The following is a 288,358-nucleotide window of genomic DNA, read 5'->3' as shown; positions in this document are numbered from 1 at the left end:
TACTAACTTATTAAATGCCAGATTCCTTCATGTTTTTTAATGTTTCTGGACTTTCTATCTATGCCCTATATCATAGTATTTTCATCAATATCATTGTAAAATATGTTCTGATATCTCATAGGGTTAGTCCTCACTGCCAATGTTCACATTATTCCTGTCTTTTCTCATATGGTCTCATTTCCATATGAACCTTAGAATTATGTTGTCATTACTTACTATTTTATTGATTTCATATTGAATTTATAAGTAAATGTAAGGAAAATTACCAATTTTACAATATTAACACTTATTATTCCAAACAAGGGGTGCCTTTCCATTTAAAAGTTTTTTGTTTGTTTGTAGTTATTATGGACTGAATTATGTTCCTCCCCACCCCCCCACCAAAATTATATATTGAAGTCCTAACCCACAGTACCTCAGATGATGACTATATTTGGAGATGAGATCATTACCGAAATAATTAGGGTGAAGACGTTGAAGAGAAGATGGCAAGCCAAGGAGAAAGGCTTGGAACAAATACTTCCCTCAGGGTCCTCAGAAGAAACCAACCCTGCCAACACCAAGGTCTAGAACTTCTTCTAGCCTCCCGAACCATGAGACAATAAATGTTTGTTGTTCAAAGTACCCAGGCTAGGGTACTTTGTTATAGCAGCCCCAGCAAATTAATACAATGATGGTAACTTTTCAACATCTCTTCCTGATCCACAAAAACAATTTAGAAAGTAGGTAGAGTTGACTGAACTGGGTTCAAGTCCAAAATCTACCATTTACCAGTACTAAATGTCTTGTCTAAATCATTTACGTTCTCTGTAACTCAGTTTCTTCATCTGTAATATGGGGTGATCATCCTTTGTAGGTCATCTGTGAGGACTAAATGAGATAATGTAGAAAATGTGTATGGAACATGACCAGTTTAATGTAGGAAATGTGTATTTAGTGACCAGTTGGGTGAGGGAAAGGAAGGCCCTAGAATCTCTCTCAGTGGGTGACTCAACGGAGGAAGATACCATTCAGTAAGACATGAAACCCAGAGGAGAAGCAGGCTTGAAGACAAGATGATAAGGTCAGTTCCAGACATGCTCGTGCTGAAAGACCTGAGGGACATGGTGGAGCATTCCAGAAGGAAAACTGAGGGGAGAACTGAGCTGGAGACATAAGCAGGAGAGTTGACTCCATGGGAGTGAATGAAGCTCCTCACGGAAAGGATATGAAGTGACAAGAGGGAAAAGACAGACAGAGTCCTGAAGGCCACCAGCACCCAGAGACTCCCTAAGGAGCTCACACTAGCAGAATACATCCTGGAAATACTTCCTTATTTTATAGTACTTGAGGGGGCAAGCATTGTAATCACAACTGTTTCCAATTTCTTTGTAAAGAGTTGAAGGCTTTGTCCTTGTTGCCCAAGTCAGCCTCCAGCATCCCTCTCTTCTATTTGTTCTCTTCAGTTATTGTCTATAGAAGTGGTCCTCAACCTTTTGGGCACCAGAGACTGGTTTCGTGGAAGACAATTTGTCCATGGACTGGGGTGAAGGGTGAATAGTTTGGGGATGATTCAAGTGCGTTACATTTATTGTGCACTTTATTTCTATTATTATTACATTGTAATATATAACAAAATAATTATACAACTCACCATAATATAGAATCAGTAGGAGCCCTAAGCTTGTTTTCCTGCAACTAGGCAGTCCTATCTGGGGGTGATGGGAGACAGATCATCAGGCATTAGATTATCATAAGAAGCATACAACCTAGATCCCTCACATGTGCAGTTTACAATAAGGCTTGTGCTTGTATGAGAATCTAATGCTGCTGCTAATCTGACTGGAAGCAGAACTCAGGAGGTAATGTGAGTGATGGGGAGCGGCTGTAAATACAGATAATGCTTAGCTCACTCACCCACCACTCACCTCCTGCTGTGCAGCCCAGTTCCTAACAGGGTCCGTGGCCTGGGAGTTAGGGACCCCTGGTCTATAGCAAGCTCAGTGCCAAGGCCTCCACCACACTTGCGTCCATTTCTCGAACACCTACCCCCAAGTACTGACCCAGCTCTCTTTCATGGGTTTCCCACAAATCCCCATTAAAGTAAAATAACAAAATCTTTCTCCAGCCAGAAATGCTGAAGGTAACTGACAATACCCTTACAAACACTAAAAAATCTTCTCCCTCAAAGACGAATCCAGTCTCTTATTTTCATTTTAAACTTCGATCTCCTCCCCAACCCCTTTCCCCACCCCTTCAGCCATGAATTCATGACTCCAGCCTGGATAGCTCCTGACTGAGCACGCCAATGGTTGCAGCCATAGAATCTGAATTCATGGAGCCAAGTGATAGGGAGCCCATCAGAGTGATTATGGATACAGACCTGGGTGTTGGAAAGATCTGAGTTTTATCCCACTGCTGTCATTTATCAGCTGTGCAACTTCTAGCAAATTACCTCTTGTCTTAATCTGTGCTGCCATAACAAAATACCCAAGGACCAGGGTAATTTGTAAACAACAGAAATTTATTCCTCGCCCTTTTGGAGGCTGAGAAGTCCAAGATCAAGGCACAAGCAGGTTTAGTATCTGGTGAGGGCTCAGTCACAGCTTTCAAGATGGCACCTTGACTTCTGTGTCTTCCAGAGGGGACAAATGCTGTGTCCTCACATGGCGGAAGGTAGGAAGGGCAAATAAAGACCTATCTTAATTTGCTACAGACTCCTTTATAAGGTTGCTCATCCCCTAACTCCCTCCTAAAAGGTTGCATCCCTTAATATTGCTGCATTGGAGATTGTTTCAACATGAATTTGGAAGTGACACAAACATTCAAATTGTAGTGCCTCCCCTCTCCAGACCTCAAATTTGTCTGTAAAATGGGAGTAAAAGTAGAACATTTCATTTAGGATTATTATTAGAATTAAATAAAATAACCATATTACTCAGCATACAATAAGCCCTAGGTAATTAATAAGCCCTAGGTAATTAATAAGCCCTAGGTAGCTTCTTTGTTCTATCCCTAAAAGTTTGGGCTTCAGTCTTTACAGTACATTCCCTCACTTCACAGAGACAATTTAAAGACTCCATTGACCTTGGGAAATCTGGAATTTAATCTTGAACGTGTAAGGAATGCTCATGGGTTTGGAATCAGAAAAATTCAAGTGAATTCAATCTACCTCACAAGTTTTGATATCTCTAATTATGCTTACCTCCCATGGTTAAAGTAGATAATAAATGAAAAGTGCCTATCTCAATGTCTGGCAAAGAGTAGGTACTTACAGCTGAAATTTCAATCAGCTTGAAAAGACAGTAGAAAGAACTTTGAAAGTTCTATGGGAAAAAGAGCTAAGAGGGAGCACATAATCCCCAGAGAGAATATAAAGTATTAAATAGATGATTCTTTTCAGTATGGCTAAATTTTCAATGTAAACTTTCAACTTTCAACATAGCTAAACTAAGTTAAGTCTCCAAAAAATAATCAGCCCAGTTCATTAAATCAGGCCAATTCAACATGGGCCAAGGACAGTTTACATGGGTTTTGTTTGGCCTTGGATGTTGGCGTCCCTTCAGCAGAGTTACAGCAGCATTTGCTGCTTCTATTAAACAAGAAGTTGTGGAAAACACAAGTGGGGCAGAATGGGGGGCTGGGTGCAGAAAGAATTTTTTTAAACAGGAAAGAAATGTCATTTACAGAGCAGTATCAGGCATCAGCGTTGCAGGGAACAATTCGGATGGGGCAAATTAAGCGACTGTTCCCATGATGAACTGTCGCTGCACAGTCAGTCATGTGACGGTAAATCTGGGTTGAGTGGCAGCTGTGTTAACAAACTGGAGAGAAGATTGATGCCCATCCGAGGCCAAGAAATGCACAATCAAAGTGAAGAGCTTCAGCCCTGCGCCAGTCAGAGTATAAATATGTATCACTGGCTTCTAAAGTGAGTTATGATTTCATTCTCCTACTGGTACCTGAAATCTAGAGAGGGCATTTGTCTAGTCCCTGTATCGGGGGTGACAGGTATAGCAGCGTGGTCACACGGGGGAGATAGCTGCTTGGCAGATAAATCAGGCACAGTGAAGGGACCTGTTGTTATCAATTTGATCTTGGGGGAAAAACATCTCCGTGTACTCAGGCAGTATTGTCAGTACATTGAACGGGTCCTTCCTTTACTGAAGCATTTGCAGGCATCGTTTTCTCCAATCTGTTGCATGCCTGGATGAACTAGTGTGCAGCTTTCAATTTCTACACTTCACACAAGATACTGTCTGGTTTGCCCACTAGGGTGTAAACACCTTGAGGACAGATCCATGTCTGATGCCTCTGTGCTCCCATCTTTAGTACAGGAGTTACCATGGTTTGTTCTTTTGAAATGAACAAAAAGGTCAAGCCTGAAATCTAACCTCCACCAGCAGTAGAGGAAACACCTGAATAACAGCTGCAAGAACACAGGGATGATTTTTCTGGGTCTCTGTGATAAGGTCCTTGACCTCTGAGTACATCTTCAACATGCAGGCTCATTTCTCCTCATTCTATTTACTGTCATCAGGCAATTTTCCCTTCTGAAAAGTTTCCTTTCTGGGGCTTCCCATCTAACCACTGAAGTAACAGATTCCAAATCTCTATCTGCAGCTGAGATCCTTCTCCTGGGCTCCAAATCCATATGTCCAATTTTCTCGAGGATCTTTCCATCTGCATATCAAACTCAGCCTATCCAAAGTGGAGCTCAGCACCCTGCATCTCTTTTTCCCACATCTTTGACATTGACAATAATCAATGACATTGTCACTGCCCCAACTGCTCAAGCCAGAAGCCCAGCAGGCATCCTTGGCGCCCCCACACCATGACATGACAACCATGATGAGTGGACTCTAACAAGAAGTTAGGGCCGGGAGCGGTGGCTCAAGCCTATAATCCCAGCACTTTGGGAGGCCGAGACGGGCGGATCACGAGGTCAGGAGATCGAGACCATCCTGGCGAACACGGTGAAACCCCGTCTCTACTAAAAAAATACAAAAAACTAGCCGGGCGAGGTGGCGGGCGCCTGTAGTCCCAGCTACACAGGAGGCTGAGGCAGGAGAATGGCGTAAACCCGGGAGGCGGAGCTTGCAGTGAGCTGAGATCCGGCCACTGCGCTCCAGCCCCGGCGACAGAGCGAGACTCCGTCTCAAAAAAAAAAAAAAAAAAAGAAGAAGTTAGACTCTTGTTTGAGTGGAGTGAGTCCTGGCTAGGACACTCCTCAGAGCTCATATTCCTGAGATTTTTTTTCCCCTGTATGTTGACAGAGTGGACTTTGCAAGGATGAAGAGTTGATTGTATCCAGTCTCCAGAAAAGAAAAAGGATTGAACCAAATGAGTGCTTTCCAAGCTGGCTCTACAGATGTCTTTATCTGTAGATGGAGAAACTCCATACTAGATGATCCTTTGACTTTGAGAAAGGCTGCAGACCTTTCCTCTGCTCCCTAAGGCCAACTCCCAGGAGGGAATTCCTTGGAGCCTCATGTGCTCCCTGTCTCCCATACGGCATCCAGAGACAGAACTTGAGGCTCTGCTCTCCTTCACCCAATGGTAGAAACCCAAAAGTTAACCCTGAGAAGGGACCAGATAGAGGGAGAGAGAGTAGCCCCACAAGACACTGTTTGGACAATTTCAGCATCAGCACATTGCGGTCAGAGGCAAGGGGCCCCCAGAAAGACCACTCCCTCCTAAACCCCTCCGTTTTTTTCACGAGGAAAGCCTGTGACTGGATGCTCATGTAATCAGGGTTGAGACCAGCTGAGCGTACACAGGCTTTGGAGTCAGACAGATTTTTGGTCAAACACCAGTTCCACTGCTTACTCACTGTGCAACCTCAGGCCAGTCATTTTATCTCTCCGAGCTTCAGTTTACTCACCAGCAAGACAGTCCTGCCTCACTGGGCTGTTGTGATAATTAAGTGTAGATATGTACAAGTACTCGGCCCAGCGGCAGAAACATAGCAGATATTTGGTAAATGGCAACTGACTTCACTGATAATCACAATCATCTTTCTGTTTTGAATTCTAAGTCCTTCCATCCCTTGAAAGACTGTTTCAAGTCCTTCTCTTCCCTGAAGCCTTCTTGGATAACTTCTGTCCTGGTCATCTGACAAGGAATTGGCACTTTCACTGAGCGATTTGCCAGGCCAGGAGCTGGGGAGACAAAGATGACACACACACAACTCCTGCCTCTAAGCGAGTTATGTATGGTCCTAAGCAGAGGTCAAAGCCCCTAGTCACCACTTCTTCACTGTGTAAAGTTCACTCTCCTGAGGCTCAGATTTCTCATCGATACAATGGAGACAATATTCCTTACCATCATCGGTCGTATTGAGTATGGACAAAAGCTGGCAGGCAGGCAGGGAGTGAGGAAGGGAAAGGAAGTGTGTACAGGGAGGGAGGAAAGGAGGTAGAGTCTAGAGGGGAAGAAAAAAGGGAAGTGTAAAGACCAATGCACTCTGAGATAGGAACGAGTGGATGAATGGATGGGTGAAATAATGAACCATGTTTCTCCCTGCCATCTCCAGGTCCCACAGTCAGCCTCTGTTTGGCCCACATGCAGGATACCTGCTGCCTCATCTTCGTGGAGAGAGATTTCCTTTTCCCTCTCTTACAGCCCAATTTTCAATGAGGGAAACTCATTTGGAGGCCGCTGCTCTGAGAAACAGCATCATCGGACAGAGAGCCCGCACCTTCACCCATTTACAGACATTAATAATACATGGCAAAAAGCTGCCGCTTTATTTTATTTTGTCCTCCAAGTCAAGCTCTTTAAATCAAATATTTAAGGAGGGAATATTTACTCACACATCCTCCAGGAAGCATTTCTTGTCTTAAAGGCAAATGTGCACCACAGCAATGGAGGGCTGGCAGGTAAAATTGTGGAGTAGTAACTCCCTTTACTCTCACAAAACCCCTGCAAGGTGCTGCATTTAGCATCACCATTTTATAGATAAGGAAACTGAGGCTCAGAGAGGTTACATAAAGTGTCCTAAGGTGAGTCAGCCCCTGAGCAGAAGGGCATGGATTCACACCCATGCAGTCTGATTGGAGGCCACAGGATTCCTGATTCATGGTACTACCTCACACCCAGCCTAGCTGTGAGGGATAGGAGGCTGAGACTGATGGGTGAGCAGGCATTAGCTAGGCTCAAGGTGGGTACCCATCCTTGCTGGGGCATGGCACCCACCTCTAGGAAAGTGAATGAGCATCCCATGTACTTGACATTACCCAGAGACAGTCAAGTGCAGGAGGTTCAGAATGTCTGCAGTGTGGGTGGGAGTGTGGTAGGAAATGAGGTCAGAGAGAAGCTGGGTTAGAACTGGAAAGACATTGAACACCAAGCTACGGAGGTATGGCTTTATCTTTCGGGCAATGGGAAGCTATCAGAGGGGTAGACGGGTTCAGATTCGTGCCTAAGTGAGCAGTTTAGGAGGCTTTGGGGACAATGGATTGGGGTGGGGGAATATGGCAGCAGGGATGTTGGTTATCATGATTTTGAAGCACTCCCATTTCTTGAGAACCTACTGTGCCAGGTCTGTAATGCATTTTCTCTCTAGCCTTCCCCCTGCAAGGCAGGCATAGCTGTCCGCGTTGAACAAATGGGGAAGTACGAAGGGCATGCCCTGGGGGAAGCTCCTTCTGTGAGGCAGCAAATTAAAGCTGCTTCTCTGTCCCCTCCCAGGCCAGCCCCTTCAGTGACTCATGGCCACCCCTAGTGCCCTTCTGAAAACCAAGAACTGACAGGGATATTTGTTCCCTCACACCTGCCCTCTGTGGGTCCTTCTGAACACCTACTGTGTGCAGGTCTTACTGTGTGCAGGTCTCGAACCAGGCTCTGGGTAGGAGTCTTGGGCAAGACACAATTACTGCTGAATTAACTGAAAGGAAGCAGATCACTCTGAATCCTGGGCTTGCAGCCCCAGTGCCATCCCCACCCCCAACTCCTGTCCTGGGCTCTCTAAGCAATTACATCCAGGCACATTAGTGGTCGCCAGCTAAATGCTGAAGTATGTGTTTCCTGCTATAGGATCGCTTATCGCTGACTCTGCAAGGCCTGCTCTAAGTGCTCAAGAGCAGGGGAAGGGGCCCAGTAAGAGGGAGGACCAGCTCAAGAGTAGACTGCAGCCCTCCCCCCATGGAGCTCAGAGCCCCTCATGTTTAAAAAGCAAGAGCTTCTGGAAAGGATTCAGGGTTGGGGGAGTCATGTTTAAATGCACTTTTAAGAGGCATAACATCAGACAATCTTTGCAAGGCACAAATGGAGCGAGGGATGGCCAGGGAAGGGAAGGGGGTCTGGTTAATGGAACAAACAGGAATTGGAGTAGAGAGCAGAATAGGGATTGTGGAAGAAAGCCAAAGCCCCTTTTTGCTTGGGACTAAGATGTCTCAGAGGGATTCCCGGTCTAAGGGACCAATCAAGTTCCATTCACATCCATATCCACAACATTTATTGAGAATCTACCTTGACATCAAGGTCACCCGGGTGGCTGCCAGGATCGCCTTGCAGCTTTGAGAATCAAATGACATTAGCTCTGACTCCCGACTCACCGGGCAGGTCAGAGACCCAAAGTCACCTCCTGCCTCCCCTGGGCCTTCTGAGTGTAGGATTTAGATTTCTCCTGGTCTACTCCGGCTCCTGGTGTGTTTATCTGCTGCAATGACTCTGCTCGCCAGCTGCACACATGGTCCCTTTTCCACGCAGCCTCACCCACACTGGACACACCCTAACCTCCTCTCCCTCCCCGACCAGCATCCCTGCCCCAAGAGGCAGGGAAGGAGATAGGGAAGCAGACTTTGCTGGCAACTGGCAGAATTCCCAGTCCCTTCCTGCTCACATATCTTCATCCAAGACCCTGCCCTAGGCCTCCTCTCTTCCTGTGTGGTCTGGTCCCAACCTCTGTCTCCAGCCTCATCACAGCCCATCCACTCTCTTGCACCCTGAGATCTAGCCACTCTCATATTCTCCACTACCTTAAATGTGCCACACTCCTTCCTGCCTCAGGACCTTTGCACAAGATGTTTGCTCTGTCTGCAAGGCCCTTTCTCTATTCTTCCCCTGAAGAACTGCCACTCAGGTCTCAGCACAAATGTCACTTACTCAGTGAAGGATTCCATGACTTTCCCAAGCTAAATAATATTTCCCTTCCCCTGTCCACCAGTGTGTTCTATTCCTTCACTATTCTTTCGCTTTATTGCATGTATTGCTTTGTGTGTGTGCATGTGTCTGTGTATGTAATGTCTCTCCCACACCAGACTGCAGGCTTTGTGATGGTGGGGGTCACATGTCTAGTAGACACTCAACAAAATGTGTTGAATGAATGAATGGTGTGTATAGGATATATAAGTAATTTAAGAGGAGTGATAAGTATCTCTAACACATTGAAGGAGGCTTCAGGAAGACGGCAATGCCTAAGTAGGGTTTTGAGATACAAAAAGTACTCACTGGAGGGCTCAGATCAGAGAGCAGGTGCTGACACTCTTTGTTCTTCAGAAAGAGAAGAGCTTGAAGCCACAGAATAGAATGGGTGTTTGAGGGAAACACACCGGGTGTGGTCTGCCAAAGGAGTTAAATGCAAGAGAAAAGGGGATGAGGTGAAGCTGGAGATGGGCAGGAGATGAAGTTAGAACTTAATAACCAGACAATGAGGCAATGGGGAGCCATTGAGGGACTGTGAGCAGGAGATTGATGGGATTGGAGACCTGGTTCCACTGTGGAGGGGAAGTGGCCAGGGAGGGCTGGGCTGGGGACTGCCATCGGATGGCTGTTGCAATGGCAGGGTAGTGGGTAATTGGGAGACCAGGATGTGTGCACTAGGGTGAGGGTTCACCCAGGAGGAAGACAGACTTGCTGGAGGAGATAGATGACCTGGTTTGGGACATGTTGAGTGGAAGGTGCCCATAGTCATCCCAATGGAGATGTCCATGAGGCCATAGGATCTGTGGATCAGGAGCACCAGTGAGGCACCTAGGCCAGAAATGCCAGTCTGGGAAGCCAGCTTGAAGGTGGCAGGTGGAGCCAAGGGCATGGGTGAGTGGACAGGAAATATATCCAGAGGGATAGGGCTCCCTAGCTCCTTCCAGCCCCAACGATCATTGATTTTATGAGCACTGGAAGCTTGGTTTGAGAGGGGAAGGGGAGGAGTAGAGTTCATGCTCTCTGCTCCAGATAGAGGAGCCGGAGGGAGCAGAGAGACGGAAGGGGCTTATTATCCTCCATCTCCTTGTACCAGGCATCACTCAGATTGGCATCTGATTGCTGGCACTAATGAAAAGGCCTGCCTGCAGCCTGGCAGCCTGTAATCAGGGGCTCACGGGGTTGGGTTGGGCTGCCAAAGGCCGCTGGCTCTGCCCTCCACCCTCTCAAAACCTGGTAAAGGTTTGAACCTGATGTGTCTTCAGTGGCATGTGACTGGTCTGCAGTGAGGATTTTCTTCCCAGGCGCTGGCCCTTCAGAGGGACACTGGTCAGTGGAGTTTTCACTAGCAAAGGTTAGAATCTATGTTTCATGAAGGACAAGAATAGAACTAGGGTGCTGAGGTTGAGAAGAGGAAATCACAAATCCCAAAAGGCTTCCCAGGGCCAGGAGAGGAAATGTGAGGGGCAGAGGGTGGGGGGTGAAAGTAGAGAGCTCCCTGTCACAGTGAGTGAAGGATATCCTGCTATAGAGAGAATCCAAATCTTGAAGAAGAGGTAGACTAAGGTGACTCTTGGGGCCCCTTCTCTCCCTTGGATTCTAAGTCTTTACAATTCACATGCAATGTTTTCTCTGGGTATCCATTATTGCATCTGATCCCCAAGGTCCAGAAAGTTCTACCTAGCATTTCAGCATATCACCTCAAACAGTCTCAGCTACATTTGCCCACATTCCTGTAGCTACAAGCATTCTGGAGTCACACATCCCCTCTAACCCAGTCCTTCCAGCCCCTCCCTCTTTGCCCCCAAAGTGTCCCCCCACTGTCCCATCAGTGTGGTCATATGCAAGTTGCTTGACACTGAGAGAATGGAAGGTGACAGCCCAGATTTCAACATTAGGCAAAAGCTAATCAATCCTATCAGACTCAGTTAATGCAAATCTCTTGTGCTTCTAGCCATAGTTTTCTGCTCAGTGTTACTGGTAACCTCTGGGAAGACTGCTTGGCCATGACTGCCCTTCTTTAAGTCACAGAGAATAATTCAAGATCTTTATAGGAAGGAGTTTTGTTGGGCTACATTTTCATCTTCACAATGGGGTCCTGAGCTTGTGGTGTTTCACCTACATGGCTGGACTGAGCTACTCTGGAAGATGCTTGTGGGTTTGACCTGATAGCCTCTCCTACCTACTGCCCCTTCCCTTTGGCCATGGATGTACTAGAGGCCATGGGAAAAGCTCAGTGACCACACATGAGCACTGGCTCCCCCAACCAGCGCCCCAGGAGGCAGGAGGCAGGCAGACAGGTGTATGTGCCTCTGACTCAAGTCCACTCGCTGCCATCTTAGAGAATTTAGACCCCCCAGTGGCTGCTGAGGGGTAAAGTTACTACATCATGGGAGCAAAGTTTGGCCTGTAGGAGAAGGAAGCCAGTAGAGAAATGCTTCTGCCTTCTTCCCTCGGGCAAACTGAAGCTATAATAGACCCTCTGAAGATGTCTTGAAGCTTTTATGAACTGCACAAAACTAGTCAACTCAGTAACGCACTCCCTTGGATTGGCAGAACTTCTCTCTTGCCTCACTGCCCTTTACCCCGTTCTTTTTTTTTTTTTTTTTTTTAAGACAAGGTCTGACAAGGTCTAGCTCTGTCATCCGGGTTGGAGAGCAGTGGTGACATCTCGGCTCACTTAACCTCCATGTCCCGGGCTCAAACCATCCTCCCATCTCAGCCTCCCAAGTAGCTGGGACTACAGGCATGAGCCACCACTCTCAGCTAATTTTTGTATTTTTCACAGAGACAGGGTTTCACCATGTTGCACAGGCTGGTCTCAAATTTGTGAGCTCAAGTGACCCACCCACCTCAGCCTCACAAAGTGCTGAGATTACAGGCATGAGCCACTGTGCCTGGCTTACCCCATTCTTACTTTCTTGGGATTATCATTACAGCTTTCCCCTGTAATGATAATAGAGCCAGCCTTCCAAATCCACTAGTTCTGCATCCCAGATTCAAACAACCGTGAATCAAAAACATTTGGAAAAAACAGACCAAAAAAAATTACAATACAATAAAAAAAAACAAAAAGTAGAGTGTGACAACTATTTGTATAACATTTACATAGTATTAGATATTATAAATAATCAAGAGATGATTTAAAGTAAGTGGGAGGATGTACATAGGTTATATGCAAATATAATGCCATTTTATATCAGGAACTTGAGCATCCACAGATTTTTGTATTTGTCAGGGTCCTGGAATCAATTCCCCACTGACATAAAGAAATGACTATATATAAATTGCTGCCTATGGTTCTGTTTCCTTGGGAACTTGAGCTGATGGGTTACAATGTGGCTGGTGAGTTTTTCATCCCTAGAAAGATGAAATTCTAGAATGGCAATAACAGACTCCATCTCATTGAATTTCCCTTGCAAGGCCCACCATGGAGTCTTCTCAGGTCCAACTTCAGTGACTTACAAGACTATCATACGTCATCGTCAGCCCAGTCTACTCAGAAGGGTATAGGGACACTGCTCATCAGCAGGATGGCATCAAGGGTTTCTAAACTACAGGAGCCCTTGGAGAAGCCCACAAAGCAATATAGCTCAAGTGCAGGGAGACAAGACCCACATCAGGCCAGCTTGAGAACCTACCTGCCCCACAGGAGCCAATACCTCTTGTAGCAACTTCTGGGGCCAGGGTCATGGCACTCAGAGAAGCTCAAAAATATGGCCTCCTATGAGGTAGCTCTCCCCAGTCACAAGTAGCTTACCAATAGGGGATCATTTCTGCCACAAGAAATACTGCCTAGTAACAAGGTTGACATATCCTTTTTATCCAGTTACCAGGGGAACAGAGCTACCAAGTTAATGAAAGGTCAAATCTCATGAAAAATGGGAAAGTGCATTGTTAACGTCTCACCCACACCACTCATTACATGAGCTCCAGAGGTATGGAGACTTGGCAAAGGTCTCACGGGTCAAGGACAGGAAGTAGAAAATATCCTAGGTGTTTCACATGCAGGAAGGAATTTAATACAGGGGATTCACTGGACACCACAGGGAGCTGACATCCAAAAAGCAGAAAGTCACTGCCATTGCTGCTGACACATCTGCTTTTACCCCTCTGAGCTGGTGACTAGAACCTAGAATACTAACTCTAACTGCTACAAACACGTGTCTCTCTATAACTTTGCCTATGGGCAGCAATAGCAGGATGAAAATGGTCCCCTTCTCCTTGCTTTTGCCTCCCAAAGTTTCACATGAGTGCATCTCATCAGTGGAACATACAACTTACATTCAGACCTAGCTGCAAGGGAGCCAAGGAAATGCCATTATTAGATTTCCTGGAAAGTACACAGAAAAGGATGAGGATAGATATTGAGTACCAGGTGAGATATTCAGTGTGCATAGCATATTAGGAGTTAATCCACTCACAATTCCCCTCTTCCAGGCCAGGCTTCTCTTTCCTTTGGAACTTCCTAGTTCATGGTCCTTTCTCTCTGAGCCTTCAAGCACTGTCCCTAGCCCTCCAGACACTCCGCCTTCCCTCTCAACACAACATAATGCAGTAGCACCTGAATGCCCAGCAGCAGAGCTGTATGGGCCTGGGACAACATGGTCATAGGAGGAAGGTGGTCAGATGTTCTTTCTTAAAGCAAATTGATCTTTTTTTCCTAGAGTAATGCTCTTCCTTCATTGTTGGTGGTTTTATTTGTTTTTGGACTATTAGTAGTAGTAGTAGTATTACTATTATTATCACTACTATTATTATTATCTCCTCTTCCCACACTCTCGAATCCTTAGTCTCTGCTTAACTTTTCTTAACCTTCAATCCAACATGGCTTTCAATGCACAAAAAAGAGAAAGACCAGGAGACTTGGGCAACCTCTCACTGCCTGTCATGGAACAGCCAACTTGGGGAAACTTGTGAGTGGAAGTAGGGGCAGAGTTATCTCCTGGCCCCAAGATACAGGAGGAAGAATATAGAATAGGGTAATTCAAAATCTACTTACTGCTAGGTCTGTAAATAGTAGGCTTGAGCAACCAGTAACTCTACTGAAGTAGGTTGTACTAATGGCCCCAATTCTTCCTCTCTCCCTATATTATGACCCTTGGACATATAACTTCGTGGGATCCTCACATTCCAAGGAGGGGAGAGGTAAGGGCAAATTCCCCATCCCATGACTCTAGGCTTGGCTCTATGACTTACTTTAACCAATGAGATGTTAGCAGGCAGAATGTGACTGACCTAAGTCTTAAAAAGCTACCTCTCTCTTCGCCATGAGAAAGACATGCCCAAGCTAGCCCACTGTCCCCCAGGACGAAGAGAAGAAACATATGGAGCAAGCCCACTCTCAGCCAAGCCTGGCCTGGATCACCTCATCCCAGCAAAGCCACAAATCCATGAGAATGAATCATTATTGTTTTAAGCCACTGAGTTTTGAGCTTGCTTGTTATACCACAATTGTATATGGTTAAATGACCCACATCATGGGTCCCATCCTTGTCATGACTTCCCTACTATCCCCCATGCACCCAGCAGTGGCCCCCACCCACAGTCTCTCTAGGGAGACACTAATCCTAAAAATATTTCTTCCCAACTAGCAAGAGCCTTGGCATCAGGATACCTGAGTTTCAGCCCTGATGTCCCCTCATTAAACCTCAGTTTCACATGTTAAATAGATGGAATGTGGCCAGGCAAGCTCGTATTTATAGAACACCTACCTCATGCCAGGCACTTTCTTATGCCTTTATACAATTTGGGGACATAGCTGATTTTATTATTCACATTTTACAATCTAGGAAACTGAGACTCAAGGAGGCAGCACGACTCATCCAAGGTCACACAGTCAGCAAGAGAAGGATAAGTAGCCAGGTGCAGTGGCTCACACATGTAATCCCAGCAATTTGAGAGGCCAAGATGGGTGGATCACCTGAGGTCAGGAGTTCAAGACCAGCCTGGCCAACATGATGAAAGCTGTCTCTACTAAAAATACATAAATTAGCCAGGCATGGTGGCATGCGCCTGTAATCCCAGCTACAAAGGAGGCTGAGGCAGGAGAATCGCTTGCCCCCAGGAGGCAGAGGTTGCAGTGAGCTGGGATTGCGCCACTGCACTCCAGCCTGGGCAACAAGAGCAACACTCCATCGAAAAAAAAAAAAAAAAAAAAGAGCGAGAGAAGGAGCCAGGATTCAAATCTAAGATTTTGAGTTGTTAAGCCTAAAAATTGGAATCCCAGCTCCTTCAGCTTCCACTAGGAGGTTTCTTCTTCTAATGTGTGTCCGGACTGCCGTGTGGGGATCTACAAGCTATACTTCCTGGACTCCTTTGCACCTGGGGTTTAACTGTGATTAGGTTCTGCCAACCAAATGCTGCCGTGCAAGCTTTGGAAGGCAGAAGAGGAGCATCACAGGGAGAGAAAATGCCTCAGCCGCCCCTTCTGCAGACAAGCCCAGTCACAGGTGTCTCTGATGCAGCTGTAGCAGAAGTCCCAGCGTTTGATCCCTCACTTTGAAGAAAGGCAGGGCTTTTCATCCATTCAGCCTGTCTGAATCATGGAGAGGTAGCATGGCCCTAGCCTATAGCAGCAGTGGGGCCTCTCAACCTGGCAGGCACCTTCCTGACCCAGCATCTTAGCAGCAGCAGCAACTCCCTTGGTGTCCCAGTTGTGTGTGTGGCTTTGGGAGATGCTCCTAAAATTTCAACCTAAAATCTGTTTTTTCAATGCTCCCAGTGATTCTGTAACTGCTGTAATAGTCTGTAAGACCCTGGGTGATTTTGCACCTGAACTCCAACCAATACAGATACAAACATCTCTCCCAACTCCTTTACTCCCACATGTCAAAACCAAGATCCAGAGAAAGCAAGGGGCTTAGCCACAATTGCCTGAGGGCCGGTGTGTCCCAGACCTTCGGATTCCAAGCCTGTGCTCTTTCCACTCCACCTCTAGTAACAGAGAGAAGGAGAAAAGCCAGGGACTGTTGTGACAAGAACCCAGGAACCCTGATTTCAGGGCTTGTTTCAGACAATGATTCTATTGGTCTGGAGACATCCTTTCTTAATTTAGAAAGTCGTGTTAAGTTGGCACTGAGTATTCCAAGGAAGATGTTAGGCCTGAAGGCCTTTTTCTCCTCACTATAATCCTTGGCAGACCCTACGTTACCTACATGAAAAGCCCCACATTTGACTGGACCAAAAATAGGACATTTTTGGAGAAGGCAATAAAAGTCTGACCTATTGTTTAAATGCTGTAAATATAAGTTCCAAGAGATGCATGCACTAACCAGATTGATCAATATTAAAAACCATCTCTGTAAAGATGAAAAGTGGTTGTCTCTGGTGAGAATAATTGTAGGAGGCAGCTTTTTCTTTGCTTTTTTAAAAAATCATGTTACTTATTTTTTAAAGCATGTACACATTATTTTTAATAAACAATGTTTAATTATTAAAATAGTAACTTATACATATGTAAATGGTTATATATAGTACATAAAATATATAGTTAGAGATATATTACATATATGTTTTGTATGGGTGTACGTGTGTATATATACATATATTTGGAAAGTCCTAATGTCATGAGAAATGGCAGTTATATAAGTGAGTAAATTTGGCTCTATGAAAAACTGATTTTTTTAAATGCCTGCTATGGCAGGTAACTTCACTCCTGAATTATCTTCTTCGGAATTCAAAAATACATTTTATCTTATGCCAACTATATCCCTTGTTAAGTTTTTATGCCAGCCACCCTGGTTTACAATGCGATGTCTTTTTCATTCTTGCATTCTTCCCTATATTATTTTTGCAAAAGGCTTGGCAAAATGGTTATGGAATGGGCTTTCCATCAGTTATTATGTTAAGGGCACATTTTTCTGGCTCTGGTGTAAGAACTTCTGCATTAAAAAATCTCTTCTTGCCTACAAATTTTGAAAATTTAGAGTATAGCCGTTTAGCTACAATATCATAAACCATGGTAGGCAAAGCTGCAGTTACTAAGGGCCTCCCACCCATTCACACGTGAGAGTACAAACTGACCCCACCCTCATTCCCCACGCTGATCTCAGTGACATCTGCCCCCTGCTCTGGAACTTCCAGGACTGAGACCAAGGTTGGCATTCAAGGCCCTACTAAGAGTAGGTTGTCCTCAAGACTTCTGAAGACTGGCCCCTACTTACTTCCTCTCCTATACCTCACTCCAGCCAAATGCACCTTCCCAATATGTCCCTAAACCATTCCTTGACTCACTCTTTCTTCTTTCTAGATTTCGCTGACATTGTCACATGTCCAGATCCTTCAAGGTGAACTACAATAATAAAAACAGCCAGTTATTCGAGCATTCACTATGTGTCTAAGTATGCCTTCAGAGATTTTAAGCAGGAAAAACTTACTGAATGACATATATATTAAGTCCTTTGCATCCATTTCCATTTAATCTACACAACCATCCTCTAAGGTCCACCTCAGGAAAATGAGTAACAGAGTTTATTAACTTGCCCAAGGTCCCCCAGCCAGGAATGAGTGAATCCATACTATGAACTGGGCAGTTCATCATCAGAATCATGTTCTTCTTTATGACACTATATTGGGTTCTGGACAGTCGATTGGTACATTGTGAACAACTGTTGTCAAGGAAAAAGGCTATAAACACCTCAAAAAGTTAAGCATAGCATTACCATATGACCCAGCAATTCCACCCCTGGGTATATATCCAGGAGAAATGAAAGCACCTGTCCACATAGAAATGTGTACGCTAATGTTCATAGCAGCATTATTCACAATAGCCAAAAGGCAGTGACAACACAAATGTCCATCAACAGAGGAATGGAGAAACAAATTGGGGAATATTCAGACAATGGAATACTATCCAACCATCAAAAGGAATTAAGCAATGATACATGCTACAGCATGAATGAACCCTGAAAGCATCCTAGAGTGGCCCTGTCACTATGGGATGTTGATTAGGGAAGCTGTGCATAGGTGGGGCTGGGGGATATATGGGAAACCTCTGTACTGTTGTTCAGTTTTGCTATGAACATAAAACTGCTCTAAAAAAAATAAAATCTATTTTTTTCAAGTTGCTGTATTGGTTTGCTAGGGCTGCATAACAAAGTACCACAGGCTGGGTGGCTTAAACAACAAATTCATTTCCTCGTGGTTCTGGAGGCTAGACGTCCAAAGCAAAGTGTTGGCAGGGTTGGTTCCTTCTGAGGTCTTTCCCCTTGGCTTGGGGATGGCCACCTTCTCCCTGTGTCCTCATGGGGTTTTCCCTCTGTGTGTGTCTGTGCCCTAATCTCTTCTTCTTATATGAGCCATCAGTCAGGTCGGATTAGGGATCATCCTAATGACCTCAATTTAATTACCTCTGTAAAGACCCTGTCTCCAAACACAGAAACCTTCTGAGGTACTGGAGGTTAGGACTTCAACATATGCCGATAACAGTCACTTATTATATGATTTCTTTTCCGTGAAATGTGCAGAATAGGCAAATCCATAGAGACAGAAAGCAGATTAGTGATCACTGGGGTAGAGGAGAATGAGGGTGAGTACCGAATGAATCAGGGTTTCCTTTGGGGGTGATGAAAACGTTCTGAAACTAGATAGAGCTAATGGTTACACAGCATGATGAATCATAAGCTGTACATGGTTAATTGTATGATGTGAACTTCACCTCAATAAAAACAGGTCAGAAAGGAAGGGGCTTCTCTGAGATTCCCATTCTTCCCCCTCCCTCCGAGCCACGGTACAAGGTCTCCACGCCTCTTCACCCAGGGGAAGGCGGGGCACTGAGAGATCATGGGCCTGGGGTTATCCTAAATATGACATAAGATTAAGTCAAGTTTGCCAAAGACAGAAGGAAGAAAATGGCCCCAATTTCAGGAGGATGTAAATGAAACCAAAGCTCCAAGCAGAATATCAATCCAAAGAACCAACTGCTGTGTGTCTGAGACTGGCCAGGTGTGAAGTTTATTCCTTTGTTCTGGGCCCCTTGCCAGCACTTGCTGTGGAGGCTTTGTAAATGTGTCGACTGGCCCCACGCTCCAACCTTTGTTCTCTAAAAGGGAAACTGTTTCCCAGATTTTGCCTCAAGGTGGAGAGTCAGAAAGATGAGGGGTGCGACTACATAAGCAACATGAGCAGACTGTATTAATGCCTCCCTGGGGCTGCAGACAGAGTGCCTGCCTCTTCTGGGGCCTCAATGGGGTTCCATGTGGTCCTGGGTCTCCTTGACCCCAGTGCCTCCCACAGGACATGGAGGTGGTGCTTGTTTTCTCACCTGTCTGCCACTCAGCCCCCGGAGGCCCTGGAGTGCAGAGACAGTGTCTCATTCTATCTTGGACCCCTGCCTGACCAGAACAGGGCCCACAACAGAAGAAATGCTCAGCTAAAGTCAGAGGAAAGGAGAGAAGGCAGAAGAAAGAAAAGAAGGGTGGCATTTGATAGGAAACAGACGGCATGATTAGGAATAATTCGTTTGATCTCGGGTTCCAATCATCCCAGGCCTGGTTCCCAGGTGCCCCAGGGACCTGACTCCTCTCCACCGAGGGGAGCTAAGGCTGTGATGTGCTGAGAGCCTTCAGGAAGCAGGAGGGTTGAAAGGTCCATTCCTGATGTCATTTAGCTGTCTCCAAGTTCATGAACCTGATTTGCTACATCAGACACTCCATCTCCCTCCTCCAACAGCTCCCCCACCCCAGTGACCACACACTCTCCTGGGTCTCCAAAAGTTCCCCTGAGATGAAGAACCCTTGTCCAACAATAACCTTCGCCACCCACCATGTGCCTCAGAGGTGGAGTCGGAATCTGTGGATCCCAGGGAGGACTTTGAGTCACTCCTCAACAGCCTATGCCTCAGCTCCAGACTTTCCTGGGAAGCCTTCCCCTCACTCCACACTGCTTCGTCTGTGCCTGTAACCAACTCCACACTCGTTCTGCTCATTCTGTCTGCATGACAACCAGTAAGTCAAGAAACAAGGAGTTGGAGCAAGGAAGGCAACTTTATTTTGGAAAGCCAGCAAACCAAGACAATGGCAGACTAATGTGCTAAAGAACCATCTTAAAAGTCACGACGACGCTCAAGCTTCTTTTATATTGAGGAGGGGGGAACAAGGAGGTTGAGGTCAGGAGAGAACTGGTGAACATTGACATGTGGGCATCAGCAGGAGTCTGAGGAAGTCTGAGACTTCTTTGCCTTTGCCCAGGTCACAATGTACCCATACATTTTTTGTACTTTTATTTTAAGCTCTGGGGTACATGTGCAGGTTTGTTACACAGGTAAACATGTGTCATGGGGGGTTGCTGTACAGATTATTTCATCACCCAGGTACGAAGCCTGGTACCCATTCGTTATTTTTCCTGAGGCTTTCTCCCCTCTCCTATCAATTTTTAACATAACATTGTTACTTGTGTGTATGTCCTCCTTATTTCCTCAGGGGTTACTTTTGGGAAGGGACTATTCTCATCCTTACTTTAAAGTTAAACTATAAACTAAATTCCTAGTTAGCTTGGCCTACGTGGAGAATGAGCAAAGGCAGTTAGTTTGCGAGGTCAGAAGCAAGATGAAGTCAGCTGTGTTCGATTTCTCTCACTGTTACATACCTGACTTCCTGTCTCTTTTGTAATGCCTCTGTCTTCCAGGCATCTCCACCCGGGGCTCCTCCAGGGACCTGGGCACAGAGGCCAGCACGTCTTGCCCCCACAAAGCTGCTTCTGATCCTGCATTCTCAGCTGCATCTTTCAGTTCTCCCCCGTCCTGAGGTCACCTGCAGTGGTTCCCTCTCCTATCCCCATCATCAATCAATCACTGTATCCAGCTCATGATAACTTCTTTCCATCTCCTTCCATGTTCAACTCACTACCATCTTTCTCTAGAACCATATTAACAGGTCTTCCAGCCCTAAAGCTTGCTCCCCTACAGCCCACCACACTGTATAGCCAGAGCAGGTTCTGCAACACGGTGGTCTGACTAGGGCAACATCCTTCTCCTCCAGGACAAAGTCCAATGTCCCCAGCCCTCCACCATCTGGTACCAACCCACCCTTCTAGGCCGGCTCCTCCCTCTCTTGCAGCCTAGTCTCTTCCCTCCAGTCACACTGCCTACGAATGATCTACCAGTTTCTCCCTGCGTGAACCATCCTCTTCCATCCCTTTGCATGCATATTTTCTTCTGCTTAGAATATCTTTTGCTTATCTCTATCTAATAATTTTTTCTTCACCCTAAAAAAAAATATTCAAATATCAGTTCCTGTGATGGCTTTTCTAACATCACAAGCAGAGGTAGCTGCTTCTTCCTCTATTCTCTCACGGTAGAATGTAAAAAGCATTTGTTAGGAGTCATATCACAATGCACTAGAATTACCCATTTACAGTATTTGTCTCACCCACTAGAAGATGAACGACTTGAATTTAAACTCTGAGTGCCCACATGCTTAGGAATGTGCCCAAGAATAGGGTGGGCGACACTAAGTATTAGAAGGAAGACAGAGAGAGAGAGGAAGAAAAGGAGAGAGGAAAAGAGAAAAAGGAAGGAGGGAAGAAAAAAGAGGAAGGGAGGGAAGGAGGGAGGAAGGGAGGAAAACAAGGGAAAAAAGGGGGAAAGGACGTGCATAAATAGATGTACAGTAGAGTTTTATCTGTTCATTTGGTTTCCCAGACTTACTGCTAAGAAATGAGTGCTTTCACTAGAATGGGTCAGGAAATCCTACTTGGTTCCTCAGTTTTCCCAAAGAAATCCATCTCCAGAAGCCCAAATAAAATACGTTCTGAAGATCGTATATATTCAAATAAGCACATGTTTTGAAGACTGGAAATTGTACACGATTTTTTTTACAAGTGTACAGACTTCTTTGTTCTTACGTCCTACCAATGCCAGCCCAGAAGCATTCACAGTGCAGACAGCATCACCCACCATCTTGGAAACTGAAGTTCTATGATGGTTTTGCAAGTATCCTACAATGCAAAATTATGGGGGCAGGCCTGCCATGTGTTAATGCGTGCTAAACTTTGGATAGTTTGTAATAAAATTTCCTATGACTATTACTTACTGAATCCTTGCATTTTATGTTTTCTTTCTCATATAACCTTCAGCATGGCAATGGTGTTACTTTGTCCTAGGCTCTTAGAAAACATCCATCACTCAAGTTATGGAGAGAACAAATATCTACAAAGCACCTGCTCTTGGCAGACAGTGTTTCAATCATCTCATGAAGAAATCAAGGATCTGAGAAACTGGGATCACACAGCCAGTGGTGACAGGGCCAGAACTGGAACTCAGGTCTGCCAGAGTCCTCACATATTTTACCAATACCATGAGCTCCTAAAAGCACTTAAATTTCCAACATTAAGTCCTGTGTGTCTAACTCAGCATATAGCAAATCCCATCTAGACCACGTGGTCTTTATCTCTGGCTAGTCAAGGATTATATCTCAGATTGCCTTTTGGCTTCTGCGCTCAGCATAGTGCCTTGCACTGACAAATGCTAAGTGAACACCCATTGTTGGCTAGGAGATGAAAGTAGAGGGCTTGGACTGGGAACTGGAAGACCTAGGTCACATGCAGTACCATCCACTAACTAGCTTTGAGCTTTAGCTGAACACTTATTCTGTTTCACAGATTCCAAATCTGTGTTTGGACTCAGTCTTAAGTGACATATCCAGATAGTCTTTGTTTAATCAACGTATTGAGCATGTACTATGTGCCTGAATGTACCATGTGCTTTTTATACTTTGACCCTTTGATTCCCACACAAGATTGCAGGATTCCTTCTACCTGGAAGGAAGGGGAACCTCTTTGAGATCGATTGTTTTTTGTTTGTTTTGTATAAGCTTGAATTATTTTCAAGTGTGACTGTTTTATCTCTGTGATGGTTTTCCAAGTATCTTACAATGCAAAATTGTGGGGGCAGGCCTGTCCATGTGTTAATTCATGCTAAACTTTGGATAGTTTGCACTAAAATTTCCTCTGACTATTACTTACTGAATCCTTGCATTTTATGTTGGAATAAAAAAAATCTGGGAATGGGCCAAAAATATCTAGAAATTACTTGGTCTTCAGGGATATCTAAATGTAATGTGAAAAACGAAATTGCACCTGAAATGTGCTGTAATTCCGTTGTATTTTGGTCTTTTATGGCTGGTTCACGTGGAGCACAGCTCAGTCACAGCGTAGGATCGCTGTAGTGTCATGGGCATTGCTTTTTCGGAGTGGAAGTTTGCATGTTTCATGTCTTGGGCTGATCTTGTGAATACTAAACATGAGAAAGTAGACCCCTGATTTTTTGAGGTATGTACCTGATGGCCTCTAAGACATTGGAGGGTAATATAGTCAACGATGGCTCCAGTAAAAAGGAAAATATAAAGCAAAAGGAAATTGATTAAACAACGAATTTCTACCTTGTACATTGCTGGTGGGAATGTAAAATGGTGCTGCACCTACGGACATCAGTTTGACGGACGCTAAACTTAGAATTACCGTATTACCCAGTAGTTCCATTCCTAGATATATACCAAAGGAATGGAAAATAGACACTCAAACAGATACTTGTATGCCAACATTCACTGCAGCACTATTCACAATAGACAAATGGTAGAAACAATCCAAGTGTCCATCAACAAATAAATGGACAAACAACATGTGATATACACATAAATGTATATATGTATATAATGTGATACACTTATATAATGGAATATTATTCAGTTATAGACAAGACAAACATACAAATTCACTTACATGAAATAGCTAGAATAGGCAAATTCATAGAGACAGAAAGTAGATGAGAGGTTACTAGGGGCTGAGGGAAGGGAGGAATGGGAAGTTATTGCCTAATGGTATATAGTTTCTGTTTGCGTGGATAAAAATATTTGGGAAACAGATAATGGTGATGGCTGTACAACATTGTGAAAGTAACTAATGTCACTGAATTGTACACTGAAAATTGTTTAAATGGCAAATTTTGTGTTATGTATATTTTATCACAACTTAAAACAAAATTTGGGAACACAGAAGAACAGAACTAAAGAAACCCAAATATATATCTGTGGGCTGACTGGAAAAGGTTTGGGATTCTTAATTTATTTCACGGTTAAACTGCTCATGCTTTGTAATATGTTCATAGAATATAAATAACATTAGTGATTATAGAGTATCAATTTCTGTCCCATTAAAGCATTAAAGACTTTCTTTCCAGCTCAGAAGGGGTGGTGGGGGGAGAGGGGAAAGGTAATGAGGTTCCTATGGAGAAAACTAAGGGAGAATTTGGAACAAAATCTTGAGCATGAGTATCTATCTATATTCAACCATTGATTGCCATCTTTATTAGGCATTTGGAGATTCCATCTGTGGTATTGCAAATGTACACCCCACATCTGGACTTTAGCCCAAAGGCAAACTGTAGCAATTACCTGCCCCATGGAATGTGGCCTTTGTGAAAATTAGCACTGTAGGGGTGCTCAGCAGGTAGGAGTTGAAATTTAGAATTCCAGGAGTTAGGGCAGGTGGTTTCTCCTCCCTCCCAGCATACAAACCCCTTTTCATCGTTCTGGTCAGAACTTTGCTCTTGATCCCCCAGAGTACACCAAAATGCAATGGAAACAAAGGAGTTTGTCTCCCTCAGGTAGCCAAGTGGTGAGAAAATGTAAATAGAAGACATGGTATGACAGTTAAAAACAAGTTGAAGGATGGCAATACCTAGAACAATGAGACCATTCACAATGGTCAAACGATGCTGCTCCCGGGACTGGCAAAGAGGGAGCTGGTATTGGGATAGTTTACACTTTCTGTTGCTTTGTATACAGAATTACAGCAGTTCAAAGGATCATTATCCTAATGTTATTCACCCATAATGGTAGAACAGTAGTAAGGAAGAAGGAAAAAATGCAAAGTTCAGGGTGGGGGTGGGAAGGAAAAGAAAAAACAAGAATAGATGAGAAAAATTACAACCAAGTCCTTTTAATAGGGAGATAAAATATGTAAAATGACACTTAGGGGAAGTGTGGGGAATGTTGAATGTAAAATATTGATCAGCAGGAATCTATGATTTAGCAAAGTGGAAAAGTATTAGGGTGTCTAGAAAAAAAACAGTAGTTGGTAAATTCAGGAGAAAATCTGTAGATCAGTCAGATCTTGGTAGGGAGAAAAATGAAGCAAGGAGAAAAAGCAAGCAGAACTGTGGAATCGTTACATTTTTTACATCTCAAGAGGGAAACTCACTTGGGAGAGACAGAAATCTCCATCAAAGCCAAGTACTAATATATCACTCCCTGGTGCCCTAAAAATAGAAAACCTACTTTATGGTAATGACATTCTAATGGGGAAAAGACATATAGAAACGAAGACACTGTGCATGTGGGGTATATTCGTTTCCTTTTGCCACTGTAACAAATCACCACAAACTGCAAGGCTTAAAACAACACAAACTTATTATCTTACTGTTGTGGAGGTCAGAAGTCTGAAATTGTCCTCACTAGGCCAAAACTGAGGTGCTTGCAGGGCCACTTTCCTGCACAAAGGAAAAGCTCTAGGGAAGAATCCCTGGCCTTGTGTTCTCCCCCTGCTAGAGGCCATCTGCATTCCTTGGCTCATTGCCCCTTCTTCCATCTTCAGAGCCAGTAGGACAGCATTTTCAATCTCTCTAACTCTGAGTTCTCTTCTGCCTCCTTCTTCCACTTCTAGGGACGCTGTGACTACATTGAGCCCATCCAGAGAATTCAGGACAGTCTCCTACTCTAAGGTCATATGATTAACAATGTTAATCCCATCTGCAAGCATAATTCTCCTGTGTCGCCCGGCGCAGTGGTTCACACCTGTGATCCCAGCACTTTGGGAGGCTGAGGCAGGCAGATTACTTGAGGTCAGGAGTTTGAGAGCAGCCTGGCCAACATGGCGAAATCCCAGCTCTACTAAAAATACAAAAATTAACCAGGCTTGGTGGCACATGCCTGTAGTCCCAGCTATTCCAGAGGCTGAGGCAAGAGAATCACTTGAACCTGAGAGGCAGAGGTTCCAGTGAGCTAAGAGCGCACCACTGCACTCCAGTCTGGGTGACAGAACAAACTCTATCTCAAAAAAAAAAAAAAATCTCCTCTGCCAGGTAACATAACATAGTTGCAGGCTCCAGGGATTCAGATGTGGGTGTCTTTGGAAGAGGGTTACTACTCTGCTTCCCACAAGGGGGACCACCGTCTATAAAAAGGCCTGGAAAGAAGTTTGGGAGGGACTGTGCCACAGAAAAAAAGTGATATAAAAACAAAGACTATGACTTGTGGCCAACTTGAGCCTCCAGACTAGGGAAAGGTTTGCCTTCCAAATCCTGTCAACCTGTTGCCCCTCCCCCTAGCTGTAGTCAGAGTCTGTGTTGAGTCATAAGTCATGTGGTTGTGCATCCAAGTTGCCTAGGCAGGTTGACTCATCACCATCACTGCCGGAAGCAAATCCCAAATCCTCCTCAGTCAAGTCTGGAAAAAGACAAATACTCATCCTCCCAGGACTCCAGGTAGGGAAAAAATAGGGAAAGCCACTGCTTAGATTATTCCCCTGCCCTTGCCCTCTTTCCAGAGGGTTGGGCCCATCCAGAGATGGGGAGTGGACCAGAAGTCAACAGTAGGTTTTATTGCTGGACCCTTTCTAAAGATGAAGATTCTAAAGCATAGAGAGATTAAGTAACTTGCTCACAATCAGCTGTCTAGTAAGCTGAGAAAAATAAAATTTGAATTCAGGTTCGTCTGACCGCCCCCCGCCCCCCGCAAAGCTTAGTTGTTTATTCAACAAGTATTTAAATGTTTACTATGGGTCTGCCATTATATTGGATTATAAGACTCTCAATGTTTTTATATAACTTCAATTTAAAGGAGACACTGGCATGTATTCAGACATTAGATACAGCAGCATAGGTGTTTACAGATCAGAAAGCCTTGGAATAACAACTAATCCTGCCTTCTTAGCCAGGAAGGTTTTCCATAGAAACAGACATCTACACTGAATCATTAGATTAGATAGAAATTATCCAGGTGAAGAGGTGAATAAAGTCATTCCAAGGAGAGGAAACAGCTTGGACAAAGGCATATATTTAAGAGAAATCACAGAGTACATGAGAAACCATTCGGAATGGGTGAGGCTGGAGAGTATGGAAAACTAAGGGCTAGGAGGAGAAAACTATGAGAATCTTGGCTGGGGACAAAGACAAGGGTCAGGTATCAAAGGTTCCTGAATGTCTAACTAGATGCTTAGAGAGTCTCATAATCCTGAGAGCCACGGAAAGCAAGTGGCATGATCCAGTCCACTCCAGGTTTGCTAAAGATCATCTGGCAGCCCCAGAGTGGAGTATGAATTGGGAAACAACCAACCCTGAATCTGAAAGCCAGCTTAGGTGATTGTGGCTGTAATTCTGGTGAGGGCTTGGATTTACAGTTTAGTAGAAGGATAGAAAGGAGTGAGTGGCAAGGTATTAAGGACGGAGTTGGTAACACTTGGGTTCTAATGAGATGTTGAGGGTGAGGGAGGTGAAGACATCTGGGATGACACACCTACTTTTGGCTTGGATGGAAGGAGGTGTCAATCACTGAGATACTAAAGTCAAAGGATATTTGGGGCAAAGCAGAATGAGTTTAATGACAGGCCATCAAAGGCAAGCATTTACTCTCTCTGGCCTTGGACATGTCATTAACCTCTCCAAGTGCCAGTTTCCTCCCTCCTCAAATGAAAATAAATAATACACTTCTGGGGTTCTTGGGAGGATGAGACACGATGGTGGGTGGGTTTTCATAGACTCTAGAGTGATGAGGAAGGGGTTATCAGATGAAAATGCCATTCAATTCAGTCAGCTGAATGGAACGGGAGTCCTGTCCCACTCTGACCCTTCTCTCTCCTTGTTGGGGCAAGCCTGCACTTCTGTGCCAAGAGGTTCATTTAGCACCTCAGAGAGGGACAGCGCCTGCCTGGCCTGCTGGATGGGTGGGAGGGTTGCCTCTGAGAACTAACAAGGATTTGCATAATGGTCTCCAATGTCACTGTGTCCCAGTCCCCTGCCTGGCGCACTCCAGTCACCTGTTGCTCAGGTGCACAGCCAAAGGGAAGAACTTTGACGATAGGAAAGGCTGATGTTGACATGAAAAATGACAAAATATACATCAGCTAGCAATTACCATTCCAGACGTGTTTGCTGTTCTCCAACCCCAGGCCCCCATATGCAGTGCTCAGAACAAATGTACGGTTTTGCCAGGCCCCCGTGTGCAGAGAAGAAGCCGCCAGACCGTCCCCTCTCAAGTTCACTACCATCCACTCTCATCTGAGCTTCACAATATCCCCTAGAAGCTGCAAAGGCTAGAGTTCTCAGTCCCAAATTACAGAATAAGAAAATAAAATTCTGAGAAAGAAATCACTTGAACAAGGTCACAGAGCTAAGAATCCACAAAGCTTTCATCTTGAATCTAGGACTGTGTGCTCCTGGTCCTGCCTGCCTCTTTCCTCTACCTGTGCATTTATTTACTCAACTTTTTATTACATTCCAACATATAGTGCCAGGCATTGTGCTAGAACTATTCCAAGTGTCACGTAAAGAAGCAATTAGATATCACACGTAGAGGAAGGGCATAGTCAGTGCATGGTATTATGTTAGAAGGAACAAATTCTGCACTCAGGATTTAGATGTGTCTCTTTCTGTGTGAACTTGGGCAAGAAAATTCACTTACCAAGCTTCGGCTTCCTCATCTATAAGATGAGTGTAATATGCATAGTTACCACCACAAATGTTATAAGGGTTAAATAACAATATGTGTATAAAGCATCTAACACAGTGCCTGACATATAACTGGCACTCGATGTTAACTTGTTAAGTGAAACAATTATGAAAAAGCTTCATGGGAAAGGGAATGTTTTTTAAAAAACAGGAAAAAGCACATAACTTTTGTTAATGTTTATATACTTTGTGGTTCACAGAAAACAGGTTGCTTAAACTTGAAAATATTAGACTCGGGGGTTTACTTACCCTCCTAATGAAGAAAAAAAGCATTTGGGCTTATTTTTTAAAAGTTTATGGGAAGCCATTGTTTGTACTGACCAAACCAGAATAGAGTTACTCAAGCTAGGTGCCATGTAATCGAACTTTGTGAGCCAGTTTTCATAAAAACTGGAGATTCACAGGAACCTTTTGAATTTGACGGCGTTGAAGAGTCATCATTTCATATTTACATGCAGACTCAAATAAATAACTTCAACTTGCAATAACCCTGAAGAAAAAAAAAATTCCCCTAGAACCCAGATTAGTCTGGGGAAGAACTTGTAGGCAATTGAATGATTCAACTCATCACCCTTCCTTGACACTAGAAGAACTATGGTTTAGCTAATTACGGCAGAGGAAATATTTCTCTAAAGGAAGACAGGATAGTGGATGCTCTACAGAGAGCCCTTCTATCCCCAAAGTCTGTGCTTGCACTTATACTAGGTACTAGGACTCTGTCTAACACGTATGCTTTGGCCTGAGAGTGAAGAGACTTAGGCTGTAGTGCCAGCTCCATCATAGATGAGCCGTGTGACAGGCAAGGCAACTCAGATTCATTTAGTTTCTTCATTTTGAAGTGGTGACAACATTGTCCCAGGAGCAACTGGTCTACTTAACTTTGATTCTCCCAATATATGCTTATTTAGCACCTATGTTGTGCCATTCTCTTTTAGGTGATGAGATTCTAATGATTATTAACTAATGTTTGGATTCTGCCCTCCAGAAGGTTCCAATCTAGTGGAAGAGTTAATATGTAGTAGATTGTATTATTCTTCAAAATATTTACTGCCCCTCCCTGTAAGAGGAGTATGACTTGAGCATATTGACTCACTTTTCTGATAAAATATAAGCAAAAGTGATGGTGTCTCTTTCATGAAGAAGCTTTAAACGTTATTATGTGATTGCTCTATATCTCTTTTTCCTGTCCCCCAAGACTGGCAATATTCTAAGTAGGGCTGCACCTGGAATAAAATTAATGTGGGACAGAGCCACACTTGACCTGTGATAAATATAAAAGCATGAGCAATAAATTAATCTTTATTCTAATACACTGAAATTTGTGGATTATTGGTTACTAAAGCATAGCTTGCCCTATCTAACTGATAGAATTAATACTAGAAGGGGAGTGATGACAAAATATTAAAAGCCACTAAAACTCTAAGGCATTTTCTTCAAAGCTAAAAACAAACAAACAAACAAACAAAAAAACCGGGCATCAGAGGAAAACTCATTGGAGGCCGTAAAGAAGGTACCAATGATACGCAGTGCTGAAACATCTGGTAAAAATGTTCTTCTCAGCCGAGCGTGGTGGCTCATGCCTGTAATCCCAGTACTTTGGGAGGCCAAGGCGGGCGGATCATGAGGTCAAGAGATCGAGACCATCCTGGTCAACATGAAACCCTGTCTCTACTAAAAATACAAAAATTAGCTGGGCGTGGTGGCACACACCTATAGTCCCAGCTACTCTGAAGGCTGAGGCAGAAGAATCGCTTGAACCCTGGAGGCAGAGGTTACAGCGAGCCGAGATCGCGCCACTGCACTCCAGTCTGGTGACAGAGCAAGACTCCATCTCAAAAAAAAAAAAAAAAGTCAACAACTTGGAAGGCAGAAAATACATGAAATGCACTTGTGAATTTAGGTGAACAGTTTGGGAAATCCAATATTAGTAGCATTCTTTGGTTATTATTGGTTGCACTTGACAAACCAGTTCATGAGCTCAGAAAATATTTGGCCAGTTTGGTAACAGAAAGGAAAGAGAATTAAGTCCAAAAGTCTAGTATTTGCAAACGGAAGATTCAAGTGCTTTTCATTTCCACTGGTAATAGACAAAACTTAGAAGTCCTTTGAGCAACAAAGACTGATTAAAACACAGTCTATCGGTAAAGACCAAATCAAGGTTGTGATCATTACAGCCTTTATTAAAATCTCCGAATTGGTTGAGGTGGCACCCAGCAATTCCTTTCTGTTGGACAAAATGGCTCAGGGAAAAGAGATTAAGAATATGGTTCTTTGATAGAAGTCTGAGACTCTCAAAGTGCCTGTAATTAAGATGAGAAAGATGTGTCTACATGGAGTGTATGTGTGGCTAATGGTACATAGGGCTAAACAAAATGTTGAATGAATTGTGCGAGTGATAGAGCCACCAACGTATACTGACTGACTGTTCAAGATGTGGAGGAACTCAAGGGCACCCAACCTTCCGTGGGCAAGAAGCAGCCTTAAAAAGCTGATTTTTCAATGCCTTTTTCAAAAGTAGCCAAAAAGAACAATGAAAAGGGAAGGATCTCCCAGGAAGTAGAAAGCCATAGAGAATACTAGAAGGGGAGTTAATCCCAGGGAGCAAAACCAGAACACTCCCCATCCTCAAGATAGTGAGCCCTCATGGCATTCACCCAGCAAGAAGGAAGAATTTTTAGGAACCAGTGACTGCTGGGTACCTCCCTTGCTTTCTTTTTCTGAAGAGGAGTGTTGATTGCAGTTATCCTGTCTCTGATCAATCATTGTATATCAGAAGTGTAAGGAACAGAAAACTTGTTTCCAGCTCATAGATCACCAAGTCAAGAAGACTCATATCCAGACCCGAAATAGAGGCACTCTCATGAGCCTAGACTCAGTGCATGACACTGTGACTCAAAAGACTTGTAACTTGTCTCCCTTAGGGAAGGAGTGGATTCAAAAGGGAAGAAAGTGAATGTTTGTGACCAAGAGAAAAGGATGCAGTAGATATGTTATCACTCAAAATGTTCACTGCCCCTTCCTGAGAGGGTATATTTTCCACTCCCTTGACATCAGGCTTGGCCATATGGCTTGCTTTGGTCAGTGAAATGTGAGCAGAAGTTATATGTGCCTCGTCCAAGCAGAAGCTATAAAGAACATCCTGTAGCCTAGTATATTGCTGCTCCTCCCACCATGAGACCAGCACACACCCAGATGGGGGCCTCCTCTTTAGCTGGATTCAAACATGACGATGACCTAGGTCAGGGCTGAGCTGATCTATGACGATCATGTAACGTGAGCAATAAATAAAGTATGTAGTTGTAACTGAATAAGAATTGGAGGTGGTTAGTTACTGCAGCCAGATCTAGCCTATGCTAAGTGATATACAAGGTACATAAATAATAGGGATTAGAGAAGTTGAAGATGTTGTAATAAAAGAGCAAAAGAATGTCAAAGAGGATCTGTGGAGAAAGAGAAAATTCCTGCTAAGAAGATCAGGGAAGACTTCAAGGAGGAGGTGGCATTTGAGGAAGGTTTAGAAACAGCAATAGGAATTGAACACGTGGAAAGGAAATGGAGAGAGGCTCTCTAGAAAGAGAGAACAGCATCAATTCCCCACCAATGTAGGAAAATCCAGGGCATGGATAACTTTATCAAGAAGAGGTCCCAAGACAGATTCTTGGGGGTCCTGTGAGTTCTTCCAATGTTATTTTAATTTAATTTTGTCAATAATTCATTTGTATACCAATCCTCAAAACAAGTTTGATAATACCTTTAATTTTATAATCTTTTTTCTAAGTAGACTTTCTGCATCATCTGGATGGCCACATTGTTTTGGTTTGCCCATTGTGTCCTTTGATCTGGTTGACCTCATTAAGTGATCAACTAAAGTGACAACATTTGGCTTTTAATGCTGCGCACTAGAGGTGTATTTATGAGGATCAGTGAGCTCTTCAATTTGAGAAGCACTGGTTGGGAACAAATAAAAGCATAGAGAACCACTTTGTCAGAATGTCCAGGAAGAGGCAGAAAGTATGGCTGAAAAGATACATGAGAGGATATTGAAGGCCCTAAAAACTAGACTGGGGATATAATTTTTCAACTGTCCAGATTCAAACAAAACAATCTCCATTTTTCAGACAACAAAACGCAAAAACCCTCTATGTCACTCACAAGCATCAGTGTATGAGAATCAGGGAAAGCCTGAGTTTGGCTGCAGTAACAAACAAGGGTTCATTTCTCCCACACACTACGTGTTTGGCACCGATGAGCTGTAGCTCTGCTCCACCTTGTCTCCCCTCTAGGTCCCAGGCTGTTGGAGCAGCCTCTGTCTAGGGACATTGTCAGTCACAATAGCAAAGATGAGAGAAGACCAAACCACATGCTGGCTCCTACAGTTTCTGCTCAGAAGTGGGGCACGTCACTTCTCTCCATTTTTCACTGGTGAGAGGAAATCATTTGACCAAGTCTGATTAAAACCAGAGCAGAGCAGGGAGGAGCAGCAAATATGCGTGGGTTACGATGTCACCTACCACAGTGAGCCAGAATTTGGGGATGCACTCAAAGTCTGCACTTCATGTAACCACCAAAGCTCACACGGGATTTGATTTTTTTTTTGGCTCCCAGAGGCATGAAATCATCAAAGGGAGGGAAAAGTTGAGTCCATGACGTGGCATCAGCTGGACCATGGCTATGCAAGCAACATCCCTCCCAGGGTCTCTTCATAATAAATGAATAATAAACATTCTACTAAAATCTTTAAACGGATAGAGGAGTTTAATTATAATAATTTAATTTCAGAAGAAAAAGCTGCTTTTATACAATTACAGTGAGGCGACTTTTAATTAACTTTGGAAACTTTCTTTTGCTTAGAAAATCTAATTTAAAATACGAAACTATTAACATAACACAAGATTCAGGAGGGGGCAGAAATAATATTGGGAAGGTATGGAAAAGACATAGAAAAGATGCCTTTAGGGAGTTAGGGTCACCTAAGTCTCCCAAAGCATTCAGTAGTTCCTGTCCCTCCCTAAGCTCTTGGGATGCCAAGGGAAGTTTTTGCCAACAGTTGCTATGTGGGATTCCTCTAAGCTATGGGATCTGATGAGAGTCCTGCCTTTTCTTTCTTCTACTTTCAGGACGCACCCATCTCTGATGCAGGGAAAATGGGGCGGGGGGTGTTAGATTTGAGGGTCAGAGGAAATGTCAGAAAGTGAAATGACACCCTAAATTAGCCCCTCCTCAGAGGGGACAGCAGGGGACAGTCTACTTACTTTGCAACTTACCTACTCTTAATGTGTGCCTCTGGGAATAACAGCATGGTCTCAATCACAGTGGTCAACAATCCAGCAGCATCACCAGGGAGCTCATTAGAAATACAACACTGAGGGTCGGATGCAGTGGCTCACGCCTGTAATCCCAGCACTTTGGCAGGCTAAGGCGGGCAGATCATGAGGTCAAGAGATGGAGACCATTCTGGCCAACACCGCGAAATCCCGTCTCTACTAAAATACAAAAATTAACTGGGCGTGGTGGCACACACCTGTAGTCCCAGCTACTCGGGAGGCTGAGGCAGGAGAATCGCTTGAACCTGAGAGGCAGAGGATGCAGTGAGCTGAGATCGTGCCACTGCACTCCAGCCTGGTGACAGAGCGAGACTCCATCTCAAAAAAAAAAAAAAGAAAGAAAAAGAAAAGAAATACAACACTGATTCTTGGGCCTTGCCCTAGATCCACTGAGTCTGAACGGGCATTTGTTGTGTGTTTGGGAGGATATTTTTTAACTTTTAAGTTCAGGGGTGCATGTGCAGGTTTGTTATATGGATAAACTCATGCCACAGTGGTTTTTTGTGCAGATCATTTCATCACCCAGGTATTAAGCCTAGTACCCATTGGTTATTTTTCCTGATCCTCTCCTTCCTCCCACCCTCCCATAGGCCCCAGTGTGTGTTGTTCCCCTCTATGTATCCATGTGTCCTCATCATTTAGCTCTCACCTATAAGTGAGAACATGCAGTATTTGGTTTTCCGTTCCTGCATTAGTTTGCTAAGGATAATGGCCTCCAGCTCCATCTATGTTCCCATAAACGACATGATCTCATTCCTTTTTATGTCTACATAGTATTCCATGGTGTATATGTACCACATTCTCTTTATCCAGTCTATCATTAATGGGCATTTAGGTTCATTTCATGTCTTTGCTATTGTGAACAGTGCTGCAATGAACATACGCATGCATGTGTCTTTATGGTAGAACAATTTATATTCCTTTGGGTATATACCCAGTGATATACATGGTTTGGATCTGTGTCCCCACCCAAATATCATGTAAGTTGTAATTTCCAATGTTGGAGATAGGGCCTGGTGGGAGGTGATTGGATCATGGAGGTGGATTTCTCATGAATGGCTTAGCACCATCCCCTTTGTGCTATTCTTGTGATCGTGAGTGGGTTCTTATGAGATCTGGTTATTTAAAAGTGTGTGGCACCTCCCCCCACCTCACTCTCTCTTGCTCCTGTTTCCCTCTATGTGACATGCCTCACTCCCACTTTCCTTCCGCCATAAGTTTCCTGAGTCCTTCTCAGAAGCCGAGCAGATGCCAGCACCATGCTTCCTATACAGCCCGCAGAACTGTAAGCCAATTAAACCTGTTTTCTTTATAAACTACCCAGCCTCAGGTATTTCTTTATAGCAATGCAAGAATAGACGAATACACCCAGTAATGGGATTGCTGTGTCAAATGGTAATTCTGTTTTTAGCTCTTTGAGGAATCGCCACACTGCTATCCACAATGGTTGAACTAATTTACACTCCCACCAACAGTGTGTAAGTGTTCCTTTTTCTCCGGAACCTCACCAGCATCTGTTTTGTGTGTGTGTGTGTGTGTGGTTTTTTTTAACTTAATAATAGTCACTGAATGAGCCTCTGAACATGATGCCCAGGTGATGGCTATACACGCTAAAGTCTGAGAAGCCCCAGGCGAGGCCACAGTCATCTCCAAGTATGATCTGCCAACAACCTGCTTCAGAATTCCTTGGGGTGTTGTCTAGAAAGTAGATCTCCAGACCCTACCCCAAGTCTAGTGAAACAGAACCCCTGGAGGTTGGGCTCAGGAACCCACATTTCAAACAAGGTCTCCCAAGAGATTATGGTATGCACTAGAGTTTGGGAACAACTGACATCTTCCAAGGAACTCCCTGCTTGAGGTCAGGAAGCCTGACTGGCTGGGGAGCCCCTCAACCTCTTCTTGGCCTCAGATTCTTCAAGAGAACAGCACCCATTCTCGGAAGTTTACCAAGTGTCCACTGAGAAAGTGGATGGGAACCGCTGTGTAAATGACAGCTGATTATGTAAATCTGAGTGTTCTTTGCTGAAGGTGACGTTGTCATCCCAGGCTGGTTCCACTGAAATCAGAGAGACATTAGGGGGTTAGGAGAGCCATTTGGGGGGTTAGTAGACCAAGATTCTAATCTGAATTCACCACCAACTTACTACAAGGCCTTCAGCAAATTACACTACCCTGTCTGGTCTCAGTTTCTCAACTTTCTCACCACCAAGCAATAAAGTTGTAAAATGTGCAAGATCATCAGAGATTTCTAATCGATCTTTGAGACCTCCTAGGGCCCTGGAATCTGTCATTTGCCCTTCAGGTGGAAACCACCTTCCCAGATGAAGACAGAGGCAGAGGGGCCTCTGATAAGAATGGTTTCAAGCCCACCAGGGGCTTTAGGAAGAAGGGACTCTGTCTATCCATGTTACAGACATGTGTTTACAAATCAGTCCCTTGGCGTTCTTGGATTCTTCTGAAACTCTAAAAGCAAAACCAAAAGGAAAACAAACAAACAAAATTGATTCTCGAGTAGCTCGGAATCCCCTAGCCCAGCTGGCCTTGCGCCTGCCCACCAGGGATTCCAAATACAAGCAGCTGACCCAGATTCCCAAGTCAAAGGGCCTCCACTGGGGTTGCACGGGGCAGAGCAGTCGGCAGGAACCGTAATGTTACACTGACCCCCTGTGGAAGTCGGAGGCAGCAGCTGCTGCTCCCACCTCCAGCATCCCCACTCCCCTCCCCCCATTCTCCCAACTGAGCACCCCCTCTCCGACAGCAGCCCCCGACCCTCTGAAGGAGGGCCACCCACCAGCTGCCGCCTCTGAGGCACAGACTACTGGCCGAACGCGAATGCATCCCGGGGAACCCCCGCCAAGGTCAGATGAAGGACAAAGGGAGGTGGTATGTCCTCTGTTTCAGCTCGCTGCCCCCACCAGCGCACCATCTTCCGCCTGGACATTGCTCCTGCCTTCTCAGTGGCCTTCCAGCTCCCACATTCATCCTCCTTTGGGGCGAGGCCTCTTTCCTGCTCAAAGGCTTTCGCCAGCTTTCTGTAGCCTAGGGATTAAGTTCAATCCTTGGTCTGGCTTCCAGAGGTCACTAGGATCTAGTCCCAACCTAACTCTTGAGCCTCCTTGCCCAGGCTCAGAGAGGCCAGGAGCACCCAATTCCTCTCTCATCCCATAGTTTCCTACACCATGCCCTTGCTCAGGCTGCCCGCCTCCCACCTGACACCTCCCAGCCTGCGCCTGTCTCCTCTTTCCAGTCCTTCCCAGACTTCGAAGCACATCAGAAATGCTGCCTCCCGGAGACACCTTCCCTGGTCACTCAAGCTCCTTACAGTAGCGGGAGGTCAGAGGCTAGCTTTACACCAGCTCCTCCTGCCTCTTCCCAGATGTGCGACAGGTCACTTCCACTCTCAGAGCCTCAGTTTTCTCAGACAGAGAATGGAGATAATAACCCCAGCCCAGCCTAGCTCAGAGGACGAGTACTGAGGTGTCACAAGATAATGGAGAGCTCTGAAAATGGTTAAGTACATGCCTACATTACCTTATGTTACAATGGTTTGTACCATGGTGGGTTTTGGGGGGTTTTTTGGTTTTTGGGTTTTTTTGGTTTTGGGGGTTTTTGTTTGTTTTTTGAGATGGAGTTTGCTCTGTCGTCCAGGCCAGAGTGCAGTGGTACGCTCTTGGCTCACTGCAACCTCTGCCTCCTGAGTTCAAGCAATTCTCCTGCCTCAGCCTCTCGAGTAGCTGGGGCTACAGGCATGTGCTGCCACACCCAGCTAATTTTTGTATTTTTAGTAGAGACGGGGTTTCACCATGTTGGCCAGGCTGGCCTCAAACTCCTGACTTCAGGTGATCTGCCCCCCTCGGCCTCCCAAAGTGCTGGGATTATAGACATGAACCACCATGCCCGGCCCTGTACCTCCTTTTGCCTTGCATCACGTGGGGATTTTGTTTCACACACTAACCTCAGATAACTGAGAGTGGCCACTGGAGCCAGTGAACGGCAGACTCAGACCTGGGACCCTGAGGTCCAACTCTGTGTTAGATGCTGGAGACACCAAGATGCCTGCAAAGAGCCCTCCATCAATGAAGGAGACAGATTCATGAGGATTTCAACTCAGGTTGATGAGAGCTAGGATGGAGGTAGACAGGCACCTAGCAGGGCCCTGGACCCAGTCTGTGGGGTTAGGAAAGCCTTCTGGAGGAGGTGATATCTGACCTGGGACCTGAAGGACCAGTGTGTGTTAGCCAAGAGAAGAGCATGAGGATGGGCAGGAGAGCTACAGGTCTCTGCATGCAGTGACCCCAGTGGGGGGACACCTTAAGAGTGCAGTGTGGCCAGCAATGCAGTGGAGGCCTGATCATGCAAAAGACTCCAAACATGAGCACAGTGGGCTCTCTGCCAGCTTCTAAAGAAGAAAACGACATGGCCAGATTATTATTTAGGTCGGTTCAGAACCTAATATCTGAGAAGCATTCCTCTGACTTCAAGATGCACAGCAAATGTGTGGCCAGGCACAGGCAGGAGCCAGAGAGAGTGTGGGGCAGTCGTCCAGCCGACACATTCCCCATTTTGGGCACTGATCAGCAAAGGAGAGCCCCACTTAATGCTACACGTGGAAAGGCAGAAATAAGGGAACCACAAACACACTCAGATTCACAGGACCCAAGAGGACCTTAGACATGGTCCCTTCCAAATCCAGCTCCCAGCACCTGACTTCTCTCTTCGTCCTTCAGCCTCTGTGTGCCATCATCCCGGGCCAGGGAACTTGCTACCTGCCCAAACAAAGCATTTCCCAAGGAGAAATGTACCCAAAGCATATGGGGATGATGGAGATGTGCTGAGAAAAAGGTATTCTCTGAACCATGAGCCAAGAGACGTGGGAGTTACTAGTGCAGAGCCCAGAATGGTGAGCCCATGTCATTCACTCAACCTCTGCCCCATTCTGCCTGGTTATGCTACGTTGCCCTGAGACCTGAAGGCATGAGATGTCAGTGGGAAGGAAAACTAAAACTCGCCAGCATGAGACCCCAGGCCAATGGCCATGGCACTCAGGTGAGTTGGGCCTGAGGACACAGAATCCTGTCGATGACAGTGGGCTTCCGGAAAGGGGAGGTGGCATCAGCATCCTCAAAGGTGAGCTTCAGACAAGTCCTTCCAATGTGAAGAGGAGGATGGGTGGGAGGAAATAAACCAGCTGTATGACAGCAGGGAGGATTTACTGTGTACCAGGCCACGCCCTCAACACCGTGCATGTTTATTAACTCACTCCTCACCAGAAGCCAATGAAGCAGGTACTTTTATTATCCCCATTTTCCAGATGAGGAAGCTGAGGCCCAGAGAGTTTAAGTAACTTGCCCAAGGCTACCGAAGAATAAGTATGCAGAGTGAGTGGACAAGAGCCAGGCCAGCCTCAAGGGACAGAGCCAGAGCATGTCAGTGACCCAGGGATGGGGCTGCTTGAGGGGTAGGGGGGCTCTACCTCAGGAGGCTGAGCTGGAAAACAGGACCCAGCCAGAGTTTCCTGCTCTGCCATTCTGCAGCTAGATGAGCTCTGACAATACATGTCTTCTCTCAGTTTTCTCAGCTGCAAAATGGGCATGATGAGCCTCATTAGCCAGACCTCTTATGCGGATGAACAGGAGAAGGAATGCCCAGCCCAGAGTAGGGACCCATGCGGACTCCTACCCTTCCCTCCCCTGCAGACAGCCTGCTGAGCCCCATGGGCACACACCCAAATATCAGGAGCTGGCAGTCAAGAGCAACTCCCCTCCCCTGCCACGTTTCATGTCTCACAGTCTCATTCACTGCCCTTACCATGTGGGACACCATGGCCAGCATTTAGGAATCACCCTGGGGTCTCATTCTTGATGAAATGAGAGCGTGTTGTGGAGGACATTGTTCATCACAGCTGGGAGGCGCCCCTCTCAGAGATCCAGGACTGCCTCTCTCAGCCTCTCCCAGGAACAGCTGTGGCTCCTTTGGGCAACAGCAAACAAGTCGTAGATGCTCCTTTTACTCTTTGCTTTAGCTACTAGGGAGCTCAGAGCCATGTATACACTATGATCATCCAGCCCTACCAGTTTCCCAGTACCCACTGGAAGGAAACAATGTGGAGGCCTTCTCTACCAGTGCAGATCGCTTCCCAGTACACATTCTGGGGAACAGACACTCCCCTGGGGACATCTTATGTTGCCATACTTTTTTACTCCTAGCCCCAATTACCTTATGCTTTTTTCCCCAAAAATAAAAATACACACATGCCATTTGAAATTCCACCCCCTCAGAGATGAATGTTCATGTGAACGTTTTGGTAGACATCCTTCTAGATGGGCATAAAATGAAAGTATAATTTTATAAAAACATCATATAATTGACTCAACTATATATCATAGATAGCTTTTCACATCAATGAATATAAATCCACATGACTGCACAGTGTTCTATAATAGGGATTGCCATCATTTATTTAGCCAGATTCCTGTTTCTATGTGCTGTAGGCTCTCTCTCATTTTTGGTCACTATAGAGCAAGCAGCCATGGAATTCCCGGTGCGATTATTTCCCCCATTTGTGTGATATTCTCCTTACAAAAAATTCTTAGAAATTGTCTCATGTTTTTAATCTGACAGTACTGTTTGTATTTTGTAAGAGAAATATTTATAAAATAATGATATGTTTGTCCATTTATCAAAATAATAGATTATTTCACCATAAAAATGGATGAAGTACCGATACGTGCTACAACATGGATCAACCTTGAAAACACACTAAATGAAAGAAGCCCGTTGCTAAAGGCTGTATATTGTATGACTACATTTATATGAAATGTTCAGAATAGGCAAATTGAGGGCTACAGTAGAATGGAAGGTTTGAGGATGATGGCTAAAGGGTATCAGGTTTTCTTTTGGGGAGATGAAAATATTTGAAAATTGATGGAGGGGTGGTTGCACAATTCTATGAATCCCATTCAATCGTACCACGGAATTGTACAGCTTAAATGGGTTATTTGAATGGTATGTGACGTGCATCTCAATGAAGCTGTTACAAAAATAAAGAAAAGAAACCATAAACAAATCTCCAGGAGCCTGAAAGGAGGCAAGAGGCCTGTGAGGGGACAGTGGAGGGAGAGAGGTTGGCAACGCAGGGTTCCTCATCCTGGGAAAGAAACCAGGAGGCAGTATCTCAGCCCCACACGCCAAGGCAGGAGCAATGGTGGCAGAAGAGTCCCTCTGATGTTGAGGGGGGACCCAGGAGATATCCACCGGGCCTCCCACCAGCCCAGATGGCTGTTCCCAGCACCACTTTCCCAAGCAATTGGCTCCCACCAGCTCTGAAGGCTGTGATATAGGCAGAGCCTTCTCTGGCACTCATGTGGTAGATGACGAAGCTCTCTGATTACAGTCGCCTTTGATCATTTCCCTGAAAGTCACTACTAAAAGCCAGGAAGCAACAAACAGAAAAGAAGAGGAGAAAAGAGCTCTTCAAGTCCCAGTGGTTGGGAACGGCGGGAGGAGAAAATGGAAGAGGATTGGGCTGAATTTTGGGAATCACCCAGGAGGCTCTCCTAGTGGAAAGCGGGTATAGCCAATAATTTCACCTGCAGCTTCACACTGGTATCCGCCGCCAAGTGCCTGGCAGATTCTACCATCTACATTCCAACAGCTGAGAGCACAGGGCAGAGGGCAGTTGGCAGCCACAAGACGCTAGGTAGCCCCCGTGCTCCCTTCTTTTCTGTCACCCTCCCAAGAGCCTTCCCCACAGTCAGCCAACTCAGAGTTAGAATAGCACCTGGTTTTAGAGTAAGGAGGGCCTCCAATCCCATTTCCTAGCTCCAGGACCCTGAGCAAGTGACTTCCCCTCTCTAAGCCTCAGTTTTCTCACCTATAAAATGGGAGTGATGGCCACAATCTTCATCTTGTTTATTTCCCTACGGGTTATGAAGATGAAATGAGCCACTAGATGAGTCCCTGAACACCAGACTGACTGCCCCAGAATCCCTATGGATACATACTAAAATACAGATTCCTGGGCCCCCACCCCAAAGAAGAATGGTTCACTGGAAATGGAGTGGGACCCAGGAATCGGTATTTCGGGGGGAAAAGCTTTTCTAGCACTTTTGGTGGGTGGCCAAGCATGAGGGACCTCTACTTTACAAACCAACAGATGTGGCCTCTCAGCCTAAGAGGCAGAGATCTGCCGTCAAAGACAGTGCTGGTTGATCCTGGTGAGCAGCTTGCAACTGGGCCAAGTTACTTTCTGACTCTGAGCCTCGGTTTTTTCACCCGGAAAGTGGGGACTCTCACCTCTTTTTCAGGTTTCATAGATTAAGGACGTGAAATGCTTAGCACATCATGGGTCTTCAACAAATGGTAGCTGTTTTCAGTTTATTTGTTGTTGTTGTTGTTGCTTTTTGTTTGTTTGTCTTCCGAGACCGTGTCTTGCTCTGTCTCCCCGGCTGGAGCACAGTGACACAATCTTGGCTCACTGCAACCTCCGCCTCCCGGGTTGAAGTGAGTCTCCTGCCTCAGCCTCCCAAGTAGCTGAGATTACAGGTGCACACCACCACACCCAGCTAATTTTTATATTTTTAGTAGAGACAGGGTTTCACCATGTTGCCAGGGCTGGTCTTGAACTCCTGACCTTGTGATCCGCCTGCCTCAGCCTTCCAAAGTGCTGGGATTACAGGTGCTCAGTGAGCCACCACACCCAGCCAATGGTATCTTTCAGGAGTGGGATTCGAACCCACGCCTCCAGGGCAGACTGCAATATGAACGCAGCACCTCAGACTGCTCAGCCATCCTGATCCTGACCAGCTTTCTGTTATTAGTTTTATGTTGGCTTATAATTGTATTATTATTATAGACTGTTAGTTTAAATTCAGCTTACTCAGAACATAAACCTCATCATTTTTGTTGTCCTTTACCTAAAATTTTTCTTTAGTCTTTTTTTTTCTCATTCTAAAAGCAATATACATTCAGTGTAAAAATTCAAACAATCTGGAAGCATTGAATCCCACTACTCATAGTTCAGGGCATAATCTTGCAGACATTTCTCTATAAACAGGAATAAACATTGCTGTCATTTCATACACACACACATTACAGGTTACGCTGAAACTTACTCTTTTTTTCCACTTAATCTATCATAGACACCCTTTCATACCAGCATATTGATCTATTGACCTACAGGCTAAAAAGTGTTCCATTAAACAAGCATACCATGATTTATTTAACCAGGCCCCTTCTGATCAGCATTTAGGTAGTTTCTGATTTTTCACTCTTAAAAGCAAACCTCCAATGCCCATCCTTCAACATTCATCTTCGCACCCTTGGGTAAGCATTCCTGGGCATCCATCAGGTACCTGGTGCCTAATACTTAAAATGTATTTATCTCTGTTAAACCTCATCACATCTCTGCCAGACTTGACAGATCAAGAGACTGAGACTCAGGGTTTTAAGTCACATACTTCTGTTCACATAGCTAGTAAGGGGCAGGGCCACAGTAAAGCCTGTGGTTGGTTAATTGTATTGGTAGCCCCCAGTCTGGCTGTCTCTCTGCTTCCCTGCTCTTTGGTAGACCCTCCTCTGTGGACTCTCAGTGAGGCCATATCACTTACTTCAGCTAATCAGGCAGTAGCAAAGCAGATGCAAGCAGAAGTTTGAAAAAGCATGTTTGGGCTCCCTCCCTCTGACCCCTGTTCAGCCATGAGAACAAGCCCAGTCTGTCAGAGAATAAGAAAATACAGAGAACATCTCATCCAAGGCCATCCTAGACCAGCCAGCCCACAGCCCACCTGCCAGCTGATCTAAGACACATGAACAAGTTCATCCCAGATTAGCCAATCCATCCCAGATCATCAGAACAGCACAGGTGACCTGTAGACTCTTGAAAAATAATCAGTAGTTCTTATATTAATCCACTGACTTTTGGTATAATTTGTTATGCAGCAATAACTAACTGATACAAAACTGAACTCTGACTCACAATCCCTATTATCTCCAAGATCCCACTACCTTTGTTAAGAATCAAAACCTTATACATGTCTCCTTATCAGAGAGTGCTATTTTTAAAATCCTACATATAGTCCGCATGTAACAGACACTGTGCTGACAGACCTGGAAGCTCAAAATTAAGTAAGATACGGCCCTGCCACAAGCAACTGACCGTCCAGAGAGAAAGAACCTAAACAAATGATTACTGTTCACAGACAGGAACCTGGAACTCAGAAAGGGTCTCCAACTGATCATAATCACATAGCACTTTAGTGATGAGGAGGAAACCCAGGCCTCCTGACCCTGCTAAATCCAGAGTTCCTGGGACCACTCAAACCTTCAACATCTTTGAGCACGGCTAAAAGTTATGTGCCCACATCCCCATCCCCGGCTATACAGAACAGCAGCCCCAGAGGGAGCTTCTTCCCAATTTACTGAGTCTGGTAGAAGAGCTCCAGTTTCCATCTAGGGACATTAACTGCAAATTTATATTTGAGGCCCTGTGTGCAGTTTTTTATGCATCCTTAAATACCAAAACATAATTACCAATGTCAATACATAATGTTTATTTCTTTCAGAACCGACATTTTAATTTTCCCAAGCAGGCGGGAAAAATGATATGCATAAAAATAATGACAAATATTAAAAGTCTCCCAAATATGGGACCGAGATCACCCGCGTAATCCTAAATTTAAATGCACTCACGATCGCAGCCACATTAAAGGCCTGATAAGCCAAATTAGGTTCCATGCAAGCATAATTAATCTTTTTTTTCAATGAAGATATTACAAGGGCATTAATTTGAATCCCAAAGGCCTTTGGGAAATTGAATTATATAGATAAAGCAAATATTTGACCTTTTGCAGATAATTACTATTTAAAAAAATTCACAATGCAAATGAACACCAAGTAAACCTTGGGTGTTACCCGGCCCTGCTGAAATAAAATTCTTTATAAATATTCAGCAAGCAAAGAGACAGGTATTCTACTCTATTCAGCCTCCCAGCTTTTTATTTCAAATTTGGAAGCATAAAACTCAAGCCAGGGGTCCTGATGTTTATTAACAAATAATTGAACGAAAATTGGCCAGGACTGATTGTGTCAAATTTGCAAATTATCTGTTATCATTAACAGGTTATTAAATTTCAAAAGATAGTAAGCAGTGAAGTCTCTTTTCCTACAGCAATGATCCCAGGGCCAGCGTTAAATGGGGCTAAGGCTTGTTGAGGTGAATGACTTGCCACTGTTGGAACAGTCCTTCCGTCACCTCTGAGCCAGGTCCTTGGGTCCCTGGGCAGGATGGGAAGGAAAAACCTGCATCAGTCCCACCACCCTTCCCTTTTGGCCACTTGGCCTGGAAGAAAAAGCAGAGGCCTAGGACCAAACCCCGGTCCCACAGCTCATAATCTGAAGGACGCTGGGCATCTCTGGGCTGGGTTTCCTGGGCAGTTAAGGAGTAGAATCAGACCAGTGGTCATGGCCCATGGGAATATGAAATGAGATCAAGGGTTTTGAATGCTAATGCCTGAGGCATAGGCTTCAGAGTTGGACCAACTTGTGTTTGCATTCTGGTTATCACACTGATGACCAGGTTTCCTAAGTTTCCTGATCTGTAAGATGGGTCTATAGTACCGTCAAGGTATCCTGAGGTTCTTGTGAAGATGAAATAAGAGCTCACAAGATGCTGGCAGAGAGTAGGTGCTAAGCTGCTTCTCTGTACTCCCAAACAGAGAATAACAGTGGTGCCTCGGTCCCCTTCCCAGTTTCAAGACATACAGCATCTCTGAAGCCTGAAGCAGCACTGCTTGGGTCTAGAAAGACACAATCCCTCCCAAAGACTGTTCCTGCAGCTTCTGGTGCTAACCCCTCTCCAGAAAGATGTCGCTGCTGCTAATGACTAAACAACCACTGCTACTAACAACTAACACTTGAGTGCTAGCCTGTGCACTGTTCTAAGAGCTTTGCATGGATATTTCAGTGAATCCTCTCTAACAATTGTATAAAGAAAGACTGCTATTATCCCCATTTCAGATGAGGAAACAGACCCAGAGAGGTTACAGAAACCCGTGACCTGGTAGCACCAGGGTTCAGGCCCTACACTCACATGTGGGACTGCCATCTACACAGTCCAAGAGGCCAGGCTAAGGCCAAGCCACATACCACTGCCACCATGGTCCTGGCCTCCCCTTCCTCTCTCAGTGGACACAAACATAGGAATTCGCCCCTCTCCAAAAGCAAAGGCCTTTATGTCTACCAGCCCACCACGGCATATGCCCCAGAGTCTCCACCTGCCAGGCCTGCAGCTCCAGGGGCACTTGTCCATGTGACACAAAAGGGCTGGCCTGAGGCTCTACCCTGTCCCCTGTACCACCTACACTGTAGGATGGTGCCTGCCTCTGTTTCTTTCTAAGACTGAGTTACGGGAGATAGACATGGCCTGAGTTTGGATCTAACTAGTGCTTCCACGAAAAAATCAGATGCAGGGAGAGAAAGGCAAGAAAGCAATAATGATGCTTTCATGTAGCCACGCCGCTGCAGAGCAGAGCGACCTGCTTTGCCTGGGCGCAGCTAGGCTTTCAGAAGGGACATTCTGCCCTGACTTTGAAGGATGAGTGAGGTACCCTGGTGGAGCCGGGGAGGAAGAGCACTCCAGCGGAGGAAACAGCGGGAACAGAGAGGGAGGTGCATAGAGCAAGTGTGGGGGTTAAGGGACAGCCGCCCGCCAGCACCTGAGTCACTCTTTATGTGAAGGTTTCTGGCCCCAGGCTCCCTTTAGCCCAGAGCACGGCCACCAGGTCCTCAGCCTCACCTCTATATCCCTGGGGCTAGCAGGATCCAAAGCTGGCCCTGGCTCAGAGCCACGCGAAGGGATGCATTCTCCCCACAACAGTATTCACCTTTATGTTCCAAGCTCTGTCAAGGGCATCATTCAAAGCCTTCACTCTCAGGGTCTACAGAGAAAGAGGATATTGACCTATTGAGATTAGATAACAAAGCTCCACCAAACCCACTCCCTTCCCCCAGCCCCAGCAAGGCAAGTTCAGGGTCCTCAGCTCCTGGGAAGTGTTTACAAAGTCATCTTCCCCATCATTATTACACCAGAGTTTTCTATTTATGTGATTACAGCAGAATTGAATCTGGCCAGGTGAAATTAAATTTGTATATTTCCGCAATCATACAATCTTCAGACACTCAATGTCCTAGTCCCAATTAGCCTGCCCTGATCTAGAAGGAGGGGGCGATGTCCTTATTGACAAGAGGGGAATAAAAACTCAGAGCCTGGAGTTCTCAGTGATTGACCAGCTGTTCTGAAATGAAAATCCAGGGCATTTCCGGGTACCAGGAGGAGAGCCTCCTGGGCAGGGATGTGCCAGGGGAGCTCTGGTTGCAGAGGGCAATTTGGTTATCCCACAATCTGGGGCAGTTTCCTGGGGCTAGGCCTTCAAGCCTGGCAGAGGCACATCCACAAGGATATATTTGTCTTGAGTCAGGCAACTACTTGACTGTAGGTTGCCAGGTGAGCACCACAGCCAAGAAAAGAACCCAAGTTAAACCCTAGATTGTGCCTGGACCCACTGCAGGTCCTCATCTGCCCAGCTCCTAATGCCTGTGCTCCTGCAACTTCAATTATCTCACCAAATACTTTGTTCGTGGCTTCATCTGCACCCTTAGCTTTGATGACCACCTAGACCTCTAGGTGGTCTTCACCCCGGACCTCTCTCTCGAGCTCCAAATGCAGGAAGCCAGGCCTCTGGGCATCTCCACTTGGATAACCAAGATGCCTCCAATTGAACATGGACCAAAGAAGTCAGCATTTTCATTTATTGAGAGCTGATATATGCCAGGCACTGTTCCAAGGACTTTACACCAAAAGAGTCCTATAACCACTGTTATAATCCCCCTCTTACAGATGAGGAAACAGTTTCTCTCTCTTTTTTTATGAGAAGGAGTCTCTCTCTGCTGCTCAGGCTGGAATGCAGTGATGCAACCTCAGCTCACTGCAACCTCCGTCTCCCAGGTTCAAACGATTCATCTGCCTCGGCCTTCCGAGTAGCTGTGATTACAGGCATGCACCATCACGCCTGGCTACTTTTTGCATTTTTAGTAGAGACAAAGTTTCACCATATTAGCCAGGCCATTCTCAAACTCCTGGGCTCAAGTGATCCACCTGCCTCAGCCTCCCAAAGTGCTGGGATTACAGGCATGAGCCACGGCGTCTATATATCTATATATAAGATTCTTTGGAAAAAGAGAAAATCAGTGAGCTGCAACCATGTCTTCTCCAACTCCATAGATGCTGGCCTGTTGCTTCAAAGGAAATCTGAAACCAGCCCAACTTGTTTCTTGCTGAGTTACCTCTTCGATATTTTGCTTTTTCCTGTCCGGATCCTTGCAAGCTACTTGTTTTTACTTTTTTCCTTGTATTTCAACACATAGTCCAGGATTTATCCAAGCCAGGGTCTCCTTCCATTGGCTTTATCAGGAAGGAGGGGGCTTTCTTAACCTGCATAGCTGATCTTTAATTTCTGCTTTGAGGGGGTGCAGTGGCTCTTCCCTGTAGTCCCAGCAATTTGGGAGGCAGATGCAGGAGGATCACTTGAGCCCAAGAGTTCAAGACCAGCCTGGGCAATATATCAAGACCTTGTCTCTACTAAAAATAATAATTAAAAAAAAAAATTAGTCAGGAGTGGTGGCATGCACCTGTAGCCCCAGCTACTTGAGAGGCTGAGGCAAGAGGATTGCTTGAGCCCAGGAGTTCAAGGATGCAGTAAGCCTTGATCACACCACTGCACTCCAGCCTGAGCAACAGACCAAGACCCTGTCTCAAAAATAAACAACATTTTAAGGTTGGGTGCAGTGGCTCATGCCTGTAATCAAAGCACTTTGGGAGTCCCAGGTGGGCCAATCACCTGAGATCAGGAGTTTGAGACCAGCCTGACCAACATGGCAAAACTCCATCTCTACTAAAAATACAAAATTAGCCAGGCATGGTGGCGCATGCCTGTAATCCCAGCTACTCAGGAAGCTGATGCAGGAGAATTGCTTGAACTTGGGAGGCGGAGGTTGCAGTGAGCCAAGATAGCGCCACTGCACTCCAGCCTGGGCGACAGAGTGAGACTCCGACCCAAAATAAATAAATAAATAAATAAAATAAACAAAATTTTAAAATTTCTGCCTTGGGGCTTATAGTCCTGTTCTTCCTCAAGAACCACCATAATATCTGTTATCGCCCCCAAAGTTTCTGTCTTTATCCTTTTATTCTGCCTTCAAAGAGAACTTAAGATTGTCCTCTGCATCTCTGATTTGATTTTCCATAAAGTCGATTTCAACACCAATGTTTCCAAGGATGTTGTAATGATTCTATAGCCTTTTAAATCCCTTGTAATCCTTCCTTATCTCATCCATCTCTCTTTATATTTCATCGAAGTATCTGTTCATGTCGGCTTAACCCTCCTTAAGATTTTCTGCTCCAATTTCTTAAGAGCCCAGCTTCGAGTGAAGGTCCACACACAACTCTAACATTTTCTTCTGGATCTGGAGAAAACACTTTTCAGAGGTCTAGTCATATTCTGAGTTTTGAATAATATTCTCATTCATTCATCCAGCAATATTTTTTCACGGATCCCAAACCATTTCTTCAAGAAGAATATAAAACAACACTGACTTACTCATCCAATATTTACTAAGCATCATGATGTCCCAAGCACTGCACAGAGTGCCGAAGAGGCTCCACCACACCTGCCCCACCATCGCAGATCTTCTCTGACTCTGTCCTCCTGAAAGCCTCCGAGGTGCCAGCTCCCAGGCTAGTTTACAGAGGCCCAAAGGCTTCCATTTGATACAGCTCTTCTAGAAATAATCTTTTCCTGGCTCTTGACTCTCTTTGAAATATTGAATTCATCCAAACCACAATCCCCAGAATGCCCTTACCTAATTCTGGATGTCCACTATCAAGAGGTCTGGCTACTCACTGGCCTGGAGAAATATGAAATGTGTTTCTTGTTGATCTGTGCTACTGACTAAATGTACGTGCCTCCCTCAAATTCACAAGTTGAAGCTCTCATTCGAAACAAATGGAATTTGCAGGTAAAGTCTTTAGGATGTAATTATGAATAGGTATAGATAAGGTACTGAGGGTGGAGTCCCCATTATGGAATTTGTGGGGTTTTCATGCTTTGTTTTGAGACAAGGTCTTGCTCTGTTGCCCAGGCTGGAGTGCAGTGGCTCAGTCGTGACTCACTGCAGCCTTGACCTCCCTGTCTCAAGCCCTCCTCCCATCTTACGTTAGTACTCACACTGCTGTGAAGAAATACCTGAGACGGGGTAATTTATAAAGGAAGGAGGTTTAATGGACTCACAGTTCTGCACTGCTGGGGAGGTCTCAAGAAACTTACATCATGGCAAAGGCAAAGGAGAACAGGCACCCTCTTCATAGGGCGTCCCAGCAGGACGAGTCCCAGCAGGGGAAATGGGTTTACCTTGTAAACCTATCAGATCTTATGAGAACTCACTATCACACCAGCACGGGGGAAACCACACCCATGATCCAATTACTTCCACCTGGTCCTGCCCTGGGGTATGGGGATCGCAATTGAAGGTGAGATTTGGGTGGGGCTACAGAGTCAAACCATATCACACCTCAACCTCCCAAGCAGCTGGGATTACAGGCGTGCCACCATACCTGGCTAATCTTTTTTTTTTTTCCTGTTTGTAGAAACGGAGTTTTGCTATGTTGCCCAGGCTGGTTCTTGAATTCTAGAGTTCAAGCAATCCGCAATCCTCCCACCTTGGCCTCCCAAAGTGCTGGGATTACAGGCATGAGCCACTGCACCTGGCCAAATTGATGTTTTTATAAGAAGAGGAAGAGACCAATACCCCTCCCTCTCTGCCATGTGATGATATGGTGAGAAGACAGCCATCTATAAGCTAGGAAGAGAGAACTTACCAGGAACTGAATTGGCCAGCACCTTGATCTTGGATTCCTCAGCCTGCAGAACTGTGAGAAATAAACATCTAAAAGTCTGTTGTTTAAGCCTCACAGTTGGTAGTGTGTTATAGCAGCCCTCTGACTAAGATGGTCTAGGTGGAAGTGCTTCAAGGGCAGGGACCAGGTCTGTCTTCTGCACCTTCCACAGAAGGGCCATTGAGTCCTGGATGGGACCTAACTGAATGCTCTAATCATGCAGGGGAATGAAAAGGTGACATTTGCTGTCCTTTTTCAGGTCTGGATTTGCACAGCTAATTCCCAGGAGATAGTTCTCGTCTCCTTGGGGACAGAGGCAGCTCTCTTCTTGAGCCCTCCCTCTCCTTAGCTGTTGAGGCAGAGACCAAAGAAAGTGTGGTCAGCCTGGATCTTGCAGTGAGGAGGGGAAACCGAGAGTAGCCGGCTCCAAAGTCAAGCACATTTGAAGCAACACCGATAGCAGCTAAGGGAGGCGGCTGCTGACAGCCAGATCCCAGGCCTCCACCTCCTACACCAAAGCTCCCCGCACTGCGACCTCCCTACTTTGCTCTAGTGCTTGAGATCTTACCAGAACAGAACTAGCAGAGGCTTGGGAAGGGCGATGACTGGGGGGAGGAAGGGATGGGGAGGGAAAGAAGGCAGGGGGAGGGGAGGAAGGGGGGGAGGAAGGGGGGAAGGAAGGGAGGGGAGGGAGGGAGGAGGAGGGGGGAGAGAAGGAGGGAGGGAGAGAGAGGGAGAGAGAGGGAGAGAGAGGGAGAGAGAGGGAGAAAGAGAGAGAAAATTTGTGGTAAGAGAAGCAATTCTTAATCTTCTCAGAGTGAGGAAGGCTATCCATACCAAATGGTTAGGATACAGAGGGCCAAGAATTGGCACAGTTCCTGCCTTTGAGGAACATATATAATAGAAGAAAAAAAACAGAACAACACATAAACAAATAAAATGTATGCATGCATATTTGATTATTTTAAAGGTGCACCAATTCTACATGCTTTATAGCAGCACAGGCTGGGCTGTGTGGGGTGAAATTACATGAGGTCTAGAATTTGTTACTCAGGTGCATCCCTGGGGACTAGCAGCAACCGTTTCACCTGGGAGCTTGTTAGAAATGCAAATGCTCAGATTTTGCCCCAGAACTACCAAATCAGCATTTGGAATTTAATGAGATCCTCAGGTGATTCGTTAGCACATTAAATATTGAGAATCACTTCTCAATATTCTACATGTTCTAACATGTAGAATCACTTCTCAATATTTAATGGTGGTGGGAAGAGCACTGATTTCACAAAGAGAAAAAGGAAAAGAAATCAGGGGAAGTAAGTCAAGTAGAGAGGAATATTGATAGCTGTTATATACCCAAAAGAATATATATCATTCTATTATAAAGATATATGTGGCCGGGCGTGGTGGCTCACGCCTGTAATCCCAGAACTTTGGCAGGCTGAGGTGGGTGAATCACAAGGTCAGGAGATTAAGACCATCCTGGCTAACACGGTGAAACCCTGTCTCTACTAAAAATACAAAAAATTAGCTGGGCGTGGTGGTGGGCACCTGTAGTCCCAGCTACTCGGAAGGCTGAGGCAGGAGAATGACGTGAACCCAGGATGAGTAGCTGGCAGTAAGCCAAGACCATGCCCCTGCACTCCAGCCTGGGTGACAGAGCAAGACTCCGTCTCAACAAAAAAAAAAGATATATGCATGTATATGTTTATTGCACCACTATGCACAATAGCAGAGATGTGCAGTCAACCTAAATGTCCATCAGTGATAAAGAAAATGTGGTACATAAACACCATGGAATACTAGGTAGCCACAAAAAAGAATGAGATCATGACCTTTGCAGAGACATGGATGGAGCTGGAAGCCACTATCCTTAGCAAACTAACACAGGAACAGAAAACCAAACACCACATGTTCTCACTCATAAGTGGAAGCTGAACGATATGAACACAGAGGAACAACGCATACTGTCGGGAAAGAGGGGAAGTGGGGAGAGGGAGAAGTTCAGGAAAAATAGCTAACGCTTGCTGGCCTTAATACTTGGGTGACGGGTCAACAGGTGCAGCAAACCACCGTGGCAGACATTTACCTATGTAACCTGCACATTCTGCACTTGTACCCCAAAACTTATAATAAAAAAGAAAATAAAAGAAGTTGAATTGGCTCATGGTTCTTCAAGCTGTATAGGGAATCATAGCAACTTCTGCTTCTGGGGGGGCCTCAGGAAACTTACAATAATGGTGGAAGGCAAAGAGGAAGCAGGCTCATCTCATATGACCTGAGCAGAAGGAAGAGAGAGAGGAGGGGGAGGTTCACACACTTTTAAATGACCACATCTCATGAGGACTCACTCTCACAAGAACAGCACCAACAGGGAAATCTGTCCCCATTATTCAGTCACCTCCCAACAGGCCCCACCTCCAACACTGGGGATTCAATTGAACATGAGATTTGGGTGGGGGACACAGATCCAAACCATATCACTGTTGAAACTGGATCATGGGCCTCGGGATTTCACCATACTAGTCTCTGCTTTTGTGTCTGTTTTAAAATGTTTGAAGTAAAAAAAATAAGCAAAAATCTACCAATGAATTGACAGGGGAAACCTGAGCAAACCATGGTCCAAGACAGCAGAACTTACCCTGGGACTTCCAGAGAGGCTAAAAGAAGGTCCAGGCTCCAAGTCGCTAATGCCAACAGCTATGCTGGCCTTGGGGATGGGGACATCATCAGGAGATTTGTCAAGGGGCTGCACTTGGGATACTGGATACGTGTAGCCTCAGAGAACAGAAGGCACTGACGCCAAGCAGGATGAATGAGAAAGATGCAGCTCTAGGTGAGATTTTTGGCACTCCAAAGATAAACAGAAAATTTTGGGCCAGGCACAGTGGCTCATGCTTGTAAACCCAGCACTTTGGGAGGCCAAAGCAGGCGAATCACTTGAGGTCAGGGGTTTGAAACCAGGCAGGTCAACATGGTGAAATTCCGCCTCTACTAAAAAAGAGAAAAATTAGCAGGGCGTGGTGGCAGGTGCCTGTAATCCCAGCTACTTGGGAAGCTGAGGCGGGATAATCGCTTGAACCTGGAAGGTGGAGGTTGCAGTGAGCCGAGATCGCGCCACTGCTCTCCATCCTGGGCGACAAGAGCAAGACTCCATCTCAAAAAAAAAAAAGAGAGAGAGAGAGATAGAAAATTTAAAATGCTTCTGGAGAGCAAACACACCACCTACCAAGGTTATCTACCCTACCGAATGCTGCAGGAAATAGCAAGGCCTCTATCTTAAATGCCTAGGGCTGCTGTAATCAATGATCACAGACTTAATGGCTTAAAACAACACAGATTTATTCTCTTACATTTCTGGAGGTGAGAAGACTGAAAGGAGTTTCATTAGAGGGAAACCAAGCTGTCCGACTGCACACAGTCCAGAGGCTCCAGAGGAGACTCTGCTTGGTTTCCTGGCTTTTTCCAACTTCTAGAGCTGCATTCCTTACATTCCTTGACTCCTGGCCTCTTCCTGCTTCAAAGCCAGCAGTAGCACAGAATATTGCTTCAGTAGTCATGTCATCTTCCTCTCTAGACGAATCTCCCCCAACCTCCCTCTAGTAAGGACACTTGGGATTACATTTAGGGCCCTCCTGAATAGTCCAGGATAATCTCTCCCTCTCAAGTTCCATAATCACATCTACAAAGTCCCCTTTGCCATATAATGTTCACAGATTCCAGGAATTAAGACCTGGATATTTCAGGGGACCATTCAGCCTCCCACAGCTTCTAATTCCAGACAAAAGTAGTTTTACCCGGGGTTCTATAGTTCCACAGTTTGGAAAACAGTTAGGTGATTCATCAACAAATTAAACATAGAATTACCATACAATCTAACAATTTAACTCCTAAGCATCTACCCAAAATAACTGAAAGCAGGCTGGGCACAGTGGCTCATGCCTGTAACCCAAGTACTTTGGAGGGCCAAGGCAAGTGGATCACTTGAGTCCAGGAGTTCAAGACCAGCCTGGGCAACATGGTGAAACTCCATCTCTATAAAAAGTACAAAAATTAGTTGGACACGGCCTGTAGTCCCAGCTACTTGGGAGGCTGAAGTGGGAGAATCACCTGAGTCCAGGAGGTTGAGGCTGTAGTAAGCTGTGATTGCACCACTGCTCTCCAACCTGGGTGACAAGACCCTGTCTCAAAAAAAAAAAAAAAAAAATTGAAAGCAGAAATTCAAACAAATATTGATACACAAATGTTCACAGCAGCACTATTCACAATAGCCAAAAGGTGGAAACAACCACAATATCCATCAATTGACAACAGGATAAATAAAATGTGGTACATCCATACATTGGAATAGCATTCAGCTGTGAACAAGGAATGAAGCACCCATACATGCTACGACCTGGATGAACCTTGAAAACATTTTGTTACATGAAGAAGCCAGACACAAAAGGCCACATGTTATATGATTCCCTTCATATTAAATGTCCACAACAAGCAAATCCACAAAGATAGAAAGTAGATTAGTAGTTGCTGGGGGTGGTAAGAGGGAGGAATGAGGGGTGACTGCTTAATGGATGGAAGGTTTCCTTTTAGGGTAAAGAAAAAATTCTGGAACTAGACAGCAGCGATGAGTGCATAGTATTATGAATGTGCTTAATGCCACTGAGTTATACACTTTAAAATCATTAAAATGGCAAATTTGGCAATAAAGAGAAAAAGAGTAGACACAGGAAATAATGATATCTAAGGATAAGTTAAGATCAAGGAAAGTGCAAACCAAATTATAAGAGAATCTGCTGACCCTGATATTTAGAACATTCCCTTTGAGCAGTAAGGGTTTCCAGACATAGAATTGATTACATTCTTGTCTCTACAGGCCTAATCACATCACTTGGTTCTGCAGTTAATATTTCCATAATCTAAAGTATATAAATGACATTTTTACTGGGCTTAAAATTTTAGAACTAACCTATAGAGAAATCATGAAAGACCATTATGGTAACAGAGTGAATATAAATGTTATGAACCTTGACAATGTAAGAATAATTATTTAAGAAGAATTGGATGCAGATGGAAAACACAGAACAAAGTGTAAGTACATGGACTTCTTTATTTTTCATAGCAGAGATCAATACTTACAATTCAAAAGAAATAAATCAAGAAATAGATACTTAGTAGGTTATTAAAACTTAAAAAGGCAATCAGTAGACAAACTAAGAATAATGTCTGTAACTGCAAAATTCAGTAAGGGACAGGAGAGTTGGAAGGCAATAAAGGGTACTCAATTTCTCAACTTTCTTAGCCGAAAGGCAACAAGTACTGTCCAAAGAAGGTGAGTCAAGAAATAGAACTATATTTAAAGCTTAAATTGTTGATAGACATCTGTTTCTGTTTGGTGAAAAAACCCCTCTTTCCCTGGGGATACCCATTTGCATGTGTGAGGTAGGGCAGACCTGCCCTTGTGGCCATAGGAGTGATCACATGACCCATCCTGGCCAATCGGAACCTTCCCTGGGACTTTTTCACCAGCACTGTTGGGGAACATACTGACTTTAGGCCAGCATTGTCAAGTCAGGAGAATGGTACCCTGGGGCTTTCTGTATCCATCTGCCTGCTACTGGACATGAATCTGCATATAGACTGAAGCAACATCAGAGCTGATGACATTATTGAATTCCTGGAGGTGCCTGAAGCTCATATTATTCTTCAGATTTCTGTTATCTTACCCATTGAATTCCCTCCTACCTCTTTTTTTGAGAGAGAATCTCATTCTGTCACCCAGGCTAGAGAGCAGTGGCATGATCTCAGCCCATTTGCAGCCTCAACCTCCTGGGCTCAAGTGATCCTCCCACCTCAGCCTCCCAAGTATTTGGGACTACAGGTGCATGCCACCAGGCCTAGCTAATTTCTGTATTTTTTGTAGAGACAGGGTTTCATCATGTTGCCCAAGCTGGTCTTGATCTCCCAGTATCAAGCAGTCCACCCATCTCAACCTCCCAAAGTGCTGGGATTATAGGCATGAGGCACCATGCCGAGCTTGAATTCCCCATTCACTTAAAAAAAAAAAAAAAAAAAAAAAAAAAAAAAGCTGGGAAAGACATTTGTGCTAATCCAGGGAATCTTCTAGGAAGAAGAGGAGTTCACCAGCAAGGAACTCCAGGAAAAGGTGTTAGAACCACAGCCCAAGTGGTGACCCTAAGGCTTTCAGGATCAGGCCACCAACGGTTTTCAGTGGCCAGAACATCTCCTGGTAGAGTGATGGTCACAAGGGATGTGGCCAAAACTCGACATTTGGACGGCCAGCCAAAAGTCCAAATCCTGCTAGGAGCTATGCAACTTGGACAAACTTCTTAGCATCTCTGATCTTAGCCTTCTTGTTACCAAAATAGAGATAATACTATCTACCCCCATGGTGTTGTTGAGATGGTGAAATAAATTAGGAAAAGGTACTTTATAAACCATCTGGGGTTTATTTTTTATGATGATTAGTTCAGTTCCTTGGTCAAACTACTTCTGTTCTCTGACCACAGATTGCATCTTACCTAATTCTGCGCAACCACCCCACAGATATATGCCATAATGCCCAAGTGGTGAGGGTGAGGGAGTGTGAATGACTCACTGCAGCCCCTTCCAATCACTGGAAAGAAAACAACTGCCCCAGGGATCACGGGTCACTCAGCTAAAATTGTCACCATGTTCGCCTCCTGCTTCTCCCTCTTCTTCCTCATAGGTATTTGCTCTTCTGGTCCTTTCTCCCTTTATTATTTTGCACTTATAAATGCCATCCTCAGCCGGGTGCTGCGGCTCACACCTGTAATCCCAGCACTTTGGGAGGCCGAGGTGGGCAGATCACGAGATCAGGAGTTCGAGACCAGCCTGGCCAACATAGTGAAACTCCATCTCCAATAAAAATACAACAACAAAAAAATTAGCCAGGCATGGTGGCGGGTGCCTGTAATCTCAGCTACTCAGGAGGCTGAGGCAGGAGAATTGCTTGAATCTGGGAGACGGAGGTTGCAGTGAGCCGAGGTCGCACGACTGCACACCAGACCCGGCAACAGTGAGAGACTCCATCTCAAAAATCAAAAGAAAAGAAAATTTAAAAATAAATAAATAAATGCCATCCTCATGCAGAAACAGGGGATTTTTGAGGGAGCAGGGTATGATTCAGGTGGTCTGTGCCTCTGGATATGGTAAGAAAAACCACCGTGGAAGGAATAGTAATGGCTTTCCACTAAGATAGTGTCACTTACGAATTAAGTGGTGTCAGGCTCCTTTTGTAAATTTTTATGGGTTTTATTTTTTCTTATTGTAAAAGTAATATTGTTTTTATAATATTTTTATTGCAAGTAATATAGGTAATATTGTTTATTGCAGCAAACACAGAAAGATAAAGAAGGAAATAAGTCACCCGCAATCCCACAGCCCAGATTTAAACCCGGTTAACATGTTGGTGGACTCTGTTCCATTCAGTTTTACTAACACCCCTGAAATCATATCACATATTGCATCCTGCTTTCTCCACTCAACATTATATTATAAGCATATCTCCATTTCATTAAAAATTCTAAAGTTTTTTTTGGTCAGCATCATACTCCAGGGTACCAAAATCTATTTAGTCAAGCAACTATTATTGAATATTTTAGGTACTTCTAGTTTTTCACTACTGATCACTCAGCATAAATGTTTTCATCAGTTCAGTAAGAGGCTTTAACCATTTGTATGCATTGTCATAGCTGGTACATTTAGCCTTGCTGCTCTCTTGGTTCACAGTAACACATCCAGGATGCCAGGTGGCCAGTCCCAAGGGTGCCAACACCACCCACACACGAGACAGTCCCCCTTACCCAAAGGCGAGGTTGTTTTCCAGACCTCCTTGCCCTTCCTCGCTTCCTCGCCTCACTGAAGGCCGTGCCAGTTCTCCCTGATAGATCTCCCCCAAGTTGTGTGTCTCTGGCAGTAGAAGCTGTGGTCTCTGCTCTGTTCTCCTAAAAGTCTCTGGGTTCCTTATGCAAATAATTCCCCTCCCTCTCAGCTCACAGTTCCAGAAGATAAACGTGTAGTTCTCTAAATCCCCCCCAAATCAGGTCTTCCACTCTAACCTAAGTAATAGGTGCCTACTGATTCTGCATAACTGAGCCACTCCCGCCATCTGTCTTCCCTACAAGGGAAAAGGGCACCAGAGGAGGTTAGAGGGCCAGGGGGGACCAGCCAGAAAGATCCTGGAGGGAGTGTCCCACCCTACAGGTCAGGAGATGAAGCTCACACTGGGGGAAGGGTGGCATGGCTCCACATTCACGCATTTTCTCACGATCTGTGCCCCTGTCCCACAGAACATATCCACCACATCTGGTTATTCCAGGGTCTGAGCTAGGAAAGAGGGAGCCTGGGCTCTAATTGCAGCTCTGCCAGTAGTGCACTTTGTGATGCTGGGCAAGTACCTTTCCCTCTCTGGGCTGTCAGGAGGGGAAGGGTGACCAAAGGATCCTCAAAGGCCCTCCAGGGTCTGTTGCCTGAGCTGGAGCCCCACAAAGAATATTCTATCTGCAAGAACATGTGGTGAAGGGCGGCAGCCTGCTTCCCAGGGTCTCCCCAAGGCAGGGGCCGCACTGAGGGATACACCCACTTCTTCCTCCTCAGCCTTTCCATCAAGGGCCCTAGGGCATGAGGCTCACAAAGCACCTTGGAAAGCAGTAGGCTTGAGGCCAAAAGGCGAGGTGGAGACAGCTATCTCAGTGACCTCCCACAAACAATGGGAATAATGGTCACAGGGCTGTTGCGGGACTTGCATGAGATGACAGAAGAGGTAAAAATTTCAAGGAGTGAATGCTTCTTGTCAGGAAGACCCAGGAGCCAGCTCAAAGGGGCTCCTGCTGGCCAACCTTAGACAATGTGGGCATCAATATAAGGAATGATAGTCATGGATTATAACTCACAGACTCAGCTAAAACTGTGAGTCTGTACAGATGGAAATAAGTGAATTAATTGAAAAGTTAAATTGAAAGTTTGATGTAAAAGGGGATATTGTCGTAGTTTCAAAGCACCTCCACAAAATAATCACTAATTACAAAGGTAAAAGAAGTAACAGACACCATCTACATCAAGTGATCAAAATGAACACCGTAGTAATGCAACATATCCAAACTCACACCACCTGGTAGAAGGTAGTGAGACGAGGTATGGCTTCTGGGATACGCTTCCTCAGAAGCGTGACCTGGATCTGATCGTGAGGAACCATCAGGCAAACCCAGATGAAGGGACATTCCGGGAACTAATGGCAAAAATGTCAAGGTCATGAAAGTTTAGAAAAGAGTGAGGAACTGTTCCGGGTTGAAGGAGCCTAGAGACGGCTACGTGCAACGCTCATGATGCTGATCCCAGAAAGAGCGAGGAACTGTTTCGGGCTGAAGGAGACTAGAGACATGATGGCTGGATGCAACACATGTGATACTGATCCCGGAAACAGTGAGGAACTGTTCCAGGCTGAAGGAGACTAGAGACATGATGGCTGGGTACAACACACATGATACTGATCCCGGATCCTTGGGCTGTGAAGAACAATTATTGGGATGTTTGCGGAAACCTGGGTGGAGTCTGAATTAGACAGTAGTAATGTATCAATGTGAATGCTCCGATGGCAATGGTTGCTGTGTAGGCAGCCTTTGAGACGGCCCCCAGTGAACCTCACCCCCTGTATTCACTCCCTTGACTGAGAATATGGCAGAAGAAATGGGGAGTCACTTCCAAGAGTAGGTTCCAAAAAGACTGTGGTCTTTTTGACTGCTATACTGTGGAAAGCCCTAAGAGGTTTTCCCATCATGGTGGTGAACAGAGGCCCTCAGCCCAACAGCCCAACAGCCCAACAGCCCAGGAGGAACTGAAGCCTCCTAACGACCGGCTCAGTAGCTTGGACGTGGGTCCTTCAGACTCAGTCAGGTCAGAACGACTGCAGCCCGGGCCGACAGTGTGACCGCATCTCATGGGAGTCCCCCAGCCACTGGCTAAGTTGTGCCTGCGAAACAATCAATGCTCTTTATTTTGGGCTGCTAACTTTGGGGGTCATTTGTTACACAGCAATAGGTAACTAATACAGTTACCCATTATCATATGATTATGTAGGAGAATGTCCATATTTGTATGAAAGACACACTATTCAGGTGTACTGAGGTATCAGATGGTGCATAATTCTCAAATGGTTCAGGAATAGAAAGTTTTTTTTTACCATATCTGCAACTTTTCTGTACGTCTAGGATTGTTTCAAAATTAAGACATCTATTGTAAAAAGAAGCCATGTGCCCTAGGGACATGAAGGAAAGGAACTCTGTTCTGGAAAGTCACCACTCAGGGTACAAAAGAGTAGACGTAATGGTGGGACTTCAGACATTGTGGTCTCTTTCTAAAATACAAACCACCCTCCTGCCTTAGACCCTCCAATGACTCCTGCTATCCTCAGGATAAAGCCCAACTTCATGAGCCTGGCATTCAAGGCTACCAGGCCCTCCCCATGGACGGCACCCAGCCTGCCTCGTGTGTTCCCTCTAACACTTCACATTCCAGACAGTGCCCATGCAAGCAGCTCCCAGAGGCCATGCTGTTTCTCCCCTTTGTGTTTTGCTCTGCCTCGAATGCCCCACTCCCCTTCTTTCCTAGACAATCCCTAATCAACCTCTGAGACTCCCCTTAGGAGCCACCTCCTCCACATCCCATGTATCACCAACCACCTCTCCTTCCCCAGTCACAGCACAACAAGTAGCACATGTAAGAAGGGTCCATCTCCTCCATCTGACTGTGAGCCCAGCAAGGGCCAAAGCCCTATCCAGTTCCCCATATGCACTCAGCACCCAGCCAGCCCCAGCAGAGCACACAGTAGGTGCTCAGTTTTAAGAGCCCACAGCCTGACCACGGCATGGTTAGGGGTGGGAGGCCCATAGTCACACTCCACGGGACCACCTGCTCCAAAACTCAGAGCAGCGCAGCCTGGAGTCAGTGCTGGGGGCCCCGGACACAAGTCCCCAGAACTAGCCTCCCTGCCATGGGCCCTTAGACCCGGCACTGCCTTGCAAAAGCCCCTGGGGATTTCAGGCCCTGCAAAGGAGCAATTTGTACTTCAGGCTCGCTAATGAATCCCTGAACGAAGGAATTAATTACTGTCTGTCAAAATTAGACTTCTCCCTTCCTTTGAGATGCATCTTCTTTTTATTCTTAATTAATTTTTAAAATTACGACGTCAGTGCAAAGTGTAATTTATTTTACTTTTAGCGTTATTTCTCTGATAAGCAATTTCATTTTATGCCAGGCACCCTCCTCGGCGCCACTTTGTCACGTCAGCTCCCACTTCGAGGGGCTGTGGCAGACCTCCCAGAGCAGGCATCGGAGGCCTCAGATGAGCTGCTCCCCCTCCTGGGCCTTGGTCTCCCCGCTGAGAAATGAATGCATGGCACTAACCAGCTTCCGAGGGCCCTTCTGGGCTCACAACCCACTGTTCCACCAGCTTATCCCTCCCTCCGTCGCAGGATCTATGTGAGGCCTGTGACCTCATGAATGCACAGCCCTCGAGCATGTATCAAGTGCTTCTGCACTTTTCATAGCACGGATCCCTCCACAAAAACCCTTTTAAAGCCAAGCCTGTCTTCCCCATTTACAAGTGAGGAAACTGAGGCTCACAGAAGAGAAATTGCTAGGACATATTGGAAAAAATTCTCCCAACCCAGGCTCTGACTCTAGATCTTCACCCTGGTACTTAGATGGGGTCTGTTGCAAATGGTGACTTGGAGGCCTCTGGTAAGACCCAGATGCTGCCTGTACAGGTCCTACATGACAGCATTTGAGACTGCCCAGTGCTCTGGTAAATGTCTCCCGGCTCCCACCCTTGTATGGGGATCTGCTGCCCTTAACTCAGCTCCCCACACTCTACCCCAGCCAGGAGTCCAAATGAGAGGTGCTTGCTTCACCCAGGACCCTACTCTCAGCCACGAGGGTGCTTCCTGAGTAGGCTCACAACTCGGTTTGAGCCAACTGGCTCCTTCCCTGGGACTGTTCTCACAGCTGCAGGCAGAGAGTATTTTCCTCTCTGGTTATGAAGCTGAGAAGGTGCGAGCATGGGCCGAGCCTGGTGGCTCATACCTGTAATCCCAACACTTTTGGGAGGTGGGTGAATTCCTTGAGCTCAGGCGTTCAAGACCAGCCTGGGCAACATGGTGAAACCCCGTCTCTACAAAAAAATTCCGAAAAAAAGGCTGAGCAAGCGGGGCACGCCTGTAGTCCCTGCTACTTGGGAGGCTGAGGTGGGTGGATCGCTTGAGCCCAGGAGGTGGAGGTTGCAGTGAGCTGAGATCGTGCCACTGCACTCCAGCCTGGGTGACAGAGGGAGACCCTGTTACAAAAAAATAAAAATAAAAATAAAAAAGAAGAAGAAGACGACGGTGTGAGCATGGATGCTGCTCCACTAGTGTGGCCCCCACTCCCAGCCTACCTAAGAGAGATGTGAGTCGCCCACAGAGGCACGGAGCGGCATGGAGAGATCCTGCTTCCAGCCCCTTCTGAGGCTGCTCCACCCTTGCCCCTCCCAGTTGGTTACACGAGACACTTAAAGCCCCTTTATGGTCTAACTTCCTTTGAATGAGGTTTCTGTCACTTGTTACCCAAAAGTTCCAAGTGGTACGATTGGGCTCATAGAGCTGGGAGAAAGGAGGGGCTCAGCCTGATGTGGCGGGAACTGTCTCCAGTGGATTGATGCTAAGCCCGGGGGGTGAAGGGGCTAGAAGTGGATGTTCTGCAACCTGGAGATGACTTGTCCCTGCCTCACCCCAGGATGATGAAGCCCTCAAGCTCAGGCCCCACTCCCCATCCGGGCCCATCTCCCACCCTGCCATCTTTCACGCACAGCCTCACCACAGCACCCCGTTATGTCTCATGGGAATGGGATCTCACCATGCTTCTCCTTGCCTCCATGCTTTTGCATACTGGGACCAGGCCAGCCCCTCCTACCACCACCTGCCTACTTGTTACAGACAACACCTCCTCTGGAAGACCCTTCTGGCCACCCCAGAAAGAGTGACTCACCACTCTTTGGTCTGCCGTGGCAGTCAGCCTATTGCTGCTCATAGCACCTGAGCTGGAATTATCAGTGCATGCTGGTCCTCTAGGATGCTGTGAGCTATTTAAGGACCACATATCAGCCTCCCCAGTGCTCAGCACAGGGAGAGTGTCACTCATCAACAAGTATCTACTGAGCACCAGACACCATTCTAGGTGAGCAACATAGAGGAGTCCCTGCCCTCATGGAGTTTATAGTCCATGGTGGGAAAACATGACCAAGGATAAGCATAACACATACAAAAATCACACAGCACGAAGCCAGCTAAGTGGCATCAGGTACACAGGGGCAGGTTGGGATTATGAATAGGGGCAGAAGGTCAGTGTAGTCCTGACTGAGATGGTGACATCAAGGAGGTGAGAGACTAGGCCATGCGGATGTCTGCAGAAAGAGGATTCCAGCAGAGAGAGCGGCCGGTCTTTGAGGCAAAGCATGTCGGGTGTGCTTAGGGAAAAGCAAGGGAGCCCCACGGCTGGTCTGGAGGGAGAGGAGAAGGAGGGGAGAAGGGCTGGTGGCCCCTGAGAAAGGCAGGTCTATTTGGTTAAGAAGCTCAAGAAGTACTTGTTGAACAAATTGAATTGAAATTTGAAAAGATTCTTGTAGTCTAGATAGCAAAAACTACATGAATAATGAAAATGGGGGAACGCCAGTGAAATTTCATGGCTATATGATCAGAGCACAACTAGCGGGAGGACATCTGGGGAGTTCTGAGAAGCAGTGTCTCCAGCCAGGACGCGGGACTCATGTCCATCTTGGGCTGGCAGAGCAGGGAGCAGGAGCACAGGCAGCAAAGGCTGCATTCATTTCCTAGGGCTGCTGGAACAAAGCACCGCACACTCAGCAGCTTGGAACAACGGAAGTCTACTCTCTTGCAGTTCTGGAGGGCAGAGGTCTGAAACCCAGGTGTCAGCAGGGCCGTGCTCCGTCTGAGGCTCGGGGTGGAATCTGTGCCTGCCTCGTGGCTTGTTGTCACGTGGCCATCTTCTCGCTATGTCTGTGTCTTCACATGGTGCCCTTCTCCCCTGTCTCTCCCGTTTCTTACAAGGACACCGGCCATACTGGACCGAGGTCCACCCTGCTCCAGTAAGACCTCATCTTAACTAATGACATCAGCAATGACCCCATTTTCAAACAAGGTTACATTCTGAGGTACTAGGGGTTAGGACTTCAACATGTCTTTTGGGGGGACACAATTCAATCCATACCAGAGGCTTAACCTCCCAGGGACCCAATGGGTGACTCTGGTGCTCCACTGGGCCTCTCTGGGCCTCGGTCTGTCACCTTGTAAGACCAAGAGGCTGACATGTCATCCCTCAGGCACGCAGCTTGCGTCTCTCCAGCTCTTTTTGAAGAAACTTCTCTCCTCTTCTCACTGCACTCCCTCTGATCTCCAGCACAGCAGCGTGGGGACAGACGCTCAGATGATTCCTAACTGTATCTTCACCATAAAACAAATATTTTGAAAAGCTTTTTGATGTCACTTTAATGGAGTGTGGAAAACACTGTTCAACCCCCCGCATTTTTAATTTCATCCTTTTTGCTATTTTTTCTCTTTTAAAGCTTGTGTTTGCTTTCATGTTACACGTTATTTATTTAGTTGCTTGTCAATTAGTGTCTATTCTCCAAGCGACAAGCACATTAGCAGCTGCAGAGATCGGAATTAAAATTCGCGGCCCAGTTGGTGCTACAGTAGCTGGGCCTGCCCGACTGAGAAAACAGCACCTCTTTGTCATTTCAAAAGATGACCTTCCTCTCGCTTCTTCCTGTTTCTGGCTTCAGATTTAATTCCTACTGACTCCTCCGTGGTCACTGCATGGACGTGATGGCTTTGAGATGGATTTTTTTCAAATGCACAAAGGAAGATGTGGGCTCCCGTTAACAGCGGCCTTTGATGATGATTACTGTAAAACAGGAGTCAGCTGGATTTGAATAACACGCTCTGAATTGCCAGCCTGGGGATCCTAACTCAGCCAGCCTAATATTCCACGCCTCCCCTCAGCAGTTCAGCAAACATTTAGTGAGGTGACATGACGTAGTAGAAACAGTCAAACAGACCTAGCTCCACTATCAGCTCCTCGATTTACTGGGGACATGACTCTAAGCAAGTGCATTAACCTCACTGAGCTTTATTTAATCTTCTGAAAAATGGGAGAATTAAACCCAGCCGCACAGGGATGTAAGAACTGAGACTGTGTGTAGAGCTTTGCAATCCGAGCTTCCATGTCTGATTCCTCCAGTGAACCAGAGGCATTTGCTTACATGGGTTAATCTCAAGGCCAGCAGGACTTTGGAGAAAAAAACAGATGATGCCAAGGCTCCATGGCTCTGGGGTGGAGACAGAAGGAGACTGTCCCCAGCCCAGCTCAGGCCTAAATCTGACTGCCGTTCACTTCAAGGCTGCAGGTAGAAGGCAGAGAAACTGTAATAACCCAGCCCAAGCAGGTTGACTTCAGAACCCAACGGCAAGGCAGGCAACCTGAGAGAGCAGTATTTTCTCATTTTCTGTTCTCAACATGCTACTGCACAGATCCAGGCAATGGAGGTATTGGGATGACTTTTCTCTGATCACATCCCCTTTCCACTAGGATCCCCTGTCCTGCCCCGCCCAGTTAGATCCTAATACCAGCTCCCCTCTATCACCCTCCCCTGCCCCGCACTCCAGCCCTTTTTGCCATAACACATTTCCCCTCTAACAGAGGAGACAATGGGCTTGTTTATTACGGGCGTCCACAGCTAGAATCTAAGCAGAGGTCTTTATTTTGTCCCAAGGGCCCGGGACAGTTCCTACTCTATAAATATTTGTGGAAAGATGACAACCGCAGGTGATGGGGCCTGACTTAGGGCAGGGCGGGGAGATGCAGTGAGGAGCACAAACCGGAGCGACGTTCAGGAGGAAGACGTTCTTAACTCGCTCTGTGCAGCAGGGGCCTCAGGGGCTCTTTTCAAAAACAGGAAGCCCTGCACCTTGCCACAGACTCATCACACCACAGTCTGTGGGACCAGGGTTCTAATCCTCATGCTGACAAGTCCCTGGTAATTCCAACTCAGACAGAGTTGAGAACAGCCAGGGTTCTCAATGCAACTGTGATGGAGAGATGCAGGTTGAGAAGACACGAGTGCCGATCCCAGCTCTGCCTCCAACTCACAGTGTGATCTCGGGCAAGCACTTGCCACACTCAGGGACTCATTTTTCCCATCTGGACCAGGAAGGGGTTGAGGCACTGGTTTTCATGAGGTGTCCCTTGAAGCCCTACTGTTTGATAGAGGGACCTCAGAGTGGGGGTGAGGCTTAGTGGGCTCCCAAGCACTCAGGACCCTGGGGGCCCCATCTTTGCTTGCCCTAGAGCTGACCCACCTGCTTTGTGTATTGGGGTTCCACATAAGATTTCTTTTTGAACAAAGGGTTCCGATTCACAGGTGTTTGGGAACCACAGGCTGGACACTGGCTGGGACTTGGGAGATGCTGGCATTACCAGCTCTGGGCTCAGGGCTTCACCTTCCCCATCTGTCTAATGTGGGGTGGACCCAATCACCCCGAAGTGCCTTCTTACCTGGGAAGTTGGGGTATTCCAGTTTCATGGTAGCAGGAGCGTTGCGAGGAAGAAAGAGAACTGGGTGAGGACAGGAGACAGTGTCTGCAGACGGACAATTACCATCACACAATATAACACTCTAATGGCAGAGTCTTTTATATGAGAATAGACATTATGGAGCACAGTTCCATCAAATGAATATAATAGACTTGTTTTATATTACAATGCACACTGTAATTACACATTTCAATAATTCCTTCAATACATTACATAGAAGCATTCTGAAGTAATGGAGTCCTGGAACCACATATAATAACACGCCTAAAGGGAGACCCTGTAGGTGGTGACAGGCCTCCCAGCTGGCAGAGAGAAGCACGACCTCCTCCAGCCCTGGGCCACGTGGCTTCTCACTGTAATCTCTGGAGACTCTCTGGAGGAAGTGCTTGGTCCAAGCACTTGCCAATTGAGAAGAAATCCCTTCTACAACATCATCAACAGCTAGCAGGCAGCCTCTGTCACATATCTCCAGGGATGGGGAGCTCACTACCTCACAGGTTATCTATTCAGTGGCCCCTGTCATTAAGAAATTACACACTACAAGGCTGGGCACGATGGCTCACGCCTGTAATCCCAGCACTTTGGGAGGCTGAGGTGGGTGGATTACCTGAGGTCAGGAGTTCAAGACCAGCCTGACTAACGTGGAGAAACCCATCTCTACTAAAAATACAAAATTAGCCAGGCACGGTGGCCCATGCCTGTAATCCCAGCTACTTGGGAGGCTGGGGCAGGAGAATCGCTTGAACCCGGGAGGTGGAGGTTGCGATAAGCCAAGATCGTGCCATTGCACTGCAGCCTGGGCAACAAGAGCGAAACTCTGTCTCAAAAAAAAAAAAGAAAGAAAGAAAGAAAGAAATTACACACTACAAGCATATGCATATCATCTCTAAATTCATATGATCATACTTGTACTGACTGAGGCATGAGATTCATTTACTACTGCTGTCATAGCAAATTAGCACAAACTTTGTGGCTTAAAACAACACACATTTATTATCATCTTACAGTTTCATAGGGAGAAGTCTGACACGGGTCTCACTGGGTTAAAATCAAGGAGTAGTCAGGACTGTGCTCTTTTTCTGGGGCCTTTAGGGGAGAATCTGTTTCCTGCGTTTTCCATCTTCCCAAAGTCACTTATGTTCCTTGACTCGTGGCCCCTCCCTCTGCCTTCAGCCACTCTCTGACGCTTTCCCTGGTGTCACATCTCTCTCTGGCCACAGCTAGGAAAAGTTCTTCTCCCTTAAGGAATCATGGAATTAGAGTGGACCTACCTGGATAATCCAGAAAGATCTCCCATCTCAAGGTCTTTAACTTTAATTACCTCTGTAAATTCCCTTTTGTCATATAAAGTAACATATTCACAGGTTCCAAGATTAGAGTATGGACATCTTTAGGGGCTGTCGTTCTGCCTACCATAGGCGCTATTTCATCATTGCAATACCTAACATATTGTGACTTCCTCTTCATCTGTACAAAGGACATCATAATGAGGGGAGGGCAGGGGACGGGAGGGGAGAGGAGGGGAGGGCAGGGGACGGGAGGGGAGAGGAGGGGAGAGGAGAGAGGAAGGAAGCAGAATCCGCTGGGCTGGGAAGAGGACAGGATGGCCTGTTGCAGAGCCTGGAGGAGCTCTGAACTCAAAGACAGGGAACTCTCAAGGGAGGAGGAGACCTGGGTAGAAAACAGGAGGTTGTTACCCCCACCTTAAAGGTGAGGCTGGAAACTGAGGCTCGGAGAGTTCAAATCATCTCTGTTTCTGTGGCACAGGCCCTTGCTAGGCAGCTGCTTGGACCACTGTCCTGTATCCAGACAGGGGCTGCGTGCGGCTGGGTCACTGGCTCACTCTAGGGGTGGGGCCCAGAGACTGCACCTAAAACAGGAGTCCCAGGTAGTCCCCGGGGAGGCCACCCCCATGGCCCCATCTGAGTAGGAGGCCGGCTTTCTTTCTTGCCATCAGCCTTCCTGCAACGGCAGCAAGAAGAGAGTGGGCTTCTGTGTCCTCACAGACATGGGGCTCACTGCCTGGGAGATGACCAAGTTCCTCACCCCCTCCCCTGACTGGCCTCCCCCATCTAGAGTTTTTTTTCTGCCTCCTCCCAGGGCTTTCTCTTTCATCGCTGGAACAATCACCATTGTTTTCCCAATGCCACACACACAGAAAAAAGAAAAAAAAAAAGAGGCCCAAATCTACAGTACCTCGTATCCAACCTCCTGTTTCATGTCCCGGCCACACTCCACTACCGTGGGTCTCTCAGTGGCCTCCACGCCTTTGCACAGGCTGTTTCCTCCCCTATCCCAACCCTGTAGATTCTGCCCACCTTGAAAGATGCAGTTGGCATTCCATACTGTTCCATACTCTCCGTACTGTTCTCTCCCTGTGGAGATGCCCACACCATTGGCTGGGCCAGAAACCTGCAGTATGGACCCTCTCCTCCTCACCCCCACCGCCAGGGCGTGCACACACACTCACACTCACACACACTCACACACACACACACTCACTGACACACACACACACACACACACACTCTCACACACACACTCACACACACTCACACACTCACACACTCACACACTCACACACACACTCACACACACACACACACACTCACTGACACACACACTCACACACACACACTCACACACACTCACACACACTCACACACTCACACACTCACACACACTCACACACACTCACACACACACACTCTCACACACACACACTCACACACACACACTCACACTCACACACACACACACACACACACTCACACACACACTCACACACACACTCACACACACTCACACACACACACACAGACATACACACACTCAGACATATACACACACACAGACACACTCACACACACACACACATACACACACACACACACACATACACACACACACACAGACACACACACAGACACACACACACACACACAGACACACACACACAGACATACACACACGGGTCCCCAGGTCCTCATAAGTGTCCCAAATCCACCCTGTCTCTCTGTTCCCGGCCCCTGACCAGGTGAGAACCCTCCAGCCTGCACCCTGGACACTCGGCAACGTCCCTCCACCCCTTCCCAGACAAAAACCTACCCGTGCCTCCCCTGCTGCTCCCGATGACACCCACCCGCCTCAAGCTGCCACTGGAGGCACTTCCCATGCTGCTGACTGACTCTAGCCAGGCCAATGCACCACTCACAGACCCTAGTCCCTGCTGTTTCCTCTGCCTGGGAGCCCCAGCCCCACCCCTTCTCCGCCCCACAATTCCCAGTTGGCCTTTACTGCTCGCCCAGGGTCACCCAGGACACCTCCCCTGCTCATCTCCAGGGCCCAGTAGGAGCCCATTTTCTGGGTGTCCATGGCCCCCTGTGACCATTTATCATGACCACGGATCACCTGTGTGCTGGCCTGTCTCCCACGCTTGACTGGGAGTGCCTCGGGCGCCCGCCGGACTCTGGCAGCTCTGGGAGCTCTGGGCTTGGGTAGGTGCCAGCAGATGCTGAGTGTGTAACTGTCTCCAAATACCTTCCTATGCTGAGTGTCTACACCCCGCCCACCTGTGTCTCCCTCTCACACCCACTCCACACTCTCCAGGTGGGCTCCCAGCCTCTGGCTTCCACCACAGAGGAGCCCCGGGCCCGGTCACTCTCTGTCTGTGGCCCCCGACCCCACCATCGTTTTGGCTAAAGAGGAGGGCGAGGGCAGGGCGACCTCGTTCTCTTTCTTCCCTGTGTCTGCCCATACCATCGGCCAGTGTCACACACAAGCTGGGACCACATGCTGTTCTGTTTGGAACGAGAAAGTGGCATTAACACAAACAGAGGATCGTTTTAGACCTGAAAACATGTAATTAAGCTCTCCCGTGAATGCCTGTTAACAAGGACGTGCTTTTGCATTTGAGAGAGGCGCGTGGGGGAGGGCGCTTGGCAACCACCGTGCACTTAGTCCCATTGTGATCCAGTTGGAGGGGTGAGCCCTGCCCAGTGCTGCCCTCTCCAGTCAGGCAGGGCCGGCGGCTTCCCAGGGAATGGGGTCAACAGGAAAAGAGGGGACCTGGGCAACCCTGAGGACAAAGAGGTCTAAACGGATGAGTCAGAAGCAACTCCAACTGCCTACCTCCCAGCAAGGATGAGGCCTCTCTGGGCCTCACCAGGAGCAGGGCTGGGCTTTGGATCACTGGCAGGAACCGCCTGAGTGGGCTGCAAGTGGAAGCAGACGCTGCCAGTGTCAGCTGCACTCCAGCCTGGCCAGCCGCCTGGGCACTGGCCATACTGAACTGGCCATTCGCACGCAGCGGCAGGGAGCTGGGCTCTGAAGCCTGTGGGCCTCCATCTGAAGCCTTGTGATCTTGGGGGGTCACTCCGTGCCCCAGTCCTTCATATGAAAAAAGCAGTCCCTCCCACCCAGGGCTGTTATGATGACTGCCTATGACGATGTTCCAAAGACAGCCAGGCTCCGAGGACCCCAGGATCCCAGGACCCCAGGTCTAAGCAAATGTTCCCTATTCACTATATTACTTGTCTCTTCTCCCAACCAAGTTCCTCCAGAGTTCCTCCAGAAGAAGGTGGGAGAAGCTCTGGCAATGTTTGCTGAGTGAATATATTTGCTGGCCCCGTCCCAGGCAGCGGGGCTGGTGTGGTGAGCAAACCACATGAGGTCTGTGTTTTCACGGAGCTTCAGGTCAATGACAGGGAGAGGAAGAACCCAAAGTCACACAGCGGCCAAGTGCCAGTGAAGGGGGATAATCACGCTCTAACCATGCAGAATAGCGGCTCCTGATCCGGAAGCCATCTCCGACTAGCAGGAGAAGCCAGGGTGAGAGCATGCTAGGCAGCGGGCAGCATGTGCAAAGGTCCTGTGGACAGAGACGAAAGCCCTAAGAGACTGGAGCACAGGGAGCCAAGAGGGCGGACAGGGGGACTCAGGGAACTGAGGGCTTGCTGACCACACTAGGTGTGGTGAGAGGCATCCCATATTTTAAACAAGGGGGATAATATGATTTGCTTTGCCTTTTAAAGAATCACTCTAGCTGTGGTATGGTGGACATTTGGCGGGGGGTGGATGTGGGAGGCCAACTGAAAAGCTATTACAGTAAGCTGTCCAGGGGAGAGCTGATGGTCACTTGGACTGAGGTGGCAGTGGAGATGAATGAACCGATGGCCTTGGGAGATACAAGTGGAGTGGCCCTGATCATGGATGGGATATGGAGGGTGAGGAAGAAGGAGGTGCAAGGATGTCTCTAGCATGTGCTGCTGGCCAGAGGCAGATCCTTCACTGAGGTGAACGGATGAACCCCAGCAATTTGGCCATGTCTGGGCCTCACAGTTAGCCATTGTATATCTTTCTACATCTCATAATTTTTGCGAATAAGGAAACTGAGGCTTGGTTCCAGTAGAAGGCTCCACCTGGGGGGCCTGGTTCTCTGGATCTGCTCACCCCCACCCCACCTGGCGCCCATCTGTGGCAAGAGGTAAACAGGTCTAGCCCCTGAGGCACAGTCCTGGGCTTCTCAGGAGATGGGATGAGTAATTTTGATAATTGCATTTTTGAGTTAGCCCTAAAATATGGCCAAGATTGAAGAGGCAATTTGGCAAGGCCAGATCCCCCAGGCAGGTTTCTCGGCTTCCACAATGCCGAGAACTTATTAACAAGATCACTCTTTCTCCCTTCCACCACCCATTTACAAGCAGTTCTCAGGGCTGCTGTGTTGAGGAATTCAATTGTGGGTCTCTGGACCCTGCTCTGGTCATCCAGAGATGTTTTGTTGGAAAGGGTAGAGTGAGAAAATGTTGATTTGTAACAGGGAAATGCTGCAGTTTTTCGAAGAGATGGCATTTAGGGGGAATACTGATAATCCAAGGGACATCAGGTTTTAACAGACTCAGGTTCAAATTCTGGCTACATCTGGTCTTCTCATTTGTAAAATGGGTGAGGTGATGCAGATTACTGAAATGCACAGCGTGGCTACTGCCATCCAGGTGAGCGCCGGTCAGAGGGGCGAGGATTTTACTCTCCAGGACCCTGATAGGGAGGTGGGGAGGTGGGCCTCGGAAGTGAGATCAAAGCACCATTTCCAAGGTAGGGCAAGCAGGGGGCCCTGGGCCTGTCTCCCAATCCTTCTCTCACTATATATTTAGTCCCTGCAGCTGTTTCTCTCAGGTGCAGCTCCTCCAGCACACGTGGTGATTAATTTCACTGACGGGAAATTGAGGCATTTTCTGATTACTGCTTCAAAGCCTCCTGAATTCAGCTGCTGGTAAAATTAACTCACCAGGGACAATGGAGCTTTTTCCAAGGTCCAAATTGTCTTATTTGCAGAGTTTGTTCTTGGCACTAATCCAGCCCAAACAAACCAGGCTGCTCCTCCACCTCCCAGAAGAGGGAGGGCCTTCACTAGCCCAAGGTTGAAAGTATTTTACCTGACTCTAAACTGGGGGATAAAAATGCACTTACTTTTAGATTATTGTGTTCCTGAAAAGCTGTGGGTGACCTGAAGCAAATGGCCAGCTGGACTCCTGGAGCCCCTCCTCTGCAGGTCCTGCTCCCACGTATGCCTGGCTTCACCAACCAGACAGGCCCGGGACGTACCAGAATCCAATGTGGATCTCTCCTCCAATCCCTCCACCTCAAGCCCTTGCCAACGACCAAGTTCAGCTCCCATGGGCTGTGCACTGACCATGTGCCAGGCAAGGTGGGACTCTTCCCCTGTGGGGACATCTGAGCCCAGGTCTGACTTCCAGGCCTTGCCTGAGCTGTATCTACTACACTGTACAACCTACTCGCCTCTTCCCCACTGCCCCCGCAACCACACATGCTTACATTTGTGCACATCTGCCTGGAGGGTAAACGCCCTGATAGCAATAGCTTAAGCATACCCTTAGAACGACCCTGTACGGCACACGCATCTTAATGTTGTTCCAAGTTAGAGAATCGGGGAGCAGCCAACCTGGAGATTTGTTCCTTGTTTGCGAGGAATATCTGAGCCCCCCAGCCCATCTCATGGGACGCGGGCTGTACAGGGGACTGAGGCCCTGAGTTTTGGGTTAAAAGGTTCCCAGGCAGAGGTCCCTGGGGGAAGGTTAAGTGAAAAATGCTATATAAACTGCATGCTGTTTATAAGTGGTGGCGGTTTTCCTGCCCCACCTGGGGCTGTGGGTTGTGTTGTTCAGCCGCTGCCACTGAACCATCTGTTTCTGTATGAAAAGCAGTTCCCCTGTCCAGTCTGCCGCCTCTGGACTGTTCCCTGTATGAAAGCCTCTAATAAAGCCCACATCCCGTTTGCTGGCTCTGTGGGTCTCTTCTCAGGCCTCTTGAACCTGAGCCTTCCCTACTGAGGTTAATAGGGGTTTGGCACAACATAGCCACAGAACTTAAAACAGTACTTTAAACTTGCTTAAGACCAGCCACTGAGGCACTGAAGAGAGTCACCCATTTGTGGAAACGGTCTTGTGCAGCTGCTTCCAAAATTTGAGGCTCCCAACTCTGTAACAGTACTGGGCAAGAGTAACTCTCACTTACAGAAGCGCAAGCCTCGGGACTGGAACCAGGCCTCCGGCTCCACAGCGCCACGCCGACCCGGCGCCTCGGCCCACTCAGCTTCCATTTAGGAAGTCAACTGTTGCGACTGCTTGCAAAAGGGACTCCAGTGATATTATGGCTCAATCCGAGTTTTCACACACTGGTACGTATTCAACCAAGGTATATCTGTGCAAGTATTTCTCAGAAGAGCACAGATGGCAGGAACCCAAGCAGAAAGGGTCCTCACTACCCACCTGCCCCACCCCTCTCTTAATGGATGGGGAGACAGGCAAAGTGGCATAAGGCCACTCTCCGGACTCCCAGCCGAGGCTGCAGCACCCTGCGCTTCCAGTCAGTGCAATCCAGTCTCCTCCCCTCACCATCGTGTCTGGGGAGCTGGGTGCCAGGCCAGGTGCTGGCAATTCCGTGGTCAACACAAGCCTCTGCTCTCCAGGGACTCAGAGGATTCGCACAGTGGTGTGGGGGCTGCGGGAGCAGAGGTGGGGTATCTCACCTAGTATAGGGTCAGGAGAGGCTTCCCCAAGGGCAGAAAAAATACTTCTGAAGGACCATTCAAAGGTAACTAGAAAAAGAAAGGGTGAGAGGAGCATGTCCGAGAGGGCGCAGCCTGGGTTAGGCTGGGGAGAACACTGTTCGGTTTGCCCGGAACACAGAGTGGAGTGGGAGGAGGCGAGATGGGCAAGGAGCCAGAGGTGCCAGCAAGGCTTGTAAACCTTGTTAGGGGCTCGGGCTTGGATCAGAGGGTAGTGGGAAGCCGCTAAAGTGTTTTGGCTGGGGGCATCTTGGTCAGAGGCAGCGATGTGGATGGCTGATGACACACCCCTGTCATCACGGGGACAATGCAAATGCCACATCCCAGCTCTGGGCCTCACTTTGCTCTTTGCTAAATCGGGAATGGCACCACTGCAAGGGCTGCTGTCCAGCAGACTGTGAGATGCTGAGCACACACCAGTGCCCACAGCCACGCTGCACGGAGGTGCTCTTCTCTGGACACCTGAGCGAGCTCAGCAGTGAGCCACGCGACTCGTGGAACCCTGGCCTGTCCCACTTGGGATTTTGGGACCTGGGCTTTGAGGCTCCATACAAAACAACAGAATCGTCAAGGTGAAATGAAATGAATCATTTAATGAGAATCTTCAAACTGCGGCACTGGCTGAGTACTAAGCAAATCCAGGGGAAGACGTGAAGCCCACCAAGGCGCACAGCCTCAGTTCCGGTGCCTGCCCCAGATCTGAAATGCGACATCCAAGAGCTCGAGGCCTTTTTACCACCCGTTTGTGGAGCACCCGCACCTTTCTGACAACAACTCTCAAGCCAACTTTCAGAGAGAAAACATGAAGGGAAAAAAAAAGATTTCCTTTGGCCAGACAGCTCTTTCTTCCTCAATAAATAGGAACCACACTTGAAACAAAGAGACAGCGTGAGCTCAGTGGGGAAGCACAAGCTTTATTGGCTGCAAGTTCTTCTCAGGAGCCTGGTCTGCTGGGACTGCATGTTCCTGGATGGGCTCCCCCGGGCCTAAGCTAGGAAAAGGAAGAAAAAAAAGGAGAATTTTAAGTCCAGTGGAGGTTTCTGAAGTAAGACCCCTGACAGAGGTAAACGCAAGACTGTTATTCTCAAAGTGCTTTCAAAGACATAGTTTAGTCAGTAAATATTTACCGAATAAAATGACGATGAGATCATACTGCATTCATTCAAGAAATATTCATCAAATGCCTACTATGTGCCAAGCATTGTTTGCTGAATTTCTTACTGGTAAAAATAGCATACAAATTTAAAACTTAGAACCCCCACTGACGACAGGGCATGATAAAACACAACTTTTCATGCACTGCTGGCAGAAACACACAACTCTCTGAGGAGGACATGTCCCCTGGTTCCCCCTGCACCTTCATTTTTCAAGAGGTCCTTTCTGGCCCTGCACCCCTCCCAACCTTCCACTGGCCTACAGTGAAGACTCAAAGGGCATACCTCCAGGTTTCCTCTGGCCTTCCGAAGGATTTTGTGGGTTACGACCACTGAGGAGAGAGCAAAGAATGCAATGATTAGGGGCACAGATGTCCAGGAGAGCCGTGTGAAAGCCAAGTGCAGGGAGGATAAGCCCCACCCCAAAGGGCTCAGACATGTGGACAACATGAGGTCTGAAGCATCCAGACCAGAGGGAGGTACCAAGGGCCCACCTGACCCATCACACACCCCAGAGCCAAATAATGCTTCAACAACACCTCTTTGAGGCCCCACTAAGCCACCACCTGACAGCGATGCAGAGACTAGAGCACGCTATGCCGGTTCACAGAAGACACCACAGCTCTGCACCGTCACCCGGCTGTCCAGGTATCCCTCAGGCTCACCTCTGTGGGCCAGGGAGGGCAATGGCACTGGGAGGGTAGAGGCCTGGGCCTGCCCAGCACTCTTGAGTTTCCTAGGCCCTGTGGGAAGCAGCTGTGGGAAGGGACTGTGCCCTGATCAGGCAGACCCACATAGGAGGGTCTAAGTTCTACAAATCCAGGTTTTTACCCAGCAGCTCTTAGAGCCAGCTCCAAATGGCCTGGAAGAAAATGCCGCGGGCATGCTGCTTCTCCTCTGCCTGCCCTTCAGCTGGTGGAATAGCCCAGCCTGGTTCCCCAGGCAAGTCACATTCTGCCTGGACAGGAGTTGGTTGGGTGGGATGGTTTCAGAGGTCCCTGCCGACGCTGACGCCCGGAGCACCGTACTAGACAGATGCCCTGTGTATCCAAATTCCCAGGAGGGGCGGGCGAGCCCTGGCTTTCAGGTGCAACTGGAAAGGTGGCTCTTCCTTCAGACTTTTTCTTGTCCAACACAAACTCCAGCAGTGGCAAGAATGCCCCTCTTGATCAGAGTTGAGCCTGACAGGGAATCTGTTCTGAACAGGGCTTGGTGAGGGTAAGGAGATCAGCTTACTCCCCATGCTGGAAACACCAAAGGCTTCTGGAGCCGCACCTTTAGCCAACAGTGCCAGAGGCTGTAACAGACTCAACGCCCAGCACACACAGCCCGGCTCCCCAGTGGCTTCTTCAGAATAGGTGTTGTGTGGTGGCCTTGAGAAAATATCGATTTCTTACCACATGAAAATTTCCATCTGGAGGTAATGGAGTTTATGTGCAATCTGTGACACTGGGGACGGGACAGACGGTGTGGACTTTGTTTTTAGCCAAGCAAAACGACTTTCAGAGGTGGCCACTGCCCCTCTACTCCCAACCTGACCTCCTGCTGCAGGGCGAAGTTCTTGACATGGGGCGCTGGATATGTTTGGGGCGTCAGTCCTAAATCCTCCGACACTGTGTGCAAATGAGGGCATGTATCTGGATGTCTGCATTTTTCCACAGAGAGACCACAGCTTTCTCCAGATTCACCGAGGGGCCTGAGACCCAGAAAAGATGAAGTATCACAGCTGTGGAGGTTAAAGATGAGTGTGAAAGAGCACTCCATGTCCCTAGAGAACAGAGCTCCTGGCAGAAGAACTAAGGATCACCTGGCTCAAGCTTTGAGGGGACCCCTGCACCTCAACAGCACTGCCGCATTCCAAAGCACAGAAATCCCCGCTGCAAGGAGAAGACCGAGGAACACAGCGACAAAGGACTCGTCCCAAATCTAGACTGGCCCCAGCACAGAGATGGGACTCACACGAGGGTCTACCCAACTCAGTCCACGGTTCTTCCCACCTCAACAGAGTGCTGGGAAGACCTGAGCTGAACAGTGTTGACCTGGTGACAGGTGGTTCCAACTGTGGCCTCACTGAATACTCCCCCACCCTATGGGGCAGAACTACTGTCCTCACTTTGCAAATGAGGACCTGAGGCTTGGAACTGAGGCACCTGGTTCCAGGTCACATGGCCAGTGAGAGGCCCCAGGGCATCAGGACTCTTAGGGTCCCACTGGGATGCCCTTTCCTTACTTTCCCCTGTAGACTCTGAGAAGGTATGGTGTCAGTTTGACCAGGTAGCAGTCAGCCCTGGCATTTGCCCTTCCCCATCACCATGAGGGGATGGAGGAAGAGGAGGTGCTATGCCAACTTTCACCTAGTCCCCTTCACAGAGCAGGTCTGTGAAGTCCGCGGGGCTTGGAGAATTTCCCAGGACCTGGCTCCTTGGGATGAGCTGCAGAGCCTGGCACAGGAGGAGCTGCAGGCCCGGGCCAGCCACCAGCTATGCTGCCTGGGGCAAGCCCCTCACCCTGCTCTGGCGGAGCCTGCTCTGTGCCAGGCCTAGGAGATATGGAGACGGGCAACACCAGCTCAGGAGGGGAAGTGCTACGAGACATTTGCGGCTCTTCTTACTATGAATGATTTGCCACCTCCATGCATAGGAATTGGTCTGGCCTAATGGAAAGAAAGAGGAGGGACTGGCTGAGCATCTCCTCTGCCCCCGAGACTGTGCTAAGTACAATACAGTTTCGGTAGCGTTATCATCCTTATTTTACAGATGAGAAAACTGGGGTGCTTTTTATAAAGTTGCTGTTGAACCCGGCCCCACTAGTTAGTCTGAGTCCTTTGGAATTCATGTCTCCAGTTAGAGATGAGGAATCTAACGCTTAGGGTTTTAGTCTAATGCAGGTCACATAAGAGAGTGGAGATCTGAACTGTGCTCAATCAATAATTCCATGATCTCTGACCTAGGACACAGGGGACCTGGGTTCTAGTTCTGTCCTTTTGACCGACCACAGCACACAACCCATCCAAACCTACTTCTGCAATTTCCTCACCTGCCAATAGGGTTCGCTACCTGCCCTGTGGCTGTTCAGGTCACAGGCTGCTGAGGAGGAGAGAGGCCAGTGCAGAGTTCTGCCTTTTCCTAGACCTGTGCAGAGCATCGCTTCCCCCCGCCCGCTGCGCCAAGAGTCTAACCCAAATATTCCACAGATGCCTTAACATGACCACAGCTGCCCCTGTCTCTCTCCAGGTTCCCCTCTGTGCTCGTTTTCTCTACGAGTGACACAAAACCCTCAACCAGAACCCCACAGACATCCACCACTCTGCCAGGCTGACCTCCTTACAATCTTTCAAAACCATCCCCTCCCCCACGGTCTGGACCCACTGCCCACCTGGGGGTCTGTTGCAGCCACCAAAGAGGTCTTCCCGGCCTCCTGGCCCCTCCAAGCTCAGCCATGGGATCTTGTAACACACACATGGACCCCGCCGGTCCCTGCTGCTCGTCCTGGAGTCCTGTCCACAAGGCTCCTTGCAACATGTTTCCTGCTTCTCCCTCTCACTCATCTCTCACAGGAAAATCCTTTGCACGTCCTAAGCATGTCCCTGAGTGCTCAGTTCTCTCTCACCCCTGGGAGCACAGCAGCAAGGCCACGGGGCCATCTGCCAGAATCCTATTCCTGCCCCTTCACTGTCTGACGAACTCCTAGTCATTCCTCAAGACCCAGTCAGTCTTGAACCACCTCTCAGGCCTCCCAGGATGCACTCAGTACATTGTCCTGCAGCTAAGCTGTGTGTCTCCCTCATTAAGCCTGGAACCCTCACTGGCAAAGACTGTCTCATTCATCTCTGTCCCCAGGGCCTGGCGTAAGGGGCAAAGAACAGGAACTCAGTGCCTGCTCAGTGGCTGAGCCCCTCTCTTTTGCAGTTCAAACGCTGCCAGTCTCACAGAGTCTATTTTCAGAAGGTTCCCAGGGGTGGCGAAGGAGAACTCCTACTTGGCAATAATCTCTGTGCTGTGCTTCTCAGAAATGCCCCAGAAACGCTGGACTTTGATAGAAGAGCCGCACAAGGCAGGCTGGCACATCCAGAGAGAAAGTGCTGCAGTCAGCAGTTCTCCTAAGACAGGGAAATTGACACACAGACAGCACAGGCTGGGCCAGGGCCATGTTGCCAACAGGCACTAATGAAAACTCAGCTACCGCCTGCTCCTCTAAATGCAGCAGGAGGGAGTGCTGAGGGTTTAAACCGGGAAACAGAGCTGCTCCCACACAATCTCCAAAGTGGCTAGATCAGAACTGGGACTGACCTTAAAAAAGTTACTTCACCTCGCCAACCCTGAGTCTTGGCATCTGCCTTGAGAAGAATTTCTCAAATCCATGCCCTCCTCTGGATCCCCAGCATCGTAGCCACCTTTCCTGTCTGACTAGTGAGTCGGCCTCTGCCTCACTGGTGGAGCAGCCACCAGTGAGCCATTCTTGCACACAGATTTGACAGGCCAATCCTCTGCCCTGAGCCTGCCACCTTCAGTCTTTCATGAAGTACTCCCTGACTCCCAATCCCTCCTGCCTCAATTCACTGTTTGCAGCCTTTACCCCACAGGGACTGGTTTTGGTTTCTCACATACGAAACCTTATTTTCTGCCTTTGTGCCTCTGTCCATGCTCTTCCCTGTGGGACTGCCACCCCCCGCTCCATGTGACAACACCTACTCTCATTTCACACTCAGCGCAGGGGTTCCTTTGTCTAAGACGCCCACCTCCCCAGGACGGAGTGACGCCCACCCAACTCCCACCCCGGTGCTCTGCATGTTCCCATCACTGACATGCCACACGACTGTCTCCCAGTGAGATGACAGTCCCTGACACCAAGGGGCTGCTCTACAAAGGTGTGTTAAGTGAATACATTTGTCTGTGTGAGTCAGAAAGGATGGAGGATGAAAAGAAGCCCACAGATGGGAGGCATGATTACAATCTGGGCTCCAAAGTGGGTAATCCAGCGCAGCACTGGGAGCCCTTGGAGGCAGGAAGTGGTCAGGCACAGCGGCCAGCCGCACACTCACTCACACTGATCAAAGATGACTTTTTCCTGGCGCTTGCTCAGCTGCAAAAGCTTCATGGTGTTTTGCAACTTCTTTTCTTGTTCAAACAATTTTTTATGTAGTTTGGTGACCTCTGCCTTCATTTCTCCAATCTAAAGAGAAGAGAAATTAGAAAAATGAACAAAGAACATAAAACGTCATGTTACATAGGAAAAATTACAAAGCCATATAAAAGGATGCTCAACCTCACTAGCAAAAATATTTGAATGGAAACTAGAAGCCTTTTCCTGACAACCGGGAAAAGGCAAAATCGGACAAAACCCACTGAGGGTAAAGGGAAAGCACCTCGTGGCCTCTGGTGGAAGTGCGGGATGGCATGGCCCAGCGAGAACGCCCTGGCAAGATCTGCCAAACTGAGATGCGCTTAACTCTTTGCCCCAGCAATTCTACACATTGGCATTTCCCCCAAGGAATAACATAAGCACAAGAAGATGCCTATGTACAAGGATGTTCGTCTCAGCATTGTTCATGGTAGGAAAAAATAACTTCATTTCAGTACAGATCTGGATAAATTATGGTACTTACATATAATACAATAGTTTTACAACTATTAAAAACAATGTTGTAGAGCTCCATATATTGATATCAAAAAATGATCACAGTTAGTGACAAAAGAGCCCAGAACAAAACGCCCTGTATACAAGGCATTCCTGTTCCACAAAACTGAACATAAACGCCCACATTCATAGATGTGTATATTGAGATGTCATCAAAATGTTAACAGCAATTCTCTCCATGAGATATGATTTCAAATTGAGTGTTTTTTTTTTCAAAAACTATATATAATGCTGATTTAAAAATTTTTTTAATGTTTAAATCTTCAAAATATCATATAAAAGTATTATGAGGAAAGTATGCTCCATTAGAAGAAACTCTTCTGGTTTTTCAGAGTAAACTCTGGATGGGTGGCAAAACCAGAGTCCCCAGTGCTCCGAGGTGAAATATACGCATGGTGGAGCCCTCTCAGCCGGTCTCCACCAAACCAGCTCACAGGAGGAAGGACACTCCCTTTCTGTCAGGAAAGCACCCTGGCACAGGCCGCTCTCTGCTACGTCGAAACACTTCTGCTTCCAACAGGAGAGATGGTGAGTTGTCAGCTCATGAAGAGTCACTTTAGTTTGTTCCCAAACTTGTTTATGGTAGCTGTACTTGTAATCAAATTGCATAATTTAATTAAATATTAAGTAAGCCCATGAAATGTGTGTATTAAAAGAGCGAACTGGTTGTATGAAAACTAACATATGCTTCAGGAAAGACTTGATAAAAGCAAGTCACTAAAAAACACATTTCTGGCAAATTAGGTGTGGGTGAGACAACTATAAAAGATGTGGGAGGAACACAGTCTAGAAGAATTCTATATTCAAATTGCTTTGCAAGTGTCTAAGTTTTCTCTTCATCTTAAAGAAACAGAAATTGGAAGTGACAGACATACATTATGGATGCAGTTTATGAAAGAAAGAAGATGTGAAACTCCAATCAGCAGACCCATATTCAAAAGAAAAGGCCCTGGCCCTACATCAAAAGAATGGCAAATGAATGTACATTTATCTGTTTTAAGTTAAACTAAAATGTTTAAGGTACGTATCATTTTTTGATTCCCTGACTTAACCTACTTTTAAGATTAACCAGTCATGTCAGGTACAAGGACTTCGACAGTTCTTCCCAAACGGATCCCAATTTTAAACATTAGGTTTGCTTTGATTCTTTTCCTTGGGGCTAAGAGCCCACAAAGACTTTCTGGTTATGGCTCCAGAGGCCACACATTCCAGGACAAAGTCTCTCTACAGTCAACGCCTTAGTCCCACATCTGTAAAACTGGAATAATCATCCCTGATCCAGCTATCACATTGCAGTAGAGTGACACTCAAATGAGATAATGGAAGACAGCGGGAATGATCATTTCAAATTTGGCCTGGTTGACCCATTCCTCGTTCTAAAGTCAGCTCAGGTTTCGCCTCTTCCAGGAGGTTGGCCTGGCACTTCTTTTAGGCTGGCTACTGCTCCTCTGGGTGCGCCGGGGCTCAGTGTCTCCCCATCACCGCCCAAGGCACACTGGAGTGACTGGTCCTTTACTTGTTTGCTTCCTGTACTGACTACATGCTCATTTCCTCCCCTAACCACCAGTGTCTGGTGCAGAGTAGGTGCTGTGACACCATTTACCCACTCATGGTGGGTTAATTTTCACTGGTGCTCTCCTAACACCCTGTATATATTCTGTCCAGTACTTAAAACAGGGAATTTTAATTGTTTACATGTCTGTTGTTCCCCTGGATTCAAATATTCATTTTTATAGGATGAATATTCCATGGTAGCAACAGCAGGGGCTCAAAGTACAACTCCACCACTCCCAACTATAAGATGCTGAAGCAAGTCACTTAACCTCTTGGGAGTTTCCATTCCTACCTCTGGAAAAGGGGAAGAATCACAGCTAACTCCCTCAAGCTTTCTGCAAGGAATCAGATGAGACGCTGGGTGTGAGCAGCATGCCCGGTGCTGCGGGAGGTCACCAGAGCACCCTTCCCGAGGGCCACAGAGCTGCAGTGCTGAAGCCACTCCCTCCCCGGAGGCCTCCGGCTTCCTCGTCAGTGTTCCGCTGGACTTCGGGGACAGAAATTTTTGCTTGTGTTCTTTTTATGGTGAAAAATTCTCAAACATTTACAAAAGCAGAAAGAAGTGAATAATGAATGCCCAAGTGTCCATCCAGCTTCAGCAATGATCAATTCATGGCCATACTTATCTCTACTACATTCCTGCCCATCCTCTCCCCAAGATGATTCTGGAACCAACCCTAGAAGCCAATCGTATCATCTATAAAGTATTTTACTATATCTCTCTAGAAGATTTGTTTTTTGTTTGTTTGTTTGTTTGTTTTAAACAGAGAGCATCTTACTATGTTGCTCAGGCTGCTCTAGAACTTCTGGCCTCAGGTGATCCTCCCACCTTGGCCTCTGAAAGTGCTGGGATTACAGGCATGAGCCACCACCCCGGCCACAAAAAGATTGTTAAAAAAAAAAAACCCAACACGGTATCATTATGACACCTTTAAAAAAAGGCAGTAATTCCTTAGTATCACCACATCCAGTCAGTGAACACATTTCCCTGATTGCTTCATAATTTTCTTTTTCTAAACAATTGGTTCAATTCAGGATGCAAACAAGATCCATGTTTTGCATTTGATTATCTCTTGAGTTTCTTTAAATCCAGTGGTTCTCAAACCTATCTAGAGGGCTATAAAATCAGACTGCTGGGGTGCACTCTCAGAGTTACTGATTCAGTAGGTTTGGTGTGAGGCCTGAGAAGGTGAATTTTTGACAAGTTTCCAGGTGATGCAGATGCTGCAGGTCCAGGGCCCACACTTATGGGAACCACTGTGAATCCATGGGGTTCTCTCCCTCTTTCCCCATGCTGGATCCTTTCTTACTAGGATGAAATATGTTCTAGGCTCATACTATATATCTCCTGCCCCAGACCTAGCAGCAAGCCATTTCTCCAAGGAACCCTAGTTCCCTTTAGTGGGCAAAGGTATCTAGAAACCATAATTTGGGCATCAAGGGTGCTCACTGGTGGTAGAACAGACATTGTTTCTGGAGCCTTGTATGCTGAGAAAGTTCATAAAATTCTTTTAATGGATGATAATACATCACAAGTTCATAATGATATGTGCTATTCAAATTTAGGATTACAGGGTTATTTCTTTGATTTCATATCTCTTTTTCCTTACAGTAAAAAATCAGTTCCCAATAAAATTAACAGTTATTTGTTTTATCTTATAATAGAAATATAATAATTCAGAATATCAATATCAATATTATTACTAACAATATAACCATTAACAAGAGTTTAAATTTTCTTCTTGCCCTTAGAATATTTCTACTAGAAATCTGTGGTCAAAGTACTATGCGTTAGTCATTGAAATGCTTCCTTTTTGTGTTGTTATGCCTACGTTGCCATGTACAGTAAGGTTTGTTTCATCTTGCCAAGAATTTTTAGAAATTGTTTTCTCATTTTGACTTTTTTATAATTATGTAATGCATTTATATAGTTGCAAAGTCAAATCTACAAAACGGTCTATTCAGAGAAATCTACCTTCTATCTGTTACTCTAATCTCTCCCCTCCCACTACTATATGTAGCCTGGTTTGTTACTGTTTATCCTCCATTTAAAAAAATTATTATAAACAAGTATGTGTGTACATTTGTATCCCTCCACACAACTGATGCACATGATACACACTTTCCAGAGCAGTCCAGACTGCAGGGGATGGTATACTAAATGTAAAAGGCAATTAATAACACTCAAGAGAAAACCAGGTAGTTCAAAAGCCCCCGGGTTGCTGGTGAAAACTTGGAAATGGAAATCAGCATTACACACATTTCACACCAAGCAAAGGCATGGTATGAAACACAGCAGTGACAGAAAAGTGGCTAGAGGCAATTTAACACCACATAGGGGGTCTGTACCCCAGCAACCACACTGGAGCATCTCAAAGGTCCTTTTTCTGGTACCACAATTCCATAACATCAAAGTGAGCATAATCAATTACTCGAGAAACCTTTGGAAGGAAAGAGGTACTCAGGAGCACCAACCCCTCTTGGAACGATTTGCAAGTAGGGAAGAATCAATGTGGCTATAATTTGTGTATGTGTGTGTGTATATACAATATATTTTTTATATATGTGTATGAGCTGTATTCTGTCTATTTAACAGTTACTACAATGTGCTAAGGACAAAAACATTACATTAAGTGTCAACTGTTTAGTTCAGACATGTTTATGTTAAAATCATGAGGCAGGTACTACTTTGGGTGTATAGAAAAAAATCACTGGTTCATTCAAAAACTATAAATAAAATAGACACTGTCCTCTGAAGGAAAATAGAGGAAGACAGACATTAAACAAATATACAATTACAACTGGTTGAAAGGCTACGATGAAACAGAAGAGGACTCTATGTTGAAGGACTCAGGGAGCCCTCTCTGACTCTGAGGTAATATTTAAGCTAAGATTTGAAAGGTGAGAAGGAGCCAGCCAGAAGCAGGACATGGGACACTCCAGGCAGTCAGGCCATCTGTGTCACCTAAGCCTAAGACGGAACAGGACTTGGTGGATTAGAAGAAGGGAAAGACCAATGTGGGACTGGACCCCAGTGAGTCTCAGCCTTCCTCCCTCATACTCTGTCTCCCACCTGATACTGCCACCAGCTAAACATGGGCGAAAAAAAAGATTTTTCTGTGGAATGAACAGTTATTAACTTTCCTGAGCTTTGTGTATCCAAACTTTGTCCCCAGGATCCCAAGAGGAAAATCTTAGGACGGGCTCATTAGAACCTTCAGAGCAGAGAGAGCTGCCCCCCAGCTACTTCCTGGTCATGTTTGAGAGACCTGAGAGCTGTCAAAAGGGGTTTAACTAAATGAGATAACGACAAAAAAATGTAAATTTCCCTTTTGCCTTCCTGCTGGCCTTTGGCAAGAACGGACAGGTCAGATAAACAAAGGGGGGAAATATCTATCACGCTACCAAGCAGAGAGTTCTAACTCTTCCTTAACCTGCATGTCCCTTCTTCCAGGGAGGTTTCTCTGAGTAGCCAGAGTGGGCATTCACCTGTCATGACACCACATGTATCCCACACACAGAAATCAGAGGACAGCTGCTACTCTGCCTGACTCCTGGTTTGGAGCCTGTCATTCCTAAGTAGTTAAAACAGATTTTGAACAAGGTCCACTCAAATATGATGATGAAAGCTGTCGATAGGAATCAGAAGAGCCAGAGAAAGGCACCTAAACCAAAAGGGATGATGAATAGAAAAGAATGGGCTAGTCTATGAGGACAAACTGGGACTTAAAGCCTATAAAATAAAAGAATAAACACTGGGTTCCAATATTTATGCTTTCAAACAAGCTCTAACCTTGACTAAGTGCTTCAGCTCCCTGAGTCCTGGTTTCCTCATGTGTAGAATGCAGACAGGATTCTACTCAACAAAGATATGCTCAGACGGGTCAGGGCTACAGGAGTGTGGGATGGATCAAGTAAGAACACGGTGAAGCCACAGCAAACAGGGCCATCTCCTCCCTGATACATACCCCAAATGGTGGTCACATCTGCTGTGGGCCCCTGCTTGGCATGGAGGAAACTGAGACACAGGCCCCAGTGGCATCACTGAGCCTCTGAATCATGTGTCACCACCTACCTGCTCACAGTGAAGGGGGCACTGGCCATCTTCGGGGACTGAGACTCTCCAGAGAAGTTTCAGCCGCCTGGAGGCCTCTTCCAGGGTCAGCTTGGCTGTGCTCACACTGCTCACAAACTTGCTCAGTGGTGCTGGGTGTGGACCCTACACGGGGGGGATATGAAGGCTGTTATGTGCAGTCTTGAAAAAGATTTTGGACAAGCAAGCCTTAACGTGCAGCATAAATCTCCAGACTGTAGGGCTTCTGTTTCACATGCTGAGCGAAAGCCTGGTACCACATAGCACCAATTTATTGTTCTTAAAGACTGGTGAATTGTAGATTATGAGAGAATTTCAGGGGTGATTTTAGCCCAATCAATAACCATGATTAATAACCACCATGGTTAATAACCACCAGCATTAACTACAGTTACTACTCCAAGTACAGGGTCTGTGGGAGGGCCATTCTCACGGTTTGGCGGCCCACAGAGACCCGCCCAGAGAAAATGACACCAACAGCAAACAATACATGGTTTTGTCTTTACTGGTCCCTGTTAAATGGCCCTGCTGTAGTGAATATGATATCACGGCCTTATACCGCTGGCAGAGCAAACTCAAATTGGGAGGTATCAAGGGCTTAAGAAAATTATCTATGTGATTCAGAAAAGGGGAAATACAAAAAAAGAAGAAGAAATGAAAAAAGCATTTGTTTTTATAAGTAATAAAATAAATACAAAAATAGAATGAGGTCAGGCACAGTGGTTCATGCCTATAATCCTAACACTTTGGGAGGCCAACGTGGGAGGATTGCTTAAGCCCAGAAATCCAAGACCACCCTAGGCAACATAGTGAGACCCCCATCTCTACAAAAAATAAAAAATTAGCTAGGTGTGGCAGTCTACACCTGTAGTCCTGGCTACTCAGGAAGCTGGGATGGGAGGATTGCTTAAGCTTAGGAGATCAAGGCTGCAGTGTGCCACAATCATGCCACATCCCCCAGCCTGGACAACACAGCGAGACCCTGTCTCAAAAAAAAAAAAAAAGAGAAAAAAGACACACCCTTTTTAGATAATAAAGTAAAAAAAAGTCATTATAAATAAAAATACCTGGGCTGGGCACGGTGGCTCACACCTTTATCCCAGCACTTTGGGAGGCCGAGGCAGTTGGATCACCTTAAGTCAGGAGTTCAAGACCAGCCTGGCCAGCATGGTGAAACCCGGTCTGTACTAAAAATACAACAATTAGCCGGGCATGGTGGCAGGTGCCTGTAATCTCAGCTACTAAAGAGGCTGAGGGAGGAGAATCACGTGAACCCAAGAGGAGGAGGCTGCAGTGAGCCAAGATCACACCACTGAACTCTAGCCTGAGCAACAGAATGAGACTCCATTTAAAAAAAAAAAAAAAGAAATATATATATATATATATATATGCTGACATACTCAGGCATGATAGCTGACACCCGTAATCCCAACACTTTAGGAGGCCAAGGTGGGAGGATCGTTTGAGCCCAGGAGATCAAGGCCAACCTGGGCAACATAGTGAGACCCTGTCTCTAAAAAATAAAAATAAAAAAAATAGCCAGGTGTGATGGCACATGCCTGGTCACAGCTACTTGCGAGGCTGAGGGAGGAGTATTGCTTGAGCCTAGGAGGTGGGGTCGAGGCTACAGTGAGCCATGATCACACCACTGCACTCCAGCCTGGGTGACAGAGCTAGATCCTGTCTCAAAATAAAAAAACACAACAACAACAACAACAAAACCTCAACAAAGACAAAAATATAGTGAGACAAACATTCATGAACAGAGACACAATTGTTTTGGAAAGTAATGCAGCAACAGTTATCACCAAGAGCCCTAAAAAGTTCACAACCTTTGAACTAGTAATTCCACTTCACAATGGGTGACAGCTAGGTGGATGGGCAGATGAGTGGACAGACACACCAGGGTGCAGATGGAGAGAAGAATGGATGAGAGACCAGATGTACAGAGGCCGTCATGGGAGCAAGACAGCAGAGCCCATGAAGTAACTGCAGGAATACAGAGCATGAACCCCATCAAACACAGCCACCACCCACAGTCCCCCACACTGGACCTGACCTCTGAGCTCTCTGGGGCCACACTTCCTAGTCCCTCTTCTCAGGGTCCTACTGAGGACAACTGCACCATCTGACTCCCCTACCCCTTCCATGGACACTCCCAGGGAGCAGCTTGTGCCTTCCAGCTCTGTGGTCAGGTTACCTTTGTTCCCAGCTCTTGACTTGTGTAGCTAGGAGCCTCTTGGGTTTGAATGTCCATTTCGGCAAGAAGCCTCTGTCCCTGGCCGATCTGTTTGAGCAGGGCCTCATAGTCCTCAATCAGGCCCAGGACGTGGCGGCCGTTCTTGCTGGCCCACAGGCGGTGGCCAGCGACCAGGCGGGACACACACGGAGTGCTAGTTGCCGAGCTGCCACTGTCACAGGAGAGGGAGTCCGTGTCATTCTCAGAGAGTGGAAGAGTCTCTGAAACTGTAAAATGAGAGGTAGGATGTAAAATCTGTTTCAGGTAACACTCTGCGTTCAAGGCGCTTATGATGTTGAAGCTAGCTAGGAGGGCTAGGAGAGGCCCTCGTGCCCAAATGCCACCCAACACAAGCCCAGTGGGGAAAAGACGCATGGCTCCTGGACCTCTATCTATTACCCCACACTGGCTTACGAGTCATCTTGTAGGATAGGCTCAAGTCAACTCAACCAACACTTTTCAACCACCCACTCAGCAGAAGACCCCAGATTCACAAGGATAACTCAAGCTGGTGCCTGCATTCCAGTAGCCCACAGTCTGATCAGAACACAGACACTGCGGAAGGTGCAACAGCAGAGTGATGAAGGGCCAGAGCCAGGAAAAACAATTATCTGTGCAGGGAGGGAGAGAACAGGGAAGGCTTCTGAGAAGGAGCAGCATTTGAGCTGGACTGAGCAAGAAGCAAGAATTACACTAATGATGAGTCATTCTGACCAGGGACAGCAGCAAAGCCATGTCACAGAAAAATGTGCATTCATGATGAGTCTTGAGGAAATGGGACTTTTACTGGCAAAGAGTGGGACAAAGGGGGTCTAAAAGTCACAGTGAGAGGAAAGTGTGGGCCTGTCTGCAGGATGGTGACCCCTGTGTGGCTACACCAGGGTAAGGGATAAGGCTGGACGGGCCCACTGGAGCTGGATCCTGGGCGGCCTTGAAAGCCTCACAAAGATGGTCACAATTTTAATCTAAGGCAACAGGGACCCAATGATGTTCTAAGCTTGGTAACACCTAGGAGTAGATTAACTGGCTTGAAGGAGGATATCACCAGCTGGAGATGCTGAGAACTTGAAATCCCAAATCCTTGCCAAATACCCTCCTGAGGTGGGACTAGGGACCCCCTTTTCTGCAATTTAAAAAGTCTTACTGTCACATCCAATGCTGCCACCGTTACCCAGACTTCAGCTTTGTACCTGATTTTGGTGTCACTGCCTGGGAGGAATCAAACAGATCAAATGAATTATCACTTTCCATGGGATCTTTGTCACCATCTACAAAATGCAAAACACGAGAACTGTTAGTTTCACTGCTGTCAGCATTCAAGAGAGAACTGAATGAGAATACAGTCAAGCCCCTCACATTCACTAATTCATACACACACAAGCATTCCTTCAAATCTTCACTAGGCCTCTGTCCTGCCAGGCCCACCTGTGTGGGACACCAGGGAGACAGAGTGACCAGGCCCAATCCGTTCCCTAGAAAAACTCTTAGCAGAAAAGTAAACAAGCAATTTTATTTTAGTGTTAATGAAAACACAGGCTGTTGAGGCTCAGGTGAGGGCACTACCCCCAACTTGGCTTCCCAAAGGCTAACACCTGTTTTAAAACCTTATGTGTTTTTTTTGTTTGTTTGTTTGTTTGTTTGTTTGTTTTTTGATGGAGTCTTGCTCTGTCACCCAGGCTGGAGTGCAGTGGCACAATCTCGGCTCACTGCAAGCTCCGCCTCCCAGGTTCATGCCATTCTCCTGCCTCAGCCTCCCGAGTAGCTGGGACTACAGGCGCCCGCCACCACGCCCGGCTATTTTTTGTATTTTTAGTAGAGATGGGGTTTCACCATTTTAAGACTGACTGTGACTGACCTGTGGTAAGAAGGAGGGAAAGAAATGCCAGGCAGCACAATGGGCAGGTGAGAGGCAGACAGTGGGACGAAGAGTGGAATCATCACTCAGGGAGAAATAAGCAGTTCATAGACCCAAGGCCCAGGGGGCAGGGAAGGACAAAGTAGGATGCAAGGCCAGAACCAAGAGGACTGAGGGGCCCACTCAAGGGCTTTGGGCAACGCAATGTCAAGCTGAGGTCTGTATTTTGTACTGGAGGAGTTTTTTTTCTGTCTGGAGGCTGCCACACTAATCTAAGCCAGAGATGAGAGTAACCCACAATAGGATCTGGGGGGTGATGTATTTGCAACACTGTAAGGAGGCAAAATCAATAGATGATGTACAGATGATCTGTGCAACACGTAATAATTTGGAAAGCACTTTCACATATGAAAAGCTATTGGACTCAATAGCTCAGTGGGCAGAACACATTGTAATTCAGATTTCATGGAAGGGGAAACCAAGTGGCAGAGATAGAAAGTGATCTGTCCAGCATAACCCAGCACGTCAGTGGCAGAGAGCAAGCGAGCCCAGGGTTTAGGATCCCCCCATCAGAGCTCCTGCACCACTGGGCAGTGGGCTGCTGCACTCCAGCACCACCCAAGGGTCTGCTACAGTTCCTAAGGCCAAGGAGCCAGGAGGTCAGCTCCATAGAGCTGGCCCTGAGAGGAATCACTCTCAGCGAAAGACATCAGCCTTTAGAACATAATTTTAAAAACAGATGCACTTAAATACAGACCTGAGAAGTCTTTTGCAAAGGAAGAAATGCTGCTGCCTACAATTCTGATCTTGACTCAAGAAAATTAGAAAACTTTTCTGCTGAGGCAACACCGTGAATTCTGAATGCTCTCCTGGATGCCTCTTGCCACACATGCTGAGGGCTGCTTTCGGCAAATTTCAAAGGCAAAGGCTGTTTGATGGCCTCCTCGCTTCAGCTACCCAACGCTCCTTCCTGGGCACCCCAAGCACAGAACTCTTCTCCTTGCTTCAATCTCCCCTAGCCCACCCCCACAAGCTCCTCAAAGCCTTAAAAAGGGCCAGGTGCAGACCCATGTTAAAAATATTAATGCCCGATGCTGATGAGGTCACGCAAAAACCACTACCTTTGTACACTTCTGATGGACAGACCATTTAGAAGGTAGAAATATGGCACCTTTCTAAACTTCTGAGATTCCCCTGGTCGGGTTTTCTCCTAAGAATATTGTTTAACAGCAAAAAGTATATTAACATTGATGTCTATTATGGCTCTAAATCAGAGACCACTTTAATAATCAACGGGGTCATGGACTGGTGACTAAGAATAGCCTGCAAACAATCATTAGGAAGCCCATGTGAAAGCAGAGGGAACATGTATGATGCAATATTGGACAAAAACAAAGAAAGGACACAGAATGACACAAAAACCAATTTGAAAAATATAAATTCATGCCGATATTTAATAAATGAAAAGAAATATGCAAATTTTAAAAAATGATCAATGTGTAGAATCATCAACTTTTTTTCTCTGTTCACTTTTTTCATATTATTACATCATCTTTTTGGTTAAATTTTAAGATCCTTGTCAATGAGAAATCAATGAACTAATCACTACAAGTTCTAAGGCAGACTGACTAGGTACTCCTTAAGAGATTTATTTTTATTTTTTTAACTAGAGGTATCCAAGTAAAAGTAAGTGCAAACTTTAGTACAATACTGCTTTTAAAGCATGCTGGCATTCCTCATCCCACTGGATACACATATTTACCCCATGGGTGTCAGGAAGATAATCCCAGGATACCCAAGGCTCCAGAGGGTCCAGTGGGTTTAGGAACAGCCCTAGAGTCAAAGCTGGAAATGGTTTCTAGTTCCAGCTCTGCTGCCTAATTGCTATGCCACTTTGGGCAAGCCCCATCCACTCTCTGGGCCTTTGTTTTTCATCTCTAGAGCAAAGAGGACAGGCTGCCTGACTGATTGGAGTCTAACCATTTACTGGTTTGCTCCACACCCTGTGGTGGGCAGGTGGCAGAGGTGTCTGCTCCTCTTTCTGGTACCCCCCCACAGCCTCTCTCCAGGGCTAGGCAATTAACCTGCAAGCAAATGCAAAACAGATCCACTTTTTAAACCTATCAGGATGATTTTCAGATCCTGAAAGACACTGAAAGCCAGATTAAGATGTTTGGGTTCCCTTCTAAAGGCAGTAAGAGAAACTAAAAGAAATTTCAGCATGGAAGTGATGCAGGCAGGAATAAATGGATAGGAGGGAGCAAGGCCAGAGGCATTGAGGGTGTCTGGAAGTCCAAATTCCACTTCCCTGAGAATCAAGATGCCTCAGATGGAGATTACGCCACTTTGCCAAAGGTGACGTCTAATTAATTAGCAGTCAGGTCCCCTGGCTCCCAGGGTACAGCGTGTCAGCTATCAACGGAAAGACACCTGTGTGGGGCAAAGGCATCATTCAGAAGTTCACACGTCACACACAGATGCTCAGAGCTGCATTCTCAGCCAAGTGGGGAGAGGCAGGGGCAGTACCGTGTTTGTCAGGCTGAAGGGGCACCTCAGGGATGGACAGGGCTTGGATGGCCAGAGTGAGGGCTCCTTCCTGTGCCTTCTCTGCCCCCCTTGCCAGCTGTTCCTCGAGGCTACTCTGCAGAGTGCTGCTGGTTTCAATGCTCCTTTCCAGTTGCAACCGCAGAGCCTGGATCTCCATCAGGAGGCTGTGCAGGTCCCTGAAAGGATCCTGCCCCTTCCAGCCTTCTCCCGACGCCTCTGCAGACATGTGCAAAGAGAAGCCCTGACATCTTCTACAACCAAAGGGTCAGCCATTGAAGGAACTCAATCGCGTTTTACACCCGCCACCACCATCGCCCTCCCTCTTCCTAAGAACTAGGTACAGTTTAAAATAACAACTTGACTTTAGAAACAAAAATATTGGCAGACTTAATTGCTGCTATTCCACAAGCTAAATAAGAGCTGGAAATTAATTTTCGCTTCTGGCCATAAAAGCCTAGCAAATTGCATACCAAACCCCGAAATTATGTCTAGTAGTAATAAAATCTATTTGGGCTAGAATTATAGAATGAAAGGGGATGATTTTAAGAGCCACAGTATATTAAAAAGACACAACAGCAAGAATAAGAAAAGCAAGTTGAGAAGAAAATAAAAGCTGTGAGATGACCCCTTTCTAGATCAACTTTCAATAGAGAGAAACCATCTGGAAAATTAGTTTAAAAAAAAAAAAAAACAAAAAAACACCTCACCACACCTCAAAATTGATTCTGAAACATTAGACCTTATAGTTGAAGCACTCTGAGCTGGTATCTCTCTTGGGATACAGAGAGCACTGAGGCCAACAACTATCCCCAGAGCAATGCCCAGCACATGAGAGGTGTCCATAAATGTTTGCTGAATTAATGGGCAAAAAGTAACACACACTAGCAGGACGATAATAAAAGTCATTTCCCGAGTGCTTACTATGTGTCAGGTATCATGCTAGGATGCTTTTAATAAATGGTCTCATTCAATTTTCAACACAATTCTCCACACAACAGGTGCTGAGAGACATGTTTTACAGAGGCATGTATGGGCTGGGCTCAAAGGGTGAAGTGGCCTGCTGAGGGTCAAATAGCTGGGAACAAGGGAGTGGGAACCCGGACCGTGGCTGGCCTGGGTGCTGAGCCTCAGTCCTTCTATGTTTCCTGCTGTTCCTTCAAAAGAAGAGTGGGTCAAAGCGCTAGCTTCAACACCCATCCATTCTACCCACGAGGCCAGAGAGGAGAGGGCTGAGCTCTACCCTCCTGCGCCTACAGCCGGCGGTCGGGTGGGCTTACAGCCCAAAGCACAGTAGCCTCAAGGTGAGAAGGGCCTCGGACCAGAGCCCCCCCGGTACCTCTCAGTCTCCTGTGCTCTTCATCCAGCTTCTCATACGCCTTCAGCTCCACTCGGAGGGACTGCAATAGCTTGTCATTCTGTGAGAGCAGCTGCTGCCTCAACTTCACCTCCTCCTGCACCCTAAGAAGGCCCCACAGGCATGAGAAGCACAGGTTAGTTCTACCATAGGGTAACTTATTCGAACCCCACAGAGCAGGCCAATTCCACTCTCAGTCACAAGAGTGTGGACCAAGCAGTGACAAGCCTGGTTAAGAATTCCAGTCACAGCTGCAATTTCCAAGTGCTCCCCGTGTCCAGCCCCGTACATACGTGATCTCATGTAATCTTCACAGATGCCCTAAACGGTTGGTGCTCTCTAACCCTCAGTTCAGAGATATGAGGAAACGAAACTCAAAAGGGCTGTTTCCTACCCAGGCATGCACAGCTCGGGAGGGGAGCCAGACTTAGACCCAGGACTACTTGGCAGCAAAGACGAAGATCTTGCTACCTCACTGCACCACCCTTGGTGATGACGGTAACTGAAAGAGTGGGGCATTCACGCGTGCCGACAGGAACAACTGAAATGTGGAACCAGACAGACTCAAAGAGGGAAATGGCAAAAGGACCATTGGTGGGATCCTTTTAAAATCGACGGCAGAGCCATGTCACTCCTCTGCTCAGAATCTCCCAGTGGCTTCCCATGCCACTCAGAGTAAACCCAAAGTCCTCACACTGACTCTGCAGCCCGATGTGATTTGGCATCCTGCCAGCCACCCCTCCGGACACACTGCCCTGCTCTGCCAGGCAGAGGCCTAAGCCACTCTGCCTCAGGGCCTGCGCCTGTTCTGCCTGAAATGATCTTTCCCAGGCAGCTGCAGCACTCACCTCCTCACTGCATTCAGCTCTCTGAGCAAATGGCATCTTTTCACAAAGGCCTTTCCTGATTCACCCTCGACAGAAAACAGCAACCCACTGCCAAGCCCTCTCCTCCTTACAGGATCTTTCTCCATATATTGCAGCCCCACCAGACATATGATGTGTTTGTGTCTACTGCCTGCCGCCGTGCACTAAGGCAGAGGCCTGCATGCTGATTCCACAACTGCAGCCCAGTGCCTGGATGCGTGGTACGGCCAGCAGGTCACCGGGGAAGCACAGCCAGTACCTGCTCAGCTCCTGGCCACTGCGGCAGACCTCCTGGATCAGCTGCTGGTTGTGTCTCTCCTTCTCACTGCCTTCCTTCTGCAGCCTTTCATTTTCTTCCTTCACACTGGCATACTCCCGCTGAAGGTGCTCCAGGCTCGCGGTCTTCCTGGAGAGGGACTCTCGTAATTTGTCATTCTCCTTCTGTTTATCTGCAAACACAAAAAGGCGCCACTGAGAAGGGCCACCATTTGTTTTTTCCAACCTTATTATATAAATATAGCACTTCAAGAATACAAAAAAGAATGAGATTCGATCTGGCATTTATGATTTTGGCATTCCAATTATCTTACACACTTTGGGCAGATAAATTTGTCAACATCAAGACTGCAGATTAAACGTCACTGGGATAAAATGGGCCTGTTTAATTTTCTATTAAAGAACAGGCCATGCAAACCTAGTTACTTTGCCTTCACAGAGCAAACAGCGGGTGGAAAGTATAGAGGAAAATGCAGGACCCAGAACTCTGGGAATGAGTGCTGGCCTGGCCGCAGGTCTTCTACCAGCCTAACACCAGAAGGCCGGCAGGGCTGTGCAGATGGCACCTTGAGGCCCATTCACTCCTCAGGCTGAGGACAGCACCTCTTCTGAGGAATAAAATACACCCAGAGGCACAAGAGACACTGTGGTCAAAAGCAGGGGGCTGGAGGCAGAGAGGCCACATTCAAGAGCAGCTTCTCCATTTACTGACTTCATAACCTTGAGTGAGGCTCTTCACTTCTCTATGCCTGTTTCCTTACATGTGTTATTATGTGGATTCACTGAGCTCCCATCTATAAAGGGTTTACCACAGGGAGTCAGGAGCACTCTGGGGGCTGGAAGCTCCATAAAGATGAGTTGCCAGCAGTGCTGGTGGTGGTAACAGCTGACCTGCACCAGCACTACCTGTGCGATGTGACATTAGGGCCTTCACATGCATCGCCCTATTTAATCTCCAGGGCCGACTTCCGAGGCAGGCACTATTATTCTCCATTTTCCAGATAAGAAACTTCCCTAAGGTCACATGGCCAGTAGGTGGCAGAGCCAGAATTCAGACTCAGGTTTTCTGACTCCATTCTTAACCACAACAGGATAATTTCTAAGCAAGTATTCACCTCCTCCCTCGATGGCCAGACACATCATGCTGCCTACCCTTCCTGAACGGCCTAGACTCCTCATCGCTAACCTCTGGGCCTCTGTCTGCTCTCTTCCTTCGATTTAAAATGCCCTGGCTCCTCTCAATCTTCAGCACCTTCGCTAAGCCCTCCTCATCCTCTGTTCTTGAAGGCAAGCTTTTCCCCAGTCAGGATGCCTTCTCCAGGGTCCTGCAGTTCCCAGAGCCTGACTTTATCATGGCTGAGGTTCACGCTGGCCTGCCAAGATTGTCTGGCTGCCTCTCCCATCAGACTATGAGCTCCCTGAGGGAAGGGATGAAATCTCATCCATTTCTGTATCAGAGTCTACATAGCCCTGAAGTAGAACAGGAGATAGGAAATGTTTGCTGAGTGAATGAATGACAGAGGCCCCAATTTCATCTCTTAAGCCAAAAGGAGCATCAATATCCTTTTAGGAAAAGTGGGATAAGCTGGCCCAAGTTCTAGCTCTACCACCTTCTAGCTCTGTGACCACAGGCTGGGAAATTCCCTAGGCCTCAGTTTCTCACCTGTCAAATAGGGCTAATGATACCTCATCCCAGAATTGTTTTTGGTAGTGAAAGATAATGTAAGTGAAAGCTCTTTGGGAGCCAAGCTCAAATAGAAGGAATTAAGAGAAGGGATCTTTATAAGAAGTACGGAATAAACTTTGCTGATAGTAGGAAATCACTAGTTGAGATTTTGGCAGTATTATATTTCCAGCCCTTCTTTCTTCCACTGTGAACTAGGATGAGAGACACATGGCTAAAGGGGGGATAAGTGACAAGCAAATAAAATAACATTTACTGAGTCCCTACTAGAGACACTGTGCTGAGAGTTTTACACCGTTCAATTGTCACAACAGCCCTATGAGGTATTCCTGAACCTCTCTGATTCCAGTATTCTCAGCTATAAAATAGAAACACCTCACAGGGCTGCTGTGACAATTAAATGGTGTAAAGCCATCACAGAGCCACGGGATTCATACTTAGGTTGGTCACAGAGCCACGGGATTCATACTTAGGTTGGTCAGACTTCAATGTCTGCATTCTTTCCATGACACAGAAGGCTTTGGCGTTCCAGGCTTCCAGTGACTCCTTTAATTCTTACCTATGGATGCTTTAATGAGCATTGCATTGAGGGCCTGGTTCTGCTTCCTCAAGAATTGAATTTCTGATGTTAGAGAACTATGAAGTTCTGAACCAGAAGCAAAAATGTTTGTAGAACCTATAAAAACACACATAAAGACTGATTTATAAACAGTCTCCAGATCAGTATAGATGGAACTTTCTAGAAAACAGTTTTAAACAAAGAGTTAGCACAACATACAATGAAAATCCCTCCTGTTAACTATGTAAGGAATTACCAGAGGCCAAAGAGAACTGAGAGTAAGCCTGAAAGAGGGGGCAGGAGGGGCTCCCCCACATCTTACCTAAGGTAGAACAAAGCAGAAGACCTGGGCCAGGAGTAGGGTGAGTGAGAGTCTTCACCTTCACAGATGTCTTTCCTGAGGTCAAAATTCATATCCAGCTGCCTGCCGGGCCTCACCACTGAGGCAGCTCTGTCACTCAGTCCACAGAGCCAAAGTCGAACTCCTCATCCTTCCAAACCTGCTCTCTCTCACCTGTTTCCTGCCTCAGGAGATGGTATCGCCACATCCCTAACCTAAGCTAGAAAGCTGGAAGCCATCCTAACCCCTCTCTCTTCCACTGCCCAATCAAGCAATCACGATGCTGCTGCTTCCTCCAAAATGCTTCTGACACAGGCCTACTCTTTTCAGTCCTAAAGTTCAGGCCTCATCACTTTGCTCTCTAACCTCGCCGCCCTGCTATTCTGCCAATGGGGTTATTATCCTAAACAAAGTCCATTTAAGTTACTCTCTACTCAAAAACATCTGATGGCCCACCATGGCAAAAGACAATCGCACAACGAAACACAAGGGCCAATTTCCCAGTCTAGATACCCCTATTTCATAGATAACATTCACATTCACGGCCACCCTCAGGAGCGTGCCTACTGTGTGCAAGGTGCCTTCTCTATGTGGCAAGCAGATGCTTCCCTCCCTGTCCTCCACACTCACTGAGTCCACTTACTATACCAGAGAGCCAAAATGCCAGATTCCTGCTTTCCTAGCCACCCTGCAGTGAGGACATGGTCACGTGCCACCTCTGGCCAATGGGGCCTGACAGGAAGTCTGCTGGGGGCTTCTGGGAAAGATTTTCCACCAGGATGAAAAGAGGACAGGAGGAAGTCCCACCTTCTTCTTTCCCATGCTTTGGACACTGTCTGAACGACTGGGATGCTTGTAACTACTGCAGTCGTCACAGATACTAACCCAAACTGCTGTCACTGAGCCATAAACCTACCTTGGAACTACCTGCCTCTGGGTTTCTTGTTACGTGAAAAAACACCATCCCTGTTGTTACCATCAGTTACTACTCCCATTCTGTTGTCTGCAGCTGAAAGCATCCTGGCACACAACTGAGTACCTATCCTATTCAAACTCCTTGGAGGGAAGGTACAGCATCAGTTCTCCAAGGAGCTGACGGCCCTTCCACTCTACAGCACTACCTTTTTCTTATGTTAATGATTCACTTACCACAATGTTTCTAACTGTTTTACTTACTGTGTCTCTCCCCACCATCTTCCTCCACTCTCCCCTGTGAACTCTGGTATCTTTTCAGAGACACCTGGGTTTGAACCATGGTTCTGGCTTCTTAATAGCTGCATGACCTCAGGCAAATCGCAACACTTCCCTAAGTCTCCATTAACTCAATAAAAATGACTGATGTTATTGTTACTGCTATTACCATTTATATTACTAAAATAATTAATGATAGACTGGAGCCAAAAATAGCATCAAAAAGTACTGTGAACAAGCAGGAAAAATTCTACAGAAGTCTACCACCACCAAAGCTAAGGTGGTAGCTTTGGAGGCAGTATTTCTTTGCAAAGAAATAATTAGGCCAAAGAACAGTTCCTGACCGGCCTAAACCTGAGCTAGCGGGGCCCACTTCTGATGCTAGGAGGTCAGTCTTTCCTCTGAGGGTCATCACTACAGGCCTGTACAAGTGGGGACAAGCTGGAAGCTCTAACACATGAGAGGCTGGTTTTTAACAATATTCCACCTCAATATCGTAAGAAGCCATACCTTTCTCAGGCCTGCTCCCCAAGGTGAACATTTCACAGCAGGGGGAGGCGGAGCCACTTTTATTCCTTTGTCTTTTCAGACGCTGTGACAACATGGTGAGAACAGCACGTCTTTCCACCAATGTAAATACTTTATGAATGCTTTTGTAAACCTTCCCGTCAGAGTGAATTACTCTCCAGAGCAATTGCCTGCTCCATTGTAGCTGGTGGCCATTTGAGCCCCCAAATAATTCTATAATTGGATTTGCCAGGGAAAATGTAAAACAGAATGAATCTAATTCAGGCATTACCAAGAGTGAATGTGAAGGGCCCAGGCGTGTATTTCTTTCCTGTGTTTGATACAACTAATAACTCAGATCAATCAATTTCCCTGAGGCTGAGGGGGGTGGATGCAGGAAGTGGGTGCAGTGAGCAAGAGGGAGGGAGGAGGGCCGGAGAGGGCGAGATGAGCCATTCGGTTTCCCGTGAAAGCTGCAGCATGCATGGTACTTTGGAAAGATGTCCCTCCCGGCTGGTAGCTACGATGGCTAGAGAGGAATGAGACCTGGACAAGGGCCCGAGGACTCAGGCGTGCTGCTGCCATGGAGCACTATCTTTCCAGAACTCAATTCTACCACCTCTAAAAATGGGAATGACATTAGGGTCCCTACCCATTGCAGAGCTTTGCAATGTTATACAGAATAAAATAGTAAAATAAAATTGATAGTGATGATAAAGGCAACTGTTTACTAAGTGAGGCACTGAGCAGGGCCCTACTCATAACATTGCCCCATTTAATCTTACAATGACCCTGTTTTATGAAACAATTAAGACTGGGAGAGATGAGTGAATTGCTCAAAGTCACAAAGCTAATAAATGGGACAGCAGGGTCCACACTCTGGCCAGTTCAACCAGACAAACTTGGGCTTTTCTGAGTGCGCCAAGTTGCTTTCAAGATGCAATAGCTTTACGGAATGAGGAACTCTCTCTAGAGCAGTAAGGAACGATGTCCAAGATTTACTGCTCCATGACAAATGGACAGAATCATGGATATAGAGTATGTTACCTCTGGGGTGAAGAGAAGAATAAGAATACATGCTGCTATTTGCATTTTAAAAAACACTGTTAAGGATACAGAAGAAAAACAAGGAAAAAAGTGGAGAAGAGGGAAGGGAAAACAGGGTTACTGGATAAAGAATGGAGGTTTTTAATTTTGAAGCACATGAATGTCTTACCTATGTGGCGGGGGGGGGGAATATTTTTAAGTTTTTCATGGACGATCATTCTATTCAGAGCTAACTGTGTTTATGCAGGAATATGTGTGATCTTTAGACTGGCATGTGAAATTTACCAGATTGCTAAAATGCAATAATCTGTTATAGATGAAAAGACAATATATTGCTTTGTTTTATCTTAAAATTCCTATCTATTTCTCTCCAGCTTCCAAAGTCAAATGAGGTGCCAGTCACAATTCAGGATACCAGAAGCTGGCAGACTCCTCTAAGATAGAGAAATGAACATTTATCAAGCACCTGCTTTGTACACAGATGCTTACTCAGGCAAATGCGTCACAGTGAAGCACTCATAGACATGTACAGCCCTTTGGGAAGGTCTTTCCTTACCTTGATCAAATTCAGATCCTTGCCGTTCCAACTGTTTCCGTAGCTTATCATTTGTTTTAATAGATTCTTCTAAACGCTTTCTCAAAGTTCGAATTTCCTGTATGTGTTCCATTAGTAAGTCTACAGGAAGGAAGCCATTTTTAATTTAAAGTCTGAAACACCAACAAATTGAATAATTTATGGATTATGCAGGGATCCTGAAATTCCAAACAGTATTGGATGTATTAAGATAGTGAGCAACTGGCAATTCTTTCCTAGGCATGGGGAGGGTAAGCTATTTCCCACAGCCCACAGACACACTTCTATAATGATTCTCTGCAGTCCTCCATGGGAAGATATTTTACATCACATAGAAAAAATTATATTCCATACAATTTTAATGCTAACTCTAATGTAGCCTTTTATTCTTCTAAATATCAAATATTAATTTAAAATCTTCCTTATGGTGAAACTAACAGATCACTTTCAAGTCTGCTTGAATTGCCCGAGAGTTGATTAAACTACCTTCATAATGAATCCAGATATTTTTGAGACTAATTTTTTGAAAGGAATATGTTATCCGTTTATCATTTACTAATTTAAGACTCAAATAAAGCAAAACAATGCTAGTGAGAATGGTAATAAGAAAAGTGATCTCAAGAGAACATCTTATTAGCATGAGTATAAATGTGTATGTTCTTTTGGGGCTACTTCTATCATTAGCCTTAGAAAAGTTATTTTCCAATGTCTGTTACCAAATAATTCAACTTTTAGAGCTCTATTTAAAGAGACCACCAGAGATGCTGACAAGCATTTGCCAGAATGGAAGCAAAGGTTCATCTCAGCATTGGATGTAACCATAAGAACTGAAGTAACTCCAATTGTTAAATAAAAACCTGTAGAACATTCATGATGATGCAGTATTACATAGCTATTAAAATTGTTATGAAGACTATATATCATAAAAATATATTAAACTAAATCTCAGATCCAAAATTGATTATTCAACATAATCACAACTTATAGAAAAAAAAACAACAACAACATTCAGTTTCTCCCATATACTCACTCAACAATCAACACAGAAGACTTCTGTGACCAAATGTGAGGGGTTTTTCCCCACAGACTAAGCAAACAGTTCTGCAGCAGACACCAGCCGGGTGTCTTCTAATTCGGTTGGACCTGAAGATAGTGTCAGATCCACAGGTTGAGGGCTCAGTCCCAAGACTGCCCCCCTCCCACAACTTCTGATGCCAATCCCAAGCCCCCAACTGTTTCACCCATGCCTCTGACCAACCGACTAAAAATTCGGTTCCCTCACCCGCCTCCTGGAGTTGGATTAATTTGCTAGACTGGCTCAAAAACTCAGGGAAACATTTGCTTATGTTTACTGGTTCACTATGAAGGATACTGCCAGGAAGACCAAATATATACTTCACAATATCACAGAACTCTACTTAAAAATTTCTACAGACAAGGAAAGACACAAATATGTGAAAGAAGGAAATATATCTAAATATTAATAGCAGTTGCCTTTAGGTGGCAGATTTTAGATTTTTCAAAAATTCTGTATTACATTTTAACATAATACTTAATAATACATAACATTTTAAATTTTCCAAAATAAGCATGTATTTGTTCAGCCTCTGCCACATCTCACTTTAACAAAGAAAGAAGGAGGCACAATTCCAATCCAGGGGTAGGTTTCTAGAGTCAGTGTTTAAAGCATCATCACATTAAGTATCCAAAGGCAAAACTAATGTCTTTAATTTATCAATTAGGGTATACTCAGTATATCTTAGTAATGTTTGTTTTAAAACATTACACTAATGTTATGACCCAGTTTTAATTCCTCCAAAATGACTTTCATTTAAAAGTAGCACAATGTTACAGATCTTTTCCTAATTAAATAGTAATTTTACCATGAATCTGAATGTTTATGAGATGACTTAATTCCCAGACTTTCAGCTATCTCCTGCTAATGCCAGAAGTGTGGCAAGTAATTTGGTGGAATGTCCTAACTCTCGCTGCAGCACAGCACGGAAGAACTCTGTCTGCAAAAAGCTACTGGCATCCACAGCACTGCACTTCCACACTCTTTAAACTCCTGGCACCCACGGCACTGTGCCTCCGCGCTCCTTAAACTGCTGGCGCCCAGGGCACTGCACCTCCGGGCCCCTTAAACTGCTGGCGCCCACGGCACTGCACCTCCGGGCTCCTTAAACTGCTGGCGCCCAGCGCACTGCACCTCCACGCTCCTTAAACTGCTGGCGCCCACGGCACTGCACCTCCCTGCTCCTTAAACTTCTGGCACCCACGGCACTGCACCTCTGTGCTCCTTAAACTTCTGGCGCCCACGACCCTGCACCTCTGCCCTCCTTGAACTTCTGGCACCTACGGCACTGTATCTCCGTGCTCCTTAAACTTCTGGCGCCCACCGCCCTGTACTTTCCGGCTCCTTAAACTTCAGGCGCCCACGGCACTGCACCTCTGCCCTCCTTAAACTTCTGGCGCCCACTGCACTGCACCTCCGCGCTCCTTAAAATTCTGGCACCCGTGGCACTGTACCTCCCCGCTCCTGCCTTGATGTCCTGCAAATCTTCTTCCAGCATCTAGTCAGGTCGGAGTCACTCAGGAACTTTTCCGTTTGACTGCAACCTTCCTTGCTGGTTTATCCAAGTCACACACTCATGACTGTGAGAAGGGGACATAAATGCTTAGCAGCCATCGAAACATGCCATCTTCCACTGAGTCTATGGCCAGGAGGCAGAATCATTACTTGGGCTTAAGGAAACATTCCCAGTTGAACTGGACACCACTTATTAATTATGCAGCCAAACTGAAGAGAAGGAAACACTATACTAGCCTTTACAAAATGGGAGAAAAATCTCTCACTTAGAATAATGCCCTTTTGACAAATGCTAATTCTTTAAAAACGTAAATCCAATAAGCAACCACAAAAAAAAAGTGTGCATCTCTCACCTAGCAGGTCCAATTTATAGAATCTGTATTAAGAAAAGCCCCCAAATAAGGGAACAGCTTCATGTTCACAGATATCCCCTGCAGCCTTGTTTACAATTGTGAAATCTGGAAATGGCTTAAATGTTCAGCGACAGGGGAACAGAAGGCAAACTGCAATGCAGCCACTCAATGGACTATTCTAAAGCCACTAAAAATGATGTTATGTAACAACATGTCAGAAAGCTTATGATAGAATGGTAAGTGAGAAAAATACGAAATTATCTCTCTACACAAATCATAAATATGACAAAAGACAAAAGAAAAACTAGATGCAGAGAGCAAAAGGCTGAAGACACACCAAAAAAGATGATGGTGGGCTTACTGGGATGGCTCCAGGGAGCACTGTCCCACTTCAGGTAACCCACTAAGAGGGCATAATAAGCCCGAGGTCATGGGTCCACAGAGGAATAAGAAATAGAAGAAATGCCTAAAAGGTTCTACATTAGAAATAGAACAAGGTTGGGGTGGTGGACAGGGTGAAGGGTAGAAAAAGAGGAGCAGGCAAGAGGGAGCAGAGGGAACTGCCTAGTGAAAACAACAGGGACCTCAAGAGTTCCAGTTTAAATCATTTGGGTTGCTGCATTGTAAACTCCACTCTCCTTCTGGTTCCTCAATCAAGTCTGCACCAAAGCCTCATGGGAGTGGTCTCTGGGGATTCTCAGAAAGTCACTGAGTTACACGCTGAATGGATACAATACAGAAGGAAGTGGCACTAGGGACAGGGAAACAATTTGTGGTGTGACCTAAATTTGGGAAAGGCAGAATGCAGAGCCAGAAATGACCAAGAAAAACCAAGTACTCAGAAACTCACAAAAACTGCAGAGAGATACTGCCAGCAACCCAAAGAAACTAGGTCTAGATGACGCTGCTGGAGGACCCCAGCTGATACCTCAGTTATGCCACCAATGTGGACTTCACGCTCTGGGTATGCCTTCTGTCTTCAAACTGAGCTCCTCTGAGTCCTGAGTGTCCTCAAGAAGCCTCAGAGGCCACCACGGGACGAAGGCACTGTGCTTATCTCTTTCACACACCACATGGGGCCGCTGTGAAAATTTTCATCTGCTAACTCAGTCCATGGTCAGAGGCAGAACAAAGGTGTTATGGACTGAATGCTTGTGTCTCCAAAATTCCTATGTTGAAGCTCTAAGTCCCAATGTAATGGTACTACCAAGTGGGGGCTTTGGGAGATGATAGGATCATGAGGGTAGAGCCCTCACAGTGAGATCAGTGCCCTCACAAAACAGACACCAGCTCTCTCACCTTCCTTCCTTCACGTAAGGATACAACCAGAAAACGGCAGTCTGCAACCTGGAAGAAGGCCCTCACCAGAGCCCACTCATGCTGCCTGTACCCTGATCTTGGACTTCCTAGCCTTCAGAACTGTAAGACATAAATTTCTGCTGTTTATAAGTCACCCATTCTATGGCATTCTGTTATAACAATCCAACTAGACTAAGACAAAAGGCCTGACCCAATGGCCCATGGGTCACACTAAAGGAAAACAAAGTCGATTCCCACAATCACAAATGTTGTATTTATATAAAAATATCAGAACAGGGGGTTAGATACTCTTGGGCAACTCAAAGGAGAAGAGTCTTTGAACCGACCCTGCCTAAGGATGACTTTGAAAGAAACAATAGGAAATTAACCAAATCTGCACTGGCATACAAGTTCAGTGACACACAGCCTGCAGGAAATGGCAAGTCATATATTAAGTCGTCATTTAAAAAATAAAAATGACTTTTCCCCAATTGCCAACCCTTTCAACAACCATAGCTTTCTCCAGTGATAAATGATACTCTGAATGACCAGCATTAGCCCTAATGGGATCTCCTTTCATCAGAGAAATATTCAAATGTCACCACACTCTGCTTACTAAGGTAAGATGGCAAACTATTGTTTTAATCAGGCCATGTTTAAAATGCTTAATGAAGCTTAGCTTACCTTGAGAAAAATTGTTCACCATAACTGAAGTCTTCTCCGTCTCATTATCTTGCTTCTGGTCTTGTGAGAAGAAGGACTTTTCAGACGTTTCATAATCAGAGAGCACATGAGAGGCTGAAGGCTCAGGAGATTCAGGTAGAAGATGTTGGTAGGTTAAGTTGTCTTCCTCAATCCTTAACCATTGAGATTGAAAGATAAATCATCTCCCGTGCTAAAATCCCAAGTCAGGACTATGACTTAGGAATACTTACGATTACTTTACCCTTAGTAACTTCCCCATGTTTGCAACTTCAGTCAGACCTTTTATTTCTCTACAGCATTAAGCAATGACATTCTAAAAGCAAGAAAGGCTCGGTGGGCTTGAGTTTGGAGCCAACAAGGGGAAGCAGCGGGTTGTGCCTGTCCCACAGCCTGGTTTACAGGGGAGGGACCCAAGAGGACTTGGGTCAACGGTAGCTGTTTACCAAATAACCTCTCTATACCAAGCATTTGAGATTTTAGTTGGGCCTCACAGAAACCCTTTGAGGTAGGGATTACTATCCTCATTTACAGTAGGGGAACTGGGGCTCATCATAAACTGGCCGACTGTCTCACGGCTTGGTCAGAGGCACAGTTTAGATTTCAACCAGGCCTGCCTGGCTCCAAGGCCCCAGAAGAATGTGAGAGCCCAGCCCAAAACCATGAGGTGGATTTAAAAATCTCAAAACTCTCACGGTTTCCAAGCAGGTTTCAATATCATCATTCTAGCAATCATCTGGTTATTAACTTGTATTTCTCAAGGACCACCTAAGCCATGAGAAAAAAAAAAGCCAAATGCTGTGAAAAGGCCACATGAATCTCCATTATAGATAAACTCCTTAACTGATGCTTTTTTTTTTTTTCTCCCACATTTTCCTATTACTTCTTGTCAGCAGCCAGAGTCTCATTATTCATGAGCTAAGACAAGAGCAAAGACTCCAAAGCTGCAATGCATTCATTAACAGGTAAACACCTGATGCAACTTTGCCCAGACAGTGTGATGGATGCACAGGCTTGCTGCTGGCTTGCAGAAGTGCAGCATGGGCCAAGGGCACCCACTTAATTGGCTTAGAAGTGGCCCGTGTGAGTGCTAAACTACAGTTGAGAGAGGCAGAACAGAAGGCAAAAAACAAATCTGTCAGAAATGAAAAGGAGTGACACATTGGTTGAGGAGGCTAAAACAGGTTCCATCCCTCAATCCAACTCCTTCTGCAAGCAACCCCAGCAGTCTTCCTAAATGGCAAATGTGATCATGTCCAGTCCCGGCTTACCTTCCTTCGAAGACTCCCTACTTCCTACAGAATAGGGTTTGGACTTTTAACACATTTGACCAGCCCAACAAAACCCAGCCTGCCTCTCCTGCTTTGACCCTCTATGTGCCAGCTACATGCTCAAAGGGACCGTGTCTCCTTTGCCTCAGGCATGGACACTCTCCCGACAGCCCCCAGCCCCTTCAACTCTCACCCTTTAGATCTCAGTTAAGAATGTCCCCACTCTGGGAAGCCTTCCTTGCCCTCTCTAAAGCATGCCAGTGGGATATGACCTATTATTACAAGAATGGAATTGGAAGATTGAACTGGCAGATCTCTAACAATATTGCAGTGGGAGAAGAGTCTTTCTTTTAAATTTGCAGAAGCCCTGATTAAAATGTCCTCCTGTGAGCTGTGACACCTCTCTGCCTACTCGCTCTAATGATACAAGTGCCCTTCATAATGCCAATAAAATCTACAAGTCTGCACCCTAGACTGGTCTCTATTTTATTCCCAGAAGCCCAAAGGACCACATCTTTAAAGCAGAGGAAAGCACACAGCAACATTAATAGCACTCAGAATCTTTAACAACTAAATAAAGGAGGGCAAGACCTTGGCATTTTCAGTTGGCCATAGAGACAAGCTAAGAAATTACACAATTCATTTATTCCATGAATATTTTCTGAACTTCAACTACATGCCAGCAACTTGGAGCTGGAGCAGGTAGAGATATTCAAGACATAGGCTTTGCCCTCAAAAGACAATGTGGAATAACAGAAAGAGGACACGCATTGGATGGAGTGTGGCAGATTCAAGTTCAAATCCTAGCTCTGCCTCATAATGGCAAGTATGCAGCTCTGACCCATGGCTTCCTCATCCTAACATAGTTACTTCAAACTTTATATGGTGAGAACTAGTAAATGTGAAATGCTTATGGCAGCAGCTGACACACACCAATACCTAATGAATACTAGCTAGCTCCTTTCCTCTTCCAAGGAATTCTGGGAATAGAAAGATAAATGTAGAAAGCATTACAATACCATGTGGTAAATGCTGTAATGTAATTATGTCCAAGTGCTACAGCAAGAATCACTGACGCTGGGATGTGGTGGAGAGGGAGGGTACTGGGGTGAACCAGGTTCATTTACATTTGAATGGACTCTGAAGAATGATTTTCAAACTTGAAGAGGAAGAAGGTAGAGTGCACAGCCATGGTGTGGGGAACAACACAAAGGCAAATAGGACTAAAACATGGGGTACATCAGGGAAGGGAAGCGAGGAGAACACGCAGGGGAGAAGAGAACTGGGGTCAGACTGAGAAGGACCTCAAATGCCAGGCTAAGGAGTCTGGAGTTTATCTTGCTGGTATCTGGGAGCCAACAAATGAATATGTCATCTGGTTGAAATCACCTGATAGAAATGACACAAGTGAATGAAATGAATGAATGAAGGCAACAGAACATATGGCATGAGCTCTTGGTTTTGTATGGCCATTGTCAGTTCCATAGATGTTTATACCTTATTTACAAGAAGCAGGAAACAAACAGAATGGGAAGGAGTCAAAATATTTTAAAAGCTGGCAGGTAAATCAGACCTGAAAAGTCCTGGGAAGTCTTCTTAACAAATGCTACACACTCACCTCTCCATCAGTTCATTCTGGGTGTTCATTTCCACTCCAACTGATTTTCCTGGAAGTAGAAATAACATTAAGAAAGGAGGAGAGAAAAAAAAAGTGTTTAAGTGTTCCCTAATAATTTCCTGCTCATACATTTGCAGAAGCACTATTCCACTTGTTTAAATGCTCTATAACAATCCTGGATATTTAAAGTAGGATTACCAAGAGTACAGTTCAGACTATAGACTTCTCCTTTATCACTGCATTGACACTAGTTCTAGGTGACAGCACTGAATCTAAAAACCAATCACGAGGCATTGCTGGTGCAGGTTCTTTTTCTTTCTCTCAAACTCTGATACTAACAGAATATATGCTCATTACAGAAAATGGGTAACAGAATCAAGAAAAGACCAATATCCTGGCACTCCCACAGCCAAGTTACTGGATTTCCTTCCATTCTTTTTTCGTGCATTTTGGCATGGAAGATACTATATTACAACATAATTTTTTCACTCAGTACGCTATTATAGCAATTTCTCTTACTAAATTTGCTTCTGAAACATCATTTTTAATGCCTGCACTAATATTCCACTGTAGGCATGCACTACCACAATTTTGCCAGTTCTCTATTTGACGCTTAGGTCATCTCCAAATTTTCACTTTTATAAACAAATGAAATAAGCATCTTTGTGCATACAGCTTTATCTGCATTTTAATTATTTCCTTAGGAAGGGTCTCAGAAGTAGGATTTAAACTAGGGAAAGGAGTACATGAGTACAGTTGAAAAACCCACTGTCTACAGCAGGGGAAATGATTTTTTAAAATAACAAAAGAAAACAAAATATAGCTCAGAATGTAGCTGGGCAAAAGATGCTCTGCTCTCTTCCTGCATGTCATCATTTGCTGTTTGAAAGGAAGCACATGAGCCCAGATTTCAAAGAGACTAACAACTTTATTTTAAAAATACTTCAGAACCCTGGAAATTGCAGGCTGGGATGAGCTCTTTGAAGAAACTGATGCGTGGCTAAAGAAAAAAACAAACTCTTCTATAGTTGTACTTGAAAAATGAGACTATAATTAAACTGCACCCACACATGCAATTTTCAAAACTATTCCTAAAAGGAAAAGTTCTCAAACACCACAGTATAGAGGAAAAGATCACTGAATCCTTGCACATTTGCTTTAAGTCTAGAAGTTTCCACCTACAAACTCACAAGGCTGGCTGGCATGGCCACCCAGGTTCCCTATCACCACCAGGCCAGCCACCTGGGCATCAAGAGTCAGTGCAAGATGCTGAGTGGTGGAAAGTCACCTACCACGGCAGGGCACTGTCACCATCAGAAATGAGTCACACAGGCCTGAGTGACCAGGCACCAGGGCCTGAGTATGGCTCTTTAACATCTGCTATCTCCTTCAGGCCCCACAATGATCCTATGAGCACGGTGTTAGTATCTCTGTTTTAAAGCAAAGAAGTGAAAATCCAGGAGGTTTAATGTTTCAACTATCCCTTTGTCCGATCACACTCTCCCTTACTTTACTACATTTTATAGCTAAGCAAGAGAGATGGAGAGATCCTTATAGCTACTTCAGTCACAAACCTATGCCTCTTGGTTACATCCTGGCCAAAAATGGCATGATATTTTGGCTTCTTGAAAGATAGATAGAGGTTGACAGGCCTTCATCAGTGGATGCTCTCAAAGACTCCACATTTCTGTCCTCTACAATCCTCCTCAAGGGGGAAATCCACACCTGACTGAGTCAGATTTCAAGACCTTTCCTGGAAGAACCAGTTTGTAAGACCATCCCTAATGGGCAGGGACAACTGTATGTTAAAAGAACAGCTTAGTCAACATTTTTCATCTCATACCTGCACTGGGCTGCTTACCAACATTTAGCAGATAACACCGACCCTACAGACCCTGAGAATGGACCATCAGTGCCAGCCCAGCCTTCCAAAAAGCTTAGGACTTACTCAGGCACTAGCCAGGCAAACAAAGTAACATGACATTCTGCCTCACATTCTCACTGTTTTGTTTTTGTTTTTTTTTTTTTTGAGATGGAGTCTTGGTCTGTCGCCCAGGCTGGAGTGCAGTGGCACGATCTCGGCTTACTGCAACCTCCGCCTCCTGGGTTCAAGCAATTCTCATGCTTGATCCTCCTGAGGAGCTGGGACTACAGGCACACGCCACCACACCCAGCTAATTTTTTTGTATTTTTAGTAGAGACGGGATTTCACCATGCTGGCCAGACTCGTCTCAAACTCCTGGTCTCAAGTGATCCACCTGCCTTGGCCTCCCAAAGTGCTAGGATTACAGGCGTGAGCCCCTGAACCTGGCCACATTCACATTGTTCTTTAGTTGTGTATCTTCCTCAGGAACTTCACAGGGTGGCGACCCTTGGTTTGGGGCAGGCTTTAAGCATTCCAGGTCTCCAGATCTTAAACCCATCAAAAACCTCTCCTCCATTCCTAACCAAACCCATGACCACACCAGGAAGTGTCCTGATGCCACTAGCAGCATGAGTTTCGCCTTCAAATAAGAGACCCTTGAGGAGCTTGCAACAACTCAACAACAACTGTATTCCACCCGTTCCCCTATTACTGTAACAGAGTTCTTTAAAATCAAGTGACAAATAGTTACTGTAGGATTCACAGGGAGATCACAACAACTAATGCACTGAATTTCTTGATAAACTGCCCCCACACAGGTAACAGGGTACCATCTGTCTAGCTATTCAAAAGCTTAGGATGCACGTCATGAAAATGCTGCTCCCATCTCTCAGGCAAATCTTGTTGCTATGCCTTAGAGCTGTTGTAGTGTGAGGCAATAGGAGGACTTCATCTTTTCAAATAAAAAACATCTAGTTATCTCATCCATAACTGAACAAGCAAGAGAAGACTATTATGCCAGACAAACTTATAACTGGTTGACCCAACTTCAGTTTCCTCTCTGCACTGATCCATTCTGTATAGTGCTACCACTTAAGAAGCCTCTTTTGAAACAGTACTTCCCAGCTCAAAATCCATCAGTCCTACAGAGTGAACTTCAAATCCCACAGCCTGGCATCTCCTACATGACCCAGATGTTTCTTCCTTTCCACCTCTCTGGTAATTGGTAGAAACTAATTCTATTCTATTTTAATATTTACAGTGCTCCTCCCAGGTGCCTATGCCAGACACTGAGGATACAGAAATGAATGAGGAGCTACCCTACCCTCAGTGAGTTCACCTGAGTGGAAAGGGTGGACCCAAAAGACAATTACACTACAATGCTGTGATAAGGGGCTGCAATGGATGCTGTGGGAAGGCACACAGAGGAGACAAACAGAATCTGGCCCGGACCATCAAGGAACATTTAGGGGAGGTGGCAATGGAGCCATATCTTTGATGGAGGGAAGAACTGCTTTATAAAGGTGGGAAGACATCAAGGGGCTCTGGGGAGGGCAGTTCCAGGGATTCTTAGGAGGAAAAACCCTCCATTTTCTCTGAAAGCCTGGATCACTCTGTTAACCATAACATGCATACTCCATTATTATTGTTGTCATAGTAAGTCAAAAAGTATCTGAGACAGATCTCAACCAGTTTTGAAGTTTCTTTTGTCAAGGTTATGGATCATGACAAGCGACACTGCCCCAGGAGGTCCTGAGAACATGTGCCCAAGGTGATTGGGTTACAGCTTGGTTTTATATGTTTTAGGGAGACATAAGATATCAATCAATATATGTAAGGTATACACTGGTCTGGTCCGGAAAGGCAGGACAAATCAAAGTGGGTGGCGGGCTTCCAGGTCATAGGTGGATTCAAACATTTATCTGATTGGCACTTGGTTGAGTTATTATCTAAAGACCTGGAATCAATAGAAAGAAGTGTCTGAATTAAGGTAAGGGGTTATGGAGACCAAGGTTTTTCTTATGTGGATGAAGTCCCAGTGGTGGCCACCTCCAGAGGCAAATGTTTTCTACTCAGATCCTTAAAAGGTGCTGTACTCTCAGTCAATCTCTTCGGGATCAGAAAAAGACCTGGAAAGGGAAGGGGTTTCTCTATAGAATGTAAGTGTTCCCTACAAGAGAGAGCATTTCAGGGCCATTTCAAAACATGTCAAAGAAATATATTTTGGGGTAAAATACTTTGATTTCCTTCAGAGCCCTGCTATCTGTCATGTGATGCTATAACGGAGTCAGGTTAGAATTTGGTTTCTTATTGCTACAGAGTCTGTTCTGCCAGCCTAAGGATCTCTATTTTAATGTTAATACTGGTCAGTTGTGTGCCAACTCCAAAGGGAGGAGAGTATAATAAGGCATGACTGACTGCCCCCACTTTCCCATCATGTTCTGAACTAGTTTTTCAGGTTTTAGTGGGTTCCCTTAGCTGAGGGAAGGGTCCACTCAGCCAGCTATACGATTTACAATTTTAATTTTGGTTTACATACCTTCCTGAGCTCCCACTATTTGTCAAGCAGGACACCCTTTAAATCAGGAGTGTCTATTGGGTCTGTTGTTTGGCCAGAAATTTAAAAATGAAAGAAATCAGGGTTGTCCAATCTTTTGGCTGCCCTGGGCCACACTGGAAGAAGCACTGTCTTGGACCACACATAAAATACACTCACAACAGCCAATGAGCTTAAAAAGAAAAATCCATAATGTTTTAAGAAAGTTTACAAATCTGCATTGTGCCACATTCAACGCCATTATGGGCTGCATGCAGCTGTGGGCCACGGGTTGGACAAGCTTAAATAATGTCATTTCATCCTCACAAACATCTCTATAGGACAGGTACTGCTATCCCCCCTACAGGAAATCTGGCCCTTCAAGGGATAAATGACCCATAAAGCTGGGATCTGAACTCTAGTCTGTCTGACTCCAAAGGTCTTGTTCTTTCCAACCCAACACCCTTGTGACAGCCTCTATCACAAACTCAGATGTGAATATCAAGTGCAAGCTATAAACAAACCAGGGGTGGGAGGGGGTGGAAGGAATAAATTTTGCTTCCACTTCAGGTGAACAAAGAAAGTTTCCTGGAGGACAGGCAGAATTTCTCTAAATTTCTCTAAATGGAAAGGCAGTAAAAGTCTTACAGAAAAAAATAATGGTTTGAACAGAATCATGGAAGAGGGGAAATGCAAGGCCTGGCCCACAGAAATGTTTGACCAGTGCATCCAATTTGATAGGAGTGTGAGAAGCACGATATCATGGTGGTTAGGAGCGTAGACTGTGAAAGTGAACTACGTGGACTCAAATTCAGACTCTGCTCTTCCTGTCTGACTTAGACCAAGTGAATTAACCTCTCTGTTCCTCACTTGTTAATAAATGAGGATAATAGATAATACTTCCTCTTAGGCTGAGAATAATGCCTGGCATATTGCAAGCACCCAATAAAGATCTGCCTTCCCCACTCCCTCATTGTTTCTCCTTCAGCTGCATCATTATCTTCATCATCATCATCATCAGAGGGTGGTGGGCTGGCAAAGGCCCCTTCCAGACTGTGGAAGGCCTTGAGAAGAAACCAAGTTTCAGGTTCACTTCTATCAGCAGAGAACTGAGGCAAGGGTTTCCAGGAGCTATCTTTGTTCATGTGGTGAGCTCACTGATCAAACTGTCTTCTTTGTACCTTTCCCAGTGTCAAACACAGCTTACTCAAAAATACCTGCAGACAAAATACCACCTGCCTTATTCATATAACAGCTCTTTGGAGGCACCAAGAACAAGGATACAGTGGAAACTCTGGCTGCAACACCAGTTCCTGATCTATTTAGATCCCAGACCTCTTGGGAATCTAAGTTATAGACCCTCACCCCAGAAAAATGTACATACTCACAAAATCTTGTGGGTTTCCAGATCCCCGGTGGAATCCCCAGTTTAATGGAGCCGAGGGAGAGTTCCCTTATAAGCATTAAGAAACCACACTACCATCCTACTTCTTGGAGCCTGCCAACCAAACATTATTAAAGAGATAGCAAGGATATGCAGAAAGATTCCAATACAGTGTTCTTTATAATAGCCCCAAAATGGGAACAATCTGAATGTTCATCTAATGGGGAATGATTAAATAAATTATGGTACGTTGACACAAAAGAATGCCCTGCAGCCACTAAAACTTACAACGTATATTTATTATCTACAACTGAACAGAGGGAGAGGATGCAAACAGACCCACTTCCATAAAAAACACACATATGAATAAAAAAAGGTCTGGGCATATATACTCCAGGGTATTCAAGCTTTGTTGTGTGATCCAATTATAGGAGTATTTGCTTATCTTTTATTCCACAGTAAACATGTATTGCTTTGTATTAATTTTTTTAAAAGCTATATTTAAATTTTTAAGAACTCATGCTATGCAACTGCCTCAAATATAAAACTCTTTTATGATAAGCTTGTTTCATAATTCAAGAGCCAGACCCCCTTGTATAAATCTAAGAAAGAGCTACCTCTGTGTTACACTTTAGTTCCTAAGAAAAGGAGTTGTGGTGAGGTTTCTGGGACGTTTATGCTTTTTGTAGGAGAAAATCAAGTTCTATGTTTGTGTTATCTGCTAAGCCTAAAATGCTTCATCTGCCTGCAGAACCCACCAAGAGTAAGTAGGCTCTCCTTGGGCATGTCAAGGTAAATAACTAAAAAATAAATCAAGGGGAGTGGCTGGATGAGGGAGGGAGGGCAGCTGTTGCTCTCTCAGCTCTCCACTTCCTAGGGCCTAGAGTGAGGGCCTTCAAGAAGAAAAGAAGCCAACAAAAAATTACTTGGGCCTGGAAGATACGGCTTTATCATGAGGACTCAGATATTTCTCCACTAATAAAATGAAAACTAGCTTATTTAGAATACCCTTAGCTAGAAGGAAGTAGGTTTTTATAAAGCTGGGAAAAGTCAGGTACTCCTATATACCCTGGTCCTCAAAAGTCCTGGGAACTGGTATTAGCAAAACCAGTCTACAGCAGGTCTAAGCTGCTGGGCCCTTTGGAAAAGCTGGGGGAAAACATTCACTAGGCCCAAATGGGTAAACTACCCCATGTTCTATCCCAGAATTAAACGAACTATGTGGGCCATCATAAGCCATCTATTTTGTACATATGAAGACAAGAGGAACAGAGTCAAATCCTGGTTCCACCAAGTCAGTTGTGACTTTGAACAACAAACTCTTATTTGTTAAGTCTAAGTTCCTCACCTGGAAAACAGGCTGTTCTGAGGATTAAGCCCCAACTCACAAAAAGTACAAATACTAATAAGAACTCAGTACATAAGAACCATTCATTCAGCACTGAGGCAAGCAAGGCTTCACATCCATAATTTAATTCCTACAAAGACTCTACCAATTAAGTATTAGAATGCTAAATTTACAGGTGAAGAAAGAAACTGAGGCAAGGAATTAAGTAAATTTCCTAACATACACAGCTTACAAGTGGGAAGCCAGAGCTCTAATCTGGCCAGCCCAGTTCCAATGACTGCATTCTTCACCACTAGGCCCATTTATTTAGATATATAAGGTTATATCTCTATGCCTCAGTTCATCATCTATAAAACTGAACTAATACATTTTGCCTCCAAGGTCATTGTTAAGTTTAAATCAAATAACCTATATAATACCAACTATAATACAAGTAGCTCTAGTAGGAAAAGTTTTTTGTCCAGAGACCTGATTTGAATCCCAGCTCTGCCATTCACTCCATAAATGGTCACAGATGAGTTGCTCACCCTCAATGGGCCACACTCTCCACAGCTGTAACACTGGACTCATTGATTAATTTATTCATTCTCTCAAAATATGTGTTGTGTGTCCATCATACACCAAACGTTATCTATATCCTAGCACTACAGCAACAAACACAACAGACAAGATCCATGCACCTTTGTGGGACTTACTTTCTACAGGGAAGGCAGAATAATCAACATATAACATGCAAGATGGTTAAGATGGTTATGGGTAGTAAGCACATAACATGCAAGATGGTTGTGGGTAGAACGGGGAAAATAATGCAGGGCAAGGCAAAAAGGGGAATGTCAATGATAGGCAGGGGTGCCTCGCTATTTCATAAAAAGCTGTCAAAGAGCACCTCGCTGATATGATGACATTTGAGACAAGGCCTGAAGGGATCAGGGACACCAGAGAGAAGAGAAAGTGCAAAGCCCCTGAAGGAGGAGCTGGCTTGGGCATGCTAGAAAAACTGCAGGGTCAGTAGCTGGGGCGGGGAAGCAGGAGAGGGTGGGGCGCCAGGAGTAAGGAGAGAGCGCAGCCAGGGCAATGGTACAGGGCTTTGGAGGCCCTTATCTGGACTTTTACACTGAATAAAAAGGAAAGGCTTTGATTTGGGGGCAGAGATGGGACATGATCTGACTTACATTTTTAAAAGATTATTGATTACTGTGTGGAAATGCACTACAGTGAGGCAAGGATGGAAGCCCAGAGGCCAAACAGGAGAGGCCTGCAGCATCCAGGTGAGATAAGAGAGGCGAACTGAAGCGGTGGCAGCAATAAGGTCATGAGGACTGATGGAAGACATGCAGAAGGCAGGGCTGCACAGAGGCAGCCAGGGAGGGAGAGGAGAACTGAACTCTCAGTGGCATCATCTGGAAGCCAAGTGAGCCAAGGAGGGAGGGATCAACACGTCAAATACTGCTGCAGTCTGAGTAAGATGAAGACTGAAAATTGATCCTTGGATTTGGCAAAGTGGAAGTTGTTAGTGTTGGGCAAACTGTTTCAGTGGAGGGGTTGAGATGACTGAGAGTCCAGTCCCAATGGGTTTAAGAGAGAAAGGGAACTGGAAAGCAACACTAATGGAGATAAAGGAAAAGGACAAAAATAATGACCTCACAGAGCAATTTAAAAGGATACAGTTTTGATTCTGGAATCATATTCATGTTACGCATATTCAAAAAATTAAATCAATAAAAATAGGGTAAAAAAACTCTAAAATTGAATACAAATAAAAACAAACGAATCTAATTGTGTTTCAAATGACTAACCCAACAACGGCTGTACAAAGAATGAAACCAAACAACTTTTAAATTCAAGAACATACTATAGTACACTTTTAACCTAAAAACTGGAACTCTTCCAGTTCAAGATTTGTTTGTTAAAGTGGTTCTCTTTGTTTATTAAAGTGTTTCTCACTGTTTTTCACAGTGGAAAGGGTGGAGTAATTCTGTAACTATGTGCATATATTACAGAATTGAGTAAATCAGCAGATATGGTGATGTTGTCAGAGCCAGGGTTCTTACTGTTGGAGAAGGGAAGTAAAAATATGGAAGTGGGAAAAACAGGAAAGAACCCAGTGAGTTTGGACTGGAATTAAAGCCACCACTGTGAAGTAATGATTTTTTTAAAAAATAAATTATGCATTTACACACACACACACACACAGCCTGCTAAAGGGCCTAGACACAATGGTACCCTCGTAGCAATGAACACACCTAGCACCAAATCTTGGTTGTTAAATATCATTCCTCACTAAAAGGAATCAAGGCTCTTGGAGAAATGGCTCATTCAGGGCAGGAGCAGTACAGGATGAGCATGGAAAATCTATTTTGTCCCAGAAAGTAAGGAAGTGCTCCCAAAAAGATGGAGACATGTCGAAAGAAACTGCCACTTACCAAATCTGGGACAATATGATATGAATGTCAGAATGGATAATAGTCCATTGAATAAAATAAGAATCTTCAAGCCCACACTGATCATAAACAAATAAACAAGAAATATATTAATAAAAGGAGTTTAACAGAGAACGCATCCTTCTAGTAAATGCCACCTAATACAAATGAAGAAGGAATGTGATTTAAAAAATGTTACTGTTGGCCGGGCGCGGTGGCTCAAGCCTGTAATCCCAGCACTATGGGAGGCCGAGACGGGCGGATCACGAGGTCAGGAGATCGAGACTAGACTAGCCTGGCTAACACGGTGAAACCCCGTCTCTACTAAAAAAATACAAAAAACTAGCCGGGCGAGGTGGCGGGCACCTGTAGTCCCAGCTACTCGGGAGGCTGAGGCAGGAGAATGGCATAGACCCAGGAGGCAGAGCTTGCAGTGAGCTGAGATCCGGCCACTGCACTCCAGCCTGGGCGACAGAGCAAGACTCCATCTCAAAAAAAAAAAAAAGTTACTGTTAGAAAAAAACTGTCATAGTAACATTTGACTTGGACAAGAATCATCAATATATGGTAGAACTCATGGTAGAAGTTTGAAGAGGAAGAGAACACATACAGCGTTACAAAGTATCTTCTACAAATTACTCATTCATTACATAGGTTAATATAATTTACATTGGAGAAAACTGACAGACATTACCTTAAGAAGTGATCAAAGTTAATATCACCAAAAATGGGATTGATATTGTGTGCCTCCTTAAGAAAATACCATAAACAAAATAGTATGTAGCATTCCTGCCAAAACTGCATAGCCAATCTAATCTAACCAATCTAATGTAATCATGAATTGAGTCTTAAGAACAGATAATCCCAAAGTGAGGAGCTAGCTTGAACTATTCAAGTATGTTCACATCATAAAAAGAAGACAGGGGGGCGGAGCAAGATGGCCGAATAGGAACAGCTCCAGTCTCCAACTCCCAGCGCGAGCGACACAGAAGACCGGTGATTTCTGCATTTTCAACCGAGGTACTGGGTTCATCTCACTGGGGAGTGCCGGATGATCGGTGCTGGTCAGCTGCTGCAGCCCGACCAGCGAGAGCTGAAGCAGGGCGAGGCATTGCCTCACCTGGGAAGCGCAAGGGGGAAGGGAATCCCTTTTCCTAGCCAGGGGAACTGAGACACACAACACCTGGAAAATCGGGTAACTCCCACCCCAATACTGCGCTTTAAGCAAACAGGCACACCAGGAGATCATATCCCACACCTGGCCGGGAGGGTCCCACACCCACGGAGCCTCCCTCATTGCTAGCACAGCAGGCTGCGATCTACCGGCAAGGCAGCAGCGAGGCTGGGGGAGGGGCGCCCGCCATTGCTGAGGCTTAAGTAGGTAAACAAAGCTGCTGGGAAGCTCGAACTGGGTGGAGCTCACAGCAGCTCAAGGAAACCTGCCTGTCTCTGTAGACTCCACCTCCGGGGACAGGGCACAGTAAACAACAACAAACGCAGCAGAAAGCTCTGCAGACGCAAATGACTCTGTCTGACAGCTTTGAAGAGAGCAGTAGATCTCCCAACACGGAGGTTGAGATCTGAGAAGGGACAGACTCCCTGCTCAAGTGGGTCCCTGACCCCTGAGTAGCCTAACTGGGAGACATCCCCCACTAGGGGCAGTCTGACACCCCACACCTCACAGGGTGGAGTACACCCCTGAGAGGAAGCTTCCAAAGCAAGAATCAGACAGGTACACTCGCTGTTCAGAAATATTCTATCTTCTGCAGCCTCTGCTGCTGATACCCAGGCAAACAGGGTCTGGAGTGGACCTCAAGCAATCTCCAACAGACCTACAGCTGAGGGTCCTGACTGTTAGAAGGAAAACTATCAAACAGGAAGGACACCTACACCAAAACCCCATCAGTACATCACCATCATCAAAGACCAGAGGCAGATAAAACCACAAAGATGGGGAAAAAGCAGGGCAGAAAAGCTGGAAATTCAAAAAATAAGAGCGCATCTCACCCGGCAAAGGAGCGCAGCTCGTCGCCAGCAACGGATCAAAGCTGGACGGAGAATGACTTTGACGAGATGAGAGAAGAAGGCTTCAGTCCATCAAATTTCTCAGAGCTAAAGGAGGAATTACATACCCAGCGCAAAGAAACTAAAAATCTTGAAAAAAAAGTGGAAGAATTGATGGCTAGAGTAATTAATGCAGAGAAGGTCACAAACGAAATGAAAGAGATGAAAACCATGACACGAGAAATACGTGACAAATGCACAAGCTTCAGTAACCAACTCGATCAACTGGAAGAAAGAGTATCAGCGATTGAGGATCAAATGAATGAAATGAAGCGAGAAGAGAAACCAAAAGAAAAAAGAAGAAAAAGAAATGAACAAAGCCTGCAAGAAGTATGGGATTATGTAAAAAGACCAAATCTACGTCTGATTGGGGTGCCTGAAAGTGAGGGGGAAAATGGAACCAAGTTGGAAAACACTCTTCAGGATATCATCCAGGAGAACTTCCCCAACCTAGTAGGGCAGGCCAACATTCAAATCCAGGAAATACAGAGAACGCCACAAAGATACTCCTCGAGAAGAGCAACTCCAAGACACATAATTGCCAGATTCACCAAAGTTGAAATGAAGGAAAAAATCTTAAGGGCAGCCAGAGAGAAAGGTCGGGTTACCCACAAAGGGAAGCCCATCAGACTAACAGCAGATCTCTCGGCAGAAACTCTACAAGCCAGAAGAGAGTGGGGGCCAATATTCAACGTTCTTAAAGAAAAGAATTTTCAACCCAGAATTTCATATCCAGCCAAACTAAGTTTCATAAGTGAAGGAGAAATAAAATGCTTTACAGATAAGCAAATGCTTAGAGATTTTGTCACCACTAGGCCTGCCTTACAAGAGACCCTGAAGGAAGCACTCAACATGGAAAGGAACAACCGGTACCAGCCAATGCAAAAACATGCCAAAATGTAAAGACCATCGAGGCTAGGAAGAAACTGCATCAACTAACGAGCAAAATAACCAGTTAATATCATAATGGCAGGATCAAGTTCACACATAACAATCGTAACCTTAAATGTAAATGGACTAAATGCTCCAATTAAAAGACACAGACTGGCAAACTGGATAAAGAGTCAAGACCCATCAGTCTGCTGTATTCAGGAGACCCATCTCACACGCAGAGACATACATAGGCTCAAAATAAAGGGACGGAGGAAGATTTACCAAGCAAATGGAGAACAAAAAAAAGCGGGGCTTGCAATACTAGTCTCTGATAAAACAGACTTTAAACCATCAAAGATCAAAAGAGACAAAGAAGGCCATTACATAATGGTAAAGGGATCAATTCAACAGGAAGAGCTAACTATCCTAAATATATATGCACCCAATACAGGAGCACCCAGATTCATAAAGCAAGTCCTTAGAGACTTACAAAGAGACTTAGACTCCCATACAATAATAATGGGAGACTTCAACACTCCACTGTCAACATTAGACAGATCAACGAGACAGAAAGTTAACAAGGATATCCAGGAATTGAACTCATCTCTGCAGCAAGCAGACCTAATAGACATCTATAGAACTCTCCACCCCAAATCAACAGAATATACATTCTTCTCAGCACCACATCGTACTTACTCCAAAATTGACCATGTAATTGGAAGTAAAGCACTCCTCAGCAAATGTACAAGAACAGAAATTATAACAAACTGTCTCTCAGACCACAGTGCAATCAAACTAGAACTCAGGACTAAGAAACTCAATCAAAACCGCTCAACTACATGGAAACTGAACAACCTGCTCCTGAATGACTACTGGGTACATAACGAAATGAAGGCAGAAATAAAGATGTTCTTTGAAACCAATGAGAACAAAGATACAACATACCAGAATCTCTGGGACACATTTAAAGCAGTGTGTAGAGGGAAATTTATAGCACTAAATGCCCACAAGAGAAAGCTGGAAAGATCTAAAATTGACACTCTAACATCGCAATTAAAAGAACTAGAGAAGCAAGAGCAAACACATTCGAAAGCTAGCAGAAGGCAAGAAATAACTAAGATCAGAGCAGAACTGAAGGAGATAGAGACACAAAAAACCCTCCAAAAAATCAATGCATCCAGGAGTTGGTTTTTTTAAAAGATCAACAAAATTGACAGACCACTAGCAAGACTAATAAAGAAGAAAAGAGAGAAGAATCAAATCGACGCAATTAAAAATGATAAAGGGGATATCACCACCGACCCCACAGAAATACAAACTACCATCAGAGAATACTATAAACACCTCTACGCAAATAAACTGGAAAATCTAGAAGAAATGGATAGTTTCTTGGACACTTACACTCTCCCAAGACTAAACCAGGAAGAAGTTGAATCCCTGAATAGACCAATAGCAGGCTCTGAAATTGAGGCAATAATTAATAGCCTACCAACCAAAAAAACTCCAGGACCAGATGGATTCACAGCTGAATTCTACCAGAGGTACAAGGAGGAGTTGGTACCATTCCTTCTGAAACTATTCCAATCAATAGAAAAAGAGGGAATCCTCTCTAACTCATTTTATGAGGCCAACATCATCCTGATACCAAAGCCTGGCAGAGACACAACAAAAAAAGAGAATTTTAGACCAATATCCCTGATGAACATCGATGCAAAAATCCTCAATAAAATACTGGCAAACCGGATTCAGCAACACATCAAAAAGCTTATCCACCATGATCAAGTGGGCTTCATCCCTGGGATGCAAGGTTGGTTCAACATTCGCAAATCAATAAACATAATCCAGCATATAAACAGAACCAAAGACAAGAACCACATGATTATCTCAATAGATGCAGAAAAGGCTTTTGACAAAATTCAACAGCCCTTCATGCTAAAAACGCTCAATAAATTCGGTATTGATGGAACGTACCTCAAAATAATAAGAGCTATTTATGACAAACCCACAGCCAATATCATACTGAATGGGCAAAAACTGGAAAAATTCCCTTTGAAAACTGGCACAAGACAGGGATGCCCTCTCTCACCACTCCTATTCAACATAGTGTTGGAAGTTCTGGCTAAGGCAATTAGGCAAGAGAAAGAAATCAAGGGTATTCAGTTAGGAAAAGAAGAAATCAAATTGTCCCTCTTTGCAGATGACATGATTGTATATTTAGAAAACCCCATTGTCTCAGCCCAAAATCTCCTTAAGCTGATAAGCAACTTCAGCAAAGTCTCAGGATACAAAATTAATGTGCAAAAATCACAAGCATTCTTATACACCAGTAACAGACAAACAGAGAGCCAAATCAGGAATGAACTTCCATTCACAATTGCTTCCAAGAGAATAAAATACCTAGGAATCCAACTTACAAGGGATGTAAAGGACTTCTTCAAGGAGAACTACAAACCACTGCTCAGTGAAATAAAAGAGGACACAAACAAATGGAAGAACATACCATGCTCATGGATAGGAAGAATTAATATCGTGAAAATGGCCATACTGCCCAAGGTAATTTATAGATTCAATGCCATCCCCATCAAGCTACCAATGACTTTCTTCACAGAATTGGAAAAAACTGCTTTAAAGTTCATATGGAACCAAAAAAGAGCCCGCATCTCCAAGACAATCCTAAGTCAAAAGAACAAAGCTGGAGGCATCACGCTACCTGACTTCAAACTATACTACAAGGCTACAGTAACCAAAACAGCATGGTACTGGTACCAAAACAGAGATATAGACCAATGGAACAGAACACAGTCCTCAGAAATAATACCACACATCTACAGCCATCTGATCTTTGACAAACCTGAGAGAAACAAGAAATGGGGAAAGGATTCCCTATTTAATAAATGGTGCTGGGAAAATTGGCTAGCCATAAGTAGAAAGCTGAAACTGGATCCTTTCCTTACTCCTTATACGAAAATTAATTCAAGGTGGATTAGAGACTTAAATGTTAGACCTAATACCCTAAAAATCCTAGAGGAAAACCTAGGTAGTACCATTCAGGACATAGGCATGGGCAAAGACTTCATGTCTAAAACATCAAAGGCAACGGCAGCAAAAGCCAAAATTGACAAATGGGATCTAATTAAACTAAAGAGCTTCTGCACAGCAAAAGAAACTACCATCAGAGTGAACAGGCAACCTACAGAATGGGAGAAAATTTTTGCAATCTACTCATCTGACAAAGGGCTAATATCCAGAACCTACAAAGAACTCAAACAAATTTACAAGAAAAAACCAAACAACCCCATCAAAAAGTGGGCAAAGGATATGAACAGACATTTCTCAAAAGAAGACATTCATACAGCCAACAGACACATGAAAAAATGCTCATCATCACTGGCCATCAGAGAAATGCAAATCAAAACCACAATGAGATACCATCTCACACCAGTTAGAATGGCAATCATTCAAAAGTCAGGAAACAACAGGTGCTGGAGAGGATGTGGAGAAATAGGAACACTTTTACACTGTTGGTGGGATTGTAAACTAGTTCAACCATTATGGAAAACAGTATGGCGATTCCTCAAGGATCTAGAACTAGATGTACCATATGACCCAGCCATCCCATTACTGGGTATATACCCAAAGGATTATAAATTATGCTGCTATAAAGACACATGCACACGTATGTTTATTGTGGCACTATTCACAATAGCAAAGACTTGGAATCAACCCAAATGTCCATCAGTGACAGATTGGATTAAGAAAATGTGGCACATATACACCATGGAATACTATGCAGCCATAAAAAAGGATGAGTTTGTGTCCTTTGTAGGGACATGGATGCAGCTGGAAACCATCATTCTTAGCAAACTATCACAAGAACAGAAAACCAAACACCGCATGTTCTCACTCATAGGTGGGAACTGAACAATGAGATCACTTGGACTCAGGAAGGGGAACATCACACACCGGGGCCTATCATGGGGAGGGGGGAGGGGGGAGGGATTGCATTGGGATTTATACCTGATGTAAATGACGAGGTGATGGGTGCAGCACACCAACATGGCACAAGTATACATATGTAACAAACCTGCACGTTACGCACATGTACCCTACAACTTAAAGTATAATAATAATAAATAAATTAAAAAAAAAAAAAAAAAAAAGAAGACAGGGTGAGGAACTACTGCAGATTAAAGAAGACCAGAGACACATGACAACTAAATGTAATGTGGGGACTGGATCCTGGATCAGGATCAGGATCCAGAATAAACTGTCATAAAAGACATTATTGAGTTAATTATAAAAATTCAACTATAGGCTGTATATTAGATAATAGTATATGAGACAACACTGTTTCTGCTTGTGATAATAGTACCATGGTTAGGTAAGATAATGTCCTTGGTCTGAGGAACCACACCCTGAATTATCTAGGGAGAAAGGAACATCATAGCATCAATCAATCCACTCTTCTAGGGCTCAGAAAGATAATAGTAGAGTGCGTGTGTGTACAGACGGGGAAAGATAAAACAAATGTGGCAAATGCTAACAACTGATGGAGCTGGGTGCATAGTAAATGGGAGTTCTTTCCTGTAGTCTCAAAAAAAATATTTTGAAAATTTTGCCTAGCACATAGCAAAGGTTTCTTTCATCCTTCCCCTGGCCATCCTTAACTCTTCGATACACTTTTTAACTGATAAAAATTGTGCTTGGTTGATTGGATTTTTTTGGTTGCCAACATTTAAAACACACGAGTTTTCACCAAAAAAAAAATCCCATCTTCTCTGGAAAATTTGTTAGATGCAAGAACTGGCAACCATGTGACCACTGCTGAGTGAGAGGCAGCAACTCCTGGCTGGCTTCACTCATGTATCTCGCCAGTCCGGCCCCTGAGGTGTCTAAACTGGACTCCTGGTTTGTAACAGTGCCGACCACAAGCCACGTGGAAGTGGTCACTGGAAGGAAGCAGCAGCCAGTGTGGTTCTGCTGGCACCTCATCAAGGCAGAGGGGAAAGAGATAAGTAAGGCCAAGGAGTTAGCTCCTCCTGTGCCCCTCCAAGAAGTCCTGGGTCAATTACTGATGTCTTAGGACTCGCGTACCTCACCCTACTTACCGTTGAGAAATAGCTTTTCCAATTTCTCCAGCAGCTCAGCACATTGATTCAGCTGTTCCTGGAAACCCTCGGCCACGCAGTAATCCACGTCGCTGGCCTGCAGCAACTCCTCAAATGCCTTAATCATGGTGTTCATGTGTTGACGGGAGATGACACAGATGCCATGGCCATCTTTAATCTGCTGCCGTTGAAGGGAGAGCTCCCTGGCTTGGGACTGAACTAATGAATCGTATCTGATAAAAGAGGGGAAAGAAAATACTTGGACCATTTTAGAATTGAATTTTTGTGACCTTAACACTAATTGGAAAAATGACAGAGTACAATTTTTAAAAGCCTGCAGCTGTACAAGTATATATACTTTTAGAAAAATTGAAACTGTACAAGGTCACCCCTTCTTTGATTTCACACAGCCAACAAATGCTGGAACAAAGATTCTTCTGCAACATTTGTAACCTTATAAAGCCCCCAATTAAAGTACAGATTGGCAAGGACTCAGGCGAACAATTAGTTTCCAAACACTCTTCAAAAATACTATTCTGAATTGTAGAAATGAGTGCCCCAAGGGTCAGAGGACCTACCAAAAATTCTCATGAAGTGTGATAAAGAAAGTGTACGGCAAGGAAAAAAAAGATAGGACTCTCTCCTCCCGAACGAAATGTCACTGAATAATCACGATGCTAACTACCATTTACTGAGGGTCTAGGACCTGTCAGTAACTGAATTCAGTGCTTTATATGTTATCTGATCCTCTCAGTCTTCCAAAATGTATAAATGTCCCCTTTTACAGAAGAAGAAGCTGATTGCAAAGCTAGTTAAGTGGTAAAGATTTTGGATTCAAACACGATTCTCACTTTGAAGATCATTATGCAGTATTACCTTCTTACCACCATGTGCCATCTTTTCCTGTGTGAGCCCATAAGAGAAAGGCACTGAGTAACTACAAAGGTTAAGGGAAATGTGACTCAGGTAAACTGGCCACAGTAACCTTGCTCCAGCGAGTAGTTTGGCAAAGATGTTGACACTTCAGTTCAACATACCTTCCTAGAAATGACAACACTACATGGGCTGGCAGTCGCCTTCAACATAGAGTGTGCACATGCAGATTACATGATCCCAGCATTAAAGGTGGGGGCCAGTATCATGTGAATACTGGAGTAACATAGGCAAACATGGGTAACTCATGAGCAACATGGGTAAACATGGGTACTGGAGTGGGATAATGTGGGCTTGAACCCTGGCAATGGCTTTGACCAGCTCTGTGAATATTCCCTGCCAAGTCACCACAGCTGCTTTGAGGCTCAGTTTCCTTACCTATAATAACTAGTTTAGGAACACCTCCTTCTCAGGTGATTTTGAGGATTAGATAAGAAAAGTGCCTAACCAGAGGCCTGAGACAACAGCCTTTCAATAATTACAAGCTTCCTTCAATCTCACTGCTTGGGAAGTCTTGAAAAATTCATCCTGGCTCCTGACAATTCAGAACAATGTGTTTGACTCAAATTAGTGACAAATGAAGGTCAACTTTACAAATGATCCCATTTTTGCCATATCTCATGAAGCAAAACTGTATATATCTATGACCATAAAGCATTATCTTCATGACCTAAGAATTCTTCTCTTTCAACACAGGCTTATTTCTCTAAGATGACCTTAAAGGGTAAAGATATGGAAAATATTTATATTCCTCCTACCTTGCCTAGACATCAGTTTTAGTTTCACAGCACAGCAAAAAACAGTAACAGAGTCCAGTAGCACACAGTGCAGTTCAAGCACAGGCTCTATCACTCACCAAGTGACTAGTATGAAACCTTTACCCTGAGCCCCCAACTCGAGGAGGGTGAAATCGGCCCTGCCAATTTCCAGAGGACCCAAGACTTGTAACTGATGTTCACGTGTGTGGTCGCTGTTCCTCTTCTTTGTGGCCTCACCTCTCACTTCTCCACAGGACCTGGCTGCCTGAACCCCACCATCAAGCCCTCCCCAGAACACACTCTACCTATCACAGAGCCGCGTTCTCTTTTAGCTCATGGGCTCTCACCTAGTGGCAATACTGGGGGACTACAGGCTTAAATGGTGAGACCGCAGAGGTGGAATGTACCTGGAAGGTGAGAGATCTCTGAACTTATTCTGCAGATTATGGATCTCACTGAAAAGTTCCATGTTCAAATTCTGCTCCTTCTGCAGCTCATATTCCTGTTCCTCCAGCTGCTGTTTGAGGTTCTCTAGCATCCTGCCATCAATCATCTCTGGGGCCAGCGGATGGAGGATTTTCATGTGTTTCACATATCGTACTTGGTGCAAACCTGAAAAGGTCATTTCTTCCTCATCAGAACTACTCTTGGGCTTGCTCAAGCCATCCTGGGCCCCTTCCGTCCCACACAAAACTGTAATAATGGCCTCACTGCACTGGGAGTGCTTTTGAAGCTGAAATATGAAATTCTGGTAGCCTTCCAGCTCAGTTTCCAAGTCATGGATTTTCTGTTTTAAGTATTCTGTCTCATTTGAGGTATCAGTGCTCTCTGACTGATCAGTCCCCATCACACTGACTTTAGCAGAAGGCTGACTCTTGGAACTCAAGTAAGTAGCTACTGAAGTTGGGCTTAGAACATCTTCAGGATTTTCTTTGCATGATGGCAAGCTGGCAAGGTCATCAGGTGGGCAAATCTCAGAGCCTGAAAATCAAAAACATTTATGTCAGTATCTCTTTTACTAAAATCCAACCCCTCTCCCTCCTTCCTCACAGCCATAGCCAAGCCAAGACCACTGCAGTGGCCTAACAAGCCTCCCTCAAAAAGGCCCTGGTATTTCCTAACACACTTCCCTCAAAAAGCCTCAGTCTTTCCTAACAAGCCTCCCTCAAAAAGCCCTCGCCTTTCCCTCTTACCCCTCAGTTGTCTTCTTCCTCAGAGTGACTGGTCTAAAAAGTAAATTTAACCGTGATAAACCTACATACACCCCCTCTAAAATTCATCGACATTCCCACTATCTAGTTCCATTCCCACTATCTACATGAGACCTTCCCACGATCTAGTTCCAGGCAACCTTTCCAGGAATATCTCTGGCACCCCTGTGGAGATTTCCTACAAAATTAACCATGATTCTCTGCACATAGCTTGCTGTTTCATGCCTCCATGCTTTTGCATGAGCCGTGCCCTCTGCCTGGAACCCCCTCAGCCCTCTATTCTACTCCTACCTAATGAACTCTTTCCACACCCAGATCTAATTTTCCCTCCTCTGCAAGCCCACTGCCAAACTACACAAAAGTCACAACTCGCTGTGGTTCTGTAGCACCTTATGCATATTACTCAAGACAAATATACTATGTGCTAGGTGCTAAAGTAAAAATTATAAGTGGCTTATTTGTTGATTCACATAGCAATTAGTTATCTGAATGCCTCTCTCCCTCACCAGACTGCACGTTTCTTCACAGCAGAGATGTGGCCTTTCATTTTCACGTTCTCGGCATCTAGTACAGTATGTAACCCAGACCAGAAGTCAGTGCCAGTGTGAGAAACACTGACAGACTGTGAAGCAACACTAAAGAGTGGTAATTCTGAATATCCACGACATGTGAAAGTCTTCTCATGTCCATGTCTAACGGCTTCCAGGAGATACCCTGACATCCCCTTTAGTAAGGTGTTTCACTCACTCACAACACTGCCAGGAAATATTTCCTTATAGCTAGTAATAGCTAAACCCTTAGAAATGCAGCCAAACTTCTTTGAGAAGTGGAGTGGTACAGCAGAAAGAATATGAAGCTTAGAAGGTTGCACAGCCTGAGGCAAGTGACTTTACTATCCAAGAGCCTCAGTTTCCCCTGTGTCTAAAATGTGGAAAGAGATGTCTCATGTGGCTGTAGTGCAGCTTCAAGCCCAGGCCTGACTCCAGAGCTTCTGTTCTTAACCACTATGCCACACTGCTGGCTGCCCAGGGAAAGTTCTGCTCAATACAGAGAGCTGTCTGAATACTTAAGGGGCAGCAGAATGTAGTAGAAAAACCTGCCTTTGAAATTCAACACACATGGTTTCAAACTCTGGCTCTGCCACATAGGCAAGTTACTTGACCTCTCTGAGCTTTAGTAGCTTTATCTGTAAAATGGAAAGAACATCATTCACTGTGAAAAGTTGTGTGTATATGTTTGTTTTTAGAGATTATATGGAACAATATCTGCAAAAAGGAAAAAAAAAAAAAAAGGCTAGCCCAGTATCTGGCACACAGTAGTGAAGGAATCCAAGTAACACAAACATCGTCTAACCATTCGAAGACAGGAGATGCCCTTCACCGGAGGCGTGCATGCAAAGGTCAGCCTGGAAAAATGCTACAGAAGCAACAACGTGGGGTTGGACTGGGTGACCTCAGAGATCTCTCAGAAAGAAGTTTACACAAAAATCGTCATTAGATGCATGTCCCAATTTCTGATTCTGCCATCTGCTCCTTGTGTCTTTAGGTACACTCTTGTCTCTGTTCATGATGCAAATACCATAAAATACGGTATTTCATTTTAGAAAGCAGCTGCTACCTGACCTAAAGGAAGCATTCCTAATACAGTAGTTTTATTGTACACACTTTGCTATGATAATTAGTCAATAATAGCCTTGAGGGTGGAGACCGTGTCATCCATGTCTGTTTCTCCAGTATCTCACACAGGGCCTGGGACAGAGAATGTACTCAGCAAGTACTTCTGGCTGAACAAGAAAGAGAAAGGGGAGCTGGGGAGGGAGATATCTCTCAATAAGGCTTTCTTCCAGTGAATCACCCTCCAACACAAGAAAATATCTTCGCTGTAACAACCTCCAGATAATGGAGTTTGGTCTGTACTTCATGACAAGAAGCATGTTCACTCATGGAAATAAAGATTAGTTCCCAGGACTTTCCTTAAGTAATTATGAGGCATCACTAATATCCCCACTTTACAGAAGAGAAGGTTGAGGCTTAGAGAGCTTAAGACTTTGCTCAGGGTTCAGCGTAGGTAAGTAGTGGAGCCCTTCCTCCAAGCCTGGCGGTCTGCCTCTAACGCTCTGAATGCTGCTTCCCAAAGTAACACTCCTGCAACGGAATCTCCTGTACCAGGGTGCATGAGCAAAGACAGAAAGAGTTCTTAACCCTCAATGTGAAGGCCAAGATGCCTGTAAAATCCTTTATTCACATCCCAAGTATCTGTCAAGGGCCTCATGAAAAAGAAACAGCAGTGAAGATGTCAACACGCAGCACCCGGCCTCAGCTGGGCAACAATTAAAAGGTGGAAGTTCAGGCAGACGCAACTCATGTGCAAAGTTCTGGAAGCACATTCGGAAAAATGAAAGACGTTCAGTAATGAAGGGAAGTACTGACAGGGAAGGGGAAGCTGTCAATTAGTTAAGAAGTTTGTATTAATGACTATGAAGAAATCAAAAGATGTCCCCAAGACCATTTATGAATATTTGCATTATAAGAAATACTGTAGTTCTACAACTTTCCACAATTCAGTTAAGGGGGACTTTATTGCCTGGTAGAGTAGCTTTCTCCTCAAAGCCCAGAACACGCAGAAACATGTGAACATGTATTCACTGCAGTGACTCTGGACCTTGCAAAGTATACACCACTGGAAACAGTGTATGTACCACAACTCAGTATTTTTCCAGAGACTCGTGTTCCCATGGCCATCCCATGACAAATTTAGGATTCTTGAGGACAATTATTTCTAACAGAGTGAGTTAGATCTGGATTAATAGTGATTTTTTTTTTAATGAATGGGGAAAAATATCTAACATAAAAAGAATGTAGGCATTTGTTCATTCTGGTTGAATGAGAACATGAGTATTTGTTATATTATCTTTTGTGCTTATGTATGCTTCTAATACTTCATAATTTTAAAAAGAGAGGAATACAACTTGCCTGTGCCCTCACCCACATATCTGCACCTTTTTCACTGCTCTGCCTGGCAAACCCCACAAATCCAGTCTCAGCCTCAGGCTCTCCTCTGACCCACTCCTCCCGGGCACACAGGCCAGCACTGAACATACCTCAGCAACAGGCAGCCCCGCGCTGAATACTGAGAGGCTGTTGGGATGGTTGTCTCCTCTGACCTGTGGGGTCCCTGAGAGCAGGCTGTGTCTTTTCATGTTGAACCACCAGAACCCAGCCCACCACCTGGTAGAGAAGCATGTTGACACATGGACGGGTGGGCTCTGACATCCTACTGTACTTTGACTCTTCTCCTACTTACCAGCTGGGTGACCCTGGGTCAATTATTTCTTAAAACCTCAGCTTCCCATGTGTTAGACTGGAATTATAATAACGCCCCAAGAGGGCTGCTATGGGCTTAGTAATAATTTTAGATGAAACATCCCAAATGGTGCCTGGCACATGGAAGGTGTTCAGTACACATAGGGATTGAATTCTGACCGATCTCGTAGCTTGTTTGCTGATCACTGTCCATTTCCTTGTCTCTCCAGGCAGAAGATGTGGTTTTAATTCCTTTCTGCTCTCCTGGGTTGTCCTGGTAGGCTGCTCCCACAGGGGGCTGAGCTACAGGCAATCACAAAGAGAAAGAAAAATAAATAAAACCGTAAGACTTGAAACTTAGCCAAGCAACTGAGAAGAACACAAAGATACAACAGGGAAAATAAAAACACTGGGGAGGCAAAATGCAATTTATAAGATAAAATTAATCTATTGAGCTGCCATAACAGGACATAAAAAGCATAAATATACTGCAGCTTGTCTGAAATGGTTTAAGTCCAGGCCCTCAAAAAGCTGAGTGAGAAAATGAATTCTATCAATTCGTGCCCATTTTTCCCAAGAAGACAGAGGTCCTAGGGTCTCCTGGGCAACTGTTGAGGTAGCACCTGGGGTGGAGGCACCCTGGTGTCTCAGTAAAAAATAAAAACAGTATTGAGTGTAAATGGCAAGCTAGGAGTCAGGCGTGGTGGCTCATGCCTATAACCCAGCACTTTGGGAGGCTGAGGTAGGAGGGTCACTTGAGGCCAGGAGTTCAAGACCAGCCTGGGCAATATAGCAAGATCCCCATCTCCACAAAATATAAAAAATTTAAATTTGAATTTTAAAAAATGGCAAGCTATGGGGAAAGTGCCAGGGCCTCTGTTGAGCTGAGTTACCTTTGCCATAAAATCTTTCCTCCATGAAGGTCCCCACAACCCTGTACTGATTTAGTTAACTGCCACCTCCCCCAACCCACACCAGACGGGGAGCTCTCAGAAGGCAGAGACTGTATCTGATTTATTTCTCTCCTACCCCCAGCGCATGAGGCTGGAAACCTAGCAGGTGCCCAGGGAATGTTCACTAAATGAATGAAAAGATGCCTGGATGATGGTTGAATGGATTAGAAGAAGGTAGATAAGGAGGTGGTAAGGGAAGAGCAATTCTCCCAAAGGTCTTCTTATCTGGAAACCTCAACTATGGTAAATCCAAAAGAAAACCTAAAATTAAAGGAAACTTACCTTTGGCTATGGATCACCATAAAATGCATACAAGAAGTATCACATACTAGGCTTTGAGAAACAGTAAAGAACATGGGCTTTGAAATTAGGCAGGCTGATTGAAGTTGGTCACAATGTGACTGTAGCCAAGTCACTTTATCTCTGAAACTGCTGCCTTAACTATAAGATGGTAGTAATTTCTGTATCTGCCTCAAAGGACTGTTGAGAGAACCCAATTAGATCATGTACTTAGAGTGTACAGCAAGACTCAGTAAGTAATAGGTGCTTGTTTTATTAACACCACAATATGTCCAAGACTCCAGAGTCATCTCCAATCCCTGAACCACTCTAGAAATCCTCTAATCTGATGCAACCTCCCACCCTGGTATTCATTCCCTTCATTGGCAAGTCCTAAAGAACATCAATATCCTGTCTGAACATTCACCTCTCCCCATCACTCTAAGGGAACTTGGGATGACCCCAAGGACACTGCTTCTCCCGCAGCCTTCAAAGTTGTGGTCATTTCTTTCCCATAGCTCTCATATCATGGGCCCAAAGTGTGTAAGTGTTTTTGCTCCTCACTGCCATTTCTAGATCATTCTCTCTCTTCCCTGAAAATTCCACCTTTGCAGCTAATGCTTCCAGACTATACCACCACCGACCCCACTTTACTGTAATCATCCATGGTCCCCTGATTCACTGAATCCCCTGAGGTTTGGTGACAATGTGGCTCCTAACCACCTTCCTTCTCTACATTGCTTTACGGTATAATTCCTCAGCGCTGTCTATGCTTGCTGTCTCCAATCTCTCTCCTGCATTCTCTCTCTGGAACCCATGCCAATCAGACCCCACCCACTCCATGGAAACAGCCTCCCTTCAAGGACACCAATGGCTTCCACATTGTTAAATCCCAAAGTCAATCCTCAGTCCTTGTCTTACCTGTCCTATAGCAATATCTGACACTGCTAATCCCCTCCTTACTCAGCTTCTGGGAAGTCATCCTCTCTTGGACCCCTCCTACCTCACTGGCTGGTCTTTCTGGTCCAACCTTTAACCACTAGAGAGCCACAGTTTCAATTCCTGGACCTGGTTGCTATGGCTCCAAGTCATATTGCTTCAAATATTACCAATATATTGCTATTTCCTAACTCTGTATCTCTAATCCAGACCTCTGCCCTTGACTCCAGACTCATCTGTCTCCAATTGCCTATCTGGTATCTCCACAGGGATGGTCAACAGGCATCTCAAATGTCCAAACCAGACCCCTAATGTCCCCCTCATGCTTGCCTCTCATGCAGTCTTCAGTCTTTCTCATCTCAGTGAATGACAACTCCATCCTTCCAAAGGTTCATATCCAAAGTGATCCTTTAAAGCAGAGGTTGGATTACCTTTCTTAAAAAGTCAAATAATAAATACTTTAGGCTTTTCAGGCCATAGGGTCTCTATGGTAACTACTCAACTCTGCCATCAAAGCACAAAAGCAAACAGACAATATGCAAACAAATGGGTGTGGCTGTGTTTCAATTAAACTTTATTTCCAAAAACAGGAAGTGAACCGGATTTGGCCCACAGGCTGTGGTTTGTCAACTCCTACTTTTCTTTTTTTTTTTCAGATGGAGTTTCACTCTTGTCTCTGCTCACTGCAACCTCCGCCTCCCAGGTTCAAGCGATTCTCCTGCTTCAGTCTCCTGAGGAGCTGGGATTACAGGCACATGTCACCATGCCTGGCTAATTGTGTATTTTTAGTAGAGACGGGGGTTTCACCATGCTGGCCAAGCTGGTCTCGAACTCCTGAACTCAGATGATCTGCCCGCCTTGGCCTCCCAAAGTGCTGGGATTACATGTATGAGACACTGCGCCCAGCCTGTCAACCCCTACTTTAAGGCTCAAGTCAAATCATGACTCTGCTGCTCAAAACCCTCCAAAAGTTTCCAATCTTACCGAGTAAAAGAGTCCTAGGACAGCCTTTGAGAGCCTGCCTGATCTGTTGCCTCCCGGACCTCATCTTCTATGACTCTCCTGCTTCCTCACTCCACTCCAGCCACACAATTAGCCTCCTTACTATTCATTCATCTTCCCTGTTCACAGCAGCACCAGGGCCTTTGCCTTTTTCCTTCTTCCCAAGATGACTAGAGCACTCATTTCCCCTGTTTCCCTTCAAATGCCATTTCACCACGGGGGCTCTCTAGCATTCGTGACATGAGCAAATCCTGCCCCTCCTCCACATTCCCCACACCCGAATCCTGCTTCATTCTTTTCCATGGCACTTATTTTCTCCCATGTTATACGTATGCTTATCAGCTTTCTGTCTTCCCCCCGACCCCACACACACACAAGAATGTAAGCTAGACACAGAGACACAGACTTCATCTGCTTTGTTCACTCCCCTCTCCTCAGTGCCTAGAATAGTGCTTGGCACACAGAGGAAATGAATAAATAAATAAAAGGTTACTTTTGTTGTTCTTGTTATGGTGCTGCTGCCATCTGCTTATAGAAGTTCAAAATTAGGAGTCAACATATGCACATTTGTGGATTCATGAGCCCTGAGAAAATGTTGTAAAATGCTACTTATATGCTCACCTGCATCATTCTGTGGGAGGGCCCTCAGCTTTCTTCAGATTCTCAAAGGGTTACTGGTCCAAAATCTCTAAGCACCACTGTCCTAGACTAGAGGACGCCACTAGACACATTTCCTCCAAGTCTCTGGATCCTAACTATTTAGGGACATTTTAACCCAGGGGCTTTCTGTTGTCTTGCCTCCCAGGAGAGCAGAGCCAGCAGGTTCAAAGAGGGTGGGGAAGTGGGTCACTTCTAGTGGAAGACACAAGGTTAGTAAGGTTTGGAATTAGCCCCAAGTTGGCCTGGACATTCCAGAGAACTCTGCAAAGTAGATCCTCACTTGCATACCTCTGACGTCACACGCCAGAGGCGTCCACAGACAAAGCCAAACACAACTGGGGCATCTGCAGAGAATCCTAAGTGAAGGCAGCAGTGCTCCCTCAGACCTATGAGCACTACAAGTTCCCTTTATCCAGACTCCAGAGTAAAATGAAAGCAATGGATTCATTCTCCTTATTGTGTTCCCTCTGTTGTGCATTTGTCAAGAGTCAAGATTAATCACTGCAATTCATGAAATTTATACTCAAACTTATTGCAATTCTAAACAACAAGGTTGACATTTCAAGCAGTTTTCTATCGAGCCGTTTGTCTAGCTCACAGGGAATACATTTTTCTTGGTGCTTACCATTCAGCAACATTTTGTCGGGCGTTGGCCTCCCCTCCATCATTGCTTCAGCCAGAATTAACTTTTGGTGAAGTTGCTTATTACAAGTTTTAAACTCCTTCAGCTCCCCCTGCAGCTCCAAGATCTGGCTCTGCAGCTGCGTCACCACCTCCTGGGTGGCAGGGAGACGATACGTATTTCTTAATGACTGGGATGGTTTTATTAGGATTGGCAAGCGGGACTTCTTAGCCTCCTGAAAACACACATATGCAACAATGAATACACTTTGAACACACTTCCTTTGGTTGCACAGTCAACATTTTCATGCCAGCCTTATAAAACAGAATTCGAACTGGCTGCCCAGACTTTTCGGTCCTATAATGGCAGCTATGTTTATCCACCAGCCAAAGAGCTTGTATCTTGGCAGGTCCCTCCCCTGATCATCAAGGGCCAAGCTTCTCCTCGCCACCCTCCTGGCCCTGGCCCATTGTCTCTCTGGACAATCCAGACGCTCCGTAAATGGCAGTTCTTCTTCCAACTTGATCTTCTGGGAAATGTTATTTTGCTCCTTATCTATTTCCTCATTTCCCAAACATTCCTCAGTCTAATCTAATCTGGCCTATCAACCCCTGCTAGTCCACCAGAATCACCCCTTACTTCGGTGGCTGCTAAGTTGCCAACCCAGTGGATATTTCCCAGGCTCAGAACTCCCAGTCATCCTCATTCATAATGACTTATGGGCACTACAGAGTCAACTGAAAATTCAACTCTTCAGCTTCATCACCCCATGCCTCCACTGCAAATCTATGCCACTTCAACAATCTCTGTCTTGGTGAATCACATGACTATCCATTTACTACACAATCTAGAACCATGGAAATAATTTTTAAGTTTCCCTTTATTCTTGTCACCCACTTTCCCCATTCATCAGGGTCCATTAATTACAAGTCCCAGGCTGTCTCTCAATTCTTTCAACACTTCTCATCCTCCACTGCTACCACTCAACTCCAAGATGCTGTTAGTTCTCACCTAAGTCATGGCAACAGCCTCCTGGGTGGTCTCCACACGTCCACTTTTGCCCTCTCTAAGCCACTCTCCATGCTACAGCAAAAAGACAAACCTACTACTCCTCTCTTCTGCCTAAAACTATTTTAATTGCTTCCCAGTTCTCTCAAGACAAAGGTCAAGGTCCATACCACAACCTACAAAGTCCTGCAGGACCTACAGCCTAAATTACACCCCCTTCCACTTTACCCTGCTCTTCAACAACAATGACCTTGGTCCCTCAAAATGCCTTCCTTCCACCTCAGGACCTTAGCATATGCCAACCCCTTTGCCCAGAACACTCACTCCTTCCCACTTCCCCGACTAACTCTAATAGCATTCATTAAGACTCAGCTCAAATGGGCCTTGATTTCTAAGACCAAGGCAGAGCTCCCTATTACACACTCACTGTCCTCTACATATCCCCTCAGAGAACGTTAGTTATCATTTTAATTAAATGCCTGTGAAATTATCTGTCCCTTGTCTATCTTCTGCACCAACCTGTAAGCTCCAGGGTTAAGAGGCTTTGCATATCTTGGCCATACTCTCTGTATAGCTTCTAGCATAAGAACTAGTACACAGTAGGTACTCAACAGCTATTTGTGGAATGAACATATAAACAATAACTTAAGAGGCCAAATGGGGGTCTCTTTCAACTGGGGAATTTTAAACATTCAAAAGCTGGGCAGAGGGACTTAAATCCAGACTATATTTAAAGAAATACTACAACTCAATAATAAAAACAATCCAATTAAAAGATGAGTAAAAACTCTGATAGTCATTTCTCCAAAGGAGATATGTGCATGGCAAATAAGCATGTGAAAAGATGCTCAACATCATTAGTCACCAAGGAAAATGTCTATCAAATCACAATAAAATACCACTACTTCATACCTATTAGGATGGCTATAATCAAAGGACAACAACAAGTGTTGATGAAGAAGTGGAGAAACTGGAACCCTCACACACTGCCGGTGAGAATGTAAAGAGGGTACAGGCGCTTTAGAAAACAGTCCGGCAGTTCCTCAAAAAGATTAAACAGAGTTACCATCTTACCCATCAATTCTACTCCTAGGTATATACTCAAGAGAAATAAAAACATTATCACCCCCAAATTTGTAGATGAATATCAACATTATTTCTAACAACCAAAAGTGGAAATAGCTCAAATGTGCATCAACTAATGAATGCGGTATATCCATATGGATACACTATGGAATACTGTTTGGCAATAAAAATAAATGAAGTACTGACACATGCTACAACGTGAATGAACCTCAAAAACAGTATGCTAAGTGGAAGAAGCTAGTCACCAAAAACCACGTATGGCATGATTCCATTTATATAAAATAATCCAGAATAGGCAAATCAAAAGAGACACAAAGTAGATTCATGGTTGCCTAGGGCTGGGGTGGGCCAGTTGGGGGGAAATGGGAAGTGACTGTTAATGAGTACAAGGTTTCTTTTGGGATGACGAAAATGTTCTAAAACTGTTGTACAACTCTAAATTGTACAATAGACAAAAAACAAAAAACAAAAAAACCTACTGAATTGTATACCTTAAAGGGATGCATTGGATGATATGTGAATTAAATCTTAATAAGGCTTTTTTTTTTTTAAAGTTTTTAAATAGCAGAGGAGAAGGAACCCAAGAAGAAAACAGAAAATATTTGGGACCCAAGAAATGAGATCACTGAGGTCTCTTAAGAAGGAAAGAAGAGTAAGGGCCCCTTCTTGAACATTCTAGGATATAAAATGCTTTCAAGCACACTTTCCCATAATCCTGAAGTGAACTCTGCACTCCCAGAACTCACAGGATAAGAGACGTTATCATGCTTACTTTCCAGATGAAGAACTGAGATGTCAAACAACTAGTCCAATGTCACAGTGCAAGAAGGTTCAAGAGTCAGACCTAAGACTAGCTCTTCAGGGTCCAGTGCTCAGTTCAGAAAAGTGAGATGCTTTCTGCTCTGAAATTTCAGGTAAGAGGAGAGAGTAGGTTCAAGGATAAGAACAGTTTGAGGTGGCAAAAGGAGACCACGTGGGAGGAGGTGGACGCCTCAGCAAAGAGGGCTGGAAAACAACAATCATTTGCTTGGTCCTCAGTCTCCACCAATCTTTATTCCTGGATCCAAATCTGTGTGTCATATGGCAGCAGAAAAGATATCTGCAAGTGCACAAATGCCAAAGCCAATTTCAAGCTGGAAGACTGCCATCAGTCAACCTAATGCTCGTTCTAAAATAACACCACACAAAATGCTACCTTATGGACTCTGAACAGAGTCCCACCTACCACATTATTAAAGATGTCACATTGGAACTTCTTCCTTAGGAATGGAAGGGAAACAGGAACTCACACACTCCAAGCTCCTACCACGTACAAGGTACTGTACTAGACACTTGCCAAAGACTCAAAGCAGGTAAGTGGCTAGGCCCAATGCAAACACATGTATATCAGTAAAGTCCATCCTCTTGTCTGTACTAAACAATTGAAAGGATACCTGGTCTCCTTGTCCCTCTAACTAAACAACTGGAAGGATATCTGGTCCCCTTGTCTTACCCTCGGGCTGCAGTGATATTCCTTTTAACAGGGTATCAGAGTCTCCTATTAAAAGAGGTAAGCCATAGGATTATCAACTCCTTAACTACCAAAGACCACAAAGAATATCATTAAATTTCCTTCTACTTTGCATAGACTGGAGGCCATGGTGGTGATGGGAGGGCTCTTCTCTCCCAGAGAAAGGCAGGTTTATAGTATCTCTGTCTGCACCTAAAACCAGACTTTAGTTTATATCCCTATCACTCCACTTACCAGCTAAGTCACTCTGGACAGTTTTCTGAGCCAATATTTCTTCAAAAGTAAAATGTAAGTAATACCTACCAAATTCATATTCTTGTTGAGAATATTAAGTGAGATTATATATATATGTATATATATACACACAGACACACACAGAGTATCAAGCACAATCCCTAACAGATACTAAAAATAATAAACAAATACGGTTTCCTTCCTTTTGAAGACATAGCAAGAGGAATAATTTCAAACTAAAAAAATATCTATTTTAATATATTTGGGGGAAATTAAGTCCATTCAATTCTCCAGTTTTCCTGAACACAGAATAACATCTCTCACACAATGAAAAATTCAAACAAAAAAACCAAACAGACAAAAGACACCTAGTTTTCCTGATATACAGGTACAAACTGAAAGAGCTGGGGCAGATGAGAGCATTTCTATTCTAGCCAAACTGCACAAATTTGCATTTCTAGTACCGTTAATATAACAGCAGTCTCTCTCTCTCTCTCTGTCTTTCTCTCTCTCTCTCTCTGTCTCTCTCTCTCTCTCTGGTCTCTACTGATATCTTTAGAAAACCCTTTTCTAGAAATTACAGTTTTGGTGCATAATTTAAAACAATCAAAAGCAATTTTGCTAATGATATATCTAACTCTCTTTTGTATGCGCAAAAGCAGTAATTTAGTGGTCAGAAAATAAACTTAATTCTCCATTCTGATGCTATAAAGCAGTGTGTACAGTTGATTTCTCAAATACAAAACACCCATCAGAAACAAGAATATCAACAGCCTTCACTGAACCACTATTAGAAACACGACCTATTTCCTTCTCTCCCAGAACACATCTCCCTTCTATGGGGATTCTTGGCCGTAGGGTGGCAGGGGTGGGGGGTTCAAGCCATGACCTCAAGAGGATTTTCATAAGGGTCCAATCAAACATTGCCAAAAGAACCTGGTTTTAACAATCTGGCATATTTGACAGGATGTGCAGGGCTTAGAGACAGTATATAAGCTGAAGGAAAATCAACATGCAAACATTCACTCAACAAACCCAGACTTTATCATTTCACACCACCAGGGTTGGAAGGTAGCCTGATCCAGGGAAAGGGTGTGGCTGTGCAGTCAGGTACAGTGGGAGTCTCAGCTCAACCACTGGTTAACAACAGGAACATGGGGTGTGGCTTCCAGATCTTTGATGAGTGTTGTCAGGATAAAAGATTATAGAGGAAGCCCTCAGAATAATACCTCTCCTACACAAAGTCTGCACAAGATAAAACCTAGGTTCTCATCCCTATCCCTGAAGTCAGGTTATGACCATTTGACTGCAACCTGCAAAAGCAAATGTTCATCAATACAATGAAAATTGTATAGATTTTGGGACATCTTCACAATGCAACCTTATGTAGCCATTACAAGGAAAGATGTTCCTCATAACATGAAATAGACAGCTATAGACAGATGTATAAACAAGACTTCACATGTGTTTTTTCTAAGGAAAACACATAAATGTCACAATATACAGATAAATTAGATAGGGCTGAGATGGAGGAAGACAGACAAAGGGAGTGAGGGGAAGGAGAGGCAGGGAAAGGTCAGTGAGGACACATAGCTCTGGGTGGAGGCTAGGGTAAGTGCAAGCAGAGAGAGACACTGGACATTCTCATCATATAAATGGGAAGAAAGTGGTAAGATTAAAGGTGATTTTTAAAGTTTTTTGTTTGTATAAAGTAAGTACATAATTAATACATGGAAAAACTTACTCTATTGGTCCCACCAGGGAGGGAAAGGAGGGCAGCCTGCCACCCAGGCACCCCGGGCAGGTTCTCTGGCCGATGCTCTGCTCTGAGTGCAGTGTTGATCGGTTTCTCTTCCCAAGCCTCTCTCACTGCTTCGTGCTTGGTTCTGAGCAGGTCGCCCTCCGTGGCCACAGTCTGCACTGAGGCATCTTTCAGCTCCACCTTGGGCACTTCGCCTGCCTTTACTAGCTGGGCCTCACAAGACAACTTCAGTTCATCATGTGGCTTGGAAAATGAGTTGGTTTGGACAAAATGGACAAGTTCACCTTTTTGCTTGGGTGTCTTCTCTGTTTTACCACCAAGGTGTTCTCCAGAAACATCCTGCTCTGCCAAGCACAGATGTCCCAGAAGCAGTTCTCGTACCACTTTCAGAAGGTCTGGCCTGTTTTTCCAAAAGGGAAGGAAGTGGAAGAATCAAGCTTTCTGCTAGGCCTTGTCCCCTAGCCAGTAACCCAAGTTATCCCCACCTACTGTTGCCCAGATTCCATCAAAACTAAATACAGTGTGTACCCACAACGTGCCAGGACCCACATCCAGTATTTTATCCTGTGTAACCTCACAGCAACCAAACAAGGCAGGTACTACCATGTCATTTCAAGGATAAGAAGAGTAGAATTAATTTGACACAAGGCACACAGCAAGTGGTTGGGTCACATGAATATGTGAATGCAGGCTGGGCCCAGGTAGAAAAAAACAGGATTATAAGGTGTCCATGACAATTACAGGGTCCTCCCTGACTCTACCCCGCCAGCCAACCTCCTAGCCCTGGCCCCATTTCTATATCCAGGAGCATGTATGGCTTTAGACTAATCTGGCCAACCTGGCTAGTCCATCGATGACCTAATCCATCTTGGTGCACAATGGGTGCTTAACAAAGAGGTGGTAATGAAGGAGTATCTGTATACAGGCATAGTAGAAAACGCATTGGTTTTGAAGACAGATACAAATCCCTTCATATTCTAACTCCGCAATTCTCTGAAAAGAAGATAAGTATTCCTCCACAAGACAGCTATGAGGATTAAAGGAGATAAGTGTATAGGCAGCAGATACTTTCCATGCTCCTTGTCACATACCCTTGGCACACCTCTGACTTCAGCTGCTGCTGCGTGGACAGTTCCCATAGACACAGTCCCACCTCAAACACCCTCTACATCTCTGCTGCCTTGGGGCTTTTTCCAAAGCTCTATGAGCAAGCCAGTAAAGCAGTGTGGAAGTGTGAAACAGTTTCCATTTCTGGGGAAACTCTCAACCAGTGGGAGAAGACAGCTGTTGCGTAAATGTCCCAGTCTCCCATCCTTCAGACGGACCACACAGGCACAGTAATATACAGTCCCTTAGAGGGTCCCCAGCAGTAACCAGATCATTACTGCACCCTTATTGGTTCTGCTTTCATTCCTGTCTTACTCTCCCTGAGCCCTCATTCCTGCTCCCTGATGTCAAATCCCAAACAAATCCCTTATACTCTAATCCGAATCTCAGGCTCTGCTTTCCAGGGAAGCAAAACTAAGCCAGCATGTAAAACACCTGGAATGGTGCTCAGGTGGAGTAACTCAAGAAGACTCCCTTGTGTGTTTCTTGTGCTGGGCACTGCAGTGGCCACTGGGGATATAAAACTGTCCCAGGAGGACATGGACTGGTTTTAGAGAAACATATGTAAACAAATTATGAGGGTTACAGGGCAACCATCCCAGAGTGCCCCAGACTGGGGGTGGCAGAGAGAACGACAGCGGAGGGTTTCTAACATCAATGAGAACAGTCTAAGCATGGAAGCCTCAAGGAGGGGAAATGGAACAGTCTAAGCATGGAAAACAACAGGAACAGAGTCAAGTGGCGAAGAAGGGGTGAGCTGGAAAGATGGGCAGGGAAGAAATGAAGAGTCCTGTACAACACATTGAGAAAAAAAAAAAGGAAGGCCACTGAAAGGCCTTGCAATGGACCGGGCTGGTCACACACGTGCTTCAGAAAGGTGACTCCAGGCTGGGCGTCGTGGTTCACGCCTATCATCCCAGCGCTTTGGGAGTCCAGGGCAGGCAGACAGCTTGGGCTCACGAATTCGAGACCAGCCTGGGCAACATGGCGAAACCCTATCTCTACAAAAAATACAAAAAATTAGCCAGGGATGATGGCATGTGCCTGTAGTCCCAGCTACTCGGGAGGCTGAGGTGGGAGGATGGCTTGAACACAGGAGGCTGCAGTGAACTGAGATCGTGCCACTGCACTCCAGCCAGAGCAATAGAGCCAAACTTTGTGTCAAAAAAAAAAAAAAAAAAAAAAATCAAGAAAGGTGACTCTGGCTGCTGCTGCATAGAGAATGGACAGAGAGGCCTCACACACAGACGAGCTCCCCTCATGCTGGTCTAATCACAGAGTAATGATTGCAAAATATGCACACCTAAAAAACAGTGTAAGGTACACTATAGGGCTCAAAAATCAAGATAAAAGTATCCAAAGATCAGAAACAGGGGAGAAAACCCACAGCTGTAAGAAGAGGGCTATTAAAAAGACAACAACCTAATGAAAGATTTCACAATTGAGGAAACAGAAACAATAAAGCAATCTGAAGAAGATTTTTAAATAAGTATGTTTAAATCATCTAAAAACTAAAGGGAAAAGATCATAAGAAGACAGAGTTATGAAACTGGGACAGAAAGTTATGCGAAAATAAATGGGGGAAGTAGAGAGAAGAGACCAGCTGGAAAGCTGTTGCTAACTCCCAGGAGAAAGAAAATGCAGGTCTGGGTGAGGTGGTTGGCAGTCAGCAAAAGAAGGGGACAGAAGGTCCTCATTGGTGTTAGCTCTTTTTTCTTCTCACTTTGGTTTCTACTACCTGTTCTATTTCTAGAAACCCTGTGAAACAGTCAGGCTGTACTCTACAACTCCTTTAACATACTCTGACCTTCCCTTCCTCCGATCTTTGCTGCCACTGGCAATGACAGGCACCCCTGTGTTATCTTTCCCACTGAGCCCTCTGAGGGGAGGGAGAAGGCCCTCTGCATATCCAGATTTCTATTATCTAGATGGGGGCAGAGTCAACTCCATTTAAATAGCTACAGCACACCAAAACGGGGTTAACAACAAAATTTAAACGTATGGTACATTTTTCACCTCTAATGTGAAATTATCTAGACAACAGAAACAACCTCAAACTATAGTAAACCCAGACTTTCAAAATATTTCTGGCATTTCAAGCTTCAGGAGATGTTAAACTAAATTTTCCTTTCCTTCGCCTTTTTAATATAGATAAAAAATAATGACAATTGTTATTTGGCTAGCCAAAGGAAGACCATTACTCACCACCAAACAACACAATAAAACCGAGGAAAAATACTTTACACATGGGTAGTAAAAGGTGGTGAGAGAGGCCATTATAATATACTAAAGTGGTGGTGCTATTAAATAAAATATTTCAAGTGTTATTTTGCTAGAAATCTGAACAGCAGATTCATTAAGCTATAACTGTAAGCCAGACCTTTTCAATGGTTCAGTCCAAGAGACTTCTCAGAGCCCAAATATTGTTTATATCCCCTTCCTGGGCATCTGTGCCATGAGGAAGGTATAAGGGAAGAGGAATTGACATTTCCTAAGCACTTACCATGTGCCAAATCCTCTAAATACACTGAATCCTCACAATAAGACTGTGAGAGGGGGATTCTTTAAAAGCCCATTTTACAGATGAATAAATGGGCTCATAAAGGTTCAGGATCCCCCAACCAAGTGGCAGAGCAAAGCTGAGATTCCAGACCTTTCTGACTCCCATTTCAGCTGGGACTGAAACGCTTCCATTGCCAGAAGCAAGCATTTCCCCCGACCGCCCAATTCACCACGCTCCTACCACAGCCCACTGCACTCTCCCTGATTCACATCACCCAAGTACATTCCCACATGGCCCTCACACAAAAAGTGTCTTTTAACTCTGAAGTAAAATTAGGGATCACGATGTTCAGGAAATCCTCCATTTCCCAAGCACTAACTACTACGGTCATCTAACTACTTGTGATAATAAGCCAGAACTGCCACTGAGCATGTCTTCCAAGAAGACTCATGCTAGAAAAATATTGGACAGACGTCAGGGATTGGGGAGGAGTCAGGCTTGCTGAGCTCACAAAAACAGAGTGCTTCAATCCCATTTTTCCGCTGAAGAAACGCCCGTAAGGCTTAGTCCATCAATGATACAAGAAATATTGGTGTTCCTGGCTCTTGTCAAGAGTCATGGGCAATCATTACTGCTCCATTTCTCTACCTAGTCGGGAGGAGAACTGAAAACTGTTATTGAACACGCACCACACCACACGCCAGCCATTTTTCTTGTTTTTTTCTTACTCCCCACAGCAACCCTAAGAAGTAATCAGATAAATTGAGGCACTGAGAGATAAAAAGACAGCTCTTTTTGGTTCCAAAGCCCAAGCAGCTGTTATGGATGGACTAGGAAGAACATGAAAGGGGGAAAAATTACTCCCAAAGGATTAATTGAAAAAACACAAATGTACGGAATATTTCTCCTTTTTTGTTTTAAGGAAAACAACCTGTAGTATCTCCTCACATAGGAATGGCTCCCAACAGATACAATGAGAAGAGAACTTTAATTCAAGCTCAACAAAAACAGCAGAATCACAACTACAATGATATTTTTTAAGCTGTTGTCGAAACTGGGAGAGATTTCGGTAGGGCTGATTCCTCTCGCTGACAGCAAGGCAGTCCTTTCTGGGGCTCCCAGGAATAATTCTCAAAGAAAGCTTCCTTTCTCCTCTTTATAATGGGCTTACACGAGGCTTTGCTGACGTCCCCTCACAGCCACTAGCATGCAGCCTAATTACTTAATTGCATGACTGGCAAGATTCCTTCCAAGCCATTTCAGGAGCTCTCTCAGGTAAATTACACAGCACCATCATCTAAACCCATTTAGCAAAATGAGTTTGTTCTCCCCTAGAACTAGAGAAACAAAGGAATGTCTGGGCCTCATGTCTACCTGGATTCCAGTAACAACGTGGCCTTCTCATTGAACAAAGGGGCAAGCAGGTTTATGAACACGCCTTCTTCTAGGCAGCCAGGTGTGTGGGCCCCATCGGATTCTAAAATCTTAGGCTCCGTGTGCCTTAAGTATCCATTTTTGCAGCCTCCTTTGGAAAGGTCTTTCGTAATCTGCAAATAAAAGTATTTGGTCAAATAATAGAATAAGGAGTAAGGGAAGCGGGTGTGTGGAGAGAGGATGGAGATGCAGGGTGAGTGAGTAAGTGCAAATAAGCCAGACACACTGAGCCAGAGAGAAACAGAAAAGGAAAGGGGGAGGAGAAGGAGGAAGAGAGAGAGACACAGGCACGCAGGTGCGCACGTACTCACTTTAACGCAGGGAGATGTTCTAGAAAGAGGATAGAGATGTTTACATCACTTCTCCTCACCCTCAGTTTCCTCACCTATAAAATGGGGGTAGTAATGGTACCTCCCGCGGTTCTTAGGAGAATGAAATGAGACCACCTCAGGTTACTTGTCTTACTCACTACAGGTGCACACCGGAAATGCATTCTCCCACCCCTACGGCCCACTCCTTGAAAGTTCTTTCTAAGAAGAGTAGGGAACCCATGTCATTAACAATGATTTGAGTGCTTATTATATTCTTCTTGCAATGTATCCTCCTTATTATGTATCAGAAAGCTGACTTACTCTTTACAGACACATACGATTTAACATGGCTTTGATCTTTCTCATTAGGAAGGTAGAGAGTTCCTAATTCCCATGGAGATGTTATTTACGGATCCACCTTCTTGGGTCACTGAGGGTCCCAGAGGAGTGGTACCAAAGATGCATCTAGTTAAAGCCTGTACTGGGCATGTCTTTGAGGTGCTGCAATTAGCATTCTTTCTCCCCTATCCAAAGCTGTAAATTTCTTCTACCAGTCTATAAATAATTCCTCTTGACTTCATTACTGCTGGAGATATACACACTAGCCATCACCCCCATCTCTCCACACTGGTGAAATGATTAAGATTTTTAAATGGAAGACAAGACCTACACAAATGAGTTGTTATTTATAGTGTCTTCTTGGCCACCAATCTAGTTATTAAATCCAACTAATAAGCAACCTCCAAAGAAGGAAACGTACAGAATAATAAAAACAATAATTATTATTTACTGAGCACTTATTACATGCCTTTCTATTTAAATATCACAATCCTAAAAGGAAGTATTACTATCCTCATTGATGAGGAAACTCAGGCTTAGAGGTTAAACACTAATTAACCAAGGTCACAGAGATATTAGTGCCAAAGCTAAGACTTCGAATGAGGTTCATCTGGTTGCACTTTTAATTACTTTGCTTTCTAAAACTATCTATATTTGAAGATCTTCCCTTTGTGACTCCACAAACTTGAACACCCTGAAGGCCAAAAATGCCAAATCTGTAGCATCTTACCCCCACCACATCCCAGTCTCTAGGGTTCTTTCAACTTTGGACACTGCTTGGAGTCTCCCACACATTTTATGAATTAGAGGGTTGGAGACTGCTTGCTCTAAATGTTCAGTATCAATGTGATTGGAAGAGTGCTCTATGTGGACGGGGGTCAGATTCTCACAATGCCCAAATGACAGTAATGTGGGTTCCAGATGAGGAGACTGCAGAGCGCCCCTAGGAAGGGGAGCTAAGTTCCATCAGTAGGTCTTTACGCCTCAACCAAATGATCTGGTAGTTCACACAGTCCAGAAACAAGGGTTCTTATCCCAACTCTATCACTGATTTACTCTCTGCCCCAAATAAATCATCACTCCTCAAAGGCTTCAGTTCCTAATTCATAAAATGCGTTGGATTAGCTCACTGAAGATTTGTCCAGGTCAAACATCCAATGCCTGCTATTCTACTATAACAAGTCCATTTTTATTTGCAAGTATACGCTTGTTTTCATGTTTCACGACTGGCTCTGTCACCCAGTTTTTAACTTCTAAGAGGGAAGAGACCTAGTCTTTGCTTTCCACTGTCACATGAAAGGTACACGATATAGGCAGAATGAACAGAAAACTCACTGGACTCATTCCAGACTCGAAGACTGGTTTGGACATAGAGTGGAATAGATGAAATAAGGAGTTAACTGCAAGGTTCCTACCTCATTACTCTGCTGCAAATGCTGGTCACTCAGGAAGTTATTCTCGTCATCCTCTCCAATTTTGATCGTGTCCTCATCCTCCTTGCTAGCCATAAGCTACATGGAGCATGGAATGATGTGAAAATGCAACCCAAAAAAGTGTGCAGCATGAATATGTATGAATAAGTCAGTGATGTCTTTTTTTTTTTAATGCAAAACAAAAGGCAAACAAAAAAGAGGAACAAACAAATGCCAAAGCCATGAAATAAAAATTAACCAAAGTTAGAGTTGCTAGTTGTGGCGAATCACACCAGCTGCCTGGATCAAGCATAATTTAAGGACAAATTCCCCAAGAAAACAACTAAAGACATTTCCCCTTGCCCTTGTATGGCCCTTCCTTAGCTGCCGGAAATTAAATATGCTGTATGCCACTGCCACTCCTGCCTTTGCTAAATTCACTTTCAGATTATATAAAAGTAACAAGATTTTGGAAAACAGCTATTGATGGAATTGAAAATATCAAATAGCAAGAAAGTAATAAATGAAATTTATGGTGTGCCCAATTTATGCATCATTTCTCCTATTTAGCACAAGGCATAAACCTCTTCTTGTTCGACTGTCACACCTCTGAGATGGACAGTCCTGGCAACACTGTCATTTTGCTGACAAAAAGTCTTCATCTCTAATGAGAAGAGTATCACGCTTGCCTGACGATAACTTTATGCTTTTGGAAATGAAGGACAGTTATTTATAAAGACTGCATAAATCCCTAATGCTTCAAAGAAGTGTAAATCCCAAAGCTTCTGAGTGCTACAAAATGGATGGTACAAAGTTCTCAAGAAAGCCAGTTCTCAGCTCTCCGGAAAAGCAAAAATTCTATTCATGGGGCACCTGAATTAACCAAATTAAAAATGAGAGAAAAGGTGGCCAGCCACTCCCGGGTAAGGAACCAATCGAAGCCATGTCAAAATTATACCAAACCTTATCTCACCAATAAAAGAGTCTGGCCAGGTGCGGTGGCTCACACCTGTAATCTTAGCACTTTGGGAGCCCTAGGTAGGCAGATTGCTTGAGCCTAGCAGTTCAAGACCAGTCAGGACAACAGAGTGAGACACTTGTCTCTACAAAAAGTACAAAAATTCTCCGGGTGTGGTGGCACATGCCTGTAGTCCCAGGAGACTGAGGCAGAAGGATCACCTGAGCCCAGGGAGGTTGAGGCTGCAGTGAGCCATGATCACAACACTGCACTCCAGCCTGGGCAACAGAGTAAGACCCTGTCTCGAAAACAAAAACAAAACAAAATAGTCTACACCGAAGGTGCTGAAACCACGGAGTACTGGGTCATTTGTTGGGTGTGTTGTACATGTGAGATACCTACGGTTCTAGTTCAAGTTTTATTTCTGAATCCCTACATTTAGTCAATTATCCCCATAGCTCTCCAGTCCAACTCTCTGATTTTCCTTTCAGAAGAAAAACATTGTTTTGGAAGAAAAACAAAACAAAGGCAACTGAGTTCAGTTTTTATAGAAACTTCCCAGGGTCAGAACACATTCAATCTAACCGTATAAATCTGCAATCAGGATCAAACAGAAGTGATGATCAAAAACCATATCCCACTATCCTATCAAGCACAAAACAGACTAGACATGCATAAATATACCTACTGAGGTATAAAAGTTTATAAATATGGGTAAGGAACCCTCTTTCTCTTTTGGTTTCTTCCCTCATTACCGTAACATTCTCACCGTGATAAAGACTAACTGGAACTATCAAACTCGTTGGTGGGAATATAAAAGGTTTGGACAAAGCATTGGCATTTCTTATAAAACTAATAACCCTATGACTCAGGAATTCTACTCGTAGGTACTCATTAAGTTTAAAAAAAAAAAAAAAAAGTATGTCACAACAAAGAATTGTACATGAATGCTCATATCACCTTTTACCCAAGTGTCCATTAATAGCAGAATGAATAAACACTGTAATCCATTCATGCAATGGAATACTACTTGGCAATAAAAAGGAACAAACTTGATGCACTAACAGGATAGATGAATCTCAAAAACATAATGCTGAGTAAAAGAATATATACAAAAGAGAATATACTGTAGAACTCCACTTATATGAAGGTCTAGGCAAAATTAATCCATAGTGGGACAAAATCAGAAGAGCAGCTGGGGTGGGACTGGGTTTGGACAACAGAGGACATGCAGGCTCTTGATAGGAGTTTGCCTTACACAGGCACATACACTTGTAAAACTTAGTGAACACAGGCTTACAATTTCTATAGTTCATTTAACTATAAGCATTTATTGAAGATATGCACACTGAAGTACTTGGGGGGAGTATACTAAGGTTTGCAGCTTCAATTAAAATTTATCAGAAAGATGAGACAGAGTGATGATGGGCAGGTGGGAAATGTGCATAGAACCTAGGTGGTGAGTATATGGGTATTCACTGTAAAATTCTTTTCACTTTGCTGTGTCTGAATTTTTTCATAATAAAATATTAGGAGAAAGTCTTTCCCATCTTTAAAACAAAACAAAACAGGGCCGGGCGTGGAGGCTCACGCCTGTAATCCCAGCACTTTGGGAGGCCAAGGCAGGCAGATCACGAGGTCAGGAGATTGAGACTATCCTGGCTAACATTGTGAAACCCCATCTCTATTAAAAATACAAAAAATTAGCCAGGTGTGGTGGCAGACAACTGTAATCCCAGCTACTCGGGAGGCTGAGGTAGGAGAATGGTGTGAACCTGGGAGGCGGAGCTTAGCTTGCAGTGAGCTGAGACTGCACCACTGTACTCCAGCCTGGGTAACAGAGTGAGACTCCGTCTCAAAACAACAACAAAAGTCTCTCTCTGATTCCCCAACAGCTCTGGTCACTGAGTGTTCTCTGCCTCTCTCCAGGCTTCTGCAAGGGGTCTACTCTCAGCTTCTGCAATGTGGCTTTTACTGCCCAGGAAAGGTCCCCAAAGACCTTGTTTATTAATGAGAGATGAAATCCACATGAGGTTAGGAAGGAGGCAGAGAGAAGCTCCTCCCTGACTCCTGCGGATCTGAGAAGAGTTTCCCCTAAGTTTAGATGAGCAAAGAAAGTATCGTGAACACGTCATTCCAAGTTGAAATATGAAAAGCATCAAAGTTATTCTGCATTTCCAGAACCGTAACCATGCCAATACTTGATACAGTGAAGTAAAAATTCACTTTCATTTTTCTTTACCTCTGCTGACCTGGTCAAAATTAGAAGTAAACTCTCAGTTTCCAGGAATGGTCAAGAAAGTAAATGTTATGGACATAGAGAAATGTACTTCATGCTACATGCTACTTACCCATTTTCGAAGACATAGAACTAAGATGTCAGAAAGAACTGAGTCACTATACCTGGCTCAGCTTCCAGCCCTACCGCCACTAAAGAAGCAACCTCCAAACCTCCAAGTGTCAACTGGCTCTATCCTCATTTCCTCACTTCTCATCACTTCTCTTTGCCCTGCAAGCTGGCTTCTGTCCCCTTCACTCTAATGAAACCGGTCATGGGACTCACAGGAAGTTCTCAGTACTTTTTTCTTTCTTGTCTTCTCAGAGTGTTCCACACTATGAAACACTCCCTCCTTGAAACCCCATGCTGTTACTCTGCACTTTACTGCCTCTCCCCGTGCCTCTTGAGCTATTCTTTCTTCATCCTCTTGGCAGCTCCCCTTCCTCCTCCAGGAAGAACTTCCCTTAATCCTCAAAGTGAGGGCTGAGCACCTGTCTACAACTCCCTTGAGACTCTGCATTCACTGCATCAGAGCCCTCACTACACTCTGCCGCAACTGCCCCTCTGCTTCTCTAGATTACATCCTAGACAGGGCGGGGACATGTATGTGTTCATAGTTTTAATATCAATGCCTGATGCTCAATAACGCTGCTGAACAAATAAACAAATGAATAATGACTTTTTTCAAAACGAGATCTAGAAACAAGTCGCTTTCAGGATTACCTCTGGTCTTGCTACTCAAAGGGTATTCCTTAGGGCAGCAGAAGCATCATCAACCGAATTTGTTAGAAATACAGACTCTCAGGCCCCATGCTAGGCTTACTGGACAAGAATCTGCATTTTAACAAGACTCTCAGGAAATTTACGTGCACATTAAACTTCAGAAGCACTGCCCTATGGTGTTGCTAAACAACTCTAAACGGAGTCAGAAAAGGGTTATAGTCCCATCTTTGCCACTAACTCACCAAGAAAAAAAATTAAAATAGCTGTTTTACTGAGTGCCTACCACATGCCAGAACTGTGCCAAGGGCTTTATAAATCATGTAAAACTCATAATAACATATGAAGTCAAATTGTTAGAAAGCTCCTCCTTTTAATGAAATTAAATCTGCTCTGACAAACCAGGTTTTATTGTTACTATTAGCAGAATATTTAACAAGCACCTTCTACTTCTGAGAACCATTTCTGTCCTTTAGAGTCACTAAGGTCTATTTCTTGTCAACATGACAGCCCTACAAATATTTGAGTTCAATTACATTATGCCCCTTTGTCCAGGTTTCCTCTCTACGTCAAAAAAAAAGTTAGTTTTCTAACCATTCTTAATAATGACAATATAAGTAAATAATAATAGTAACTAACGCTTTCGAGCCTTTGCAGTGTGCCAGGACCCATGCCACATGCTTTCTTTACACATAGCCTGCACTCAGAAGGCAGGTCCACAAGTTATACAGTTCCTGGCTTTCTATGCTCACCATCCTGACTACACTCTGCTGAAATCACTCCCCTGTATCAATTTTCAACCTAATTATCCTATAACGCATGAATAACCAGCAAATAAATATGAGAAAATAGGTGCAACCTCATATATTTTTAAATGTACACAGCAACAACAGGATACCTGTTCTTGGTGTTTTGTTTGGTGGTGTCTGTGTGAACTACCAGCAGGCAGGAACTGAGCACCATGGTACCCAGCTGGTGAGGTTCTACACCAGAGCCAGCATCTTAAAAAGAAATCTGACAAACTCTATTAGAGCCTTCAAACTACTTATAGTCTTTTACAAATTAAAAGTTGTTGGGGGGCGGGGTAGAATAAATAAATAAATGAAAATAAATTACATGCCTATTGCATATTTATATCTGTCCTTTGACCTACTAATGACACATATCTGGGAATCAACTCTAAGGAAAAAAAAAACCTAAACACAGAAAAAGATTTGTGTCCAAAGACATTTATTAGAGAATTAAAAATGGCAAATCACTAGAAATAACCTACATGTCCAACAGCAGTGAGGCAGTTAAGTTTCAGCACATTCATAAGATGGGATGAGATGCTATGACATAATAGCAATTAGCAAGAACAGAAGACAAAGCTGCATTCCAGCAGAGGTATGTGCATACACATGTTCATACACACAAATAACAGAAGGAACACTTCCAAATGTTAATTAACTGTGTGCTTGTTTTAAAGTGACAGAAATAGGGGTAATTTATTCTCTCTGTTTTCCAAATGTTGGGGTAATGCTATGGGTTAATTAAATATTGGAGAAAAAATACTGAATTTTAAAAATAAAAATATTCTTGCTTTCCCCCCACCTTTTCTGATTTATAGGCTACTAGAGAACAGGAATCATACCCAGATCCCACTTTGCAAGTCATGCTGCTCAGGAAATGCTGTGGACAATATACGCATTTCTGGTTTGTTTCTGATTTGTTTCTCATCAAAGGAGAACCACACGTACTCCCAGAGAACCGCAGGCTCTGCTCTTTCCCATCTCACCCTCACCGTAACTCCATCTACTCCCTCAGCTAAGATTCCAGTGGGCACATCACCTTTCCCATCCCATTCTGGGGGATGATGGGGAGCTATGCTATAAAGAACAAGGCTATTCATGGGGAACATCAAATCGAAGTACAATATGATAAAAGACTCAACAAATCTGAGTCGGCTGATATTAAGATCTTAGGGTGGGAAAAGGAAAAAGCCGTTTTCTCCAAAGGACATAATGGGACATTTAACAGACTTTTGTTTTAAAGGGCAAATGAACAAACAAAACACACCATTTGTGTCTCAAATGAAGTTGGTGAAGAACGCTGCCTCGGAGGAAGCAAATCAGACTTGTTTCTCCCTAAATGGATCACAGATATTCTTAGTTTTCAAAATTATCTAGAGTCCTGGAGGCTAAGATCAATAACGTTCCCTCTCACAAAGAAAGAAGATGGCCAGAGTGCAGCATAAATACCTTTGAGCATTTCCCACTTTGAAGGCAGGAGGAGACAGCTTAAGGCTGACAAATCTTTCCCAAGAAATGATGTTGCAATGAATGTGAGTTCTCCATCTACCTGGCACTCCAGGTAGAGCAGAAGACAACCCCAACCAGGAAGATTCCAGTTTCATACACGAGGGACCCAAGTACATAAAGGCCCTACTACTGCACTTTATGGGAGAGCAGTTCTGGTCTTCCGAAACAACGCTAACACGCACATGAAGCAAGGTGCTTCCTACGGGAGAGTCGGGCCAAGATAGGGAATGAAGAGGGAAACAACATCACAGCTTCAGGGTCCTCCCATTGTGCAGCCCGGGTCCCAAACAGAGAAAATCAGAGCCAACAAATCACCAAGATCAGCACTGAGGCCCAGAAGTCATCAAGGTGAATAAGACTTCTTTCCTCTTTTCCCGGGTGGGTTGTGTGTATGTCAGTTTTTCAATGTTAATGTATTCATTAAGGCTGCATCCACACTATTCAAATTATCTGGGTGGTTTGGAAACTCTCCAGATCCCTCTGAGACCACATCACTCATCCAGATGTGTGCCATCTGCAGCACAGGTCCCAGGGCTGGACCAGAGTCAAAGCATCACAGTATATCGAATGTGTCCATGGAGACATGACTCGAACCTGAGGAAGCCTGTGAGCAGACCTGACAGCCTAGCGGGACTCTCAATAACCAGTTCACAACAAAGGGAATTTCAGTTAGAGATCTCCCCAGGAACAGATGCAGTCTTGAAAAACCTTTCAGGTTGTTATACATACATACATATATATAAATATATGGTTTGTATACATACATACATATATATGAATATATGGTTTTGATGAGTTTTTTTTTTTTTTTTTGAGACAGGGTCTCGCTCTATCCCCCAGGCTGAAGTGCAGTGGTGTAATCACAGCTCACTGCAGCCTCAACCTCCTGGGCCCAAGCGATCCTCCCACCTCAGCCTCCCAACGTGCCGGGATTACAGGCGTGAGCCACCATACCAAGCCAGTTGTTTTATTTTTGTAATCAGCACAGGACAACAAAAATGTTTCTTACCTCTGTTTGTTCTGTAGACACAAGTCTATCTGGAAACCCATTTCCCTGGAAACCCATGCAGGAGAGATCAAAAATGGTTTTCTTCAGATGCTGGTTGTCTGTATACAGCTCCTTCACTAGCTGTATGAGGTCACTGACCTAGGAGGTAAGAACAAGGACAGGGCTGTCCACCCAACAGGAGACTTCAGCTTCCCGGGGCCACAGCCCCAGACAGCCCTATTAAGCGACTCTTTGGCACCACGGTTATGGGGAATCAGGCTGATTCTAGCCCTCAGGATACCCTGCGCACAGTGACAAAAACACTGGCTTTAACATCTGACATACCAGTATTCTAATCCCAGAGCCATCACTTCAAGGCAAAAAGATCCTGGGCAAACTGCACAATCGAAGTCCCAGTTTCCTCATCTGTAGAGTTACTATGAGAACTGAACAGGATTGTGGTCACAGTGCACTGAAGGCCCTGGCACGGTCTAAGTGTTCAGTCAGTGACAGCTAATACTATCTCTCTCCTGCACTTGAGGTCCTCTGGAGGAAAAGTCTCCCAAGGCTAAAGTTTCTGAAACTGTATCAGAGTCTTACTTTTCACTAGTGACCTCCTCCTCTGCACACCTATCTGGCAATGCCAGTAATATTAACAGTTGTCAATTATGAAGCAATTTACGGCTAGTAAAACACTCCTACAAGCTTTAGTCAATCACTCCTTGCAAAAATCCTGAGGAGGTGAACAGGCTAGTGTGTCTATCTCCATTTTACAATGAGGACATGAAATACAAAGAAATTTAACTGCCAAAGTCCCACAGCTGGGGTGTCTAGAGAGCTAAATGAGACAGAACAATGGCCAAAGTGCCTAACCATATGGGAAAGAGCAGCTGCCTCTACACAGGCAGAGCTGGGCCTGGGTCTTGCGAGGCCAGACACATTAAGGAACCGAGCAGACACCACCTTGGTTTCCTGCAGGCTTCAAATCCCAACGGCCAGTAATTTTCCGAGGCTTCTTGATGGAAGCGATTATTAGCTCTTCAAATAACATGGAAATTCTCACCCTGAGTACACATAGTAGATATCCAATACATCAAAATATGAACAAAAATTGGATCTAATCCTCAAGGAGGTTCTAGTAGGAAGAACAAGACATTCTGAATTTACTAAGTGCCAACCAAGTGAACTACCTCCTGGCCTTACCACAGCCCCAGTAGGCACTAGCAGCAGCTATTATCATCTCTATTTTCTTCATCTTTAAAAACTAACGGCTGCCTCCATACTCCTTGCCCTATTCCTCCCAAAATACCCAAAATTTTATTCTCCTTGCTATTCCTTTGTTCTGTGCCTTACACAGGCTGTTTTCTCTTTCTCTGCTGAGAAAGTGGAGACCTGGGCAAACTCTGAATTTGTCCTTCAAAACCCACTTCAAGTCTCACTTCTGTTGAGAAGCTTCCCCTGATCAAGTAAGCTCACCCCGCCATCTCCCATACAGGCAATTAACCTCTCCTCTGCTATTTCTATACCTTGTACAGCTGCCCATACAGCAACCTTGCACCTCACGTTGCAATTACTTGTTTACATGCCTATCTCTTCTATCAGAATGTAAATTATTCCAAGACGGAAACTGAATCTCAGTCACACATACATGATAATTTTACAATAAACCAAACAGTCTCAAACCTCCTATTCCTAACAATGTTTTTTAGAACCTTGAAACACTAAACCACTCTAACCAGGCCACTGATCAACACAATGAAGAACATTTCCAGTTTAAAAAAAGATGTATCGATCAAACCTGGAACGTTATTCATTCAAAATGTATCCATTATGAGCTCCTATATGTGTGCCAGGCAACGGGAAATCAGAAATAAGTAAGACATAATCACTAAGTTTAAGATGTTCACAACCTAGCAAGGAAATATAGACAAATAACCACATAATTACAGATCAGTAAGAGAAGGACATCGATTTGGATTAGGTACAAAAAAAAGAGGGGAACAGCCTGAAGGAAAAGTGGCTAACTCTAAACGGAGGGGCCAGGGACCTTTTCTTCAACGAGATCAAGCCTGGCTGGGTTCTTAGGCCTGGGGAGTTTATCAGACACAAGGGAAGGTACTCCAGGTAATGGACACAGGAGGGGCACACACAACAAGGCAGAGAGGACAGGAAGGAAGGAGAGGGGCCTTCAGAATCTTAACCTTCATCAGGAACCCAAGATACAACAAACAATCTAACAAAAAGAAATGCACTAAAAGTTAATAGGTCAATACCTTTTTCTTAAGTTCTTCTTGAGAAAAATGTTCCACTTGAAACCGATTGTTTTCTTCAAGGCAAATACTTAGATAAGATGTTTGATCACTATAAAATGAAAATGATTCTTCTGCCCAAAAAAACAAAAGGTGGGGAGGGGGAAGAGAAAAGGAATATCAGAAACAGGTCCTCCCAAGACTGATCCCAGTGCAATCCATCCAAAGCAAAGTGAATGGGGGAGGTGGGGCGGCAGGGAGCATAGTACACAGAGGGGGCCTAAGGCACCACCTTTGGCGTAAAAGTAATTTTCCCTTTCTCAACAGGCTGATATTTCAATGTATGGTTTCATCTTAGGCCGTAGGTTTTCACTGTGGCCAACTGTGAATTATAATTTGCATATCAAGTATTGTGCCTGGAGACCATTCTGAATGGCACAAGAAAATGGTGATTTCAGTTTCAATGAGGGACTGATTCTGTTTAGGGGAAAATGCAGAAAAATTAGATGTGACCCACAAGGGCAGAACTCAAGGGAGATAAAAGTGTCTGATCTATTTTTTTTACGGGCCCCAGAACCCTCACGGGAAACCAGCATACTAAGTGCAGAAAGTGCCTGCTAGTGCTAAGACAGAAGAATCTCTGGTCACCGATGTAAGGATCTGCTTCCTCTGCAGCAAAGGTCAATTGTAATAGGAAGGGGAGAAGCAGGGGGCGGGGGGAAGATGTGTGTATATGTGTACTGAGCAAGGCATATCCACAAACAGTATCTCATTTAACACACACGTGTAAGAGTTGATACAACTAAAATACGGCACAGAATACTAGAAAGAGCTAAACTTAAAGGAAGATGCCTTGGCTCAAATCTGGGCACATCAACCCCCAGCTGAGCCTTGGTTTCTTCATCTGTAATATGAACATAATACCTACTCTACCTAATGAGATGACTGTGAGGGTCACAGGTGGAAAGTCAGGTGCCTAGCACTGTGCCTCGTACATAGCAGATGCTCAAGAGATGTCAAACCTACCACTGTTATCAATTTTTACCATATGTGTCAGGCACCAGGCTAGAGATACAGAAGGAAATCAGATACCAACCCGAACTTTGAAGGGCTCAAGTTCTACCAGGGGAGAGGGTCAAATCTTAATATTACTGTGAGGAACACAGAAAACATATGTCCCACAGGACCCTCATGTTGTAGCCCTCCTTTACTGCATATATAGCACTAAAAACAGTGCTTCAACCTAAAACAGCGTCTCACCCATATGTGTGTGTGGTCTTGGGCTCTCTGCAGTAGGTGCTGTGGTAGGCAGTACTCAGATGTTTTGGGCAGTGAGGGCTATAATCCCCCAGAAAAGGGGATTGCAAGTGCCCAGGGATATTTGGAACTAGAAGTATCAAACGATGCAGAAAACAGTAGAGGCAGCAAGGAAGCAATCCTGCACCCGACGTTCGGCAGAATTTAGTACAACTTCCTGGGCTCTTCTACTAGGAAGGCTAACATCAGCATGGTCACCACAAAAAGGATCTCCAGACGAAACCCCGTGTATGCTTCATCCCTTAACAAATATTTAGGACTCTGGTGAAGTTCAGTTCATGCCCTCCAAGTGGAAAAACCAAAGAGAAGCACATAGAATAAAGTGTGTACCTTCCCGCCTCCGAATTTCGCTGATCTGCTCCTCCAAGGTCTTCCGCAAATTCTGATATGAAAGCACATCCCGCTCCAGTTGCTTCCGCAGGGCAAAAATGTTGTTTAACTCAGCCTGCAGGTTGTTGATACTTGGTAAAACAAGACACCAGAAGTTTTAAAACAGACCTATTTGTACTTTTAGATGCAAAGCCCAGAAAGTGTTCCTGTGATTTTTATGTCATTTGTGTTTTTTTCTGGTTATAAAAGTAAATACAGGTTTACTATAGAAGATTTTAAATACAACAGTATAAAGAAAACAAAAATTACCAGGCTCCTACTACCAACTAACACACGGCAGACTGTATTTCCTTCCAATCTTTTCCCCTATGAGTAATTTACATGGCTGAAATAATACTAGACATACAATGCTGATATGCATTCCTCACTTCATAATTCCCTATATTTTTAGCAATTATTTGCAAACATCATTTTTAATGACCATATAATATTAAACTAGGTGAATGTCCTACCACTTACTTTAACTCATCCCCTATTAGTGGATACTTGGGTCATTTCCAAATTTTTGCTATAGGCATAACTAGGTGAAAATAATGTAATTCTCCAGTCCAGAACGTGTCTCTGTTCTGAACAATGCCCTGAGAGGGTTGGGTATAGAAAGGGAGGCTCCCCAGGGCCTGGGTGTCACTTGGACACCCAGGCTTCAGAAGAAAGGGAGACAGAGGACTCCTGCTGCACTCCTCAAAAGAGTCATATTGGAAGTAAGGGTAGGGGACAGGTGGGAAGAGAAAAAAATAAAGGAAGAGTGTGTCAACAATAAGAGGGAGAAAAGGACTAGTCTATTAGGGGCCAACGAAACTCCACTGTGATGGATTAACCACTCAGAAATGCATAGTATGAGTGGATTTTTATTCTGGGAGAGGAGACGTAGTGCTAAGCTGTACAGAGAGCTTGCGTGGACTAGAAGCCCAAAACCCAGAGCAGGCCAAGAAAATGCACACCTCCCAGAATTTGCATTAATCTTGGGGAGCCCTGTCCAACAGAACTTTCTCCAGTGATGGAAATATTCTATACCTTCACTGTCAACTACAGTAGCCACTAGCTATAGGTGCCTACTGAGCATTTAAAATGTGGCTAATGTACCAAGGAACTAAATGTTTCATTTTATTAAATTTACAGTAAGTTTAAATGTGAACAGCCACATGGCTAGTGGCTACTGAACTGGACAGTGCGGATCCATAGGAACGGCTTTGGACTCCTACTGATGTGCAATTGGCAGAGATCAGAACCACTTAAATCCAGCTCTCAGAAGAACATGGAGACCCCAGCTGACATCTGAATAGCATAAATAATGCTTCACTCTGCATCTCTGTGGTTAAAGCCTTGTTTGACATCCAGGTTGTTTTCTTAAGAAAGATTCCCAGCAATGCAATTACTGGGTCAAAGTATATGAACATTTTTAAGACTACTGAAACACATTAACAAATCAGACAGACTTCTTTTTTAGATACTAAGAGATCTATCACTCTCCATCCAGCGCCTATGGTTCCCTAAAAAGGTCCATCAATGCCATGAAATTATCTGCAAAAAATGAATGAATAGGAAGAGGGCCTATAAGCTTTCATCAGATTTTTCAAAAGGGATCAATAGCCCCCGAATGGTTAGAGGCAATTGTTCTAAATATGTGTGCCAGACTCCTCAAAGAAGCCCCACTTCTCCTTCAGAGACTTCCAGCTCCATCCATCGAACTGCACACATAAACCAACACACACTGGAAGGAAAATAAACCATGATGTCTAATCTTCTATGCTTGCTGCTTTGAGGACAGTTCATCGTGAAGCAGTCTTCATGCAAGGGAAAGGGCCCTACTAGCAACTTGTACCTAGTTCCATTTTAAGACAATCATAATGATCAATTTGTAAGGCTGATGAAAAACCTCACAGAGGTGTCACAGCACAGCACTCGCTTGGATGTGGTCATGCTGCAGAGGCATTTAACCAGGGGGAAAAAAGGAGGCTGTTTTAGAGACGCTTCTGTGATTAGGGCTGAGGAAAGCTAACTGCTTCACTCCCTCTTCCATTTTCTGACAGGGTGAAAAGTACACAGCTGCTGCTCCTGTGTCTGTCACTTATGTTTTCCCAACTTGAGAATCTTTTCAAGGTGTGAGGAGTTGGGAGAACAAAAGGTGCTTCACTCAGAAAAAAACAAAAACCTTCCTCTTCCTGAATTGGGGCAGGGCAGACAGGAGCAGAAACAAGGAGTCAGAGAGATCCAAGCTCAAAATAGCACGTTACCACTACTGAGCAAGCCAGTTCAACTAACTGAGTCCTGATTTCCTCACACAAAATGGGGATAATAATACCTTTGCTTTGCGATTGTTTTGAGGAATAAATGAGATGTTACATGGGAAAGACATTAGGACAGAGGCTAACACATATGAGACGCTCAACGAGCATCATTTCCTTCCTTCCACATACTCCAACAACTCCCATCCAGAAGATAATATTTATGAGCCAAGATTGCTGATTTTCATGAGTTACAGCAACGATAATCACCTGGAGATGATTTTGCCCCCACCCCCCAGGGGACACTTGCCCATGTCTGGAAACATTCTGCGTTGTTACAACTGGCATGGGAGGACCAGGTGTGCCGACCTTCCCATGGTAGAGGCAGGGGATTGCTAAACATCTTACAAAGCACAGGACATGCCCTCATGACAAAAAAATTATCCAGCCCCAAAGCCTCATATTGCTGAGGCTGAGACATCCTGAGTTAAAGGGAAACGGTGCTAGTCCTCAAGATGGGGAGTGTATCAGCAAGAACCTGGCTTGGGAGTCAAGGCGACCTGAGTACTGATAATCCTTCACTGTGGAACACTGGGTGATACACAGCGTCTTAGAATGCACATTTCCACTTCCGTAATTTGGGGATAATCCGCCAACTTCTAAGTGCTGCTGTGAAGAATAAAAATGTAAAAGTGAAAGGATCAACCACAATCTTACAATGAGTTTCCTCCCTTCTTGACCTTCCTTTCCAATTTTAATCATAGTACATCATCTGTCTCCAGGGTCATCCACCTTTCCTGCCAATTTCCAGAATGAACAGTGCTGGAGTTACAAAAAGGAGCTCTACCTTCCCTTAGCCCACATTCTGCCCTCTGGATATGCCAAGGTCTGAGGAATCAAAAACCTCCTGCAAACTAAGTTTCTGCATAATGGAATATTAAGACATATATAAGCTTTTCATGTTGTCATTATTCTTAAGAAATCTTACCATTTACTGAGTGCTTACTACATGCCAGGAAGTATTAGGTCTTTAAACAGTGTTCTCTCTAGTTTCAACAGAACCCTGTAAAGTAGGTAGATATCTAAGTAGGTAGGTAAGTAGGCAGACCAGCCAATCTCAATTTCACAAACGCACTGAGGCTCAGGGTGAGAAATTACTTACCCAGGAGCTCAGGGCTACTGAGTGGCACAGCTGAGATGTGGACCCAGGTCTGTCTCCTACTAAATGTATTACAAGTCTGAAGATGAACAGGAAACCTTTTAAGAATCCTTGTTAGTCCTGGTTAGTCCTTGTTAGTCTGAGTTAGCCCTGACCCGCCTCAGTCCCATCCAAGTTTTCATTCATTAAGAAAGAGCCTGTGAAACTTGGGAGCCCCTCATGAAGCTGAGAAGACTCAGGCACAACCATATCCACCCACAAGGCCTCTCAGTACCCAGAATCAACCTGGCTCCTATTCAGAGAAGCTGTGGGATTGAAATGAAATGTGTCCATTCCTCTGTGAGTTTCCACACATGACTCAACCCCCCACGCCACCTCCCCCCACACCACTCGCCAAGTGAAAATGACCAGCAGCTGAGGTTTCTTGAAAAAACTCACTTTCAGAGAGTGACGCCTACTCCCAGAATTTCAGCGGCATGTTTTCATTTTCCCTAAACTCATTTCCCATGAAAAAATCTGGAAATTAGCTCATAATTTAGAACACAGCGGGGAGGGGCATTCCTGCACAGAACATTTCCCAAGTGCCTACTCTGTACCAGGCCCTGGGGAGCCGAGACAGTAAGGTGGGACCCCTGCCCTGAGGTGAGGAGGCACAGCAGGCACAGACCTACATAAGGTGACCTCCCCACGCAGGGCAGAAACACAGAGGCAACTGTTCTGGGGATTAGCGGGGCCACTTGACAAAGGTAACATTCAAGCTAAATTCTAAAGGACTGGGAGGAGACAAAGTAGGGGAAAGGTTGAGAATAGAAGGGTAGGAAACACAGGTGAAGGTATAGCCCAGGGAACGATAAAGAGCTCACTATGGTGAGAGTAGAGGACATACAAGAGGGAGAAATGAGGGGTGATTCTTTTTTAACTTTTTATTATAGAAAAGTTTAGACATATATAAAAGGGGAAAAAAAAAAAAAAACTACTGTAATGAACTGCTCCCCGATCTACACATACCTCAGCCCCAACGATCAGAGAACCAGGGCCAATCTTGTTCTTTTGATATCCCCATCCTCCTCCTCAGCTTCTGCACAGTTTGGAAATGAATCCCAGACATCATACCTTTCAACTATACCCATCCCACTGTGTAGAGAGTGGTGGCCAACACTTGTAATCCCAGCACTGTGGGAGGTGGAGGTGAGTGGATGCTGAGGTCAGGAGATCGAGACCATCCTGGTTAACACAGTGAAACACTGTCTCTACTAAAAATGCAAAAAATTATCCGGGTGTGGTGGTACGTGCCTGTAGTCCCAACTACAGGAGAATCGCTTGAACCTGGGAGGCGGAGGTTGCAGTGAGCAGAAATCACACCACTGCACTCCAGCCTGGGCAACAGAGCAAGACTCAATCTCAAAAAAAAAAAAGGATTTCTCAATTCTGAGAAATCCCTGAGGCCAACCCTGCGTGTACAGATACGTGGACAGAGGCCCAGAGCAGCACTTGCCTGTGGACACAGAGCTAGAAAGTGGGAGAGCCAGGGCTAGAACAAGGCCTCTCAATCCTAGAGTTGGCTCTCCCCACCACACCTTGCTGGCAGCAACTCATTTCAGCAATTCTGCAGAGACAGGGAGACTTGTTTGAGTCCCAGGGTTCTGTCACTTGACATCTGCATGACTTTGAGCAAGTAACTTACCCTATCTTAGTTTTCATGACCTTATAGAAAACAGGGATAGCATTATTATTACTTCACAGAAAGGCTGTGAGGATCATATGAGATAATACACAAAGAAGCACTTTCTAAATATACAATAAAGTATTTTTAAAACCTGAGTAATCATGATTTTAAAACCTAAGTAATCAATTTTGTTGCCAAAAATCAGACAATTCTTGATAGAAAACAGGTGCATGTGACTATTAAATAGTGCAATCGCCACCCAAGCTTTATAAGCTCCATAAGCAAACTGGCAGGGCGTTGCTGCCTTAGAGATCACCAGCACTGATTGAAGGGGTGCGTGTGTGTGTGTGTTCGCATTCACATGTATGATGTCCAGACAGAAACCCTTACCTGTCTGATTCCTGCAGAGATTTGACCAGATGGGTATAGATGTCCTGCTCTTTCTTTAAGACCTGAATCAGCTCTTGATAGTCTGATGATTGTTTCTCTTCCTGGAAATGACAAAGGGCATTTGACATTAAGGGAAGAATTTTGAAAGAGTACATCCTTATATTATGCAAACATACGTAGCTAGTCCCAGTTTTTAAAACCAAAGGAAGGTGAGGCCCTGTGCCTGGCTCTGGCTCAGGCCACAGTCAGAGAGCACCACCTTCAGGAGGAGTGGGGAATGACTGTCCATCACTTATCCCAGAACGAAGCTGAGAGCTGAGCTTCCAATACTGCTTCCAACAGCTGCTAGGAAGACGCATCAGTTATGGGATTAGCCCATCGTGAGACTGTCATCCCTCAGAGCTACTGGTCACCATTTCTACAACACTACAAAAAAATGTCTTTCCATATTCACTGTTGCTCCAAAGAAGAGAAATTCACAAACCAAAACCTGGCAAGTACTGGGGACTAGGGATTTAGTGACAGTCAAGTAGAAGAGGTCAACTGAGGCATTCTTGGGAGGCATCCAGAGCACAGTGATGATTAAGAGATCTGAGTTGGATCTCTGCCACTTACTGGAGGTATGATCTTGGGTAAGTAGCTTAACAAAACTCTTTGAGCTTCAGTCTCCTCATTTATGAAATGGGGATGTCATTTTATGAATTCACATTCACAAATGTGAAATTTTTTAATGTTCAAAATTTGGTTCTGCCACCTACCAGTTCTGAGACTCTGGGAAGTTACTTATTAGGAGCCTTGGTATTCTCACCTGTAAAACTGGTGGACAATTACCACTGCCTTGTGGAGTTATGGAGCAGATGAAATATAAACTGTACTGTAAGGAATCAGGGATACCTGGAGAAATTGCTGATTCCCATATTAGGACAAGGAAAATCAGGAACAACAAAAGATATGTGTATAGTATTTTATTGTGCCAAAATATGAGGAAGTGCTTATAGAACAGTGGTTGCCAGGGGCTGGAGGGATGAGGATATGGGAGATGTTGGTGAAAGGGAACAAAGTTTTAGTTATGCAAGATGAATAAATTCCAGAGATGTAATACACAGCATGATGACTATAAGTAACAATACCCTGGCCAGGCACAGCGGCTCACATCTATAATCCCAGCTCTGTGGGAGGCCAAGGTGGGAGAATCACTTGAGGCCAGGAGTTCAAGATCAGCCTGGGCAACATAGTGAGACCCCATCTCTATAAAAACATAAAAAATAAAAACATGCGCAGGATATGGTGGCATGCCCCTATAGTCCCAGCTACTTGGGAGGCTAAGAGAGGAGGATCCCTTGAGCCCAGAAGTTTGAGGCTGCAATGAGCTAGAATTATGCCACTGCACTGAAGCCTGGGCAACAGAGCAAGACCCTGAAATAACAAGCAAACAAACAAAAAAATACTGTATTTTACACTTGAAACGTGCCAAGAAGGTAGAGCTTAGGTTTTTTCATCACAAAAAAAGGTAGCAACGTGAGATGATAGATATGCCAATTAATTTGATTATGGTGATCATTTCACAATGTGTGTGTATATATATATATCTCAAAACATCTAGTGTACCTTAAATATATGCAATTTTAATTTGTCAATTATAACTCAAAGCTGAAAAAATTTTTTAAAGAAATGCTTATAATGATGGAATGTTGTCAAAAGGACACACACAGCCAGTTTGGAAAGGCTCCCACAAGCAAAATCTGTGGATGATTTGAGCATTTAAATAAATAATGAGTAATGGTTTATAATCCACTGATAATAACTGATAGTAACAGATTATAATCCACCAAATAAAATAGGAATTCATAAATCCATACTGATATGAATAGGAGGGGAAAAGAGTAGGTTTTTCTTTGTAGAAAAATGATGACTAATAAGTGTAGAAAGAATGAGGGAATTAGAAAAATCACCCTTCGCCAGCCATCACAGTAATAAATAATTACCAAGAAACACAAAAGGATGCTAAACTAGTAAGTAAAAGTTTGAAGACCAAGATATTTACATAGACTCAAAACACCTCCCCCAAAATATTTATTAAATACAAAGGGAAAAAAGCATAACTAGACAGTCAAGACACCTGGCAGACACTATCTTGATAAAGTTATCAAAGTTAGCATGGCTAGTAATGGGGCAAATCCAACTGTGTACCATTAGACAGGACACAATGAGAAGAATACAGCATCGCTACCATGATATTCCTGCCAAAGATGCATAAACTGAATCTAATCAGCAAGAAAACACCAAACAACCCAAACTGAAGGGACATTCTTGCGGTATAACTGGCCTGGGCACTTCAAAAGTGCCAAGGTTATGAAAGTCAAGGAAAGATTTTAGAACTGCTCCAAACTAAAGACTAAAGAATCATGACTATTAAATGCAAGGCATGATCCTAAATAGGATCCTTTTGCTACAAAGGGTGTTATTGAGACAAGTGATGAAATTCGAATGAGTCTGAGGATTAGAAGGTAGTGTTGAAGGAAATTAGTCCAGGCTAATTTCCTGGTTGTAGTGGTTGGGCTGAGGTTATACAGGAGAATGTTGCTGTTTATAAGAAATACACACTAGCACATTCAGAGGGGACAAGGCTTCACATTGGCAACTTTCAGAAGGCTCAGAAAAAATACAATCCTTTATTTTTGTACTTTTCTACAAATTTAAAACGATTTCAAAATAAGAAAAAGCGTTAAAATGAAGTTAATGCATACAGAATATCCAGCACAGTGCCTATCACCAACTAAGTGCTCTCTAAATGCTGGAGGCGGATGTTCAGTTCGTGAAGAAACTGGGGCTGCAAACAGCCTTTGTAGTTCACATTGACTTGCGTTTTCTCCTAAAGCTAAGATACCACCTACGACAGGGGTTTTCAACCTGATTAAAATTTACAGGCTGAAGGAATATGAGCAAGGGAAAAAAATTACATCTCTATTTCCACTAACCTCTAACTGAAATTTAGCATTACCTTCAATTATGAATTGAAGGAATACTGCTATTGCTACAAACCATAGTAATACTAGTGGTATTACCTTGACTTTGTCATCAAAAGAAATAGTTATTTTGTATATATTGCAGATATCTCAAAATATTCATTCTTATCACTACTTCATAACTACGGTAGTTACTTATACTCACCACCATATCTTACTATTTAACATATTAATAAGGAAGCACCATTTCCATAGCATAATTTATATTTTGATAACCTAATTTCAAAATATTTGGTTTCCTTTAGAATCTTACATATATATTATATGCATTTAAACAGTTTTTCAAGATAGGGGTCTCTGGCTTCAGTAGATTCCCAACAGGATGCAGAGGGCAAAAAAGGTGAAGAAGCCCTGATCCAGGGGAATACTGTTATGCTTCCAATCCTGACAAAACAAGGCCAAGGCACCACCTGCCAATTAAAGCTTTTAAATGCTAAACCACCAGTCTGGTCATGATAAGTTAGTCATCCAGACTGCTGGAAATGTCAGGCCCTTTTGTAAATCATGCCACATGTCACTGGCACAAGGAGTTCCCAAATGCCTTTTGTACACAACAACAGAATCATGTGGGATTCTCTCAGCTCCCACCTGCACACAACCACGTGTGCAGCCAGAGGACCTCAGAGAAGAGTGGGAAGGATTTAAAGAGGACGTCAAGACCAAGGAGGCTCTCCAGGACCAGTACGCCAGCCACCATGCTAAGTGCATTCCAGGCATTTTCTCATTTAATCTTCACAATGACCCAATGTGCTTACGTGTTACTACACTCCCTATTTTAGAGATGAGGAAACTGTGACACAGAAGGCTGTTCATGCTGAAGGTCAGGATGGTGAGGCCAGGTGTGGGCTTCAAGGCCCATTCTCTTCAGCCCACCCATCACTACCCTATAATAGATGCCTTAAATATAATGCATCTGGGTGCTTGGCAAGGGTAACATCATCACTGTCAGCCACATAAAGGCCAGCCAAAGAAAATAAGAAAAGCCAGTGACAAAATAAGAAAATCTATTGTTTCTTGAGCACCTAGCATGAGTGGCAGTGATGATTAAGAATGTGTGACTTTATGAACTATGCGACCTTGAACAAGTTATTCAACCTCTCTATGTCAATATTCTTTTTCTTTCCTTTTTTTTTTTTTTTTTTTTCAGATGGAGTCTTGCTCTGTCACCCAGGCTGGAGTACAGTGGCGCAATCTCTGCTCACTGCCACCTCCACCTCCTGGGTTCAAGCAATTCTCCTGCCTCAGCCTTCCAAGTAGCTGGGACTACAGGCGCACGCCACCACACCCAGCTAATTTTTTGTATTTTAGTAGAGACGGGGTTTCACCGTGTTGTCCAGGCTGGTCGTGAACTCCTGAGCTCAGGCAATCCTCCTGCCTCAGCCTCCCAAAGTGCTGGGATTACAGGCGTGAGCCACCGTGCCTGGCCTGTATGCTAATATTCTTACCTCTAAGTAGTGGTAATAATTCTACATACGTCCTGGAGCATAAAAGAGATTAAATGAGTTAATCCAGACAAAGTTCTCAGAATGATGCCTGGCGTGAAGCAAACATTTGATAAATGTCAGCTGTTACCATCATTCTTATGCTCCAAGTGCTATACTAGCTACTGACATATTATCTCTAGTTGCCACAGCATTCCAGGGAACTTCTCATTTTTCAGATGATGAAACTGACTCTGTAGGAGCAGAAGTAACTTGTTAGAGTCCACTAAGCTAGTAACTGGTAAAGTCAGAATTTGTGCCTAAGTATGTAACTTCAAAGCCAACCAAGAAAGATTGGGGAAAAAAACAGTAAACATGGATTTCTGATGGATGGCACAGACACTCCAGGAATGTATACCTGTAAGACCCAGTATCTTAACAGGACCTCTGCAGGCTGGCTGTTAGTCCTACGGGAGGACAGCCCACTGCCTGCCACACCAGGGCCTGGATCTCAGTTCAGGCTCTTTTCTTCTTTCTGGCAGCTATTCCAAAGGTTCCTCAGAATTTTCAGGACACCACTCTCCTCAGCTCCTGCCCTTGCATCTCACTGGAACTGGGAAATCCCTCCACCAGAGTCCCAGGGGGGATGCCTATCCCCCCGAGACCCAGTGCTGTCATTTACCATTCTCCACTGGCACACTCGAGAGCACTTTACAGGATCTGCTCAGGCCAAACCTCATCAGGAAGCCCTTCCTTGACTGACAAAGATGTCCTCCTCCAGCCCCCAGAGCTGGCATGCCAGCCACCTGTTTACAAGGCTGAGGGCTCCTGGCAAGCAACAGTGTCCTGAGCTAGGCACAGTGTCTGGCACAAATCAAACGCTGCCACAAATAATTGCTAAACTGATGATTAAGTAGGTAAGAGGGGAACTCAGAGACCGATATGAATCTTAAGAGCAGAGATTCCTGGGGATATTTTGCATAATGGAAGTCAGAGTGAGTCAACGTCTTCCTAGAAGCAAATTGCTTACCCATGTTAAATAAATGAACTCTTTGAAGCCATTTGGGTCCCATTTCATCAATCACCTATTCCCCTGTGTTGAATCATGCCCCATTAGAATGAAGTCATTTGGCTCCCTCAGCAGAGCTGACAAACCAGTAGATCTCCTCGGCACACAGGCAGGCGGCCAGGATGCCCAGAGGGGAGTCATGAGAAGCACCTGCTCAGCAGGAGCAACCAACCCCCACTCTCCCCTCTCCACCCAGCCCCTCCAAACAAAAAGCAACCCAGACAGTAGGTCTCTCAGTGCAGAGAAGACTCATCACTGCTGCACATCTGCTGAGTGTCTGGCTCTGCGATGTGTTCTCCATGGCCCTTGGAATGACCACCTCGCTCACCCCATTCCCCTGCCTCACCTGAGAACTGTCCCTACAATACAGGGGTGAGTCCCAAGAAGACTCCTCTCCTTTGTAAGCCAGGCCCTGGGCTCACTTGCTAAACCAGTACAGTTCTCTCCCAAGAACTGAAAGATTTAAACCAAGACACCAGACAGCTGGGAGTCTCGGGGTCTGTGTCATGTCACCGACAGAGCCCTAGAGTCTGGGACTTCTGTGGTTGAGGTCCATGGTGCTGCCCCAGTTTCACCCTCCCCAAAGTGTGGCTGCTCAAGTCTTGCCTGGCATCTGTGACAGCCTCAAGTCTGCTCCCAATCAATATTCCCTTTCATGGTGGTTGTGCTCAAACTATCCAACGTGAGGTTCTGTGGCCTGCAACCAAAAGAACCTTAACTAATCCACTTCCATTATTTCTAATCCTCTCAAAAGGCAGGCATGTAACTGTCCACTTCACAGATGAGGAAAGTGAGTTTCAGAGGCATTAAGTGAGTTGCCCAAGATCACAGACCTAGTGAGTAGTAGGACTGGCATTCTGACGCCAAAGTCGGGCATTTTCTACTTTACCGTAGTTTCCTTAATGACTTGAAGGAAACACATGTAACGTGCAGACCACATCTAAAGAGACAGCAGACCTGTAATGAGAAAGCTTAATGGATCACTTCTTGGTAATCAGGCAATTTAGAGGCCTGGTAGGTAGATGGGGTCTATTTCAGTAGCTATGTCACAGCCCTGCAACAAAGACATTAATTTTAATACTCGGAAAATTCAGCAGCGATGTCCCAACCATGTCAATAACCAAGCTATCAATCTCTGGCTGCAGTAAGTTAAATATGGTCAGTGTGTTGTGCTCTCTATTCTTCAATTCCCTAGTCATCTAGCATTAATTCTCAGGATCACACAATGATTAGAAGGAAAACAGACTGCTCAGAGTCTATGGAGACATGATCATAGCCTCAAGTTCTTTCTAGAAATGGGCAGAGGATGAAGTCTAAACCAACACAAAATAGCCAAGGGCACAGCAGAATAAATTCACATTTTCTACAAAGAAAGAACTATGATCTGAAAAGCACACCTTTCTTGGGGCCGGGGGAGTGGGGGGTACGACTGTAAGGCTGCAACAGTTGGGATTTCTTAAAGTGACAGCAGAAATTTACAATTCTTAAGTGATCACTTAAAATCCTTTTGTTGCTGTTGTTTTGTTTTTTAAAAAGACTGGGTCTCAGCCAGGAGAGGTAGCTCATGCCTGTAATCCCAGCAATTTGGGAGGATGAGGCAGGAGGATCACTTGAGGTCACGAGTTTGACACCAGCCTGGCCAACGTGGTGAAACCCTGTCTCTACCAAAACTACAAAAAAATTAGCCAGGCATGGTGGCACATGCCTAGAATCCTAGATACTTGGGAGGCTGAGGTGGGAGAATCACTTGAACCCGGGAGGCGGAGGTTGCAGTGAGCCAAGATCATGCCACTGCACTCCAGCCTGGGTAACAGAGCAAGACTCTATCTCAATAAATAAATAAATAAATAAATAGACTGGGTCTCACTCTGTGACCCAGGCTGGAGTGCAGTGGCACGATCATAGTTCACTCCAGCTTCAAACTCCTGGGCTCAAGCAATCTTCTTGCCTCACTCCTGAGTAGCTGCGACTACAGGCATGCACCACTATGCCAACCTGATTTTTATAATTTTTTTTTTTTTTTTTTTGTAGATGCTGGGGTCTTACTAGGTTGCTAAGACAGGTCTCCAACTCCTGGCCTCAAACAATCCTCCTGTCTCAGCCTCCCACAATGCTAGGATTACAGGTGTGAGCTATGATGCCTGGCCAGTAAATCTCTATCTACAATTTGCAATTCATCTTGCAGAACACAATTAAAGCCTTTGCTAAAATACTTAGGTATTTGACACAGTAATTTAAATATCACCAGGATCTGAATATTACCAAAATGCCAGCCAGTACCTTTATATTTCTGGTCATATGAAGTACATCACCTAGCACAAAAAAACTAAAAACAAAATGATAAAACTGAAATTTTAAAATACGCAACCTGTCCAATAAATTTATAAACATTTTGTTCAATATTTACATAATTTTTTTGGGGGGGGAGGAGTCTCGCTCTGTCGCCAGACTGGAGTGCAGTGGCACAATCTCGGCTCACTGCAACCTCCGCCTCCCGGGTTCAAGCAATTCTCCTGCCTCAGGCTCGTGAGTAGCTGGGATTAAGGGCACGCACCACCACACCCAGCTAATTTTTGTATTTTCAGTAAAGACGGGATTTCACCATGTTGGCCAGGATGGTCTCGATCTCTTGACCTCGTGATTCACCTGCCTCGGCCTCCCAAAGTGCTGGGATTACAGGAGATACTTTTTACATGACTAAAATGTGATTCAAAATAGCATTTTAGTTTAACTAAATACATTCATAGTAATGAAGATATTTCCATCTAAAATAACCTGATGAGCTGCTATCTTGGTGTGAAACAGACTATGCCTTATATTACAGGTTAATGTGAATCTTAGCCAACTAAAGTTGGTCAAAATCAAATTAACTAAACGCTAGTTAGAATCACAAAATATTAGCCCTCTGAGATTTAGTTATAAGACTTGCCCCAGGTTACGTAAGTGAAATGACAGAGTCAACAGAGAGAAATCCAGGCCTCCAGATTGCTGGCCCAGCCCAAGGGCTCCACAAGTCCACGCTGATGCTCTCAAGAGAAACGGCAAAATGCAAATACACAAACGGTCAGAATTAAGAAACAGCTCCAACTGCTCAGCCAATGATACCCCCAGGACAAGCTCTGATACTGAGCAGATACGCAGCACAGTGGCTAGCACTGGTTGCTAAAATACTGAAATACTTCCACACCGGTTGGAAAATAAACCCTGGTCCATCCACTCCAACCACGCTAGCTGCCCTGGTCCCTCCCTAGGGACCTCCCAGGAGGTCCCTAGTAGTTTTTAAACTACAGGGTTTGTGCCTGGCACAGGAGCAGGCCTCCAGGTCCCCACTCCAGCCCTAGTGCCCAAGTCTTTTCTGAAGGCTGATGCCCATGCTGTACCAGTTGTTAATTATTTTGAGAATCACCCTTCACAAACCTGCAAGTCACAATCAGAGCCATTCATCAGAAAACTAATTTGCATAAGAGTTCTCTATCTTCCAAATGTATGAACTTAATTTAAGCCAGTTTTTTTTTTTTTTTAAGTTAATTCTTTTCCTTTCCCATATCTGGCTGCCTGGTTGCATTATTCATTCATTCACTCAACAAATATTTACACAGCCAGGCAACAGGCTGAACACTGGGATTTGGAACATGTGCCAGTTCCCTACCCCAGAAGTGCCTGCCCATGGTGCTATATGGGAGCCCAGGTGAGGGGAAGCAGAAGGGTGGATCCCATAACTCCAATGTACAGAGTAAGTGCCATGAGGGGCACTTACTAGAGGGGACCGCACTACTAAGCAGGATCAGGAAAGACTCCAGAGAGAAGGTGACACTAAGAAGGCACCTGCAGAGATGTTCAGGAGTTAGCATGTAAACAAGGAAGGAAAAATCATTCCAAGCAGATGGAACTACACATGCAAAGACACAGAGAGGTACAAACATGGTGTTTTCAGGAATCTATAAGAAATTTGCTATTGCTGGAGATGAAAGAAAATGAGATTGGAAAGATGATTTGGGGCCAGATAAGGAAGGGCCTGCTGTGCCATTTTTTGTGTGAATTTAAACAGGAACACTTACAAAACACTTGGGATTACATAGTTCTTAAGAGGTGAGCCCTGATAGAGCAAATGAGGCTTCTGGTTCAACAAGCTGTGATTTCTCAGTTTCGTGTGCAGTGCAAAGACTAATACTCAGTTGAAGGATATTAATCTGTAACGTGGTAGGCTAAGAACTCCTCCTCCTACCTGTTGTAGGCTCAATTATCAACAAGAAGGCATTTGAGGATCTCTAGATCAAAGGAGTTATCAAGTATGTTTCAAAAAAGTATATGAATCCATTCGCATGTGAATGTCCAATTTCAGTCAAGCTTACCTTAGAGAAGATGGTTTTGCTGCCTGGTGACTGTTGAGAAGGGCACTTTTCTGTTATTAAGCCTTCACTCCTGAGCTCGAGATCCTCTGCAGTCATTAAATAGTGGTTCTGTTGTATTACTTCCAAATATTTTTCATTGAATTTCTAATGAAATAAAACAAATTATAAGGAAGTTGACATCAAGAAAAAAATATTAAGAAATTGTCCCAAACTCCTTAAGGAAAAATATTTTGTTTTTTCACAGTACTCCTATATCCCCTACATAATTTTCATCATTCCAAAATACTAGGCAATTACAAAACTGTCATGCAACTCCATTTCTATGCTGTTACAATTTGCAGAATAGCTGCATGCCAGCAAAGCAGAGCCAAGGACGGTGGCAGTCGCTACAAACCATACTCGCTCGCCACCACTGTGACTACCTTCCAGAAGGTGTGGAGGACAAAGTCAGGCTCTGACCCAACAGACCTGGTTCCAAACCTAGGTGCATCCTGCTCAGGATGCGATCATTTCCAGCCCTGCAGGCTCATGGAGATGATTACAAGACTTGTACATCAAAACCCAACGAAGTCTTAGTCTCTCTTGAAATGTTACAAATTTGGTAAAACTTGAACTGTCCATATCCAAAAGGAGATCTGACTTCCAGGAAAAAAAGCCAAGACTGCAAATATTGCTTTAGGGTCTGGTCACATATGAAAGGCTCCCTCATGATCACACACAATACGATTCCACTGACTGAACCCTTCAGAAGATCTAACATCCAACAACACAACAGGACTGGAGACCGTATCGCTAGTCTTCTGCATGGAATCTATTCCTAACTATTTAAAATCCTGGTAACTCCTGAACTAGGATTCTGTCCACTCTTGTCAAAAATTAAGGGTAAGAACCACATCTTATTCCTAAGCACCTAGCAGAATTAATGTATCCTTTCAAATTTTTATAAGAAATTAGGTGAACACAAACAAAAAAAGTAGAGGTAATTCTTTATAAAAACCCATTGAACTGTAATAGAAAGAACTAGGAATCAAATAACCAATACTGACTTTCTAGAATTGTAACAATACAGTTGTGCTTAAATTACACCATTCATTTTCATTTTTCTAAAGTCCAATTACAGATATGTACAGTTTAACCGTCAAATAGTACTACAAGGCTTAAATGGAAAATGGTGTCCTCTCCCTCTCCTCTCCTCTCACCTCCCAAATCCCACTCCCAGAGAAAAACAACTTTCAACTCTTTAGCTATTTCTTCTGCTATATACCTCCATGTTTCTATATTACATTCCTATTCTTACATGGCTTGGTTTCTTAAGTTTAGATTTTTACCTACTGGCTCCTACCATAGAAGTTTAAGGATTCAGCTCTTATATCCTCTGTCCTTCAACACTTTTCCTAATAATATCCCAATTTTAGTTAAATCAATATTCTGCATTTACATTATAGCCAAGCAGATACTGCTCATGACTTAGCCATACAGTGTTCTGTGATCACACATCAAAAAATTGACCATCTGCATTTTAGTTTCTTGGAGAAATCCCAACTGAAGCCCTCAAGAGTTCAAATCTGGGCTTTCTACATAAGCAGCTCAGCTCTCATCCCAGGACTTCCCTTCACCACATGCCACGTGAATTCCCTACTTTCTGGAGCCCACCTCTCTCCCATTTGGTTATTCCTTTATACATATGGAATCATCCTACAAGAGCTTCCTGCAAAAGAGTACATAGAAGGCAGATGACCATAGGTACCAAATGTTTGAAAATGCCTTTATTCTGCCCTCACACTTGCTGACAGCTTAGCTGAGTACAGAACGCTGGATTGGAAATCACTTTTCCTCAAAATCTGAAAGCATTGCTCTTCCATCTTCTGGTTTCCAATGTTGCTGCTGAGAATTCTGATGTCATTCCAAGTGTGGGTTCTTCGTATGTGCCCTGTATTCTCCTCTCTGTGGAAGGCTTTCAGGTCCTCTCTTTATCCCTGTGTTCCGAAATTTCAAAATGACACACCATGGGGTATGGGTCTTTTCTCATTCTTTATGCTAGAAACATCACAGGCCCTTTCAATGTAGAAACAGTTGTCCTTCCACGCTGGGGAATTTTCTCCTATTACTTTGAGAACTTCCTTCCCTCTGCTTTGCCTGTTCTGTCTTTCTGGAACTCCTATTAGTCATATTTTGGATCTCTTGTATCAAGCCTCTAGGTTTCTTATCTTTTCTCTCCCATTTTCTCATCTTTTTATTTGTTTCTATTTTCTGAAAGACTCAACTTTATCTTCTAACTTTTCTCACTCTTCTTTTAAACATTTTTATATTTGCAATCATACTTTCAATTTCCAATAGGTCATTCTTCTTTTCCAAATATCTTTTTTGTCAGAGCCTTATCTAAAGGTGTTATAGCCTGAATTTTTGGATTTTTAAAAGCTGTCTTGTTTTTTCCTCCTTGCATGTTTCTTATTTCTTCTATGTACCTCTGCTCTGTTTGGCCTTTGTCTTAACTCTTTTTTTTTTTTTTTTTTTTTTTGAGAAGGAGTTTCGCTCTTGTTGCCCAGGCTGGAATGCAGTGGCACGATCTCGGCTCACCGTAACCTCCGCCTCCCAAGTTCAAGCAATTCTCCCACCTCAGCCTCCCGAGTAGCTGGGATTACAGGCATGTGCCACCACACCCAGCTGATTCTGTATTTTTAGTAGAGACGGGGTTTCTCCATGTTGGTCAGGCTGGTCTTGAACTCCCAACCTCAGGTTATCTGCCGACCTCAGCCTCCCAAAGTGCTGGAATTTCAGGCATGAGCCACCACGCCAGGTCATCTTTCCTCCTAAATTCTTTTCTCCTATTTGATAAACCCAGGCCATCCACCTACTTTTAGGAGTTAGAAGTATTCAGCAGCTCTGAGAGTGTGGAAAGGATCTGTCAAAGGTGGCCTCACAGTGAGGTGCTCAGGTGGGGGCCCAGGTATTTTGCTGGAGGACCCCCAATTGTCAGCATCTTTCTGTTGTTTCTCCCCTCCGAAGCATCTCACTGCTGGGCATGCACACTTCCACTCCCTCCCTGTTTTCACTTAAGTGGTCACTCCTGCTTTCGGTTACATCTGGTGACCCCATAGCCAGAGCTTCTCTGGTTTAAGGTCTCCAGAGATCTCCTGCTTGTGAGGAGAGGGTCACCTATAACTGCTTAGAATTCCAGCCAGTCTCCCATTTTTAAAGTTACCAGGTATATCCAATGCATGCCATGCCTTTCTGGGGTTCTGTAGCATAAATCAGCTTGCTTCTTGTTGGCTTTTTGTCCCAAAGGCATGTAGCTGTGTGGAGAAAGCTGAATCCTATGCCCTTAACACGGTCACCCATCCACTTAGCCAAATTTTTTTCTGTCTTTTTTTTCTTTTTACCTCTTTTGTCTACAAGCCACACTTATCCAAAATTCTGTTGACAACTCACATTTGCTATTATACCTCCTTCCATTCTCCTAGTTAGTCCCTGTGGGTTTATACCTTTTTATTCTTTCACTGTTATTCTAATGAGGTTTCTGTAGGAAGCAGAGTTAAATGCCTGTGTTTACTCCATCATGGTTATCTGTAAGTCTGAGGTGAATCTCAAAAATTCACTACACGATCAAACAAGAAGGGTACTCCTAAAGAAAAAGGAACAGTCAGAAGGAAAGTAAAGGGGAGTGAAAGAGCATGGTACAAATAAGTAACAGGAAACATTTGCAGTAGAAGAGCCTCAGTGAAGTAGCCTGAGCACTAGGGCAAAACAAGCCAGAGCGTGACTCTAGGCTCTGCTATGTAGTCGTCATATGACCCAGGATACGTTTCTTCCCTTCTCTGAGTATCTGTTTCACCACACTTACCTCCCTGGTGGCTGAAGCCCAAATGACATCATGAAAGCCCTAAAGTATTCTGAAACATAGCAATGATTACTGTAATCATAAATATTTCTGCAAAAGAATTGTTTTTAAAAAACAACCCATGCCAAATGAAAAAATTTAAATACAAAAGTTACAGTACCTGAAGTAACATGTCCTTGTGATTGGTCCTTTCTGTTAGATGTTTGATCACTTGCTCTTGATTGTGCAATTTTTTACTGCTTTCACTCAAAAGATTCTTGTAACGATTTTCCATTGCTTTCTCTCTTTCATTCACTTCATTGCGTAATTTTTCAACCTCATTTCTAAGATCCTACCAGAAGAAAATGAAAAAATGGAATTTACTTGACAAAAATTTCAATCTCTTATGTGTTTGACTTGCTAAATTACTGCTACAAGAGAGGAAGATAATAGATGTATTTAAGGCAATATACAAGTGTATATTTCCTTCTCACTTAAAATCTTACAAAAACCACTATAAGAATAATCTGAAATTTGGCAAAAGATTTACGAACAGATAATTTATCACAATATTATTTAAAATGCTGGAAAACCAGAAAGAAACTAGATAGTCAACAACAGAGAAATAATTATAGAGTATGGTATTTAAAAAACACACACCCACAATTATGAGTCAAAACAAACCAGAGTATTCAACTGTACAGATAATAAGATGCTCATTATTTTCTAAATGTTAATATAAATGTCATAAGGCTATGAGGTAACACATCAAAACAACAACAGTATATCTAAGTAGAGGAATTGTGGGTAATTTTCCATTGATTTTTACTTACTTATTTTTCTAAGTTTCCACAATTTCTATATAATCCTGTATTATCTTCACAATCAGGAAAAACACTGTCTTACTACCACTTACAAAGAATTTATAATAACATTTAAAAAGTTCATGTTATTCCCATGTTATAGAAAAAGGAAAAAAAACTGTATACAGAATGATTGTGACTACCTTTAAATATGTATACTATTTATAATACTGAAGCACTATTCATAATAGCAAAAGGCTGTAAACAATCCAAATGTCCACCAATAGAGGAATAAACTATGGTACATTCTCACAGTGGAGCACTCTTAAGCTATAAAGGAAAAGGAATGAGGACTCTCTCTATATATATAAATATACTGCCCTAAAGTAATCTTCGGAATATTTTGTTAAATGTGTATGGCAGCAGCAGAGACCCAAGAGAAATAAGTATGGATAGCATACTGCCATTTATTTAACCATAAAACAAATTAAATCACTGCCTATAAGGTATAAGAGAGAATAAGGTAGAAGAGACAAAGACAGAGACTAGAACTCATTTTACAGATGTGTCATTGCAATCATTTAAATGTTTACACAATTATCTTCAAAATAAAATAAAAATCCCCTAAAACTGAAAAAATAGCAAGCAAACAAAAGAATCTAACTTTGTAACCAGTTAACTGGTTAACCCAACAAGACAGAAATTATTTCAATAACTTTGAAGCAGAATAATTTGTACATCCCTAGTGGGATATTTCTCTAAGTACAAAAGAGGTTGTAAAAAAATCTTAAACTGTTTTTAGTAATCATCTTATAAGTAATGATATTGGTAATGTTATTCTGAAACTGTGTGAGTATATATAACATATATATTTATTAAACAATTATTGTCATAAAATCCAAAACCTTAAGTAGAAAAGAAATACAAACATAAAAGAAGTTAAAACTTGTCACTCTAAATGTGAATTTGAAATATCAATATGAACTTCTATTTTCTGTTGTTTCCTTTCTTTCCCTAAAAAAGGTTAGAATCGGTGTCCTCCTTGGTATCCAGACTAGAGTCTCTAAATGCCTTTTCCTATAAAAAAAGAACAGGGTTCTTTAAAGCAGTGGTTCTAAAGTACAGTCCCTAGAACAGCACAATCAGTATAACCTGCATATATGCAAATATATTGCTGGTTCTGAGGATGGAAAGGGGACTCAGACCTAGAAATCAGGTAGGCTCTAGGAGCTGGAAACGGCAAGGAACTGACTCTCCTCTAGAGCCTTCAGGAAGAATGCAGCCCTGCCAACACCTTCATTTTAGTCCAGTGGGACCCATTTCAGACTTCTGACTTCTAGAATTGCAAGATAATAGATTTGTATTGTTAAGCCACCAAGTTTGTGGTAATTTGTTGAAGCAGCAATAGAAAGCTAATAATACAGTCACCATCGGAGGATTCTAGGGAACTTGTTTTGACTTTCCTGTATGAGCTGCACCTCAGGGTAACTAAATAGGTGATGAAAAACCAAGTTTCTCTTTATAGACGTATTCAGCTATAAAAGAAGGAATAATGAAATCAAATTATCACCATTTGCAAATGATCAATATCTAGTAACATCACAAAAAGAGGGACTATCAAATACTTGAAAGTACAAATGACCATTTATGATGTAATCTTGCCAAAAAATTTAACCTGAATTTGACCATGCATCTTATCTAAACTACCACTTTACTAGAAATAGAGTCAACAGAGAAATAAGTCAAATGACATTACAGAAACAGTCAGCAAAATCCATAATGTGAAAAACTCTAAAGAACAAATGACCCAACATATTCAACAAATAAATTACATGGGGTAAAAAAAAAAAAAGAGGGAAAACCTGCTTACTTATTAAACAATAAGCTAAAAAGTTGGCCTGTAATCTCAGCACTTTGGGAGACTGAGGCAGGCAGATCACTCGAGGTCAGGAGTTTGAGACCAGCTTGGCCAACATGGCGAAACCCTGTCTCTACAAAAAATACAAAAATGAGCAGGGTGTGGTGGCAACCCTGTCTCTACAAAAAAATACAAAATGGGCAGGGCATGGTGGCACATGCCAATCCCAGCTACTCGGGAGGCTGAGGCAGGAGAATCGCTTGAGCCCAAGAGGCAGAGGTTGCAGCGAGCCAAGATGGCGCCACCACACTCCAGCCTGAGCAATACAGCAAGACTCAGTTTAAAAAAAAAAGAAAGAAAAGGAAAGAAAGGGAAGAATGAACTCTGTAGAATCAGTCTGAATTCATGATCACACACACATACACACAGAACTGGAAAGATATATAGATGTTTGTATGCATGTGTCATACACATATTTCAGCTCTGTACACTGACAAATCCTAGAGGCAGTAACACTCCAGTAGTAATGAGGATACCCATCATTCACATCTTGGTTTCTAAATACCACTTTCCAATAAAAGAAACCAGTGTTTCTTGGGAAAATACTTGCTTCCAGGCCTGGAGCAGGGAAAATATAATACAAGATGAGCCCAGGAGATCTTGTGCTCCTAGAAAGCAAGGAATTGCTCAAAAAACAAAGAGTTATGTTGAAAAGGCACAGGAATCAATTTAAAGGAGCTCCCAATGGCCAAATATGGGTCACTTTGAACAATAAAATAAATAATGATAGTAATGGCTTATAACTTATAGAGTAAAACAACATCTGCAAGTCCATACTGATAGAAACAAATAACTAAATAATAAACAAATGCAGAAGGAGGAAGAGGACAGCTCTTCCTCATAGTAGACTTACAACTAATAAGAGTAGAAGAAAAGATAGAAAAAGAAAATAACAACTAGGTAAACACCACAGTAATAATTGTTGCACGTAAGAATCATCAATGAATGCTAGAATTCTTCAAAGCATAAAGAGAAACAGGATATTCATATAGTCTCAAAAGACCTCCCCACAAAATTAATTATAAAGGTAATAAAATACTGACTTTATAGTGAAGAAACCCAGAAGATTCCACTTTAACCAAGTGACTAGCACTAACCTAACCAATAATGACAGACTGACATTACGCACCTACAAATAAGATACACCAAGAAGAGCACGTCACTTCCATGCTATTCTTGCCAAAAACACACAACCTCAATCTAATCATGAGAGTGTTGGGAGAAAAGCTGAGTATTGGGAGAAGCTGAAGCAGAGCTTGATATCTGACATAATGTAAAGAGTCTTGGAACATGCCCGGGGTCCAGGGTCTAAAACTCCTTATGGCCTTTGGAACACCAAGCTCTGTGCTGAAGGGTGGAAGGCTACCCTGATGCACCATAATCTAAGTCCAGGGCATAAAACCCCTCTTGGCTTGGACAGAATCCAGGAATCAGGGACTAAAACCCCTTGTGGCTCTGGAATGTGTCTAGACTTGCTGGCTCCTTGCTCCTTGCTCGCCCAGGATTAATTGTATCAAGTTAAAAGAACCTGCTCTCCATTATCTCAAGTAGCAGAACATGTTCCATATGCCGCAAAGGAAATGCTAAACCGTCACAGCTGTAGATCATGTACTTGCCCTTTCCCATATTCTCACCACCTGTTTCTTTGTTTGATCACCAATAAACAGTCTGGGCTTCCAGAGCTCCAGGCCTTCACAGCCTCCATACTTAGCGATGGCCCCCTGGTCCCACTTTCTCTTTCAAACTGTCTTTTCTCATTCCTTTGATTCCGACGGACTTCGTTGCCCCCACAACCTGCTGTTGGGTCTGATCACCCTAACATGAGAGAAACACCAGGCAGGCCCAAATTTAACAACATTTCACAAAATAACTGACCAGTCCTCTTCAAACCAGTCAAGGTCATAAAAGACAAAATCTGAGCAACTGTTCCATATTAGCCAAGTCTAAGCAGACATGACAATTCAATGTGGATCCTTCATGAGATCCTGAACCAGAAAAGGCTCACTCATGGGAAAACTGGCAGAATTCAAATAGAGTCTGTAGATTACTTCATAGTGTTGCATCAATGTTAATTTCCTGATACTGATAAGTATGCCACAGTTACGCAAAATGTTAACACTAGGGGATATATAGGAAGTCTCTATATTATTTTTGCCCCTTTCCTGTATGTTTAAAATTATTTCAAAATAAAAAGGTTTAAAAAAAAAAAAAAAGCATATCGACAGGTGTGGTGACTCACGCCTGTAATACCAACACTTTGGAAGCCCAAGGCAGGAGGATCACTTGAGCCCAGGAATTTGATACCAGCCTGGGCAACATGCATCACAAGACCCCATCTCTAAAATAAATAAATAAATAAATAAATAAATAAATAAATAAATAAATAAAATGTATACACCTTGTTTGGATCACAATTTATCTTTTTTTAGAGACAAGGTCTTAACTATGTTGTCCAAGTTTATCTCAAATTCCTGGGCTCAAGCAATCCTCCCATCTCAGTCTCCCAAAGTGCTGGGATTACAGGCATGAGCCACCACAGCCATCCTTGGATCATGATTTAAACAAACTATTTCAAACAATTGCTTTTAATGAGACAATCAGGGAAATCTAAACATTTATTGGTTATTTGGTAATTTTAAGAGATTACTACCCTTTTGAAAGTGAAAATGGTACTTTTTAAAGCATACTGAAATACTGATAAAATAGTATGTCTGGGAATTGCTTAAAATAATTCAGTGTTAAAAAGGAGGGAATGAGGGGGAGGGCAGAGATGACACAAGATTAGCTCTGTTTACGATGGCTAATGCTGGGAGACAAACACACAGGGATTCAATATACTATTCTCTCTCCTTTTGTGGGTATTCTCAATTTTCCATAATGAGCAGGGTCTTTTTTTTTTAAGGTACTTATTAGAAACCTGCAAGAAGTATCAGAACACACGATTATAGACGATTTTTTTAAATTGTGTTATTCTTTTCTCAATTTTAAAATATTTCACACTAAGCAGACACTACATTCATAATTGGTAAAGTAACATTTTTTAAAATGCTTTAAAAATTGTTAATTTTTTTCTTGGGCAAAAGGATGATGATGAGATTGCCTTAAACCTTTACTCCAAACAGCCAGACTAAGAACTTATCATGAATTATAAATGTCAGTAAATAGAAATTCAATTTGGAGAAGGAAAGAAAGGGTTTTTCTTTTATTTTATTATACAAATGATACTAAAGCAACATTAACAGAATTCTAAAGCTAAAGAATAAAAACACTCCCCCAAAATACAGTCATGGCAATATATTAAACCATTTTCAAACAGTAGGTGGCTCCTTTCAGTTCTTGTCCATCTGCAGCCCTAATTTTTGTACAGTTTTAAGTTTGGTATGGACTTTACCCTATTTCACTTTACTCCATTATACTATGGCTTACAAAGAGCATAGAGCAATTAAATAATGATGACATAAAAGAACAATTAAATAACAAGAAAAGTTTAAGAGTATAAAGTCAAGAAAAGTTTTTTGCTTTGTTTCATTTAAAGTACAGAGATGAGAAAGGTCTAGAGAGCTGCTATAATATGGAGCTTCCAACTTGGCTCTGCTCATCCTTTTAGTCTAAAGGAAGGCGGGACAGGTGGTGAGGCCGTGCCTAAAGCAAAAGATACCACATGATCATACCACATGATTATATCACATGATCTTTATGCTTACCAATTTTAATGCATGTCTCTTAGGTCACTTAACTACTTTCCCACTGTCACCAATTGTTTGCTAGTACAGAAAATACAACAAAGAATAGCTGTGAGCATAAAACAAGTTTTTTTTCTAACTTCTGATTTGTTTTCTTAGGCTAAATCCCCAAAAGTAGAATTACTAGGGCAAAGGATAAGCATGTTTTCAGGATTCTTTCTATAAAGTGACAAACTTCCTTCCAAAAAAACAGTGGCAAAAATGCAATCACCAAGTGGGAGTTTTTTGTTTTACCACATCCTCACCAGCACTGATATTTTCTTAAATGTTTGCTAATTTAATTGGTATAAAAAGGTTCTTCACAAGTCTTTGAATTTGCATTCTTTGATTGCCAATCATGCTTCTATATATTTGACTATTGTTTGAATTTCTCCTTGTACAAATTGTCCTTGTGGGCCATGAATGAAAATAGTTTCAAGGAGAGTCATAATGCAAAGCTGATCTCTCAAGAATCACCCAAGGTGTACATACACAAACATACACACACAAGCTCATTTTCACCCTACATTACAAAATCTACCAAGGCAAGGTCTAGCTACCATACTAACGCTATTAGAGAAGAGGCTGATTATGAGGCTGATTATCATCATGTTTTTGCCTTCCTGATTGTGTTTTGCTGGCCAGTGACTGCTCAGAAACAGTCAATACCACCAGTGCCAGAAGAGCAACTGTGGCTAAAGAGTAGGTACTGAGTGGAGTAAGGCGGGTGCTGGGAACTCCCATACCTGAAAGTTCCTACACCTGGGAGCTCCCACATCTGAGTTCTATCAATAATAGAAGCTACTGTGTGTCAATAGCCTACCATTGTTCCAGGCAAGGAGCTAGACACTTTCATAATGACGTATTTACTCTTCACAACATAGGATGACCCACAAGGCCCCCACCAGCTGGCCTCTTCTCCTGTGGCTCTCCCCAACCAGTTCTTCTCCAGCAACCCTGGCTGTCTTGCCATTCCTCTTACACACCAGGTCAGAGCCCTTAAGCCTGCTGCTCTCTCTATCTGGAAAGTTCACCAGGTTGCTCCCTTACTTTCTTCAAGTGAGTGCTCAACCATCATCTTCTCAGACCAGTCTTCCCTGACCATCCACCCTATTCTCCATATTCCTTCCCTGCACCATTGTACCCCATGGTACCTCCTAATATAGTATTTAATTTATATGTGTATTTTGCTTACAGTTTTCCCACCAGAATGCAAATTCCGGCAGAGAGTTTTGTGTATTTTGTTGGCTGCTATATCTCCAGCACCTAGAATGGTACCTGGCACATGGCAGACACTGTGGCAGATTAAACATAGCCATAAATTATTTGACTTTCCTTCCATTAAGAGGTGTGGACTCTATGTTCCCCCTATTGAATCTGGGCAGCGTAGCACCTGCTGTGACCATGAGAATATGGCAGAAGTGATACTGTGTCAGTTTCTGTTCTTTCCAGCCATCCCCGACAAGGTACCAGACATGTGAGTGAAAAAATCGTGAACCCTCCAGCCCACCCCATCCACCAGCTGAAGACCATGAGTAACCTGGGCCACCTGGAGCAGAAAACCCAGCTATGCCCTGCCCAAGTCCTTGGCTCACAAACTCATGAGGTATAACGAAATGATTGTTGTTTTAAGATACCACATTTTGGGGTAATTTGTTATGCAGCAATAGATAACCAAGAAAGCACTCAATAAGCATCTGTTGGATGACTGAATGAATCAAGCAATGAGATGGATGGGACTACTCCCATTTTATGAATGAGGAAACAGGCTGAGACAGGTCATTTGCCTAAGATCACCATCACCAAGGGACAGCACCTGCCTTATTCCAGGTCTCTCTCATTCCGAATCTTCTCAGTTTGCCTCCACACCATGGTTTAGATCTCTTTTGCATGACTCACTAACGCAATGATCCCAATTCACTTAATGTACATCTAACACTCACTTTTAGAAATCTTCCCCTGAAAAATGCTGTGAAGAATACCTATAAAACCTGTGTTAAGCCAGACATTTAGGTACACCTTTAAATTCACAATAAATGTGTATGTCATCCTAGAAAGATCGTGCATACCCGTTAATTCTAAAAATGTTCATGTATCATGCTGAGTAAAGAGTGTGCACTTTTCCTGTGCACAGTAATTACAGGTCCACTTACCTCATTTCCGAGATTCAGTTTCCTCCTCTATACAAACAACTATCAGACCCATATTTTGATGTCTGGTTCAAGTTCCAGTGCATGTATATGTATTCAGCAACCATTTATTCCATTCTCCTTTTAATTTTTAATTCAGCTACCTAGGTTAAGAACGTCTTACATGGCTTAAGCGATAAGGGATACTAATGTGCCACATTTCTCCCACAAATCCCCTAACAGAGTTGACAACATGAAAATGACCTGTTACAGAATTCCACAAAGGACATGTAGTTCTGTCATTCCCCAAGATTAGGAGTTCTTAACCTAAGGACCATTGACTGGGCCACGTATCCTATGCAAATTTGTGTGTGTGTACATTTGGGGTGGGGGGGTAGGTAGAGGGCCCACAGCATCATCAGGATCCTGGGGAAAGTTAGGATACCGAAGAGTATAGACCGCTTCTCTTATTTTACTCATTAGTTATGGAAACCACCATTTACTGAGAACCAGCTATGAACCACGCACAGGCCAAGGCATTTTTACATAAAATATCTCCAACCCTAATGACCGCCTACATGGTAAGTATTATTAATCCTGTTTTTACAGAAAGAGAACTAAGGCCCACAGAGGTTGAGAGATTTTCACAAAGCTTTACAAAAGCTCTAGTAAGTTCTAGTGCTGAAGTTCAAACCCCAGTCAGTGTGACCCCAAATTCTGTGCTTTTTCCACCCATATGTGCTATTGTTAATGCTAAAGAAAACATAAAACCACTCTGTGACATAGGCTTCCACTAGCCAATAATTCCAATACCTGAAATTAATTTATCATTTCTTAAGGACTTGGATTGATGGACTCTCTAGCCTGAGATTGAGGCCCTCCTACTAATGAATGGGGCAGAACCAAGCACCTTGAACCTCATGTGAAGAGCAGTCAAAGAAGGTTTAAAGTAAAATGACCATGGTGGGGTGGCAGGTTTGTGTGCGGAGGTGGCCCTGAAGAACAGTGGCTGCCATGGCAACACAAACGGCTGACAGGCTCATGCACTTGCCACCAGTGGGGTTCTAATAAATGTTCTGGGGAGGCATGGAGATGGCATGTCTTGCCTGAGAACAACAATCAGAACTGAAAATTGATCATCTTGGGTGGTTTTTCCAAACCTCCTTCGATATTCCTGGACTGTGAAAACAGACAGCCCTAGTTTTGAATCCTGCCTCTACTGCTAACTAGCAGTGTGACCAGACATGGATAACTTAAATCTTTCTGAGTGTTTCCTTTCCGGTAAATGAAGGTAATAATGCAAACTCCCAGGGTCCTTGGAGGGCTGGACGAGAGAATGCTCAATGGGTGCCCAGTATAGAAGCTAGTACAGAGCAAATAAGCCATCTCACCTCCCTCTGTCCCCACATACAACCCCCAGGCTGATCCTCACTACCCAGTTTCCTCACATGGTCATGGCATCACCACCACCACCCCCACCTCACCACAAGGTTCAGATCTTGCCCCTCCCTCTCACAGGCACCTTGTCATCCAACAGTTAACCCAGGTCTCAAGGTGCAGCACACCCTCAACATAGAACACCTAGGAGATGAAAAGCGAGGATTTGGTGCTTTTCACGGCCAAGAGTGTCCAAATCCTGCCCTGTCAATCACTCCTGTTATCCCCAGAGTTCTCAAAGGAGTTATACACAACAATAGCAGAATGGGAATCAAAGTACAATTCTGCAACAATCTCATATCCAGATAAGTGCTTTCTGATAAAATTAAGGGTTATGGGTAGTTGCTGTTGTTACTGTTTGGGAAAAGGGAGGGTGTATGCAGCTTAGGGAGCTACCCAAGTCCTCTTACTCAAGTAGAAGTAGAAGTGCACAAAGATGACTGATGAGGAAATGAGGGAGTCGGCCTGTCCAGCAAAGGCTAGGCCTGTCTAGGTCAGAGCAGGAAGGCAAAAGAATCTGGAACTTAGGTTCTTATAACTCACCCATTAACAAGGATGGCCCCCAAAATATCCTGAACTCGCATCACTCAGATTAGTAACTCCTCCTTCCTTAATTAGAAAGGAAGAAGGGTAGACGCTGCAGTACTCAGAAAAGTATTCCTTCCGCCAGACAGCTCCCCACCCCACATCCTACTGCCTCCGCCTTCCTCAGAACTCAGCTCCCAGCTAGTCAACTGCAACAGCTTCCTAACTGGTCTCGCTGCTTCTGGGTTCACGCCACCAAACCACATGTAGACCTCTGATCGTTACGTCTCTGCTTGGCATCCTTCAGTGACTCCAAGTTAACTGCAGAATGAAGCTACTCTACAAGGAGTCTACTCAAGGCTCCTACTACGGGGCTTCAGCTTACATTTCAGCTTTACCTGCAACCAGTCCCCTTCACCCAACCATTTAATTAACATACTTTCAGGCTCTCTGCCTGTATCTACCAGTCCCCTCCCCCTGGAAAAAGTATGAATTCCCTCCAGTTCCACCTAGAGAAAGCACACTATCCTTCAAGGCCCAATTCAAGTGCCAACTCTTCCACAAAGCCCAATTTGATTACTCAGGCCGTCAACAATCATCATAAAATACCACCTGACATTTTCTTCTACAAACTCTGTGACATTTAGGAGAGTGCTGGGCACTTTATCTATCACCTCATTCAACTCTCACAACCCTATGAAGCAGGGTACAGGCATAGCTCATTTCATTGTGCTCTGCTCTACTGCACTTCACAGAGATTCTGTATTTTACAAACTGAAGGTCTGCAGCAACCCTGTATCAACCAAGTGTGTCAGCATCATTTTTCCAACAGCATGTGTTCATTTCATGTCTCTGTGTCGCCTTTTGGTAATTCTTGCAATATTTCAAACTTTTTCACTATTAGTATCTGTTATGGTGATCAGTGATCTTTGATATTCCTATTCCAATTGTTTAGCAGTGCCTCAAATCACACCCATATAAGACAGCAAACTTAACGGATAAAAGTGTGTTCTGAGTGCTCCACCAACTGGCCATTCCTCTGTCTCCCTCCCTCTCCTCAGGCCTCTCCATGCCCTAAGATACAAGAAAATTGAAATTAGACCAGTGAATAACCCCATGGTGGCCTCTAAGTGTTCAAGTGAAAGGAAGAGTCATGTGTCTCTCACTTTAAATCAAAAGCTAGAAATGATTAAGCTTAGTGAGGAAGGCATGTCAAAAGTCAATACAGCCAAAAGCTAGGCCTCTTGCACCAGTTAGCCAAATTGTGAATGCAAAGAAAAAGTTACTGAAGGAAATTAAAAGTGCTACTCCAGTGAACATATGAATGGTAAGAAAGCTAAACAGCCTTGCTGATGTGGAGAAAGTTGTGGTATGAACAGATCAAACCAGTCACAACATTCCCTTAAGCCAAAGTCTAATCCAGAGCAAAGCCTTAACTCTACTCAATTCTATGAGGGCTGAGAGAGGTGAAGAAGCTGCAAAAAGAAAAAAGAAAAATTGAAGCTAGCAGAGATTGGTTCCTGAGGTTTAAGGAAATAAGTCATCTAAGTAACATAAAAGTGCAAGGTAAAGTTACAAGTGCTGATGTAGAAGCTGCAGTAAGTTATCCAAGAGATCTAAGATAACTGATGGAGGTAGCTACACTAAACAACAGGTTTTCAATGCAGATGAAACAGCCTTACATTGGAAGGAGATGCCATCTAGGAGTTTCATAGCTAGAGTGGAGCAGTCAATGTCTGGCTTCAAAACTTCAAAGGACAGGGTGACTTCCTTATGAGGGGCTAATAAGGAAGGGGCTAATGCAGCTGGTAACTTTAACTGGAAGCCAGTGCTCACTTATGATTCCAGGACTCCTTAAAAATTATGCTACATCTACTCTATCTGTGCTCTACAATGGAGCAACAAAGCCTAAATGACAATACATCTGTTTAAAGCAAGGTTTACTGAATATTTCAAGCCCACTGTTGAGACCTACTGTTCAGAAACAAAGATTCCTTTTAAAATATTACTGCTTTTGAAATATTACCTGGTCATCCAAGAGCTCTGATGGAGAGGTACAAGAAGATGAATGTTGTTTTCACGCCTGCTAACACAACATGCATTCTGCAACCCACAGATCAAGGAGTAATTTTAACTTTTCAAGTCTTTAAGAAATACATCTGTAAAGAGTGATTCCTCTGATGGATCTGGGCAAAGTAAACTGAAAAGCTTCTGGAAAGGATTCATTAGTCCAAATGCCCTTAAGAATATTTGTGATTCATAAAAAGGGTCAAAATACCAACATTACAGGAGTTTGGAAGAATCTGATTCCAACCCTCATGGATGACTTTGAGGGATTCAAGACTTCACTTCACTGCTAATATGGTGAAAATAGCAAGAGAACTAGAAGTGGAGCCTGAAGATGTGACTGAATTGAATCTCATGATGAGACTGCAATGCAATCTCATGATAAAGTTTGAACAAATATGGAATCACTTCTTATGAATGGGCAAAGAAAGTAGTTTGTTGAAATGGAATCTTCTCCATCTCAAGATGCCGTGAACATTGTTGAAATGACAACAAAAGACTTAGAATATTATGTAAACTTGGTTGATAAAGCAGTAGCAGGGTTTGAGAGGACTGACTCCAGTTTTGAAAGAAGTTCTATTGTGGGTAAAATGCTACAAACAGCATCACATGCCATAGAGAAATATTTTGTGAAAGGAAGACTTAATCAAGGTGGCAAACTTCACTCTTGCAGCAACCACCACCCTGATCAGTCAGCAACCATTAACATTGAGGCAAGACCTTCCACCAACAACGATTACAACTAGCTAAAGGTTCTGACGATCATTAGTATTTTTGGCAGTAAAGTATTTTTAATTCAGGTATGTATGTTGTTATTTTAGACATAATGCTGTTGCACACATAATAGGCCACAGTATAGTATTAACATAACTTTTATATTCACTGGAAAACCAAAAAATTCATATGACTCACTTTATTCCAATCTCTAATATCTCCTGAGGGATGTCTATATTTCAATTATACCTATTTTACCAATCAGAAAACTGAAGTTCAGAGACTTCAAGCAACTTAACCAAAGTAACATAGGTAAAAAGTAGTGGAAGCAGGATTTGAAACCAGGTCTATCTATATTCTTTTTACTATGCCAGTGGTTTTACAAGCCAAACCCAAAAAGCTCTAGGATTAGGAATACCCAAACCTGATTGGATATCAGTATCCTCTAACTACATGTTCTTGGGCCTTCCTCTAGAAATTGACTCGGTAGCTTAGGGAAGAACACAGAAAATTATATTTGATTTCAATACAAAAAACCACCATCCTAAGGAATCTGCAAAGCCCCCCTGGGTGCATCTGTTTTATTTGCTTCTGAACAAAGGGTTTACACAGGGAAAAAAAAAAAAAGAATCCTATCCTATACCAGACTACTGCCTTAATTTAAAGTCAGTGCTGCCACAGCAAGACCTGTATGATGATGTCAACTAATGGCCTCAATTTCTACACTAATGGGCAATTTTCCCTTAAGATTCACAGGTGCACTCCAGACCAGCACTGGGCTGAGAGCTGCCTCTGCATAGCAGGGCTCTCTTAGAGCAGACTGGCTGACTAAAAAAAAAAAAAAAATTAACTGCATTGTTTGAAAAATAACATGTCCTAAAATCTTAGAATCACATTAGAAATGAAAGGCCAAGCCCTCACACTTCCTCCTCCAGCCTGCTAGTTTTGTTTTATCTCTGGCCAGATGGAGAATGAGAAGGTTCTCATCCATCAAATTTCCACCTTATCAGGTTTCACTGCAAGAAAGCTTGTCAAAGTGCTCAGTGGTTACCTGTAAATATACAAAGGAAATTTTTCCACAATCTTAATGAGGAATAGGTACTCTGTGATATAAGGAGAATTTCCAGAATTAGTAGGTGAGAGTGGTGTTCAAGTCACATTTTGTGGAGCCTCATTGCTCCTGGGGACTGTGGTGGAAACAGATGATGCAGGGAGGTGGGTGCCAGGCCTCCTACCTCACTTCACCCTGAGCAGCTCCACTTTTGTGTCTTCTCTCCATAACAGTTCATTCAAACAAACAATTCATATGCTGGAGGAAAAAAAACTTGGAGGCCACCACCATGAAACAGTCCTTGGCATAAAGAACTAACAAACATGTGCCTCACCTAACAGTATGGTACTAGCTGTGATGATTGCACAAGTTCTGAGCAAAGGGCTTGATGCAGCTTTCACCAGTTGCCCCCTCCTCCAGCCCCACTCACTGTTCCCCATGAGCCAGGCTCATTCATGGACCCCAAACCTTGGCATAGGCCTTCCTGCTACCAGGAATGCATTCCCACCTCCCATTCCCCCAGGCAAACAGCTACCTATCCTTCAAGTCTCAGCTCAAATCCACTTCCTCTGTGAAGCCTTCCCTCCCTTCTTTTCTAGCCTCTTAGCACAGTTCCATTCTCTGCGCTTCCAAAGCGCAGTCCATCCCACTATTAGGACTTATCACACTATATTTTAATTAGCTCTTTGTATGTCTATGCTATTTCTTCACTAGATTCCTTCAGAAACTGTGTATGATTTGATTCAGTCCTGGACTACTAGGGACCAGGACAGAGCCTGGCACAGAAATGATAAAATGAGAAGGTGACATAAGGGAAAGTCTCCCTGTTTGTGCCCCATGGAGATTATGGCAATTCCATATGAAAACTGTTGGGGACAGCCTTTTAAAGCAGCTTTAACAGCAGCCCCAGGTGCGAGCCACTGAGAATCTCCGGAGTTTCTCAATAGAAGAGTGCTCCGACTCCCCATCCTAGAGGGATCAATCAGCTGGAAAGGAACAGACAAGCACTTTCTTCAGAGAGGTTACTGTTGATCAAGGAAGAAATTTATAGCTTTGGTGACTTGGCTGGTAAAAGGGAAGACAACATTTATTAATCAACAGCATCTGGTAGATTCCAGCAGGTGATGATTTGTCATTCAAAGTCCTGAGCCAGTACCTGCCACACAATTAAAAGCAGGAAAACAGGACAGAAAAGAAGGAATCAGATACACTGAGCATCAACTTCTCTGTGCCAGGAACCATGGTAGGCATTTTCTCACACGTTACATTTTACTATTCATTTGTTTAATCCTAAAATAGATATAATCAACCCCATTTTAGGGGAGTGAACATAAGTTTAGCAAGTTTAAGCTGTTGGCTTAGAAGTTAAGCACTTGTAAGTGAAGCTGAGATTGCAACCCAAGTTGAGAACTATTTTCCGCTGTTCCAAAGATGGCCACTGAAATTGCTAAGTTTCTAGTGCCCCAGGCCAAGGCATCATCATCAAAATAGCTACCAATTATTGCTCATTTATGATGTGTCAAGTATTATGCTAAGTGTCACTCCCTCTCTCAGATAAACCTAACAACTAACCACTATCACTCTGATAAGAAATGGGCATACTATGCTTCAAAGAGGCAAATTTGCTGGTTCACAGTTCAACAACTAGTAAGTAATGGAGCCAGGACTCCAAACCAGTTTGACTCCAGTGTTTCTGCCTTCAGCCTCTCTCATAAGAAACTGGAATTTGCAAAGATAGTACTTCTTCCAACATAGGTCATTTAAACTGCACATTATTCTATAAAGATACCAACTCAAAATCTTCACACCTAATTCATATATATACACACACACACACACATATATATATATTTAGGGCAAGAGGAGAGCTTTGGCCCTTAGTAAAAAACATACTATCTCAGGTCTGTGGTCTTAGCCCTAACCAACCAGCCTGTAGAGACACTGTCTCCAAATGCCATGTTTTGATTCTGATTTACCAAAAGATGTTCTAAATGCTGTCACGATCTCATTTGGAGATATCCATCAATGAGCACATGTGAGAACTGGGAGGTTCAGGCTGAACTACCCTGAAATTAAACCCACTCCTGTCAAAGCACATGGGATTAGCCAGCTGGGTGACAGGTACAACTTTAATGAGATTTTTGGGCTTTAGCCAGCAAATGCATCCCCACAGAGCTAAGTGCCCAGGTACTGAAGCACACACTTGTCAGGGTAGCAGATGACAGGTCTCATAACAGATGAAAGCATTCTGAAACAGTCTGGGGAATACAACTAAGCCAATGTCTAATATATGTTGCTTATAAAGGAGAAGAAAAAAACCTTAGCTTGCTTCTCTCCCGCACCCACCCTGAGTAGAATACCAAGTACCTGAACCAGAGAGAGTGCACCTAAAATAAAGATTTCTCTCACCCTTCACCAAACACACACATTCATGCACGTGTGCACACTCACACACACTAAAAGGAGAGCCCAGGTCTCTGGCTCTGACAATGTATCAAATGAAGGCAAAGATGTGAGGATCCAAGCAGCATCCCTGTTACTAACCTCAAGAGTAGGCCACTTTAAACATCACAGCTGGGGCATAGACTTGGGAACAACAGGTTTTTTGTTTGTTTTTGCAAAGGTCTCCTGAATTTCCTTGAAGGGATACGGGCCCCTTTGGCAGCAAGGAGGTATACTACAATACAGGGGATCTATCTGTGATCCTCACTTTTTGACCTTCTTCATTGTAAATAAGATTCCCAAAGTAAAAACCAAAGCTTGTATTCACCAGAGCCTAACAATATTGTTACAAGTACTCCATAAATTTGTATTGAATAAACAAAAAACTGCAAATTACAACACATGCTGAGTCAACTGGCACTAGGTCACTGCAATCACAGGCAATTAAAACAAACAAACATGGAGAACTGACTCTCGGGGCTCAACTTCTCAGTGTTCATGCACAACCAGACACTGAATTCATAAGCCTCTGAACCAAGCTGAATTTTCAGTAAAAAATTGCCTCCCTACAAAATGCTAAAGAACAGGCACAATGAGACTGGCAATAAATGTTGTTGGCATGAGCAAAGGATGGTTTGATCACATCCAAGAATAATGATTGGCTTACCATCAAAATTCAAGGAATGCGACAAAAACCAGGACTGCTTGATCTGGATCCTGTATATAGGCTTTAGGTCAGGGCTCATGTGTAAAACAGAGCTGCAGCATTTCCAACTGATTTTGTAGTTCTTGTCCAAAAAAAGAGAATAATGGGAAACAGCTAGATATAGTCCCAGAAAACCTACTTACAAACTTACTGACTTGGATAACATTGATCTGCCCCATGCAGAATAGCTTTTGTTGAATGGGGTATTGTTGAAGACGCTATAAACTGCTCAAAGTACTCTTTATAATAGCCCACCAGAGGCAATTCTTTCCTTGGGCCTCAGTGCCAGCAAAAGCCGTCCTTTCACTTGACATGTTCCTCTTACAGACACTGGAGACCTTGTAACTGATTTTCTCTTTTTGCTTTCCCTGCCAGGAACTACCAGTTGAATTATAAGTCCCCCTCTTTAGCACTGTGAAGGATATCACAACATGTACTTTTTTTTTTTCCTGAGACAGAGTCTCCCTCTGTCACCCAGACTGGAGTGCAGTGGCACGACCTTGGCCCAATGAAACCTCTGCCTCCCAGGTTCAAGCGATTCTCCTGCCTCAGCCTCCCAAGTAGCTGGGACTACCCAAGTAGCTGGGTGCCACCACACCCAGCTAATTTTTTATTTTTAGTAGAGATAGGGTTTCACCATGTTGACCAGGCTGGTCTTGAACTCCTCACCTCAGGCAATCCACCCACCTCGGCCTCCCAAAGTGCTGGGATTACAGGCATGAGCCACCGTGCCCAGCCACAGTGTGCATTTTTATATACTCACTCTGGGTCAGGCGCAGTGGCTCACACCTATAATCCTAACACTTCGGGAGGCTGAGGTAGAAGGATTGCCTGAGGCCAGGAACTCAAGACCAGTCTGGGCAACATAGCAAAACCCTTTCTCTACAAAAATGTAACAAATTAGCCAGGTGTGGTAGTGCATGTCTATAGTCCTATCTCCTCGAGGCTGAGACAGGAGGATTACTTGAGCCTGAAGGTTTAGGCTGCAGTGAGCTAGGATCATGCCACTACACAACAGCCTGAGTGACAGAGTAAGACCCTGTCTCAAATGAATTAATTAAAATACTCATTCTGGTTCCATTTTGCCAGTCACTCTTATTTTTCCTTGACCCTAAAGCCTTTATTTTTAATTTCATTTAATCTTATGACTTTCTATAAACCTCTGCAAGTATTTTTGAAACACAAAAGGAACAAATTACAATGTTTACAGCTTCAATTAGCCAGAATACTTCAAGTTGGGTGTTCTTGAGAATGTATTATTCTGGTCTGTTGAAAAGCTGAAAATATACCAATCTTCCTTTCTGCCAAAAGCACAGTATTCTCAACATAATTACTGATGGTTTGGCATAGCAACAGTGTAGTATCTTAGCAAAGTCCTGAAATTAGATAGAGTCCATAGACCTGAATCCATGTCACATACATATCACCATCTATGTAACGATGACCGAGCAATGTAAATTCTGAGGCACAGATTAATCTGTAAAATGGGAAAAACATTTTCTACGCCCAAACCCAAGGCTGGGAGCATCACGTGGGCACACAGGCAATTTTTATAAACTGTAAAGTACAATCTACTCCTGAGGATCATACCTGCTTTATTTCTACCACTCTGAATAGCAACCAAAGAGACAATGAGGGTTGAGCTGAACGTGAATTGAGAACAAGACCTGTGTTTTGGATGTTGTTCTTATCAATGTTTTCTTTATCCTACCTGTGGGATGCAGCAAAGTTTGAGTAAACATGAAAGGGACCCAAAGGTGAACATCCTAGAGTCCTCATGGATGAAGCATTGAATATGCACCAAGTCAAGCCCTACAAGCCACAGCTGAGCATCCCCATTACAAAGAAACAGGTTCCTTTTCTTTTCCCCCATAACCCTGACCTCTCAGAGCCTGACTTATGTGTTAAGGAAAAGCCTTTTCTCCTCTTGTTTCCTGGCTTTCCCTCAGCAATCCATCCTCTAGACATCCCTCAGACTAGTCTTTCTAAACTGCAAATCTGATGCTGTCAGTCCTCTGACTGGCATACCCAACCCCTACTCCGCCCGGGGCCCCTTGCCTACACCTCAAATCCAGGTGCCCAGACTCTGCATCCAAGGCTCTCCACAAGCCAACATCTCTCAGGTTCATCTCCTGACACATCCCTACAGGAACCACCCTTCACTGCGGCCCCAAACTCTTCTTCCCCAAAATCACCATACCCTCTCCAACCTCTAAACCTTTGCCTTCTATACAAAACCCTCCTCTCCCTTGCCTATCTATTAACCTCTAGCTCAAACTTCAGAACCAGTTCAAAAGTTACTTTCCCCAGGAGCCTTCCCTGCTCCTGCAAGCCACTTCCTTTCTCTGTGCTCCTGTGGTAGTTTGTTCATGTCTCTATTATGGTATTTTCTCCTTGTCTGGTAGAGGACTTGCACAGTGTTCAACGTTGCTGAATGTATGAATGGATTCCTTTCTTTTGCCAGGACAGAAACATCACAAAAGGTCTAGGTTTTTCTGTTTCAATCCAAAAGCAACACCTGTAGCAGCTGGTGAGTGGGAGGCACTCCAGTTAAATAAGGAGCCTAGTTACCAGAAACAAGCTGGGAAGTTATGCAAGGCTAGTGTGTTATGCTCCACCTGTGCATTTATCCTAGCGCCATAAGGCAAAGGCACCACCCCACCATGTTTCCTCAGACTCTGAGTAAGCCAGTACTCCCAAGACCTGGTGTAAAACAGTCATGTGAGATGCACACATCAAATTCTTAGAATATAAAAAAGTTAACTAGAGATACGACTGTGATGCAATATCTATACAAAAAGAAGGAAACCGTGGCCAAATCATCTTGTTGGAAACATGTATGTAACTTGATGTATAAAGGTAGTCATGATGAGATGCCAGGAAGCCTGAGTCACCGGCATGCTCACCTGAGGAAAGCATTTAGAGTATACAGCTACTTTTGGTCTGCCCAGTGCCTTGAAACAAAATACCACTTTCTCTGGGTACCTGCTCATCCCCTTCCAAACATGTGGTTCTAGGGGAGGCTGCCAATGATGTTATACACACACACACACACACACACACACACACACACACCCTTCTGCCAAGGCACAATGAACATGTGACCCAAATTGGGGTTCTCAGTACATCACCCATCTGGCCATCCTGACAAGAAACCAGCCAGGGCAGCAAAGTGTGGGAGTCCTTCTTCTTCTTCTGCAATAAATTGGGAAGATGTGATCCCAACATGGCTGGCAATGAGTCCAACCTCTTGGAACTGGAGTATGGATGCAAAAAAAGAAGCCAGCTCTCAGAGAGTGAGTCTGGTCTTGGCAGTTTTCCAGTGCCCCTGTCCTTCCAGCAGTTTAGTTACACAAGGCAATCAAGTTCCCTTTCTGCCAAACTTAGTTCAAGCTAGGTTTCTATCACTCACAAGAAAGTCCTACCGACAGTATACTCACCCCAATCCCTGCCCTATTGCCATCACAGTCCCCTTCCATTCCTTGCCAAATACCTCCATATGAAGACGTATACATGTTATGCATTAATACATCTTTTTATCCACAGCAGCCCAAAATTCTTCTAGAAACACCAGAGTTTACATGAATAAGTAAATTACGAAACCAACAAATAATGTCTAACAACAGAGGTATGCCTAAGGAAATTACAGTATATATGCTTGATATTATACAGCCATCTCAAATGATTACAAAGACTAAGTTATGATATAAAAAACTACATATTATACATTATCTATGAGAGAGAGAGAGAGAGAGAGTGTGTGTGTGTGTGTGTGCGTGTGTGTGTGTGTCATCCCCTCATCCTCGGCCTTCCAAATTTTACCACACAAACATTATAATAGCAGTAGGGGACGGGGGATAATTTTTTTAAACTAAAAAAATTGTCATCTAATAGTGAAGGATATAAGAATTGATTATGAAACATGCAGCTGTATAAATGGACCCTCTGGCCAGCCTTTTCTTTACCTCATCTACATAAAGTCACACTACTCAAATCTGACCCCTCTCATTCTCAAGTGTCAGCCCCTCCTAGAAGATTTCCTTGACTACCACTTCACACACGATCTTTTGCACTGAGTATAGGTTATATTAATTAGCTGTGGATTTTAAATTGTTTTGCGTTTTGTCTTGTATAGCATTTTCACCTCCCTTAGAAAAAGAAAACTTTCAGGAGTTACGTATTGTAATTCCATCAGTATCTAAACCAGATACATTGTGTGTTCAATAACACTGAATAAATATGAGAAACAGGTCTTTTAATAACATGCAATATACTACTGCACTCTAACATTGCTGGTGGCAGCATAAAATGGGCCAGCCTTTTGGACAAATAATTTGGCAACATGATTAACCAACCAGTATAAAATATTGGCCGGGTGCAGTGTCTCACACCTGTAATCCCGGCACTTTCAGAGGCCAAGATGCAAAGATCACTGGAGACCAGGAATTTGAGACCAGCATGGGCAACACAGCCAGACCCTGTCTCCACAAAAAACAAAAATTAAATTAGCTGGGCATGGTGGCATTCACCAGAAGTCCCAGCTACACAGGAGGGTGAGGCAGTAGGATCCCTTGAGCCCAGGAGTTTGAGGCTGCAGTGAGTTATGAGCATGCCACCGCACTCCCGTCTAGGCAACAGTGTGAAACTCTGTCTCAAAAAATATGTATTTACATATATATACATATAGGCACTATCTGACCCAGTAATCTCACTCCTCAGGATCTATCCTAGGGATTTCAAGAGAAAATACCCTTATGTCGAAAGACGTTCATTGTGGCATTATTTAAATAGCCAAAATGTCCAACAAAGGAGATTATTAAGTAAATCATGTGAAATCTATTCAGTGAAAGAGTATGCATCAGCATTCAACATGATCGTTCTGGAGCCTACACCATGAGATGGTGCCTATGATAGACTAAGTGATCAAAGACAGAATGGTATTTAGAATCTGATTAGACCAAGAGCCCAGGTGCACCAGGACTGAATGGCAGTACAGAAAACAGAGTTACTTTGCTAGGGTAGTGGAATTACGGCTACCATTTTCTAATTTTTCCAGATTTCCTTTATGGACCCATTAATGTTTGTTAAAATTTTATTAAAATATACAAACATTTGCATTTCAATTCTTTCTTCAGTGTTAACATTGGGATTTCAACCTCTGGATCCTGGTGCCATCAGCAGCAGGCACCATAGAGCTAACCACTGGTACTCTTTTGAGTCCTCTACTCTAATGACTGCCTGGCCCAGGATCTCAGGCAGACAATTCAATTAACTTGCATGGCAATGATCACTCAGACCCAGACCCCCATCTTACCTGATTGAACCAAGGCTATGTTCTCAGGAGGGATTAAATTAAAAGACACAGAATATTTAAGTTTAAGCATAATTGAAATTTAATAAGCTTACCAAATTCAGAGAGGATTTTTAAATGCTAATACCCAATGCTAAATAGAGTACAGTCATAAAAAAGATCACCTAGAGAAACCTGGTATAATCTTTCTGTAGAACAATTTGAATTTATCTATACAACAGTCCTTAAAAAATTCATACTCTTTGGCCCAGTTATTATACCTCTATCAGGAATAATTGGTGAGGTGGGCATGGTGGCATGTGCCTATAATCCCAGCTACTCAGGAAACTGAGGTGGGAGGATCACTTGAGCCCAGGAGTTCAAGAACAGCCCAGGAAACAGAGACCCTATCTCAAAAAAAACAACAAAGGAAGAATCAGCAGATAAATATTTATGTACAAGGATGTTTGCTGCAGAAGTCATAAGGCAAAAAAAAAAAAAAAAAGTAAAATCATCTAAACGCCGTTCAAAAAAGAACTAGTTAAATAAATTGTCATACATCCAAGTGATGAAATATTATGCTGGCACAAAAAAATTGTTTTTGAAGAACATTCATTACATGGCAACAAACCAGACAGAGAACATTAAACTTAAAAAAGCACGATACAAAACTGTATTTTCAATTTGATAACAACTCTGTGTGTGTGTGTGTGTGTGTGTGTGTGTGTGAGAGAGAGAGAGAGAGAGAGAGAGAGAGAGTGAGAGAGAGTGAGAGTGAGAGAGTGAGAGAGAGAGAGAGAGACAGAGAGAGAATAAAAGGACTGAAATACCAAATAGATCAAATGAAGCTGGTCATTTCTAGGTAGTGAGATAATAAGTAAAGTATTTTCTTTAGTCTTCTGTACTGAACACCACCCTACAACCAGACACAGCCACATGGCCCCACAAAGCACTGTCCACTGTGTGAGAAGGGCAAGGCGGTACTCACACGGATGGTGCAATCTCCTCTGCTCTTCTCTCGATGGGCTTCCTCCAGGTCCTTCTCCAGTCTCTCCCTCTCCTGCTGCAAGTCACTCAGCTCCTGGGTGATCTTCTTAATGCTTCTACGCAGTCTGTGGTTCTCTGCACTCTTGGTGAGGTTTTGTGAGCGCAGCTCAGCCAAAAGGGCTTCCTTTCCTGATAGAGCAGCCTCATAGTTTTCAGACCCCTAGAAGAGAAGGCAGAGAGGAAAGATGAGCTAATTTTCATACCTCATGAAACAAACCAAGAAACCTGGGCTCTTTTTCGCCTTAGGGGAAAAAAAGAAAAGAAAAAGATTAACATAGACAACATTCAGAAACCAAAGCAACTCAAGATAATATTTCTTATGATGTGGATGTTAAGGAAGAAAAGTCTACTGCTGTATGAAAGAAGTATTTTCTTAAAGGACCAGGAAAAAAAGCACAAATTTTCAGCCGGGCACCGTGGTTCACGCCTGTAATCCCAGCACTTTGGGAGGCCGGGGCAGGTGGATCATGAGGTAAAGAGTTCAAGACCAGCCTGGCCAACATGGTGAAACCCCGTCTCTACTAAAAATACAAAAATTAGCCGAGCGTGATGGTGGGTGCCTGTAGTCCCAGCTACTTGTGAAGGCTGAGGCAGAGAACTGCATGAACCCGGGAGGTAGAAGTTGTGGTGAGCCAAGATCATGCCACTGCACTCCAGTCTGGGTGACAAAGCGAGACTCCGTCTCAAAAAAGAAAGAAAGAAAAGCACAAATTTTCACAGTGACTATCTTTAGTTGCGTGGGACTATAGTTAATTTTTTTTCTTCACAACTCTGTGTTTTCAAATGTTTTAAGGTAAGTGAGCATGTTACTTTAATAATGGTTTAAAAAACAATTTAAGTCATTTTTAAATGGTAGAAAATGAAGACCTTCATTTGAAAATGTGAAAGTTGTCAGAATCAAAATGGAGTTATTTGTGTTTAAAAAAATAAAAAATCAAATAAAAATAAAAAAACAACCTTGACAAATAGATTCGGGTATATGAAAACAGATTACTCAGGCATAAATGCCTCAGAACAAAAACTACCACAAAAGACTCTGTAAAAACCACAACCTTGCACAAGGGCCACTGCAATCCTACACAAAAAAATATTTCTGCAAGGACATCTGCCCAGCAACTGCCTATCCAACCTAGGACTGGTGTCATCCTTGTTATTGATCTTTGTAGCCAAGGATAAGTATCTCAATACAATCATATAATTGTCATTTTTCTTTAAAAATCTTTGCTTCCTTAATCTCCCTGAACATGCACATAGCTATGGTACATGTATTCCCACTGCTATGTCCTATTCCTGAATAAGTGTCATTTTCTCTTCGAGAGATTCTCTCTGTTATTTAGGCTGACAAAAAGCAGAGATAAATCTAAGCACTTCCAATGTTCATCCACATCAGAGTGGCTCAAACTCAGATTCATTTGGAGAAAAAAAAAAAAAGTGATCAGCATGCTAGTTCAATGGCCAGCCTGAGAGACTGCAATTTCAGCAAAGTCCATGGTCAAAACAAGTCAAGAGTATGTGGTATTTCATTAATACACAGTTAAAGAAAATACATATGATTATCAAACATATGCACATCTGTGAAATGGGAAGTAATGGCCTCTTTTTTTTTAATTATTATTTTTTCCTTCTTTTTTTTCTGAAAGCTGGTTTACCAGCATTCCACTAAATATAGCATATATACAGAAAGGTACACAAATCATCCGTGTACAGCTGAACAAATGTTCACAAACTGAATACACTCATATCAAGAAACACATCCTTGGCCAGGCACAGTGGCTCACTGCCTGTAATCCCAACACTTTGGGAGGAATAGTCTCTATTTTCTTCTTGTGAAGATTAAACATGATATACAGTCTGGGTGCTGTGGCTCACGCCTGTAATCCTAGCACTTTGGGAGGCTGAAGCAGGTGGATCACCTGAAGTCAGGAGTTCGAGACCAGGCTGACTAATATGGTGAAACCCCCATCTCTACTAAAAATACAAAAATTATCCAGGCATGGTGGCATGCGCCTGTAGTCCCAGCTACTCAGGAGCCTGAGATCGGAGAATTGCTTGAACCCAGAAGGCAGAGGTTGCAGTAAGCCAAGATTGCACCACTGCACTCCAGTCTGGGTGACAGAGCAAAATTCTGTCTGAAAAAAATATATATACACATAATATATATCATATATCAGATATATATGAGATCTATCATATATCACATATATGAGATATATCATGATACATCTCATTTGTGGTGTATCATATGATATGTATCATGTGATATATCTCATATGAGATGTCTCATGATATATCTCTCACATATCATATATCTCATATAATATATATCTCATATAGCATATGATACATAAATTGCCATTTCAGTGGGTACAACATAAATAAATCTAGCTCTACCTTTCCTTTACCTACTCCATTATCTTTCATTCCCAATCAAAAAATAATAGAGAGATTCCACAAACCAAAAGCTATATATAATAACACTATTAACCAAGAATTTGAAAAACAGACCAAAGTACTCTGTTTTTGTCCAAATACGACCTAATTTAAGGGTGAGCTAACAACATTTACTGTGCCCAGGTACACTTTCTTATTTAAACCTTTAAACCTTGGGTGATTATGTAGATTTTACAATGCACAAACAGGCTGGAAGAGCTCAAATATCTTGCCCAAGGTTAGAGTTAGTGATATGGTTTGGCTGTGTCTCCACCCCAACCTCATCCTGAATTGTAGCTCCCATAATCCCCACGTCATGGGAGGGACCTGGTGGGAGGTAACTGAATCATGGGGGCAGGTTTTTCCCATGCTGTTCTCATGATAGTGAATAAGTCTCACAAGTTCTGATGGTTTTATAAAGGGCAGTTCCCCTGCACATGCTCTCTTGCCTGTGCCACGTAACATGTGTCTTTGCTCCTCCTTCGCCTTCCACCATGATTATGAGGCCTCCTCAGCTATATAGAGGAGTCCATTAAACCTCTTTTTCTTTGTAAATTCCCAGTCTCGGGTATGTCTTTATTAGCAGCATGAGAATGTACTAATACAGAGACTGTACTACTACTACTTGCTCTCTGCAAGAGCAGAGTCAAGGTTCAAATCCATGTCCCACTCCACATTCTTCCCAGTAAAAATGTTACCTCCATATAATGGACTATACTCAGTTGTTTAAAAAGATTGAGTAGCACAAAGCTAAACAGCACACACCCCCACACATAAACAAATGAATGCATGTCAATTGCTAAAAATCTGAATAAGGTCAAAGGACTGCACTAATGTCAATGTCCTGATATTACATCACAATTATGCAAGATGTTACCTTTGGGAGAACTGGGTAGAGGGTACAAAGAATGTACATGTAAATCAACAATTATCTCAAAATAAAAATTAAAAAAGAAAAGACTTGGTAGGTCTGTATATACTGCCATGGCAAGAATGTTAAATTTTAAAAAATGGTCATGGAACAAAATACATATTATGATCCTATTTAATTTTTTAAAGTGTATATGTATATATGTACAAATATGCATTAGAGTCGAGGCACAGAGTCAAGGCAAGAGGTGAGTTTACTGATGATTTCTATCAACCTCTCACTACTACTTTAAGTATTTTATAAATTTCCTACAATGTGCATTTTTACTTTAATAGCTGGGAGGATACCGTTTCCAGTTTGAAAGTTTTTTTTTAAATGAGTATGGAGGTAGCAGCAGCCAGCCCACACTATTACCTTCACGGTGATACCAGTGACTAGAATTCACACCTCTGTACTTCTGAACTTTGGCAATCACTTCAAGAGTTTAAATATCACCTGCTGCTGCTTCAGTGTCAGGCTTGATGCCAACCCTGTGAACGCTGGCTATTTAACTCATGCTGCAATTGGCTCAAATCACGATATCCCAAAAAGATCCCAATACATGAGGGAAAAAATGCATTTACATGTATCTGTGCACCATTCAAACTACGTATGCCTCACAATGAGAGAGCCAACATAGGTGTATTGTGTGCATTTACTCACACACAATCAGAGGAGTGGAAAGAACATAGGCTTTGAAGGCAGACTTGAGTTCAAGTCCTGCAAAAACTCGCTGATTTGTAAATCTGCTACCTCCTTGGGCAAAGATTAAATGAGGGTTCTCTGAAGAGCCAACCTGACATGTATAACCTGAGGAGTTACAACAGCTCCTGATCTCTGTGTGCTGCAAGATAAGAAACCCGACCAACACTGTACATTGTAAGACCTCAAAACTCATTCTTAGAGTCTTTTGACTAAGACAGGGGTTATTAAGTTAAATGTATGTAATAAATCTGGGTAACATTTAAATTTATAAGATTCCTTTCTTTCCTTTAAGGCCCGTCATAACCAGTAAAATATCACAATGTTTATACCGCTCTCTCTGGCTATCAGCAGCCAACAGATTTTTTCCCAAGCAATGGGAAACATAATTTCCCTAAGAATTCAGCTTCTGAAGCTTGTTATTTTCTAGGCAAGGAAAAAGAGAAACAGTCTAAAGTGTAATCTTAGCTCCATTTCATCAACCACTGTCAAAATGGTGAGCGAAGGCAAGTCTGAGATTCCAAAAGCGAAGATTTGTCTATGTTCCTAGCGTACCATGATTTAAGCCAAATTACTTCAATTATTCTTACTGTGAATCAAAGCTCTGCAAAAGATAAGGCATGGGATATGAATTTTGGGAATCAGTCTTAAATCAGATTTAACTTCTAACTTCTACATTACAACCAAAAGCAACATCAGTGCAAGGGGTGGAAGGAGGAAGCTTTAGGCAGTATGGACTTACTTTGATGATGAAACTTTATTGATTTATTAAGTTATTAGTGATAGGTATAAGCTGTGTAGGAAAACTAGAAACATGAGAAGAAACATGTTAAAATAATTTAAAACATGAAATTAAAAATAGGAAGAAAGAGGGGCTGACCAGCAGGAGTCCTTGTAGTACAACATTGTGGGGACGGAGGGAGGAGAGAAAAGGCAGGTCAAAAACATCAAGGTCTGGAAAAGAGCAGCTGGGACCAAAGCAGCCAGGTAAGGGAGATATGGGATGACAGTAAAAGCACAGCCTTTGGAGTCAGATTGGCTCTGGAGTCAAATCCTAGCTCTATTACTTACCAGTTTTGGGACCCTGAGCAAGTTACTAGAAACTAACTTGGATTTCCTCAGCAGTTTAAAAAAAAAAAAAAAAAAAAAAAAAAAGGATATTAATCATACTTACTTCATAGAGCTGCTGTGCAAATAACTGAGATAATCTATGGAGCGCACTTAGCAGGCCTTGGCACATAGTATGTGTTCAATAAATGTCTCTTGCTATTATTAGCAATTACTACACTAAAATCTTGGCTCTGCCACTTGCTAACTGTGTGACAGTGAATAAGCTGCACACCCTCCTGAGTCTCAAAACCTCACAAATATGGTTGGGCGCAGTGGTTAACTCCTGTAATTCCAGCACTTTGGAAGGCCAAGGCAGGCGGATCACTTGAGGTTAGGAGTTCGCTACCAGCCTGGCCAACATGGTGAAACCCAGGCTCGAGTAAAAATACAAAAATTAGCCAGGCATGGTGGTGGGCTGTAATGCCAGCTACTCAGGATGCTGATGCAGGAAAACTGCCTGAACCCAGGAGGCAGAGGTTGCGGTGAGCAGAAATTGCGTCACTGCACTCAAGCCGCAGCGACAGAGAGAGACTCTGTTTTTAAAAAAAAAAAAAAAAGGGCCGGGCGCGGTGGCTCAAGCCTGTAATCCCAGCACTTTGGGAGGCCGAGATGGGCGGATCACGAGGTCAGGAGATCGAGACCATCCTGGCTAACACGGTGAAACCCCGTCTCTACTAAAAAAATACAAAAAACTAGCCAGGTGTGGTGGCGGGCGCCTGTAGTCCCAGCTACTCCAGAGGCTGAGGCAGGAGAATGGCCTAAACCCGGGAGGCGGAGCTTGCAGTGAGCTGAGATCCGGCCACTGCACTCCAGCCTGGGCGACAGAGCGATACTCCTTCTCAAAAAAAAAAAAAAAAAAAAAGTACAAACACAAGAGGGATGATGATTACCTTCCCCATAGGGTGGTGAAGATTAAATGAGATAATCCACATATCTTGCATTATTACTTAGCACAGGGCACACTTAGCACTCCTAACTGTGGAGGTATTTATCATTACCATATTGAGGAGGGGGCTAGAAAATCTCCCAAATCTGGTAGAGAATTTCCCTTTAATTAGACTGAGCGAATTCTATCACTAAAGACCACCCACAGTTTCCCTTATTAAAATCTTCCAAGTTCTTTCAGCTGCAAAGTCCTCACCTCACCAGGGGTCAGGATCAAAGAGACAGCCACTTACGCCAAGTGAACACTTACCTGGAATTCCTGGGTCTGTGCTTTCTGCAGGGCCTCTCTGGCTTTAGCAAAGGCAGCACTGAGCTTTTCAATTTCAGAGTTAAGTTCTTCAACCTGGGGAAATATAACGAATACCAGCCAAGTATCTAACTGGGCTCTCCTCTCTGTAGAGCCCACAAACTTTTCCTGCTCAATTGTGTCGTGCTTATAATCAAGGGCTTTGTAATCAGAAAAGATCCAAGTGGGATTTCCAGTTTAGCCGTTTACTAGCTGGATAACTTCAGGCAAGGTACTCAACATCTTGGAGACTCCATTTCCTCAACTGTAAAATGAGGGTATCACCACTCACCCAGCTATTGTGTTATTAGGGTTAAACGAGGTAATGTGCATTGGTGCTAACATAATGCCTTGGTCATACTGTTACTATTATTACTATCCCTATAAATGACCTGCCCAACAACCTAGCCTGGGTATTCCCCAAATTCCTCATCCTCCAGTGACTTTCTCCTACACCCCAGAGTTGGCCATGAACCACCGTGGCCACACCCTGGACTTTGCCAGCACCCAGAGCAGCTCCGACACCAGTGTCCTGACATACTTGAAGGCTTCTGGTCCCAATTGGGCCTAGAACTCCCCAAAAGTGATACAATGTTGACTACTTTTGTGTGTGTGTGTGTGTGTGTGTGTGTGTGTGTGTGTGTTTGAGACAGGGTCTTGCTCTGTCACCTAGGCTAGAGTGCAGTGGCCAATCACAGCTCACTGCAGCCTCAACTTCCCGTACTCAAGCAAGCCTCCCACCTCAGCCTCCTAAGTAGCTGGGACCACAGGTGAACACCACCAAATCCCGCTACTTTTTTGTAGTTTTATTAGAGACACAGTCTCACCTTATTGCCCAGGCTGGTCTCAAATTCCTGGCCTCAAGCGATCCTAAAAGGCATAAGCCACCATGCCCACCAGGACTACTATTACTAGCAGGCAAATCTCTGCTGCACCTGACACTGGTGATCATTCAAACTGCTTAGCAACACCACCAGTTTCCTGGTCAGTTTCCTACTTCTGCAACCATTCCTTCTGTCTCCTTTGTGTGTTCCTCTCCCTATCCCTGAAATTCTGATGTCCTCTGCAGTCCCATCACCAATCTTCTTCTTTCCCATTCTATACTCTCCTTAGGTAAGTAGGTCAACTCTCAGAATCTTAACTCACACCTGTACACAAGGGATTCCTAGATTGACCTCTTTAGGATTGAGCACTCTCCAAACTTTAGGCATGCACATTATCTGCCTCCTGGACATCTCATCTGGATGGTGTACGGGCTCCTCAAAGTCAGCACTTTCTAAACAGATTCATCACATCTACCACTGTCCCAGATCTTGCTATCAACCTCCATTATCCACACTTTGAGCAGAGTCAATGGCACCACCATACCTCTAGTCATGCAAGCCAGACACCTGAAGTCATCCTTCACTATGCTTCTCTGAAGTCCTACATCTAATCCTCAAATTTTCCCAACCTTATTTCTAATTACTTCGAATCTTATTTCTTAAATAAGCCCCTTCCCGTCCATTCCTACTTGCTGTGGCCACTGCTCTAATTCTGCCTTTCTTGGCTCTCACCGAGGCTACTGGTCTCCCAGCCTCTATTCTCTCCCTCCTGCAATTCACTCTCCAGATAGAGCCAGAGACCTCTCCAAAATGAAAATGTGCTTAAGAGTTTTCAGTGGCCTTCAGTGCCACTCAAGCAGCTCAATATGATTAGTTTCCCCAACCCCCACTGGTTGGCCACTTGAAAAAGCTTCACCTTCTTCTCTTGCCTCCTTTAAGTTTTACACTTTGTGCTCTGACAACTCCAAACTGTCTGTGGTGCATATGGGGTCTCTCCTAACTAAACGCCTTGACCAGTGTTCTCCCCCTGTCCGCCTTCCTTCCCAACTAACTCCTACTGATCCTTTAAGATGCAGCTCAGGCACCTCCTCCTCTAAGCACTGCTCCACACACTGGACATCCACACCTAATCTGGATCAGGACCCCTTCCCTCTGCCTCCCCAGCTCCCTACACTTCCCTCAATCACAACCCTCATCACTCTTTCTTCCCCAATAACTTGCAAGCAGAGCTGGGTTTTCTTCTCTGTGTCTGTTCCTTGCATAGTTACTAGGACACAACAGATTGCCATAGTAAGGACAAGAAAACAGCACAGAACCATCAGCTACCACCTTGGATCACAAAGGCAACATTCAGGTAGCTCTTTAACCAACTCACAGTCATGGCTTTGCCTCCCAAAACTCCTTTATCTCACTCTTCTGTTATCCTTCAAAAGATTAGACCTGCATTGTCCAATGCGGCAGTCACTGGCCACATGTGGCTCTTGGCATGTGAAATGTGGTTAGATTGATTTGAGGGTGTGTTGTAAACATATCTAGACTTCAAACAGTTCTGAAAAAAAAGTGTTGACTATCTCATTACTTTTATTGATTACATGTTGAAATGATTATGTTTGGAGGGATAAATATATATAATTAAAATTAATTTCACTTGTTTCTTTTTACTTCTTTTAATGAGGCCACTATAAAGTTTTAAATCACATATGTAACTCATATTATATTTCTATTGAACAGCACTGGATTAGACACTCCAAAAGAATTCCCGGTTGACTAGAGGATTATTTCCCCACTTTCTATACTATCTCATCTCTCTTATAAACTTTTTATCTAAAGCTAAAAATTCAGGGTAGGACAGGCCAGTCATAGAAGCTAATAAAGAAAAATCTTACTTCAAATGTATCAGACATACCTTTTTTTCCTTTGATTTTAATGCCATGGTTAAACCCTGAATGGCTTTATCCCTCTTTAAACTATTTTTCTTCTCTGTAGCAATTTCTCTTTCCTTCTCTCTCAGGTCCTCCTCAAGTGCCTAAATTAGATTAGAAAAAGATTCACTAAGTTGATGTGTTCCAACCAAAATGCACTGTAAATATATCTTTAAGAGCACACTCAAATGCAGTTATTCTATCTTATTCCTGTCAACCTGTGATTAATGTTTCCAAGTGGAGCTGAACATAGTGGCATCAACTCCAAGTTACTGTGTTACCGCTCCCGGCAACAGGGCTGGGTGAAGGGAAGGGGATCAAATCAGTTAAGACGATGACAGCTATTCCTATGGGAAGGATTCCAATGCCTTCTGGAATTTGAATACAGTCACTCAGAGTCTTTGAAACCATACCAGGTTATTTGGGGGAAATAACAGATCATTAATTTCATTCCTTTTGATGGAGACTGAACTATACATTTATAGTCTGAGTTCATTTCTAAAGATAATCACCACCGCCTCCCTTCCAGGCTGTTGTGAGGATCAAATGGGATAATGGATGTGAAAGCACTTTCTAAGCTGGCAGGCACTCCACAAATGCCTCCTGCTGTGACAGAGGAACCATGGCACATGGGCAGGTCCAAATCTTCGCTCTACCTCTTCCTAGCTATGTGCTCTTAAGCAAGTGACCTCACCTCTCTGGGCCTCAGGTACCACATCTGTAAAATGGGAATGCCTACTTCACAGAGTTACTGCAAAGATTAAGAAACCCTTTCTAGAGTACCTTATGCTCGACTGTCATACAGTAGCATTCAATGAATGACAGCTACTGTGACACAGAATTATCTGTTGCACTCAATAAAACAAGAGGCAAGAATAGACTAAATCTTCAATACACTTTTTAAAACCATATCAACATACCTGGATCCTCTCTTCAAAGCTGTTTCTCTCCTTCTGATGCTCCATTTGTGCAGCCTAAGAAAAGGCATTAATTGGTGTCAAGAAGGCACTGCAATCCAACAGCTTCTCCAGAACAATGAGAATGAGCACGTCCTTGTCGCTTACTCATTTTCCCCCACTACTGTGGAACTCATTAAAACAAGTGTCCCCTCCCTCTCTCCGCCCCACCCAAAACCCCACCTGATTTGAATGAAGAAAAATGTGAAGACAACAACCTACCCTGGTTGATCACCAGCCCCACAGAGAGTAAACCACGGTGCTGCTGAACAAGATGAAGGCCTACTAGAGGGCCGTGCCGCGGAAGTGGGAAAGAGAGTTAAGAGGAGGGGCAGGAAACAACTGTGGATTACAGATGAAAATGAACTGGCAAGGCTACCGCATTCACTGCTGTGGTAGGAACACAGGCCCCGCTCCATGAAGAAACCAAGACTTTCTGTGAACAACCAGAACATCCCCAATGTGAATATACCACATGCAGCAGCTACTCTTGGTCCAACAAGAATGGAAGGCCTAGACTAAGACCTACCTCCACTTCCCTGGCCTGCCCAACCTCTTCAAAAGAGCTTGCTGGGGAGGCCGCCTAGGGCGGGGGCAGGAGTCCAGGGAGGCTTTGGGGTCAGCTACTAGTAACCCATCTCTTGGAACCTGGAAAAATGTAACAACTCCTCTGAGCCTGTTTCTAAACTTGACAAGGAGACCATGAGCACTACCTCGCCAGGTGGCTGGGAGGATTGAACGAGGTGGTATACTGAACCCCTCCCATGCTGCCAAGCCCGATACAAGTTAGTCCCCTTCCCACCCTACCTCTCAAGTTGCAGACCAAAGTTGGCCTCACACCTACTTCTAACCAAGAGGCAAGATGGAAAACAACGCACCACAACTGTATCCTAAGAAAACCCAAAGGATAAAAATAAAGTCCCCAGGTAACAACAAATCAACACATGGTAAAACAGAGGCAAGCAGGTAGGGGCTGGTTTTTTTTTAAGCAACTCTTTATAGGAACAGGAGGCTGAAAAGGAAAAAGAACGTCAGGGCCCCTGACAAAGGCAGTTTCTGCCCACTCCTCAGCTGACAATGGTCTCATATTTAGAAGCAGGCTGTGTATGAACCATGAGGCCTGAATGCACATTCCATCTCCCACAGAGGAGTCTGGTTGGCTAATTAAAGTCCCCTCTTCATGTCCCGTCGCCTCACCTCAGTTTCTCTCTCCTTTTCTTCCCTTGGAGCAGCACAAAGTCCTCGGAGCTCTCCAGATGACACATTCTCATCAGGAGATGCCATCTGAGATTTCTCCTCTTTAAGGCACTGAATTAAAGCTTCTTTGCTCTTCAAAGACAGCTTCAACTCCTCAATCAGTCTAAAAGAGAACAAAATTTAAATATTAATTCTAAGCTGTTCTCTTAGCTCAGTGGAGCAGGAGGAGGAAGGAAATGGGGCCAGATATCTTCAAAGTAGACATATACAATGGCTGAACATAAACAGAATCACATTTTGCAGGTAGGAGATGAAGCGCCAGAATTCGTGTGACATTAACTGGTCCCCTGCCTGCCTCCAGTCAATTCAACTCTGAGCTTCTAGACTCTAGCCAAGCTGTGATCCTATTCAAATACCTTCAACGGCCCCCACCAACAGCAGCGGACTACTAATTTTTTTGGCCAAGAAGTCCTCTCTCCAAAAGAAATGTCACTGAAACCTAAGCAAACAAAACCAATGAAGCAGAGCTGTTCAGGTGAGTGTGGAAAAAACGGAATGTCTTGCCAAGGCTTCTCAGGGCAAAGTTTAAAAACACTGACTTTCAAGATAAAGGTGAAACTCCTTTCCAGGCATTCCAGGTCCCAGGTCTTAGAGCCTACCAGATCAGAGGCCCCTGCCGACAGCTTCAGTCTCACAGAAAACCATCGCCCTCTCCATCTCCACTCAGTAGCCTCGCTTCCAGTTCTCTCCCAAAGCCAGACTGTTTCATGCCTCTACGCCTTTGCTCATGCTATTCCTCTAACTAAAAGGCCCTTTCCCACCCTACCCCCACCTCACCCCCACCTCTACCTGACAAACACCCATTCATCCTGCCAGAGCTAATTAAGCATCACCTCCCCTCCAGGAAGTTTTGCTACCTGCACCCCTAGTGACCCCCTCAGGAACAGCTGAACATATCCCTCTCTGGGCTGTGTTATCAAATAACACAATATAATTACCAAATTATCCCATATCAACTGCCCCTTGGCCATGGCAAGTAATTCAATCTCTCTGAGCCTGTGCCTCCTCAGCTACAAAATAGGGGTGACTTGGGATTGCGGACCGGAGACAACTATTTAAAACAATCTTGCACTGCTCCTGGAATATGGTGGAACTCAACAAATGACAGTTGCTACAATTATTACTTTTTTTTTTAACATGTAACAATTAGCATTTCCTCAGAAGACCCTCAGAATAGCCTTTCTGCAGCTAAGCCTAGAAAGCAACTTAGTTTGGTAGAAAGAACAAAGATTTTGCAGTCAGACAGAGCTGCCCTAGTGAAGCACAGCTTCCCAGGATGAAGGTAAAAAGGGAGACAAAGGTAACTGAAGTACCTAGCAATGCACTAGGACACAGGGTGCCAGGCAGCACCAGTGCAATACCCCAGAAAACCTGGAAAGAGGTGTAAGATTGCCCTCTAGGGGCTCAACTTTGAAATCATCACATAATCAATGAGAGAGGTAGTCACCAAACTATAAATACTTAAAATTGAAGCACTGTGTTGTATGTAATTTTACATCAATAAAACTGAATTTTTTTTTTTTTTTTTTTTTTTTTTTTTTTTTTTTTAGTTACCTTAAAGCAAGTTCTAGATAGGGAATAGAAAAAGTAGGCAGGCCTGGTGGGGACTCCTGTGGCCAAGCTGGAGCACCAGGCCCATCTAAGGGGAGGGGTAGCCTCAATCCAGCAAGACGATACCCAGGGCTGCCAATCTCCTAGGTTTTAAAGAGAAGGTGGAAATCCAGACTTCTGCATGAAATTCAATTTTTTACATATTGGCAACTAATTCACACTTTAAAAAATACTGTAAGCCAAATAGAACATATCTGTTGGCATATTTGATCTGCAGGGCTTCCCAGTATTAACTGCCTTAAAGACACAGAGCAGCTCAAAGGCCAGATTGAAGGCAATAAAGTAGCTAAAGCATGCACCTTTAAAAAGGGTGGTGGGACCCCAGAAAGATATTGGCGGAGTCCATCCATCCACGTGAGGGGTCCCTGGGCCCTAAAGATTCAACACCTTGCCCTGCCCAACAGTGAGTCGATCTGTGTCGCAGATCTAGCTAGATCCATCTCATGAGGGCAAAACCAAGGACTCTGGCTCCGGTTCTCTGCTAACCACTTGACCTTGACTTAGCTTCCTAGGCAGGCCTGCCTTCAGGGAGGGAACATACTGATCCTACAACTAGGAGAATTTCACCACAAAAAGGGCCACAACCTGAGCAAAAATCCAGAGCTGGCATCCGACTGCTACACTGGTCTCTGGGAGTGCGCCTGGGACACAGCTATCCCTGAGAGACAGTTGCATTCACAGGACTGACACATTGGGTTTCGGTGCCTGTCCAGCCAGACCTCTGGGAAATCCCAGGAAGATGCAGCCTTCAGCAAAGCCCTGATCCGACATCCATGGAGACTCCACCACCTAGAACACAGTAAGTACTTGATACACGTTAACCCTTCCCAAAGTCCCCCTTCCAAAAAAGATGAAGAATCAAGCTTCTGTGGCACATGCTAAGAGGACCACTCTCCTCTAGGATCACCTTAAAATGTGCCAGGCTCTGTACCTTTATGTGCTGTTCTCTCTGCTTGGCAAAGCGTCCTCACCCAACTCCCAGGACTCCTTATCTGACAAGCCCTCCCCATCCCATGCCCAGGCAGAGCTGATCACACCTTGCTTTTGTCACAGCACAGAACCCTGGGCTCACCTTTATCACAGCATCCATCACGACATATATTTTTTTAACATCTGGCCCCTCCCACACTGAGAGCACCACAGAAGCAGGAGAACGTTCAGCCCTGCATTCCCAGCACGCATTCCCAAGGCCACACTCAGTGGTTGGTTAAGGAATGAATCTATACTTCCTTTAACTCAAGCTTTAATCTATACACCCAACCACATCCTAGACTCCACTCACTGAGGCTCACAGGCCCTCAAACCCAACACGTGCCAACTGAAGGTATCATCTTCCCTCTCCCTCCACCCGAAAACATTTCTTCTTTTTCTTTTCCCCCCAACAAAATTCAATAAACTACACCACCCCACAGCTGCTCATGCTCAAAACCTGGGCAAGGGCCAGGCGCAGTGGCTCATGCCTGTAATCCCAGCACTTTGGGAGGCTGGCAAATTACCTGAGGTCAGGAGTTCAGGACCAGCCTGGCCAACATGGTGAAACCCTGTCTCCACTAAAAATACAAAAATTAGCCAGGCTTTTTTGGTGGCGGGCAACTGTAATCCCAGCTGCTCGGGAGGCTGAGGTAAGAGAATCACCTGAACCTGGGAAGCAGAGGTTGCAGTGAGCCGAGATCACACCACTGCACTACAGCCTGGAGGACAGAGTTAAGACTCCATCTTAAAAAACAAAACAAAACAACAAAAAAAACACCTGGGCAAGGGTGTGTCACTGTAGCCGTTCCCCTCATCCCCCAAATCCAATCAGTCACCAAGTCCTTCAAGCCCATCATGTCTACCCTACCTTCTAGCCTGTTTTCCTCCATTCCCAGCTCTGTCACGTCCACCTTGATCACCATCAGCTCTTTCCTGGATTTCTGCATCAGCCTGAGAACTAGTCTTCTACCCAGCCCCAGCACCAATCCATTCCCTAAGGGCAGCCAGAAAGACCTTTCTAAATTTAAATCTGATCTTGTCATTCCCCGAAGCCCCACCTTGAACTCTTCGGTGGCTTCTTGTATGCCTTTAGGATAAAACTCAAATTCTTCAATAAGGTCCATGTCACCCCCCAGCTTCCCTCTCCTCACCTCTTCCCCACTCCTTTCCAGAACACAGCACTCAGGCCAGGCTATGCACCCTCCTGTGCCTGGATCCTGCCGTGTTCCTTCTTGCCTCAGGACTTTCAGTTGCACTGTTCCTTTACTTCCCTTTCTTTGTCCAAGTAGTTCTTCCTCATCCCAGTACTTCTCCCAGGAAACTTTTCCTAATCCCTCTAAACTGAATTCGATAAAATATGTTAACCCAGCATTGATCCTACTTAGCCCTTATCATCTTGCTCCTCCCTCCACCCCTCCCACCCTGCTGGATGATAAGCTTCAACTCAAACAATGAGATTCCTGGGGAGAGGAACCCAGGCTGTATTACTCCCTCTTACATTCTCATCACCACTGTGCTGAGTGGAAGATGCTCAGGAAATATTTGTCGAACAAAAGGCATAAAGATCCAATAGAACCAATGAACTGACTGCTCAGCATCTGTCAGGCCCCTCAGAGGGCCTTTTCTATTCACTCTGTCCCAGGACCTCTTTTCAAACCTATCCCAAACCCTCTCCTTCCCCTTCACAGGCGCCAGGAATTCTGCCAGTCGTTTCTTCTTTGGTGGCTGCTCACAAATTCTATTCCCTGGGTCCCCTACTCCCAGTTTAACTGCTCCAGACCTGTAGCTCCCCAAGGAAGACAAACCCATAAGCCTTCTAAGGGCTTCACTGCTGATGGGTTGGCAGAGATACAAGGGAACACAGAAATGGTTCTGTGGAATTCTCAGTCTAGTGGCTCCATGGGTGGTGCCTGGAAAGGGCAGTACTCTGGGGGGAGGCTCAGTAGGAGGGCACATCCCAGGGAAGTTTCTCTTCCTTGCCATGAAGTCAAGAAAAACACAAGGTCTCAAATGGGTAAATAAACTGAGATGATACATATTCACTCCACTGAGGTCCATGGGGAACCCAGTTTCCTCACTCACCCTGAAATTATTAATCATAAAACTTTCATTTTCCAGATCAAAGCTAAGAAAAGATCGCAGAGCACCAAATAAATGCTCGCACCTCCAAATGCTGAAGCTAGGGCACTTACATGGAGGCATGAGCTCTCCCTCTGGGTCTATTTACTTCTCTTTTACAGATAATCCCATCCCAAGGATTAGGATTTGCTCATCTGACTTTCCAAGCAGCAGACTCCAGTCTCCACAGGTAGTACCAAGGCAGAAGTAAAAGCAGACAACAGTTGAGAAACCAGGCAGTTAGGCCAAGCACCTAAACAACACAGTAGTGTTCGTCAATGCAGGGGGCAGGCACCAAATGACCAAGAAAACGGAGCCAGTCAGTATCCTCTGAAACAGATCATTTGCTTTAGAACAATTTCTATCAAATTCCAAGCTCGGCTCTTCAACAGATAGGTCACAGGTTAGCCAGCAGTTGGACTTAGATTTAGTTAACCTTCCACTTAGTGACTGCCAAAATAAGGCAAGAGTATCAAAATGTAAGGTTTATGGTAAGCAATAAAATCAGCTTTCTCCTGACAAGTTTTTACCAAAAGTTTGGTTGCAAAATACGATGGGCACAAAGGACTGCCTAAAGGCCATATCAACTATCCAATAGACTAGAAGGCATCCATTTTATCATGGATCATCAAAGAGCTCTGTATTTGGTCAACATGGTTTTATTTTTCACACCTTGCCCTGTACTAATTTGTGCCTTGGGCTGCATTAAAAGATATGATGGAAAATAAGTCACATGGAATTCACTGGTATTTCTTGTGGGGGCAGTCACTCACTGTTCACTTTCGGAAGAACCACAAGAGAAATTTCCTCTGATTGTGCCAAGTAAAACCGGACTTCTCCTGAGTTACTAGCTTGTTTTACCTCATTTGCAATGTGAATCTTGTCTCTACCCTTTTTCCTTTGACTTCCAGGAAGCTTACGGGCAAAATCAAATGCTAACTTTAGTATCTGAGTAGAACTTTTCAGCATGAATGTCTATCAGTAGACTATCTCTGACCTCATATGACTATGCTATTCCTTTTCTCTTCCTCCTGATTTTCTCCGTAGTTTTCTTTCTATCTATCTGTGTTGGACTTGTTCCCGTTAGTCACTCAAGTCCTGTGGGAAACACGGGGAGAAGGGAGGGATAAAAGGGAAGAAAAGGGAACATGCTGCCAGATAATGTGATGTCAGGGTATGACAGGGACAAGAGCCAGACCTGTCTTTCTCATCCAGGACCAGAGCCATTGCCAAGTCCCCCTTGTGCATCTTCTTCATCTCTGAAAGCTTGCTTTCCAAACTCAACCGAAGAGCCTTCTCCGTTTCTGTCCCTGCAAAGGCCTTTTCCAGTTCTGCTTGGGCGGCTTTCACATCCTAGAGTTAAATTAAATGCATTTGATGCAATTTTTCAAGACAATTGGGAACATTTTGAAAGGAAATTGGATTAAAATATAAATATTTATGACTTTTTCTCCAGCATATTTCCCCTCCCTGAATTGTACTATACATGGAGAGAATCGGTAATAAATACACTTGCCAGCCATTTTTCCCTCTTGTATCCTGAAGCGTAATAGGCATTTCCAATGGAAAAGACTCAACTCTGTAAGAACTGTATTTTTCGTTTTGAAAAATCAGATCAATATTTACAGCTTCAAGAAGAACAAGGAGAAATGCTCCTCTCAATACTAAACATACATAAATTCCAAAGAGTCACCATAATTTCCATACAAATTCATCCCACACACCCCCACCGCCCTATTTTTCTAAGATAATGACTGAACAATTCTAAAGTACATTTTCTATATCTCCAAGGTGATTTAGGTGGTACAAAAAAAAAACAACTGTATGTTCTTCCCAAGAGGTCAGAGAAGCCAATGAGGAAATTATGTAAATCATGCAGGCAGTGTCTGTGTTAGGGAAAAAGGCTCTGGTGTTCATGAAAGTGACCTGGGAGTAGATATGAATCTCTAACTACTCACACCAACTGCCTCCAATTACATCACAAAGATAAACACCAAAGAGAATTGGGTTCAAAAACCAGCTCTCCCACATACTTGCTGTGTGATCTCAGGTAGTTGTTAAACCTCTCCGAGCCTGAGCTTCCCAATCGATAAAATAGGGATAACCACCGTCCCATCAAAGAGCTGTCGTGAGTCACTGTCAAACGCTTGTTCTATCACAGGAAGCTCAGAAAAAAATGTTGGCTCCCTCCTCCCTGCCCTTGCCCTCCACAGTGCCGCCCCCACCACTATCTCCCCACGGGGCTTCCTGTCACTCTCAATGAAAGCTGAAAAAAATCATGTATCATATTCTTAGACAACAACAAAGCCCGTTATTTACTAAATGCCAGGCTCTGAGCAAGGAGCTTCATTCGTATTATCTCCCATCTGCATCCAACCCTAAAAAGTTATATCCCGAGACAGTAGAGTATAGCAGTTTAGAATGCAGGTCTGAAGCCAGACTACCTGATATTTACTGCCTGTGTGCCCCTAAGCAAGTGACTTAGCCACTCTGTGCCTGTTTCATCATCTGTTTAAAACAAAAAAGAAAGAAAGAAAAAGGATGACAGAAGTATTCACCTCACAGAGGTTTACTGAAAAGATTACCTTCATGTCTATAAAGAGCTTAGGAGGATGTCTCACACAATGAAATGGTAAGCCCACAATAAATTGTTAATACTACAGTTATTATTACAATTACTGCTGCAAACCAGGTATCACTGTCCTTATTTTACAGATGATGAAGCAGAGGCTCAGAGTAAGCAAATACCTTATCCTAGGTGATAAGGCTAGTAAGTGACAGAGCAGAGATTTGTCACCCCAACACACGGGAAAGCACTTACAGGGAAAAACAAATGACCCAGTAAGTTAGATCTCATAATTACACTTTAGCTAAAATTCAGAATTTGTGATCAGGAGAACCTTCTTGTGGTTCTAGTTCTACCAATTCTGACCTATACTAAGTTTCTAACCCTCTCCAAGCCTGTTTAAAACACAGGTATTTTGGGCCTAATAGCTACATACCCCTAAAAGGACAATTTAAGGGCTGATGTGAACATCATAAATGGAAAATTGTAAACTGCAAAAACAGTGCCTGCTCTTTGTATCCAGAAGCGCTTCTGGTGCCATTTCTCTCTATATCTAAAAAGAACCAGTTTCAGGTAGAGAAACTGTGATAAAACAACAGATATCAAAGACCAAGAATTAAATAGTATTACTTAATACTAGCTTAAAATAGATAAGGAGACAGGATTTTTTAGCCAGGAAACATCCTGACTCCCATCACAGTGATAGGAAATACCTAACTGAGAATAAATAGAAGGAGAAGTGACATGCAGTGCCTAATAGAGAAAAGACATTCTATGAGCACTGGCAGGATGGTTGGAGGGAAGCCGGATACCAGGTACCAGAGCTGGATGGACACGTGGTAGCCTAAAGGTCAGAGTCTGGTTCCAGGCTTAACTAATGTGAGGTAAGTCATTTCCCTTCTCTGGCCTTCAGCTTCCACATCTTTAAAATAATGGAGCTAAACTAGACAATAAGCAGAGTGCTGCTGTAGAAAGAGCATGGGCTTTAAAATCAGCATAGTTAAACCCAGGATTAAACCTATTAGTATTAGGTTAGGCCTATTAAATGAGTTAGTACTTCTCTCTGTATTTCAGTGACCTTATACAGAAATGAAGACCACAATGGCCAGTTTGCAGGGTAAAGGTGTTATAAACTATACATGTAAAATGCCTGAAATGGGGCTACAATCCAGGAGATGCTCAATAAGGGTGGCTGTTGTTTCTCCTGAAACTGACGGTCTACGAAAAAAGAAACGAAACTGTGCCCGCCTGTTATTAACCCACTGTAAGAAATACACTGCCCTCAGGATTTCCAGACTTGCCTTTTCTAAAAGGTGTATTCTTTCGGTTAGGAGATCTTCCACCTGCTGCACCTTCTTTCGAGCATCTTCTTTTACCCGCTGGATTTCAGAGCCACCAGCTTCAGCTAAGCTCTCCACTGCTTTGCTGCAAAAAGAGGCACGGGGTAAAACATGCAAGGGTGATAGTCTGATGGTCATTTCACAGCCCCAGAGAGACAAGGAATATCTGTTAGTCATTTCTCCCACAGACCTGTGCTGAGCTTCTTTTTCTTTAGCTTAATATTTATCATTCAAAAACGCAAATAAGAAAAAAGTAAGAATCATCCATAATCTTGTCACTCAGGATAACTAAGTCAACATTTTAGCATATAGCCTTTCAGACGTTTTCTACAAAAAAGAACCATTTGGTACACATCAGTGAATTGATTTTGTTACTTAATATACCATAAACATCCTTTTGTGTCAATAAAGTCTATATCATCATTTTTAAAGGCTGTATATTAACTCAATGTATGAAATGTACTATAGTTTACTAAATCAATTCTCTATTTTTAAAACATTTAAATTGTTTCTCATTTAACACATTGTATCCGACGATACTCACAAAGTTCTGAGAACAGTGCCTGGTACAAAGTAAGTATTCAATAAATGTTGGTGAAATTGTTTACTGTAATAAGCAATGTTATGATAAAAGCATCCTTGTATGTCTACTATCCAGTGACTTCCTGAGAACAGATTTCTAGAAAGGGAATAGCTGGGTCACAGGGTAAGCCCACTGCTAAGATTCTGGATAGCTACTGCCAAATTTCCCACCAGGGGGCTTCCAACAAAGTATACTTCCACCAGTGGTGCAAGGAGGGCAGAGAGCTGGTCTGACAAACCAATGTGCAAAGGAGCAGTATGCAACGAAAATAAATCTGCGGGAGTAAGGGTCTGCATACTTCATCTTCTGCCAACTGAAGGGAAAAGCATTTTAAATGCATCAGGATCAATCTGTTCACACACTAGCTACCACTTAGGGTATGAAGAGGGGAGGTTACACAAGCAACCTGTACTCTGTGTTACTCTAACATAAAACACAGAGTAAGCACTGCTAGAGCACCATGGAATATTCTCTCCACATGACGGGCAGTGGTGGGAATGGCACGCCCAAATCAGACGCAGGACTACAACCACCGATGCCAGAAGATAAACAGTGTCGGACATGACTGTATGAGCAGTCCTCATCAGATTTCTAAAATGATTGCAGGTTTCCAGAAGGCAGAATAATAAAGGAAATGCTTCCACCTAAGGCTGGTTTCTCAGAAAAACTGCAACAGAACAAATCTATTCACCACCAGCTTCCCATGCCCTACTTTAAAGATATATAAAATTTTTCCAACTGAGAGCCATGTGATCAGATACTCACATGTACAAGCCATGTGAATTTTTTTACTGAGAACAATGGAAAGTCAAGAGGACCATACTTGTTGTCCAAGTCTCAAACATGAGTCGCCTGAAAATAAATACTAATATATTTTTTCTTTTCACCAATAAAGCTTCAGAAGGCCCCAGTGTCATATCATTTTAATGGAATTCAATGTGAACAACTGGAAAGAAAGAACATGGGCTCTGAAGCTGCACAGATCTGCTTCTAAATTTTTACTCTATTATATCCTCAGTGTGACTCTGGGTGAATTATGTAGCCTCACTAAATTACCTCTCACACCTCAGTTTCCTCATGTGAAAAATGAGATGATTACCTCTCAGAATTAATGTGCTCACATATGTAGGCCTGTTCCTCTCTGATCGGAGTGCTCTGCACGCTAGCCCTTGGCCTCTGAGGCCCACACAGTGCTGGCTCCTGCTGAGCTGCTGTGAGAGGCCTCATTCTACCCTCTGCTGGGGTCTCTGCTGGCCACAGCCAAGGTGCCCATTTCCATTTCCTGATTCATGCCATTGAATGCCATCACCCCCCACTCCTGGGGCTCATTTTTGCATCGCTGTCTTGAATTCACAGTGATTCACAATCATTTCTATCACTCCTTGAGGAGCATTATACACGGCCGAAAGAATTCTGGACGAGAAGCCCTGCCTTCCCAGGCCTTGGATACAGGGTTTCTCCAGCAATGAATTTCTGCTACCTGCTCACCAAGGTTTGAGGCCTGGGCTTTACAGAGCCTCCTCTATAAAACAGATCGCCTCTGCTACCCCTTTCCCTTACCCCCCCACCCTACCTACCAGAGTGCAAATATGCTGTCTCCCTCCTATCAGCCCAGGTCTAACCTTTGTGTTTTGCTGTCTGAATCACATACATTGTCAAGAAGCTGACTATAACTTTTAACAAGTACTATGATTACTCAGTTTGTTTGAGTTTGAGTTATACCAGTAAAATATATTCCCAATAATAAATGTTCCAACTTTTCATTTATCATCTTTGTGTTTTACAGTTTCTGTGGCAATAAAATTTATACTCAGTAGTATGGTACAATTTTCCTCTACTAATGGAATTATTATTTTTGTTTGTGTTTTAAAGCTACAGAGATAAAATTTACTCACAACAATATGACTGCTTTCGTTTTTAATGTCCCCTTATTGTAACTGATAAATATAACAGTGGAAAACCAGCCAACAAATGTTTATTTCACAGCAAGGCACAGCGCGCTCTGGAGCCAGAGCAGCCGCTACACGTTTCCCCACTCCTCGAACCTCGGTTTTCTCTCCACTCAAATGGGAATACTGGCTGCCCACATAATTGATCAAATGCAATAAAACCTGTCAAGTGCCCGACGCAGGATGTCTGAGTCTCAATAAGTGTTAGCTCCCTCCCTCAACCCTTTCTTTCCTTGCAGAATCGGGGCTAACACACAAGGTGGACAGCAAGACCTGAGGAGAGGAAAGGCTGAGAGAAACTGGTTTCATCTAGCTTTCCACCCAATACAAGAAAGTCAGATTCTATAAATGCCAGCCTCATTACCCTTTCAATCCTCCATATTTCCCCTGGATTCTTTTCATTCTAATTATGGTTCTTCAGGTAAAAGCAGAGGCTTTTCCTGTGGCAGATGTCATATCCTGTCCCCATGCCCCACCAAAAATCACAACACTGAAAAGCAGAGCCAAGGGTATTATATTAACATAGGTATTTTCCATCAGCAAGTATCCACCATAGACATACTGCTGGGTGCTAGAAAGCTAGGGTTAAAGAGAAAAGCACGACCAGGCATGGTGGCTCACGCCTGTAATCCCAGCACTTTGGAAGGCCAATGCGGGTGGATTACCTGAGGTCAGGAGTTCGAGACCAGTCTGGCTAACATGGTGAAACCCTGTCTCTACTAAAAATACAAAAATTTGCCAAGCATTGTGGCGTATGCCTGTAATCCCAGCTACTCAGGAAGCTGAGGCAGAAGAATCGCTTGAACCCGGGTTGCAGTGAGCCAAGATTGTACCACTGCACTCCAGCCTGGGCAACAGAGCAAGACTCCATCTCAAAAAAAAAAATAAGAGATAGGCACACCTAGCAGTTCCATGGTAGATACTGTCATTGAACAGATACATAGATATTGTGTATATACCAATATACAATTATCTACATACAAAAATTTAAAAAGAACATGGAACCTAGTGCTGAACTAGAAGTCAGGGACTTGAGTTCTAATAGCAGATGTGACCTTCTCGGCTGGGAGTCATGGCCCTTCCCTTTTCCTGGCCTATAGTCTCTCCTCTATGAAATGAGGGTATTCTTCCAGACTTTCCCAGCTCCCAGAACAATGATGGAATGTAAATGGAAAGTGTTTTATAAACTAACAAGTGTTATGCATAGAGTATTATCATTCTGTACCAGCGAAGTCCGTTAAGAGACGGACGCAGGCTAGAGGAAGCCATGCATGGTTCCAGATCTGAGGCTTTACAAAGGGCTGAGCAATGGAAGGCATTTGGGCTGGGAGGAGATGAGAGGGGAGGAGGTCTGCTGGAGCAGAGTTAGAGCAGCAAAAGCAAGAACATTTTAGCATCCATGAACTGTGTCTGGGATAGAGTTGGTAGACAGGAAGCTGGAGCAGTTTAAGAATGTTCACTGCGAACATTCTTAACAGAGCTCATGACCTTAACCCCAGACAGAAATCATCCATGACATCTCCCTTCCCATCCATCACCAAGGCCTGTTGATTCTGCTTCCCAAATGTCTGATTCACCCAGCTACTCTGTCACTCGCCTCTCACCTCAACCACTGGACTAGCTTCCTGACTGGTCTCCCAGCTTCCACTCGTGCTCTCTCCACAATCCACTTCCCACCCAGCATCCAGAATGACCTTTTCAAAAACAGAACTCTGATTGTGTCACTCGCTTAAAACCCACGACTGCTTTCCATGTGATTTTAGGATAAAGACCAAAATCTCTAGTGTTCTAGACTTCTCATATTCCCTCAGACCCATACATTCTCTTCTCTTTGAACAGTTTCTCTACCCATTCACCTGGTTAATTCCTACTTGTCTTTCAGATCTCATTTCAAATGCCACCTCCTCAGGGACACCTTCCCTGCTATACAGCCACATCTATATATTTACTCCCCTACCTGGCTGGGCGCAGCGGCTCACCCCTGTAATCCTCGTACTTTGAGAGGCTGAGATGGGTGGATCACGTGAGGCCAGGGGTTCAAGACCAGCCTGGCCAAGATGGTGAAACCCCACCTCTACTAAAAATACAAAAGTTAGCTGAGCATGGCGGCACATGCCTGTAATCCCAGCTACTCGGGAGGCTGAGGCAGGAGAATCGCCTGGACCCAGGAGGCGGAGGTTGCAGTGAGCTGAGATCATGCCACTGCACTCCAGCCTGGCAGAGTGAAACTCTGTCTCAAAAAAAAATAATAATATATATTTACTCCCCTACCTATAAATTCTCATAGCTCCCTTTATTTTACTTCATAGCTCTTTCCCCGACTTTTGTTTATATATTTATTACTCCAAGTATTTTATCACCATCACTCCCACTAGAATGTGAGCCTCATGCATCTGATTGCATCACCACTACATCCCCAGGAACCTAGCCCACTGCAGCACACAAGAGCCACTTAATATATATTTCTGAATAAATGAATAAAGCTAGTCAGACCACACAAGCCTGAGCCATTTGGGAAATATACACATATAAAGATGTGCACAAGCCTCCAAAATACTCAATCCCATGTTTTGCTATTGAGGAGGGTATGCAAGCCTTTGTGAGCTGAGGTTGCCATGTGTATGAGCTTAACTAAAAACTAGTCCAAGCCAAGACCTGCAGCAGGCAGGGCACTGAGTATGAGACAGACCAAATTCCATTACTGATCTTCAGGTTTGATAAAGTAGATTTGCCTCCCTGCCCAGAAAATAATGTACTTCAAAAAACAACAACAACATTAACAACAACTTGTTAATCTGGTGATATTTATTACTTCATTCACTTATTCATTCAGAAAACACCAAGTGTGCAAGTTCAGCATAACCCGGAGAAGCAGCCTACGCCTGGCATCCTGTAGTCTGCTGAAAGCCAACAGCAGGCCAGCTTCCAGCTGCTGGACCCGGTGGCGATGAAGGGAATTATACTGGCCTGGCCCAGAGCAGTGCAGCCGTGCCCTAAACCAAGAACTCCATGGTCCTGGCCTACCACACCCAGCAGGAACTCTACTGTCAGAACAAATGAAGCATTTCCACATAAGCTTCTGGCTGGGATCCTCAGTGAGGCAGCCCCGGGAAGTCTTATTCCACTGTCACAGAACAAAACTTAGCACACTTTGGTGTCGCCACCTTATCCACAACACCCTCTACCACTGTACCTTCCTGGCATGTTATTTTTCACAGGTGTGATGAACAGCTCACCAGTCTCTGATGGGCTCTTCGAGTAGAGGGGTGGAGGGCTCTCTTTTCAGATCTTTGGGCAGATGTTAGATTCGAAATACTTGTGTATTTCACAAGTTATTATGTAATAAATGTTTATGAATGAGTGAATAATCAACTGATTCACAGACTGTATTTGCTGAACTGTGCTTGTTGTTCAATATTTGAATAAATGAAAATACTAGTTTTCAAATGTTTTTTAAGGAGTAGAACCTCTTTCAAGCAAAATATTATGAGGGTCCCTAGTACATTTAACAGATCTTAAAGGAAAAAAAAGAAAAAGACAGTTACTCTGGCTGAAGCCCCATCCTCTGTCTCCCTGCCTCACCCACCAGGACCCCTTCAAATCACCCCAGGCTTTTACAACAATAAGAATGAACTACTGATATAATTAACAACACAGATCAATCTCACAAATACATTGTTGAGGAAACAAGCCAGACACAAAAGAAAACCTACTATATAATTCCTTGTATATACAGTTTAAAAACAGGCAGAACTAACAGTGGTCAGAACGGTAGTTATCTTTAGGGGAGAAAGGTGAGTTCTGAGACCACAAAGAGGGCTTTTGCGGGGGCTGGTACGTTCTCTTTCCTGATCTGGATGGTAGTTCCACGGGTGTGTTTGCTTGTGAACATTCACGCTGTACACTTAAGATCTGTTCATTTTTCTATAATCATGGTATATCTTAAAAGCTGGCTGAAAAGTAAATAATTAAGTAAAAACAAAAACCTCTTTGGAGTCCTCAGACTCCAGATGGAAATCAATTGTCTTAGAAAAGTGGATGGCTCTATTTCACTGACCAACCCAGTGTGGGCGACTTGCAGGCTTTCGACAGATGACGGTACTCACGAGGCTTTGATGAGCAGCCGCTCTCTCTCCTGGAGTTCCCGCTTCAGACTTTCTACTTCCACCTTGAGCTCAATGTTCTACAAGACAAGATTAAGAAAGAAAAGAAACAACGTAAAATACAGGACCTATGAATGTCAACAATGGGGAAACTGCTTCCAGCACAGACTGACTACAGGATGCTTGTAATAGGCAGATGTTAGATTCAAAAACCCTCATTAGCCTCAGGGCACAGAGAAAAGGGAATTATTAAACACTGGTGGTCTCAAAAGAAAGACCTGGATTTCGCGAGACTTGGAGCAATTATGTAAATGCTCCAAGCTTCTAACAGCCAGAGCATTCAAATATCAAGGCATAAATGTCATACAAGGAAGGCTGATTTAAAAATTGTATGCCCTCCGCCAAGCAAATTTACAAGCAATTCTGCGGTGTGTTTTTCCCATTCCAAAGCAATTACTGGTGGTTGTTTACAATCACACATGTGGTGGCTGTAGCAGTGGGAACGTGTTACAGCTTAAAAAAATAAAATAAAACATGTGGATGGAAAACAGGAGGACACATCATGGCGTGTGTCATTTCAATATAAGATTTCAGGGTTCTCACTTACAAAAAAAGCTACAACCACATGGGGCAAGCTATCTATAAGGAGAACCACAATGTTCTCCAACCAAATGTCTTCCTCTTAACTGAGTGGAACAAAGGGAGTCACACACAGCCTTGGGCTTACAACTCACGTGAGAATCCAAGACAGAATCCAGGGCAAATGGAATTCAATATGAGACAGTGGAACAGTGGCAGGCTTCTAAAACTTATGCACAAATGTATCCCAGACAGAATATTAGATGAACTCATGTAGTAGATGGGGGTTTGGGTGCATAGTTTGTGGAAGACTGCTGTAAATCTACAATTTCTTGGAAATCTCCCTTTGGTTTTTTGTTTATTTATTTAGAGGCAGAGTCTTGCTCTGCTGTTGCCCAGCCTGAAGTGCAGGGGTGCTATCATAGCTCACTGCAGGCCTCAAACTCCTGGCCTCGAGGGATCCTCCCACCTCAACCTCCTGAGTAGCTGGGACTATAGGCGTGCACTCCCTTGCCCATTTTTTTGTTTTGTTTTGTTTTGTTTTGTTTTTACAGATGGGGTCTTGCCACATTGCCCCGGCTGGTCTTGAACTTCTGGCTTCAAATGATACTCCTGCTTCAGCCTCCCAAAGCACTGGGTTTACAGCTCCTCTTTTATTTTAATAATCCATGCCAATTTTAGGTTGTACTCCATAATACACGTGTTTTTCATTTTTCGTTTTTTTGAGATGAAGTCTTGCTCTTGTCATCCAGGCTGGAGTGCAGTGGTGCGATCTCAGCTCACTGCAACCTCCACCTCCCAGGTTCAAGTGATCCTCCTGCCTCAGCCTCTGAGTAGCTAGGATTATAGTAGGCACCTGCCACCACACCGGCTAATTTTTTGTATTTTTAGTTGAGATGGGGTTTCACCATGTTGGCCAGGCTGGTCTTGAACTCCTGACCTCAAGTGATCTGCCCTCCTTGGCCTCTCAAAGTGCTGGGATTACAGGTGTGAGCTACCGCATCTGGCCACATGTGTATTATTTAAACAAAAATATTTCCAGGCCAGGCACAGCGGTTCGCACCTATAATCCTAGCAGTTTGGGAGGCGGGCGGATCACTGGAGGTCAGGAGTTCAAGACCAGCCTGGCCAACATAGCGAAACCGTCTCAACTAAAAATACAAAAATTAGCCAGGAGTGGTGGCGCTTGCCTGTAGTCCCAGGTATTTGGGAGGCTGAGGCAGAAGAATCGCCTGAACCTGAGAGGCAGAGGTTGCAGTGAGCCAAGATAGTACCACTGCACTCCAGCCTAGGTGACAGAGCGAGACTCTGTCTCGAAAAAAAAAAAATCATTTCCAGTAAGATTTACCATCTCACAGGATATGCCTCCCTCCTTTCTGGCAAGCAGCCCTGGAGAAACAAGTACTTCAGGTTGAGAAGTACAGCCATGACAGAAAGGTCATGGGTGTGTGACCAAAAGGACATGGGTTTAAATTCTGTCTCTACTCTCTACAAGAGGAGACCACAGAGTCAGTGGCTACTCACTTATTCATTCCTTCACTTCGCAGAAACTTACCAAGCACCTGTGAAGGACCGACCACAGAAGACATTGAAGTGAACAAGACATGCTAACGTGGAATACAAAACTAGAAGCACAATATTATAACTGTCCTTAGACACATAAGTCCACAGGGTGACAGAGCAATGCTTCTCCTTTCCAATCCCTCAAGTGTCAAAAACAAAACAAAAAAGCTCCCATGACATGAGGGCTTTAAGGATTAAATGAGCAAAGCCTTGGAGACAGGGCTTAAAATAGGTTATCTTCTTCACTGTCAAACAACAAGAACTAAAGAAGTCATCGATGAGGCAGAACTTTTTCTTGAAGAAAGTGATCTTTGCATAAAGGACCCTGGGTAACAGTGTATAATGTCTTCAACTGTAATTTTGTGAAAAATGCAGAAACATCCTTCAAACAGAGGATTCTTTTTCCAGCTCTCAGAAGGGTAGAGAGCTTCTATTTATGAAATGATATAATATACTCTAAGTGCTTCACTTTGTGATGAACCAACAGGCACTCCAATTTAATATATTTAAAAGAATTAATACTAACTTGTCCATTCGGCTATTTTTCTCAAGTCCAATATCTCAAGTTATAAACTCATATACATAATTGTAATTTCCAAACCAAAAGTCAGGGTACCTTCAAAGCATAAAATGGAATATTATGAAACTATAAAAAAAAGGCAGCTTAGTGCGGTGGCTCACACCTGTAAGTCCCAACACTTTAGGAAGCCAAGACAGGAGGACGGCTTGAAGCTAGAAGTTCAAGACCAGCCTTGGGCAACATAGCAAGACCCCATCTCTATAAAAAGCAAAAATTTTAAAATGCCAGGGGTGGTGGTGCATGCCTGTAGTCCCAACTACTAAGGAGACTGAGATGGGAGGATCCCTTGAGCCCAAGAGTTCAAGGTTGCAGTGAGCTATGATCATGCCACTACACTCCAGCCTGGTGACAGAGTGAGATACTGTCTCAAAAACAAAAAGAATAAAGAAATTCATTCTTAAACTACTCTTAAAGAAAGATATCCAAGATATCATTAAGTAAAGCGAGGTGCAGTGCCTCACGCCTATAATCCAAGCACTTTGAAAGGCCAAGGCAGGTGGATCACTTGAGGCCAGGAGTTCAAGACCAGCCTGGAGAACGTGGCGAAACCCCATCTCTACCAAAAATACAAAAATTAGCCAGGCGTGCTGGCATTCACATGCAATCCCAGCTAATCAGGAGGCCGAAGACAGGAATTACTTGAACCTGGGAGGCAGAGGTTGCAGTAAGCCAAGATTGTGCCACTGCACTCCAGCCTGGGCAACAGACGGAGACTCCATTGGAAGAAAAGAAAAGAAAACAGAAAAGAGAAAAGAAAAGGAAAGAAGGAAGGAAGGAAGAAAGGAAGGAAGGAAAGAAAGAAAGAAAAGAAAGAAAAAAGGAAGGAAGGAAAGGGAAGTGAAGAAAGAAGGGAAAGGAAGGAAAGAAAAGAAAAAAGAAAGGAAGGAAGGAAGGAAGGAAAGGAAAGAAAAAAGGAAGGAAGGAAAGGGAAGTGAAGAAAGAAAAGAAGGGAAAGGAAGGAAAGAAAAGAAAAAAGAAAGGAAGGAAGGAAGGAAGGAAGGAAAGAAATCATTAAGTGAAAAATATAAGGTGCAGAACAGAACATGCTTGCATTTATGTAAAAAGAGGGTTTATACACATACACACACACGCAAACACATGCTTGCTTGTAATATATATATATAAAATTCCTCTGCATAAGCAATCAATATTTATTAGATCTAGAGGACCAGGACACAAGGATGGAAGAGTCTTTTCAGTGTGTACCTCTTAGGCTTTTTGAATTCTAAACCATGTGCACCTATCCAAAAACTTACACTGAAGAAAGGGGTCATGAAATCATCTAGTCAGACAGCTGAAGTGGTATGGTACAATGAGGTTGGGAGACCTAGGCTCAAAATCCACCTCACATAGTAGCTATATGACATCAGGTGGGTTATTCATCTTCTATAAGTCTCAGTTTCTTCCCCTATAAGGTGAAGATAAACTCCATGGCATAGGACTGTCATGAGAATTACAATAAGATGCAAATGTACAGATGCCGAAGACAGTGCCTGACAGAGTTGGCAACTAGCACGTTTTGTATTCCTATCACCCAAGAGGTTCTGAGAGGCATGGCCACCATACTCACACATAAACTGCTTTAGGCTATTGGTTTTCCTCTAAAATTGTGATTGCATCACCACTCCCTTCCAGAAAAGGGGACATCCTCATTGTCTTTCCACCCCCAGAGTGAAGAAAAAAACTCTCATAGGGGACAAAGAAGCTTTTCAATTCTTGAAAAGGCTCAGAAGTACAGCACAATCCCTCTTCAAGACAAGTCAATTTAAGTTCATCTGCTGAAACTCAAGGAGAGTTCTTTTTCCTCCTTCAAAAGTTTCCACTGGTACAAACTTCAGAGAAAAGTCAGAATAATTCCCAGGCCAAGGGCTAATCTACTAGAAAAAGCCAAGAAACAGGCACTGAAATACTGTTTGTACTCAAGCCTTTTCAAGAAAGCCAAGTTCTTTTTTCAGTTTTCAGAACCAAGGTTTGTTTTCAGACAAAGACCTCCAGGTCAAGACTTCAAATGAGGATAGCCTTTTCTTCTGACAGTTACAGGCAAGCACACAGGAATACAGAAGAGTCCTATCACAGAAATACTGACAATCCTAACTTTGGGCTGCCAAACGAAGCCTCAAGAAGACGATAATTGTCAACTGACTGTGTGCTGGAGCTTTTCATCTGTCTTCTCATTTTAATTCACACAAATAACCCTATGACAAAGGGATTATCACTTAATTCTGGAAGCAAGCCCCAAGAGCTAAAACGACTTGCCTAAGTTACACAAGTCAGCTGGTAACAGAATTCAACTCCAAAACCATTCTACCATTCCACTGCCTGTTTCTAAAGAACACATAATTATAAAAACTTAATTGAGGTAAAAATGAGTGAATCCGAATTCTGATTTTTAAAAGAGAGTAAAAGACTTCCTTAAAATTAATCATGTACCCATTTGCTTAATATTAAAGTCACCCTGATATCTTTATGCTCCCCATAATCAATTGAGATTAAATGAAAGCATCTCGCTTCCTGCTAACTCTGAGATCAAATATTAATCAAATTTCTGCTTGAAATGACAATGAGAAAAGACACAAGGGACAGCAATGAGAAGTGGGCCACTCACAGTTTTGTAGATATGTTCGGCGGGGCCATGAAATTCCTGTTGCATTCTTTCCTCAAGGAAATAGATGCGCAGCTTTAGGTTAAAGTTTTCTTTCTTCAATTCAGTGATTTGCTGAAAAATATCACAGAAGGGTCATCAAAAGCAAACAAGAGACAGATAGTACATACATTAGTCCTTTAGATTACGAGGCTACAAAATTGATTCAAATGTTAAATACTAGAGAAAGCCTGTTTTTGCTACCATTCTACTAACACAGAAGAATTAAGCAGTTCCCACCAGCCAAAGTCAGTACAATTTGAGCATTAAAATGAATAATGACAGGAATGAATAATGAATGAAAATGAATAATGACTGAATAAAGAAAGAATTCAAAACTCCACACTGATAAGAAGAAGAAAAGGAAAAGAAGAGGAGAATCTCAAAAGAAATCCAGTTAATAAATGTAGAATACGAGGAACAGAAAATCACTATTGTACAACCTCCATAGTAATGATTGATTCAGGTAAGAATCAGCAACACTAAAAGCATTAGATGAAAGATCACTACAGAACATAATATTCAGACAGTCTCAGACTTATTACCCCACAAATGGCTTATTAATTACAAAAGGAAAAGGTACCCTTACAATTTAGAAAACTTGCGAACACCATCTTAACCAAAAAAATTCATCTCTTATCACCATTGAAGGGATAAACTAACATCATTTTCCTCCTGAAATAAATCACTGAGAGCAAACAATTCCATCTCAAGTGCTTCTGTCTATAACCTTTAACCTGTATCTAATCAAGAGGACTCTACCAGATAAATCTAAGTTGAAAACCATTCTGCAAAACAACAGAACTGAACTCTTCAAAAATCTTAATGATAATCCTAAGGCAAAAATGTTTGGTAAATTCTCCTAAATAAACGGAGATTGAAGAGGCACAACTACTAAGTACAATAAAATCTTGAATTCTTTACAAAAACAACCATATGATGATACCTGGGGAAACTTGAATAACAACTTTTTATTAGGTAATAATATTATGATTTTACAGGAAAATGTCCTAAGAAAGAGACACATGCTAATGTACTTAAGAGTGCTGTGTCATGACGTCTGCAATTAACTCAAATGAGCAGAGACAGGAAAAAAAAGATAAAGCAAATATAGAAAACATTAATGACGAATCTAGATGAATATACATGGTTGTTCACTGTGCTATTTTGCAACTTTTCATACACTTGAAATCTGTCACAATAAAAAGTTGGGGGAAAAAAGAATATAGTAAGAAAAAGCATATTTACTGAGAACCTACTATGTAAACAAGCACCTAGCCAGATAATTTACATACAATATCTCAATTCTTATAGTAACATTGCAAAAGTACTGTCTCCACTATATACATGATCAAAGATCACGCTAGTAGGGGAAGGGCTGGGATTCCTATCCTGCTGTCTGACTCCAGTAACTATGATCTGTCAATTCAACCTCACTGCCTATAGAGAAAATTCCTGACTTTTTTGGTTTGGTTCATCCAGTAAACTTTTCTGTGCAGTCTAACTTAACTTCAAGAACAGATATTAGCCTACACAGTAAAGCAATTCCTCGTATGTTTCTAGCACCATGTTTAAATAGTTAAATGTTCTCCAAAATCCTACCAACATCCCCAGGTTCTCCCTCTCTGTTTCACATATTTTTAAGTCTCTGCCTTTGTGGGGAAAAAAAGTCCTCTCTTTTCCCTGTTACAAAGAGAGGGACAGAAACACAAGCTAGGAAGGGACTTTAAATTAGTCCAGGATGATGGTTACCTTTGGGGAGGAAAAGTGCTTAGTGCGTGGAATGAGCCACAAAGCAAACTTCTGGGGCACTGATAATGTCCCATATCTTGGCTTTGGTGATGGTTATAGGTTATGCTCCTTTTTTGATAATTCATTAAACTGTTCACATACGATTTGTGGGTAGGCCTGCATGCATGTTACACTTCTTTTAAAGTTTTTTTTATTATTATTATTTTTTAAAGATGAGGTCTTACTCTATCACCCAGGTTGGAATGAAGTGGTATAATCACAGTTCACTGCAGCCTCAAACTCCTGTGCTCAAGGAATCCTCTCACCTAAGCCTCCCAACTTGCTGGGATTATAGGTGCAAGCCATCACACTTGGCCTCATTTTTTTAAGTTTTTAAAGTCAAATAGTCTACTAGTCTATGGTTAATGTGAATTATTAAAAGTCAATTTGTCCATGGTTAAGTAAATTATAGTATGTCAACTCAATAGAATATGATAGAACCATAAACAAGAATGAGAGACCACATTGTGCACTCATAGGAAATTATGTCCGAGATACATTGTTTTTTTGTTGTTTTTTTTTTTTTTGAGACGGAGTCTTGCTCTGTCACCCAGGCTGGAGTGCAGTGGCCGGATCTCAGCTCACTGCAAGCTCCGCCTCCCGGGTTCACGCCATTCTCCTGCCTCAGCCTCCCGAGTAGCTGGGACTACAGGCGCCCGCCACCTCGCCCGGCTATTTTTTTTGTATTTTTTAGTAGAGACGGGGTTTCACCGTGTTAGCCGGGATCGTCTCTCGATCTCCTGACCTCGTGATCCGCCCGTCTCGGCCTCCCAAAGTGCTGGGATTACAGGCTTGAGCCACCGCGCCCGGCGAGATACATTGTTAAATAAAAACACTATACTATGGAACATTATATAGATAGGTTACTATTTTTTAAAAGGGCAGGGGATATGAACACGTAATTATTTACTTGATATGATAGTATGCATCTAGAAGTACACTGTATATTTGTACCATATAAATTTCCTATAAATAATAAAAATAAAGTAGTAATAGATAAATGCAATCTTTTATTGAGACTCTGAATTGTGAAGCGAGTGCTGATGATATTTACTAAATGCAGTGTGCCTGTCCATGCTATAGTTCGTGCATCTGTTGTTCTCTTTCCATTCTCAAAGTCACTGTTTAAGCTCAGTTCTCAATGGTAAGGCAGAAAGATTAGTGGCTTTGGAGACAATACTAAGTCCTATCTTAACTCTCTTTTATGATGCAAACTAGACATGCTACTTCTTTGAGCCTCAGTTTCCTCAACTTTAAAACAGGGATAATAAAATCAATCTCATAGGTTTTTGTGAGAAGAAAATAAATGAATTTGACGATTTCAAAATGTGAAACTGTTGTGGTTTTTTTTGAGACAGAGTCTCACACTGTCACCCAGGCTGGAGTGCAATGGCGTAATCTTGGCTCACTGCAACCTCTACCTCCCGGATTCAAGCCATTCTCCTGCCTCAGCCTCCCAAGTAGCTGGGATTACAGGCATGTGCCACCATGCCCGGCTAATTTTTGTACTTTTAGTAGAAACGGGGTTTCACCATGTTGGCCAGGCTGGTCTCAAATCCTGACCTCAGGTGATTCACCCACCTCGGCCTCCCAGAGTGCTGGGATTACAGGTGTGAGTCACCACGCCCAGCCTCAAAATGTGAAACTTTTAAAGTCAAGTGACTAAAATGTTTGCAACATGCAAAATCATGTACTAAGACATAAGACAACAATCTTGAAATGAATGGAAAGATAGAAAGTCTGAGTGGAGAAACAGGTATAAAAAAAGAATCAAGACCCTGTCCCTACAAAAAATGAGATACCGTACACACCTACTAGAATGGCTAATTTTTTTTTGGCGGGGGACGCGGGTGGGAGACAGAGTCTTGCTCTGTTGCCCAGGCTTGGCGCGATCCTGGCTCACTACAACTTCTGTCTTCCCGGTTCAAGTGATTCTCTTTTCTCAGCCTCCTGAGTAGCTAGGATTACAGGCACACACCACCACGCTTGACTAAGTTTTTGTATTTTTTTTAATAGAGACGAGGTTTCACCATGTTGGCCAGGCTGGTCTCGAACTCCTGACCTCAAATGATCCACTCGCCTGGGCCTCCCAAAGTGCTGGGATTACAGATGTGACCCACTGTGCCTAGTAAAATAAATTGTTTACATTGTTAATACCAAGTACTGATGTAGAATAAATGGAGTTCTCATACTCTGTTGATGGGAATGCAAAATGGCACGGACACTCTAGATACACTTTGGCAATTTCTTACAAAAAAACTATACTTAACATGTGACTCAACAATTCCACTCCTAGGTATTTATCTTAGAGAAATGAAAACCTATCTTCACACAAAAAACCTGTACATAAATGTTTACTGCAGCTTTATTAATAATCACCAAAACCTGGGAAAACCTCTTACGTCCCTCAGAGGGTGAATGGATAAACAGTAGACATCCATTCGACAGAAGAGTGCTCAGCAACTATGAAACACACAACGTGAATAAAATTCAAAGACATTATGCTGAGGCAAAGAAGCCAGTATGAAAAGGTTACATTCTGTACGATTCCATTTATATGACATTCTGGGAAAAGCAAAATTACAAGGACAGAGAACAGGCATTAGTTGCCAGAGGCTTGGGGTGAAGAGAGGATCTGACCACAAAGAAGCCAAAAAAAAAAAAAAGGGAAGTTGTTGGGATTATGGAACTGTTCTATATTCTGATTGTAGTGATCATTACATATGCCAAGAACTGTACACACATATAAAAAACTATAACCATACATACATACAGATTACAATAGTGATTACAAGGGAATATACATCTGTCAAAGTTCATCCAACACCTAAAATTGGTACATTTTATTTTATGTAAATTATATCTCAAGCTGATTTTTAAAATAACTAAAATGAATTAGGGCAAAATGTGAAAAGCTACACTTAGATGCTAGTACATCTTCACACTTACCACATATTTTTTCCAGCTTTTTAAAAAACAATTTTTAATAGCATATCATATTCTTTTTAGTCAATTTTTTTTTTTTTTTTGAGACGGAGTCTTGCTCTGTCACCCAGGCTGGAGTGCAGTGTTGCGATCTTGGCTCACCGCAACCTCCACCTCCCAGGTTCAAGCGATTCTCCTGCCTCAGCCTCCCGAGTAGCTGGGATTACAGATGTGTGTCACCATGCCCAGTTAATTTTTTTATTCTTAGTAGAGACGGGGTTTCACCATGCTGGCCAGGCTGGTCTTGAACTCCTGACCTCAGGAGATCCACCTGCCTCAGCCTCCCACAGTGCTGGGTTTACAGGCGTGACACACCACATCCAGCCCATAAATACAATTTTATCAGTGAATAAAAGACAACGATAAGCATATTTCACATTAAGTACATTTTCAAACTATCTACCCTTGGCCCTCTTGTTAACACTTAAGGTTTCACTTTTGTGGTTAACAAGAAAAGCACAAGAAACAACTGATAGGTTCATTAGCACCTCCTTTTAAGGAAACAGCACATAAAACATTCATTCAAACAAAAACGACTACCCCGCCAGATGCTTCCTATAAAAAGAAACCTTATTCTGTTACTCAGCTACCAATAAAATATTTATGGAGGTTGCTTAGAATGCCCCCATTGTACACAATGCTGAAATTCTCAGCAACACTTGAAAGAATATTTATCCTATTTATAGTTAAAGAAATTTTTGTATATGGCAAAGGAAAATACGCCTTTAGAAGGTCACAGCAAACGTCAGACAGTCCCAAATGAATAAAATGAAATACAAGCACCATCTTTTCCACCATGGCCAGTTCAGTTCTCTGCTTAGTACCATTTCTCTCACAGTTTTCTTTGAATACCACTACCAGGCTGGCCCGGGGATCCTTCTACATGTTTCCATACACTCTCTATTTTATCAGAGCAATGACCATACTGAATTGTCCTAGCTGGATGCTTGGCTTTCTACCCACCCCCATCCCATAACCACCTTGTACACTCGACTGTAACCCAAGAGATGGTTACTAAATAGCCAATGGTTGGCAGAATAGATGGACAGACACATTTAAGAATTTCTTGGCCAGGCAGAGTGGCTGACATCTGTAATCCCAACACTTTGGTAGGCAGAGCCAGAAGGATCACTTGAGCCCAGGAGGTTGAAGCTGTAGTAAGCCATGATCATGCTACTGCACTCCAGCCTGGGTGACAGAGTGAGACCATCTGTCAAAAAATATATATATATTTGTTGTTTTTTTTTTGAGACGGAGTCTCGCTCTGTCACCCAAGCTGGAGTGTAGTGGTACAATCCCAGCCCACTGCAAACTCCACCTTCCGGGTTCAAGCAATTCTCCCTGCTTCAGCCTCCCGAGTAGCTGGGATCACAGGTGTCTGCCACCACACCTGGCTAATTTTTGTAGTTTTAATAGAGACAAGTTTTCACCATGTTGGCCAGGCTGGTCTCGAACTCCTGACTTCAGGTGATTCGCCCATCTCGGCCTCCCAAAGTTCTGGGATTACAGGCATGAGTCACTGTGTCCGGCCTAAAAATTTTTTAAAAAAAGAAGTTCTTGGCTGGGCACGGTGGCTTACGCCTGTAATCCCAGCACTTTGGGAGGCTGAGGCGGGCAGATCATGAGGTCAAGAGATCGAGACCATCCTGGCCAACATGGTGAAACCCTGTCTCTACTAAAAATACAAAAATTAGCTAGGCGTAGTAGTGTTCACCTGTAGTCTCAGCTACTCCAGAGGCTGAGGCAGGAGAATGGCTTGAACCCAGGAGGCAGAGCTTGCAGTGAACTAAGATCACGCCACTGCACTCCAGCCTGGCGACAGAGTGAGACTCCATCTCAAAAAAAAAAAAAAAAAAGAATTCCTTTAAGGCAGTGTGATGTAATAAGAGCCCCCTCAGGCTTCAGACAGATCTGGTATACACCACTCCCTGGGTAAACCCTCCATTAGCTCTTGTTTCCATCATTCTTAGAATAAAACTCCCTGCCACAGCTACAAAGAGCTGTATCATCTGGTCCCTGACCACCTCTCCAACCTCATCAGGTATCATCTTCTCCCCTGTTCACAATATTCCAGCCTCACTGGCCTCCTTTCCAGTCCTGAAATAAGTCAAGCCCTTGTCTGCCTACAAAGCTCTTTCTGCAGCGTCTGCCAGGATGGCTCGGTCTCATCCCTTCCACCTCAGCTCCAATGTCACTGCCTTGGAGAGGCCCTCCCCAACTACGCCATCTAAAGTGGGCCCCATCTCTACCACCCCAACCAGCTCACTCTCTAACGCACAGCTCTTTCTTGCTAGAATTTTTCACAATCTGTATTTGTCTCATCTATTTGCGTGTTTATTATTATCATGTTTATTACATGAATATAATCCACTTAATCTTTCATGGCTGTTTCCTCCAAGGTTTTAACAAGTATCTAGAACACAGCAGATATTCAACAATTTGTTAAATGAGTGAACAAATTAATGAATAAATACAATCCAGACCACTTTACTAGCTGTATGGCCTTACTGAAGTTCACTTTTCCTATGTGCCTCAGTTCCTCTATCTCTAAAAAAGGGATTATTTTAACTATCTCAAAGAACTAGTCTAAGAATTGAAAGAAATTAATTAGAATGTTTAGTATAGTGCCTACTACAACATGGGAATTTAAAACATTGTTTTTCTCACGTGTACTTTTCCCTGTAAGAGAAACAAGAAAAAAAAAAAAAACTTGACATGGAAAAACTGATAACAGCTTACAATACAGTAGGAATAAACAGGCCGGGCGCGGTGGCTCACGCCTGTAATCCCAGCACTTTGGGAGGTCGAGGCGGGCGGATCACAAGGTCAGGAGATCGAGACCACGGTGAAACCCCGTCTCTACTAAAAATACAAAAAATTAGCCGGGCGCGGTTGTGGGCGCCTGTAGTCCCAGCTACTCAGGAGGCTGAGGCAGGAGAATGGCGTGAACCCGGGAGGCGGAGCTTGCAGTGAGCCAAGATCGCGCCACTGCACTCCAGCCTGGGCGACAGAGCGAGACTCCGTCTCAAAAAAAAAAAAAAAAAAAGGAATAAACACCCAAAATATAAAATCCACCAAATATGACTTAGAAACCTAATGCTCAAAAGTAAGCTAATGCAAGGCTGTATCTGCCACGTTCCAGCCCTTGCAAACCACGTGTTACTGTGGAAGTGCAGCCATCTGAAATGGGAAACATCCCAACATGATTATGGGGTGGTGCTTTCTGAAACTGGAGAAGGGCCCCAGCTTAGCAGCAGGAAAAATTTTGCAGGAGCTAGTAGTTAATCATCCTGACTTCCTCCTACTCCCACTCTCTGTCAAAAGCCTTGACTAGTCTGAAGTTCCATCTAAAAGGGAAGAAAAACCAAAAACATAAAAAGGAATCAGGGCAACTCCAACCAGCCCTACCTCAACTGAAATCTAAGCAAAGTGCGCCTAATTCTGGCTGTCCGTTTCAAAGGCTCGCAAGAACGTGGGCCTCCAAAGCTGAGGCTCACTCTACCAAATCATCTTTCCACCCAGGACAGCAAGGGCTAAGAGCAAGACCTCTGTGATCAGCAGAAACAGACTAAACTACAAGAGCTGCTACTTTTACATTGTGTGACCTTGGGAAAATTATTTAACATCTTTGTCCAGTGTTGGCTCATCTATAAAATGAAGATAAAGTCAATTCCCTCACAGGGGTGTTGTGACAACCAAATGAACTAAAGCACCTGGCAGAGCCTTGCACTCAGCAAGCAGGAAACACAAGATAGCATTAAAAATCGTGCAGAGTGAAGGCAACACCAAGGCGCCAAAGGGAAGAGATCTTCTCCAACCCACTCATCTTGCTGTCTCAAGGCCTGTGTTCTCCACTCACTATTGACCGGGAATGGTCTGTGCCGATCCTGGCTGTTGCTGACCCTGTGATTACGCACCACTTGCCATCCCACTCACAGTCTCAAGACAGTATGGCATCTTTCCTCCATGAAGTCATCAATTTGTAAATGTTTACACCTAGGGAAGTATTATAGTCTGCATACATAGACGGTGGTATTGTCTTTTATTTTTAGACAGAGTCTCACTCTGTCGCCTAGGTTGGAGTGCAGTGGCGCGATCTCAGCTCACTGCAACCTCCGCCTGCCAGGTTCAAGTGATTCTCCTGCCTCAGCCTCCCAAGTAGCTGGGATTACAGGCATGTGCCACCACGCCCAACCAATTTTTTTATTTTTAGTATTTTTTTCAAACTCCTGACCCCAGGTGATATGCCCGCCTCGACCTCCCAAAGTGCTGGGATTACAGATGTGAGCCACCGCACCCAGCCGATATTGTCTATCTTAAATAATTGTATGTATATACACACACAGAGTAAAGCCTTTTTTAAAAAGAAAAAGAGGCCGGGCGCGGTGGCTCATGCCTGTAATTCCAGCACTTTGGGAGGCCGAGGCGGGCGGATCACGAGGTCAGGAGATCAAGACCATCCTGGCTAACATGGTAAAACCCTGTCTCTGCTAAAAAATACAACAAAAATTAGCTGGGCTTGGTGGCGGGCGCCTGCAGTCCCAGCTACTGGGGAGGCTGAGGCAGGAGAATGGCGTGAACCGGGGAGGCGGAGCTCGTAGTGAGCTAAGATCGTGCCACTGCACTCCAGCCTGGGCAACGGAGCAAGACTTCATCTCAAAAAAAAAAAAAAAGAAAAGAAAAAGAAAAAGAAATTCACTTCTCAGGCCGTCAATAAGCAGATCTTTGGGTCACAATGAATTTTTTAACCTTTTTGAAAGCACAAAAACTGTTAGACCTCACCTAGCCATAACAAAAACCATGAACTTGGCTACCTAAAGTTGATCTCTAGTAAACAATACTGCATATAAGATAATACTGCCTACAGCAGCTAAGTGAGGTAGTAAAGAGGGGAAGATACTTTGGAATCAATTTCTGATGCTGATATTCTTCTTGGTGTCTTCAAATCATCAAGAAAACTCTTACTAGGTAAGTCTCTATTATAAATAATACTGAAGCAATAACAGATTTTTTTTTTTTTAAACAGGGTCTCTCTCTGTTGCTCAGGCTAGAGTGCAGTGGCACATTCATGGCTCACTGCAGCCTCAACCTCCCAGGCTCAAGCAATCCTCCCACCTTAGCCTCCTGAGCAGCTGGGACCACAAGCACACATGACCATGCCCAGCTAACTTTTTAATTTTTTTGTAGAAATGGGGTCTCACTTTGTGACCCAAGCTGGGTCACAACTCCTGGGCTCAAGCAATCCCCCTGCCTTGGTCTCCCAAAGTGCTGGGATTACAGGTGTGAGCCACCACACCCAGCCTCAATAACAGAAATTTAAAACTGAATCTCAAACACCAGTTGGAATTTAACTACCTTATGAAACCAACTATTTTCATATTCTTTTCCACCTTTGCTCATGAATATACATTTTTGCAGAATTATAACATAAGTGAATTTGCATATTCCATCGCTTTCCTTTAATATTTCTTAAGCATTTTTCATATTGTGGCAGAATTACACAAAACTATCAGTTGAAATAACTGCACTACATTCCACTGAAGTGATTCAGTCAACTGTTTAACCATTTCTCTGCTGTACACTGATGGACTCAGTGTGCTCTAATGGAAAGTGACCAGCTTTACAATCAGAAAGCCAAGGCTTGAATTTTGCCTTCTTTTTGCTTCTCAATCACAATAAGCTCATGGGCAAGTTGTTTAATCTCTCCAACCTCAGCTTCCTCATCTGTGAAATATCCTCAATACACGTTTGTCAAAAGCAGAGAGATAACAAATGTAATATATAATTTCCCTTCCTTACAGTTTTTCACAATGATACACAATGGGGTCACAAACACCTTCATCAGCAGAGCTTTATTCCTTCTACTGGGTTGTTTCCCTAGGATCAATTTCCCCAAAATGGATTATTGGGCTCAAGAGTAATTTTATATTTATGACTATCAAAATCTCTTTCCAAATGGCCTTCAAAAAGATTGTAAAAATTTACACTACTCAGCCCTCCATCTGGCCATTTTTGGAGGGCATGGCCAGGACATGCAGAGAGAGGTACAGGAACTCAGAGCATTCAATCCAGCAGGCCGTCCCACTACACAAACGAACCCCTGTACTTAACACTTTTACCCCACCAGCCATGAGCCCTACTTGATTCCAAGTACGCATCTCTGCAAAAAACCCTAGCACCATCGGGCTATATGTTGTGCACAGAGCTCCATGGAAAGTGGCTACAACATTCACTCTGCCAGCTACAGACCTGGTCTTCAACCACTTCCACTGAGTGGCATCCACACAATTCTTACACTCCTGCCGTGTTCTAAGCTCACCCTCATTCTCCCACTCTTAGCCTCACCTTGCCCTCATTACTGCTTGTTTTCCTATGACTCTGGCCCTGCATGCCCCCATCCTCATTATAAGCTGTCTGCCTCTAAATGTGTCTCTAGGCATATCTCCTCTCCAGCCACTTTAGTAACAATAACCAAAACAGCAGCCGCCCTGATTGCTAAAGATCTGGTATAGCAGGCACTATCCTAGCATGTTCTTTACTTTTCCCAAGCCTCAGATAAACATTTTTTCCCAGTTTTACAGATAAAGCAACCAAAATTCGGAGCTTTAGTATTCCATACAGGGTCATACATTCATTCAATCAACAAATATTAGGTGCCTACGATTTTCTTAGGTTCAGTGTTGAGTACCAGACATTGAATAGAGACACACGTTAAGCAAGTACACTAATAAAGAAATAATCACAAACTGTCACAAGAGTCATGGTGGGAGAGACAGGGTGCTGAGTACTTGCTAGAAGAGAGAATCATGAGTTGAGAAGGGAGTTAGGGATAGCCTCTCTAACAAGGTCACATTCAAGCTGAGGCAAGAAGGTCCAGGGGCCTGCCATTCAAGGAAAGGGAGAAACGGTGTCCAGGCAGAGGGTGGAACATGCATGAAGGCCCTGGCACAGGGACAAGCTGGGTGTGGCCAAGGAAGAGCGGCCTGTGTGGCAAGAGCAGTGTACGATGGGGAGAGGAATATGCTGAGTTCAGAGAGACGGGAAGCTGCCAATCACACAGGGCAGGTTCTCATGGACCATGGTTAGGGATTTTATTCCAAGGTCAAAGAAACATCACAGAAGGATGTACAGAAACTGAACTCTAATGGGGCAGAACCCAGGGCAGTGGTTGTAGTCAACAGAATCTTCGGATTAGAGCAGACATTAGCATTTATTGAGTAACCACCATCCACCAGGCATCATTCTAGGTGCTTTCCATACCTTACCTAATTAATAACTCTGAAGGAAAGACAGTAGCAGCCCCACTTTACACACGAGGTTTTAGAAACAACCAATTTAAGGCCACAGGTCAGTAAGTGGCAGGGCCAAGCCTGAAACCCAGTCCCCATCATTCTCAAATCCACATTGTATCTATACACCACGGTGCTTCTGAAAGCTTCAGGGCCATACAAGTGGGGCAGGAGTGGAAGGTGAGGGAGCTATGATCTGGTAGTAAGTAACTCACAACACATTACAGCAAATTTAAAGATGCAAACATCCTAGTGAAACCAAAAACAAAACACTCAAATTTGACCAACTGCCTCGGCTGAGGCCAAGAATGTTCAACAATAGGAATAAGGGCCTCAATGCAAGAATGCCAGCATCTCAGGACAGGTGGGTATAAGACAAGAACAGCAAAAGATAAGGAGACTAGGTGTGGACAGGATACAGGAAATTGTTTCAGCCATACCTGGCTAAGAGTTCTTTCAATTCCTTAGAAAGGAGGCTGCTAGACAGAACAAATCTTATTCCATAGTATCTACTGTTTATTGCATATATGCTTAATATCTCCGACATCCAGAAATCTCATTACTAGGAATCTACCCTTTTAAAAAAACCACTCAGCAAGGCGCAGTTTCTCATGCCTGTAGTCCCAGCACTTTGGGAGGCCAAGGCGGGCAGATCACAAGGTCAGGAAATCAAGACTATCCTGGCTAACACGGTAAGACCATCCTGGCTAACACGGTGAAACCCTGTCTGTATTAAAAATACAAAAAAATTAGCCGGGCATGGTAGCATATGCCTGTAATCCCAGCTACTTGGGAGGCTGGGGCAGGAGAATCACTTGAATCTGGCAGGCGGAGGTTGCAGTGAGCCAAGATCACACCACTCCACTCCAGACTGGGCAACAGAGCAAGACTCTGTCTCAAAAAAAAAAAAAAAAAAAAAATCACGTAACTATAAAAAGATACATGCACAAGGAGATTCATCACAGCTTTGTTTATAAAAGTGAGAAATTAGAAACAACTTGAAATGTCCCACAGTAAGGTTTTATAAATTATGGCTCAATCTATCCCTTTTAATAAGCCTTTATTTAATATTACACAGCCAATAACGCCATCCATCAATATTGAGAATGGAAAGCTATCCATGTCATTCCCTGTCAAAAGCCAGGATTAAACTCTTCCATATGTTCATAAAGATAGCTACTTGGACAGCATATGTTGTACCAGATTCTGGGTCTTCCCCACTCACCCAAAAAACATGCTTTTTAAAGGGAGAGCAAGATACATACTAGTGTCCAGAACAAGTCACAGCAGGTACAGGCCTTCGCAAAATGCTGCCTCCGCGAGGCCTCCTCTGGTCTAGGGAGGGAAGACCAGTAAGACAGGCTCCCATAGAAGAGCAACTGATTTACCTACTTCCTACCATAAGGCCTGCCATACAGGTGATTATACCCTCAGCTAACGAGGATATTAGACAATAGATTACCAGTTTAAAGACCAAAAGGAAGACATGTGGTTTTCACAAGCCAGAGTGAGTACTTGCACAGAACAGTCAAATGAAATAGAAAGGACTTCCTTTGATAGAAGACCTGGGTTCAAAGCCTGAATAAGTCCCTACCCCTGTCTGGGCTTCAGAGTCCCCACATGTCAAATGAAAGGACTGGAAGAGATGATTCCTAGAGCTCCTCCAGCTCTGAAATTAGCTCTATTCTAAATATCCCTTCATTCCATGCCCTTAGCTCCACATTCCTCCCTTTGGGCCCACACCACCACAGCAGCCTTTTAACTCATCACCTTACCACCAGCCTTGCTCCCCTCCAAACTCTTCTCCTCATAGTCACCAGCCTGGTAAGCTTTTGAAAGCACTATTCTGGTCATTTCCCTCCCCAGATTAAAATCCATTGCTGGTTCCCTTTCATCTTCAGGACAAAAACCAAACAAAGCAGTGTAACATTCAAGAACCTGCAGGAGCTGGCCCCTGCCTGCTTCAATGGCCTCACCTCTCAACTCGTCTCACACAGCCTCCTTCCAGCCAAAGAGAACTTACAGGTCCCTGAACTCATCAAACCCTGTCATGCCTCTCTCTGCATTTGCACATGTGAGTCCTTATGCCTGGGATGCTCCCTAACTCTCTCTACTTGATCAATCCCTACCTGTCCCTGATGACCCAACTCAGGCAACATCTCCTCCAGAGAGGCTTCTCTGAACCCCGAGTCATAGCCCCTCCTCTGTGGCCCCACAGCACCCTATACTTACCTCTGTCCCTGCACTATTTTTCTATCCATCTTCCCAATCAGACTGTGAGCCTCTGGATAGGGGGACTTACCTGGTCTTAATCTACTGCAGATTCCCCCGGCAGAGAGCCTGGCACAGTGGCGTACATTTAAAAATGTTTATTAAATGGATGAACTCTGAGGAAAACCAGAAGGGGACCTATGTGTTGCCAGCCCCCAACTAAATGCAACTCTTGATGGTTAGGTATCAATCATCTGAGACTAGAATAGGACGAATCATGAGTTTCCACTTTAAATCCAAAGTATCTCAGCCCCCTCCTTAATATGCATGCTGACTCTAAAATTAGCTTTAGATGCCAAGAGCATTTCCTATAAGCATCCCACAGAAAGTTCAGACTACCACTACACAGAGATCATGCATTCATAACTCAGGCCAAATGAAAAATTTCAGTGACTCATAAAGACCTGAAAGGGAGACACTGAGAACAGTGTGGCCATTTCAATTCCGGCTGCAGAATTTGCTCTTGAAAATGCTACAATAAAAAATATTAATGCCATAAAAACCTAATAGCAGCCAAAGGACTAGAGTCATAAAGAAAAAAAACATAAATCCTAAAACATGTTGGCATAGAAGGCTCTCCCTCACCTTCAAGAAAAACAGGATTTAGGTCACCAAAAACACATCTGAACAAGGGAAACTTGAATCACATGGCAGAGGGAAAAAAAAATAAGAGTAATTATAACAGTAACAGTAAGAAAAGGAAGAAGCAGCGATGGCAAACACATAGAACGTACTCCATGCTTTGCAAATATTCACTCATTCAATCCTCCTAACAACCCTATGAAGTAGGTACTGTTATCATGCCCATTGTTAAAATGAGGGAAGTACAGAGAGGTTAAGTGACCGGCCACAAGGCACCCAGGAGATGTGGACAAATAAGCAGCCTGGCTCCAGAAGCCATGGGCCTCAGGCAGCACAGACTGCCTCTGAGAACAATTTTGCCATGTCACATCCCTGGGCCTCAGTTTCTGCTATATATAATAAAGAGGGTTGTGTTCAATTCTGGGATTCCTTTCCGTTCAATAAGCAGATAAAAGACGTGAAATCAAAATTCTAATATCCTGTGAAATTTTCCAATTTAGAAATAAAATGTAAAGCAGTACCCTTCAAAAATGAAATAAGCATCTTGCAGAGCCGCTTTAATATTAAAGTAACATATACAAAGAGCTTAGCACTTAAAGTGCCCAGCTCAGAGCAAGAGCTCAATAAACAGTAGCTGTTATTACTCTTACGATAAAACAGGAACAACCATTTAATAGTAGAGCATATTTTAATTATACACGATGTAGAATAATCAAATCTCATTCGTTTGAGGCCCCAGACCCCACAGCATAGATCGAGTTGTACAGCTGAAATTATAACAACTCAAAGCTCAGAAATTACTTGTTTCCATTAGAGATCTGACAAGTCATTTCTTCAATTGGTCACTGGTGGTTTGCAGATAACTATTAGCAGTAATGAGTATTCTAAATTAAATCCAGAGACAGCACCGCTCTGTTCTGTAAAGACAACTGGGGAGAGAGAAACATAATTGTGGAATGTCCTTCTCTCTATGTCCTCCATCTTCTCTCCGATAAATATCTCTTGTGTCTTGCATAGTATGGATTTCATTTGCTTACAAATGAAGAAGGGTCTAATTCTTCCCATGATAAATGAGAGCACTGAACAGGTAACTTGTTAAAGAGAATTGGAATTGGGAAAATAACCTTATTTTCCTGTTACTTGACAACAAACCCCCTCTGCTAATAAATGAAAGACACAATGCTGGAAGACATTAGGCATTGAAGCCAAATCTATCACCAAGTAATCCATTCTCAGAAAAAAAACTACACAGTACTGGGTACAGGTTACTCACATTTCATTCAAGAGCAACAAAGATAAAAGTTTACAAAATGCAAGGGGAGGCACAATGCAGTGGAAAGAATAATGGCTTTGGAATTAATAAAAACCTGGATTCAAATTCCAACTCTGACACTTATCTATTATATGACCATAAACAAGTCTCTCCTAGTCTTAAGATTCCTTATCTGTAAAATGGGAATAATACAAAATATCTCAAAGGTTGCAGTGAGCATCAAACAGAGGACCATAAATAACATGCCTTAGAGTAACAGTAAGGCCCTTGACAAATGTCAGCTCCCCTCACCTGTGCAACATGGACACATCCTCACCTTTAGGACACCAGAAAGACACCAAACTAGAAAACCAAAGTTGAAAACTAAAAGTTTCACCCCAAGTTGAAAACTGCTGATCCCATCAGAACCTATATTTGGCCCTTGTATAACGGGCTGACTGCATGTGGACGTAAAAGTCTCACAGAGGATGTCCATGAGACATGGCACCTCTCCTACCTCTGGCATCACCGAACTTAGATCTCAAGAAACACAGCTTTCCTGGGTCTGGCTGGACAGGGGCAGCAGACATGATTCGTTGGGGACAGTAATTTGGTATTTCCACTTACATTTTCAAAGTCCTTCATGTTCCGTGCTCGGGTGGGAGACACTGTTTCTTCTGACACATTTGAGAGCACTGTAAAAAGGTAAAATAGAGGAAAACGTCACAGCATGCAAACTGCCCAAGGTTCCTATTGAGGAATAGAGCCCAGAGAGGAAAACAACATGAACTGCTTCCATAGTGCACGCGGCTGGTACCTGCTGTCTGTTGTGATTTACTGATTTTAGTCCAGGGAAAGCTCTAAACCATTAATTTACAAATTACTTAAACTAACCCCAAAGTAACAATGCGCACATCAGAGGATGAACACAGCAAACACGTCAGGCATTTTGCAAAGCAGACTGTCCTGATATGTAGTTCCTTATTTCGTGAAATTACTTTACTGAACAGAGTGTCATCTTCTCATGTCAGTAATTACAACAAAGCACGTCTAACTGACTTGACAGCAGGGTTGGCAAACTTTTTCTTAAAATGCCAGACAATATTTTAGGCGTTGTGGGCCATACGCAAAGCCTAAAATCTGTCACAACTACTCAAATCCTGTTGTCACATAAAAACAGCCACAAACAATCCAGAAACAAAGTGGTTGTGTTCTAATAAAAGTTTATTTTCAAAAGCAAGCAGTGGACCGGAAATTGCTGACCTGCTTTAAAGACTGTGCCAACAACCAAACCTCTCCGCAGCGTCTTTAACTGAACAAACATGTATTCCACACCTACTCGGTGCCAAGCCCCATCCTGTGTGCTGAGGAAACAATGGTGAAGGAGACACAATCCTGCACCCAAGAGGTTCCCTATCGAGTGGGCAGGATGGAGACCTAAACTAACTGTTATCAGGCTGAATACCCGTGGCACTTTGTAGGTGTTCAGTAAATGTGTGCTGAGAGAATAAGTTTATTCTTCCAAAATATATGCACTGAGAGCCCACTTTCTGCTAGGCCCCTTTCTAGATGTGGAAACATCAGGAAATAAAACAAACAAATGCAGCTGAGAGTCTAAAGGGAGGAAACACAATAAACAAAACGAAAGGACAACGGCATAATATGTTAAAAGGTGATAAATGCTATGGAGAAAAAAAAAGTAGGTAAGGATAGGAAATAGGAGGCATGGGGTGAGGACTGCCATTTTAAGTAAGGTGGTTAAGGAAGGTCTCACTGAGAAGGTGACATATGGGCAGACTTGAAGAGAAAGGACCAGTTACCTGGGGGAGAATTCTCCACATTCAGAGAGAAGCCTGAGGTGGAAGTATGGTCCCCAGTGGGTCTGTGGAACAGTCAAGAGGCCAATAATCTGGAGCTCAATAAACAAAGGGGTACAGCAGGAGAGGAGGTGAGACAGGTAAACAAGGACAGACTGTATACAGTTTTTAGACTCTTCTAAGGACTCTGAGTTGCTGCTGGAAGATTTGGAGCTAAGGAGTAAGATGATTCGACTTAGGTTTCTACAGGCTCCCTCTGGCTGCCTGTCTGAGAACAGACTGTAAGGGGCTTAGGAGAGAAACAGGGAAACCAGTTAGGAGAATATTGGGATAATCTAGGCCTCAGATCATGGTGGTTTGGAGTAGGATGGAAGGAGTATAGGCGGCTGAGAACTAGTCTGATTCTGATACTTTAAAAGTAGCCAACAGGAATAAATGAAATGAGAGGAGACAAAGTGAAATACACAATGCTGAGAGAGGAAAGTACACCTTAGTCAGCCTGGGGAGAGCCAAAAAGGGTGGTGAGCTTTGAGCTGAGTCTTAAAGAGGGTGCAAGCAGGAACTGGGCAGATGAGGAACAAAAGGAAGGAGAGACAGCCCAGGCAAAAGCACAGAGGTGGGAGTGGGGATGGTGTTCAGAAACCACTTAGCAGAAAAGAGGCTAAGGAATGGGCAGGGCAGACTGTGAAGGGCACACTGGTTTGTTTTCCTGTTCCTCAAATGGGCCATGCCCTCACCTGTCTGGGATGCTCATCCCCTCCTTTTTCCTTACCTACAACCGACTTATTCAGGTCTCTGCTCCAATATCAATTTCTTGTGAAACTCTAGCCTGACTCACCTCCACACCAGAGGAAATCTCCGTTTAATCCCCTCTCACAGCACTTGATACGTCTTTGCTCCTGACACTGATCATATGATTTCTCATAAGTGTTTGTCTGTCTTCTCAGCTTAAGTGTAAACACGTTTGAGGTTGAATTCTAGCACTGAGCCCAGAGTTGGGCATGAAACAGATGTATACTATCGGCTAAATTAAGAAATAAGCCAGCCAGGCACGGTGGCTCATGCCTGTAATCCCAGCACTTTGGGAGGCCAAGGCAAGCACATCGCCTGAGGTCAGGAGTTCGAGACCAGCCTGGCCAACATGGTGAACTCCGTGTCTACTAAAAATACAAAAATTAACTGGGCGTGGTGGCACATGCCTGTAATCCCAGCTACTCAGGAGGCTGAGGCAGGAGAATTGCTTGAATCCACGAGGCGGAGATTGCAGTGAGCTGAGATGGCACCACTGCACTCCAGCCTGGGCAACAGAGCGAGACTCCATCTCACATCAGACTTGTTAGATTTTGCATTTAAAGTAAAAGTTGCCAATGAGTGCAGTGGCTCATGCCTATAATCCCAGCACTTTGGGAAGCTGAGGCAGGTGGATCGCTTGAGTCCAGGAATTCAAGACCAGCCTGGGCAACATGGCAAAACCATCCTACAAAAAATACAAAAATTAGCTGGATGTCTTGGTGCACGCCTGTAGTCCCAGATACTAGGGAGACTGAGATAGGAGAATCGCCTGAGTCCAAGAGGTCAAGGTTGCAGTGTGCGTGATCGCACCTCTGCACTCCCATCCTGGGTGACAGGGCAAGACCCTGTCTCAAAAAAATGAAAAGTAAAAATAAAGTAAAAGTTAACAGGTTCCTGAGGAAAACATGAGGGTGCCCTGTAAGTTAAGGGATTTTCCAGAAATAAACCTTGGGACTCTTTTCCTGTCTGCTCCAAAATCTCCTTCCTTTTGCACTTATCTCAGCACTGTGGAAAAGAGAAAAAAATACACAAGTCAAAATATCTTAGAGATATTTTACAAAAACTAGCACTACCCACAGAGTTGCTTAAGCATTCACTTTCTTCAGAAATAAAAACTATGAAGAATGCTTAGCTAGATCCAAACTGCAAAGTCTCCTCATAATCCAGCTTAAACACAATACGCTACTTGTTTACTCAGTGCCGTCTCCTGTGGTCTAACCAGCTATTTGTCTCCAAAGGGCAGGCCCGTGTAGGAATGCTGGGCCTCAGCCGGCAAACAGGATCCAACAGCCTGCCAGGAAGGTCTTGGCACGCTAGAGTCCAGATGGCAGCTCTCCTGGGCCTCCAGCCACCGGCCTAGCCGCCAATTCAATGTCCAGCCTCCATGCAGTTGTTCAGTTCAGCAAACGCTCACTAAGTCCCTATAGGTTTAGTAGCAACAAATGAAACTCATGAAGTATGGCCAAAAGGACAGCAATTCCTCTAGTCCAGTGTTTATGAAAGGAGGTGGAGAGCAAATCAATACATACAAAAAATACTCAGCACCTACTGTATGCCAATCCAGGGAAGCCTCTGGGCCCCAGAGACATGAAAGCTCAAGATGCTCACAGTCTAATGTCTACTTTCCTTGTTCTTTACTCAAGAGAAGGCCTGGTTTTGTGTACTTACCACCATTTCCCAACCTAGCATCAGGGTTGATGCCATCCAGGTCATCTGGTACATTGGGAACAAGACCACTAGGAGAGAACACATGAGATAACAGATGAGCTAATGTTTGAACAACAGAAACTGTTACGACTGTCTGGACTGCACATGACAATCATCCCATGGCCCGGAGGGACGTACACAACTGAGCTACCTATGAGGCATGAAGCACAGAGGTTAAGAACTCAGGCTTTGGGTCTGAGTTCCATCTCCAACACTTGATAGCTGAGTGACCTTCAGTAATGTCATTCATTCAGTCATACATCACGTTCTGTGTGCCAAATATGTGCTACTGGCAGAGGCACTGTGACAAGCACAAGCTACTTATGTTTCTGAGTCTCGCTCTCTTAATCTGGTACATGGGGATACCATGCCCTCCCTGTAAAAATTAAATTAGTTCATGTATATAAACACAAAGCACATAGTAAGTGTTCAATAAATGGCAACTATTATTGTTGTTACTATTTTTTTTTTTTTTTTTTTTTTTGAGACGGAGTCTTGCTCTGCCGCCCAGGCTGGGGTGCAGTGGCCGGATCTCAGCTCACTGCAAGCTCCGCCTCCCAGGTTTACGCCATTCTCCTGCCTCAGCCTCCCGAGTAGCTGGGACTACAGGCGCCCGCCACCTCACCCGGCTACTTTTTTGTATTTTTTAGTAGAGACGGGGTTTCACCGTGTTAGCCAGGATGGTCTCGATCTCCTGACCTCGTGATCCGCCCGTCTCGGCATCCCAAAGTGCTGGGATTACAGGCTTGAGCCACCGCGCCCGGCCTGTTGTTACTATTATCATTATGACCACTAATATGCCTATTACAACCTCTGGGAATCAGACACAAATTCAGATGCTTTAAGAATGTCAAACAATACAAAATTCACTGATCCAAGAAGTTGTCCTGGTTGAATTACATAAATACGTTCAGTGAGGATCTGGAGACATTGACAGAAAACTAACCCATAATAGGAGGTGTGGTGTGACACAAAAGACACTACCCTGGATTCTATTCTAAGCTCTGCCATGTATCTCTCTGAGCCTCACTTTCTTCAACTGTAAAAGGAGAACAGCAGCTACCTCACAGAGTAATTGGCAATTAAACAAGATACAGCAAGGTCCAGTATATTGTGGGTACTCCACAAATGAAAGCAAAATATCATGTCTCCTTGAAACCTACAGTGCTTTACAATTTATAAAAGATTTACCATCATTAGAATTGCCTAACTTCCTGAGGGTACACACATTTTTCAAAGGAAGACTCCAAGGCCCAGACAATTTCACTGTCCTAGCCAGGGTCACATGGCAGTGCAGTAGAGAGCCAGTTCCAGAAGCTCGGTCTTTTACGTCCAACCCCCAAGAATGCTTCCCTATCCCACGCTGTAAACTAGGAGTTGATGGAAACTCAGATTGACTTCTTGGCAGTTTGCTCTTTCCATGCCTCTAAATCCAAATTCATTGTGCTCCTCAGACAATTTTGCCTGACCACCAAACTTTGGAGTTGGAATGTACCTTCAAGATCAAAAACAGGCAAAAAATTGGAAATATCATAAAATTCCAACATCAAGAAAATGATCAAAAAAAAAATGTGTCCAGGTCGGGTACAGTGACTCATGTCTATAATCCCAGTACTTTGGGAGGCCAAGGCCGGTGGATCACTTGAGATCAGGAGTTCAAGACCAGCCTGGCCAATATGGTGAAACCCCATCTCTACTAAAAATACAAAAAGTAGCCGGGCATTATGGCAGGTGCCTGTAATCCTAGCTACTTGAGAGGCTGAGGCAGGAGAATCACTTGAACGCAGGAGGCAGAGGTTGCAGTGAGCTGAGATCACGCCACTGCACTCCAGCCTGGGTGACAGAGTGAGACTCCATCTCAAATAAATAAATAAATAAATAAATAAATAAATAAATAAAAAATGTGTCCCCTATAAAGGCAAATGAAAAAACATAAAGAGAATACGTCCTCAATTATGAAAACCAATATATACAGTACATAAATACTAAAGTCACCTCAAGTCCGTTTTGGAAACAGGTGGGCTATAGATATATAACAAGACAAAGGAAATACACTGAAATATTAAAAGTCATCTTCAGTAGGGAAATGAGAGGTTTTCTTCCTTTTTAATGTTGTATAATTCTCAATTTCCTCCAATAAACATCACTAAAAGGACAAAGTCAATTTTCTAAACTGAATTTTAAAAACTAAAATAAAGTTCAACCATCACCTTTTGCAGACAGTGGTCCAGAAGCCCAAGGTCACACACACCAGGTTATTGGCCAAGCTCGGCCTAAGGTCTGGTCCTACATTCTCAATCTGGGGTTCTCTCCACCAGAGCCATTACATTAACTCCCACTGGCTGAAACTGCCCATGAATAACTCAAGCCAAGATCAATCACAGCTGAAAAGTACCTAGCAAACAAAGCCAACGATTTTGGTCTTAGACGAACTTCCTACAGGCAAACACTGAAGTTTGAAAAATGACATTTGACATCCCAACTCTTAGACAAAACCACTATGTAATGCAGAAATTCTTGCTTGGATCCTGCCAACTTTCCACTTGGGCTTTACCTACCCACTTTTAAAATGCTATGAACCTCTGTCATCTGCACCCTCCAGTCAGTTCCAACCACACCTCCAGCCCCAAGCAGCTCCCACTTTCCATTCTGATCATTCACTTGTAGCCTTACAATTAAGGTTGGGGGCTCAGGGAGACTCACCAGAAATAAAAACAATGTAAGCAAAACAAAAGGGCTCGGATATGATCTTACTCCACAGATGAGAAGACTGAAACCCAGAAATGGGTTAGGAACTTATTTGCTCAAAATCACAAAAGTTACTGGCACAGCCGAGCCCAAAGTCCAGGATCCCAGTGACTTTTCCCCTTGCTAGCCTGTGCGTGGACTGCCCAAAGCTCGTATATAAACGTGACACATGGTGGAGTACCAGTCTCCTCACATGCAAAATAAAGCACAATCTAAGAAACCTGCCTTATATGGAGCACCCATTCCACACAAACACCGCGCTCAGCACAGGACAGGCAGCCTTCCCTTTCATCCTCACCACAGGACTGAAGTCCATTTTCTTTCTTTTTTTTCTTTTTTTTTTTTTTTTTTTTGAGACGGAGTTTCGCTCTCGTTGCCCAGGCTGGAGTGCAATGGCACAATCTCGGCTCACCACAACCTCCGCCTCCCAGGCTCAAGCAATTCTGCCTCAGCCTCCCGAGTAGCTGGGATTACAGGCATGCACCACTACGCCCGGCTAATTTTGTATTTTTAGTAGAGACGGGGTTTCCCCATGTTGAAGCTGGTCTTGAACTTCTGACCTCAGGTGATCCGCCCGCTTTGGCCTCCCAAAGTGCTGGGATTACAGGCATGAGCCACCACGCCCAGCTGAAGTCCATTTTCTAAACTGAATGTTTGAAACTAAAATCAGGTTTAATCCTCACCATAGTCCTTCTGCAGTAGGTGGTGATTTTTAATGTTACCTTTTTTTAAAATTTTCTAACGAGGAAAAACAAAGACCCAAAAGTTAATAGGCTGGAAACTCCAAGCCAGCCTGACTTTAACCCCCTGCCCTGAACCTATACCACCCTGGTACCCCTGACGCCTTCCCTGAGGTTGGAGATAAGGGGTGGTGGTGGTGGTGGTAAGGACCAAATGGACTGAGGCATAAGGTTTCCATCACTCAGCACAGGGCACAGCCATCATAATGACTCTTCTGTTTTGTTTTGGTTTGGTTTTTTGGAGACTCTCACTCTATCGCCCAGACTGGAGTGCAGAGGTGTGATCTCAGCTCACTGCAACCTCTGCCTTCCATATTCAAGCGATTCTCATGCCTCAGCCTCCCAAGTAGCTTGGATTACAGGCACGCACCACCATGCCCAGCTGATTTTTTGTATTTTTAGTAGAGATGGAATTTCACCACGTTGGCCAGGCTGGTCTCGAACTCCTGAGCTCAGGTGACCTGACTGCCTCAGCCTCCCAAAGTGCTAGGATTACAGGCGTGAGCCATCGCGCCCTGCTGTAGCAACTGTCTGTGGACAATTTTTGAGTGATTGAATGGACCTTCCCCTGAGCTCCACCACCACATCCTCCTATCTTGCTCTATTGCTACCAAAAAGGAGTGACCTCTTTCTATGCCTATATATGCCAGCAACAAATGTCCATTCAAACCACAAGACCCAACAGGACTGTCTCCTTGACAAATTGTTTCACGAGAGCCGTGAATGAGACCAGACGTAACATTCAGACGATTACACCAACGAGCTCACTTTTGTCTTTTAACAACCCCTTTTTCATTCTATTTTATTCTTAATTAGAGAAAAATACATAAATTAAAAAAAAAAAAATAAAGATAAGCCTAAAGTTCTCCTTGGCTCCTCCTCACTCCCATCTAGTACCCACCTAAGAGGTAACTGTTATCAAAAAGACCTGTAACTTCCAGATCTTTTTATGTGTTTTTACATAGATAGTTTTAATTTTGCTGCTTAAAAATAAAACACATGCAATCAAACAGTATATATCTTGCTACAACATCCTTCTTCTACTTAATGTTTTCATTAGTAGAGATGTTTTCATGACAAGATGTTTTCTTGACAGTACAAATAGATATGCCTCAAAGTTTTTAACTCCTACAAAGCTTTCTACAGCAGTGTTCTTCAAACTTTACTGACCATGAGCCGCAGAAGAAATATTATTACCCTTCATCCTTGAAATGTTTTCTATTCTGTTCCACTTTTCTAAATCCTGGTTGCAACCTACTAAATTGAATTTCATGAGCTACCAATGGGCCACGGTCTGAAAGATACTTTTGAAAGGATGTGTATTTACCCAATCCCCTACTGATAATAATTCAATTTGTTTCCAAGTTTTTCTTTTACACGCATTGTCATATGAATATCCTTAATAAGGTCCCGTTATGCACAAGCATGAGGATTTCTCTAGAATAGATGACAAGAAGTGGAATTGCTGGGTCAAAATATATTCACATTTTTTAAATGGACAACGGATTTGAATACATATTTCTCCAAAGAAAGTGTACAAATGGCTAAAAGGCACATGGAAAGATGCTCAACACATCAGTAGCCATTAACGTGTAATCAATACCACAATGAGGGCCAGGCGCGGTGGCTCACGCCTGCAATCCCAGCACTTTGGGAGGCCAAGGTGGGCGGATCATCTGAGGTCAAGAGTTTGACACCAGCCTGGCCAACACGGTGAAGCCCCGTCTCCACTAAAAATATACAAATTAGCCAAGCGTGCTGGCATGCGCCTGTAGTCCCAACTACTTGGGAGGCTGAGGCACGAGAATCGCTTAAACCCACGAGGCAGAGGATGTGGTGAGCTGAAATTGCACCACTGCACTCCAGCCTGGGTGAGAGAGTGAGACTCTGTCTCAAAAAAACAAACAAACAAACAAACAAACCACAATGAGATACCTACCATGTCACACCCTAAGGGTATAATCAAAAGGACAATAAAAATATTGGTGAGGGGCAGGCACAGTGGCTTGTGCCTGTAATCCCAGCACTTAGCAAGGCAGAGGCAGGAGGATCACTTGAGTCCAGGAATTTAAGACCAATCTGGGTAACAGAGCAAGACTGTCTCTAAAAAAAATTGAAAAGAAAAGCCTTAAAAAGGAAAGAAATTCTGACACATACTACAACATGCATGAACTTTGAGGACATAATGCTAAATTAAATAAACCGGTCACAAAAGGACAAATAGTGTATTATTCTACTAATATGCGATACTTATAGAGTAGTCACAATCATAGAGACAGGCTGGGTGCAATGGCACATACCTATAATCCCAGCACTTTGCGAGGCCAAGGCAGGCAGAATACTTGAGGCCAGGAGTTCAAGACCAGCCTGGTCAACCTGGTGAAACCCTGTCTCTACTAAAAATACAAAAATTAGCCAGGTGTAGTGGGGCCTGCCTGCAGTCCCAGCCACTAAGTGGATGAGCCGTGAGAATTGCTTGAACCCTGGAGGCGGGAGTTGCAGTGAGCCAAGATCACTCCACTGCATTCCAGCCTGGGCAACAGAGCAAGACCCTGTCTTAGGAAAAAAAAAAAAAATCATAGAGACAGAAAGTAGACTGGTGATTGTCAGAGGCTGGAAGAAGAGGGGAATAGGGAGTTACTGTTTTAACAGGGACAGAGTTTCTGTTTTGCATTTGCAAGATGGAGAGTTACAAAGATAGATAGTGGTGACAGTTCAGCAATAACACAAATAGATTTAATACAATTGAACCATGCTTTAAAATGGTTAAGATGGAATGTATGCAGTATCTAGGTCCTGCAAAGGAGGGAGATGAGGGAAAGGAGAATGTTTGCTGTTCTGTTGAGTAGTTACTCCAGGTCAGACACTGAACTAAACTTTTTAAGATTCATTTTAATCCTTATGCCAACCCTAGGCTTTACACCAACCCCTTTTACAGATGATAAACACTGAGGCTCACGGAGGATGAGTGACTTGCCCCAAATCAAGGGGTTGTTAAGTAGCAGAACTGGGATTGAAACCCAGCTGGGCCTGGGACCCCAAAACCCAAGTGTTTGGCCAACAAGCACTGAAATGAGAATGGCTATCTGAGAGAATAATAATGGAAGTTATGGTAACAGCAATAAGCAGCATTAAAAGTATAAAGCAGCAGACTGTGAAGAGCAGATTTATATTTTAAAAATAGTTCTCAGGCTGGGCATGGTGGCTCACACCTATAATCTCAGCACTTTGGGAGGCCAAGGTGGGCAGATCACGAGATAAGGAGATGGAGACCGTCCTGGCCAACATGGTGAAACCCCGTCTCTACTAAACATACAAAAATTAGCCAGGCATGGTGGTGCACTCCTGTAATCCCAGCTATAGGGGAGGCTGAGGCAAGAGAATTGCTTGAACCCGGGAGGCAGAGGTTGCAGTGAGTCGAGATCGCGCCACTGCACTCCAGCCTGGTGATAGAGCAAGACTCAAATAAATAAATAAATAAATAATAGTTTTCAAACTGTAGTATAAAAAACTATTAGAGGTGCAAAGGACAATACAGGAGAGAAGCCATACTCCAAATATATTGGGGCAGTGGAAGTAAAACAGACAGAAAAGGGCATGATGAAATATCACAGGACCCAATTAGACAGGAACTGCAAAGCATCTTAATCTGTGCCTGATACATGAAGGTTCTCAATAAACAGAAAAACCATTTGTCCAAGTTTACCCAAGATAGGCCCTATGTATGTCTGCTGCCCGGGCATAAATATTAATTATTTTCACTTTTTTTTTTTTTTAAGACAGAGCCTCACTTTGTCACCCAGGCTACAGTGCAGTGGCATGAACACAGCTCACTGCAGCATCAACCTTCCGGGCTCAAGCAATCCTCCTGCCTCAGCCTCCCGAGCGGCTGAGACTACAAGTGCATGCCACCATGCCTGGCTAATTTTTGTATTTTTTGTAGAGATAGGATTTCACCATGTTTCCCAGGCTGATCTCACACTCCTGAGCTCAAGAAATCGGCCCACCTCAGCCTCCCCAAGGACTGGGATTACAGGGGTGAGCCACCGCGCCTGGCCCTTTTCACTCTTAAGTGTCCCAGTTAGCACAATAAATACCATGGTTACCCTTTCAATTAGGATCTGTTGACTAAAAGCAGCAGCTTGTCCCTAGTAGAGCTGGATAAACAGTGCAGGTTCTCAGTCAGGGCTCTCCTCTTCCTTCTTCTACTCACTCTCCAACCAGGAGTCCAGGACAACCACAGGGGCCAGCCCTGAAGCAGTGTAGTGCTCTATTAGGCCTTCCTACCAGACTCCAGCTCAACCAGCAATGGGGACTCCCAGTCTCTTGGGGCAGGTCCATGGGAGGCCACTCTTGGCCATTATTCCCTGATTCATATCACCTTTGATGACAGTAGTAATAATAACACTAATGGCAACACAAGATCATTTTTTAAGTACTGATTATGTGGCAGGCACTACAGGTGCCAAGCTAATGGCTCGACAGGCATCACCTCTTTTAATCCTCACCCCAACTCTATTGGGTAGATATTACTAGCCCATTTTACAGATGGGAAAGCCAGTGAAATCACTTTACCAAGGTCACACAGCTAGTCAGTTTACAGGGCTGGATTTGAATCCAGTTTTGTCCAACTCCAGCCACGGCTCTTAACCATGGCACTCCATTGCCTCCTGGGTGGCCACTATCTGACCCAAAAAGCAAAGTCTGGGCATATCGGCTACACTCTCCATAATGAAAACAAACCCTCAAACCAGAGTGAACCATCAGGTGCCCTCAAGGTCCCTGTTCCGCACCAATCCCCACTAACGGGATACTCCAAGTGGCCCCACCCTGGTCCTACTCTTTCACAAAACCGCTTACTTGTTCTTCAAGCCCTCTACAAAGTACGTGGTGCAATGCTACAGGCAACTGTGGTGCAGATCGTGGCTCCCAGCCCCCCAAAGTGTCAGCTGGTGGGCCCCCCAGAGACCCTCTCCGAAGGAGCCCACCCCACACACTTGCCCCTGGCCAGACACCCTCAAAAGCAAACCTCAAGGCCGCGTTAGCGTGAAACCCCATCAGCTGGAACCCCGGCCCGGTTACCAAGACCACCAATGCCCCGGCCGCACCTGCAGCCGCTGAGCGTCCCAAGGAGGGTGACGTCCTCTTCCAACACCGAGTCCATCATGGATACAGAGGTGGTGGCGGTGTTGGTGTCAGTGGCGGCGGCGCCACTAGTACCCCCCGCGGTAGCGACCCGCCGAGCTCCCAGGGTCCCCGCCCCCTCCACCCCAGCGCTTGTTCAGACTCTGGCGGCGCCGCTGGAATTCAAACCACAGACGCCGCCATCTTTCCCGGCGCTTCTTCCTACGGAAACGAGGCGGGGTCACCGAGGCGCACGCAGTGAAGCCGACCGGCTGGCGCCAGAGGACGGGCAGGGAAGCGGGGGTAGGTGCCATCTTAACTAAGGGCACAGCGTCCGTGTTTTTGCCAGCAAAACTAAGAGAAAAAAAAGGCCGGCTGTCATTTTTTGTGAGGGCACTTAAGACGAGGCGAGGGCGGGTGCCATCTTTGTTGAGGGCCAAAGCCGGCCCTAGTCCGTTAATTTACGCGGGAGATGGGAATGAATACAGCCCCTTAGGCATCCTCAAATTTCCTAACCTCGTGTTTGCTTTTCTGGAATAGTGACCCCAAAACTGGGATTTGACCTTGAGTTGAAACTCAGATAACTGAGTGCTGCCTTGCTTCAGAAAAATCCTACATGCGGAATCTCAAGGCAAACAGTAATTTGCAGACTTAGTTTGAAGCAAATAACTTACTCCCATGAGTCAGTGGTCAACAGCACTCTCACTCCAGTCACTCACCTATTGATCTTTTATTACTATTAGGACTCAAAAGGCACTTGTGGTCAGAAAACTGAGGCCCAGCGAGAGGAAATGACTCTCCCAAAGTAATTAAGTATTGACAATGTCTTTCAACTGGAGCGGGGTCTGCAGCTCCTGCCAACTAGATGAGGGCCCTCTGCATAACCCTGACTGCCTTTCATTTTTGTCTTTTTTTTTTTTTTCTTTTTGAGACGGCGCCTCACTCTGTCGCCAGGCTGGAGTGCGGTGGCGCGATCTCAGCTCACTGCAACCTCCATCTCCACCTTCACCTCCCGGGTTTAAGCGATTCTCCTGCCTCAGCCTCCCAAGTAGCTGAGATTACAGGCGCAGCGCCACCACGCCCAGGTAATTTTTGTATCTTTAGTAGAGACCATGTAGATTCACCATGTTGGCCAGGATGGTCTCGATCTTTTGACCTCGTGGTCTGCCCGCTTCAGCCTCCCAAAGTGCTGGAATTACAGGCATGAGCCACAGCACCCGGCCCCTTGGCCGCCTTTCTTAAAGCACATAGCAATCACCAAACACTTAGATAATCTTGGCAGAGCTTAAGCAATGAAATCAACCTTCCCCTCCTCAACTCAGTGTTGCTCCTTCCTCTGCAGGTGCTTGTGAGAGCACCGGATGAAAATAACTTGAAACCATTGGTGAGTGGATAGATAGTGACTTCCCCAGTAATCTTGAACAATTCCCGTTTCACCCTCAGTTTCCTCATTCTTTTTTTTTTTTTTTTTTAATAGAGACAGGGTCTCACTATGTTGCCTAGACTGGTCTTGAACTCCTGGCCTCAAGCAATACTCCCACTTGGCCTCCCAAAGTGCTGGGGTTATAGGCCTGAGCCACTGCACCAGGCCCTCATTCTTCAATTACATCATTAAGCAATTATTGATACTTTTCAAAAGAAGCCTTCCCTAATCATTTAATCTAAATCAAGCCACTTCTTGTATTCCTAGCAATGCAAATTATTCCTTTGTGGCACTTACCATATTTTGCAATTGTGTGTGTGTGTGTGTGTGTGTGTAAAATCTTTTTAAATGTCTTTCCTTGCACTAGACTGGAAGCTGCATGGGGCAGGGACTACATTCTCAATTGTTCACTGCTATATCCTTAACACCTAGCACATGTCTGCCACTCTGCAGCTATTTGAAAATGTATGTTAAGTGAATGAATGATTCAATCAATCAATCTGGAAATGAGGCCAATACCTATCCTGCAAGGTTTTTGTGAGAATAATCGGAGATACTTTTAGGATCTCAGTCAATAGTAATTCTGTGTATCCCAGATTCATATTCATTCTCTCTCTCTCTCTCTCTCTCTCTCTCTCTCTCTCTCTCTCAGCTTTAGTGAGACTTCCAAAGCCCACGATTTTTGCCTGTCCCTCTTCTTTCCCTAGATCTTCAACCACCCCCAGCATTAGCAATAAAAAAGCATGAAAAAGAGGGAGAGCTTAGCACACCCGGTGCACTGCTCAGGAAAGGGGCAGTCCTTGAAGCCCAGAAACCAATACTCCTTGCCAGTAAGTTCAACCCATGAATAGGTGTGTCCAAAAGCAGGAAAGTTGGGGTGTCAGGATTCCCCCCCAGCTCTGCCACCAACAATGTGATCTTTGGCAGATCACTTCTTTCTTTTCCTTTTTTTTTTTTTTTTTTTTTTGAGATGGAGATTTCCTCTTGTTGCCCAGACTGGGGTGCAATGGCGCGATCTCAGCTCACCGAGATCTCAGATCTCAGCTCTGCCTCCCAGGTTCAAGCGATTCTCCTGCCTCAGCCTCCCAAGTAGCTGGGATTACAGGCATGCGCCACCATGCCCGGCTAGTTTTGTATTTTTAGTAGAGGCGGGGTTTGTCCATCTTGGTCAGGTTGGTCTCAAACTCCTGACCTCAGGTGATCCACCCACCTCAGCCTGCCAAAGTGCTGGGATTACAGGCGTGAGCCACTGTGCCTGGCTTCTGTGTATATTTCAAAGCTACTAACATACAACCGACTCTCTCATGGGGAGGAAGGCTAACACTTCCCACATGAAGGAACTAACTTTGCATCTCCAGCCAATGAAAACTCTTGAGAATATAAACAAGGAAGAGAACTTACACATTTTGAACATGTCTTATGTGTCACTTGTTCCAGATATATCACATGCAACACCTCATTTAACCCTCCCAACAACCTTCTGCAGGAGGTGCTACTATTTGACTTAAAATTGAGAAGACTGAGGCTATGAAAGGTAAAAACTGCTTACTGAAGGTCCTACCACTAGTAAGTGCCAGAGATGGAAATTGAGGCCAGGTCCCTTTGAATTCCAGTACCTTGATTGTTTCAGGCAGCCTGTCATCCCCATTTGAGTTTTTCTTTTGCTTTAGAATTTAGTATTAAGAAGTGAGGTCTACACCCAGACGACAGTATTTAAGGGCCGTGTTCACCAGACCCTACTCCTTGGGAAACTGCTCCAAAGTGGCTAAGAGGTGAATCTTAGTGTGGGCAGTTTACAGAACCGGAAGTCTGGACACCTGGATTCTGACTCTGGAAACTCTTCCCATTTATCCTGTGACCTGGGGTTCCTTCCCGCTTGCTACACCTCGATTTTCCCATGTGTAAAATGGGAAGGACAGTGCTGAGTTCACACGATTGCCTCATCTAATTGAATACCTTGGACATTATTGAAGAAGAAAGAACCTGTGAGGAGTTGGGTTGTTTTTTCAATTTATTTAATTTTTTTTTTTTTTTTTTTTTGACACAGGGTCTTGCTTTGTCAACCAGGCTGGAGTGCAGTAAGAGTGATCATAGCTCACTGCAGCCTCCACCTCCTAGGCTTAGGTGATCCTCCCACCTCAGCCTCCCAAGTAGCTGGGACCACAGGCAAGTGCCACCACGCCCGACTAATTTGTTTATTTTTAGTAGAGACGGGGTCTTGGTATGTTGCCCAGGCTGGTCTAGAACTCCTGGGCTCAAATGATTCTCCCACCTCAGCCTCAGAAAGTACTGGGGTTATAGACATGAACCGTCGCACCCAGCCTAGGAGCTCTCATTATGATTAGTCCATTGCCTTGTTCAGTATGACCACGTCCCTGGATTGCATGCTAAACCCTTTAGTGAACCTGGAAACTGAAAATAGAATCAATTGCACAAAGGAAAGGCTATTTGGAAGTTGGTTTTCCTGCTACTGTAGTGGTTTCATGGTCAGAGACAGAGGCCTTTGTCCTGTCTCTGTCTCACCATGATCTTTCTGCCAAGCCTAGAGGTGACGTCACTACCACCAGCTGTTTGGGCTATCTGGGGGTATCTCCTTGACAACAGCTGTCCAGCCACAAAGCTGGCATTATTATTTCCTCAGACAAGGTCATATAAATGGCTGGGAGGCAGTAGCTTGCAGTCAGATGTTTTTCATTTGGGTAGAACCCTCCTGAAGCTTTCACAGATCAAGACACTTGAACTGCCATTACTAACAGCAAGAATAACTTTTTATAGGATCAATATATATGCAACGCTGCTACTTTGCACTCTTCCATTTGATCCTCATGGTGCTGGGCAGTGAACTAGGGTGATCGCACTACTCTACCTAAGAAGAAACTAAAGGCCCAGAGAGGGGAAGAGATTTCCCAAAAGCCACACTTTTTTTTTGTTTTCTTCTTTCTTAGCTTTTTATTTAGAAATCATTTCAAACTTAGAAAAAAGTTTCAAAAATAGTACAAAGAATTTCTAAACTATTAACATCTTCCACAACCATAGCACAATTGTCAAAAATAAGAGATTACGTTGATACGATACTACTTATTACAGACCTTATTTAAATTTAATCTTTTCCCATTAATTCCCTTTTGCTGGTCCAGGATCCAATCCAATATTCCACACTGCATTTACTTGTTACTTCTCCTTACTGTCCTCCAATCTCTGACAGTTCTGTCTTTCATGGCATTGACACTCTTTTTTTTTTGGAGACACAGTCTCACTCTGTCACCCAGGCTGAGGTACAGTGGCGCGATCTCAGCTCTCACTGCAACCTCTGCCTCCCAGGTTCAAGTGATCCTCCCACCTCATCTTCCCAAGTAGCTAGGATTACAAGGCACGTACCACCACGCCCAGCTAATTTTTGTATTTTTGTAGAGATGGAGTTTTACCATGTTGGCCAGGCTGGTCTTGAACTCCTGACCCAGATAATCTGCCCATCTCGGCCCCCCAAAGTAATGGGATTACAGGTGTGAGCCACTGCGCCCGGCCAGCATTGATTGGCACTTTCTAAATGTTGTTGCCAGTTATTTGGTAGAATGTTCTTCAATGTGGGTTTGTGTCGTGTTTTCTCAGGATCAAATTCAAGTTACGCACTTTTTTTTTTTTCAGAGACAGAGTCTCACTCTGTCACCCAAGCTGAAGTGCAGTGGCACCATCATGGCTCACTGCTGCCTCTAACTCCTGGGCTCAAGTGCTCCTCCAGCCTCAGCCTCCCAAAGCCCTGGGATTACTGGTGTGAGCCACTGTGCTGAGCCCAAGTTATGCACTTTTGACAAGAATACCACAAAAGTGACGCACCCTTCCTTGGATGCATATCAGGAGGCGCAGAATGTTAATATGTCTCATTAATGGGTGATGTTAACTCTGATTTCTTGGCTAAGGTGGTATCTGCAATAAAATTACTGTTTTTCCTTTTGTAGTTAATACTAATGTTGTGGGAAGATATTTGAAGCTGTGTGTTCAGTTTGTATACTTTCACCCACTAATTTTAGCATCTTTTGGTAATTCTTACCCAAAACCATTTTCACAGTAGTATTTGCCAATTGGTGATTTTCTATTTTCATTGTCCTTTCTATATTTATTGGAATTCTACTGTAAGGAACAGCTTTCTCTTCTCCCCCATTTATTCATTTATTCAATTCTTGATTTACATCATTATGAAGTCATGGATATTGGTTTATTTTGTGTGTTATAATCCATTACTATCATTATTTGTTGCACAAGCTGTCCTAGATTTGACTAAGCTGTCCTTCCTTTTTTTTTTTTTTTTGAGACAGAGTCTTGCTCTGTCCCCAGGCTGCAGTGTGGTGGCGCGATCTCGACTCACTGCAACCTCCACCTCCCGGGTTCAAGCAATTCTCCTGCGTCAGCCTCCCAAGTAGCTGGGACTACAGGCGCACACGACCACACCCAGCTAATTTTTGTATTTTTAGTAGAGACAAGGTTTCACCATGTTGGCCAGGATGGTCTCAATCTCCTGACCTCGTGATCTGCCCGCCTTGGCCTCCCAAAGTGCTGGGTTTACAGGCATAAGCTACTGCAACCAGCCCAAGCTGCCCTTCTAAACTATGACTCTGCTGAGATTCAAACCCATTCCTGTCCAGTCCCACAGTTGGCGGTATTTCTGGCACACGCATCAGCCCTGTTGCTCCCAAGACCTCTTGCCATCCAATCCTCAACACCAGCAGTCCTTATTAGGGACCAGTTCTCAATTAGTACCCACTGCCTTCTCTGAAGAGTGCAGGGTGATCAAGCCAGTGATGCCTTCTGGGCCCAACATGTAGCCCAAGGCTGTGCACATAGTAGGTGCTCAATGCCAGTTTGTCAGATTAACTCCAAGTCCTGACTTTTTCTCAAGATGGAAAGAGGAATGAGAAATACCAAATATCAAAGGAATAGAATACGGATTATTGGACTAGGGATGGTAACACACATCAACATAAGATTAATACCAACCTCCCAGTTCAACTTTCTGGGCCTATTTTCTTATCGGTATACTGAGTGACTTACACTACAACATTGAGGCCCCTTCAGCTGTGATGTTCCATGAATAACTAAAATTAGCTACCATATATTAAGCTCTTTCTGTGTGCCGGGTACTGTGTTGTATACTTTGCATTCAATCCTCACAATAACCTTATGAAACAAGAACTGATTATGCTCTCTCTAACTTTATGGTTGACAAAACTGAAGTACAGAGAGAAGAAAGAGTTGCCCGGCCATTGAAGGGGATCAAAATATGCCATCCCAACATATGCTACTTTTGCATAAGGATTATTTTGAGCTGAAGACAATTGAGAATCAAGAGATGCAGAAAGAATTTTCTGCCTTCTCCTTTTCTACCCTGAAGCAGGACATAAATTTCCCTTTGTGAAGATGTGCCTCCTCCCTGTCTACCATTAGTTTCCCCCATATATTCCCTAATCACTTCCCCATGATTTATCAGCCTTGAAGCTCAACACTCCCTTCCTTTGTCATAATGGGATAAAAGCCCTTGAGCCTCACCACTTATTTGAGTTTCACTTGTTTTCTATGAACTCTTATGCACATAACTATTAATAAAAATTATATGCCTTTTCTCCTGTTAATCTGTCTTTTGTCCATTTAATTCACAGAACCCTCAGGTACTGAACCAGACAGGATAAAGAGAAAGTTTTGCTCCCTGACATCCAAGTAGCTCAGTTGTGGAGATGAGATTTGAACCCAGAATTCATCCAAAAGCCCTTGCTCTTAACCACTAAGCCATAGTGCCTTTCACTGAATACCTGTCCTCAAGAAGCTGGTGAAAATGCACATAAATAATTATGAAACAAAGCAAAACACACATTTTAAATACTTTGTTGATATAAGAAAGATAACAGGGCTGGGCACGGTGGCTCACACCTGTAATCCCAGCACTTTGGGAGGCCGAGGCAGGTGGATCACAAGGTCAGGAGATGGAGACCATCATAGCCAACATGGTAAAACCCCGTCTCTACTAAAATACAAAAAAAGAAATTAGCTGGGTGTAGTGACGTGCACCTGTAGTCCCAGCTACTTGGGAGGCTGAGGTAGGGGAATCACTTAAACCTAGGAGGTGGAGGTTGCAGTGAGCTGAGATCACGCCACTGCACTCCAGCCTGGCGACAGAGCAAGACTCCATCTCAAAAAAAAAAGAAAAGAAAGAAAGAAAAATAACAGTAAGATTCTAGGAACACAGAAAGGATTGAGTCATTCTGATTGAAGAGTTAGGGAAGGCTATTTTACAAGTAAGACCTATGCCCTGCAAAAGCAGGATAAAAACCTGTCTATACTATTATGTGCACTAGCTCCTCGTGTTTGAAGGTCCACAGAGATCAAATAAAATCCCTACTTGATGGAACTATTTAAAAAGCCCGTGTCACATTCTTCCTCCCTTGATTCTACCTCACAACAGCTCTAAGACAAGTTTGTTATCATTCTTCTATGGATAAGGAAATTGAGGCTCAGAGACATGAACCGATTTTCCCAAAGTCACACAGCAAGCTAGTGAGAGAGAGGAGCTTGGACCTCCATTTCCTGATTCACAAAAGCTGCTTCCTAAGCTTTTTGAAACTTGCAGGAGCCCGAGATAATGTCCCACGCCAAGATCTCCTACCTAAATTGATCATCCTCAGTACTGTGGCCAGATCCCCACCCACTGAAATCCACGGTCTGCTAACAGAGATCTAAAAGCTGCTGGAAAAACTATCCGAGGATGCCAGAGAGTGCTTTCAAGCACCCTCTCCAGCTGCACATTGAATATGTAAAGCAGCGATAGCTCTAGGCTGAGAAGGATAATTGAATTAATCAACTGTCTGGACATTTTGCAGATTAAAAGAAGCGCTTAATGTCTTGTGACTTGTAGGAGGGGACGGTAAACTTTGCATCTCCCTTAAAGGCAGTGAATTCACATTGAGAGCACAGAGCAGGATCTAGAGAAGGATGAACACGACACTTGTGGCAGCTGCAGAGGGATAAATGACAGTCCCCTTTTCCTTGCACGTGTCCTCTCTGTGTGACATGCCACCAAGTACACGGCACAGGCTGTGCCCTACACAAGCACATCCACTCAAAGGAGGAGTGGAGGCTGAAATTGAGTCCGTGTCATGCTGGACAAGCTGTGAGTTTATCCCAAAGCAGGGATGCCTTTTTTCTAATTCACACAAAAGAACTATACATACCAGTGACTCTTAGAGTCTGAAATATACTTCCTTCCCCTTCTCTGAGTCCTAGGGTCCTCTAAACAGCAGTTCAAGAGAAAGTTTTGGGAGCCAGTTTGGGTAGATGTCCCACCTCTGGACTCCCAGAATACCCTGAGCCTATCATCATTGTGACATTTAGCTCTGTAACTATTAACTTGGCTGCCACAGTGTGAACTCCTTGAGGCTAGGAGAGGCAATGCCATATTTTATTTTTATTTCATTTTATTTTTTGAGATGGAATTTCACTCTTGTAGCCCAGGCTGGAGTGCAGTGGCATGATCTCAGCTCACTGCAACCTCCGCCTCCCAGGTTCAAGCAATTCTCCTGCCTCGGTCTTCCAAGTAGCTGGGACTACAGGCGTGCGCCACCACACCCAGCTAATTTTTGTATTTTTAGTAGTGACAGGATTTCACCATATTGGCCAGAATGGTCTTGAACTCCCAACCCAGCTGATCCGCCCACCTCGGCCTCCCAAAGTGCTGGGATTACAGGCGTGAGCCATGGCGCCCGGCCTTTGTTTGTTTGAGACAGAGTTTCACTCTTGTCACCCAGGCTGGAGCGCAGTGGCACGATCTCAACTCACTGCAATTTCCACCTCCTGGGTTCAACAATTGTCCTGCCTCAGCTTCCTGAGTAGCTGGGATTACAAGCATGCACCACCATGCCCAGCTAATTTTTGTGTTTTTTAGTAGAGACAGGATTTCACCACGTTGGCCAAACTCCTCTCAAACTCCTGACCTCAGGTGATCCACCTGCCTCCACCTCCCAAAGTGCTTGGATTACAGGCGTGAGCCACCATGCCTGGCCTCACTGTTCTATCTTCCCTCATTAAAGGTTTGTCTTTTCGGGCCCGTCATGGTGGCTCTGACCTATAATAACAAAACTTTAGGAGGCCAAAGCAGGAGGATTGCTTAAGCCCAGGAGTTCGAAACCAGCCTACTCAATATAGGAAGACCTCATCTCTACAAAAAAAAATTAAAAATGAGTGGGGCATGAGGTGGCCACAATGGCTCACTCCTGTAATCCCAGCATTTTGGGAGGCCGAGGTGGGTAGATCACGTGAGGCCGGGAGTTCAAGATCAGCCTGGGTGACATGGCAAAACCCCATCTCTACTAAAAATACAAAAATCAGCTGCGCATGGTGGTGCATGCCTGTAGTCCCAGCTACTCGGGAAGCTGAGGCAGGAGGATCCCTTGAACCTGGGAAGCAGAGTTTGCAGTGAGCCGAGATCACGCCACTGTACTCCATCCAGCCTGGGCAACAGAGTGAGATGCTGTATAAAAACAAAAAATCGTTTTTTCTTTCTTTCCTTTGTTTTCTTTGTATGTGTTTTGTTTTGTTTTGTTTTGTTTTGAGACAGGGTCTCGCTCTGTCGCCCAGGCTAGAGTGCAGTGGTGCAATCACAGCTCACTGCAGCCTCGACCTCCTGGGCTCCAGCGATCTTCCCGCCTCAGCCTCCTGAGTGGCTGGTACTACAGGCACATGCCACCACACCCAGCTAATTTTAGTATTTTTTGTACAGATAGTATTTTGCCATGTCACCCAGACTGTTTTCAAACTCCTGGACTCAAGCTATTCTCCAGTCTCAGCCTCCCAAAGTACTAGGATTACAGGCATGAGCCACTATGCCCAGCCAAGATTTGTCTTTCAACAGTTTCTTACGACTGGAATCATACAGTACATACTCTTGTGTCTGGCTTCTTTGGAGAGCAGGAACTTTTAATTCTATGCCCTCTGGTCTATTATAATGCCTGGCAGATGATAGGTGCTTAATAAATGTTGAGGAAAGAATGAATTAATAAATCTTAACCAGAATTAATTATCTTACTCTGAACACCCTTGTCTTCCCACCAAATAGAATACAAGAATTAAAAAGGTCCTCACAGAGAACATTTAAACTTCTTGGATTTACCAGTGGAAAAACTGAGATCCAGACGGATTCAGCGGCCTGCCCAAGTTCACTCTACAAGTGCATAACAGAGCAGAATAGACCCGAAATGGGCAGACTCCCAGGCCTGTGCTCTCCTCACTTCACAATACCCACTTCCCACCCATTTCCCATAGGCAAATATGGCATTTCTTCATGGATCCCTATGGAATCAGAATGCCGACAAGATGTCACGTTGCCTCTTTCAGCCTCCTGTGGATGCCGTCCTGGCCCCAGATCACTCGCTGAAAACACAGAAACAACAGCAATTCAACTTAGGGAGGTATCTCATTTCATTTCAAGTATACCCAAAACCCAAGAGTAGCCTTACTCAAATACTGGGCTGTAGATTGGTTTTCTAGTCAGGAAGCAAACCAGCTGGTACCTGATTCAATTCTCCACTCACTAGAGATAGAAAAACATTGCATTTTTTGTAAAGTTTTTGTTAAAGACCTCTTTTTTTTTTTTTTTTTTTTTTAAGATGGAATTTCGCTCTTGTTGCCCAGGCTGGAGTACAATGGCGCGATCTTGGCTCACTGCAACCTCTGCCTCCCGGGTTCAAGCGATTCTCCTGCCTCAGCCTCCCGGGTAGCTGGGATTACAGGTGCATTATCACCACACCCGGCTCATTTTTGTGTTTTCAGTAGAGACGGGGTTTCACCATCTTGGCCAGGCTGGTCTTGAACTCCTGACCTCGTGATCCACCTGCCTCGGCCTCCCAAAGTGCTGAGATTACAGGCATGAGCCACCGCGTCCAGCCTAAAGACCTCTTAAATAGTAGGGAGAGAGGAAGGGAACTATTCATTGTAGACCTTGCATGTGCTGCGATGCTTCACGTAAGGTTTTCACTTAACCTCGCTGCAACCCTAAGAGGTCAGCATCAAGACTAGCCTGAGCGACGTGAGGAAACCCAATGTTTAGTAATAACTAAAAAGTTATTACTTTTATAGGTAATGGCAACAAGACAAAGAGCCATCTATTAATTTGCCCAAGATCCTATAGTTGTGAGTATCTCTCTGCTTTTGAAATGGGAGAGTCCCCTGATCCCTCTCGCAGGACGTGTGAAGGCAAGTGTGGCTCACCTGTTCCGTCACTGCCGCTGCTCAAACCCCTGAGGGGAGGGGAAGCGCACAGACGGACCGCTGCAGGAGCCCAAGTGGGCCTGTGTTACAGTGTTCCCTTTTAGCCCTCCTATCTCCGTGGACGGCTTGAGTGTTCACCAGCTCAATGGACCCTCTGCCTTTTCGCAAGGGCAGAGGGCCAGTGTGATAGCCTTCTGTATTGTGAGCTCTTGCCCAGCATCCTGGAAGAATCAGGTCACACACAGGCTTGAAGGATGAATGTGGGGTTTTATTGAGTGGTGGAGGTGGTTTTTGGAGGGATGGATGGGGAGCTGGAAGGGGGGATGGAATAGGAAGATGATATTCCCCTGGAGCCTGGCCATCCAGTGGCCAAACTCCTCTCTGACCACCCCCAGCCAAATTTCTCTGGGCGTTCAGACGTTCCTCCTCATCTCTCTTTCTCTGCTGCATCATTCCGCTGTTCATCTGCCTATCTCATCTCCTTGCCTGCTTGTCTGTTTCTGGAGTTCGGGGTTTATATGGGTACAGGATAGGGGATGTGGTGAGCCAAAAGACAACCTTTTGGGCACGAAAATAGAAATGCCTGTTCCCACTTAGGGCTGCAGGTCTCCAGGCTTGAGGGTGGGCATTTGCCGGGGACCCCCCTCTTCTACTCAGTATTTCCCTGTCTCCTGTCCGAATCATTTTCAAAGCTGATGCTTTTTGTACTCTAAGCTATTATCTTTTAGAACCAAGAAAAATAGATTTTCTGTTGATGTTCTAGTATGCACCTTTTACTTAGACAGTAATACAGGAAAATAATCTATGTTGTTGGTTGCTGGGCAGCTCATAGCTAAACTGGGTGCCAGTTGCTAACTCACCCTTTAGCCTAGGTGTTCTGGTATGTTTCTGCTTCCTCCTTAGTATACTTAACTGATACTTTAACTCTTAATTTAAAGGTTTAATGATCTCTACCTTTTAATAAAAAAAGTTGAGATACAGATTATAAGTAAATAAAATTCTTTACCCAGGACAGTACCTGTTAACATTGAAACCTTTTCATTTCAACTGAAGGAAATTCAAAATGTAACTGTTGCCAAATTCCTTGTTTTCAAATTTAAAGGCCTCTCCATTTCAGACAATTCCATTGGGGATTAATGGCCCATTGGAGTCTATACAATTTGCTTAATTACCCTAAAATTATTATCTTGACTAAAGCAGAATCTTAATAGACAACATTAATGTCTTTATCCTTGTCTGGAAGAATCTCATCTCTTTGCAAAAAATAGCTTCTTCAAATGAGGCTGGATAATCCCCCTAGCCGTGGTGATTAAAGATAACAATGGCTCATTTAGAAAATGTTTTGGGGAAATTAAAAAGCTGAGATGAAGCCTGTTGGTTCTGCACGCTAGTGAAAGTAAAGGCAGGAAGGGGAGGGCACCAAAAGCATCCATGTATTGGACTATATTTGCTTCCTACTCAGTCAGCACAGGCCGCAGTGTTTGAGGACACGCAGTCAGGTCTGTGGGTGTGATCTCTCTCTGCACCAAAGGAATGAGCTTCATCAGCACCATTCCATTGAAGGGAATTTTGTGCTGTATGTTCCCGGGGTCGCTCACAAACATCCCTACTTACAAGTGACTTGTTGCTTTCCAAAATAACAGTTTATTGGGATTTCAGTTTAAGTTTGCACTAATTCAAAGCCTACAGACTGCAGTATACTTACACACCTTTACTGTACTGACGAGTGTAGAAACTGATACGGCTGATTCACTTATTCATTTACTAACATATAGTGAGGTGTGTGTGTGTGAGAGAGAGAGAGAGAGAGACAGGGCCTCACTCTGTTGCCAAGGGCGAGTGCAGTGACAAGATCATGACTCACTGCAGCCTGGACCTTCTGGCCTTAGCTGGGCATTATATATATAGGCTCATGCCCATAATCCCAGCACTTTGGGAGGCCAAGGCAGGAGGATCGCTTGAGCTCAGGAGTTCAAGACCAGCCCTGGCAGCATAGCAAGACTCTGTCTCTAAAAAAAATTTAAAATTATTTGGATGTACTGGTGTCCACTTATTTTTTTTTTTTTTTTGAGACGGAGTCTCGCTGTGTCTCCCAGGCTGGAGGGCGGTGGCGTGATCTCGGCTCACTGCAAGCTCTGCCTCCCGGGTTCACGCCATTCTCCCGCCTCAGCCTCCCAAGTAGCTGAGACTACAGGCGCCCGCCACCACGCCCGGCTAGTTTTTTGTATTTTTAGTAGAGACGGGGTTTCACCATGTTAGCCAGGATAGTCTCGATCTCCTGACCTCGTGATCCACCCGCCTCGGCCTCCCAAAGTGCTGGGATTACAGGCTTGAGCCACCGCGCCCGGCCATGGTGTCCACTTATAATCTGCCCACTTGTAGTCCCAGCTACTCAGGAAGCTGAGGTGGGGGGAACATTTGTGCCTGGGAGGTCAAGGCTGCAGTGAGCCAAGGTCCCACCATTGTGCTCCTGCCTGGGCAACAGAGTGAGACCCTGTCTCAAAACAAACAAACAAAACCCTCCTGAGCTAAACGTTTCAATCTTCTTCTTCTTTCTTTTTTTTTTTTTTTTTTTTGAGACGGAGTCTCGCTCTGTCGCCCAGGCTGGAGTGCAGTGGCCGGATCTCAGTTCACTGCAAGCTCCGCCTCCCGGGTTCCTGCCATTCTCCTGCCTCAGCCTCCCGAGTAGCTGGGACTACAGGCGCCCGCCACCTTGCCCGACTAGTTTTTTGTATTTTTTTAGTAGAGACGGGGTTTCACCGTGTTAGCCAGGATGGTCTCAATCTCCTGACCTCGTGATCCGCCCGTCTCAGCCTCCCAAAGTGCTGGGATTACAGGCTTGAGCCACCACGCCCGGCCAACGTTTCAATCTTCTAAACATACAGTTGATTCCTCTGGCAACCAGCACCCTCATCTTGAGGGGCTTTTCCAAAGTCACTTCATTAACTCAGGTGTGGTCAACAGGGGTTTACTATAAGTAACAAAAGTTGTTCCTTTCACCTTTATCACCCTGGACATATTATAAGAGCCAGGGACAAAAACCAAATATAACATAAGATGCTACTACAGCTCTTATCATTTAGAAACTTGTACAAAAGTTTAAAAGCTCTGGTTAGGAGATAGACAAAGACCAAAATACATATTTCTTTTTTTGTTTTTGTTTTTGTTTTTTTTTTGGAGACAGGGTTTCGCTCTGTTGCCCAGGCTAGAGTGCAGCGGCACAATCTCAGCTCACTGCAGCCTCCATCTCCTGGGTTCAAATGATTCTCCTGCCTCAGCCTCCCAAGTAGCTGGGATCACAGGCGTTCACCACCATGCCAGGCCGTTTCTTTTTTTTGTAATTTTAGTGGAGACAGGGTTTCGCCATGTTGGGCCGTGCTGTTCTCAAACTCCTGGCCACAAGTGATCCACCCACCTCGGCCTCCCAAAGTGCTGGGATTACAGGCATGAGCCACTGTGCCCAGCCTATATTTCTTATTATATCACAATATCACAAGAAAGTATCATCATCATCATCATCACTTTTATCATGAATGAATACTGGATTTTGTCAAATGCCTTTTGTACAGCTATTGAGGTAATCATTATATTATTTTTCTTTCTCAGCCTTTGTGAATTACACTGATTGATTTTTGAATGTTATACCAGACTTACATTTATGTGATAAACCCCCAGTTGGTAATGAAGTACTATTTGTGTGTGTGTGTGTGATACAGAGTCTTGCTCTGTCCCTCAGGCCGGAGTGCAGTAGTGCAGCCTCCACCTCCTGGGATCAAGCAGTTCTCCTGCCTCAGCCTCCCAAGTAGCTGGGATTACAGGCATGCGCCACCACGCCTGGCTAATTTTTGTATTTTTTATAGTAGAGACGGGGTTTTGCCATGTTGGCCAGGCTGGTCTCAAAGTCCTGACCTCAGGTGATCTGCCCGCCTTGGCCTCCCAAAGTGCTAAGATTACAGACGGGAATCACCGCGCCCAGCCTTGAAGTACTATTTTTTAAATTGTATTGTCGTACTTAAATTTGCTTGAATTTTCTTAGAAATGTTTGTGTCTATATTCATGAGAGACATTGGTCTGTAGTTTTCTTGTTATGTTTTCTTTTTTTATTTGAGTAATGCTGATTTCATAGAATGAACTGAGAAATAATTGCTGCTTCTTTAGTTTTTCTGGAAGGGTTTGTGTAGAATTGGTAATATTTCTTTAAATATTTCTAGAGTTCACCAGTGAAGCTATCTGGACCTGGAGTTTTCTTTGTGAAAGGTTTATTTTTTGTTTATTTGGAGACAGAGTCTTACTCTGTTGCCCAGGCTAGAGTGCAGTGGTGCAATCATGGCTCACTGCAGCCTCAAAATCCTGGGTTCAAGTGATCCTCCCACCTCAGCTTCCCAAATATCTGGGACTACAGGCATGTGCCACCACACATGGCTAATTTTCCTTTTTTTTTTTTTTTTCTCTGTAGAGACGGGGTCTCACTTTGTTGCCCAGGCTGGCCTCAAACTCCTGGGCTCAAGCAGTCCTCTTGCCTTAGCCTCTCAATGTGTTAGTATTATAGGTGTGAGCCACCACACATGGCCTGTGAAAGGTTTATAACTACAGGCCAGGCACGGTGGCTCATGACTGTAATCCCAACACTTTGATAGGCCAAGGAGGGCAGATTACGAGGTCAGGAGTTCGAGACCAGCCTGGCCAGCATGGTGAAACCCCATCTCTACTAAAAATACCAAAATTAGCCAAGCACTGTGGTGCACACCTGTAATCCTACTACTTGGGAGACTGAGGCAGGAGAATTGCTTGAACCCAGGAGGCAGAGGTTGCAGGGAGCTGAGATCACACCATTGCACTCCAGCCTGGGCAATAGGGCGAGACTCCGTCTCAAAAATAAATAAATAAATAAATAAATAAATAAATGGTTAACTACAAATTAAATTAAAGGTAACATGGCTACTTAGGTTATCTATTTCTTTTTAAGTGAGCATGGTTTGTGTCTTTTTTTTTTTTTGAGACGGAGTCTCGCTTTGTAGCCCAGGCTGGAGTACAGTGGCCTAGTCTCAGCTCATTGCAAGCTCCGCCTCCCGGGTTCACGCCATTCTCCTGCCTCAGCCTCTTAACTACCTGGGACTACAGGCGCCCACCACCACGCCCAGCTAATTTTTTGTATTTTTAGTAGAGACGGGCTTTCACTGTGTTAGCCAGGATGATCTCGATCTCCTGACCTCATGATCTGCCCACCTTGGCCTCCCAAAGTGCTGGAATTACAGGCATGAGCCACTGCACCTGGCCGGGTTTGTGTCTTTTAAGGAATATGTACGTTTCACATAAGTCATCAAATTGCTTGGCATAAACTTCCTTTATTATCCTTTTTTTTTTTAGAAGGGGTCTCACTCTGTTCTGTCGCCCAGACTGGAGTGAAGTGGAGCAATCTTGGCTCACTGCAACCTTGGCCACCCAGGTTCAAGCGAATTCTCATGCCTCAGTCTCTCGTGTAGCTGGGACTACAGGTGCTACGCCTGGTTAATTTTTGTATTTTTTTAGGAGAGTCGGAGTTTCACCTTGTTGGCCAGGCCGGTCTTTCAAACTGCTGACCTCAAGTGATGCCTTGAGGTCACCCAAAGTGCGGGGATTACAGGCAAGAGCCACCACGCCTGGCCCCTTTATTATCCTTTTAATATTTATGGGATGTATAGTGATTTCCCCTTTCTCATTCCTGATACTGTTTTTTTGTGTTTTCTCCCTCTCTTAATTTTTCTGATCATCTGGCTGGAAGTCTATACATTTTATTGAATTTCTCAAAGATCTAGCTTTTAGCTCCATTTTTTATTTTATGCTTTCTATTTTATTTTTGCTCTTGTCTTTGTTATCTCCTATCTGCACACTTTGGGTTTATTTTGCTCTTCGTTTTCTAGCTTTTTAAGATAGATGCTTACATCATTAATTTGAAGTCTTTTTTCTAATATACACATTTAGTACTCCGAGCTTTTCTCTAAGTACTGCTTTAGCTGCATTCCACAATTGTGAAATGTTGTTTCATTTTCATTCAGTTCAAAATGCTAATTTTTCTTTCTTTCTTTTTTTTTTTTTTTGAGACAGAGTGTCACTCTGTCACCCAGGCTGGAGTGCAGTGGCGTGATCTCGGTTCACTGCAACCTCCGCCTTCCAGGTTCAAGCAATTCTCCTGCCTCAGCCTCCTGAGTAGCTGGGATCACAGGTGCCGCCACCACGCCTGGCTAATTTTGGTATTTTTAGTAGAGACGGGTTTTACCATGTTGGCCAGGCTGGTCTCGAACTCCTGACCTCAAGTGATCTGCCCACCTCAGCCTCCCAAAGTGCTGAGATTATATACCTGGTCTCTATGACTTACTTTTTTTGCTCATGTATATAACTGTATATAGCTGTAATTCATTCATTTTCCATGACTGCATAAAATTCTGTTCAAAGTATATGGATAGCCTACAGTTCTTCTACTGACAGATATTTGGATTGTTTCCAAATATTTTGCTATAGTAAATAATGCTGCAATGAAGAATTTGAAATGCAGCTTCTGGTGCACATATATGAGTTTCTCTAAACTATATACCAGGAGTGAAATTACATGCACATCTTCAAAACATATAATTTTTCTTCATTTAACTTTGATTCCGTTTTTAATAATTCTCCCTAATCCCTCTTAGTAACTGTATGTTATCTCATCAAGTATATGCACTAAACTATATCTCTATTCTTTTTTTTTTTTTGAGGAGTCTCACTCTGTCTCCCAGGCTGGAGTGCAATGGCGTAATCTCGGCTCACTGCAACCTCCGCTTCCCAGGTTCAAGCCATTCTCCTGCCTCAGCCTCCCAAGTAGCTGGGATTACAAGCATGCGCCACAGCATCCGGCTAATATTTGTATTTTTAGTAGAGACGGGGTTTCGCCATCTCGGCCAGGCTGGTCTTGAACTCCTGACCTCAGGTGATCCACCCGCCTCAGCCTCCCAAAGTGCTGGGATTACAGGTGTTAGCCATCGTGCCGGCCCACATCTCTGTTCTTGAACATCTAGAATTTATCCCCAATTTTTGAAACTTCATACACCAGTCTGAAAAAAATTTGTGAAGTTTCTGCTTTTTAGGTCATTTCCTTATGAAGAATTCCTAGAAGTGGACTTATTGAAATAAAGACCAATTTACCAATTGTGCCAATTTACATTCAGTGGGAGGATTTTTATTGCTGAAAAATGAAGTAATAATCCTTCAATTAGTTGTTTATCCTTTGGGGGTCATGGATCCTTTGGTTTTTTTTTTGGAGATGGAGTCTTGCTCTGTCAGCCAGGCTGGAGTGCACTGGCACGAACTCGGCTCACTGCAAATTCCGCCTCCCAGGTTCAAGCAATTCTCCTGCCTCAGCCCCCTGAGTAAGTGAGATCACAGGCGCCTGCCACCACACCCGGCTAATTTTTGTATTTTAGTAGAGATGGGGTTTCACCATGTTGGCCAGGCTGGTCTCGAACTCCTCACCTCAGGTGATCCACCCACTTTGGCCTCCCAAAATGCTGGGATTATAGGCGTGAGCCACCGCGCCAGGCAGATCATGGATCCTTTTGAGACAATGATTAAAGTATGGGTCTTCTCTCCAGAAAAAAAGAAACACAATTGCATCAATAAACAAAACAGCATGAAATTTCAAGGGTTTCTCAGAACCTCTGAAGCCCATGTAAACTGACACCTCTCTTGAATAAGGAATATTATCCTATCCACTGAATAGAATTTTTCTTGCCATACTTCAACAAATAAGTTCACATACAAACTCTTGTATTGTCAACTACCTTTTGTACATAAATCATCACTTACTGAGCACCCACAATGTACCAGCAACATGCCAGATGCCAGAGGCAGAAGAATAAATGCTACTGATTTCAAGGAATACAGAGTCCACTGGGAAAGGCACAAACTAACAAGTATTTATAATAAAATATGTGCAGTAGTAGAAGTATTCATTAGGCAAAATGGAGGTACAAATTTAAGAATTGATCAACTTTTCTTTATCAAAGGTTTGCAAAGAATGAATGAGCATTCTCAAGGATATTATAGGTAGGGGAAGCAGTACCGGCAAAGGGAGGAAGACATCATATAACCTGGCATATACAGGAAATTGTATGAGTTTAACATGGTTAAATTGGAACAGTAATTAACATTGGAAGAGCTGAGACTTTTCCTTCCTTGGGTCAAAGACTAAAAGAACCAATACTGACATATACAATTTTAGCAGTTTGTCTGACAACACAAAGGAAACCACAAAAGAAGATTTCCTCCCAAACACTTCTTTTATTACCCAAACCTACTCTTATTACATACAAAGAAAACATTTTGCCTGTTTTCTTTTGCAACTGTTTGAAGTGCAGTGTTCCATTCAACAGACAAGGTTTAAAATCTACTTATTATTAATACAAACAAGCAGCACATTGTGAATTTAACATTGTCTGATGGCTTTCATTTTGTACTTAGAAGTACTAGAAAGCCTGTACAATTACTACAATAATTCCTCATAAAATTGCCTTGAAAGACTAACTTATAGGTAAAACTACAATTTTAACATTGATTTAGATAGAATGTTGATTTTCAGCCTGTCAATTAACACTCCTAATGCTATCATCTCATGAAAAACATTGTTTTTAATTCAGCTTAACTTTTAAAATATAAGTAAGCACACTGTTACTTTGAAGTTACTGACTTAATTATAATGGAGCATGTGGAACTTTAAAAAACATAGGTGTCTTATACGCCTATGGAAAATGAATACAACCAGTTTTGATAATGCAACCTTGCAAATGTCTTTACTTGTTTGTATATATATATACTTTCTCTTCAAAATGTAATTTGATTAGATTTCTGCCATGCTTATTCTTTTCCCTTAATAACCAATTCATATACATCACAGAACCACATGTATAAACATAAGGTGTTGTTATAAAGTAATAAAACCTGTTTTCTTGTGTGGCTAGAAAAGAAAGAAAATATAAGAGTTTAAAAATTTAAATGTCAACCAACTGAAGTTGAACAAAACAATTTAAGTTTATAAAGCTCTCAGCACAAAGAAGTGCCTGACTTGTTTTTTCTTTTTTTTTTTTTTTCAAATAAAGGAATCTCTTAGATGGCATCCCATTAAACACCATCTAGCTTTGTCAAAATAAAGGTTCTTCAAGAGTAGCTTAAAATATTAAAAAGATGTACTCTTATTACAAGTTACCTAATAAATATGTAGAATATGGTTTCTCTTCAGATTTCTACCAAAGAAAGGAAATTCTTCATATGTGTGACAAAGAAATCCAAAGTGAGCAAGTTTTCT

General features: G+C 44.0%; 1 protein-coding gene across 13 annotated transcripts; it reads right to left on the bottom strand.

Moving 5' to 3' along the window:
• Nucleotides 1–76,775: 76,775 nt before the first annotated feature.
• Nucleotides 76,776–267,606, bottom strand: CDK5RAP2 (CDK5 regulatory subunit associated protein 2). Of its 13 annotated transcripts, none has more exons than XM_074016695.1 (38): nt 267,359–267,606; nt 258,724–258,791; nt 255,074–255,141; nt 238,241–238,351; nt 232,917–232,993; nt 226,240–226,363; nt 223,571–223,725; nt 217,612–217,774; nt 216,379–216,432; nt 215,443–215,562; nt 212,677–212,769; nt 206,271–206,489; nt 182,660–182,830; nt 178,662–178,805; nt 168,794–168,894; nt 163,294–163,424; nt 161,671–161,780; nt 159,419–159,556; nt 152,157–152,332; nt 150,032–150,204; nt 145,030–145,447; nt 139,451–139,682; nt 135,173–135,295; nt 130,887–131,460; nt 128,789–129,021; nt 111,192–111,240; nt 108,285–108,457; nt 103,341–103,460; nt 99,700–99,816; nt 97,440–97,629; nt 96,297–96,418; nt 94,940–95,176; nt 91,749–91,826; nt 90,520–90,785; nt 88,302–88,445; nt 82,081–82,207; nt 77,321–77,367; nt 76,776–76,872 (listed from the first exon to the last, which is right to left on the bottom strand). In XM_074016695.1, the coding sequence occupies exons 19-38, from the start codon at nt 152,247–152,249 to the stop codon at nt 76,816–76,818; spliced, it is 3,573 nt and encodes a 1,190-aa protein (XP_073872796.1). In that variant the 5' UTR covers nt 152,250–152,332; nt 159,419–159,556; nt 161,671–161,780; nt 163,294–163,424; nt 168,794–168,894; nt 178,662–178,805; nt 182,660–182,830; nt 206,271–206,489; nt 212,677–212,769; nt 215,443–215,562; nt 216,379–216,432; nt 217,612–217,774; nt 223,571–223,725; nt 226,240–226,363; nt 232,917–232,993; nt 238,241–238,351; nt 255,074–255,141; nt 258,724–258,791; nt 267,359–267,606; the 3' UTR covers nt 76,776–76,815. The 13 variants fall into 13 exon arrangements, with proteins under 13 accessions (XP_073872796.1, XP_005580988.3, XP_045229671.2 ...); XM_005580931.3 differs by having other exon boundaries at nt 152,157–152,252; XM_045373736.2 differs by having other exon boundaries at nt 152,157–152,252; nt 161,671–161,777.
• Between the last annotated feature and the right edge of the window lie 20,752 nt (nt 267,607–288,358).

Source organism: Macaca fascicularis, chromosome 15 (assembly GCF_037993035.2).
Source record: "Macaca fascicularis isolate 582-1 chromosome 15, T2T-MFA8v1.1".
In the NCBI taxonomy this organism is placed as follows: Eukaryota; Metazoa; Chordata; class Mammalia; order Primates; family Cercopithecidae; genus Macaca; species Macaca fascicularis.
The sequence above is the reverse complement of the archived record's forward strand: the minus strand, read 5'-3'. Positions and strand labels throughout refer to the sequence as shown.

Bases quoted from the DNA above. Each gene is read 5' to 3' on its own strand.
- CDK5RAP2 (XM_005580931.3), bottom strand. From the start codon at position 267,417: ATGATGGACTCGGTGTTGGAAGAGGACGTCACCCTCCTTGGGACGCTC. The intron at 238,352-255,073 runs GTAAGTGGAAAT...GATATTTTTCAG, and splicing joins ACATGAAGGACTTTGAAAAT to CAAATCACTGAATTGAAGAA. The intron at 108,458-111,191 runs GTGAGTGTGTAG...TCAATGGTTAAG, and splicing joins CAGAATGAACTGATGGAGAG to GATTGAGGAAGACAACTTAA.